Here is a 288,358-nt window from a genome sequence, read left to right as displayed (position 1 = left end):
TCAAGCTGGGATGCAAACCCTGTTTCCAGCTTCAACACATGCCTCTCTTTGGGAAGATTTGTGAGCAATAGAAAAGGGCAAATCCCCAGTGAATGTAGATTGGAGATAGAAAAATTTACCTACCCTAAGTCAAAAGTGTTTGCTCCTTTGTGGCTGTTCCTTTGTGGGGCCTTCGATAGCTGGTACCTTCCTCCCACACGCTGATGAAGCCCAGCCCTGCCAGGACCCCACATGCTCACCCATGGCCTCTGCTAAGAGCTGCAAAATGCCAAGTTGGCTACCTGAGAGCTTTCTCAGCCTGATTTATGGGTGTGTTTGTTGTGCTTAGATCATAAATCTCCACCCCTAGGACATTTCAGTTCTGGTATTTATTGACCAAAGACAACTTGTGTTAAAAAATGTCTTGAGATTTTGCCAGATACTCACTACAGAATATTTGAGAAAACACGTCCTCAGGTAAATGAACTTCTGCAAGTAGTTGATTTTGCTACTGGGGCAAATACCTTTCCCTGTCTACGATTTTATGGCCTTTGTTCTTTTGTTTCATTTGAATCAAAAAGGCCTCTTCTTTGCCTCTTTACCGTCTCACAAGTTCATCAGGAGGAGACAGAGAAGAGGAATTACCAGAAGACATTTCCCTCCGGGCCTAGAAGAGTTCTGATGCTTTTGAACCAGAATTCTTGGCCAAGTGCATCTCAGAAGCCTTCAGGTGGCAAAACACCTGGAGAAGAGCTGTGAAATAGAGATGCCTTCAATGGAAAAACCAAAGAGAGAAATGTGAGCTCAGCCTGACACTGACACCTGAGTCCAGTATAGACAAGCTTAAGACTGACTATAGGGAGCAATTTTTAGAGAAAACGTCAGGAAAACGCCCCGCAATTAGCTTTGCTTAATGTAAGCATGCGTGAGCCCTTATGCGTGGCTGTGTTGATCTTTAAAAAGACTGCCAGTGATCAATACTAATGGTGGAGCACTTCATTCGGTTTAAAGAAAAACAGTGTTCCTGGTTGGAACACAGTAAACCATTGTTTTCAATGAATTCAAAGATATTAAAGTCCAAAAGGTTCAACAAATCCGGGAGGAGAGGCTGGGGTGAAAAAAATACAGAAAACCATCAAATATCCCGCTAGGGGTCTGGAGAGCAGGTGTCTCTCTTAATTATTTTTAAATTTCTTAGAATAACGAATGAGCATAGCTCTAATTTATCAGCCCTTATTCATTCCAGGTGTCTCTCTTAAAAGACATGCCCAGGATTGGATCCCAATGACTGCAACCATGCTGGGATGGTTGAACCCAAGTTTTGTCAACGGTGTCAACTCTGAGCCATTACAGGGCTCAACCATGAAAGTCTGAAGAATGGCCTTTTCCCTTAGCTCTGCACCCCCTTTCTGTGGCTGGATGGGGAGACAGTGGTGGAGGCTTTCCACCCACCCCCAGCCTCTGCAGAAAATGACCACTGCTACTGTACCGGGACAGCCGCCTTTTTCCTAGAAGTCTATTTATATTGTCATCTTATAACGCTCTAGCCTCTGCACCCACCTGGGCACCAGGGACAGAACCACTGCTTGAAGAATCAGGATCCTACCCACTCAGCACAGCCTTGCCCTCCCCTGCCTTGAGTTAGTTTTACAATTAAAACATTTTCTTGCTTTTTTAAAAAAAAAATGTCCAGTTTCTCTCAGGAGAACCCAGAAATTCTGGTTTTCAGCGTGGCAAATCCAAGTTTTAAATGTTTATTGCTATTTTTTTTTTTTAATGAAACAGTGTGTGGGCCAAACAAAACACATATGCAAGCCAGACCCGACCAGGGGCTGCCGGCTGCGGCTACAGCCAGCATCATATTATTGTTGCACATTCAGAACTGTGGGACCGTTTAACAATTGCTGCTCCGTGTAGTAAGGTGTTGGCCCTTGGCTTCCTAGAATTATGCAGACTGGGTGTTACTGAACCCAGAAACCTAAGTGTTTATGAAAGCAAACGTGTCAGGAGGGGCGAGGCCCAGCCCCCCGCTGCTGCCCCTGGCTGAGAATGGTTCTACTTGCCCTTTCTTCTAGTACCATGGAAATAATAACTACAGTAGCAGGTTACTGACCACCAGCCATGTGTGCATCATTTGTCCCATCACCTCATCCAATATTCATTTTGAGGTAGATGCTCTAATGGCCTCCATTCCACAGGCTAAAGCCTCAGGAGGCTGAGATGCATGCCCAGGGAGACAAGTCTAGCTTTGTCTCTCTTCAGAGCCCACGCTCAAGTCTAGCCACACAGCCAGTCTCCACACACAGTTGTGCTGGAGTAACCAGCTCCCACCACAGCTACCTGGGCTTGACGTTCTCCTGCAGCCCACCTGGGCTCCACGCACTTCTGGTCTCCGACCTCAAGGCCCATCATTGTTCTTAGCACTGAGTTTTCTGCCCCAGCAGTGACAGACTGCATCAGCCTTGCCCTTGATGGGCATGAAGGGCCCCCGTCCTTCTGTGATATGTCCCCACTTGGACAGAGGACACATCCTTGAACTGCCTTCCAGAGTTGAGCATATTGAGGCCGGCTCTCTGAGCGGTTGTACGAAGATCAGCGCCAACCATCTTGGTGAATGTGCCGCCATTCATCCAGCTGCAGATGCTAAACCCTCGGAGTTAGAGTTACAACTCTCTGCCCCTCACCGCACCCCACTAATCAACCACCAAACCCTGAGGACTTCTGCTGGAACATCTCTGATCTCTCTCTGCATCTCTCCTTTGCCACTCCCACCTCAGCAGCCCAGGCTCATATCTCTCTCGGCGGGAACCTCAGAACTTGCAATCCAGTCTCAGCTCATCAGACCTGGACCGCTTCTGACGCATTCTTCTCCCTGTAGCCAGCATGATAGTTGAAGTCTGATGGTGACCCTGCTCTGCTTGACGTAATTCAACGGCTCCCTGCTGGTCTTCAGATAAAAATCAGAGCCTCCTACTCTCTGCGTGAGCTGATTCTCGCTTACTCTCCTGACTTGTTTAGATTCCAGTTCAAAGGCCGCTTCCTCTACCTCCCTGCCAGCCAGGCTCTCTCTCTGCTACGCTACCAAAGTGCCTGACTTGTCCTTTACAGCATCTCTCACCATTTTAATTCATAACTAATTGCATAACTGAGATAAAGTTTGCCCCTGGCAAGAACATAAAGTCTCACAAGAAAAAGGATGAGGTTGTTACTTGTGGATTCTCAGGGCCCAGACGGGGTCGGCTGAGTGACAGCTACTCCACAGCTCCTGATAGGAAGACAGAGAGAGAACACGGTAAGCGTGAGCAACAAGGGGTTCATTCTTCAGGGTTCAAGCAAGAAGTAGCCCTTCTATGACCAAGTAAACTAGTTTGACTGGAAATTCATAGACTCACCCAAGATCCATGTACGCTTTTTCTCATCCTACCATAAGCCAGTGTCCAGGACCATCTTCCCTCCAGCCAACCTTGAGTGGCCATTTGAGATTTGGAACCTTAATCTTTGGTGGGGGTGGGAGGTGGGGGGAAATTGTTTCCTTCATTTGGAGACTTTAAATATTTTATTTCATTGGCTAGGATCATCAAATCCACTCCCCCAAAGATAAGGACAGCATCCACTGGGGGCAACATATCAACTCTGCCCAGAACACATCCATCAAAGGTGTCAGAAAGAGCCACCAGCCGCTGTGTGGTATCCACCCGACATGGATTGGTGCACGCTTCCCCCATTGCCAACCCTTTCTAAAATTACTAATCTAGATAGCTTGCATAGATTCTGCTCTTACAGAAATATGGGATGGAAGGCTTTCTGACCTTTACCCCAGATCACACCCCTGGGGACTCAGATCGCAGTGATGTAAAAACCATTTGCTTGAAGATTGCAAAGAAGGGGGCCAAAATATATCTGCATGCATGTGGCTGGTTTGATAAACAGCACCATCCTCTTCCATTCTGTAGATGTTACAGCTCTGATAAGTGTGCTCGGGAGAAGAATTGAGAAAGAGACTTGCATAACGCAAAGGGGTGGGAGCCAGGAGAGAGATGGCCCCCATCATGGCCCAGAAAGTCTGCACATACAGGCTCTGCCTTTCCTGGGAGATGTGTGTGATCACCAAGCAGCTCGGGACAGGTCTCTGACCAAAACCTACAAATAAAACTCTCCCGTTCCTAGTGAAACAGGCTTCCTCCCTTTCCAGAGGAAACAGTGCATCTGAGTAACCTTTTAACGCATCTCCCTTTCTCTTGCTGATACACAGGATAATTATTTATTTGGTTGTCTAATTAGTTAATTAGACTGGCATTGTGTTTTAAGTCAAAAATCCCATTGTTTAGGTACTAGAAAATGGCTTTTTGTTTGTTTGGGGTTTTTTGCAGGGTAATGGGGACTTACTAATTGAGTGGCGGGCTCTGGGTGAAGCTGCTCAGGGACGCAGTGTGGATTTTCTGGAAGTAAATTGATGCATTAGCGGTGGAAGGTTGTGTTCAAAATAAGTGTGCCTGGGTGCAAAGTCTAGGTGGACAGTTTCCTTGTCATTTCATTTCCTCATGTTTATATGGGAATTTACAGTGTGCAAAGCCCATTCACTTAAAATAGCTCATTTCGTCCAAATGAAAGAGCCTTTGGAATGCATTTTTTTACTCCTAATTTGCAAATGGGGCAGCCGAGGTCTGGACAGCATGTCTCTCACTGTTTTGGTATATAAACCATTTATGTTTGGTGGTATGTAGGGTGGTAAAGAGGAATAAAGGAAGTGGACTCTGGATGGAAGATCTAAGGTTTGAATCCAAGTACATCCCACATTCAACAAGCATTAAACAAACCTTTGTCTAGCCCCAGGCACTGTGCAAGGCACTGGGGACAGAAACCTGAACAACATGCCCCTATTCCCTGTCCTAGGTGGGCCTGCAGGCCTGACTTCTCGATAAACTTCAGCAGACCTCTCTGTCAGATGGGGAGAGTGCCCTTGACCGCAAAGGACTGTGATGACATTGGGAAATGGCACACGTTTGCACAAAACATCCTCCGACACCCAGCAGGCACTTAAGGATGGGAGCTATTCTTAATCTGACTCCAGTCCTGCTGCTAACTTATCAAGATGAAAGCGTAAGCACTGCTCCATACAAGGGACCACCTCATACCAGGGCCCTTTGCAGCCTTTGGGCTGACTTACTGCTCTGGCTCATTGCACCTCATTGTCAGCGGTACCCCCACCCCCACCTTCCCAAGGGGGACCCTCAGGCGTTCCCCTTCAGAACCACCTTCCCTTCTCAGCTGGACACTTGGTCTCCCGTGCAGGCCTCCTGGCACTCAGATTCTCCCATCCTAGTTCCACACAGTTCTAGGGAGTGTATTAGTTTCCTCTCTCCATGGCGAGTTACCACAGAGCGCACTGTTTAAACAACAGAAATGTGTTGTCTCACAGGACGTCTGAGACCAAGGTGTCGGCAGAGTTCGTTTCTTCCAATAGCCGAGGGCGAGAGTCTGTCCCAGGCCCACCCCCCCACCGCACCCTGCCCACCGGCCTCTGGGGGTCACCGGCAGTCTTCGGTGTCACTGGCTCATAGAAGCATCACCCCAATCTCTGCCTCCATCCTCCCAAGGCATCCCCCTTGTGCTTCTCTGTGTCCAAATTTCCCCTATTTGTAAGGACACCAGTCACTGGATTGGGGGCTCACCTCCTTCAGCATCACCTTATCTTAACTAATTACATCTGCAATGACCCTATTTCCAAATAGTGTCACCTTCTGAGCTACCAGGGGTTAGGACTTCAACATGTAAGTCTTGGGGGATGCCAGTCAACCCCTAACATGGGTAGTATTCCTTCTGTCTCTCAGGACAGAAGTGAACCTCAGAGAAGGTGAGGCAGGTATCAGGGCTAGTTTTTGAGGCAGCCATTCTAAACAAAGTCTTCCTAACAGTTCCAAGGGTCAGAGTGTTTCTTTATCAACAAATGGCCTCTCCAGAAACAAGATAAGCCTCGGTCTGGAGAGGAAGAGACCAGATTTTCACACAACTGGCGTTTGCTATCTCTGCTGCAGGACAGCCCTGTGAAAAGCCGTCTGTGTTTTGGGAAAGCACCGGCCATGTCCTCTGAATGCCCCAGGGGCAGTGCCATGCCAGAGACTCCTTTTGGGGCTCTGCAGTTCAGGGCAAACTCCGGGGTTCCCACTGTCTCACACAAGCCCCTGCTCACTTGCCATCTGGGCCCTCAGGGCTCCCATCCAATGTCACCTCCCAGAGCCACTAAATGCCGCCTCCCCTCCTCAGAGGTGGTCCATGCACAGGCATGACTCAGGCTTTTTCCCCAGCTTTCATTTCTGCTGAAATGTTACTTTGTATCATTCTGTCCACATAATGGGTTGAAATCATTTAGACTGGTCTCCCTTCCTCCCCCTTTGGACGGTGAGCCACTTACAGAAACATGTCCACTATGAATTAGGAGAGTTTTAAGTCCCTTCTAGCAGGTTCATCTCCACAATTCCAGCACCAAGTGTGGTAGATGCTGGAATGTTGTGTCCATACCTGGACACTGGCCTTCAAGAGGGATACTGGGGGGGAAATAGATCTGATCTGAATTAGCAGTCAGAAATTTAGTCTAAGTCTCAATCAGTGCTATCAAAATCAGAAGAAACAGAATCCAGGCCCAAGTCAGAGGAGGGATAGTTGAGAGAAACACGGGGGTTCAGCCTAAGGAACATGTGATTCAAAGGGCCCATGATCACTGCTTTCCGATCAGAAGGGATGAAGGGAGTGATAATTGTCATCCCCGTACTCTGGGGGTGACGGTAGCACTCACATACCCACCCGAGGGGGAGCAGGTTTTAGTTCAACACATGGGAGAACTTCCTTCCTTACATAACTGTCAAAAAATAAATTGATAAAATACAAAAGCATTAGTAATAAGATAAAACAGGAAGGCTCTGCTTCCCCGGTCTAGGAGGAGTTAGCTCTCCGAGGCCAGGGCGGGCTCTCACTCGGGGCAGTTGTACCTACCTCGGGACGCCAGGCACCATCTGGAGACATTTTCGCTTATCACCCTGCAGGAGGCCAAGCTGTGCCTGGTATCTAGTGGACACGGTAAAGGTGCCGTGAAACCCGTAATGCACAGGACAGCCTCACCTAAACCATCATTTGGCCCCACATTTCAATAATGCAGAGATTGAGAAACCCTGCTGTGGAGGGATTTAAAGCCAGCCCAGGCCATCTGTTGGGGCTAAGGCATGAGGCCGTAGAGTTTATCACGCCCAAGAGCCAGCCACCAGGTCAGCTGGTCGAATACCCCTGGGTTCCAGCTCCCAGAGATATGATTTCAGTGGGTCCGGGGAGGAACTGAGAATGGGTTTCATGTTAGCAAACACCCCCGGTAACCCTAATTACCTAAGTAGGAACCCGGAGCCCACCCTCAGAGAAACCTCACACCAGATGATCTCTGGGGTCCCTCCGCCCATCATCTCTGACTCCAGGAGACAGGCGGCAGGGAGATGAAGTGCAGTCACCGCCTCACCCACCTTTGGAAAATACCGGTGCAGCAAGGGGCCCAATTAATTAGTATGTTTTAAAGAACTTGGAGAACTACTTTTTTTAATAAGAAAATGAACATAAGTGCAAAGCATCATGACTACTCATTATTCAATTTAATGATTTGTGAAGATTCTGTTGCCACGGCAACTGAGCACTATTTATAAAAATTAAGAACATAAATTATAAATAATAATATTATTACAAGCAGAAAGGACTCAAACCTCTCAATCAGAGCAGCATAATTTCCAGATGGGGAAAAAAAAAAAAGCAAAACAAAACATTGTTTGCATCACGTATGGGGAAGGGTGCTGGCAAATTTGCACTTGCACTGTATGCTAGAAGGAGAAATCAGGTCACTGTGAGGATTTTATGTCATTTTCAAGACAGTCTTGAAATTCCATGGGGTGCCTCGTGATTCAGGAGAGTGAGGGTATCAGCACAGAAGCAGGGGTGGGATGTCAGACCTGAGATTAGAGGCACCCAATCCCCACCCACCCTGGTGGCATAGGCCAGCTTCCCAAGGGTTCCCCAATTCAGGGAAGTTCAGACCAGAATTCAGCGATGGGCGGGCAAGTCGGGGCCCAGTCCCATCTGGCTTACTTGGACTTAATCAGTGTATTTGAGCACGGTGTCATAAGGCCATCAAGGCCCAGGGAGGCTGGCAGACAAGGAAACGGAGCTGGAGGTCCACGGAATGAAATCACTGCAGCCTGACTCTGCTGGGCATGCTATGCAGTGTGGGATCCCCGAGTTGGCAATCAAGTCCACCAGGAAAATTAATTCCACCGAGGAGAAGAATGAAGGTGCTCAGCCAAGTCCCCCACTAGGACTGACGGCAGAGCCAGCATCAGAATCCAGATATTCTACCTCTCCATCTAAAACTCCTCTCCCTAGTCATGGTTCTCCCCTCACGAGCCCCCCAGAGCCCTGGGCAGAGTGGTTATTGCCCCAGATTACTAACAGGCACTCCTGTCACCATCCTGGGTGGTCCTGACAGCCACTCACAAGTTGCAGGTAGAATCAGCCTGGATGACCCTGAGATCACTCTAGGGGGAAGGGGAGAAGGGGTACCACTCTGCCTGGTCTTCTTAAACTGTTTATTCCTTCCAGAGCTGATGAGGATTACTAGTCATGTTCACACCAGGGCCTTCGGCTGAAGACGGTGTTGCCTTTCCAAACCCTGTTCATCCACAAAGGCTAAAATTAGTCATTACTGGCTCCAGGAATTCTTCCCCGACCTCCCAACCACCCTTCATATTTTGAGACAAGGTGTTGGAAGGCCACGAGCAGGAGTGAGACGCTGATAGCAGAGCTCATCACCCAGGGAAGAGCGCTGGGCTTCTGCGCCCAGGCTCGGCTTGGTCCTGGACTGGCGTTGGCATGGGCGCACTGGCTCAGATGGCTGTCAGCGCAAACCCGGAAGGATGTGACCCTAACACAACCCTCTCTTCCACTGAATTACTTCAAATAAAGGCCCTTTTAGGGCTGCGGGGTTAACCAAGGTGCATTGCAGGCGCTGAGAGCAAATGGAATGTTTACAGAACATAATTGCCTTTCCTCACCATGACAAAGAGAATTAGGTCTCTACAGAGCCCATGGGAGCGTCATATGAAGTACACCCAAGTGCACGCAGGGTTCGGGGCAAAGATGCTGAAGCACTTGAACTGTTACACACCATGACTTCGCCCCATTAAAAACATCTAGTTTTGTAAGAAAGCTAAGTTCGTTAGCAGTGAATTGTGACAACACTCCCCAGTTAGAAACCCGGCAAACATTTTTTAGCAAGGCGGTAGGGTATTCCCCGCAACAGCTTGACTCAAGAGGAGAAAAAGGGACAGGAGACATTCCTCCAGAATTGGAAGAACAGGATTTTTTTGGAAGCTGTGTGGTCAGCAGACGCGAAGGGCATTGCTGCCCCTCTGCATGTGGGCGCCAACCCCTGGGGGCTGCGCCGAGGACCCCGATCGGGAGCTCGCGTTCACCCTGTTGACTTCCTTCCCGCTCCCTGGTGGTGAAGGTCATAAAAAACACTACTTCAGATCCAGATCATCTCCTTAAGGCTTCAGTGGTTATTCTCGCTCGTCTCTCAGTACGGCACTTTTGTTTGAGGAGGAAGAGGAGATAAAACGTGGGGTTTCTATCCACATCATTTGGTAAAGGACTTGGTCCAGAAAGGTCAGAGCTACCTAGAAAGCCATGAGCCTGACTGCGTCCACCATGACCTAATACTGGAACTAGCGCCTGCCCCAAGCCAGGCCTCCGTTCCCAAAGAGGGGCAGCCTTCAGCAAAGCCAGCCCCAGACCTGCCACCGCGTCCTGCTTTGCAATTTGCCACCCAACCTGCTGTATTTACCTCCGCCTCCTGGCCTTACCAATGGCCAGGTGAAGTTCTCCCTCCCTTTCCAGAGGCTGAGGAGAAATGCAACCCTCTCTGCCTGCACAGATCTCGGGTTCCCGGGGGACTGCGTCTACATCCACCCCTGAAAACACACCATCTCCCTCTGTTCTCTCCAGGCCACTCCCTGAGCCATGTCTTGCTCTCGTGGTCCCTGCATCTCATCCGGGTCTGACCCCGAGATAGAATCACCAGCCCACTTGCTCCAGGTCTGCTTACATCCTGATGAGGGGCCCAGCTTCTTAAGTCTCTCCACGTCTGCACCCTGAGAAACTCAAGTGAAATAGTTCTCTGGCATTTTATAACTAAACCACTCCTTCCTCTGCTCTAGGGTAGCTGAGTTATTTATGTTTCATGATCAGAAACATTTTTTGATGTGGATTATTTTTTCTAAATGAGGGAAGGTGGAGTAAAAAAAAAAAAGTAAATTAAGGTATTTGATATTTGACTAGTCCTAAGGATGCAGTGCATGGCAGGTATGGACATTTTGCTTGTAGGAAAGCCAGGAGCCCCACACCCAGAAGAATGCCTGACAACGTGGGGTGAGAGGAAGAGGCACAGGCTTGCCGATTTTCCTCAGAGGTTTGGCCTGGGTCCATCCCTCCAAGGGTTTTGTCAGCCAGCGCTGACACTGCCACAACCTGAGCGCTTGTTAGGATCTGGCTGGGATGGACAGTGGGAGGCACGTTTTGATTTTTCCTCAAGGGGAAAGAATGGGAGGGGGATGGGAAAAGGAGGGTGGATTCATTGGCTTGTTTGAGTCCCATAAATAACAATTCATCAAAGGTTAGAAAATGATTCGTTTTCCATGGAGACACTGCAGGCTCCTTGCCCAGCGTTCAGATAAACATTTATTTAGGCAGATAGTTTATGAATTATACAGTGCTTCTTAAAATGGGGTGGTAGGGAAGGAATTCTTGCATCCTCAAATGCTTCCCGTGGTTCCATCAGATCAGAAGAGGAATTCCTATCAGGGTGACCAGGGGTCCCCAGCTCACCGGCCACTCTTGGCCCCCCTAGCCTGCTCATTGGTGGTCAGGGACTGCCAGACACACCAAGTGGCAGAACCGAAATGGAATGTGGGAAAACCCAGAGGCCCCATCCCCAGGAAATGGAACCTGTGCATAGACACCCATGTTTTTCATCATTTCCAAAGTGCAGAAGCTACTGGAAACCCTCTAAGAACACCCTGAAGGTCTTTGGTCCCAATTAAAGAGTCCTGCAGTAGGCAGTGCCTTACTTTACACATGTGGGAATCAGACTAAGCCAGGAAGGGACAGGATAGATCGTCAGCCTGTGACACAGCCAGACGAGCCCTAGGACAGAAACTTTCTGACTTCTGATTCTGTTCCACATATGAAACAGGAGAATCAGAATCATATGCAGAGGCAGCGCTGGTGAGTGTGGAGGTGGGTCTGAGACGGCATTGCCCAGAGCCCTCTGACTGAGCATCTGAACCCTGGCGGTGCTCCGTCGGTTTTATGAGATCAGACGCATCTTAGCATGTGCAAGGCTTAATGCAATGCCTGCTGTGATCATTAGTGTAATATTAGTTCAATTAACACAACATAAATAAGCTAATTTCCACTCTGTTGCAGGAGTTCACAACACAGAGGTGAACAAGACACAGTCTGGTAGAAGAAGTCAGAAGACAAGGCAGCAAACAAGCACACCATTGCAATGCATGGGGTTTGTAAGAAAACAGAGATTTTTTTTTGAGTAAAGGACAGAGCAGAAATGAACAATGATTTCTGCTGGAGATGCCAAAGAAAGCTTCCATTAGGAAAGAAGATGCGACCTGGGTCTTGCAATAACAATTAAAAGGTCACCGTACTGATTAGGGTCCAAAATGAGCTGAAATAATGAGAGGAAAAGAGGAAGGTTGGGAGGAAAGAAAGAAGGGAGAAGGATCGGGTCAGGAAAACAGAAACTACCCCAGTTGCTTCAAGTAGGGTACTGATTCTATGGCTCACAAGTTGCTGAGGGTCACATAAGGGGATTCATAATGTCTAGAACCCACCGCGGCCATGAAGGGAGGAGGTGGTGCTACCCTAACACAGAAGCTGGGGTACACCTGGGTCAGGGAAGGTCAGAGCCGGAGTGGATCAGCTCCTCACAAAGCCCCCAAAAGCAGCTGGTGGTGCTCCCCCCTCTACAAGGAACACTCAGGAGGGTCAGAGCCACTAGCCATTTGCCCAAACTCTCGCAACTGGTAAGACAGCAGTAAGCTCTCTCTTTCCCCAGAGACTTTGCCATTAACTGTTCTTAACAACACTACGTCTTCATCCTGAGCCTTCAGTAAATACTCTGCTCATTATCCAATGTTCAAGGTGCCTACCAGAGTCCCGATTTTTCAAACTGGATTTATTTCTCAACCAAAATTTCCAGGGTCTTTGCTCTAATCCCAGATTCTCTGCACTGGCAATTACTTGTTTTCATGAAGTATGGCAAAATTACATTGCTTGCAAAAAAATATTTTTTAAAAAAAGTAGCATTTGTGATACTTTTCTCAGAGAACTGAGAGAGAATAGCTTTTATTTTAAGTAATAGATTTTAATCTTATTATGAGCATTAGATTTCTGATACCAAAGGCACAGATTTTATGAGATCCCAGGATTGGTGGTCTTTGGGAAATATTGAAGGATTGAGGACTCCAGATTGCAAATGTGGGTCCTCATGCTAATCTAAGCTACTTTCTATTGACAAGAGTTTAGCAGTTGCCAGCACCCCAAATCCAGATTGTTCCAAGCCCCTTTGGCAAAATAGGTGTCTCTGTTACAGGCAATTTGTGCTTCAAGGTTTCATTGTGGTCATTACTGCAGCTGCAGCTAATTTAAATATTTTAATGAATGATGTTATTGACTCTGTGCCTGGGGGTCTTTTCAGCAGAGGTCGCAATTTGAAGGAGGAAAAAAACACAGAAAAATATCTCTAAGTAAGTCAGTGATGATGGGTGACTTGCTTTGGATGCATAGCAGAACCCAAGCAGGAGGCTCCCATATTAATGAAGAATGCCTGCCGTGTCCCACAGAAGCACAGAGGTGCATCACTGGAGGAAGGAGGGCTGTCTTCCAAAAGCATCCCACCGTATGGTGCCATCAAGTAAATCCAAGGGACTGGATGGAGGTGAGTTGTGAAGAACCCGTACAGTGGAGAAACATCATGCGTGAAATCATATAAGCGCCCAGGGTTTGGGGGACAGCGCAAAGCAAGAAAAAGGGAATCATTTATATAGTGCGGGGATCCTGTCAATTATTCTGTTATTAAGAGACTATGTTCCAATATGAAAATGACTTGGCAAGTGTAACTTTTGGGTTCTTATGTTAAATAGGTCCCAGTTCCAATGCGTGTGAACATCGCTCCATGGAGGGTGTGATTCCTGGGTTTAGAGATGGTATTTCTCATGCAGTGTCGGTCTGACATGTGGGCCTCGTCCTGCCTCTGACGTTCTCTTGAAGAAATAGCCACACGTTTCACCACGTGGAAAAAATGGCGGTGAGGGGTGATTGGACGATGGTCCATCAGCCCAATGTGGCAGCGCCAAAGGGACTTCAGGGGATTTGGGCTCGTGCAGTCTTCACTTCCCAGGCTGAGTTTCGACCCTATGGTCTCAATGCCAATTCAGCCCCTCGGCCATTCGTGTAACAGATCTGTTCCAGGTGGAGCTCTGGGGATGTCAGGTATACAGTGATGAGCAGGCAGTCGGGGTGATGGAGATAAGCAAGAACTCTAATCAGTCAATAGCATGGCACCAGGGAGTGATCAGTTATAGAGAAAAGTGAAGTAAAATAAGTAAGTCAGACAGTAGGTGTAATTTGGAATACTGGGGACCCAGGATCAGAGAGCACTTCTCTGAGGTGGTGACAATGGAACAGGTGCCATGTGATACGAGGGGGTACTGGGCACAGATCCAAGGAAAGAGGATTCCAGAGAAAAACCTCAAGGGAAAGGAGTTGGGCATGTTTGAGGGAGGGCCCACACCACTGTGTATTAACTTATGTGATTCCCCAGAAAACAATGGGGTGGCCAGTGAAATGTGATAAACCCATTTTAGAGATCAAGAACTGGCAATCCAGAGGTTCCTGCCCAGGCGCTGGCCAAGTCCCATAGAGGAGGCGGATGTGGAGGTGACCTGGAAAGGCATTCCCAGGGCCATCGGTGGAGGCCAGGCCAGAGAACCAGGATCTGTGGTCAGCTCAGGGTCAAGCCATGGTCGTAAACAGCTCCTAAGACAGTTCCAAGGCTGAAGGCTGACTGCCAGGAATCGGCCAGTGCCAGGGAGTCTCTGCATAGATAATGAAGGTTCTGGGATCAAAAGTTGGTAAAAGCACCAAGATAGAGTGTAAAGGGTTTCTCAGGAGGCTTCTGGGAGCTTGGCTTCCTAAAATTTGACCTTTCCTCCTTCTAAGTCCATGTGTCTTAGTTGATGGCATTTAGATACACATGGAATTAATGTGTTAAAATAACACTTGAAAAAGAGTGATCAGAGGTCATTTGGAAGGGAAGATGATAACTCCATGGAGACTCTTGGATGAAATGGTTAGCAGAGTCACCTGGGGCTGAGCGCTGAACTGCTGACAGTCAAGGCCACGGTGATACCACGGAATTGCTACACAAGAGAACACAGAGGTTTCCTGGGAGATAAATGTCCAGCCCCTACTTTACTTTTTGGGTCCTCGCGTAAGAGATGCTTTTCTCAACAGAATTTTTAAGGAGGATGCATAGGTCAGCTTCTAGTGAGACGGTATGATATATTTTGTGTGCATTTGTCAACTACTATTCTGGAAAACTTCAGGGCATGGGTAGGGTGCGGGCCACCTTCTAAACGCCACCTGTGTCAGAACACCGCCTCCTTGTCAGCCTCCCGTTCTCCCCTGAACAGTCCCGAGAGCACAGCCAGACGGGGCGGCAGCCCCCGTTGCCGCAGCGCCCTGGGGCTTGCTGTGGCTGGTGCAGACGTGGAGAAGCCACCGCCTACACCCTCGAAATTGCCACACAGATTCCCTGCCTTGGGGATCTGGTCTTAAACAATGCGAACAGGGCAAGTCCATCATACTTAAAGTTTTCAAGATTTCTGCTTCAGTTATTTTTCTCAAAAAACATAATCTCTTGGAGGTTAAAATGATGAAACTAGTATTTACAAAGACTAAATGGCCTCAATCCCTGGGCCTTAGAGGGGCAGCTTGGAAGGGAAAAGGAGAGAGAGGAAGGCCAGGGAAGGAACAGGAAATGCTTTCTGCTCTGAGAAAGTTCTGGCAGGCAGCCTCCAGGCTAACATGAGCTTTCAACATTTACTCTACCACCCTCGGCGCCAGCCATCACGCCGCCATATTCCCTTCTGGGCTAATCCAGGGTGTGATTCAATGAAAAGGTTTAGAGATCTTGCTTCCATTTCCAGACATCCTAGCAGCTGCTAGGAACTCTTCAGTTCAGGACCTCTCCCCAGAAATATGTATGTTTACTTGCAAGCCTCCACCTCATATCAAAGTAAGATGATTATGCTCTTACCCAAGCTAATGGGGAATTGTGTTCAAGAAAATCAGACTCCTGAAAATCCGTAATGATTCAATGGAGGGGATGCTCAAATTCGATTCAATTTAATAAACACCGATTGCCTTCTATGTAATAAACTCCATGTGGGGCAGTATGCTAAGTTCTAGCAACAGTGACAACCAATACCTTCTATAAAGCTACAATTTAATAAGCCTTTCACAACCAACGTCTCATTGATTTGGGCCACAAGCCTGTGAGATTCTGATTATTAATGTCATTTGAAAGGACAGCAAGGCTCAGGGACATCAAGAAATTTTCTCAGAGTCACACCATTATTAAAGCAGCAAAATTTGGGCTAAAAGCCAAGTGTTCAGACTTTCAACTATGCGTTCCTTCGTCTACACTGGACTGTCACTGTGGATACGGAAACATCACAGAGTTGCAAGATTAACACCTCGTTTAAATATGATGGAGTTGTTTTCTATGATTCAGAGCAGTCTGTATAGGTCTTGTACAGCTCATTTTCCATCAGGGTTGTAATTCTTAAAATTGGCAAGCAAAATTATCAGTATACGTTGCTGTAATCACATACACATACATGCACACACTGTTACTTACCTGTGTAAACACTTTACTCAGACCATTTATTTCACCTGCACACAGTCCTGTGAGGTAAATACTCTCATTATCCTTACTTATCCAGTCACATAATTTGTCAGGGTCCAAGTACTTGAACCTTCGTTGTTCTGTGTCCAGAGTTCTAACCATGACACTCTAAATATTTGTATTCATTTCCTATGGCTGCTATAACAAAGTGCCTCAAACTGAGTGACTTTAAACAACAGAAATTTATTCTCAAACTCTGAAGGCCAGAAGTCCCAACTCAGGATGTTAGCAAGGCCACTTCCCCCCCAAAGGCTCCAGGGGAGGGTCCTTCCTAGCCTCTTCCAGCCTTTGGTGGTTCCACCAGACATTCCTTGGTTTGCGGTGACCATAACTTCAATCTGTGTCTCTGTTCTCACATGGCTGTCTCCCCCCTGTGTTTGTGTCCTAATCACCTCTTCTTATAAAACACCTGTTATATTGGGTTCAAATCCACTGTCAGTATTACCTCTTTTTAACTTGACTACATCTCAAAGTTAAAAGAGACCTAATTCCAAATAAGGTCATGTTCACAGATATCAGGGGTTAGGACTTTGATAAGTCTTTTGGGGATACCCAACTCAACCCATACCTACCCACTATCTTCTTCCTCCCCTTTGTGCCAGCTTCCCTCTGTCTCATTTCAAATTAAAGTCATCTTTCAGCTAGAATTATAGTGTTCAGAGATGATACAAGGGGAATTGATCCCTAAGGAAAGGATCCCGAGTTTCAGGGCTCCAGTCTGAACCAGTCTCCCTTCCTCCAATTCACCAGTCTCCACAATATTTTTTCCAGAAATTAATGGGTTTCTTTTTCCAAATTATGATGTACTGATAAAAAATGGGATCAACCATTTCTTCAACTATGTCTTCACTAAACCTGTCTCCAGAAGCTTCCATCTTAATATCAAGGAAATCTTTATTTTGTAAGCTGTTGAAAAGAGAAAAATTCTATATTTACTCAGCACACATGACTTCAATGATCCTAAAAATGAGTAAGTATGCATCCAATGTCTTTTCTGATGAACAGAGTTGTCTTCTATTCTGAATGTTGCTGTTTTTCTTATCTAAGATTGTATTAAAGTCGTTGTATGCAAAGCCAACATCCTGATACAAATATTCAGAAAAGCATTCACTTTATGACCTTCCCCTGGAGACTTTGGGGGGGACATGGCCCTTCATGCCTATTTAAGTGTCTTTCACTAATAAGTTTGTATGAAATCTCAAAACGTGCACAACCCAAATGATATTAATATTCAGAAGTAAGTCTGAGCATCAAGTTACTCAAAATCTGTATTTCCAAAACAAATTACTTGTAAAACACAATGGCTTGATGAAATATTCAAGTTTAAACCCATTTTGTAGTTGCAATTTTAAATACAGACACAAACTTTTGCTGCAGCTTCTCTGGCCATATCTGAAAGTGAGCAGGCACACTGAATCCATCAGCTGGAATGGGCAGACAGGAAAATAATCCCCCCGTCCAAAGTAAACTGCAGAAATTCATAAATAAAAACCAGAGCTATAGAAAATCTCAGCTCTACAGCAAAGTCTGTGCATGTGAATTTAAAGACTTAACTTTTCTTTTCCCCTGGCTTGGAGATTTAAGGATCCTATTTAAATAGGCAAATATGTATGAATTTGACTTTCACCAAAACCCTGTCTACAGTTGTACCCAAACATCTGTAGTTTTTAACCAGTTGCACTTGGGAGCAAAAAATTGTTTGCAGAGCAATGAAAAAAGAATTAAGAAATTTTGTTGAATCAGGATTAGCTGTGTATGTGAGCAGAAGAAAGAGAAAGCCTATTTCCATAAGCTCTTTGCCCCCTCTCCCAGGAAGCCATCCATATCCCTGCACCATGGGTCATGCACGAGCACAGCCCGAATGGGGAAAACACACAGCAAATAACCTTAAGTCCTATTGATCTTAGGACTCATCTGGTGACGTATTTCCCAACTGGGAAAACGGGAAGATGCGATCATCTTGCCTAAGATCTTTGGGTTTCTGAGTTCCACCAAGCCATTTCCATGTCCTTTTCCTTCTAGAAGATTCCATCTCTTCAAATCTGAATGACTCAGTTCCTTGGAAATCTCATTCTTTCCAGCACATATAACTAACTCCTCAGACTTAAGTCGTACATCGCTGTGCCCTTTGATTGCCCCAGGCCAACTCTGTCATTTCTAGCAGAATGAGCCCAGCTCAGTCAGCACCTGAGCCTCATTTTTTTCACCCCAACATGGGCTTTGCAAGCCCACCTCTGACCACCGCAAAGCAATATGCCAATATAAACAACGATTTCTGTCTCCTCTATGCCTCTGTCCCCACACCTTCCAGACATGCAAAAGGCAAGTCACTGGATCATCTTTCCAGACTGTGTTTTCATGGATGCTATCCAAGTCAAGGACATGCCTGCCAGTCATGGAACCCCCGGCCCAATCCCATTCCCACCCACTACCAGAAAAACCCCTAACTAGCACTGTTCGCAATTACCAAAAAGGAGATATCTGAAGGAAAACTCAGGGCTGCAGGAGAGGATGAGGGGTGCTGAGGTTTAGCACACAAAGCAGAGCATGTGAAGATTCCAGCTCAGATCTATGACACCCCTGCCTCCAGCGCCTCCCCCATCAACAAGAGGCTGCTTCCCCAGTCCTCTGTCCATGTGCTCCCGAGCTGCCATGCTGGCCTCTCCACCTCCATTTCCCTGTTCACTGTTTCCAGCCACTTAAATTTAGATTCTCCAGACCACACAGGACCCTGCCAAGCTGCTACCCATCCTGGAGGGGAGTTCTGTCTCAGTCTCTTCTTAGTTCAGTACCACTTGATCAGCCATTTGCCAAGACATCCATGCTCCAGAAAAGATTTTGATCAACTACACACATGCACATGTGTATGCACACACACACACACACACACACATACATACTTCCCTTTCTAGATTGAAAACGACATGCGTATAAAAGTCATAACTATTGTATGAGTGTATGTCTGTGTGTGTATGTCTACATATCAGAGAGAGAAAGAGAGATGGGACACAGATCACAGTTTATTTTGGACTTGACCCCATGGAATAACCATGTCTATTTTTAATACCTCAGAGTCCTTAGCACCTTGATAAATCACAGGGACTAGATAGATATTGAATGAATGAATGACTCGCCCCCAGTATCCTCACCCTGGATAAGATAGCTCTTGAGTCCCCAAGCATCCTCTCCTTACTTTGACCCTAGGGGCTAACAGACTTGCCTGGCTGTCTTTGCACCACATCTCTCTCCCACCTAGACAGTGAGTACCATATCTCGTTCATTTCTCTGCCCTCAGCATCCTGCCCAGAAACGGGGGGGGTGGGGGGGGAGCCCAGAATATTGATTGAATAATGAGCATGAATGTGTACCAGGCCCCAACTATGCTCTTTTCCTCTCTAAAGTCCTAAAATCCTTCTTCCATTAATGTCTTCAAATGTGTTCTTGGTGACGAGGCAGCTTATTCTAGGCGGACACAAGTTCTGCAGCAGGGCTTTGCCTGGACCCTTCCCACTGCCTCCGTATTCCAGAGACGGTTCTCATCAGCCCCTGGCCTGAGCCCAGCAAGAGCTGAAAGCAGCAATGCGCTTCCGAGGGCACCTGTGAGGGATGGGGGGGCAGAGGCACTGCCGCTGCCCTCGGCGGGTGATTTTTTTATCTCCAAATATAATGTAATAAGATGTGATAATAAACACACCACACAGAGAAACAAATCACTCCTTCCAACTGCTGTCTTGCCCACACTGGCTGCTGTAAAAGCGTGAAACAAATGCAACGTCTTTCAGCCAGACCACATTCTTCAAGCTAGATGAATTTTCTTTTAATTCCAAATGCTACTAGTGCATGGAGAATATTAGCATTTGCTCAAAATAGTCAATAGCAGCTGCTTCATAGTCTTCAGGTACATTTAAAAAAAAAAATAGGAGGAAACAAAAATAATAACAAAAGCCAGAAGGAGCAGGAACACCAAGTTGCTTTCACTAGACGTCCTAGAAAAGAACCCTATTTTAAGTTCCTCTCTAGATGGAACTGAGCTATTTTGCCTCTAGTTTTATGAACATTTTAAAAAAACGAGAAAGTCATACCGGCTCTCACTTTTCTTTTTTCTCTGAAACCCTTCAATTGTCTCTCAGGCCAAGTATACAGGATAACAGGTCATAACAATTTTTTGCAAATACAGTCCAATTAGCACCAAAATGGGGGGAAAATAAATCAAAAGTATGGATGGATGGGGAAACAAACAAGCAGCCTTGCCCTGCTAGGATGTTAGCATTATTTATTTGACCATAACACTCCCCCTGAGAGCAGCCCCATTTTTTAAAGCTTTTTCTAATGAGCAAGAACTCAGTTCCTTTGGCAAACCTCATCATAAAATTGCCCTTTCTCCTGCAATCTTTCACCATCTGACACCCAAACTCAACAAGCTCCCATGTCCGTTGGCCACAGTCTTAAAGGAAACAAGGGAAATACCCAGACTTAATGTGGACAGCCAAGCAGGCTCAGGGGACTCTCTCGAGATCACACAAAGTCAAGGCCATCCGGTTTTGCACCTGAGGCAGCATCTGATACTAGCAAAATTTGCTTTCTGTGTTTAGGGAAGCTCCCAGTTCTTAAATCCTGGGCATCCATTTGATATCACCAAAACCCAAAACCGGAGGACACAGAGTACACAGAGCCACTTCCTACCCCAAATGCAATATGCAGGTCGGCCTGGAGAGCAGAACAATGCCCAGGGCCAAAGGGAGTCACCATGAGTTTCTACACCCCTCCTTCCATCAAACGCAGCCTTCAGTTTCCTCCAGAAACCCCCCACCTCTTCTGTTGAATTGAGGCACAACATCCATGGTTGCCATCTCAAGGCTGGGTCTAATTAGATGCATCTATCAAACACCCTCCAGGGCCCTTTGAGAAGAGACTTTGCGAACACAGCCACAGGACTGTTTAGGAGTGGATGAATGCACAGTCAGCATGTCCCCTCCACGGGGGTCACCCAGCATGACCTAACCCAGCAGTGGCCAGGACTCCGGCGGAGCTCTCCCTGCCCTTCCTCCTGGAGCTCCTTTATCTGTGGGGATCTTCCGGAATGCAGTCAAAATCTTTGTGTGGTGCAAGGCCTGCCCCATCTCCTCGGCGAGTCTCATGCCTTCTGCCCAACATGCTGTTATCCTGGGGTCAGGGTCCTCACTCTGTTTTGCAAAACTCCTGGTCGTTTGCATCCTCTGGTGCTGAAGCTCCCTTGCTGTCTTCAGCAGCTTTTTGCTGGAGGGTTCCCTATCCTTTACAGACTGCAGAAGTCTGCTTGAAAATTTGTTGGTAACCAAGGGATGGCTCCTGCCTGTCATGTCAACAACCTGCCCCTCCTTCACCTCAGCTTGCTGATGCAAAGAGAGAAGTGCCTCAGATGTTTTCTGTGCAAGAAGACTATTGGGGTTCAGGTCTGTGAGTAATGGGAGATCGTGTCCCCTCATACCCCTCCTCCCAAGCTACACAGAAGAAGGCGTGGAGATCCTGACACTTGCCAACTAAGAACCTTAACTGTTTCCACACCTGCTTGCCCAAAGAGTGCTCAGTGCCCCGTCCCATACAGGCTTCATATTCCAAACCAGAAACAAGGTCTAGCAGAATGCTCTGTCCTATATTCCCCCAGAAGTGTCACAGGGTGTCATGCATGGAGGACCCCTGCCTCAAAGGTAACAGAAAAGACCAAAGGTCCCTTTGAGCCACAGTAGAGCTGCAGCTACTCACATCCTTGTTCCTGGAAGGACCGCACCTCCCTGTGAAAGCCCGTGAACCCACGACCCGGGCTGCAGTTAACCCAGCAGCTGGTGTCTTCTTAGTCTATTCCCTCTCCTGTTGTACAAAAACATTTAATATGATAGCTTTCCTAATGGGAACAGACCTTCCCACCCTGCTCATCCGGAGTCCTGCCCATGTCCGTTCAGCTGGCCCATGCCCATGCTCCCACGGCATGCTCCCACCGCACTGTGGACACACCCCAAAGCATCCTTCTCATCAGCTGCCAGTCGATTCCCCACCCTGGCGTGTGAATTCCTGGTGGTCCCTCGTTCTCTCTCCTTCCTTCCCTCCCCACTTTCTTTCCCTTTAATTATTCAATAAATAAGAACAGACAGCTATCCTACAGCATGCCAGGCACTGTATTGGGCATTGGAATAGAGTAGAGAAAAGGGTGGATGGACTCTGCCTCCATGGAACTCATCTTTAGCACAGGGGAGCAGGGCACCATGAAAAGGGACTGAACTGTGGACTCAGAAGGAAGTGTAAATGTAATTCCTTATTCCACAATTTACTGAAAGCAATCGGGCTAAATACATTACATTCTTCATTCTCAGGCTCCTGAGAAACTAAAAATGTGCCTACTCCGTAGGGTTATCATGACGATTAAGTTGAACAATGCTTCTGAAGCAACTGACACAAAGTAGGTGATCACTTAACGTGACTATTTTTATCATTGTGCCCATTATCTTAAACATTGGTATCAAAATATGTTTTGGAAATAATAAGCACGCCTTCTCAATATATGTATTTATAAGTGTTATAAGCCTATTTATTGTATGTCATGTTATAAATTACACACATGTAAATATTAGCAAATATGTATATTGTTTTAGTCATGCTTAATTTTCTCCTATATTTCTAGATAAAAATAAACATAAACAGGAGTTTTGATATGCTTTCCCATGCCACAATAAACAACTTTGGGTATCCTTGTGAGCAAACACACCACATTGAAGATCATTGGCTGAAAATGTGGATTTCAAGGTAATTTATGAGTATAATTTCACAGAAAAATAATTCTTCCAAAATTCCATGCTCTCTATGACTCTCTCAAGAGTGTCTTGTTAATACAGGCATCGCCCAATTCCCTGAAGAGAAACTGACACGGCCCAATAAACATTGGCAAAGAAGCTCAATCTCAGTAGGAATCAGAGAAATGCAAATTAAAACAGTGAGACATTCTTTCCCAGTCATGAGACTGGCAATATGAAAAGTCCTCCAATACCCTGTTCTGGCAAGGGCGCATGTATGGCTGGTGGGTGCATCAAGGGAATGGTAACATCTTTTACTGGAGCACTTATTAATTTCTACTAAAGCTGAAATTGTGAACATCAGGTGCCCATAGCAATTATTTGTTAAAGTGCCCACCTTAGGGGAGGGTTACTCAATTTTTTTTTCATGGACCTTATTGACAGTCTTGTGATGCATATATATGATCATGTTAAATTGTATATTATAATGTATATAATAAACACATACAAGGATTGCCAAGGAAACCAGTTCTATTGAAAACATCTATAGATATTTTTAAAAAAGATTTTGAGACTGTGATCTGTGTGTTCTTAACTCTTTCAAATAATCTGGTAGTATTCTACTAAATACCGTAACTTTAAAGTGCTGTTGTCCGTCAATGATATTTTAAGGTGTCTTTACCAAGTGTAATGTGACCTGAAACTGATTCCCACTAGCGTCAAAGCCACAGCACTGCTAAATGCTAGGAGAGTTTACACTTACATTCACAAAGAAAATATTGAATTCCAGGTGCATGTCAGTAAAATAATGATTAATTTTTTCTTTCTCAGGTCCTGACCCCCAGAATTCTTTAACTTGCCCCACAGAAGCTCCCCCCACACGTTTACAAGAAGACATATTCCAGCACACACACCCCAGCCCCGCTTGTGATAGCTAAAAATTAAAAATAACAAAAAAGCAGATAAATAGCATGCCATATTCATAAAACAAGGTATTCCAAATCAGGAAAGAGGAAGTAAGCGTAGGTGGAGCTCACAAACATCCCGCTGAGTATAAAAAGCAAGATGCAAGACAAACAAAATCACACTGTTCCTTCATGTGTGTAAATTTTTAAATAATGTACAAAACAATGCTGTTTCCTCTAAAAAAAAATGTGTTGCTATGGATTTCCACATAACAACACATTAAAAGCATGGACTGAAAGGATTCACAGAAAATGATAATTGTTACTTTGGGGGAAGAAGGGAGGAAAACTGAGCTATGGAGAATAAAAACGTGACTTCAATTTGTACAGTTGTTCAAGTATTCCAGATAGAGAGATAAATGAGAGATACAGAGCAATGGCATATACAGATAGAATTCTAGATATGTGGCTTATTCTACCATTTTCAAAATATGAAAATATATATATGTGTGTGTATGCATGTATTTCTGTTCATTGAGAGTTCCAATATCATCCCTATGGCAATAGTTTCTCAATTTTAGGACTAGACTTAAACAACAACCTAGAGCTTTCTTAAGTTCCAGAATCAATCATAAATGAAAATAAATGTGCAAAGTTTATTGGCTTGCCGTCCAGTTTCTCAATGATCCTGACATAATTTCCAGAAGAATCTTAGAAGCCAGAATGATGAGCAGGAATATTTGGTCAGGTTCAGTTTTATAAACTCTGCCTTATGTCAGTTGCACCTTTAATAAACATTGTTGCTAGATGGCGGGGTGGGTTGATGCACGGAAGGAAGGAAATAAAAAACTCCGTAGATAGCGATGCATCAGAAATGGGCAGGTTTGGGTTTTATTCAGAACTGATTTGTCATTCTGTAAATGGCGTCAGCCACGGGGGATGGCGTGGGGAGTTCCGGTCTGTCACTGCCGCAGTGCAAAGCAGGGCTTCTCTTTGAATCGGCCTCATTAGTTTGCTTCAAAGCAGAATTTGGGGCCTCAGAAACCGCACAAGATAATGCAGGTGAGGGATGAATCTTTGGAATGAAACAACCTGGGGAGATTATGTAAAAGCTATTTCCAGTCATGACAAAAAAAAAAAAAAAAATCAATCTGAATAGAGCAAGCCGGCTCTGGGTGGAGCACCGCGCGGGGGCTTCAAGACATTCCAGCAGGCGCTAAAATCCTGACTGCAACCAGCTGTGTCAGTCTTTTGCAATGCACAGGTTCACAGAACCCCAGGGCCAGAGATCTTAAAGACCACATGATCGTTTACATGCCTCTACTACTGTTAAGTCAATGATGAGAATAACAACAATAGCTCAATGTACAAAGTGACAGTACTGTTTAAGTGCCTGCCACTCCTTCAGTAACCTGGCCAAGGGGCTGTTTGGTCTCTACTTAGGTATCTTCAATGACAGGGCCTTATGACGCCCTGAGGAGGTCCACTTCATTGCTGGAGAGTTCTGGCTGGACAGCTTCATGTCAAACTAAAGACGGTGCCCCTTGGTCGCTACCCCCTGGACCTAGCTCTGTCCCTAAGAATAGAAGCCTTCCTTTATGACCCCTCATGACACATTTGAAGGCCGGCTCTCCTGTCTTCTCCAAGACTTCCCTGCACACTAACGGTCCCCAGTGACAATACTGTCGCTTGCAGTCGCTTCCCTATAATTCCTATCATCATCTCCATGAATCTCCAAGGAACTGCAAATGGCCACATCTCTTAAAATACCCACATCAAATGCAACAATCTTGATGTGTTCCAGTCAGTGGGACAGTCCTCTCCACATTTTAGCGACTCTCCTTGCACCCATGCAACCTGACCTCAGTTCTGCATTCTCGGAAGCGCCAAAATGCTGTACCAGTAAGTAAAGCGCATGTGAAAGAAAACGGTGGGACAGGACACTAGAAAGCGCTTTGAGAGGTCCAAAGATGTTGTACTGACTGGTCTGGATGTTATCCTAGAGGCATGGAGTCCCACGGACTTTTGTAACAAGAGAGGAACATGATCAAATCTTGGAAAGAGTGCAAAGAATGCTTGGAAAAATGAGGGGCAGGGATCAGGTAGATCGTCAGGAGAAACAAACAGGATGCAAGGAGTGCTTGGACCAAGTTCGTGGGAGGACACTCTGGGGCGCATCCAAGCAACTCTGGAAGTGTGCTTGAAATAGGCCCTGCCGGGCCCTACCCCAGACCTCCAAGTGAGGCAAGGGCATCTGTAGCCTGAGCACCAAGGGCTCCTCAGACATAGGGAGGAGGAACTGACAAGTTGGCATGGTGACGAAACTCAGTGAAAAAGGGGGTAGAGCCTGCAAATGAATCCAGGACCCCTAACTCTGGACACTGGGTAGGCAAGGCTGTTAGTACAAGACAAAGGGGATCCAGGTGGGAAATAGGATTGGGGTAGGAAGAGAAAATTATTTTTCTTTTTCCATGCTGAGTGTGCGTGGTCTGTGGGACTTCCAAATAGAAATACCCTGCAGAGGCTCAGAAAACAAAGTTGGGATGCAGCTAGATCTATTTTGGGATGAATTTCTTTCAAATCTACAGAATCAAGCCTCCTTTTTGTGTGTGTCTTTAAATTCAAAATAACATCTTTGAACTATTTCAACCTAAATTCTCAATTAGGATGAAGATGATTAAAAAAAAAACCAAGCACCTGTTTAAGTCAGATGCCAAGAGGACTAATGTAAACTCACTTCTGATTTTAAACTTCTAAATAACTTTCTATTTTTGAAAAAAAAAATGCCTTCAAGGAGCGCAAGTGCTTGCACACAACAGGCAGTCGATGATAGTGGGTATTGAAATATCAATGTGTTTTTTCACAGGTGCTGAAAAATAAATACAAGTCATGAAAAAAGAAATGAATCAACTTGAAAACCCAGTGGGATGTTAAGTAATAGCACACTCTCTGTCAGGGCAGACTGCATGTTAGGAAGGGATTTGCACCCAACGTTGTTCCCATGAAAAGCCTAGAAGTACCCAGTAATAAGAGCTGCTGGCAGGATCCTGACAATCTTTAAAAATATCTACCCTCTGAAAGAGCTTGTCACACCAGAGTCATCTCTAAGCGCAGACAGCCGTGGAAAGCGCCAAGGGGCACAGGCTGTATGGAGGAAAACCCCGGAGTACGCCAGAGGAAAGTGGTATTGGAAGGGGGCTCTTATCACAGCTGAGGCAGACCCCCAAACAGAGAGGCCAGTGAGGCCAACACTGTAATTTCTATGATTTAGAGACAGGAGCACTTTGGGCTTTTCATTTGTATTTGCTTTGAAGAAAGATGCAAGGGGATGCTTCTCTGTGGGCCAGGCAGTGTCATCCATCTCGGAAGTCACCTGAAGTATGTCACCCCCTTCGTCAAGGACGCACCTCAGGGCACTGAGCTCCCAGGGATGGTGGCGTCCTCTGGCTGCGATATCCGGACCGCGATGGTGGGGCTGGGCCTTGTTAATCTCCGCGACTCCAGCACCTAGCGTGAAGCCCGATACACAGGAGGACTCAGTAAGGGTCTGTTGGATGGATGAATGAATGACAGAGACAATGAATTGCTGCCTTGGAAAATATGCCCAGAATGTCCCAAGAGCTTAGGTCTAAGACAGAGTTCAGTTACCTAAGGCACAACCTGAGATAAATGAACTTAGCAAAGCCAGTCATTGGTTCCCAGGACCCTCTAAGCAAGACAGTTAGGAAACAGGGCCTGGGAGAGGCACTGACATTGCCCGAATCTGCTATTTTGCACTCCTGCCTGATTCCCCACAATGTCTCATCACAGTCATTCTGAACACAGGATAATAACACTAAGTTCAATAAACATTTTAGAACCCTGATGGTACAAAGGGCTCTTTTGGAGGCAGACTGTGTGATAAGGGCTTGGCACGATTTTTACTTAGTGTTTGGCCTTAACCGCCCTACTGTCCCAGGTTATGGAAGAGAGATCAGTGGCTCAGGACAGAGAACAAAAGCTTACCCGATCTTCACTTGCAACAGGCTTGACAACCAGCCCTGTGCAAACATGTGGCCAGAGTGAATCCGGGGACATGACTGGGGGACAGGGCTGGAAATGGACGTTCCTGGCCTGCCCGTGCTTCACCACTGCAGAGAGAGCCAGTCCACCTCCCTGAGGCTAGGGAGAAAGACCCTGCACCCACTCTCAGGGGTCCCTGGGACAGAAATGCAAGATCTAGCCAAAGCAGGGGGCTAGGCAAGTCTCTCATGTTAAGGTGGGCACAGCCTTGAGTGGCAACCTTACTGCTGCACCCCAACTCCTCCTCTATCGGCTGCCCTAGTGTCTGAGGGCTACAGACATCAGGACAGCAGCCTCTGACTCTGTTTTTAGCTGTAAAATGGGACAATTAACTAATAGCAGCACCGTTCTGCCTGGGCTCTTGTGGGTGATCATGGGCTTAACACAGGTAAAGCGTTTCACATAGTAAGAGCACATCACAGACTCAAAAGAGGTCTGCTGTTCCCACGCTTACTACTCATCTTACTATTCTCAAGTTTTTGAAAGACTGTCACAGTCAGAAAGCAAGAAGGTCAAAGGTGAAGGGCACCCAACAGCTGCATGACAGGCCCGGAAAGGTGTGGTCTCTGTATCTGAGGCGCATTAGGCAGGAAGAGGCTCTAAGAACCTGGAAGAGCAGCTCACCCTGGAAATGGCAGCTTTGCACACCTCCTGCGTGTTCACTGAGTCTGAGTCTGAACTTGGAACTATGAAAAGCGGCATCTTGGGTGCACAGAACCTCTGTCTATGACTCCACTAGATGCATCCCCTAGGATGTGCTGGCTAAAGGCCATATTCTGCAGCCTCGGCCAGCTGGGCCACCTCAGCCAAGCTGTGCACTTTCCCGGCCCCCAGAGTTCTCATCTGCGGAATGTACTACAATAGGTAATGCTTACCTGGCAGGGTCGCTGGGAGAATAAAATGAGCTCGTGTCTGTAAAGCATTCAGAGTACCGACTGTCACATGCTAATCCTTAATGGCATTGTGGAGTCCTAGTCATGTAGAGTCCATAACCCTGCAAATGGGAGAGAGCGCACACACCGGGACACTATACACACATCTCGTCTTTGGTCAACAAGGGTCTAGAGAGCCAGTGGGGAAAGGTGCTTCTTACAAGAACAGCAGCACGGCCGAACGACAGGAGGAGAAGACGCCATGAAAAAATAAGGCACAGAGAAAGATCGAAGGCTGATATTTTTATTTTAAAAAGGAAAATTGTCTAGCATTATCGGACCCAGCATCAGTGGGGGGCCCATGGGCAGTTGTGAGCAGGTGCAAAGCCCAAGTCCAAAGACAATGAGATGAGAAGGAAACAGGAGCCAAGTGTGAAGTGGTGACAAAGGCTCGTATGAGCCCTAAGGACGCCTCGGATCCACAGAGGAGGCACCAAAGAGAAGAATCGGCGCCGTGAAAAATAAAGTAGATCAGCGGCAAGGAGCAAACCTGACCAGAGCCTTCAGAATTCAGACCAAAGAAAAAGAAACAAGAATTTAGAATAATTAGGGAGAAGGTGAAAGAAGGTACTGAGTAAGAAAAATGTCAAATATCCGAGGTAAAGGTGATGACTAAGAAGGTAGCATCCCTGGAATGGGGGCACTACTGGCTGTAAAAGGTCCTGGGACATGTAATCAGAAAGGCTGATACCACCCAGGGACGGGTGGGGGCGGGGGGGCATCAAAAAGGAGAAAACACACACGAGCAAAACGGACAAGTTACAAGGAGGAAGAAAACATATAGGTCCTGCATGTACGCAAGTATAATACAGATCACGAGAAAGGAGGAAACTCCGGACAGATGCTACCTTTTTGAGATGAAATAGTAAAGGGTCACAAAGCAACAGTCACAGAGGGCTTGGGAGCAAAATCTGTGACCCAAGAGCATGAGACCAGAACGATGATGTCATGTGGAAATGCGGAAGAAAGTCCTTTGTTCTCAGCTAGACAAGAAGTCACAACATGTATTGATACAAACCTGTCTCCAAAAATTTAATTGAATATGTATGCAAACACCATGGAAATCAGTAAAACTTAGGAAGTATATGAGGATATTTAAGAATGAGCGTGAGAGACAGTAAAACCTCAGAGTTAAATCCTCTTCTCGACGTTGGTCCCAGAGCTACGACTGTGTCAGATAGGCAGGCGCTCTCACTGCTGAAAATCTTGTACATTGAGGCACTTTTTTCAGAAAAATAATGTAGCAACTTATGTCCCAAACCTTAAAATATTTATGCACATTGACTTGATTAGTCCAATTGGAAACTCCATTTTTAAGGAAATAAGCAAAACTGCCCTCAAAGATTTAAGTTGTAATATATATATTTTTTCTTCATTAATAATATTAAAAAGTTAAATAATACCTAAAAATGCCCAACAAAATAAGACTGATTTAATGAAGTAAAGGGTCATACAATGAAACCTGAAGTCCCTTTAAAAATATTTAACGTAAGGATATGCTTATGCTGTAATGATAACTAGAAAACTAAGAAACAGAACTGGATTGATATTACTGTTTCATTTCTTAAATACGTTGATAGATGTAGTATTGATTGATAGGTCACTATTCAGATAAACGCAGAGGAAATGTTTTAAATAATATATCAAAACATGAAATATTTTTATCCCGTCTAATGGAATAAGGGTAATTTTTTCTACACACAACCAATTTTTTTAATTCCTACAGTGAATTGGGAATTCTCTACACACCACAGAACGTCACGAATAGGTACAAAGCCAAAATTCCTCCTCCAAGATCCACCTCAACTGTCTCTTCTGTTCTGAAATCTTCCTGACGTCCCCGCCCAGGTTGGTCATTATCCCTCTGGACTTTCGGAAGCCTGACTCTTGACACTGAACTTTCATTCAACGAATATTTTAGGAGGAAACTGCTGTGGCCATCTCGCAGCTGCAGCAGGAGGTCCCAAGGCCAGGCCTGGGAGCTTCCCCTGTTCCTCTGTATTCTGCTGATTCTCATCACCATGTATCCAGACTGTAGTAAAGGCCCTGGTCTTTACTGAGTTCAGTTTGATTCAATGGCATTAGTGGCAAAAATAACATTTGTATGACTACATAGTTTACACATAAATTATTCGAAATTACACAGAGTAACACACGGAATATATTCTGGGTATCTGAAACCAACAGAGACTCACGTACAAGACACCCCTCGCACGGCAAATGGCCAGAGAGGTAGCCGACCTCAAGCAGGCAGACACGGGCCCCACCCTCCCAGCATGGTCACAGATGCGTCCTTTGGCATGTCACTCATCTGTCAGCAGCCTTTATACCCTTTGTATAATTGGGACACTCCACCTGGGGCCGCAGGACAGGACCCAACCTAGCACGCTATGGGAAGGTCAGGGGAGGTACTTCAGGAGTTTCCTTTCTTCTGTTGGAGAAAGAGAGGCCCATGCAGCATCCTGTGCACCCACCATCACCCACAGAGCCCCCGAGGCTGGCCCTAGGGACCCTCTGTCCCCGTGCAAAACTCCCGTTCCTGCCCGTGGCTGCCTTCCTCACTTTCAGGTGCCCCTTCCACACGGGTAAGCTGGGCTCAGAGTGCAGCCAGTCTCCTTAACTGCTCCATTTCTGCAAGATCTGCCTACCTGCTTCTGTTTCTAGAATCTTCTAGGATCCCTAGATTCAAAAGTACTTCCCAGGATGGTGAGGATGATAACAGTCATTAAATGCCTCCCCAGTGCTAAGCACTGGAGCTTTGTTGTGATGGGAAAAGAAAAGAATTTTCCTTCATTTAAGAAACAACAACAGAGACTTGAAATGACCCATCCTATGTCATATGCTAGTAAGACGGAGCAAACCTGGGAGTAAAAACCAGGACTGCCTGCTCCCAAAGCTAAAGTTCTTTGTATCTCAGAGGATTTCCCAAGGCAAAGGCACCCCTAGTGCCACACTGCATCTCTCACTCTGGCTGTTAGTAAAAAGGGAAGATGACGAAACATGAGAGATGAGAAGAGAAAAATTTTTGTAACACATTCATTTGTCCCACCAGGGCACACCCTACCATGCCAAGAACCAGACAGCCAGGGTGGGAGACCTCTGACCCCTCTCTGCCCCAGGGAGGCGCCCAAGCTCTGCACCCTCTTAATTTTCCCATTTCTACTGGATTTCTCTCACCAGGGCCCTCCCTGAGAGTGGGATGGGTGGGGGTGCTGAGAAAGGAGGGTGTGGAGCCGCTCTCAGTGCCTGAGGCTTACACACCTGTAGGCCCTTCAGCCTCCTCCCTGTCAGCTGCTTTAGACTTTCAACTTTCACAGAAGCCTATTTTTGCTGAACTTGCGTTAAACAAAGACCTGAAAATGCAGGTCAACAAAATCCAAACATTTATATACTTCACGAAGTTGTCTAAGGAGTTCCAACCCCTCTGTTAAAACAGCATTAGGGAACATGCAAAGAGAACCACGTCTGGTTCTGGAAACAACCAATCAGCCATCCCCCCTGAACCTCAGATGAAGTTGAAAGGTCTTGCCTTGATCAGCCAGGCCCAGCATGGTTTGCCCTCGTAGCCCCTCCTGCCGCATTGCCGTTTGCCCTGGTCTGCCCCTTGGTTCATTTCCCCCCCTGATTCCTTCCCAGTAAATATCAAACAGGGACCCACTCCTGGGCACTGAGTCAGGTGCTGTGGACACAGTTTCCATGGCACATGGACACAACACCCCTTCTCCTTTCCACGTCCCCTGTCTGCAGTCCCCTGCACATGCACTGACCACACCTACTCTTCCTGGATAAAACCTTCTTATCCTTTAAATCTGAAGGAAGTAATTGATTTTTTTTTTAAGAATCCTTCCCTCTCTTCTAGTGTCCCTCCATGAGTTGGGGGTTGGATGAACCCCCAGAGTTCTTTCTCTCCTACCCCCTCCACTGCACTCCTCATCTTTGGTGCAGTATTCTGCTTACTTAACTATTTCCTCAACAAAACTGCAAGTTCCTTGGAAGACAGAGGTGCTCAGTGTCTCTCAACATTGCCTTCTCTAAAGCTAGCTCTTGCGATACACTTCTGTGCCTTCCAAGACTCCTGGGCTCACCCCCAGCCAATCATTGATTCCTCTCAGAGAAAATAGAAATCATAAGACAAAGCCAAGGACTCTTAACTTCCAGCCCTCAAGCCTTCACTCACCTATACATGGCCCCATTTTTCTCCCAGGTCAGTACATCCAACTGCCTGCTCAGAATCTCTGCTGACGGAGACAACAGTTAACTCAAACTCAGATTCTCTAAGACAAACTCATCTTCCCTTCCGGACTGACTTTGCTGGTTTTCTGGAGGTCCCTCCAAAAATGGTCACCTAGGCTAAACCCAGGAGTCAACCCTGAGGCTTCCTTCTTCCTCACCCCGCACATACGAAGAGCCATTGAACAGCGTCAAGGTATCCATCCACATCTCTGCCTCTGCACAGCCACCACTCTTTTCCACATCTCCATCACTTGTCTCTAGGGTTTCTGAAACAGCCCCTTGACTTGTCTCCTGCCAATCCATTCTCTACCTTGCAGCCAGAGTAAGCTTCTTAAGGCATAAACCAGATGATGTCACACGATAACTTAAAACCTATAGACGCCTTCCTATGGCCCTGAGGATAATGTTGGATTCCAAAACAGAGCCGACAGGGCCACTCAGATTCCAGCCTTGACCCTCCATTCTTGTCTGCCTCTAGTTGCAACTCCATCACACGGTGGCTTCAGTTAATGTGACCCCTTGCTCCCTGTAGCCTCCTGGCTGTTGTGGAGGTAGCTTTCTCTGCCCAGAATATTTTTCCCCTTCCTCACCACTTGGTTGGGTGCCAATGTCACCTCGTTACCACACACCAGCCAGTCTTGCAGGCAAGGCAGTGACAGAGATGCTTCCTCATGTCCCTGTGGCCCCATGGAAGCCTTGAGTGCCATGAAATGGCTTCCTTGGTCTCACTACAGCCCAGATGTCCCCCAAGGTCCCCAGCAGGAACTCCTGCTGCACCTCATTATCACCATCCCAATAAATAACAGCAGCACTGACACCGGCTGCAAAAACCAACACATGCATATTTGATCTGTATAAACAGTGCATATAATATGACATTTCCTTTCAAAACTCCCTTACCACTCGGAAATTCAAATGAGGGCCTGTGCTACTCTTGGACTGGAGACTAATGAGGGCATCATAAATATTTGATTAAAAACAGGCCAAATTCTCAGGGATTGCCTCACAACATTTTTAGAAGCAATTGCTCAAAGATTCCTTCAATATCATAAGTACTTTAGGGGGACAGTAAAAGGTGGCGCCCCTCTCAAGGATTCTCCAAATGCTTTTGCTCTTACACAGGCTACCAGCTGCTATGGCTCCTGAATATTGGTAGGTATTTGGGTTTCTCTTAGCTTTAAAATCACCCCCCATTTTGGACTCTTGGTCAGTGAGCTTGTGTTTACCACTAAGGGACAGTGAGATGAGAAAGGGATACAAGGCTACATATCAGAAAACCCGCCTCTCACCCTGGCTGGCCCGATTTCTGGCTCTGTCCACTTGCGAAGAGGTGTTAAACATTCCCCATTCTCAATGTTTTCTTCTATAGACAATGAGAAAATTGTTTCCTAAATGAGAATACATTTGTATACTAGAAATTGTTAAAAAAAAAAAAAAAAAGTAAAAGGAAGACGTAATAGATCAAGATTACTAGTTAACAAGCTAGGCTAAATGTCTGGTGACCTTAGGGAATTTTCCTTGTTGAGATTCTCCAAACAATACCACTTCCCAGAGTACACAATGGGTACTAAATTACCCAGTTAGAAAGCCATCTGTATTGAGATTTAAAATATTCATAATTTTAGCCTTAAGGATCATAATTTTTATAGGAATTAAATAATAGAAAACAGGCAGAAAATACTTACTTGGGAGAGGAATTTTTTTCATTGCAGTGTTCTCTGAAATAGTAAAAATCCTGGAAGAAATTAAACAGTCAACGATAGGTCAAATAAATTATGACATATCCCCCTAACAGATTAGTATATAGAGAAATTAAATTGTTACAAAAATGTTTTTAATAAATAATGTAATACACTTAAAATAATGTTAAGTGAATATATAGAGTACAAAATCAAGTAGATACTATAGGGCCATGTGAAATAAAGAATAAAATATTTTTAAGTCAAACTCAGAAATCTAAAAGAAATCGCTGAACATTTATGAATCTTGGAATAAAGATGGAATTCCAAAATGCAAAACAAAAAAGAAATCACCAAAAAAATTGAAAATTGGTTTTACTATATGAAAATTTTAAAATTCTGAAATAAAATTAAAGTTCAAAGAAAATGGCATAACAAATATGGGAAGATATCACTCTTCTTATTAAAAACTTCTGCAAATTGATAAGCATGCAATCATTCCAATAAATAATTGGGTGAGGAATATAGAGCACCCATTCACACTAAAGAAAAGAGCACTTAGTTTTTAAATAATCATACCCAGAAGTAAATAAATAAATAATAAATTTAATGAACTATGATATTTGTCAAATGATCAAGAGTTTTTTTTTTAAAAAAGCAACTGATTAATGTTGCAGGAGAAAGTTACAGAGAGAGGGCATTCTGATATCTTGCTGGAAGAAATGTAAAGAAAAATTTATAAATAGCAGTTTTTAAATAGAAATCAGGAGCCTTGAAAACATCCATATCCTTTACTGTAATTTTCTTTATAAAAGTCTTCCCTCAAATAAATAACCACATAAGCAGATAAAACTTTTTACCCTAACAGTCATTGTAGAATTATTTCAAACACAAAAATGGAAACAATATGAATTGTTATAAGAAAAACAAAACACTGGAAGAGAATATCAATTTTAACAGCATGCAGTCAATATGATTCTGACCCGAGACTAATACCGAAACAGACACAAAACAAGGAAAAGAAAAAAGAAAAAAAATCAATCTTTCATGATACCAGGAAGAATATTTTGAAGTGAAAATTGAACTAGTGTAAGTGAATAGGATCAACAGATTCTTCAAAAAAGAAGGAGATGACGGTGCAGCTGAAAGTCTCCCTGAACAACAGGTCAACACTCAAAACTCCCTCCCCACAGCCTGTCTTCCAGTCCACTCCCTCTCCTGATCTTTCCCTCTTGCATAATCCAGCAACATATGCCTCATCCAGAAGGAATGCCCTACGGATAAGGGAAAACCAAAAACCAACAAGGGATCACCACCAAAATCCTAGGTTGTGAGTGGGAGAAACACGGCAAAGCACAAGTAGACCGTGAACATACCTCAGATAATTTTGGTATTCAGTAAGATAATAGGTGCCCTAACACTGTCTCACTGAAAGGAATAATGACCTCTATGAAAATCAAAGCAGAAATATAAAGACCCAAGTACTGAAAAAGTAAAAATAAGGAATAAATTGGCAAAGATCAAGAAAAAGTAGAAGAGAAAAAATAAAATCATTAAATAAGAAAAGGTCACTTTGGAAGCAGAAAAATAATAGACGCTGCCATAATAATGATCAGCAATGTGGGAGACAGGCTTGAGAAATCTGAGCAGAATAAATTGAAAAAAATAACAAAATGTTTCAAATTATAGAACAGGAAATCATGGCTATGAAAGATAACAGTAGAGATCCAATCTATGCAAAATTGGTGACTGGAATTAATGAGCAAAACAGAACACACAAATTTTTCAAAGATGTAAGATAAGGAAAACGCTTCTGAAGTAAAGATTTTAATCTACCTTTTGAAAGGGCAAACAGTTCCCAAAGTAAGGGTCTGTGAGCAGACAGACATATTTTATTAGAGTTAGTAAGCCTCCAAAATTAAGAATCTTACAGCCAGAAAAAAAGTCAAATCACCTGCAAGGGAAAAATATCAACCTGCTTTCAGACTTCTCCCTGAAACATTTAGTGCTACAGTTTAGTGAAGGAATGTCTTCAGAGTCCCCAGGGGAAATCCCCATGAGGCAATAATTTTATACCTAGCCAAAAGTTCTTTTATATTGAGACAATAGTTATTTTTCAATATTAACACCTCAGAAATGAGTTTCCATGATCTCTTCTTAAAGGAACTATTAAAAGTTACTCTGTTACCAATCTGGAAATTAAAAAACTTATTGTAAAAGAATCAGGGATTGTTATATTAACTGGAATGAGCCAATTAAAACAAATACCACACCGCCGTGGGAAATGTTGCAATCAAAGAGAACATGTATTCTATAACCATGACACTGAAGGTATAAAATAGCAGAGAGGAAAAAGAATGGGAAAGTTATCTCATGAATAGCCCTCTCATCATCTTTTGTGGTGAGAGTTCAACGATTAATATCTGTAATGTTTAAAGCTAATAAATGAATAAAACATATATGTATATTAAATGTGTGAAACATTCACTTTGAAGAAATAAAAATAGTCATTTAAGTAACCAAAATCAGGTGTTACGGGGAGAATGGAAGGAAGACAGGAGGAAGGAAATCAAGAATGCTGGCATGTATGCATTTCAGAGTGGAGAGTCAATAACTACTGTGGAAAGGAATAAAAATTATTATATTCTATAAATTTATAGTTAAGGGCATAACTACTGTAAGAGGTGAAACTGAACCCACAGTAGACCTTCCAAGTGATCAGAAGGAAACAGGACCATACACACACACACACACACACACACACAGTCCAAAGTACATGCTGACCTTAAAATGTCAGGCAAGGATAAATTCAAGACATAGATTTCAAGGAGACATGTATGACCATTTTTAATGAGTAAACAAGCCACAGTGGAAATGTGGCAGTCTTGAATATGCAACAATGAAAATAGCAGCAAAATTAATGAACAAAGATATAGTAAATGGAAGAAGAAACCAAAAACAAACACACACACAGAATAATGTTAGCACATTTTAATGCACCTCCTTCAGCCCATGAGGGCAATAATTTAAATGAAATAAAGTAAACTAAAACAAAGATGTACATCTACAATCATCTCAAAATAAAAAAGGTTTAGGAAGCTGAAATACTGAAGTTGGGTTATAGGCAACCTCAATAGCACAAGATAAAACTAATATGTGGACATTTGATAGATTATGTAAATAATGACATAACATAGAGTTTATTTTTATGCTTGTATAGCAGGGTTCGGAGCTGCAACAGCAGAAGCTATATCTGGCTGATTAAACACAAAAAGAGAATTCATTCCAAGATGATAAGCAGTTCACGGAATTGTAAGCAAATCTGGGCAGCCATGCTAATTGACATGCTTACAGGAAAATACCAAAATCATGACTATAAAGTGGCGTGATGAGGATATTTTCTTTGTTGTCACTTAAAATTCCACCAGCAGGGAAGTCCTTTCTGTCCCAGAAACTTGACCCTGCTCCGCTTGCTGGTCTTAAAGTCTTCAGGACTCAACACTGCTTCTATCCTTCTTTCCATTTCTCAAGATGCTTGCCTCCAAACATAACCATCCCTGGGGTGGTCCGCTTGGGGGAGTCTGAGCCAAACACCTGAGGTTTAGATGCAAAATCGGTCAGGAGAGCAAATTTGATGAGCCCCACCATAGGAAGGGGCTTGACTCAGAGGACTTTACATACCCCAAACATAGCAAAGGTGTCCTAAAAAGTTCTGGCAGCCACACACCTGGCACACACCTGCCCCAGTATACCCCAAAGCTGATCTTTGGAGAGAGGGACCATTTCTTCTTTACTAAGTCCCACTGAGTAGTTACTGAAAAAGTAAATAATTAATATGCCACAAAGAAAACTTCACCAAATATTTACAAATAACTACAGCTCAGGTATTTTCTAAACACAAAGTAACAGAAGTAAAAATAGCAGAAGAGAAAGGATTCTACCCCACCTGGAAATTAACAAATAAAAAAACACACATACACACAAACTCTCTCTTAAAAGAGAAATTCTCCTTGAAGGTGAACCATCTTTCTAGGGGAAAAGCATAATGATACAAACACTAAGTAGCTAACCATTATTCCATTGTTAAAGCCACATGCATAATAAATTTAAATCATTATTAAAATGTTATGTTACTTAGAAAAATGAATAAAAATATAGGAAGCGTTTGACCAAAGAAAAAAAAGGTCAGTGCAAGAAGCGTGAGAGAAGCAGAAGCAAATAAAAGGAATTCACTGAGAAAAGCAGAAAGGGATGAATTTGAAAACAGCAAATGGTAGAAAGAATAAACAACCTCAAGAACTTGTTTCACAGCCAAAAATAATTTAAAAAGGAAACCTTGGTAAGCTAACCCAGGATAAAAACTTTTGAAAAGAGCAAACATCTAAATAAAAATAGAATAATCCAAAAAAAAGCAGAAAAACAGCAGAAAAAAAAAGGAAAGGATAATTTGCTCAATACTGTGAAAATAAACTTGATATTCTTGACGAAATGGACAATTTTTCCAAGAAGTCATAAATGGACAAGTTGATCCCTAATGAACAGACTCTCTGAATGGAAATAGAGTCATAGAAAAAATGCGAAGACTCTCTTAAAAACTGTTCCTCCAAAAAGCCCTGGGCTGAGATGGTTCCACAGGTGAACTCTTTCTAATCTTTAAGGAATGGATTATTTCTGTGTTCTTTTATTCCTTGGGAGCAGAGAAGAAGAAGGGAGGCTTCTAAATTCTTCCTGTGAAACCAGCCTAACATTGATTTTTAAACCTGACAAACAGGATAAAATAAAACTACAGACCAATCTCATGTATGAATATTGATGAAAAATCCTAAATAAAATATTAGCAAATAGAATCGGGCAGCACATTAAACAGGTTTGAAGATGGCAATCTAAGCACAAACTGAGGACCCCCCTTCCTGCACCCAATCCATAGAAACGATAGTAAAGCTGCATATAAAACAAACAAACAAACGCATGCACTCAGAAAATAAAGTGGAGGCCCTGTCAGAATACCAGAGTGCTCAGGAATCCCTGAGAGGAAACAAAAGGGGCAGAAATACAGCTTAAACATGGTGGCTTGAACACGTTCCTTCCTGAATTGCCACTCACTCGGATGACAGTGAAGTAATATTTTTAAAGTCATAAGCCCACAAGGATAAGGGAAGCATGTATTAGTTTTATTGCTGTACAGCTAAGCCTACAAGTCTCATGACTCAAAGCCAAAGAAATGTATTTCTCAGTTGCTAAGAGTGCTGCCGATGATAATGGGCGACTCTGCCCCCGGGCCTTGGGGGACCAAGTCGGTCAGAGTCTCTGCCTCTTCGACAGGTGATTCCTGAGGTGGCCCCAGGTGTCACAACCAGTGGGCAGACTGCGTTGGAGAGGCTCACAAGGGGAAGTTTAAACCCAGTGGGGTACATCAATGCTTACATCCTACTGCCCACAGGGCCCCCGCTACCTGCAAGGGCTGTGCCCAGGGGAGAGTGTGGCAAATACCTGCTGGGCCCCAGCACACTCCACCTTGCAGGCCAGCAAACACCTATTTCCTTTTCCTTTGCTTACATAAAATATGCTCAACCATGCTGCCGGGAGAACGGCCCCAAACCCAGTATGCTCCCTCAAGCCAGGGCATCCCACCCAGAGTCCGGGATGTCTGCTTTGGGCTTGGTCCTGCCCACCGTCTGCGGCACATGTGGGGAGCTGCGGGAAACCAGAAAGCACACAGAGTTCATACGGCAGAGACCCCAGAAAGGTGGGGAAATCCCCCAAAAACAATGACACGGAGAGGGATGGGGGCGGACATTAAATTCCTCACTCAGGAACAGTTCGCAGATTAAGATTTCAAGCCACATGAGGAAACCTGACATCATACAAGTTACATAAATACAGCTAAAGGGAAGGGGAGTTTTTTTCTAAGGAAATGGAAATAATTATGCAATTGGGAAAAGATTCTCCATACCATAAAGTTACCAAAATGATAGAAGAATGAATAGTATACATAAAGCAAGACAGAAGACTATTTTTTTTAAAAAAACATAAGCAGATGTTAACTACTAACAGATATTAAACTAATTAATAGATATGAAACAAGAAGGCCTATTGTAAAAAATAGGAGACTTGTGACTCAAAATTCAGTATTTAAACCATCCATGGGGCACACGCAAAGACTCGACTTGTAAAATGGAATATAAGACCGGAGAATGCAGCAGAGAGAGATGAAGAGATGGAAAATGTGAATGGGAAATTAAAATACTTGGAGAAAAGGTTAAGACAAGGCTGGCACATGGTAGGTCTTCAGTAAAAATTCTTGATGAGTAAGTAAGTGAACAACCCGAAATATTCTGTATGTGTGCTGGCTCACATTTATTTAACTTCCTACAGAGATAGAAGCCAACAGCCCACCCCTCGCCTCCCACTCCATAAATAATTCTCCTAATGATAGAGAGAACTTACTACATGTCAGGCACTGTCTCACACGCTCTTATACATATTAACTCACTTAATTTTCTTTGTATTTTTTCATTTTATTGAGGTCAATAAACTTAACGTGACAGTCACCCTCATAGGAAATTAAGTGCACCATGTAGTCCTGTCGTCTACAGGCACGTGGTCGTGCAGCAGCTCATGTAATTATTTTAACAACCCCACAAGGCAGGTGCTAACACCATCCCCATTTAGAGATAAGCACAGCAAGTCACTGAACGGTTGAATAAATTGTTCGAGAAGAAGGTGAAAGCACAGATTGACTTCAGATTGCATCGCTGAGGCTTTTGGAAGCAAATCCGCACTGCCAGGTTGTCCCACCGCCACCTTTTTTTCTTTCTAAGTTCCATGTACTTTAAAACGATCCAAGGCACTAGCCATATGTGATATTCAAATGCACATAATTACAATTAAATAAATTTCAAAACCCAGTTGCTCAGTGGCACTGTCCATGTTTCCTCTCAACAGCCACATGGGGCTGTCAGCTACCACACCAGAGAACACAGGGAGAGAATGTCTTCTGCAGAAAGTTCTCCCGACAGCACGGCCTTAGATAACAGATCCTATGAGCACAGCAGAAGCGCTCAATAAATATTATGCATCCACTCCCGAGGCCTGTCTCTACCTCCCAGCGGCAAACTGGTATGTCTCGTGGCCAGTAAGCAAGCATCCATATGAATCAAATGATTCATCACCTGCTTTATTTTCTTAATACTCATTATTGGCATGTGGCACATTATATAAGCCTAGGGAAAGACGCTCATGTCCTCCTGTTCCCAGGGTTCCTTGCTGCATCACATGTCAGAGCCAGCTCCCTTCATTCACCCATTCCACTCTTAATTGGGGATGTTTATTGTCTTCTTTGTTCGTATGGATTTTTCTTTAACAGATATATCTGACTATTTAGTGCTTCTGAACTTTCAAAGCCCTGGAGAGAAAGCTTGAAGTCAGGATCTATCAAAGATGTTTGCAGTAACTCAAAGCAAGTTTTCCAAAACTGTGATTTTATTTTCTTTAGTTCTTTTTGTCTGGTAGATGTTCTCAGATCCTGTAACATTCGATGGATTTCCAGAAGCATGTTAATCAAGACCTTCTGCTTCATTGGCAAGAGCCAGAGACATTTTCAATCGTTCCATACAAGCCAATGCATCGTATGTATGTGCCTACGTTGTGTTAGGCACTGGGGATTTGGAAAGTTCCTACTATGTCTCTGGTCTTGTGCTAGTTGCCGGACACTTGGAGGTGGTCCTTGGACCTCAGGAGCTTCCAACTTATGGAAAAGAGAAGACTATAAACATCCATTCATTCCTTTCATTCATTCATTCTACCAGTATTTATTAAGTACCTATTGTATGCCAGGCACTATTCTTAGCAGTGGGATATAGGAATGCACACAAAGTAGTTCAGATTCTTGCATTTGCTGAAACTGTGGTGGGAAGACAGTCCATAAACAAACAGTGCATGAACATATAATATGCCACATTGCCAATAATGAACATTAAGAAATTAGAGCAGGCTACAGGGGACAGAGATCAGGGGTCCACAGCAGGATTTCAGACAGAGTGGCGGGGAAAGTGGTGTGTATGCAGTGAGGGGGGAGCCAGGAGGATCCATATGAGGGCACAGGGGAGATCTCAGGACTGGCCACCTAGGGACTCAGCAGCCTTGCAGTGGGAGCTCAGCATGCCAGAGAACAAGGGTGGGTGAGGCAAGGGGGGCCGGGCAGGTGCTGAGGTCAGAGCTGCACGTGGAGAAAGGGGCTCCGAGGTATCAGAAGGACTTTGGAATCTATTCTGAGGATCTGAGCAGAGATGTGACTTCACCAAACTTACCTGTTAGAGAAGTCTCTCCCTACAAAGATAGACATAAATGGACAAGGATGGCCACCAGGATACCTGTCGGAAGATGACAATAACCAGAGGTGGGGTCACCATGTTGATCTGGAGGGCTGGGGGCCAGCATGGTTTGCTGATGTGAGGCTGGAGAGGAGAAGAACAGAGAGGAGAAGGCCCTCCCTCCCAGGGCTGTGCGCGAGGTGGGGCATGGCAGGGACGTGCACAGGCGTTAGGGACGCACAGAGGGAAGGCACTGGACTAGGGTGGATGGAGGGTCTCAGTTAAATACTTTTTTTGGTATGACTATTTCCTATGTGATATTTGGGACATACTTACCCTAAAAAGTAGAGTAATTCAAGCCGAACAGGCTGTTCTGTGTTTTATCCTACAGTGTGACCCGTTGAGGGCCTGGGAGTTGCTCCTACGCTAGGTGTTAGAGAACAGGCAGGTCTTGGCCACGTGAGAAAGCAGGAAGGGGTCCCAGATGAAGGAGCGACACTCCACCCACCTCTAAATGTCCATGGGAATTCCAGAGAGCAGAACTCAAACATGGGAGGGGGCGGACAGCAGCCCACACCCCACTTCCAGTGCCTCTAGAGGTCAGAAGTCAGATCAAGGACCAGAACTCGAGGAGACAGCCATTAGCTTAGTTTCAGAAAGGGATTTCACTTAAACTCAGCAATGTATACGGTCGTGTTCACTGCCCACAGATGAGGCCAAGATGCCTATCACCGTTTCCTTCACATCTGCACCTCTGCCTTATATCGGTTGTGCGAGAGCTGAGAGGTAGACAGGCGGAAGAGATCAGTCCTGCATGCTCAGGGGGGTTCCACCACGTTTCAACCTGTTGTTCAAATTCTCACCCAGGCTTGCCAAGCGTCAGACCCTGCCTGACCCTTTCTACAATGCTTACCCCCATCCATGCTCCCCACTCCCCAAAAATGGCACCAACAAAATGAGGAGGGGGGAGGTGCCAAGCTGGGCAAATTCTCCTTGAACAAACACGCAAAGGGAGGAATGCGTGCTGTGATCCAGGGGACGGTCTGCTTTGAGAAGAACACAGGATGGACTTGAAGCTTCTGTGAGCCATTGAGTGCCAGGCCCCCGCATGGCCCCTGTGGAGGGAAGTGGGGAAGACCTTTGAGGTGGGAGAAATAGAAAGAACAGCAGGAGGGAAGCCAGAGAAACCTTCTGCTTTCCAGAGCCTATTCCCAGAGGTAACCAAGGGGGAGAGCATGAGAGAACACCCAGCCTTCCTGAGGTTTGTATTAAGATGCAGAGTAAGATGTTAAGTAATGGCTTGTTTGAGCACACAACCTGGGCAGGGAAACAGCCGATGATTTCAGAGAACTGTATTATTACTATGTGTTTGCTTATCTTTTTCTCTCCTTACCTGATAATCATCTGTAGCTCTATCTGTCTTTTTAAGGACATGTGAGAAAATAGAAAAGGTTACAGAGGACAAAGAATTGCATATTATTACCTGGCTTTCCAGAGCTGACTGCAATTGTTTGTTTTTGATGAGATAACAGTGAAGATAGAATTGTTCAAAGCAAATGCTGTTCAAATTTCATCAAGCCATACCTCCCTGCTCCGCTCTCCTGTACGGCTGCCCCCTCCCACCCCTGAAGACTCGGGCACACCAGAGCCACGGCCGGTGGAATGACTGGTGGCAGGTAAAATCCTGGCTCTTTGACCTCCCTGCCACTGGGACCAGTGCAATTCCCATAGCATCGGGATAGTGCTAATTCCTGGGTACCAGGTTCTCAGACAGGTTTCCCAAATGAGCCATGCTCTGTACCCCTTCATATCTCACGTGCTGGCCCTTCCCTCCTTCTCCCCACCCACCTGCACTCCTTAATGGACCCCATCTTCTGTGACACTTGCCCCAGCATCCCAGCACATTTTGTCACCACTCCCTTTTTCCATGGATGCAACGCATCAAACACTTCAAGGAAGTGTGCCCTGGCCAACCTTCCACTCATAGCCTGCATGTTTCTGGAGCACCATGTCTGGCACAAAGTTACCTCTCCTGGGGTTTTTACCTAATAACTGAATGAATAACAAAAAGTATGGATTTACCAGGAGTAGATGAGTATTATTTTGAGAGTCCTTTACACACTGCATGGTAGACGCTCCATCTTATTCCGGTAATAGTACCGATGCCTTTGCATCTCAAAAGAGAATCAAGTTGATTCATTATAAGCCAGATGGCAGATGAGACACAATACCATTGATTTAATGAAAGAAATGTTTCTGCATGAATCAGCCTCAGCCTCTATATGGTCTTCAGTCTCACCCAGAAGGTAGTACAGCCTAATGTCAAAGTCTGTGGGCTATGGTTTGAAACGCTGAGTTCAGAACTTAATCTGCCTTGTTTCAATCCTGTGCAACCTTGGAGAAGAAACCCTTCATTCTATAAGCCTCAGTTTCAACTGTAAAAAGGGGAAAATAGAAGTATCAACCTCATAAGAATGCTGTAAGAGTAAGATAGGCTCATATAGGTAAAATTTAGCACAATGCCCCCATAGCCCTGTTAAAATACTCAATGTCATTATTGTTACCATGTTTTATTTTCATTCATGCATTTATTCGTTAATTCATCTCCTCAGCAAGCCGGTGTGGCTTCATATTACCCAGTTTCAGCGTGTGCAGGATGATTTTCATGAGCCTATGGAAAGTTTTTGGGCCCAGGACAGAACCTCTCACCCTAATCCCCCTTGCACTCCACTACCCCGACGGACTCCCTGCCGTCTAGGACCCCCATCTCATGGCTCCACCCTTCCCAGATCTGCTGACTTAGCCATGGAGTGGCTTTGACTTTCTGCTTCCAATTGGTCATGAGACTGGTTCAGGTGCTTCCTTTACCCGCTTTAACACCCCCAAATATCATCCCTGCACTGCGCAAGCCCTGCGATCACACACCAGGAGAGAAATGTAGATGAGACTGCCTATCCAATTGCCTTCAGATACATGAGGAAATACTGATACAGAGAACTGCAGAGCTTCTGAGCTCTAAGTAAAATCAAATTGAGGTCATCTTTTGGAAGTGATCCGCCGCTGTTTATTTGTAACTGGGTTAACGGGGTGGAGGAGTGAAGTGTGGTGTGTAGCAGATTCTGGCTGGGTACTCACTGGTCCAGTTACTCAGTGTTGGGTAGCAAGGAACTCCAAAATTCAGTGGATGAAAACAAAAATGTATCTTTTTTATGACATGATTTCGTGGGTCAAGAATTTGGAACACGTATAAAATACATATGATATTACAACATGTCTTTAAGTCTACATAAGTCCTACCTCCAGAAGTTGTAATTAGATTAGAGAGGGAAAATAATCTTAACTCAGATCATATTAATTAACATGTAGAAATGGATTCTGTGGCTTAGCAGCAATGTACACCATCAGTTAACATGTATATTGATAATCAACTTTGTACATCAGAGAATAGCGTTTTTCCAGAAACCAACCCTGTACTATTCAAGGAATCCAGAAAGAAAAGGCAGTGGAATTATGCTGATTTTTAAATATAATTTTCCAGTAGTTTAAGAAAAATAAGTTTTTCATTTAAAAAACCAGCAGGATCAGCAGGCAACTAAGTTCTGTTTTAGTTGGAAATCAGTGGGTGGGAATATAAAGCCACATTTTTTTTCTTAAATGGAACTAGAGAAGCAGCAGATCTAACAAGTTGTAATCAGACAAATTCCTTTTTTTCATGAATATGAGAAAAAGGTCGGGGCTTTGTTTTTAGCCCAACGTAACAGTAGCAAATCACCTTTTCTAATCTCAGTTTCTTTTTGCTGCAAAAAAAATTTTTATTCAGAGGAAACCACAAGAAACTCATCTGAAATCCCAGGAATCTATGGGAAATTAGGGATTTAAAACACCCAAATAGCCCATGGACACTTGCATATGAAAGTAAAGGAGTATAATCACCAAATAGTCTCTCACCTGTTCCCACCCAAGGGGACCTATGTTGGGCGACTCAGGGCCACCGGTTCCCTGGATGGCGGGTGGAGAAGCTGTTGAGCCAGAGATAGGTAAGATGTGGTCAGTTATGTTAAGTGGCTGGAAGTGGATCGGGCCAGGGGTCCAGTACAGCCAGGGATCTGAGACAGGCAGCTGGGGCTCAGGGCCAGAGAAACAGTGTCACCCAGTGGCTGTGGAACAAGGACTGGAATGGGGATTATTGTCCTTCATAGGGGCCTGTGTCCTTCATAGCCATTACCCCTGCACCAATGCCTGCACCAGTTTCTTCTTCTACAAAGCAGGGTTTATGATGCTTACACATTGGTTGTTTGACAATCAAGGGACAAAAATGTAAATGAAGGGCTTGGTTGTAGGGATGTCCAATAAATGGTCCAAGATGTAATGGCAGGTCTACAATTAGACAATGAATCGATAGCACATCCAGCTAAATGCCCAGTCAGGGCAAGAAGTAAAAAGCAAACTGGAGCATCTCTGGGGGATCTAGACTTTGGGGTGTCCCTTATGCACTGTTGTCAGGTAAGGTGTCTGGGCACCGATTCAGGGCAGTTGTTACCACATTCAACACAACCGTGGCATCTAATATTCACGGGCCTTTGTTTATGCCACAGATCTCTTGCTCAACAGCTTGTGTGCATGTGTGCATTGCTGTATGGGGAGGGGAACAACTTAGCAGATTTTATCATAAGTTCACTAAGGCAGTTTGTAATGGAAAGCCTGAAGTGAGTCTTTTTGAGAAGGAAAGAATCTTCTAGCCAAGTAATTACTCGGAGCGTCCCTTTCCTGTGTGCGCCTCTGGCTGGTGTGTTCATTTTCACTGCAAGGCAGCATCAAGGGTGTGGACACGTGTGCCAGAATATCAGGGTGAAAATTCTGGATCTTCTACTTTCTTAGGCAGTGACTTAGCCACCTCATGCCTCAGTTTCCTCATCTATTTTCGGATGGGGATTGTATCAGGTCCTATGTTACCATGTTTGTGTTAGGATTAAGTGATACTATTATGGGTGCATGTAGAGCACCCAAGATAATACTTGGCACATAGCATAGCTTACACGCACAGGAAGTGTCAGCTCTGTTACTGTGTTCAGTTTAATTGCATTGTTCTAGCACGGCCACCATCCACTGCCTTGCCCTAGGGGCCATATGGGGAGCCTTGATAGTTCACTTCCTACCACCTTTCATAAAATGTGTCCCCACAATCTGTGGATTGCACAGCCGTATGTTTAAAGGCTGTGCCCCCTCCCCATCTCCCACTGCCCCGCCCTGGCTCAGACTGTCCCTCCCACTTGCTGCATTTTCAGCGATAGCTCCATCTAACTTCTATACCATTGTCCATGCGCCCACTGTAGGGAACCCAAGAACCGTCCAGAGCTAGCTAGCATGGAAGCCTTCTACAGCTCCCCAAGGCCAACCCCGACATGATCTCATTTCGCGTTTTAAAAAGTGAGAGGTTTACATCTATTACACCTACCACACTGAGATTATCACGGACTGGCACATTTTCCAGTTCTGTGTTTCAATGTGCCCAGCTAAGCTTTGCCCTGCATGGGTACAAAATAAATACACATAACGTGATAAAGGAGAAAATCCAGGTCACTCTAAAGGGAAAACATTTTGATGCAAATTCCGAAACATTCCCTAAGTTGAAAGTTACTCATCCAAGGATCTCCTGGGGAGAGACAAGCAAGTACTACTCCTCAAGTTGTCTATAATTAGACTATGACAAATAGGTTCAGAGCACGTCATAAAGAGAAACCTCTTGGTGAGCAGAAGTTCTCTTTTCCTCGAGGTACTGCCCATGTCACTCTAATCCTACATTCTAAAATCTTGGGTATATTTCTGTCAAACGTGGGCAACTCTTGATTTCCTTTGCCATGAGTGGACAGTAGTGATGTGAGCAGTCCCAAACATCAGAAAAACCCACAATTACATATGTTCAGCTATTGGACACTTCAGTTTTATTCAGCATGATCAGTATACCCTTACTGAGCACCTAGTGTGTGCAAAGTGCAAAGCTATAAAATAAGAAAGCAGATGAGTAGATGCAAATGCACTAATTTTTCAGTATGACCAGACTATAAAGCACTAGTAGATACGTGTGGAAAATGCCACTGAAAAGATAAATCCAGGAGGGATAATAGGAAGACCTGAATGCCAAATTGACGAATGGTGGATCACCAGCAGGGTGTCCACAGGTCCCATCTCTCTCAACAGACAGATGCAGGCTCCATGCTCTCCAGGCCGATCTCTGCCTTGTTACCAACAACACTCGTGGTTTAAAAGGAACTGGGCTCAGGTCTCTACTTTCCTCTTGCCCTGAGATGCAATGATCACAAATCAAGTTATCCTAGCTCCACACTCTGGAGAATATTCTGGGAGCTGAGGGAATGGACCTGGAACCCTGGGTTCTGAGAAGCAATTGCAACCCTCAGTGGCAGAAACCCAGGGCTTCCTGAGGAGCAGATGTGAGAAGCGTCAGGGAGCTGCAGGTACATGGCGCAGTGAGCGAAGACAGGGCACACTGGAAAGAGACGTCAATGAGCAGCAACGTGAGTTCAAATTGTGGCTGTCATTTCTTGCTTTATGGCTTTGAATGCATCGTTAGCTCTCTGTACCTCTAAGTAATCACTGTGAAATGGGAGAAAACTAACATTCTTGGATGAATGGACACTTTTTTTCCTCAACAGTGACTTTGAGGAACTTAGACCCATTTCTGGAATGAGCAATTGTTTAAGTGAAAAAGAAGCCAAGTCTGGACTCAGGATCTACCCCCGTGGTCTGTGACTAGACAAGCATGCAGCAGCAGGATTGGGACCGGAGAGCTCTACGAGGACACGATCAGGGCGGTGTTACACCCAGAATGACTGTGCATTATGATGACAGTGTTTCTGCTTAACCCATTTCTCACCTAGCAGAACAAATCAAGGGTCTACGTATGGGTTGCATCAAAGGGCTCTGAGACCCTCCCGCGAGGTCACAGGACTGATGCACAGGCAAGTGTTTTGTGATCTGAGTCCCATACACTGTGGGGTGCTTATTATTATTGTCACCCTCATCACCAGGATTCAGTCCCGTGGGAGTGCATACAACAATTTTTTCCAATTTTCTCATCTATGTATTTACATATACTTACCTACATATGCCCTATATATCTCTAGAGGGGATTTAAGGCAGTTTAAAACAAATATAGTGATGGCATGTTAAGAAAGAAAAAAATGAAAGTGACAGCAGGAACAAGAGAAAGGGACAATGCGGTAATGTGCGTAGCAAAGTGAATACGGTTTCTGGGCCAGAAGCTCCCGGCAGCCAACACAGGGGAGAACATGAACCATCATTGCTTCTGTTATCAAGACAGAAGAAGCCGGCCAGTTCTTCAGGAGAAGTGTTCTTTCCCTGGTAACAATCTTTTAGGAATGGCAGTAGGGATTCCACAGTCTGAGGTAAAGTCTAGGAGCCTAAGAAGCAGTGGGGCCCTGGCTGGGTTGGGGCCCAGGGAACAGGCAGAGATTTCTGGGGAGAGGAGAGCTCAGGTGAGCCTTGGAGGTGACCAGAAGCAGCTCGGGAGGGGTGCACATCTCAGGCAGGGAACCAGTGTGTGCAGATGCCCAGCGGTGCAGGCCTGCCCTGCAGGGAGGGGTCACGCTCAAATCCTCACGGCTGCCCACCATCCCCATGTACACAAGTGATCACCCCATAAATATTTGTCCAGTGGGAAAAGCCAAGGAAAATGTGAATACATCAGTTAGAAAACTCAGAAATTCAACTGAACTAAACATGCCCGCTGCTTCCATGAACCCGTGTTTGAAGTATATGATATTCACAAGTTTTAAGCAGAACGCTCTTTGTCTTTCCCTTGCTACACTGTCTGTCTAAACAGTGCCAAGCAATACGGCTCTTTCTAGAATATTCTAGCACCTTACAGCTTCCCCAGCAGGCATTGATATCAGTAAACTCTCAGAGGGGAGGTGACATGAGACTCCCTCCCAGGTGACAAATCTAGGCTGACTTTTTGAATAAGAGAAACTGAAAAACTCCCAAAGCACCTTGTTGATTAGTTGACACTGAGTCTTATTTACGGAGGTTGGTCAACTTATTTTCTGCAGCTTGATGGGGCCTCAGATTGTTCTTGGAGTAGCCGAGTCAGTAATGGCTGACAGTTAAGATCCCAGTTACTGCTGATTTAACAAATTAGGAAGCCTGGTATACCGGGTCATGTAGACACTAGGCATCTGAGAGGCAGGAAAGAAGCCACCACTGTCCCTTCTTTCTTCTGTGGCTCTCAGCCCCTCTCTGCCCATTGCCTCACCTCATCCGGGTGCCTCTTTCTTCGGTCCTTCCCCTGCCCAAGCCCCCCACCCCCCACATTGGTTTTCTCTCTTCTCCCTTTCCCTCTTCCTTTCTCTCTTCTCTCTTCTCTCCCTCTCTCCTTCCTCACTTTCTGTCTCAAAACATGTAGGATATGCGCCTTACCCTCAAGAGTTTCAGATGTCACATTGTCATGTTTAATAAGTCATTTTCCACTCTTTCTGTTCCCTACTGAAAAGCGCATTCAATCCAATTGCTCCTATATCCCATCAGCCCTGGGGGGAAAAAAAGCCCTCTATTGTGTCTTCCATAATTTCTCACCCATCTATTTTTCCTTTTCTCCCAATAAAGTGCATATTGAGCATGGTAGGCAGAATAATGGTCTTCCAAAGATGTTCACATCCTAATTCCCAGAACCTGTGGCCAATAGCCATCAGAGGAGGAAGGGAGCTCAGACATCCCCCGATAGTGGTGCAACCAGTTCTCAAAAGAGGGGACTTGCTAAGGAGCGTGCATTTCGTGAGCAGCTACTACCTCTCCTGAAAGCCTTTCTGTGTCTTTGCAGCACATGGCGACAGATTGTTGCATCTCTAGGAGACGGAGCTCTGAATTTCATTTAGCATTTAATTAACTGGAATAGACCAAGAACTCCATGGCAGCCCTCTGATTGCAATCTGTGGATGGATGGGCATTTTTATCAGAAAATGATGACCAGCTTATCTTCTGTCGTGCAGCTATCACACGTGATATGTATCTCTCGTTATCCAAGCCAATCAAACACAGAAAGTTTATTAAGATTCTATCACTCGAAGTTATCACCAATGATACAGGATTTTTCATCTGAATGTGCTTGTGTGCAATACCGTATTTTGCCTAAGAGACCCTCAGGGAGAACCAGAGAGAGAAGATTATCATTTAGGGACATGAAGTGCATCAACAGTGAACAACCAAGACATTTAAGGAGGGTGGCCACCCAGACAATGCTCATCAGCAGATCACCTAAAAAGGAGCTTATAACACCTTTTCTTAAAAAAATGAGTTGACATGACTAAGAACAACATAAACAGGAAGAAATTAAAATGATTCTGTAGTAAGAAGAAAAAAAAAGCTATTTCTTAAGTGAGTCCTTGGAGAGGCAAGCCATGTGGTTCTATGGTTTGCTGAAAGTGGATTCTGAGCTTCCTAGAAGCCGTACAAATAGAGAAATGTGATCAATTCTGAGATTTCAGGGGCCCATGAAATGACTACAGTCTATTATATACGAGAAGGCAGCTTTTAATTGGGTCATTTATGGACAGGAAATTTAAAGAACAGCCCACTCACTCAAACGCTCAGGTATGAATTTATGCAATCAACAAACATCTCTTGAATCTATTGAATGTATGCTGGCTGTAATGCTGGTGCCAGGTTTTCAGTGCTAAATCAAAACTACCTGCTCTCCTGATACAGACAAGCCCCTCTGCTTGACAAGCAGGCAGGGAGAAATCAGAGTAAAATGTGAAGGTGCTTCCTTCATGGAGGTGTGCAGAGCATATACTGAGTGCTGGATCTCCTGAGCTTTGTCCAACTGGGGAAGCTTTCACAGGCAAGATGGAGATTTAAGACAGGCGTTCACCTAAGTGACGAGATGGATGACCTAAGAGAAGGCAGGTACGGAGGCAGGAAACAATTACATATCATGGCTGATGTCCTTATGAGAGGCTAGCATCAAGGTTTAAGCCTTCCCTCCCTCCCCAGGCAGAAAAATCCCCACCATCAGGTCCCCAGCACAGGCTGTGACATGGGGGGATGCTGAACAGGTCGCTGATGAAAGAATGGGGGAAACAAGAGGTATACTTGGCAAGCTGGAGCTGTGGAGGACGTCTTGGGTACTGGACAACCAGCCTTACCTGTTTAAGAGTTCATCTAAATAAACTGGGCAGCACTGTTCTTACAAGGCTGTTCAGAAGACTGCTTAGAGGATTTTATCAGTTTTCCAGAGACCCCTGCACTTTACAAGACCATTTCACATCATTGATTTTAGTTGATGCCCAGAAACATCTGGTTGGGGAAACTGCAGCCCGGAGGAATGTGACGCTGGAGTTAAGTCTGGGGGCAATGGTTCTGCGCGAACCCCTTCCGTATTAGATTGTTGTCGGGGAATATGTATGTGCCCACCCCCCCAACCTGCCCAGTGAGCCACGAACTGCATCTGCATTTTCACAGCAAATTCAGAAACCCTGGGTGGAATCAAAGTTGCACCACCTGGGAGCTGTGTGAGCCTGGGGCAAATAAATAATTAAACCTCTCTGAATTTTAAATCCGTCCTCAGGCAAATGTAGAAAGAATAAAATTTGTCCAAGTGCAACTCAAAACAGTTGCAGATCTCGCATCCTTGAACCCATGGTGGTCAGCCTGGCTTTCACACAGTTTTCAGTCACCCTACTCATTTGGGAGCCGTCCTGAAGAATTCTGTTCTCCCCCTTTCCATTCATTTCTCCCCATTTCTAGACAAGTAAGGGGTTGTGAGCCTCCCCCAGTGGGCTCTCCGACTTAAGCCTGCCCATCTCCCAAGGGCCCCAGGACTCCTGTCCTTCTTCATCATCCCCTTTGTTTTCTGAGTTTTTACTGAGTTTGGGGACCTGTCCCCTGCATTTTTCTACCCTTCCTTTCTAGAGCTGTGGGGGCCACTTTGAATGCTTCCAGCTCGGCTTCCTGTCTCCATAACTCCACTATTACTTCGAAACCTCCGACAACAGCCCCTCCTCTGAACTCATTAACGCGCCTTCCCCGTTAATTCATTAGCACTCAGGGGCCCCCACGATGATCCTTCTTCCCGCAGTTTCTGCCCTTACAAATTCCATTTCTGAGGTTTCTCTCACATTCCACTTATTGTGACATCATTTATGAAGTTCTCCCTCGACAGGAGAGGAGTCAAAAATAACTATATATCATTTTAAATTGCTCTGGTTGGTAACTCTACATTTTAAGAGTATCAAGGAAAAAAAAGTGTCTAATGACACGGCTACAAGTGGATAAAGAGCTGACAGGGTAATTGCATTACCAGATGCTTCCATACACCAGTAGCTGCTTCCCAGGCCTATTTGAAGCAACGGGTGTCAGGCCAGTAATTAGGCTCTTGCAGACAAACTGGAAGTGCCATCTGATGCCTCCCGAACACCGCCATCACTCTCATTTCTGCCAGGTTCAATATGCAGCACACCGCCACCATCCTCTTTCCACAAGGCTGCCGGAAGTTCCCAGGGACGTTTCCCGCTCTCCTGTACAAGTTAATGAAGTCAATGCATCCCCTGCATGTCAGAGAACTTGCTCCCAGGATGGCAGTAGGTTGGCGCCTGTCAACAACAACAAAAAAACAATAGCAACCTAGACTCTGCTTTTTTATCCTTCTCTTCTGACTATAGTCTGGCTGACACATTCACACTCAGGGCTTCTTTGCGTTAATTTCTTTGTTTGACTTCTAATGCGGTCTGCTCCTTGGAATAGTGCAAAGGCCACAAGAACTGGCTCTAAGTCCCACATGAGCTGTTGACCTGCTATCGGCCATTGGTTGGGATATGATGCCGGCTGGACATGTTCTTATTCACTGACCCCGGATGGAGCCCATAGGGAAAGAATGGGACTGGAGCCAGATTAAGCCACGGGACAGGGGTGTCCTGGAAGGGTATCCTCCCCATCATTCCAGGTGAAGAATCATGATATGACAGCAACAGCAGGTGATGGCCCAGGGGAGCCATCTCTGTTAGATGGAAGGTGTTGAACTATAATGTACGGGCAGCAAAAGTGAACAACTGATTTTTGAAAATGAGGGTGCTCGTGTTGGAGGAGGCCCATCAATAGGCTTCAGGGCTGACCGCCAGGCCAAGTGGAGTCAGAAACAGGATGTCAGACCGGGATGACAGACGGGCAGGAGAATCATCCTGGACAGCTGCCCGTTTTGCCCACCCAAACTAGATGTCCACTTTTTCTGGTAACAAACATCCTGGTTTCCTTTAAGGAAAATTCATTCTCCCATGGTCAGTCCACATATCCAGGCGGGAGTGACTTAGCCCACTCCCAGACACCGAGGGGTGATGGTGATCTCCACTTGGGCCCAGCGGAGGAAGCCCTGGACTTACTGGAGAAAGGATACTTTCTTTCTGATGAGGTCACTACGTTCATGAGTTTCTGGAGCTACTCTAAAGAGAGAGGTCACCCAAAAATAAAGCCAACATGGAGGAGGGATGGAGAGGGATGGAGCCTGAGGGACATCATGCGGCTCTCAGATGTCACCATTCCCGAAACAAGCTCTGTGCGCTTTCCAGTTATGGGATGCAGTAAATCTCCTTCCAGCTGATTCAAGCCAAGTTCAGTTGGGTTTCATTCCCTGACAATAAAATAATCCTAAATAATAGGGTTGGACAGCGCTCAGTCCTAGAGGAACTGAGTATGGTCTGGTCTGCAGAAAAAGGTTCCCTTGATGAGCTAGGGAACATTCTGGTGTCAAAGCTTGAAATGGAAATGGGTGCCAGAACAAGGCACAAATGCGGTTATCCAAATGAAGGCATGAAACAAATAGTCAAGGGAGTTGATTCTGAGTCCCAGAGTCCCTGATGGGTCTTTAAATGTCTCCCACTCAGGCCAAGGCAGAATGGGTGTCTCACTTGGGCCTGGGAGCCTAGCTGTGAAAGGGTATCTGCTGGTTTCCATAGTCACACGGATACAGGAGCTTTGGAGGCCATTTCCTTCCCCGGTTCCTTGGTTCCCCCTCTGTAGGAAAAGCTTAGATCATTTGCTCTTTAGATGCCCCTCCAGGCCCTGAAAACTATAATCTTTTGCCATCTAGCTCCAGTGTGCAGCAGCAGAGAGACCAGAAGCTATGGTGCCCAGAATGGCTATTAGAATCTCCGGACAATGACTCCTAGGACTGGAATAAAGGATTTTTGAGAGAAAGGATTCTGGCTTCTATTCCCACTATAGGGACTCTTTCATCTTTCTCTTATCTTCTAATCAACTTTCCACACAGCTGTCCAGGAAAGGTGCCCAAAACACCAATGAGATTATATTGTTTCTCTTGTTCAAATTTTTGGTGACTACAAAATACATCAAGACCCTGTGAAGACCATGCTTGGCCACAAACAGAATTTGGAGGATATCAAGTCAGAACACCCTGTCTGCTGAAAATTCGGGATTGTTTTGAAATTCTTGTTTTGATACCTTTTTACATTCTTTAAAACAAAGACATAAATGGCATCTATGAATGCCACATGGTATGAGTTTATATGGTGTGAATTTTACTATCCTACTTTTTTAATGTTTCTATAAAACCAGTGGCGATGGAACAGGGTAGGATGTATGCTCGGAGTCTGCATTAAGATGTGGGTGTAAATGCATGGCAGCCCCTGGTGTTATGCTTGAGTGCCACTCCCTCAGCAAAGTCCTGCACTGAAAATGCTGTGCAGCTCAAGTCTTTGACAGCCACGAAGGAAGTTACCTGGCTTCCTGGTCATTGGATATTCGAAAGCATTCTCTTGATAACGGGTAACCACCAGTCACGAACGTGGTCTCCCACAGACTGCTTTTGGGATGGAACCCTGAGAACTACGGGTAGGTCCTACAGGGATCAACCCCAGCCCCAGCTTAGGGGTCTCCAGGAAGACAGGACACCCCCTTTCCCATGGCTCTTTAATGATGAGGACAGTTTTCAAAGAGTGTCCTATAAACATTAGCTTTTCATGATGCCCTGTGGTAAACATCCTCTAGAAAATTAAATGGTTACCCATCTCTGAGCTGGATACTGGGGATCCAAGAAGCTTTTCAGAGAAGGTAACAATTCAAGGAATATCTTAGGAAGACAGAACCATGCATTCAATATAAGGTGGAAAATGCAGGAGTGGAGATACCCACAAAAAGCCAGGGGGGCCAAGTTGAAAACGTCGTTTCAGGAGAGAAGCGCGTATGTCTGGTGGGAGGCTGAGGAAACCAAGAGCCCAAGAATGGCCTAGTGTGACTTGCTGCGTTGAATGTAAGCGGACTGTTTTCCCCATAGAGTCCTCCTAGTCTCCAGGCCTGAAGCCACTAGGCGCCCTTGCGCATGGTTCTGGGGATCATGTGGAAACTCAACTTCTGGTCTCATTTTACTAAAGAAAACAAGCTTAAAAATCCCAAACACTTTTATTTTTAAGCAAATATAAAAAATTAAAGGACCCAACAAGCAACAACTGCCAGCACCTGATAGAGTGCGGCACAGGTCACTGCGGGCAGAGGCCTGCAAACCCACTGGAGGATGGAGATCAATACACAGGACAGAGAGGGGAGGTGGTTCATTTGCTTTTCCTAAGCAGGTGATGAATTATCCCCTCCGTTAAAGCCGGGTGTAACAAGAGAGGGCGGAGGAGGTTTGGAGGTGTAGTGTGAGGAATAAGGGAACAGGGAGATTAAGACAGGGTACAGATTCTCAGTACAGTCACTCTCACTGGCAAGGCCCGAAGGCGTTAAAGGATGTTGTGGCCAAAGATCGACTTTGCAAAGGTTTTGAAGATGGTTCTTTTCAGCCTGGTGTAGAACATATCAACTGAAGGGAGACCAAATTCTGGAGTTAGGTAATAACAGCTGTAAATGTACAAAGAAAAGAACCCCTTTCTTATCCAAGCACCTCTTAATCATCCCCATTAAAAACCAGTTAATGAAGAGATTCTGATCATTGGTGAGCCAGAGGGAGAGTGGCCAGAAGGGGACTGATGTCACAGGAGCTACAAAGGGTACTAACATAGCCACTGAAATGGAGCTCAGGGCAAGGAGCATAAGAAAAAAGGAATTACAAGGGTTTGTTGTAATTGCTACTATCTTCAAATTTTTAGACCAAACATACAGCATATAGAGTGAAAAAGAGAGGGGAGCATGGAATTAACGCAGGTGATTTTGAATGCACGCTCAGTGGTTTATCATTCAGTTACTGGATCTTTCAGAATCTCAGTTTCTTTTTTCCTTTTTGGTAAAATGGGGTTAACAAGCCTCATGTCACAAGGTTGTGGTTTAGATTTTAATTGAAATAAACAAAGCACCTGGCCAGGTGCCTGGACCAGAGTCAGCATTCAAACAGCCATAGTCAGTATTATTGTTGTTATGCTCAAGGTCCTCTCGACAAAACTTGGACCACAATGTAAATATCAACCCTCTAAAATCTTGGCTTTTAGCCTGAATTTTCCCGTCTGTTTTACCAAATAAAATACAGAGATACAAAGACCCTCAATTTTCATCCCTTAGTCTGAGAGTCATAAGAATTGTTCACCTGAAGACTGGACAGAAAATGAATTTTTGCCTTACCCTCAATTCTCAAACCTTTCCAAAATTAGCAATCTTTTAAAAAAAAGGGAGTGAGAATAAAAGATAAGATATGCTACCTGCAAATGATAGAAAGGAATTACCACAACCTCAAGCTATAAAATACGGTGCACATCTGCCAAATACCACCTATTCTAAACCTAGGTGGTGGGGGATGCTGAGCAAAGAGACACTGTACCTTTGATCTCAAGCAGAGGATGTTGTCCCTGAAATGTCAACTTTTTAAGCAGTGTTGTCAACACTTATTTGACTAAGGATCTAGGGTTATACATAAAATATAGGAGAAGAGAGCAGTGCCCTTTTAGAGGTCCCATCCAAGATCATGGTTTGCCTGAAGAAGCATGAGCTCCAGAAATCATCATGTCATTAGTTGATGAATACAAGTAGAGGTCAAAGGGGCTACAAGGAGGAGAGGAGGGGAGGAGGGAGCCACTTCAAGATTATGCACAGAGAATCCGTGGCCTTGCTATCAGTCACAGCAACATCTCCAATGTTGAGAACTGAAGCAAGTCATCCCCTAGGATGAAAGAAATAACACATGTATGACTAGGAAAAGATTCCACTTGCCTAGAGTTGAAGCTTCAGTTGGTTCCAGCTTTGAAGGTAGCCTGGACAAATTTTATCCATGAAAAATGTTAATAATACCAAAAAGAGAGAGAGAGAGAAGAAAAGAGATATAAACAAAAGATATGTATGTATATTACAGGAAGAATTATCCCTATTAGTAGGAAAAGGGATCAAAAAAATAATTCTACATAGTTTTGCAGGGATTTTTCTCTATATAAATCTATAATAGTTCAAGGAAAAGATTACCAGACATAAAAAGAACTGTTAATCTAGAAAAAGAAAGAAATGAACATGAAAATGATATTAGAGAAGAAAGACATTTTAGAAGCATGACAAATAAACACAATTGATTTAAAAAATCTGGAGAATAAACTTGAAGAACTCACACAAAATAAAATGGAAAAGAAAACCAACAAGAATGATTATGGAAGGTTAATACATATAAAAGAAGTAAATAAGAGCCAGTGTATGTATAATTGGCACTTCTGAAGAACATAGCCATAAAACTATTGAATGATATCTAAAAAAATTTTTCTTAGATGAAGACTAAAAACTTATGGAGTGAGTAATACATTAAACCTCAGGAAAAAAATTAAACATGATCAACATTAAACTAAATCCCAGGGAAATGATGGACCCTCAAGGGCAAAGAAAAAAATCATGAAGACATCTAAACAAGAGACGGTAATACCCAGAATGAACCTCCGTATTCAGTGTACGAAGAGAATTGACTATAATAGACAAACTTCTGAGGGAAACAGTGTAACCCCCAAATTGCATACAAAGCCACATTAACCTTCAACCATAATAATAATAGACAGATACCATTAAGGATGCACTAATGAAAGGATTATAGCAGCCATGAGTCACTCTTTCAAGTCTATGGGCTATACACCCAGTCAACAATGCTTGGTATAAAAATAATGAACTCAAGAAAACAGAAGCTATATTAAGACTAGTAGAAGTCATTGAAGCCATTCAAATGTAGAAATAAGACTAAACAACTGTAAAAATAATTTGACTAAAGAACACATAAATGTAAAAATGTGATGTAACAAAGATAAAATTCAAACTTAAAAATAATAATATAAATAACAAAAATCAGGGGCCAGCAGGAATGGCAATGAGAGGAAGTATAGACATGCTAACTTCTCATCAATATACTCTTTAAAATTGAGATGCTCTGCTAAAAAAATCTTCAAGTATTTCCCTCAACTCTAATCTCATTTTTAAGAAAGAAATATTTATCTAAAGTCAAGTTGTTCTTTACTTTCCTGTTGCTATTGTAATTAAGTAGAAAATGCATTTGATTTTTATGAAGTCGTAACTACAATTTTTCTAGAAATACATACTTTTTCTAGCTGTATTTTAATTTTTTCCATTATAATATACATAAAGGTGACCAGAATAATGATTACCAAATCTTGACAACTGTTGCTTCTGATTGATTTAAAATAAAAGATTTTTAAAACTTACTTGCTTCTTTTAAATGCTTGCACTTTTTCATAATTATCAGGATTTTAAATAAAAGAACAATTGTTTACCCTTGTAATAAAACTTTGCATCAGGGAAGAGCCGGTGAGAAAAGTAAGACCATTGACCACACTGTCAGCCATCCCCATTTTCTCATGGCTTTTGGACCCCAGTTATACAAGAGCTATGCAAGGCTCTGTCTGCCTCTGTAGGTCAAAAACAGTTCTCCCCCCATCGTTCGTCATTGACCCATACTACCAGCTAGAGATCTCTGATGCTCTGCAGCTCCAGGCCTTTGGGAGAGAGGTTGGTGAGCTGCTTCTGTCAGTACTTCTCCTCGGTACTGTCCAGTGCCTCCCATTGCACTTGTGATAAAACCTGACGACCTCACTGTGTCCCACAGGGCCCTGTGACATCTGGCCCCAACACCTCACTGGCCCTACACCCACAGCAGTACTGCTGCTTAGCCCTGACGCTCCAAGCATATCACCACTGCAGGTCCTTTGCTCTCTCTTTGCCTGGACTGCTTCTCCCCGAGATCGCCACAGCATCTCACCCAGACATGAGCTCGCCACCCCAGCAATGCCTTCCTCGTTAAATATTCCATTCCATTCTGAAACCCTTTATTACTTACCATTGTCTGAAAGCATCCCATTCATTCATTCCCTTACTGGTTTTACTGTGTCTTCCCCCCACTAGGCTCCAGGAGACAAAGGACCATGTCTGGCTGGTTTGCGGCTGTATCCCCAGTGCCTAGAACTACTCCTGGCATGTAATAAATACCCAATAAAAACCTGTGGAACAAGGACTAGCTGTAAGGACATATGACTTGTGCAGCTGCACATGGCCCCAAGTTCAGAGGGCCCTGCATTTGAATTAATGTTCTGCTGTTTCTGCCTTGAGAGCCTTAACAATTTTTGGAGAAAGGCCTCATATTTTCATTATGCATTGGCCCCCACAAATCATGTAGTTGCTTGTGTGGAATGAACAAATGAATGAGTGCTGTTGATACACCAAACATTCACCTCCAAGCCTCAGTTTCCTGCAAAATAGAGAAGATAATCCCTCCCCTGCCTGACTCACAGCACATCACAGGATCACATCAGCAAGTGTGCAGAAAGCCCAGCCAAGGAGGATTCTTCAAGACATACCCCCACCCTACACCCAGCTCTTCCACAACACTAACCACACCCATCTGCTCTTCTGCAGCACTAGGTAGGTCTTTTTTTTTTCTTCAAAGGCCCTTTTCTTATACTGTGTCCTCTTCTTGGAATTCCTGTTTGTCTGGCTACTTCTCATGACCATCAGGACAAAAAAGAAGACATCTCCTACTCTAGAAAGCTTTCCCACCCCCAGAGGATGAATTGACTCCCCTGTGAACTCTTTCAAAATCCTTTGCTTGCTTTTATCACAGCACCGTTCACCGTGTGTGGCAGGGACTGTCATTCCTTCCTCTCATAGACCTCACCTGCTTTTCCACTCCGTGCCAGGTCTCATGATTGACATCCGGATTCAGAGGTGTCCAAGGCCCCATCTGGCAGGGCAGACAGACAAGTCTTTCACCTCTTCTTCCATCCACAGAAGGTACTCAGTCATGGTTTATGAAATTAGTGAATGATTCAGTCAGATCAGGACCTGGGGGACCTGATATTTTGCCACATCTTTGCCATGACTGTGCAGCATGTCCTGGACAAGTCGTTGCCCTGTCATGGAAGCAGCTTCCCGCTCTGCACAGACCAGACATCCTCTATCTTGTCTTCCCTCTTGTCTGGATCCAAAAGTTTACAAACAGCCAATCAGAACACCTATGGAAGCTAGTTTTTATTAGGCTCATCTTAGGTCCTGGGTACTTTGAATAGCATGCCCTGTGGTCCTCACACCAACCTTGTAAAGTAGTTGATTATCCCAGTTGCTCAGAGGAATGCATGGCTTAGAGAATTTAAATATGTTTTGCTGACCATTGCACAGCTTTTAGATGACAGTTCTGGGGTTAGAATTTAGCTATCTGAGCCAAAGCCTGTGCTCTAAGCCATGACCCGGCACTGCCGTATGCCTTTATTTTCATCTGGTCTCCAGTCCCAGGCCCTCCAGCTGCTCTGAAAGCAGAATGCCAAATTGAAATAAGAACAGGGAGTATAAGATTCTGCATATTTCATGTGGTTTTCCATTGGCCACCCTCCCGTTAACCAGGGTTGGAAAGCTGGGCATTCCCCTCTTCTGGCTGACAGGGAGCACCCCCAAATCTGTGGACATCAACTCCAAGGGGCTTCTGCACATGGCACCCACAGCACACAGAGCCTGCCACTCACACCCATCTGGGTCAAATGGAAGAGATGGCTTTTCCCCAAAAGCTTGATCCCGAGCCCGCCTGCCCTCTGTGCAAGGTCATCACTCAGGTGCTTGACTTGGTGACACCAGCCCCCATGTGGCTGTCAGGAAGTCGATGGTGTGATAGATCCTCCGTAGAGCTCCAGCCCTTTGCCAGGCTCACCCTCTGACAGTTATTACTACTGCAATAAATTCTTCAGTAAAACAAACAGGCATGCTGTAAATTTATTAGTCTGGGCACTCTGTGTTACTTAACGTAACGGCTAGTCTTAAACAGGTAACTACTGCAGTAAATAAACCAGTTTATTTAGGCACTGTCAGGCCTAAGTGTTCACAGGGGCCTGGAGAAATGGCATTGGCCTTTATAAGCATGATATATGCCTGCATAAATTACATTTGCCTACTCAGATATTTGATGGCGACCTACCACTTGGGAAGTGTATGGTAGCTTAGAACAGCTCTGTGAGCTTAAAAAAGTCTATTACAGGAGACACGGACCTAAATAGTAAGTGTATATGCATAAATTTGTATATGTGGCCTCAGTATACAACAGAGCAATGCCTCAAACTTGTATTTCATGGGAATGCATGTAACATACACTGAGATTTTCCTGCCAAGCTGTTCGCAGAGGTCTAAGTGGAGAAAAGAAGATAGAAGAACTAACATTTATTCAAGGGCTGCTGGAGGTCGGGCAGCCTGACCTAATCATCTTTGCACCCTCCGATACCTAGTGCCTGTCCAGATATCAGGTGTTGGCAGGAGACAAATGCTGAGCCTCTGTTCTAGACTGTGAAGCCAGCCCTTCGTACAGATGCTCCCTGGGAAATAAGCAGTCCTCCAGAGCCACTGCAATGGTCATCACACTGGGATGCTCAGAGCACAGAAACGCACTCGCTTGCAGTTCTGGAGGCTGGCAGTCTGAAATCAGGACGCCAGCAAGGCCATTCTCCCTCTGGGATGCGGGGTAGAACCACCTCACGTCTCTTCCAGCTTCTGGTGGTTGCAGACAATCCTTGACTTTTGTGGGCTCGCAGCTGCACCCCTCCAGGCTCTGCCTCCATCCTCACACGGCCTTCATCTCTGTATCTGTGTCATAGTGGATTAAGCGCCCATCCTACTTTAATATGACCTCATCTTAACTAATTCCCTCAGCAATGGTCCTATCTCCAACAAGGTCACATTCTGAGGTTCTGGGAATGATAGGAATTTGGGAGATACCATCAACCCAGTCCAGATGCCTACCATGGCATCAAGGTGCTTCGAAGCATATCATCTCATTTTACTCTTATAGCACTTTGCGGGGTGGGAATCCTCATGCGCATGTTACAGATGAGGATGCTGAGATCAGGAGAATTTGAATAACTATTGAATAAGGTCCCAGAGCTAGTAAGGGATGAAGCCAGTGTTCCCATTCAGCTTTGATACCTAAGCCCTCATTTTCCCCAAGGTACTGAGAGACAATTCTCTGTGTAAAGATTCCTTTAGAGCCCTCTCTAAACAAACAGTGTGGATGCAGGTGTGCACATGTGTCTATGTGTTTAATGACATTCATTTAATTGGAAAACATGTTTTGGATTGTTTAAGAGCCAACTGCAAAAATCCAAGAGAGCCAGGGACAGGAGAAGACAGTATATAATGGAACCAAAGTTTTCTTCAGACCATATTTGGAATCAGTTGCTTGTTACCAAGAGCCCTGAAAATGAATGCACCAATAAATAATTATTTCCTGCCCCACATGTTACCAAATATGACTGTGCCTGGTCTGGCAGCCAAGGAGCCACCCTATTGTTCCGATGCCTAGCCCCACCCCGCACCCCGCTTGGCTGCAAACAATGTGCATTTTCTGTGAATCCCAACTCAAAAAATAGAATGGCACATAGTCAGCGAATGCCCCACATTGGCTCACCACTGCCCAGCCCTGGGGTCAGTCAGGTGAGGACAGAGCCACGGGGCTTCCTGCGAAAACGGTCAGAACACCTCATTGGGATCAGGTGATTCCAGCCCCTTCTGCTTGAGAGATGATGCCCAGGCCCTGCCCTTTCACTGCATGCCCACTCAAAGTCATCATTCTCTAGAGGTGTAACCGCTGGAAGGCGCCCGAGAAAAGTCCATTGCATTTTGCCTTGGGCTAGATTCTAGGTGGGACTGAAGGCAACGGACATCCTTCAGTTCCACCCATGGGACTGCAATGCCAACAGCAAAATATGTGGGGCTTTTGGACACAGATAAACCTTGAGTTGAAACCACTTCACTACCCACTGGCTGTGTGACCTTGGATAAGTCACTTTATCTCCTGGGTGAAATCAATCATACCTGTCTATGTGTAGACCAAATGAGCTAACAGAGAAAAATCTCTAGCCCAGAGGAAGACTTCAACATTAGATCCTCTCTTACCATTCTCCACAAATGGGAACCCAAAGTAGACGTTGCCCATTATAATCTTGCCTTTACCTAGAATGGAACGTAGATCTCCATTACGGTCGAGGTTATGATGTTGAGGATGCCTTATGAGATGCTGCCTTAAAAAGGTGTGTTTCTGCTACCAGAGTCTATACTCTAGTGAATTCTTTATCCAAAACTCTGGAACTATTCACATGTGCACCTGCTTCACCAGGTCATGTACTCTGAGCACAGGCCACGTATCATTCATCTCAGAGCATCAGGTGCCTGCTAGATGGGGTGGCACATTGAAGGCTTTAAGGACTATTCCTCCCCTGTGCCTCCATGGCATCCTGTGCCCCCATACACTCCCACTGCCATAGGCCCAAGCCATTCTGGGAACAATAGCTTGTCCTCATGGGCGCCTTCCTCAGAAGACAGAGATACCACGGTGGCAGTGATTCAAGTTCCCTTATTCGCATTCCTATGACTTAGTGCAATGCTTAGTGCATAGTAGGTGCCAAAAAGATTATTGCTTTAAGTGGACACTGCAGGAAATGAAGGGGAGAGTGAATTTAATTGAACAGAACACCTGCCATGTACCAGATAGTGTACTGGGGGCCCCGGGTTCATCATCACAAACACACACACCCAGCACGTGTAATGACCCCTGTTTTCACCAATGAGCAAGACTGAAGTTGGAGAAGTGAGCCAGCTTGTTCAGACAAAGCCCAAAAATGAGGGCAAAACCCTCATCCATCACATTGTTTTCTTTGAAATCTGAGGAAAACTGGCCCCCTTAGCCATTTTACCTAGAATGAGCTGGGAGCCCTTCCCTTCTGCCCTCCTACCCTCCCATGGTGGAGGGGCCCAGCCAGGCAGAACAGACAGAGGTGAAGGGTGGACCTTCTGGCCAGCATACCTTCACTATCACAGGACCTCATTCAGCAGGAGTCAGGGGCCCCAGACTTCACTGTCAGGGTGAAGGGTGTAGGAAAACGGGAGGCTCTTTTCCCAGAGCTTTGCTGGAAAGTCCTCAACATGCCAGCGTGAGCCGAGCCAGCACATGTCCCCGTGGCCAGCCGCCACGAACCAGGGGATGGAATGCCATCTGTGGTGGCCATGTTTCCTGAGGTATGTAGGAGGCTGCTTCACAACCAGAAATTGAGCCTCCACATCTGCCCGCACTCGCCTATGAGCCTCGTGGGGAGATTGCTGGACAGGAACACTGGGGATTTATGGAGAGAAACTGTGAGTCTTGGGAGCATGAGCAAGTTATTTGGGGAGCGTGAGAAGCAGCATCCGCAGGATTAAAGAGTGAGGAGTGCACACTAAGCCCTAAAACAGGCTCATTACCCCATTCAGTCAATGAGGCAATGCCCTGAGGGCCATTTTGCAGAAGAGAAAACTGAGATTCATCAGACATTAAGAAAAGGAAGACAGTAATAGAACAAAAGTGTTTCTCTTCCACCTCCAATATTACATGAGGGAGCAAGGAGCCAATATTCGAATCGGGAAGATTTCCTGACCATATCAAGAGAGCTCTGAGTGCAAGCCCTGGACAACAGGCAACCACACGAACTCCTCCTTTATAAGAAGCCTAACATGGTGAAAGTATTCTCACACATGTTATTGCCTGAGTTTCCTTCTTTATCCATTATGAAAGCGACTGGCAAACTTCATCTTGTGCTCAGATATGTTCCTTTTAGGGCCAAATGGGGTATGTTCTAAAGGTTATAGGATTTGCTCATCTGCAGATTCTAATCCAAGATTTTGTTGTCTACAAGGCCCATGGTCCCACAGAGGCCCCCATCCCTGTGAAGTAGACCCACACCCATCTAAGGCTGAGAGAAAGGGGCTCAGAGAGCCAGGGCCACTGCCCACCACAGGGAGGCCACCCAGGGCAGGCTCAGCACACTGCCCCCATCTAGCTGCTGGACACCAAACGGTCTGCATTCTGTGGGCCGTGGAAACCCCTCCGAGATTCCCCAGCTTGCTCAACACCCCTGAGGTCTACAGTCTCCTATCCCCCCAAGCGTCACCTTCCAGATTTCTCCACAGACATGATTTGAGCAAACTGGACTCCCCACCCCTCATCTCCAGCTCACTGGACACATCGCCCTGACATGTCTTTCCAATTAGGCCAGTCCTGAGCTGCTGAGAAACAGGAAACCGCTTGCAACCTCAGACCCATCCAGACGCAGGAAACCGGGCAGAGACAGCGGCGGCCCCAGAAGTGGCGTCAGCCCTATGCCACGGCCTCTGCCTGCCAACACTGCCCGCCTCCCACTGCAGGCCACTGGACTGGCCTGGGGAGCTGAGGTGGGAGACTGTGCCCCACCACTCTGGCTGCAAGAGCCTGAGCAGATTCCAGCTTCTCCCCAAGGCTCCTGAAACACTCCTGCAAGGAAAGTGGGACTTGTACCTGAAAGGACAGTGGGGGAAACACACGCCATGACATAATTTTCCCAAAACCTCAGCCCAGTGCCGGGCACATAGTAAGTGCCTATTTGTGCCAAGGAATGGGCAGTCTCATCACACATGCAGTCCCATTTGTGCCTTGCAGCTGCTCTGGGAAGAGGGTACTTGGGGTCCCATTTTACAGGAAGCAATACTTGGTCAGGGTCTCTGTAAGTTGCAGAAGATGTGGTCCAGAATCAGAGGGTACAGCTTTAACTCTCAGTCCTGCCATTTGCTGGCTCTGGACAGACTGACGTGACCATTTAGTCCATACCTACCACTGTATTTGAGCACATCACCTTTATTCCCAATGTTCATGCCCTGTGGATGGCGGCCTTGGCTCCGTGGTGCGCTGGAGGCATCTGAGATCCAGAGACTTACCTCGTATGCCCACAGACCCCTAAGAGTGACAGAGCTGGCATTCAATTTTGCGGCAGATCTCTGCAGCTTTCCAAGCCTTGTTCCTCCATGTAGCATGTCTAATAATGTCTTTGTGCAAGGCTCTGGCAACGGGCTCATGGAGCCTGCCCTCAGACACGCATATACAGCAAAAACAAATTGCTGAAGGAGCTGGGGTCTGCGCTGGGTGGCACTGAGGCAGCAATTCCCACCACAGTGGGCCTAACCCCACCAACCCTCGAGAGCCTCCCCTTGCCCTTCAAAGGACCGGTTGCTGTCCTGTGAGGATCCACACACACGTGTCCATATGCCCCAGCCCGAGACTCAAAGGTTGGAGGCTCCTCAAAAATGTAAACATGAAATTACCATGTGATCTACCAATTCCACTTCTAGGTAAACAATGAAAAGAATGAAAACCAGAGACTTTGAGAGGCATTTATACACCCATGATCACAGCAGCAGTATTCACAACGGCCACAAGAAGGGAACAACCAAGTGTCCATCAGGGAGTGAAAAATAAGCAAAATGTGGTATATCCATACAATGGAATATTATTCAACCTTAAAAAGGAAGGACATTCTGACACATGCTTGAACATGGATGAACCTTGGGGAGTTCTGCTAAGTGAATAAAAGCTAGTCCCCAAAACACAAATATTGCATAATTCCATTTACAATGAGGTACCTAAAATTGGCAAATTCATGGAGACAGAGTAGAATAGAGGTTAGCAGAGGCTGGGGAAGGGAGGAATGGGGAGTCAGGACTTAATGGGGATAGAGTTTCTGTTTAGGAAGAGGAGAAGATTCTGGAGGTGGATGGCGGGGATCGTTGCATGCACTGTTGACGTGCTTAATGCCAGAGCTGCACACCTAACAATGGTTAAGACAGTACAGTTTTTGTAATTTGACCAGAATAAAAAAGAGAAAGGAAAAAAATGTCAGTTAAATTCACTAATACCCTCCTCCCAAAAGTTTGATTCAATGACTGCCCTGTTGGGCTGAGATGCCCCAGGTGAGGAGCTGATGGATGGCTGCTGGCTGGACTCCTGGGGATCCACAGGAGAGCCCCGGGTGGCACCCCTGCCCAGCCCCCCATGCCCTGTGCCCTTCCCACCCATGGGCCCTGTGGATGGATGTGGGGAAGCCCCATAGAAGGAAGGGAGTGCAGAAATGGGGCCATTTTTGGCAGAAGAAATTAACTTTCCAACCAAGACAGGGTGTTTCAAATCTTCTCGGAAGGTGGGGGGAAGGGTTAACAAGAAAAAGAAAGATCAATGTTTCTCCCTGAAATTTTACAGTCACAGATTTTAATGCAAAGAAGCTGTTGAGTGTGAGCTGTGAATCTTTGATGAAAACTAATACAGCAAGTCAAATGCCTTCCACATTGTGCTCCCACGGAGCACCCCAGCCCCCCCACAGGAGGCTCGTATGGCTGCTCAGAGAAGGAATCGCCTGGCCAGGCCTCCCAGCTCCACTAGCTCCTTTATTTTAACCAACATATTTTCTTTAATTTAGGGGAAAAAAAACCTCTGCTGAAATGAGGTAACATAAGACTACCAAGTAACTAAAAGTACCAAACCTGATGTGTTTAAACCCTGTTGAATAAAGTCTTCCAAGTGAAGAATAATGTTAAGAGCATATGACATAAACCTCCCCTCATGCCCGTCTTTGCTTGTAGATCATTTGCAAACTCTGTGCGTATCTGCCTCTGCACATGTCACTTCTTTCTGTCACCTGGACCCTGGCTTCATTTCAAATTGCTATAAAGTGTATTTAATGAAACTTATGTGTTGGCATTCCACTTAGTGTGCGTGTGTGAGTGTGTGTGTGCACATGTGCATGTGTGCGTGCGTGTGTGTGTGCGTGCATGTGCGTGTGTGTGCGTGTGTGTGTGCATGTGTGTGTGTGTGCATGTGCGTGTGTGTGTGCGTGTGTGTGTGTGCATGTGCGCGTGTGTGTGTGTGGCCACCCCACCAGCACGCCAGGCAGGCTTTCATTTTCACAGACCTGCATTTTCTCACAGGTGGAAGGAAGCAGGGCTCTCTAGTTCGGTGTCTATTTCCAGAGGGAAACCCAGCCCCTGAGAGTTTATTAACTTGTCCAAGGTCATTTACGGATCTTTCCTGCCTCCTCCTCCAGCTCCTCAGCCCCACACACCAGCCTCTGCTCGGAGGCCAACTTGAACCTGGGAACTGGGCCTAGAGAGCTGCCACAGAGCCAGACAGGCTTTCGAGTATTTATCTAAAATATCACACTGTCTCTGTGAAGGCATTTGAAACAACTGTACCCCTCAGACCGTATCTTCCAGAAATAGTACCTCCACGCAGTACCTGTCACAAAGCAAGGAAATGTTTTCTCTCAATATTCCACTCTAATTGTTTCACAGGCACACATTAATTTGGGGGTCATCATATCCCTTCATTGTTTCCAACTAAAGTCCTTCTCTGAGTCTTCCACACCCTATCATCATGGCATAATTTTTCTGCTGTTATTTTCTATTTTTAAAAAAATCAATAAATTGTTTGTGATTCCTCTAATTGAAGCCACATGCCTATAGCGTAGAAATTCAACATTTACCTTAAACAGTAAATTTATTCTGTCAGATACAATGATGTGGGAATTGTTAGGAAAAGATAATGACCCAATTCCGGACATGTGTGTGTGTGTGTGTGTGTGTGTGCACGCACACACACACACACACACCCATACACAGAGCACTAAAGCAAGTTCCCAGAGAGAGGCAGCCCGGGATGTTGTGTGTTTCACAGGTTCTTCCCAGCGCCCTGCAAAACGCTGTGTGCAGCTCAACACTCCGTACACCGATATTTCTGTATGTTGTTGAGTGTGAGCTGCTCTGGATACGAACACTTACCTATGGTCATTGGTTGGGTGTGTGAATTAGGAGCCGGGAAACCCAGATTGTAGTCCACGTCTTGCAATAAAAATCATCAGTGTGACCACTGCGGAGGCATTCTAGGTGGTGTGCATATATATATTTCCAAGTGCCCCCCCCACAGCCTCCATTTTATGAGGGGGAACCTGAGCTTAGAGGAGTTGCCCAGGGTAACCAGCTCAACAGTACTGCTCCACATTCCATGCCACCCTTGATGTCTGTAGCCTCAGGAAAATCTTTTAGCATCTCTGACCCTCTTCATTTATAAAATGGGAGGGTTGGACAAAATGATTTTAAAGTCTTTTCCAACCCAGGACTGCCCTGTGCTGCTGGGATCAGAGGCTCACCACCTAAATGACCACACTGCAATCCCTCTGTCCTGGAATGCATCTCTGTGAGCAGGGCCCGAGGCAGCTCAGCTCACAGGCAACCAATGGACCATACTGTACAACGAAGCTGCCATCAATGGATCACAAAAATGGCCCCAACTGCTGCTCTCCCAATGCCCATGACCTTTGCACTGTGACTTTGCAACACATCCCATCAAGAGCTGATGCGTCCATTTCCCACCCTGGACTTGGGGCTGGGTTGGGGCACAGCAGAGGGGAAGGTGTGCCAGCTCGTAGTGCGAGGTCCTGCATGCCTTGCTTTACAGAGAACGCTGACAGCCACCACAAAACATACCAAGTCTGCCTGACTGGAGAAAACAGATGCCATGCGGAGAGCTCTCCCCAGCCAGTGCCATCTCCTCTACCTACTGCCATAGAACAAACCACCCCAAACTTTGTGGCTGAAAACAGAAATGCGTCACTGCCTTCCCCTGTTCTGCAGGTTCCTCATGTGCTCGCTGACAGATGACAGCTGGTGGTCACATCATCTGAAGGACATCCCAGGCTGATTCTCCACTCACATGCCTGGCACCTTCAAGGTGGCCGGAGCAGCTGGGGCTGGTGGACATCACCCCCCATTGTGATCACTCTCTCCCTCTCCCTCCCTGCCTGCATCCCATCCATGCGGCCAGAGCTCCTCACAGCAAGTCCTCTCCTCCCCAGGGGGCAGACCTGCGGCCCCTTCACCTCCGCCTGCCCCGCCAGCCCCAGCACCAAGCAGCGTGCAGGCCCCTGGCGTATCACTCTGCTGTTGGGCTTTCTCCCAGAGACTAAGCCCCAGTCTCACCCACGGGATCCCAATTGTGGGCACCCAGTTACCACCCAAGGGACCTTCCTCTGGCCTCTGGAGAGTCAGCAAGCCTCCATGCAGGACCCTTCTGAGGAGGGAGAACATGACCGAGCTTCGCCCTCAACAACCCAGCAATCTGAAGCTCTTACACTGTCCTTACAAGACTTCAAGTCCTATCATAAGCTTAGCTTCCCACTGCTTGGAGATATAGAAAGTTCTAAAGTGGGGCACCTAGATCTGAGTGCAACTCTCAGGAGCCTCTGACTTAAGTCAGGTTCGCCAAGCCTATAACCTTTTCAATCTAAGAATCATGCATCTGCTCAGAGAGCCAAAACTGCATTATCCTTCTTGACCCCCATGCTGGCAGCATGCAGTTGTGTAAAGCCCATGCATTCCATATCCAACGCCCTCAGGGTCGCAAGGAAAAGTGCCAGTTATGCTATCTTCTCCCCTTTCCTCATTCTGGAAATTCGTTTTTTCCTAGACCCCAGGTCAGCAGCTTGCCTCCCTCCTGTAAAAAGAAGACAGCCCAATTTTACAAAATGAGCACAAGGCTTGGAGCCGCAGACCCAAACACATGTCAAGATTCCAACCTTGTGTATGGGGGAAGCACCTTCTTATGCACTGAGCCTCAATTTCATATCTAGAAAGTGAGGGCAGCAGGGCTCACATCCTTTTTGGCAGGTGCAGAGAAGCATTTTCAATGCAAAACACGGAGTCTGACCTATACTCCTCTGAATAAGTGGAAGCTGTCATTATTACTAACAATATTAATAATTGTGAAAGGAAAACAATTAAATCACAATGTATTCCATGGTGTCCCAGATCCTCATCACATCACCCAGTGTGTCTAACATCCAGCTTCTCATCCTCCCCAAACCTGGGAACACTGTCGATGTTTTCAACGGGCTTATTAAGAGAACCTTTGAATCAGACAGGGTGGATGATGAAGCCATCAGAGCTCTATTGCATCGACTAACCAGCATCTGTCATGAATAGTTTTTGAAATTGTTTTTTAATCTCCCTAATTTTACCATCACTGTACCCATATTTCTCCATCATGGCTGCATAATTAAAAATCAAAGTAAAATATTTAGCTCTTAAATTCCTTAAGGCTGTCACTTTATTTTCTTCTTCTGCTATGCCTGGAGCATCCTTCGTCTTCCTACTCAGCTCCCCCACCAGCAACTTCAAACGAGTGCAATCTTCCTATTACCCGCCCTCCCCAATCGCAACTTGACACCCTCTGCTTGGCCTGCCCTCTTGGCTGGATTACGTTCCATTCCTATTGTCTGGAAAATAGAGAATTTTTAAAAGTTGCTTTGTTAATAAAATGCCTCAGTTTAAAAAGTTTGCTCAGCAGCGTGTGTCTCCTAATATGTGTCAACTTCTGTTTGGATCAATTGACGTGGGATGCTATATTAATTATTCATTTTTGCAGAGTGGAAATTAATTATTGTGCATGAGATTCTAAACACATATGGCAACAGTGCCGGCTGGACTGGCCCCCCTGCCAGGATTTCAGAGGCTCAGATTCAGAGGTAATATGTTGTTTTGCAAAGCCAAGACCTCCTAAGGGTTCCAAGATAGAAGAATTGAAAAACTGACATGTTTCTGTAAGTGGTCCAACTCCTGCCCTCCTTGAAGGCACCACTGATTTCCCTGAGAACCCTTCCAGAATCCAGGCGAGTAAGGGGGGGCATCTGAGTCTATCGCTATAGCTGCAACCACCTAAACCCTTGAGTCTTTGTCCGTGCCTCCAAATCTCTCCTCCTGCAGCAGGTGGTACCACTGATCGCTTCTCCCTGAATCCTTCTAAAGGAGTCCTCCCAGAGGGGAGGACTCGGTCTGGAGTACTCCTTCTTCACCCCACCCTGCCTCTGTCATTTTATCACATTGCAACAGGGTGTCTATGCGACGATCACAGATACCATTCGGGGAGGACTCTGCGGGTAGGAATTATGCCTCATTCCATCCTGTGCCCTCTCATGCCCACTGGAGGTAGGTAGCTTATTCGATTGAGTTGGACCTGTTTGTTTCATTGGCTGGGGGAACTCAGAGAAGTACCCATCCTCTTCGAGGAAAAATGAAAAAGGAAATGAATTCCTGGTAGAAAGGAGAGCAGAGTGCACATCCTTATGTAGAAATGTGTTACTGGAAGTTCTGGATATGTAGAAGGTTTGGGTCTAGATATATAGACGTGGGTCTAGACCCAGGTCCAGGCATGATGGGCAGCCTGGAAGGCGGTAGCAGGAGAGACACCTTGCTCAAGGGCACCCCATAAATATACAGTGGAACAAGTTTAGGTCAGTTCAGGATGCAGGGTGTTTGCCCCCAGCCCCACCCCCACCTAGTGCCCTAAGTCCCCCCACATCCCAGGTGTCTTCTGTCCCACACCACTTCACCCTCAGAGTCCCTTCTGAGACGACCTGTTTATCCTGGCCTTACCTTCCTTACAGGTATTTTCCTAAACACTCTTGATCTCAGCCCAGAAAGCCACTCTGGATTCTTCCCAGGCCCCTCCCCACTTCTTCATTGTGTCGAAATTCCCCGAACAGCCTACTTTACAATAGGAAAATAACACCCTCCATCTGGGAACATAGCTATGAGACCTCAGATAGGTTGCCTTGAATTTAAATTCCAGAGAGACTGCTCTCTGGCTTTTTAATCTAAAAAAAAATCACATCCTCTTTCAGACCCTCAGTTTCCTCCATGTATAAAACAAGGACAATAAAACATGCTCACCAGGACTTTACAAAGATCAGATGAGAGTATGCAAGGCTGTTCAGCATTGTAGCTACTTTATAAATATTAGTTGAGAGACATTTTCTTTTCTTTCCAAAAGCTGGAATAGACACACACAAACCTTCAAATTTCTCTCTCTCCAGAACTTGACATCTCATAGGTATGGAAGATTGGTAACTCTGAATGTGGGTTTAATCCACCACTGGTACAGAAGTGAGGCATGGTGGAAGAATAGAGACCAAAGTGCTTTAAAAAGTAACTTCTAGACCTCTACTCACTCACTTACTGACCATTCATTCTTGACCTCAGCTTTCCCATATATGGAAAAAAAATGTTGGTTTACCTCCAAAGTCCCTTCTAGGTATTAGAAGCTAAGTTTCAATGACAATGAGAGGAACTCATAACATGACTCATTGGGCTATTCGGTGGAAGGTAGGTATCATCTACTGAGTACTTATTATGTCACTGACATGGTGATAATAAGTAGTAACACCCACTGCTGCCTGTGGCTCATGCCTGCTATGGACAAAGCATCCGACTGCACATTTCACATGGACTCCCTCACTTGATCCTCAACAACCCTACCAAAGAGGACTCCGTCCTTCTTGCACATTTCGGGAAGATGAGACAGAGAGAGGTTGGGCAATTTGCCAAAGATCACACATCTACTAGCAGATTTGAACTCTGATCACTAAGACTCATGAACTCATGCCCCTCATTTTCTCCTATTCTGCTGCTCTCAGGGGCACCCAACCCACAACATCTCAGGAAACCACCCATATTCTCTTTATGACAGTTATTTCTTGGAAAAGTTTCGGGGAAGGCATCCCAGAAGATGTTGATGGTTGAACAGTTTGACAGGCAGAGAAGCACCCAAAGAAATACCACGAAGAGGTGGTACAGCTCAGAGTTGTTTCTAAAGACCGTCCAGCTGAGCTTGAATCCTTATGCTGCTGCATGATAGCTGTGTGACCCTACCTCTCTGGTGACACAGCTCCCTTATCTATAAAACTGATCATAATTCCTACTTCGTGGAGTTGCTGTGAGGGTGAAATGACAGAACGCTTACAAAGCACTTAGAACAATGTGTGGCACATGCCCACGAATAAATAGATAGTGAATACATGTTTCCTATCACTGCTATAATTCTTGGTCGTGGAAAAACAATGGGGCAAGTGGAAGCAAAACTGCATGCGGTTCCTGAGAACTAACAGGTATATGGTGCTGGTGAAGGGTGAGGCTGGAGACAAGGAATAACAGAAGATGCAGCTGCAGAAGGAGGCTAGGGGAAGACCTCAAAGGGCCCCAGAGTCAAAGACCAGGAGGACGAAGACAAAGGGAGGAGGGAGGGCCCTGGCAGGTGCTCAGCCGGAAGTAGCAGGTTTGCTTTGAATCTGTGAAATCTGTCTCAACAGACACACAGCTGTGGTTCTTAGAAGGTGATGCTTCCCCATAATTTCCACACTCAAGATTTGACCCTGATCTCTGTGGACACATAGATAATCCCCTTTAAAATCCCCTTTAAAAACGATGGTGTCTCCATAATGAGATATGAGATAATATCTACCTTCCTCTGGAGGCTGGCCATCTCCAAGACAACCGAGATGTTGTCCCCATTCCTCACCAAACATGGTGTCCAGGCAACTCTCTGCCTTTCTCTCTCTCTCTCTCTCCCAGTCTGCCTCCATCTCTTAGGATATGGAATTGCGGAAAGCAAGAGTTTTCAACAAAGTTTTCTCTATGAAGAGAAAATATATGATACAAATTAGAAAGTCAGATCCATAGAAAGGGGAAGAAGGTAATCATGAGAGGTCATTTTGTTGATTTTGTATCAAAGTTGGTACCCAGAGTTCCCCGATGGCCATGGCAAAAAGGAAAATACAATTGCTAACACCTTATATTAGCATGCTAGAGGAAGCACAGCAACTTCTCAGTGTGTGTGTGGTTGGCGGGGGGCGGGGGTGCGAGGGAGGCAGGGAAGAAATTCCAGGCACTAAATCATGAACAATATTGCTTATGTAGACAATATGGATGTCCAGTAGTCCATGGAAGATAATTTGGGTTTTTTAAATTAGAAAACATGAAGTTAAGGCTCAATGCCTAGAAGCTTACAGTGATATTATTGTCAACATCTAATAATGTATTTTTATCAAAGTTTAAGGCCAGTCTTCTTTCAGAAAACTAAAACCCTGGGGTTTTAGATCATTCAGAGTCACTTAGGAGTATATCATGGGGAGGCTGCTTATACTTGATGATAAGATTGGGTATAAGCCGGAGTCCTTTGCAGTTCTTGACCATATCAGCTTGCAACAGTGATTGAGGTGAGATTCCTAAATACATGGGGTAGCCTTTTGTTAACATATAAGGGGAAAGCTGATGAATTCCAAAAGTAGGTGATTTCATTGCCATTAAAGCTAATGAAATACCTTAGGCCAAGGGAAGCCCAGTCTCTCTGAAAGCATTGCTGATCTTAGCATTAGAACTTCATTTATTTGCTCTACATTTCCTGATGATTGAGAATGAAGTCTTTGTTAGGAGAAGGTAAAGTTTTGCAAAGTTCATTAGTAAGAGTCTCAGGAAAATGTGTGCCTGTCTCTGGAGAAATGGGTTAGATTTCCCCATATGTGACACTAAAAAGTGAAACACATTTTCCACTACCATGAGAGCCTTCCTCTCCAGCAACAGTACCTCCTTGGAACAAGCAAACAATGGCCAAAGGACACTTCCTGCTCAGCTGTGTGGGTGAAAGGGTTGGAGACACTCAAAGGAGCTTTAAGGCTTTGATTCCTGTCCCTAACATCTTTGCCAAGATTGTGCTGTTGGCAAGTAAGGTGTACACTGGAACCATCCTTGACAATACACTTAAAGTTACCCAGTCGATGGTGATTCAACATCATGGCCAATTGAGGCTTACTATTACAGGTCAGATGAGGAAGCAGTTTTTCTAAACTCCAGAAGACCATTTTGCATGACCAGACAACAGCTTTGTGAGCACCACAACCACCCTCAAGCTGTGTGTGTTCTGACCTTCCCTAATGGTTTTCGTCTGAATCAGGGACTTATCTTTGGCAATTGATGATGGCATTTTTGAGTCTCTCCAAGGCTTTTCCTCTTTGAGTGATAGGGGAACAGTATGCAGTTTATGCTTTTATTAAATGCAATGTCTCTTAAACCAACCAAAATTCACTTTTTATTTCATTTATATTTTAGTAGACATGTCTCAGTATTGAATCTGATCAATCCTTAACAGTCAACTAATAATCCCTGTCTTTCTCTTACTAAACCTCTTAAACCACAGCACCCTCACATCCAGTCTTTCTGACTGTGTTGTTGTGTTTCATTCTTTTTGTTTTTAATAAATACAGTAACTTATCTTTTCCCTGTTTGGTTTATTTTCACCTGTGGCATCCACCAGGATGCTCTAGTCTCCCTGGATTTTGTCAGCCAGTATTTTAACTTTTCCTCCAAACCTGGTATCCTTCCCAAATCATGTCCTGCTCTTATTCACATAGGTGATAAAATTACTGAACAAGGCAGAGCTGAGTACTATGTCCTAGACTCACAGAAAGATCTAGAACTTTGAGCTTTGTTTCAGACCCACTGATGTGCAGAGGATCATCGTGCTAGGGAGGGAATATCTCTTCCATATACATCCTTTGCCTTGCTTGACTTAATTTCCCCTGGCTACCAAAAATGGTGTAATCCAGCCCCAGCCATCATTAACAAGGGTTACAAGCCATTCATAATTATCAACACATGCCTGGAATATATTTCTTAGCCTTCGTGTTTTGAATGAATTTGTATCTGAGTTTCTAGTTTTAGAAAACTTAATTCATCCCACGAACATTTACTGAATAACCACTTTGGGTCAAATTTGCCTCACTTCTTTTTTTCTTTAATTAATTTACAACTTAGAACCAGAAACATCTTCAGCCTGGGAATCCGGAAGAAACCCTCAACCTGCTGTGGTTGGATGAGGACGGACCTGGGAGCAGGGGACCTGGGCGTGGTGCCAATGCTGTCTTCCCTCACTGAGTATCATCCGGTAACTCTCTTCTGCTCGCTCGACCTTCAGTTCCCATGCCTGTAAAGCTTAGGGTACCAGAGCAGTCCCACAGGGAAGGCCTCGGGGAAGGGGAGGAAGAGAGAGATAGGGCACAGTGCTCACAGTAGGCTAGGTCCTTTGCACATTACCTAGCCTCGTTCTCTGAGTTGCCATGTGAGTTAGGAACGGCTGTCCCCATTTCCCGGAGGAGGGGACTGAGACTCCGAGGTTACGAAGCATACTGCTGAGGTTTCACAGCTGGGACAGGATGGAGCCTGAATCTCAACTTAGGTTTATGGCTTCAGTGATCACCACACTCCACCCAACTGCACAAATAATTTTTTCTTGCTCATTTTAATGCTGTCTCCTTTAGATTCCATTTAGAGGAAAATGCATTCAGGTGTCAGAGAACTAAAAGCCTTTTTGAAAGCTGGTTCTACTAAGAAATTCCTGAAAAGGATGTCATATCTACTCTTCTGAAAAACCCAACTGTCCCCTTAGTGCTTTCCCCTTAATGCAAAAATGGAAAAGACCCTGGGACAGGGGTCCCTTGGTAGGCCAAGAGCCATGGGTTTGCAGGGCTTAAAATCCACAGCCAAGGGAGACTTGCAGGTCCTCAATGGGGAGCCAGAGTTAGGGATCCGGCACTAAAGAAGCCAATAATATGATAGTCGATTTATTAGTTGTGACATATAGGAAAAGAGAGCTGCATTGAGCCTGGCATTGATCAGAATGCTCAGTGACTACCCAGACATGTTCCCAAAACTTGATGGTCTTCAATGTGAAAAGACTGGGGAGGCATAAGATAATGGAAGGAAACACAAGAGATGATGACAGTATCCCCTGCATGATATTTTTTCAAAAGCTACTGAGAAAGAACTTTCCCAACAGCTGATAGAGGACACCCAAATAATTCATAGCTGCAAATGTTGTATTGAGGGGCTTCAGCGTGCTGGCACTGGGCTCACTATTTTGGAGCCCACCATTCTCTCTGTTTTCCATAAAAACTATGAAGAAGGCACTATTTTCCCAAGTTTAAAGATGCAGAAACACAAGCTTGGAGAGATTAAATAGCTTACCCAAGGCCACACAATTAAGAAATGGTGTTAAAATTGTATTTGGATACTGAGCCCATGAAATTTCCACTGGTCACTGTGAGTGCTAAGTTACCCAAGTGATGAAAAAAAAATTTTTAAGAGGTTTCTGGTTGATAGGGAGTATGTGTACACACACACACATGCTTGAAACTTCCAAGGTATTTATGATTAAAAATGTAGTAACACCATCAATATTATTTCTTAAAAATAAGGGCCAGAACTTACCACCAGCATACCAAAGATGCACTTAACTGAGAAGGAAAGAGATGTAGCAATGAGGTCCGAGGCCCAGGAAGGAGCGGTGAATAGCAACGCTGGAAAACAGGAAGGCACATTTGATCAGATTCCAGCTAATGGAGAGGCCTGAAAATATAGAACTACATTTCTGGAAAACAGCAGAGCATAGTAGCCTCTCCCCACTGGAGGATGTTGCGCCCTGAACATCCTTCTGGGAGGGAGACTCAAAGTTGGGGGGCTGGAGATTCTATAGAGAAACAATGGCTAGGGTCTCAAGAGTCAGCCAGGAGCTGCAGAAAACCTTGTATGTATTTTTCTGTTTCCTGAAATAAAATGCATTCTGCAGATGAAGAAGATAACACATGAAACCAAAAAATATCAATGAATTTCTCATGACTGAAAGCCGTTACAGTTGATATTTTATTAGAAATCATTGCACAATGGAAGCCCTAGAAGGCCGTGGGCACTTGGTCTTGTTCACACCCATGTCCCAGTTCCTACTAGAGAGCAGCCAAGCTTAGTGTGCTGGAGAGCTATTTGTGAATTAATATATGTATAATATTTATTATCTCTGAATTCCCCTCTGAAGGAGATAGCTGCATCTCCCAGTGTTCTCTGTGGAAGTTTATTCTGATCCAGTGTGTTGGCACCACCATTGACTCACTAACTCAAATAAATTAATGTTTCCATTTAAACTGATTTATCTGGCAAGAAAAATAAGTCAGGTGCCAGGGCAGTAGTTGACTCATGCGGCTCCTCCACTGAAAAATCGGGGAACGTCTTTGTGTTTCTGTCCAACATACATTGAAGAACCATCAGTATTTCTTCTTTCTCCTGTGTTTCTACATTAATACCTATCGACCTCCCAGCAAACAGAATGGAGTGAGGCCTGCAGGCCAGCCTGGTCAATATTTCCATATAGGAATCTGTTGGAACGTGCTGCCTGGAGGCTCCACCGAATGTGCCGTGGCCCATTCGTTCCAGACATCGAGTACCTTTGACGTGGCGAGGCGGGGATAGTTCCTGGGGGTGCCTGGACGTGCAGTTGGACAGGGCCCTGTGCTTAGAATGGCCCACACTTGATTTGATGCTTTAATGGTTGAATTTTTACCTTGCACTGCGCCCCTCAAATTATGTAGCAGACCTGTGCCTGTCACTGTCCTTGGCCTGCCCTTCCCAGAGATTAGCTCAAGCATGGTGGGCTCCCTCACAGACCCCACAGTCTAGTCTGTGGCGCTGACATCTGAACAAGCAGTGCAGGTACGACAGTGAAACCCTCCCCTCCTGCCTTCCCCGCAGTCGGTCCCACAGAGGCTACTTCCTTGACGTGTCTGCTTGCCCCCCACCTCTTAGGCCACTGATTCCGGTCAGACCCTCCTCGTGGCAGGCACACCTCGCCCAGCTTTCCAAGTTCATCTTCTCCGTTCAGGGCCCTGCTATTCACAAGCACCCCAACCACACGCACCGTCTCGCCTCTCCAGGCTTCCCACAAGCTGTTGCTCCTCCGTGGATTGACTGACCCTCGTCCTGCCGAATCACATGCATTCTTTCTCTCTCTCTCTTTCTCTCTTTCCCTTCCTCTCCAGGCAGCTACACTTTGGGACCTTCAGGAGTCTGTGTGAGGCCATTTCTTCCAGGAAGCCCTCCCTGACTCCCACAGTCTGGAGAAATTGCCCTTTCCTGCTCTCCACCCCCCGCTTTCCCCCTGTTCGCAGCTCACCATCTCCTGCACGAGTGCTCAGTGTGTGGGCCTGCTTGCCCCCAGATTCTGAGCTCTTTTCACACAGGGACTGTGTCCTTTCTTGTCTGAACACTAGTGCCTGGCCAGGGGCCTGGCATGGGGTGGGGGGGGTGGAGCCTGATCATTAGGTAGGGAGGGAAGGAGTGAGCAGGACTCTTTGGCAGGCCCGGCATATAGGCCTTAACAGGAAAAAGAACCGCCCAGGAACGCACTTTGCTTTGATGCCCACACATCGATCTGGCCGTGGGTTGGCCTCACTGCCCCTGAAGGGAAGCCTCTTTCCACACCTGCCTGCGCCTCCCAGCCGCGGTGACCTCCCCTCCGGCGCCTCCTGTCCTGAGTCCATTCCTCAATGCCCTTCCCGCGGCTGAAGGCCAGCGGGCTCCTCACTGCCATCTGGGCCACATACGGGCTTTCGCACCTTGTTTTTCCCCAACAGAAATCTGACTCCTGAAGAAGGGATCCCCTCTGTCTTCTCTATGACCTAACATATACTTTGAAAGCTCTCAGAAATGCCATTAATTATAATAATAGTGACACTTCGTGCTTTTATAGCCTCTTTCATCAGAAGATCTCTGAGTACTTAAAAAATATTATCTCATTAATCCTCACAACACCCTCGTGAGGCAGCTGGCAGGTAAACTTATCCCAGTTTATCAGGGAAGGAAATGAAGGCAGAAAGACGACGTTGAGGGAAGGGGCCAGGATCAGACCCAGAGATGGAAGTGGTCCGGGTCTGGCGCCCAAGCCAGTGGGATCATAAGCCCGGTCAGCGGACGGTCACGTACACATATTCCATGAAAACATATCTGGACCTCACGGGTGGATAGTGAATATGTCTAACACTTAAATGGTGTTTAGCAAATGACAGCAAATCAGTGACATTTTTGAAAAGTCACCTTTTTGTTTGCTGGCAAACACTTTCTGAGCATGTGCTGGTAGCCAGCTCCCACTGGCCTTACAGACGAAGACAGCTTATCAATAATGGGTGTGAATCCTTCTTCCCAAACTTACCCGAAGGCTGGCGGAGCTTCCAGCAGAGGGGGAAGGGGATGATCGTGTGACTCCCAAGCCTCTTTCAACACCAGGGACACAAAACACCTGAGAACAAATACTGTCTTTTACCGAGGAGTCGGGACTCCCACCCCACGGAGTGGCCATCGACATCCCTAACTTGGTTGGAGCCGAACAGGACTTGGAAGGGATCTGGCTCAAACCCTCTCACTCTTCAGATGGGAAGAAGGAGCCACAGAGAGACTGGGGTTCTCTCCCTGGGCCGCACGAGTGGAGGCCAGAGGCAGGGTGACTGGCCTTTGATGTCTTTGTCAGGGCGAACGCCGGAATAGTAGGCTTGAGAGCAATAGAGAAAGTTCTGGTAAATGCCAGTCCTTTCATTTTTACTTCCAAAGAGAGCTGTGGGTGCCAGGTGGGGGAGGGACTGGGTGGCGGGGGTGGGCGGGATGGAGAAGGGCAGGGAGGGCAGGGGGCGGGGACTCCATGTGAGGGGTCTCAGCCAGGGGCTGGGGCCTCGGACCCAGACGGGCCGGGAGGGATGGGGCCTCCGTCAGAGTGCAGCAGGCCCAAGAGCCTCTAATGCCTGCACGACATTTAACAGATAACCTGTCTGATATAATTAATTGTATTTTCCCTAAATTTAACATTGCCCGAAGGGGAAATCACTTTGCTTGGTAAAGCCCCTCCTGCCCCGCAGCGTCTACAAGCCGGCCAGATTTAATTGCTGCAATAAAAACCACAAGAAAGACCAGGTTCCCACTCAGTCTGTAACCACATCTACTGAAGAATAGCTTTAATCACCTTTGAAAGGGTGACCACAAGATAATTAAAGAGGAAAGGCACTCGGTGGGAATTACCCAGAAATATCAAATCTCCGTTCATCGCGGCGTCCGGTTTAAAATGTCTTGGCCTGGCTTTGCTCCCACAGCTCCCACTCTGTTTTAAGTTAAGCCCTTGGTTTCCATCATTTACTGGTAGAGAAAACAGGCTAGTCCACAAGTCTGCATCTACTGATGGACTGAGAGGTACAAGGGGACGGTTGTCAGCTGGGAAGGACGCAGAGTTTGGGGTGGGCCAGACAGACCTGGGGACCCTCTTTCCTCTAGTGCCTTCAGCATGACCTGGACAGGTGACCTAACATCTCTGAGCCTCCTCCCGAAAGTGAAGGTCAGGACAGTTACTCTGCAGCATCATACCAGCCGAACACTCCATTCACGTGGCCCCTTTCCTTCTGAAGAATACCCAGCCCTCTCCAGAAGCCAAGCAAAAATGAATTGAGGCCTGAAATTAATGCAGCAGATTATTCAGGTAGCCATGAAGCAATGGAGAAGCAGTGAAAGGAGCTGGCAGGGGTGATGCAACAGTGGAGGCATGGCTTCCTTGGGCTTGATTTATTTTCTGCTTCCATTGATGCTCTTCCACATTGCCCAGGGCAGGGCCCAGAGGGGCAGGCATGGAACCAGTGGGGTGACATTCTTGGCAGCCTCTTCGCACCCACAGCAAGCAGGCTTTGTTCCAGGCCCACATTCCCAGGCCTCTCGCAGTCTGGCCTCCTCTCTCTAGGGAGGTTGCCTAGGAAGTGAGTCCCCCTGGCCCTCCTCACCTCCCGGCTTGCCTCTCCTGCCAGCCCCAAGCACAGGCTCATTGCCCTGGTCTAGACTCCCAGGAAGAGAGAGAAGCACCCCTAGCCCCCGAGGCCCTGGCCTGTCCTCATCTGGTGGTGGGGAGGGCAGCAGGAAGGAGGGCTGAGGCTGGTGGTGCCCCTCCTTAGTGCAGTCACTCGTTTCTGCATCCATTGCAACCCAGGTGTAGACTATGCCCTGACCCCCACCCCACCACAGTCACTTAGACACCTGGTGATTGAACTTGACCCAACTTAACCAAACCACAATTCCAGGCTTTCAGGAGCCACAGTGCTGGACTTATGACTTCTTATTTCTGCACCTTTGAGCTTCTACATCCGGGCACATGACGATGCCTCCACCTGTCCCCAGCCTCAGACCCCAGGCTTAAGGCCCAGCTGCTCTCTGTTTTTAGAATAATCCCCTCATGTCTCCTGTGGCGGGCTGAACAATACCCTCCCAAAGGTGTCCACATCCTCATCCGTGGAACCTGGGCATGTTACTTCCGTGGCAAAAGGGGTTTTGTAGATATGGTCAAGCAGGAGGCTGAGTGACACAAGGTGGGAGCTGAGCCACGGAATGCAGGCAGCTTCTCAGAGTTGGAATGGGCAAGACAAGGGTTCTTCCCTAAAGACACCTTAATGGTTCTTAGGCTTATGGCCTCCAGAACCGGGAGACAATATATGTGGGTTGTTTTAAGCCACTAGGTCTATGGTCATCTGTTACAGCAGCAATAGAAACCTAATTCATCTCTCCAAACTATGGGGAGCTGTACTGTAGTGTCACATCCTGGGGTACATGGACTTTTGTAAACAACCCCCCCCCATCATCCCCTCCCCAAATTTTCAGTTGGATGAGTTTTCAGGGGCAGGTAATACGATATCAGACACCTGATGTCTCATCTTCCCTAAGTAACCTGAGTCCGGAGACCAGTATGGGCATGGCACCACAGCAGTTCTTGGAACTCTTCACTCATGGTGCCAAGGAGGCTGCTGTAACTCTACAAGTCATATTTACACCCAGTCCTAGCAGAAGGGCGTGGGCATGAAGCCGGATGCGTCAGCCCTTTTTATCATAAAAGCGAGCATTTTCCCAGAAGCCTCCAGAGCTGTCTGATGGGCTGGTCTCTTTGGCCAGAGCTGAGTCCCATGTCCACCCCTTATCTTCAAGAGCTGCTGAGAAATAATGGAACCAAAAGAGAGCAGTTTGCTCAGGCCAAATATGGCCCATGACCTTGACACACTGGAGCTGCAGCTACGCCGGGCAGTGCTGACAGGAAGCCAGGAGGGGGTTGGGGGGTTCAGGGCAGCTTATGTCAGTGCCCTTACCACACACGCCACCCTCCTCACTGCCCCTCAGACCAGCTGAGACAGCGAGGAGCTGGCGGTGCTGAGGATTAACGGCGCCCAGCAGCGCTCCACCCAGGATCCATGGGAGATGGTCAGTAAACCTGGTAATGAATTCTCTCAGCCGTCTCCAAGGCCGCCTCGCCTCCCCACCCCTCCCACGTCCCCCTGACCACGCGCCAGGGTCTGTTCCCAGTTCCCTGTCTCAGGGTCTGCTTCTGAGTTATGCCAGCAAGTAAGAGAATTTTTCATTTTGTCTCCAGTCCCATTCTCATTCAGGAACGGGGGGTACCGATGCCCACCCCCAAAAAGTCCCTTCCAGAGCCATTTCCCAGCCAAGGAGGGAATTTTGCTACAAGGATTTCTTATACCTGGTGCTTGAAAGTTAACGCCTTCTCCCTATCATTACACACCGTTCATTTATCAAGTAACTGCTGAGGGTCAAGGGGACCAGGCTCTGGGCTGTTTGCAGGATTTACGGAGGGAAATCAGATATGACCCCTGGCTTCTAGGAGCAGCTAAACTGGAAGGAGGGGGAGCTGAGGACGCCAGGCAGCCTGAGAAGGAAGGGATTACGCTGGCCACTGGCCTGGAAGGATCTCTCTTGGGAGCCGGCTGGGAAGGATGAGCACAGGGGCAGTGCAGGGAGAGGGACCGTGCACGCCAATGGTGCAGAAGAGAAAGAATGAAGAGAATGGCAGAGGGCACAGCCCTGGGGGGCTGGCGAGTGATGCAGAAAAGGTGGGGAGAGGACGCTATGTCCTGGAGAGGAAGCCAGACCCAAAGAAACCAAGCCCCTTCGGAGACACAGCCTCCCCAACCTCACAGGCATCACCTTCTGCTGAGTTCTGGATCCTGGAGTTCAGGAGCCCAGCACATCTCTGGGGGAGGTGGTTCTTACTAAGTCCTTTCATTTCAGCCCTTTACAAGGCGTTGTAACATAAAGACTCATATAAAATTTTCACCTCAAACCTGTCCTCCCATTTCTCAATGAGCAGGTTAGAATGGTTCCAAATGACAAAGGGTCTTTTCTAATTCACACAGGTAACAGCTGCAACCATCCAAGATCTGGACTGAAACCTCACGCTCTTTTTGAGGGACTCTAACCAACTTTCCTTCAACTGGAAAAACAGAGGGATGGGAAGACAGAGGGATGGACAAACATGGAGTCCATTGCCTGATGCCCCTGGCTGCATCAATGGCAAAACTCCATCTGTACAAAAAATTTCTTCTTTTCCTGTCAGGTGCTTCAAATTCCAGTATAAATGCAAGGCAAGCAATGATCTAGTGCCACACTTTTAAAAGAATATGAAGGAGAAGTGCAATTAATTTTAATGACAATTTATTTAACCCAATAGACCCAAAATATTATCATTTCAACACATAATCAATATAAGAGAAATCACCAATAATGAGAGAGCTCCATTCTTTTGTTTATACTAGGTCTTCACAGTCCACAAATATTTTATACTTACAGTACATGTCAGTGTGAATCAGCCACATTTCAAGGGTTCAGCAGCTGCGCATGGTGGAGACTTTCGGATTGGCCAGTGCAGCCCTAGAAGTGCATGCAGAATGGCAGAGTGGTCTGAGCCCTGGCTTGGAGCTGTGCGGTCTGGCTTGGACTTTCATCTCTGCCTCCATATCAAGCCTCAATGTCAGCTTTCTCCAACCCTCAGCAGTGGAGAAAATGGGACCATGGTACATGGCCAGGCCATGTGGATGCATAGACTGAACGGTAGGCAAGAGCTCAATGACCTGGCTCCAGGGTCAGCAAACCACAACCTGTGAGCCAGAGTCAGCCCCCAGGCCGTTTCCATACAGCACATGAGCTCTGAGTGGTCTTCACATTTACCCTGGATAGTAAGTAAAGAAACAAAGAAATAAAGGAGAATGTACAACAGCCAACTGCATGTGGCCTGTGAAGCCGAAAATATTTATCATCTGGCCCTTTATAGAAAACATTTGCTAATCCCTAGTGTAGATACACACACACACACACAGACCCACACACACACCAGTACGGCTTATGGCATTTAGATGCCATCTGTAACCATAATTCTAAAAGTTTTTACTACTAAGGCAACGTCTCTCTGTAGTTTCCATGCTACCCTCAGTCCTGTCCCTGTGACTTCTCCAGTCTTGAGTTCTTTCTGATCCGTGCTTGTTTAGCTGAGGTCTGCTGTCACATTTTTTCAAGAAAGTCATATTTTACTCTGTTATCTGAGGTTCTACTGCTTGACTAATATTCTGTGTTTCATTTGTTTGCGGCAATATCCTTGGGAAAAGCCAGGCTCAGCCCTCCCTCAAGTGCTCGGTCTAGTTGTAAACTCAAGGAATGGAAGCCACATTTCCTGCCCTCAGAGCCCGACTCATCTCCCTGGGCTCAGACTGCTGCCCTTCAAGCTGTCTTTGCTTCTCTTCCAGTCGGTGGGGTTGCCACAGCACCATTTCCCTCACAGTTTCCTGGAACACCATTGCCTACCTCCTTTCACATTCCAGAATATATGCCTGTTGCATGTAGACCCGAAATGCAGTGTATGTGTGTGTAGCATTCTTGATTGATACGTCAAATCATTTGCTGGTTTCAGTGCTTTAGGACTGCAGAGTAGCCTTATAATGCATCACCTTAGTCCGCCCTCTGTATCTATTATTCTCTGATTGATTTGATCTCTCTACTTCCTTCCTCTGCATTCATTCAGACTCTCTCAATCACTTCCTTTATATCAGTAATTCAATATTTCAACCCCATCATCCTGTTTTTCCTTGTTTGCAACTTGTTCATTGACCCGGGCGTGCTTCCGTTTTAGCCCCACTTTGTGTTCTTAGCCCAAGAATACCTCTTCTCTTCTCACCTTGAGGTGTTCTTGACTCATCTCTAAGCTCCTGCTTTACTGGCCACACGGCACTATCATATTCTGTAGCACAAAGCAGTTACTAGGGATTTTCTTCACTTCCTGGGGTGAGATCTTCTTCAGTCCAGGTTAGTGTTTTCACATTTTCTGTACTTACTTTTGACGTAGTATATTTGCATAGTGACCAAACCATCTCTCTTCATCTAACTTACCCTAAATAAGGGCATCTCTGTCCAGACTCCTGTTTTCTCTGATAGGGAATTTGCCATGAAAACTGGGATCAGCTCCCTTCTCTGAGATCCTGGCAAACGTGCTCTGCAAATGCCCAGGTCACGGCACCCGGCAGGAGCTGCATTCCGTGCAGGCGGCAGGGCTGTCTGCCGCAGACGGAGACCACTTCACAACTCCAGGATTTGGGAAATAGCAACTTCAGCTCTAAGCATATTCCCTATCTACCTGGACTGTAAAGGTTGGTGATACGTAAGGACGGCACACACGAAGACTGGCAGAGGGGTAATGACAGGGATCGTGTTCTGCTAACTTGTTTTCCCAAAGATCTGCTCCATGCCTAGCACACAGTAGGCATTCCTAAATTGTTTGTTGAATGAGCATGTTCTCATTTTCATAAATTACTTCACCCAGTTCCCATATCCAATTTCCAAACAGACAAAATTCTGCGAAACATGAAGGATTTCTGAAGCCCCTTGGCCCTCGTAGTGGGGGAATTTGACCAAAACGGTCCACGAGGAGCCCAGGATCTTGGCGAGGCCAGCTAGGGGGTGGGCGCTCTTCTTTGGCCCTAGAAGAAGACAAGAAAGGGAACATCTTTCCTTTCTGCAAGTCCTACATCCAATCCAGCTCCAGATGTGGGCAATGTGCTCTATGATCTTTTAGGGTTAAATTTCCCCCATTTTTCCTACCATCTGTGCAAGGGAAAACCAAGAAATAAATGGGGCAGTGTTTCCATGTAATTAATTAGATGTGCATGACTTTTCTAAAAATTCTGCAAATATGTGGGTCCAGCCACTGGGACCCCCAGGTCAGCGGGAGACCCTGAGTGAGTTGCAGTGTAAGGGACATGGGACAGAGGAAGCACTGAAACACGGAGGGGCAGCGAGGACCCGGGGCTTCCCAGGACACTAGTGGGAGTGGGAGTGAGAGAGGGCTCAGGAGAAGGCTGGGGAATGATGAGGTGAGTGGGGGTCTGGACAAGGAAGAGTGGGAGTGAGAGAGGGCTCAGGAGAAGCTGGAGAATGATGAGATGGTGGGGGTCTGTGGCCAAGGAAAGGACAGGAAAGGGGAAACGGGGGGACTCCACAAAGCTGGATTAATCTTGATGTTTAATGGAGAAGGAATCTGCTTATTGGGTCTCAGTGTGATCTCTGGGGAAGTATCTTTGCTCTTGCAAGCTACTGGCCGCCTCTGCTGAAGAGTGAGGACTGCTCCCTTCATTCATTCACTCATTCATTCACGCACACATTGAACAAACTCTTTCTCTGTCTCCCTGCTTCCAGGTCCTGTACTGGGTACGGAGGTTCAGAAGGTAAAGAAACACATGATCCAGCCGCAAGGAGCTTCTGTCCTGGTGGGGAAGACAGGCCTGCCCACAAACATCTCTGAGAAGTTAGAGATGGTCAGCTGGACCAGAGGGGAGAGGAGAAGGCTTACCGAGGTTGAGAAGAAGGGGCCGTCAGTACAGGGTGGGGGAACCCACCCAGGAGGTGTCTTCTCAGGAGGCCGCAGGCGAGGAAGCCTGGTGGCGTCTAAGCAGCACTGCAGGGCCCACATCCCCACGTCGGCCTCCCCTCATCTCCACGGCCTGTGTCAGCCTGTTCCCTGGCGGCATCTTGCATCATAAACTCTGCCCTTGCAATAGGGAGGGAAGGAGGAGCATGCCTGCACAGCCAGCCCTCCCCAGCCCCTCGCGCCCCACAGGGTAGCCAAGCGCCAGGCACTGTGCAGAGCGCTTCCCTTGCATCAGCTCATTGGGTGTCTGTACCCGCTACAGAGCCAGGCCAGGCCACCCGTCAACAGCAGCTGAATGAGGTCAGGGAGCACGCCCTCCAGCGGATGGCGGAGAGGGATCCAGACAGGCAGGAGGCTCAGGGAATAGGCTCTGGCCGCGTTTGGAAAGTTCCAGGAAAAGCAAGGCGCCCAGCATGGGCCAGTTCTGGTAGGAGGAAGGTACAGAGAAGGAGGGGAGGGGGCAGAGCTGCAGCAAGGGCTCTGCCTCCTGGTGGGACCCGCTAGGTCTCTGTAAGGACCCTGGCAATGACTGAGCACAAAGGGCAGCCACTGAGAGAGTTTGCCTAGAGAAGTGACATGATTTTATGTATACTACAAAAGGATTATATATGGAATTACACCCCAAAAAGGATCATTTTGACTGCTAATAGACTTTCAGCAGGGAAGCTAGGGTGAGGGCAGCAGCCAAGAAGCCTATTAGACGCTATTTGTATAATCAAAGCACCATGCAGGGCAGAGCACACCACTAAGCTCCCCCTCACCCCATGCCTGACATGGTGGCGGACAGCAGGCTGAGCGCCAGTCCTGCCAGGGCCTTCTTGCGGTACAGCATAGTTTTCCTTCAATAACTGTTGAATGAATGCATGAGTCACCTCTTGCATAGTTCCAGGTCTGATGGATTGATCAAGAGAACCACCACTGAGATACCATGAGGCAGGCATTATAGTAAAGTGTTATACCAAGTGCGGCAGGGGAAAGAAAAGCTGACTTTTTCTAGGGGAAATAAGTGGGATGTAAGCAACAGTTTCACAATGGCTGTGATATTGAGATGGGCATTGAACAGTATATAGGAGTTTTCCAGGCAGATAGGGAGACAAAGGACATGCAAAGAAAAGGTCAGCATTTAAGAAGTTCTCAGAGACCAGAAGCATATAGAATGTTCATGAACTCATGAAAATGTTCTGTACCTGGAACACAGTAGGTGCTCAGTAAGCATTTGTTGCGTGAATGAAGCATTGCTGTAGGAGTGAAGGCCAGGGGCACAAGTGGGCTTTTCCTAGAAGCACTCAGAGGTACTAAAGTGGTTATTGATGTGACTATTATGTGCCCTTGAAGCAAGTCCCTGGGGGGCAAGAATTGCATGCTTGCCATCTCTGAATTCAAAATGCAGACCTAGGGCCTTAAACAGAGCAGAAGATATTCACTAGTAAGTATACTTTTCTATATCCAGCTTCAACCTCTCTCCATCAGTCCAAGCTCATATATCCTTATCCACCTACCCCCTTGGACACTTAATATCTGATGTGGATGAGACAAAACTTCATATCCTGTCCCAGACATGCTCCTCTCCTATGGAGCAGACATTGTTAGAACTCACAGATATCTGGTTCACCTCCCCTTCTTGGTGCACACTATTTATCTCCCCTTTTCAGGTCCTTGCTGTTAGGCAGGGAGGTGACTGCTCTTGGCAGTAGGCTAAGAACAGAGGCGATGTGTGCAACTTCTCAGAGCACAGGAGAGAAGGCATGGGGTCTCCATGCTCCTGCCTGCTGCAGTGACTGAGAAGGCCATGGGCTTCAGAATGTGCAGCAATAAACACATACCATGAACAAAAAATAAGCTTTGGTTATAGATTTGGGGGGTCTATTTGTCGCCAAAGCAAAACCTGTCTCATGCTGACTAATCATCACCCTATCTCTCCAATCTTAATTAATAATATGCTTATTTACTCAGGCCAAAAACCTACAATACTTTTCTTTTCTTTACATGCTGACACGCACAGCTAATCTATTAGTAAGTCCTAGCAGATCTACCTCTAAAACATTTCTGGCAATGATAGCTTGTCACCATCTCCATTCCATCCATTCTGTTCCAACCATCAGCAACATAGCCTGGAAGGAATGTAGCAATGCCTAACGGATCTCTCTGATTCTCTTCTTCTCTCCTCCCCATAGAAGCAAGAGGGAGAGGGACATTTAAGAATATTTATCATTTCTATTACTTCTTTGCCTACAAAGACCCACTGTCTTGAGAATAAATCCTAATTCTATATTGTGGCTTGCAAAGCCCTATGTGACTTAGCCCTGTGAAAATTGGAACTTTCTCCAATTCCATTTGTGACAATTAATTATGCCTTTTCTATCTTGACCTCAATCACCCTTGCCTGTTTAATGTTTCTCCCACCCCAGGGCCTTTGCACCAGCTGCTCTTATTTCTGCAGTGCTCTTCCCCCCAGCTATTCCCACACTTGGTCATCTCATCAAGTAATCTATCGCCTCCTCCAAGAAGTCTTCCTTGACACCCCTTTGTTAAACCAACCATCCTCTCCCCAGTAATGCTGTATCATATTACTCTGTTTTACTATCTTTGCAAAACTTAACCTCCAACTAAAACTAACTTTTTGTGCCTCTACTTGTTATTTGACTGTCTTTTTCCACCAGAATGTTACGTCCATTGGATCTGCAACACCTAGCGAAAGCTTCAACATCGAGTTTCCTCTCAAAATATAGTCAACGAATGATTGAATGAATGAATGAATGAATGCGCTTACTAGCACAATTTTAGCCATTGATGGAATTGAATGAGACTACAGCAAGCCACACTGAAGATGGTGACATCTTGGGACTGTCTTAGGCCTGGCGTTGTGTTACAGTTCTATTCCCTAATCCAAAATGAAGAAGCCAGAGGGAAAAGGAGAGAGAATAAAAAGGCCTCGTTCACCTCCTGTTCAGGGTGCCTTTCACGCCCGACAAATAAGGAATTAGAGAGAGATCAGAATACCCAAGACCAAAACAGTCATTAACTACCACCCCCCGCAGACCCCCTCCCAGAACATGCCGGCTGCCAGAAGCCAGCCCAGACAGTCCAGCTAGGAAACAAAAAGATGGAACAGAAAGGCCCCTTTGAGCAGCCTGGTTATTAAGAGCTCTAGACAGGGAGAGAGAGTGTGTGCAGCTTAACTCAAACATTCGTGCTGAAATGTAAAAAACAATTACGACATTCAATTATTCCATTAAGCGAAATTAACCATTCTTCTTGTTCTTTGAAAAGACCAAAAGAAAGCACAGATCTGAATAATTAGGTCAGTGAAGAATTGTGAAGAAAGGATGTCTAGACTTTTATTTTCATTTGAAAGTAGGGGGAGGGTTTTGCATTTGGGCTCTGTGTGTGTGTGTGTGTGTGTGTGTGCGCGCGCGCGTGCACGTGCATGCGTGCGTGCGTGTGTGTCTGCTTGCTCTAAGAACGCCTTTGAATTCCCGGGGTGGTCATATCTGCGGCTCTGCCCCGGCAGGTATGGCCAAGTCCGGATCGAGGAGCGGCATGCCCACTTTGATGTCAACTGTCACGCTCTGCTGCCAGATGATCTCTTTGGCTGCCTGCAAGTCTGTTGTCCTGGGCGACCAGGTAAACCCAGCCAGGAACACCGACCCTGCCTCGCATCCTCCAGGGCACCCCTTGCAGAGAAGAGGAGAGATGTGAATATGGAGGCATCCCCCAGGGTTCTTCAATCCCCAAGAAGTATTTTGGCCTTTGACCATCTATTGATGCTGTTACCTAGTGGCAGACCCAGAGACCATACATGCACATCCAGCTATACACTCACACCTGTGCAGACACACTCACCCACATGACTCAGCTGTGAAGAGAGATAGTGAGTGTGAAGTGGAATGAAAGTCAAGGCTACCTCCAAGCCCCTGGGTGTGCTGTCTACTCTCTGAAGCCAGCACATTCGTAGCCACAAATGAGGATAGTGCTAACTACCCACTTGACCTGGTGGCTGTGGGTAGGAGGGGAGATGCCATATCTCAACCTCCCAACCCACCATCTGCTTCCCTGGTCCCACATGGTACCATTTCTGCAACTGTTATTTTCTATTTTAGTATGTGATTCAGAAGCCTGCAAATATTAAGTATCAACACCACCTTGGTTTTTTGCTTTGTTCATTTTGTATTTTTTTAATCATCTGTCAGGCAGCCCATTTCTCCAAGGATGCTTGGAACGTCAAGCCTGCTTTTTTGTGGTAAGTGCCTCTGTGGTTGACTCTAAAAGTTCACCCTGTGACAGGTCCAAGAGTATATAACATTAAGCTATGCCTGGATGTTCCTTTAAAATGGCCTTTTAGTTTTTTCAATCTTCTTAAATTCTGGTTCAACACACATAAAATTGACATCTTCACCATTTTAAAGCATACTTAGAAGAGCCACAAAGTACGTTTACAAGGCTCTGCAGCCTTCAGCACTGTTTACATCTTGCAAAACTGAAACTGTATTATTAAACACTAACTCCCCATTTCCCCCTCCACTCCTGGAAGCCACCATGCTACTTTCCAGCTTTAGAATTTGACTATTCTAGGGACCTCACGTAAGCAGAATCCTACAATATCTGTCCTTTCGTGTCTGAATTATTTCACCTGGCATAATGTCCTCAATGTTCATCCATGCTGTTGCATGAGTCAGAATCCCCTTCTTTTTTAAGGCTGAATAATATTCCCTTATCTGCATATACCACATTTTGTTTATCCATTCATCCATTAATGGATACCTAGGTTGTTTCCACCTTTTGGCTGCTATGAACAATATACTGCTGCAAACATGGGTTACAAGCACCTCTTCCAGCCCCTGCTTTCAATTCTTTTGAGTATTAAGATAATTTTTGAGGGAGAAAAAAATTAAAGTATCATTTTCTATTCCTGGAAAGACAGAGTCTTTCAACATATTGAGCTCTCATGGCATCATAGAAAGTGAATTCATCTTTGCTTTCAAACAGAACCTGCATAAGACTTTGGTTGTAACACTTAAAAGCACTGTCAATTTAGATAAACTAACTTCTCCGAGATTCACTTCCTTGACAAGCAACATGGAAAATAAAACAGTCCTTTTCAACCTGGAAAGGTGGTTGTGAGGCCTGAATTAATCAAGAGCAGCTCTGAGAAGGAAGGGAAGGAATGGGCCCTATCATGCTGTGCCTCCCAGGCTGTCAGGTCGCGCCTGGCCCAGAGGAATACTGTAATGAAAATGACTGCCCTGAGCTGATGTGTAAATGAATATGTAAAGACCACCCCACACAGTGCAGGGTACATAGTAGGCACTGGGTAAATGGGGCTGGGGCTACTGTCACGGCCATCATATGACCTCAACATACTGAGCTGTAACAATCACCCAGATCGACAGACTTGAGTCCTCACTCGACAAGGAGCACTGGGGGGGCCCAGTGGGGAAGGAATGTGGCCAAGTTCACAAAGCACATCTGGGCCGAACCAGAGTTTGACGGAGACTCCTCAGCCCCCGTCTACGGCCCCATCTCTTCTATTTGTTGTTTCAATGACTCTGGTAAGTCATACCTCAACAGAAGCCCACCAAATGTCTCCCATACGCCACGAGAAGCGTACCCCACTCCCTGGGTCATCACACCCCAGCAGCCTTCTCAACTAAGAGCTGTGCATTAGTGTCCAAGCTGCTGTGGCCCACGGGAGGCTGCCTGAAGTCTTTGGTTCATGATCCCATGCACGCATGATTCCAACCTTATGCTCCAGTCATCTCCTCTCCTCCCCTCTCTGTAGTCAGGTCTTCCTGTCTCCCTCTGCAAGGATGCTCTTGATTACATTCAGGCCCCACCCAGATAATCCAGGATCATCTCCCCATCTCAAGACCCCTAATGTAATCACTCCTACAAACCATGCTTTGCTATATAGGTAACGTTCACAGGTTTAGTTGGGTAGAACCTAGATATCTTTGGGGGCCATTATTCAGCCTGCCCTCCAAGGGTGTCCCAAGACTGATATGTGGGTACCAGATGTTCTCCATAAGTAAACCCAGAAAATACCAAAAGTGATGGAGGCTGATGAGCCAGGGGAATCTTGATCAAGGATCTGTCTCCAACCTGGCCCCTGCCCATTCCTCCTCCAGCTCACCTCTGGCCTCACCACACAGGTTATCTCTGACGGGACACCTCCTTCTGGGTCCTACCCCTGCTGCAGGTCAGGCCCTCACACTTCTGGACTCAGCATTCTCCTTGTCCCCCACCCTCCCGGGGTCCAGGAGCCAAATGCCTGGGCGTGTTGCCCACTGTGGCTTTGGGCTGGGCCCTGCCACTGCCACACACCCTTCTTCCAGGTGACCAGAGGTCTGCGTCTCTGTAGCTTTGACCCATTTGTAATCTGAAGCGCTGCTGCCTGTAGTCCCAGAGAGTAAATCCACTGTCCTTCCTGGGTGGGCAAAGAACCAAAGGAGAGGGTGGGGGGAGGGCCTCGAAGGCAAAAGATCAGAATCCCAGGACAGGAGTACGTGGAGTGGCCAGTTACACTTGGAGAGGAAACAGAACTTGAGGCTCTGTGTGCTGGGGGAATAGGACTGAAGGAAAGAATGAAACTGGCTGGAAATGGATGCAGGACGTTAAGGCCTGAGGTACCATTCGCAGGAGAATCGCCCTCCCGCTTTGCCAGGTGACTGAACAGACGAGAGGCTCCTTGGGGGGGTGAGGTCTGGAGCGTCTGACCTTAAGCAGGGAGATCACCCTGATGGGCCTGAGGCCGCCACACTGGTCTTAGAGAGCCCAGAGGACCTGGAAATTTCTAACTACCATGCAAGGATGCCAACCTCAGCAGATGGGGAGGAGGCCAGAAGTCAGGGCAGGTCTCACCTGGTTAAAATCAAGGTGTCGGCACGGCTGCGCCCCTCCTGCAGGCTCTGGCAGAGACTGTTTCTTGTGTTTCCCATCTTCTGGGGGGCGGGGGCCTGCCTGCATCCCTGGCTCACAGGCGCTCCTCTGTCGCCATGGCCGGCACAGCAGGACAGGTCTCTCTTGCATTGCACCCTCGACCACCTCCCCTGACTCCCTCTTAACTGTCAAGGACCCGTGCAGTGACTTCAGGCCCACCAGGATGATGTCCCTGTTTAAGGTCAGACGCTACAGACCTCAACTCCACCGACGGCCTTAAGTCCCCTTTGCCATGTGACATGAAGCATCTTTACAGGTTCTGGGTTAGGACGTGGACACCTTTGGGGGCCATTATTCTGCCCACCACACACACAAACACTCACACACACACCCTTTCAGAAAATGGGAAGCAAAACACTTGGATGAGTCTCCTTTGGCTTTTGATGGGCCTGAAGTATTAGGCAATAAATAGTGACATGTGGCATGTGACCCACCCACCACCACATCCTCCACCCTCAGTTCTCTTTCTTACAGGGATACAAACAACGACAGAGTCAGAAAAGCAGGCCCTGTGGTCTACACGTTCTGTCAAGGCGGCATTAGCGGGCTCCGTCCAGGCTGCCAGGGCCAGTGGGACAGGAGCCTGGAACAGCCTGGCTCAGGCGCCCACAGTCAGATCCCCACTGAGGTGGGCTACCCCTGGTGCCTGGGGAAGGCACAGCAGAGGGAGTTTGGGGAAAGGTACAAAGTCCCATCAGGCCGAAAAGACGGAAGTCCCAGAGCATGGAGCTCTCGAGCCACGCGGAGCCCCACTGTGCAGACGAGTCTTCAGGTGCCCCGGTGTCCTCCCGCTAACACTGGGGACAAGGGAGATGGAGACACTGAGGAGCTGGGGAACCAAGGGCTGGTGGACAGGGCCTGTGCTTGTGACATAGTTTATCCAGGGCTCTGAGCAACCAGATTGCCCACCACATTCTGTAGATGAGAAAACTGAGACACAGCTGGTGGCCAAGGCAGAGCTAGAACTAATATCCTAGTGCTGGGATGGAGGTGGCACTGCTCAAAGGGGTGCCGTCCATGCAGTAGAGCACAGAGGACAGCAGGGGAATGGGGCAAATCCTTCTTCCAGGTGATGAGAAGTCTGTGTCTCTGCAGCTTTGAGGACACAGGAGTTCCGCCAACCTGGACTGAAATCCCACTTCTGTCATGTACTTGCTGTATGGTGTGGGGCAAGTATTTACCCTCTCTGAGCACCAGTTCCCCCATAGTGGCACCTGATTCATACAGGTATCATGGACTTAATGCACTTTAACAGTTTGAAGGTACCTCTAACATTCCCACATCTGAGGCAACTGAATCCACACATGACTGTGGGCTGACAGATGACAGCAGGTGTGAGAAGCTGGTAGGGAAAGTACACTGGGTGGACACAGCAATTCTGCTCCTAGGCATGTACCCAAAACTGTAGAAATCAGGGACTTGACTAGGCGTGTTCCCATGTTCATAGCAGTATTATTCCCAGGAACCAAAAGGCAGAAACAATCCACATGTCCCTGAACCAATGACTAGGTCAACAACATGTGATGCATTCATACACTGGAATAATATTCAGCCTTAAAAAGGAAGGAAATTCTGTTACATACTACGACAGGGATAAGCCCTAGAGACATTATGCTGAGTGAAATAAGGCAGACTTAAAGGGCAAATACTGTATGATTCCACTTATGTGGGTGCCCAGGCTACACAGATTCACAGAAGACTGAAAGTAGAGTGCTGGTTCCCAGGGGCTAGGAGTGGGCAGTTGGGGAGTTATTGCTTAAGGAAAATATTGCTTCTGTTTAGAACGAAGGAAAAAGTTCTGGGGTGGGTGGCTTCACAACAGCATGACTGTGCTTAATGCCACTGCACTGTACACCTAAAGGTGGTTACTACAGTAAATGTTATGCTATGTTTCTTATACCACAATCAAATTTATTTTTAGAAAAAGAGGCAGTGTCCATAACCCAGAGTGACCCTGCCAGCTAGTAAAGCAGACCGGTCAGAGTGACAGCACTTCCTCCCTGAGAGAGAGGAGACCTAAGGGAGCAGCAGCGGGGGTACGAGACGGGGCGCGGGACCCTCGCCTCTGGCCAGCAGCATCCACCCTGCCCAGTGCCTTCTCAGGAGAGGCTACAAACCCAGCCTGGGCACTTCCCCGATGTCAGCTTGGTTCCTGCCTCCGAGGGTTCCTCTGCATCCCGCGTCCACACCCCACCTGATTCTTCTCCCAGGCACACCACCCTGTCTCTCCTTCAGCGGAGCTGCTTGGACACAGCCCCAGACCCCCAAGTTGGCCGACACCACCCACTGCTCTCGCATTCCCATCTCCACCAGTTCACTCCAGATTTCACACCAATCATACATAGCCTTTCCCTCACCAGGCTAGAGATTCTGAAGGTTGGAGACCCTGTGGCTTTTGTGCAGTACATTCAGCGCCTACATGTTTCCCTGGAACATGGTAGATGCTCATACATGGTTTGTGGGTGAACAAATGAATGAATGATGAGGTGAATGAATGAATGCATCATAGCAATAACAGCTGTCACAGAGAAGATGAGAAGCTGCTCTGGGCAGGACGCAATTCTCTGCATTTCATGTGTGCCTGGCCATTTACTCTTCATGGGAAGTCAATGAAAGGGGCTTAGTTATTATTGTCAATTTACAGTCAAGAAAGGCAAGAGTTAAGGCAAAATCAACTGTCCACCCAGTCAGAGAGGGAGGCGCACTTTGAAGGGGTTAAAGGATACACAAGTGCCTACAGACCAGTCTAGCTTTATTTTCCAGCCTCAGTTCTGACGTGTGGAGACATCCCCCGTCCAGCCCCACCATTACCACCATCAGGCCCCTCTGCACCTATGTTGGGCTCCCACCAGAAACCATCTTTGCTCTTATCCCATTAAAAAATTATGATAAACAGCATGAGATCTGGAGACACATAGATCCAAATCACCACCCTGATCCCCCCACTTCCTGAGGCAAGCTAATATCTCAGAGACTCAGTTTCCTTATTTGTCACACAGTGATAATGAAGGAACGGGAAGCCACCACATGTGAAGCCCTTTGTACATGGACAACCAGCCATAAATGGCCATGCAGCTCATGAGGGGCTGGGCTCGGGGCCCTCCGTGGCTCGTGTACTGGCTGGCCGTTCCCAGGAGCCAAATCAGGAAGGGATGGCGGACAGAGATGGTGGTGGAGAGGACAAGGCTGAGATCAAGGTAGGAGAACGGGCCTGAGATGCAGAGGAACCCTCGGAGGCAGACAAGAATCCAGGCCAAGGTCTGGAGTCAAACGGGGCCAGACAGCCAGGAGAGGAAGTCCGAGCAGAAGAACATGAGCGACGAAGGTGGCAGATTCCAGAGGCAAGAGGTCATGCCCAAGGCTGGGGCTTCACTTCTTCCTTCTATTTCCTTTCTTCTCTGAGCTCCAGCACACCAGTGCATGGGTGGGCTGGGCCCACTTAGAGGGGCCTGCGACAGGAAGGACGATTTTCCCCACAGCTGGAGACTCTCGGTGCGCTGGAATTCAATCCCCGTTGAATGGGTGGTCTCCTCGCCCTCCACCCCGCCCTGCTTTTCTTCCTATGTTAGAGTACGTCTGCAGCTCTGCATGCAGCCAACACAGAATATTTTCCTTGCTGCTTAAATTAGCACATGAGAAATAACTAGAGATAGAAATCGCAGTTCACTTAACACTAATTATTTCCCTGGAAATGAAGATTAATATTGAATTTGTTACTTGCAGTGAGAAGAGTGAACACACAGGCACACACCCTCCAAGTTAATGTGCAGATCTAACCCTTCAATCACCTCAGACCCAGCACACCAGGCAGCCCTGGCGGTCCAATATCTCCCAGTTGAGTATTGTGATCAAATCCAAGAACTTGGGAATGTCCAAGGCTGGTCCCAGAGGGACCTGGGTGAGTTCTGGGGTCCCAGTGTTCCCCAGAAGTGCATCAGCCCCCAAGGGCACCACAGATGTCTGGGCTCTCATGTCCCTGGCAGTTCTATAAGAAGCTCTGGATCCTCACGTCTTGTTCAGACCCCAGGGCGCTGAGCGAATGGGCCTGTGGACAGTGGACGAGAGTGAGTGGGCGGGAGGATGGGTGAGTGCCTGCGTGAGTGGGGAGTAACTGCATGTAAATGACGCAGCTCAGCAGGACCACACACAGCAGAGGCAGGACCGAGAGCGCCCGGTCCTAGTGCCCAGGCCAAACCTCAATCTTAATTCCATGTGTACCTGGCAGGCCAGGCAGGCTTCCTGGAGGAAGCAGCACTGAAGACTTGGCAGCGTTTTAAGGAGAGAAAAGTATTCCAGCAGAAGAGTTAATAGGCTAGAATCTGGAAGCAGGAAAGTTGGAGGCATAAAGGTGGAAGAGGGAGAGGGTGTGTGTGTGTGTGTGTGTGTGTGTGTGTGTGTGTGTGTGTGCATGTCTGTGTCTGTGTGTGTGGTGTGTTTTCTGGCAGGAGCAAAAAGGACTGGGAAGGATAATATGAACCACATCGTGCGGCAAGCCCCAAGCTTTACACAGCACTCATACCACCACCATGGGGAATTCTCAGGGCAGTTCTGCGTGGTGGGTATTTTCCCCATTGTAGGTGAAGGAACCTGCCATGTGGGGAGGTGGAATTAACTGTCCAGAGCCACAAATGGACAGCCACCAAGCGGGAATGTGAACTCCAGCCTCCTGAGTCCAAACTGAGAGCCCTCCCCACCCAGGATGCTGCAGAGAGGGGAGCTGCTCTCCACACCCATCCAAGAAGTGTGTGGCCCGGACTCCCAGTCCCTCCCGCATCAGCAAGTGTAGTCAGAATCCCAGTGATGAGGAGATTCAGGACTCAGCTGCCAGGAACTGTTCAGCTGGTGGGAACATCTCTGGCTGTTCAATGCCCAGCGTAGGAGGACAGCAGCTGGAACCTGGGGCTTTTGCTCCAAAGTTATCTCGCCACGCTACCAAGCCATGGTGTGACCAGGACACTAGACATGATTCAAATCCAAGGGCAGACTAAAGGTGATACAGCTATCTCTCCCTTCTCGCCCTGCCCAGCAAAGCCACATAGGTCTGAACATACATTTGCTGACCCCACCCCACCCATGACTCAGTAAGAGGCTGGTCCCTGGAGGTTATGATCTGAGCAGTGACCCATGAGCAGTGACTAAGGAGAAATAAGGTTGTTGCCCATCACCTTGATATGCATGTCCAGGGAATCTGAGCAAGGGGCTCACTCCTGCTGGTCAGGTCCTGCCTGCTCAGAGGCCACGTGACAGAGCTCGGAGCCACAGAGACAGGTTTAAGTCACTGTTCCACCAGGACCCAGAGGGGTGAGCCTGGGCTGATCCCTCACCCTGTCAGCCTCAGCCCTTTCATCTCTCACAGGGCATTCATACCATCCGACAGAGGCGCCATGGGGATGGGAGAGGCACATATAACATGCCTGGCGCATACCATCACCCTTCTCTGGGGAGACTGTTCGGTCCATTTCAGAGACACTCAGCATCCTAAGCAGGGTCCTTCCCTTGGCAGGAATAAAATGACCAGAAGTAGGTGCTCAGGGTTTGTGGGATTGCATTCGGCACACTACATTCTAGGGCTGGTCATCCATAAATGACTTTTGAGGGACTTGGGGTGCTTTCCAGTCTATACCCATAGGGTTCTGTCAGATTCTCTCTCTGCCTTTTGGGAATGGGAGGATGAATGCAATTTCCTCCATCTGATGGGAAAGACCCCAAACTCTGTCTGAGTGCCTTGAGGAGGGGATGGTGTGTGAGCCCTGGGGGACGCCAGGGCCAGTGGCCATGTGCCAGGACCTGCTCCAGTGTGCTGTCAGCTGCCGGAGTCCTCTTGCTGCCCCTGTCTTGGAGCAACTTGGTCTCTGCCCGCATACTGCAGTGGGGGGCTCTCTGATTCTCTGGGAGTCACCCCATCCTCGGACAGGTGGCCATAGAAAGCTGGCACTTAGTTGGGAAGGATAGGCACAAACACTTGAGACAGAAGGATGAGCAAATTAAAGTGGCCTGTTAAGACTGATATTCATTAATGCAAGCATAGCATATATTAATGTAAGCATGACCTATATACATGGCAGAGGTCACAATGATATACTAATATGGTAAATTTTTAGTGAACAGGGGGTGATTGTAAGCTTTTTAATCTTTGCCATATTTTCCAAATTTTCCATAATGAATATCTGTTTGCTTTTACAATCAAGAAAAAGTTCATCATTAATCAAAAGGAGCTATTTCCTACATTAAGCATATATATATATATGTATGTATGTATGTATGTATCTTTCTAAAACCCAGATTTCTTGATTACCAGCCCATGCTTTTATCAATAAAAGAAATAGTAGAAATAGAAAGAAGCACTTGTGAGCTGTGTTCTACCAGATTGACTCACAATATAATTAGCATGTAAACGTAACACATAATGAGGGGTGACCCGTCTCAACACAGAGAGATACTTTACTTTATATAAGGAGTTGCCAGAAGGACATTAAGCTAGCGCACATGAAGTTAGTCACAGATCAGTACAAGGACAGACTAAGGACGCAATGGGACCAGAACGGGGCTCAAGGATGCCTCAGTGTCCCCAGGTAAAGAGAAGATGTGAGACCAGACAATTAAAGGACCTATCAGTTCTTCAGGGGTAATCTAGTAAAAGAGATTTTTAAAGATGGCACCCAAACATTGAAAATGAAAATGAAAGCTATTGATGCCTGGACAGCCCCCAACACACACACACGAAGAATCTCCATCTACGGGGACCCAGAGGATCTCAGCCCAGCATACCTAAAAGGAAAAAACAAAACAAAACAAAAATACTAATGTACATGGAAATTCCCACTGGTAAACATAATACCACTGTTAAGAACCATTGCCCCTAGAAGATCAGATAAGAACAGAGATCAAACAGCTTTGAAATAAGAGCCAGCAGAGAGATAGACTTCTGTTTGTAAAAACCACACACACACACACACACACACACACACACACACATCCCACTTAGATATGGCACAGCAAGCTTTACCTCTTAATTAATATGATAATAATAATAGTTATTAAATAATAGTAGCAAATCACAGCACTAGAAGGGTTTTCAGAGACCATCCAAACACTGTTTTCCAATATTTCTTTGATTCCACAAAACCCTTTCTTCAAATGAAATCTAACATAAAACCGTGAAAAGCACAGGTGCTCTAACTGAAGCAGGGTATGCAGATTAAGACGCCTGCAGCGCAGCATCCACAGGAGACACTGTACCCCTCCTCAGTATGTCTGGGGCTGGACAGAGCCCACGTGGAAAGCCACTGGTCTCGCCTAGCCCAGAAACCAGGGCCCAGAGAGGGAACCTGACTTGCCTAATGTCACACAGCAAGCTGGCAGCAGATCACAGCCCAACCTCTGCTCCAAACCCAAGGGGTAGGACCAGAGATCAACCCTATGAATTCACCCACATTTTCCACAGCGTCACACATTCCACTCATCTCTCAGCCCTGGGAGGTGTGGCCCTAGCTCAGCATGCATGGAAGTCATCCTGAGCCCTGCTCTCTGTCCTTCACATGCCACATCTTATGAGTCACTTCATTCTTTTGATTCTAATCAAAAGTCTGACCTTCTTAATCAATATTAGCTTTAGGATGAAGCCAAGATTTGTGCTGATACCTCAAGACAGCTCAGCTCCCTGGCTCTGCCCACCTCCAGGACTGATCCAGGAGCTCTTGGTTCAAAGAAGCCACAGACCCTTGGTGATCTCCCAAAACCCCAGCCACATGGCCATCCACAAGTCTCAGGAGACATAGAACCTTTCCTGAAGCCAAAGGTGGATTCAACCCTCTGTGAAGTGGACTCACAATGGTTATAACTTCCTTGAAAAATAATGTCATTTCTTTTTTTAGTCCTTTTTTTTTTAATTTGTCATGATGTTTTGTTTTTTGTTAAGGGATGAACGATAGCTCCTGGTAAAACTGGTGACCCCTGGATTTGTGTCCATATCTTAGCAATCTGTTCCACAGTCCATCAAAGAAATGGGGAGGCTGTAATGATGCTTTTATCAGCGACCTTTACACTTTGTCAAAATGAAAATGAAAATGCAACATTCATATGTAAATCCAGTTACCTCCTAGGTTCCTCTTATCCTTTATCCCTTTCACAAAATTACAGATTATTAAGAAATGTTTGAAGAGTGGGAGACAGACTTGAGGGGAACATGAGGGAAGGAGAGCAAGACAGAGAGGGAGGAAAAGATGAGGTGCTCTGACCTTGACCTTCTCTTTTATGCTCAGAAGCATCCCAGTCTGTGTTTCATTGCTCACCCATTGTCCGAGACAGCCTACCCACTGGCAGAGCCTGGCTCAGAGGTGACTCATCCATCCAGGCACAAGGACCCCAACCCTGGGAAAGGCCAGTAGAGAGACGTGATAGGACAGGAGCTCTTGCTAACAAATATTTTTCCTTGATGACAAGCTATTTATATCCAAAGATGACCATGGATACTGATTGCCAAAAGGCCTTATTGAAAATTATGCAGCCAAATTTGAGATGTGAGAATTGAAAACATAAACCTGGAAGGCTCTCTGAACCGCTTCCATGTATCTTCTTCAGATAGGAACAGAATGGCCAGTTCACACTAATGAGTAACACACTGCCACGGAAGCCCTGAAAGATGGAACCTATTCTCTCCAGAGCCATCTGGGAAGGTTTGGGAGAGGAGGTGAGATTTTAGTAGGATTATGGCAGATAGACTCTTAAAAGTGGCCTGTGGGGTGCCCACTCCCACTATTCACACCCTGTATGATCTGATCCCCTGAGTGTTGCTGAGACCATGGTTTGTCCTACACAAGATAATTCAGCAGAGCTGCTGGAAAGTAGATTTATGTGCAAGTAATCGTGATTATGTTGCATAAGACTGCAGCATTTTTCTGGCTGGAGTCTCTTTCCTCGCTTGCTGTCTGTGAGCAGCAAATGGCCACGTTGGGGAACCCCACCTGCAAAGAACTACAGGCAGCCTCTAGAAACTGAAAGAGCCTCCAGCTGATAGTCAGCAAAAAAACTGAAGCTCTCAGTCCTAGAACGGCACAGAGCTACTGCTGCCAACTATACACAAGCAGAGAGGCAGATCCTGCCCCGACTGAGCTTCCAGATGAGAACTCAGCCCTACTCAACACCTTGTTTGAAACCTGGAGAGACCCTCGGCAGGGGATCCAGCAAAGCCGTGTCAAGTCTCCTGGCTCACAGAAGCTGTGCCATAATCAATACACAGCGTGTTGTTTTAAGCCATTACATCTATAGTTGTTTCTTATGGAGTAATAGCAAACTAATATGGGGATGTTGGCAAAGAAGGAAGAATTTGTAAATTATAGGAAGTGGAGAAAATTCTGGACAAAGGGCATAGCATGGGCAGAGGCATAGTAATAAGAAAGCATACATTTTGCTCCAAGAAAGGTATGAATTTAGACATCCTGCAGTGAGAACTTGGGTGGGAGGTGGAAGAGGGGATCCCAAAGTGTCAAGGCCAGAATTCCTTTAACATGGCTTCACATCTAATCCACCTGGGAACTTCATGTCAACCCAGGCCTTTGCTACCACCCACAGAGATTCATCTTCACCATGTAGAATAAGCAGAGATGTCTAACAAATCTAACAGCTCCCAAGTAATCCTGATGCAGCCAGTCAATAGAACAGGACTGAGGGTGCTTCTGCTCCAAACATCATCCCAGAAGAGGTCAGTAGAAGGGTGACATAAAAAGTTAATTTTCAGCAGGCTTAGCCCAGAAGCAGTCTGCAAGATAGTCTAGCTGGGGAAGAGGGGCTGGAGAGTTTGGTCCAGAGTCACCCAGGAGCCCACAGCAAGGATGCAATCTTCACTAGGGTACAGCAGTGAACTGGAGAGAAGTGTGTGCAAGGGAGAAGTAGAAATGGGCCTTGGCAAGATCCAGTGATGAGTCAGATATATGCAGTCAAGAATCTGGGAGAGATGGAGGGAAGGAAGGAAGGAAGGAAGGAAGGAAGGAAGGAAGGAAGGAAGGAAGGAAGGAAGGAAGGAAGGAAGGAAGGAAGGGAGGGGATGGGAGGAGAGGCAGTGGAGATTTGGGGGTGATAAGGAGCTGTTTCCATGAGCTGAGTTCAGTTAGCTGGGCCCCCATGGCCCCGCAGTCCAGCTAACTGGGTCTCTGGAGTTTTGCATGTTGACTTTGGCTCTTTCTGTGCTGGAAAAGCCAATTGTATTGACTCCAAATTTCCAGAACATGCTCTCCTGTCCACATGGAGGCCACTTACAGAGAAAACTGCTAAACCCCAATAATCTATGCTAGAGGAGCAGTGACAGTATGGCCATTTCAGACCTCCAGTTGGCACTGTGTTCACCTCCAAGGGGGGTGAACTCAGTACAGCTTCAAGGAGCCTTTTGGGACGGGAGTGTCCCTGTCCTGGGAGCCACTAGTGTGAGAAGCCAATTTCTGGACCTGTCACTGGAGACTGTGCCATCACCAGGCTTGGGGCTCAGGAATGCCTTTTGCCCAGGGCACACTGAATGTCCAGCACTGCTCCAGGCCTGAGGGCTACCACACTGAGTAAGACAGAGGGTGATCATCTGATGGAGCACCCCACCTTTTCTCTCCTGTGAAAATCTTCAGAAGTCACAGAGGTTAGAGTCTCCAGGGGTGGGGGAGGCTATAGGAGGTGAAGCTAGCCCCTTTGAGGTCCTCACACCATCTCAGTTCTTTAAAAACTGGGTGTACTACTATGGCTGTTTCCCAAAGTGAGATCTATGGAACCCTGTTTCATGCAGTATAGATAAAGGTCAGATCTTCAACAAGGAGGTTCAGTGATAGTAGATAACATGTATGTAGCACTCACTTCATGCCAGGCACTGTTCTCAGCACATTATGTTATTAACTCACAAGACCCCACCAACAAGAATGATCTTTATTTTATAAACTGGGAGACTGAGGCATAGAGGGCCAAAGCTCATAGAGTTAGTCAATGGTGGAATGGTGGAATGGATCTAGATCGAGATCTGAGCCTTCATCAGAACATATCACCAGTTGTAATGTAGTCAAATGAGTCAGGAAAACCCTGGGTTTAAGAAAGAGTCACCTCATGCATGTTCCTGCCAAGCATATTTTAATGTGCTTATTGGCCACTTAGTAGTCTTCTTTTGTGAGGTATTTGTTCAGATATTTTGAATGTTTTCATTAGGTTGTCTTTTTATCATTGATTTGTAGGAACTCTTTATATATGCTGGCAACTGTTGCATTTATTATATGTATTCCAAATATTTTCTCCCAGTTATTAGCTTGCTTGTTCATTTTCTTGATAAGCAGAAGTATTTCATTTTGGTGAAGCCAAAGTTGTCAATGTTTTCTTTTATAGTTAATACATGCTGTGCATTACCTTTCCTTGCCCTCAAAGCCACAAAAACATTCTTTTCCTTTCAGTTCTACCCTTTACATTTAGACCTATGATCCACTTTGAATTATTTTCCATATATGGTATAAGGTGAGGTACAAGATATATTATTTTCTATGTGGATATCCAGCTGTTTCAGCACCATTTTTTTTTTAAGACTTTCTCTGTTGAATTGTTTTGGTGTCTCTGTTGCACATCAGTTGAACATGTAAAGGTGTATCTATTTCTGGTCTCCCTATTTTATTCCATCAATATAAGTGTCTATCTTTATACCAACACTACACTGTTTTAATCACTGTAGCTTTTATTATTCATCAAAGAATGAAAGTTAAAACCATAAAAAGATACAACTACTGTCGATTAGAATGGCTAAAATTAAAAAGACAGACAATGCCAAATGCTGACAAGGTTGTTCAGTAACCAGAACCCATATTCATTGCTGATGGGAATGTAAAATCACACAAACACTTTGGAAAACTGTTCAGCAGTTTCATGTAAAATTGAAGCTATACCCATTCCATGACCCAGCAGTTCTATCCCAGGATGTAGAAATGGGAACAGAGGTTCACATGAACACTGACTGTTTGTAGCTGCTTTACTCGTAACAGCCAAATCTGGCAACAACCCAAACGTCCCTCAACGGGTAAATGATAAACAAACCATGGTAAGTCCAGACAAAAGAATTCTATCCAGCAAGTGAAAAGAACAAATTATGAATAAATGCGACAACACAGGTGAATGTCGAAGACATTAAGCTGAGTGAAAGAAAATGGACTCAAAACCATACCTCTTCTATAATTCCAATTATAAGAAGTGCTAGAATGGGTAAAGTTAATCTATGGTAGAAGAAATGTTTTTAGCAGTGATTGTTGCTTAGGAGGAATGACCGGAAGAGATGATGGAAATTTATCACCATGAAATACGGGTTACACAGGCGTATGCATCTGTAAAAAATGACCAAGCTTTTCATTTTATCTCAATTTTAAAAATAGTTTTAAAATGTAGGAAAAAAAAGAGTTAAACAGGTTTCTTTCTTCTTACATGGCACTTAGGTAAGCCTAAGCAAACTGTAGATCTCTAGAAGAAGACATATTTGCAGGGTGTTCTAAGCTTCATTCTGGCCATTGTTAGGGGTTCAGTGTGTTTCCCAAAATTCATGTGTTGAAGTCTCATCCCCCAGCACCTCCAAATGCGACCTTATTTGGAAGTAGGGTCATTGTAAATGTAAGTAGTTCAGATGAAGTCATACTGGAGAGGAGTGGGCCCCTAATCCAATGTGACCAAAGTTGTTACAAAAAGAGGAAATTTGGACACAGACATGCACACAGAGAGCACGCCCTGTGAAGATGGAATGGAGCTGTCATGAGCTGAGAAACTACCAGAAGCTGGAGGGAGGCCTGGAACACATCCTGCCCCAGAGCCTTCGGAAGGAGCACGGCCCTGCCCACATGCTGACCTCAGCCTCCCAGCCTCCAAAAGCTGCCGGGCAATAAATCTCTGTTGTTTAAGCCCGTTGGTTTGCCGTGCTTTGTCACTGCAGCCTGACAGACCGTAGAACTGTAGAACCATTTCCCCCGCCTGGTGTGTCTATGGTAGCAGCCTCGAGATAGTGTCCCTTGTCCTAGGGAACAACTCATTTGCTTCTGTGTCTTTTTCAAATAGATTATGGCATCTATTGTGATGGGAGCCACTGCGTTCATGTAAATGAAGAATTATAGAAACGGTAATGTCCCCTCACCTGCCTCCAGCATGAATGAAGGATGCTCTCGTGAACTTCCTCATTTCACCTCTAAGATCTGGAAGACAAATTCCATGCTCCCATTTGGCAGATGAGGCAAGTAAAGCTTGGATCAGACAGCCATGCCCCTCAGCACACGTGGCTCCTGGCTGTTCCCTCTGCATATTTCTGCAGCCAGGCATGGGTCAGACACCACTGCAGGGAGTTCCTATTCTGCCTGGCCCTCACTGTCGCTCAAGATCCCAGACAGTCTGTGAGCCCCCATTTCTTTCCCTGCAAATCATCACAACCCCTAAGCCACCAAGTTCCAGTGTAGCCCAGGTGACAAGAGCTCCCCTTGAGGCCTGGCACAAACAATGGAGCTGCATCTGCGGTGCGCCTCTTGACGTTCCTCCTCTCCCCGCCACCCAGCCTTCCTCTGCTTTGGCCCTGCCTGACGCTGACAGCCTCTACTGCACAGGGGTGGCCTGGAGCCGGATTTGGAAAATGAAAGGCCATTTCATAATCTTTTCCAAAATGGGTTAAACAGCATGATCTCTCATTACCCATTGACGGAAATGGAAAATGCAGAATAACTAGTTTCAGCCAATTCTGATTTGCGATATGTCTCCTTTTTAACTGAGATAATAACAGAGAAGCGTGCATTCATGAGGTTTAGTAAAGGAGGCGCAGATTAACGGCACAGTCAGATGACTTTTGAAGCAAAGCTTCTATTAAAGTCGCTGCCAAAAAGTCACTTTATCTTCCCTCCGATGCATTTCAGATTTTATCTACCCTTTTATTCTTTTTGTCCTTAATTTTAAATCCTTTTTATTATTATTTTTTCCCATGTAAGCACCAAGGGGGTTGTTTGGTACTCATTCTTTTGGAAGCAATTATCCACAAGAGAGGCGTTCATTTCATTTGGGTTGCATTTTATATCCAAACCATGATAAAAAAGCACAAAATTGACTTTGCCTATGCAGCTCAGACACGGGAAAGTCCTTCCCTGTGAATCTCAATTCAGGTGCCTGTTGACGGAGCGCTCTTGGAAAACCAGGTGAGTGGAGAATGCTTACACCATGTTCTCTCTTGCAGCTTAATAGGGCAAATACAGAAATTTCGTTAAATTGCCCTTTAATTCAGACCAAGAGAAAACTCTTGCTCCATCTACAAAAGGGCATCTCTTACCTAGAGGGTCGCAAAATTTCCTTACCTCAAGGCCTTTGTTGTTTTTCCATAGATGAGCCCCTCATTCCCTGGGCAGGGGTGTGACAGGGTGATTTGGTGCCCAGGGCCCATAAAATCCATTAGAAGCATAAATTTCTGTGTGAAGCCTCTTATGTCTTAAAATGTTATATGAGTTGCATTCTTCTGTGTAACATGTCTGTGTTTCTTTTTAATATACTAATGATGTTTTAAATCAGTTCCCATCAGTAACTGAAAGAAACACCATCCCGATCTGTCTTTTAGTTACTAGGCAAAAGACAATTGAATTGATTTTTATCACTTTCACAAAATGTGGGTGACCTAAAGAGAATTCACTTCCAGTCGTGCGGCAGTATTGGCGGCTGGGCAACTTCTCTTTCTGCTGCTCCAGCCTTACGCTACTCAGAAGCCCCAACTGTGTGTACCTGTGGATAGAAACATCATCCACCCTTTCTGTGCTTCGAGAGCTCTATCCAGGCGCTGGCCAAGGGCAGTGAATTGAGTGCCCACAGGGTGTCAGGGCTCTTGGTGACTCATGGTGCAATGATTCTGTCCTCTTACTAAGTGGTTAAGTTGCCTGTGTCTGAAACTCTGATCCACTGGCCAAAATATTTACTTCCCCACGAAAATATTCATCAGTGGATTTCTTCAGTGAGGAACTGATGGGTCTTGTGCTTCATTTTCCCGTTAATGCTTTAATTGTATCCCACGTAAATCAACTCATCTCGCAGGACCCATCCAACGCCCTCCCCTCCCTCCACCCAGCCCTGGAATCTCACCTATAATGAAGCTCTCTTGTCGGGCACATTTTCTCATGCCAGGAAATGCGGTTTTGCTCTGCATGGTGACTAAGACCATTCAGACTTAGAAGTAAGTAACTTAGTAGAAATTAGCTATATTTACGATTAGTGGGAGCAATTCCTTATTCCTTTTACTTGAGCTTTACCTTGTCCTGCAGCCTGTGCTTTCTCCTTCCATGAAAGGAATGCCTGTGTGCCCCCACGCTGACAAACTCCGCCCACACCTTCTGCCCACGGAGGCGGAGGAGAGAGCGAGCTCGCAGAAGCACTTTTCATTTCATCGCCAACAGAAAAATAAGATTCAGGTCCCTGTCGTTCCCTAAGGGGGCTGCTGTGCCCACCCTTCCGGCCGCCTCTGGGAGGGTGCCTGCGGTGCAGGAGTCCCCGCTATGGGCTGGGCCTCCAGAGGGAGTGGGCAGGAACCCCCAGGGGCTCTCCGGTGGGGGACTGGGCTGGGCCCTCTGCCTGTGGGCGCCGCTGGTCTCCCCTCCTCCAGAACACCATCGTTCCCCCACTGAGTCTAAAACTATCCTTCCACTAGGCAGATAGAATGGGGGTGGGGAGTCCCCCCTCCAGCGTTAAATCACCTTAAATTTCCTCCCACCAGTAGACTATGACCCCCTGAGGGCAGGTCTGTGCTATGTGTGTGTGTGATGCATGTTATGTGTGTGTGGTGTCGGGGGTATGGGAGGTATAGTGTGTGTGTGCACATATGTGCAGTATGGATGTTTGCGATGTGTGTGCGTGTGCTGTGTGGTGTCTGTGTATGTATTTGAGGTATTTGTGGTATATGTGTGTATGTGTGTTATATGGTATGTATGGTATGTGTGTGTGGTATATGTGTATTTGTAGTGTATGTGGTGTGTGTATGTGTGATGTTGTATGTGTATGTGCCATGTGAGTGTGTGTGGATATGTGGTGTTGTGTAAGTATATGTGGTGTGTCTGTGGTGTGTGTGTGTATGTGTGTGTCTGTATGTGTATGTGTGTGGAGTGTGTGTGTGTGTGTGTGGAGTGTGTGTGTGGTATGTGGTGCTGTGTGTGTGTGGTGTATGTGTGAGTGTGCAGTGTGTGATGTGTGCGTATGTGTGGAGTGTGTGTGTGGTATGTGGTGTGTGTGTGTATATGTGGTGTATGTGCGGTGTGTGTGTATGTATGTGTGGAGTGTGTGTGTGTGGAGTATGTATGTGGTGTGTGTGTGTGTGTGTGGTGTGGGGGGTTGTGCAGTGTGTGGTGTGTCTGTATGTGTGGAGAGTGTGTGTGTGTGCAGTGTGTGGTGTGTGTGTGTGTGGAGTGTGTGTGCGGTGTGTGGTGTGTGTGTGTGTGGTGTGTGTGTAGAGTATGTGTGTGTGGTGTGTGTGTGTGGTGTGTGTGTGTGTGGAGTGTGTGTGTGGTGTGTGTGTGTGTGGTGTGTGTGTGTGTGTGTGTGTGGTGTGTGTGTGCAGTGTGTGTGTGCGGTGTGTGGTGTGTGTGTGTGGAGTGTGTGTGTATATGTGGTGTATGTGCGGTGTGTATGTGTGTGTATGTGTGGTGTGTGTGGTATGTGTATGTATGTGTGGAGTGTGTGTGTGGAGTGTGTGTGTGGTGTGTGTGTGTGTGTGGTGTGGGGGGTTGTGCAGTGTGTGGTGTTGTGTGTGTGAGTGTGCAGTGTGTGGTGTGTCTGTATGTGTGGAGAGTGTGTGTGTGTGCAGTGTGTGTGGTGTGTGTGTGTGCGGTGTGTGGTGTGTGTGTGTGTGGAGTGTGTGTGTTGTATGTGGTGTGTGTGTGTATATGTGGTGTATGTGCGGTGTGTGTGTGTGTGTATGTGTGGTGTGTGTGGAGTGTGTGTGTGGTGTGTGTTTGTGTGTGGTGTGTGTGTATGTGTGGAGTGTGTGTGTGTGGAGTATGTATGTGGTGTGTGTGTGTGTGTGTGGTGTGGGGGTGGGTGTGCAGTGTGTGGTGTTGTGTGTGTGTATGTGTGGAGTATGTGGGCGGTGTGTGGTGTGTGCATGTATGTGTGGAGTGTGTGTGTGTGTGGTGTGTCTGTGTGTGTGTGTGGTGTGTGGCGTGTGTGTGCGGTGTGTGGCATGTGTGTATGTGTGTGTGGTGTGTGTGCAGTGTGTGTGTGCGGTGTGTGGTGTGTAGAGTGTGTGTGTGTGTGGTGTGTGTATGTGTGGAGTGTGTGTATGTGTGGAGTGTGTGTGCGGTGAGTGGTGTGTGTGTGCGGTGTGTGTGTGTGTGTGTGTGCGGTGTGTGTGTGTGTAGAGTGTGTGTGCGGTGCGTGTGTGTGTAGAGTGTGTGTGCGGTGTGTGGCGTGTGTGTACGTGTGTGTGCACGCCCACCCTTAGCCCAAGCCCGGCCGTGTGCTCTGAGTGGAGGCCGGGAGGCAGGAGCTGGGGGTCAGCCCCAGTGTGTGTGTGCGGTGTGTGCGTGTATGTGTGGAGTGTGTGTGTGGCGTGTGTGTGCGGTGTGTGGCGTGTGTGTACATGTGTGTGCATGCCCACCCTTAGCCCAAGCCCGGCTGTGTGCTCTGAGTGGAGGCCGGGAGGCAGGAGCTGGGGGTCAGCCCCAGTGTGTGTGTGCGGTGTGTGTGTGTGTAGAGTGTGTGTGCGGTGTGTGGCGTGTGTGTACGTGTGTGTGCACGCCCACCCTTAGCCCAAGCCCGGCCGTGCGCTCTGAGTGGAGGCCGGGAGGCAGGAGCTGGGGGTCGGCCCCAGGAGGCCTCCGGTCTGGGCTGAGCCCTGGGCCTGGTCTCCCTCTGTGCACATGGCATCTGCTTCTTCCGTGTGAAGTTGCGCCATCATGTGTGTGCGTGGCTGGATGCTAGACCTTTTCTAATAAGGTCCACTCCTGACCAAAATCCAGGTCCTCCTTGGGGCACCATTTTGGAGAAAACGGGGGTGACCTGGCCCCCGTCCCCCTTGTTTCAGGTCGGCTGACAGCCGTGCTACCTTTCCCGCATCGCTGCTTCAGCCGGATGCGAACCTGGTGACCTGTCCTGGGCCACTCGCCTGCCCTCAGCGAAGGCAAGAGGGGCACTTCATTGTCATGGCCTCTGCCGATACACACAGGGGTGTCCTTTCCCCAAGGAAGTCGGGTGCTGGAGCCCAAGGAGACGGAAATGCATGGCAAACACCCTCGGAGGGGAAGAGGCAGACCCTCAAGCCTCGGGGGCTGGGGGCTGTGGCGGGCGTTTGAGCCGCGCTCATAATCCCAGCCTCCCCACTGCCGAGAGTCGCACTCTCCCCGCTCCCCACAACCTTCTCATCAAAAACAAGATGATCTCTCACGCTGAAATATTGCAGGTGAGCAGATGCTGTTTCCTTCAATCAGGACATTAGTCAAAGAGCTTTGACAGGTCCTTGTCAATAAAGCAAAAAATGCAAATCATGTGACCATCCTGTGTTAGGGGAAAGAAGTGGCAACACATGGTCATGCTTTCCACTTGATGTTTTGCCCTTGAAGTGAAATATTTTTTCCTTACTACACAGAATTTATGAGGTTCCCCAATGTTTAATCTTCTGCTTGAACTTTGATCTAGAACCAAGCTTCCTTTAAGCAACATACCCAAATCAGAAAGAATCTAAACCTGAAGCATGAAACATTAGATTCTCAGCGTAGTAGGAAAGCTTTGCTATCAGACTGAAGTGGTTTCTGAACCCCGCTCAACCTTTCACTGGCTGCATGACATTGGGCAATTAATCCAAGCCTCAGTTTCCTTATCTGCAAGGTGGTAGTCAAAATAGTACCTATATTATCTGTGGTATTGTGAAGATTCAATGTGATAATGCCTAATCGTAATCATCTGCCCCCCTCACCTCTGCGGTGCTTAATAAACTGCCATTTGTTGAATGGATACTATGTATCAAGAGCTTTTATGTATATTTCTATGCCTTAATAATGACTTCACAAGGTTGTTTAATCGCCATGTTGCAGATGAGCAAACCTCGGATCAAAGAAGTGATGTTACCTCCAGAAGATTCCAAAGCTAGCAAGCTCTTTCCGGGACTGCTGGCTGCCTACGATTGGAAATAAGACCAGTACTGTAACTTTCCAAAAGGTGCACCACAAAGGGGCCCTGAGGGGCCAGAGGGACAGCTTTCTACCGCCGGGTAGGGCCGGGAGCTGACGGAGCAGCCAGCTGTTCACCCGATGTGCCATAAAACTGTTATCACAATCATTTTCTACTTTCAAGACATTTTAACAGTTGAAAAGCACTGAGTCAAAGAACTGAACAAAATCCCAAAAGGTGAAATGGGGGCTGAATTATTTAGAGGCTCCAGTTCATTGAGTCATCAGAAAACCTCCCCACCTTCGCTCACCAGGGACGGTCCCCACATCGCTTGTGGGGAGCCCGACTCTCATCTGCTTTTCAAAAAAGCAAATGTCCAGGCAACTGACGCCTGCCTGTCCAGCGATCCATCCCCTCAGAGATTAGATTACTTCTATCTAGACTTAGGAAATTAAAGAGACCAGGAGAGGGGAAAGAGGTTATCCGGGGTGGAGAAGGTGAAAGAATTTCAATATCACCATCTCGTTCCTTATTCGGTCAAAATGAAAAGTCCTTATTATTAAATCACAAAGCAATTAAAAAATTAAAAATTTCATAAGACCCTACATAAAAGAAATACAAGTGTTTAATGATGGATTAGAAAGTGGAAGTAGCAGGGAGAGAAAAAGTAAAAGCCCCCTTGTCTCAGGGGGTTCCCTCTCCGGCGGCGGCGAGAGTGGTTTCTGCCTGCACCCTCATGCCAGCCGCAAGAACTAATAAATTCCAGGCTCCCCTGCCTAGAAGCCAAGGCCGATTAATATCTGCCTACCTTGTTACCTAATTCATTATGGAATAGCAGTTAATTTGATTTGATATTATTTTAATAAAATTCTGTAATATATTAGATTGTTTCAGGCTATCAAAATAATTTTCCAATTATTACGGTTACTCAAGCAAGTCTTTTTTTTCCCCCTTCATGAGCGGCAGTTGGTCTGACTCAGAATATATTAGCTCCTACAGCTTCATCCTGGCCGGGGGAGCAGGGGACCCATGCATGGTTACCCAGAAGAGCGCCTGCCAGGAACACTTGCCTGGAGTTCACAGCAAAAGGGCCAAGGCCATGGACTGATGTGGACTTCTGGCCTCACGGCTCTCTGACCACAGGGCTGCCCCCCTTCAACCACAGGGTTAAACTTTCAGGGAACATGGATGTAAATTTATATGAAAAATAACCTTTGAGATCAGTGAGTAGAGGGTTGGCAATGGTTTGGAAGCTGAATGATCAATAACACCAGTGGACAGAGTATGCACTTCAAAAGTTCAAGTTCAAGTGCTCAGCCTGTCAGCCCCTCACCTCTCTGAACTTCTCTCTCACTGTGTGCAAAACAGAGAAGGCTTCCAGATTCACAGCACAGTGTGAGATAGCAATGGCCACTGCATTTGTAAAAGTGGTGGACGCTGAAATATAATCGACATAGGAAATCAGTTCCCTCTCTTCCCTGTCAAGCTCGTTGGGAGGTGAAGAGGAGAAGGATCGAACCCTAGGAGGGAGTGTGGGGGAGGGTGCTGGGCTTGGAGCAGGAAGCCTGCTTTGGGTTCTTGATGTGTGCAGCTCCCTGGGCGATGGTGGGTGACATGGACCCTCAGTATCTGTACCTGGAGAATCAGCTTTCTTGACTCTGTCACAGCCTCTGATAGATCCTCCCCACATTGCTAAGACAGTTGTGCACTATCAGTTAGTCATTCAGCAAACATTTACTGAGTTCCAAGGTGTGCCGGGCTCTATATATAGTGACTGAAACAGGCAGTCCCCACCTGTATAGACCTTGCAGGGCACCATCGCCAGCACATAGTAGGTACCCAATAAATATGGTTGGCTTAAAAAATCAACTGGTTACAGGAGTACCAGATATTAACCAAATATCCATGTAAGCAAATGACAGATAAAATAATCTAATGACTGTGTGATTAAAATCTGTGGAGGAAACACACAGTAGGCTGCAAGGGCTGATCGCTAGGCAACTGGCCCGAGAAGTCTGCAGCGATCTAGAGGATGAACAGGGGTGAGCCGCCCGGGGAGGGAGGGAGGGGCCCTCAAGGCAGAGCGAACAGCACAGGCAAGGCTGGGAACAGCAGAAGGTTTGGGGGGGCAGAAAGAGAGCCACAGTTTGGCAGGAATGGGGCAGTGGGCGGAAGCCAGGCCGCCGAGGCACCAGGCTTATGGTCATGTCAAGATCGTTGGGCTTGGCCCCGTGAGCCACAGGAAGCAGCGAGGACTGACGCTTGGAAACAGCGAGCTCAGGTCTATTTCAGAAGCTTAGTCCATGCGGTGTACAGAATGGATTGGCACAGGCAAGAGCCTGTGGGGGAGCCATGGCAGGTGCCCAGGAAAGAGGTGGCATCAGCCTAGCCCTGGGCAGGTGTCAGAGTTGGACTCTGTGAGTCCCAAGGTCACTCACACCCACGCGTCAGGGGTGCTCCGAGCAGGGTTACCTAAGTGCAAGGCTACCCGGTGTTGTGGGCATGCCCACCGTCCTCTGCTTTACCCCAGGACCCCAGGCATCCTCAGCCCCAGGCCTCTGGCCCCCCAGGCTCACTCTGCATGCCAGGCTGCCCACTGCTTCTTCGTGGGCCTCCTCGGCTCCCAGCTGGCCACCCCCTGGCGTGAGCTGCAGCCCATCAGGATGCACAGTCCACCTTGCAGTTACTAACTGTCCTGCCAAGCCAGATGCAGGAAAAATTCCAGCTCCCTCCCAAGTAGGAAGAATGCCCCGGATCTGGGCCCACGGACGGCGCCTCCCGCTGGCTCACAGTTCTTCTCAGCTCTTAGAAATGTACACTGTAATGGCTCCAGATTACAGTGAAAGATTTATAACCAGGTCACAACTCATGGGAGGTTAGAGTGCCTTTTAGGGGGAGGGGATGGGGTGCTGAGGGGAGGATGGTGAAGAGACCCGGGTCCACAAGGGGCCTGGGACTGAGGAGGGCCCAGGCCCAGAGGGAGGAGCCTGGGAGGTGGTCTCCATGACCCCGTGGGCTCCTGACTCTCGGTCCACACCTGGAAGGAACACCTCCAAGAGTGGTGTCACCAGGGTAGCGCTGTCTACTGGGTGGGGGTGGATGGGGAGCCAGAAGTGCAGAGACCCTCTGAGGGCCACAAGCTGCCGGGTCCCTGAGAACCTTTGAGTCCCTCCAGCCACTCTTCCCAGGCCTCCGTAAACCCTGATGGAAACAAGGACCCTGGCCTCAGCTGTGTGGAGAACATACCAAGTCACTGAGCAACACATGGACCCGGGCCGTGAGGTGGAATTAAGGAGGAGTTGGCCGCTGAAGGTCCAGGCTGCTCCCTGGTGCTGCCCCAGGACCCAGGCTGAGGGAGCTCGGAGGCCAAGGAGAGCACCCTCCATTCCCTGAGCACCATTTGCTCAGCACCTACTGTGTCCCAAGTCCCAGCCGCTTGCCGGGACCCAGAATGAGCAGCTGGGACCTCAGGTCACGGAGGGCTCAATGCTGAGTGGAAGGCAGACAGTTATTCAAAAGGGAGGCAGGAGACACTACTGCAGTGCGGCCGGCACAGCTGGGAGAGGCTGCCCAGGAGAGGGGCTTGTCCGGCAGACGCAGATGGAGGAGCGAGCAGTGCCAACGCAGGGCCCGCGTTCAGAGGAACAGCTCCAGACTCGGCTGGGGGGCCAGGGGGCTGCAGAGGTGGGGAACTGGCAAGGGACAGAGGTGGAGGAGAAACCCACCCTCAGGTGCCTCCTGGGGTGAGTGTGTGCAGACTTACAGACTGGTCGGGGGGCACATGGAAGCTTGTAGCCTTGGGGCCTCACAGGGGGCCTGGCCCAGGGCCCGGGCATGTGCTCGAGCAGGAGCCCAGCTGAGGAAGACCAGGGCGGGGATGGTTTGAGCATTCTGTGTGCCTCGGCAGGGGTAAGCAGCTGGCTTCCCCACGTGTGTCAGAAAGGAGCCGCTCCATGTCACTGGACTGACACGTTTGGAGAGCCTCCCACGAACTGATGTCATGGGTCTCTCCCATGAAGGGGGCTTTGGGAGCCTGGGGAGTGACAGGGTCTGGATTTTGGTGATCTCCATGTCCTGCATCCTGACATTCGTCACAGACGTGAGATCCTGGAACACCACAGCACCTACCCCCCCGGTCTTCAGGCCTGGGCTTCTTCAGGAAACCCCAGCAGAGACAGAAATGGTTCAGAACACCACTCACTCCCAGAAACGTGCTTGGCCTGCTTTTAATGCTGGCGAATCACTTTGTTCTCTTCTCTACGTGGCTCCTCCTCCCAAGTCAACACCTGTAAGAAGTGAGGTGTCCCGGTTTTCAAGGCACCAGTGGCCACCAAACCCTGGAGGAGGGGTCATTTCTGTCTTCACATTAATATTGTTGGCATGAAATTCCCACGCTGGTGGGCTTCCTGTCAAACAGAGCTCTGCTGTGAGACATAGCAAAGAAGGAAGCAGGGCTGCTGTGCCAGCTTGTGTTCCCTTGAAGTTACACACGGGAGGGCCCAGAGGCCCTCCTTCAGAAATAAGCTACCTTTGGTCAAAGTGAGGTCTTAATTTTTCAGAGACCTAGTGTAGCGGGTTGAGTGGTAGCCCCTCAGAAGATAGGGCCTCCAGGAAACTGAATGTGACCTTCTTTGGAAAAAAGGGTTTTTACAGATGAAACTAATTAAGGATCTTGAAATGAGATTATCCTTGATTATATGGGTGGACCCAACAGAATGACAAAAGGGGCTTTGAGAAACCAGAAAACGGGGACCAAGGTGGCAGGACTGCTACCTCCAGCCAGCGGACACCCGGCGCCGCCAAAGGCCAGAGGAAGCCAGGAACCGCCTGGAGCCTGGAGCCTCTCTGGGGAGCACAGCCCTGCGTCCTGATGCTGGACCCCCAGCCTCCAGAACCGCGAGAGAATAAATTCCTGTCGCTTTCAGCCTCCTAGTCCTCTGTGTCTTACGGCAGCCCTGGGAACTGATCAACCTGGGTTGCATGAATACACAATTTTTAGATGGGAAAACAATACAAGGGTTTTAAATAAAACAATTACTAACTTAAATATACACATTCCCAGGAGAAAAGCTTAAGCATTATATATGACATGGACACTCGAGGATTTCATCAGACCACATTAACTGAAAATTAATGAAAACCTGAGTTGTCTTGTGTGATTGGCAAAGCTGTATACCTCCCATCATGACATTTGACGTCTTCTTAGAATGAAACTGAGGAGGTGCCGTGGTCCAGTTTTCACTCACATGGAAACTGAGGCTCAGAAAACTGAAACGATGTTTCCCAGGGCTCAGGAGCAGCAGATGCACGTTGAATCCCAGGCCTGCTGACCCGGCAGCCTATCTACCTCCATGCTTCAGGAGCTGTCCTCCGCAGCGCGACTTTTACAGTGGTTGTAAATAGCTCATATTTCTAAACGATAGCATATCTGAGAAAGGCAGTGTCTGATCAGAGGAAATTGGTCTAGTCAATGCATGTAAATGTCCACTGCTCCTGAGCAAATCCAGTTTCCAAGCCCGAACTTGGAGACCCAGCAGCTGTGCGTCGCCTTTCCAGCCTGTCCATTTGAGACCAAAGGTAGCACTTCTTTCAAAGACCTCTTTAATGCATAATCAGCTAAAATGATGGCAGAGCCTTGAAATTGCTACAAGATGGTTATAAAGTCTTTGTGTGGACAACTTTTCCATTTGGTGGTAAAACTGGAAGGCTTTATCACTCTTTTATAACTTTCCATATAATTTTTATGAAACCAAAGAGCCGGCATCAAAGACTATGGGCTGAAACTGTTCCTGTGATCCGAAGCAAGGGGCAGGATTCAGTCCTACAGACATGAAGGCTCCCATCTGGTTCATGGCCTGCCCAGGAGACTTGGCCAGAGAACATAGCCTGGGAGCAGGCGGATGCTCAAATCTAATAATCACCCTCGGTTACTGTACACAGCCGTAAAGACGGAGGCGATGAGACATGCACCCCGAGTCCTCATCGTCACGTATCCGCAGACGAAAGGGTATCGTGAAAGGCAAACAGATCCGGGGGCGGGGCAGTCTGCCCTGGGGACTCCTGGATGGCCAGTGCTCTTTGCAGCCCATGACCTGAAGGTCGAAACAGAGCTCAGAGTCTCAACTTGGTTGGTCAGGGCCACACGCCGCCCTCAGCCTCTCATCAGCTGTGTGACGTCCGGCAAGACAGTCCACCCATTTCGGCTCAGTGGCCTCAGCTGCCCAAGGAAGATGGTGGTACCACTGAGCAGGGTTGGTGGGAGGGTCAGAAAAAGTGTGTGAAGAGTACTGGATACCAAAAATGGTGGCTGTTGTTGTTAGGAATATGGATTGAGGGGAAACAATCTGTTTGATAGTTAAAGACTATCGAATGGAGTTTGAAGTCAGACAGACCTGTACGGAGCTCCAGCTGCAGTTCCTGTGATGATTATGGTTGTTACCACTGTCATCACTCCACAGAGGGCACGCTCAGGGGTCAGGGCACATGGGGCCTTGTGTTTGAGGCAGCTTGTCCCGTGTGGGGAGAACACGGGACTTGGGGCAGAGGCAGTTATGTCCCAGGCCCACTCTGGCCCGTGGCCACCATGTTACCCTGAGGCTCCAGCTGAGATTTCCTGCCCTGCACAGTGAGGCCACACGTCCTCCGGAATCCTGGTCAGCCAGGTCAGCCCCCAAGATCATGCACAAACCCACTTAGCTGCCAGGCTCCAGAGAGTGAAGGAGCAGTGGCCCTTGCTACTGGCTGCTGTTCCACAGCTGAGGACATTTGGGGTCCCCAAGCAGCACCCCACAGCTCCTCAGCCACCCAGGGGCCGGGGCCACACACGCCTCTCCACCCTCCCACTGGCGCTTCATGCTGTCAAGTGGCCCTTTCCTTCTGCTGGCAAGTCAGGAGAACGAGAGGCCCCCCCAGCTATCAGCAAGCGTGGGGCCCCATATCTGGGCAGCTGTCACAGCTGACCTGCCCTCCCGGGACCCTGTGCCCAGGACCGTAGGCCCAGAACATCAGAGGGGAGTGCCCTGAAAGGCATCTTTGTTTTTATCAGCCCTGCCATGGTGCAAGTACACATAAAGTGACCCCCGAAAGGCAGGAAGACTACTTATCTGATTACCCGGTAATAATTATGACAATTCTCGGTGTTTAAATGTTTGGGGGATCAAAGACAAAGAAAGCCAAGGTTATTTTGGCTGGAAGGGTTTTAATCCCAGCACCTTTGGCCTGTGGGTGCTGAGAATGATGGAGCCACTCAGCATCCACGCCCACGTCGGAAGTAGGCTTTGAGAAGGGAGGGCGTGGAAGGGGTCTCGGAGTCCTGCGTTCAAGCCCAGCGTGAACCACCGAGCACTGTGGGTCCCCCGACAAGTGGTCTCCCTCTCAGAGCTCAGCACCCACTAACTAAGGAAGGCTCCGCCCTCCCTCTCTGCTCCCACTCCCCGCCTCTCCCAGACGCCCCACGGGCTGTTGCCTCTGGGGCAGGTGGGCTCACACCAGTCCCAGAGAGGGGACAGGAAGCTCCCACTGGCCTTTCAAAACATCTGAGAGCCCCCAGCCGCATTTCACTGACCACTGGCTTGTGCATTCTGCGCTCAGTCAGCGGGGGCTTCCCAGCAGGCACCTACTTCTCCTAGTTCTGGAGGCGGGAAGTCCAAGAGCAAGACACGAATAGACCCAGAGTTTGGAGAGAGATTCCTTCCTGGCTTACAGACAGCTGCCTGCTCACTGTGTCCTCTGGGGCAGAGGGCAGTGGGAGAGGCACAGCGGGAGCTGAGAGAGATTGAGAAAGCTCTTAGGGCGCTAATCCCATCATGAGGGCTCCACCCGAATGACCTCATCTAATCCTACTTACTTCCCAAAGACCCCATGGCCAAATACCATCACGTTGGGGATTAGGGTTTTGCCATGTGAACCTTGTAAGGTCACAAACATTCAGTCTCCATAAAAGGCACACACCTGGTTCACACCCTGTGCTCCACCTGGACCCCCTCCGCCTTTTGCTCGGCTCACTTTCAAGGGCCGTCTTGGGCATCGCCCCTGGGAACGCCATACTGCCCTCTAAGAATTTCTCACTGGGGGATATTGCAGACATGGTGTTTACCTAGAAGCAGCAGCATTTCAGCAGTAGGCCAGACCCCACCACAGATACCCTTTACTCGGCTTACAGAATGCATAAACATCTTTTTAGATGTCAATCATTAAGGAAAGATTTCACGCAAGACCCGAGACACCACAAGTCCTGCCCAGATGCATAATTCCAGTCAACTGGAGCTAAACAGTAACCACCCCACCTCAGAGAGGATGTGTCCTCTGCAGTTTCGCAGGGTCCCCACCCTGCCCTGCTCTTATCAGATTTACTCCACTGCCTGGATCCTGTAGGCACTTAAGTTCGCAGACTTTGGGACCACAGACTTCAATGTTACCATTAACCAATCTCTGTTTCATATGGAAATTTTTTTAAACATGTCATAACATGAGGGTTCTGCAGGAAAACACCCCAGAAATCCCTGAATCCCACTTCCCATTGTACAGAAGGAGACACAGTGGCCAGGCAGGCAGAGGGACTGGCCTGCTTTTCTGCTTGACCACTTGGCCGTGAACCAAATTGCTCAACAACTCAACCAAGCAGATCTCCTTGTTTTGAAATCGAAGTTATGAGGAATCGAAGAGTTGCCTAAGGTCACCAGACCAGTCAGAGACGGGACTTAGACTGGACCCAAGAGTTCTGACTCTGTGTCTGAGGTTTTTCCCTCCACATTATAAGGGCTGCCTCCCATGTAGAAAGGGTAGACCCAGGGAGGTCTGCAGCCACAGGGGGTCCAATGTCACCCAGCTGTCAACAATAGAGTGGTCAGCTGACACGCAAAGGATTTTCATGCATTCCACAAGCATCTGTCTGAAACCCCAAAAGTTTAAGAACATTATGTAGGAGAAAGTTATCTTACACATATGTGTACACACACACACACACACACAAATAGTCTCTGGCTCATTTGTCAGAGGACACCAGGGCATCCCCAGCCCCTGCAGCCTGGAGAGAGCCAGCAAGCATCAGCCCCAGGACACCAAAGGGACTTTTGTTTCATATTAAGCCAATCTGGTCTAGATCAGAGATAAGGGGGGACAATGTCTTCAAATGAAAAAGCAAAATCTTTGAACAGAATCTCCCAATCAACAGTCATCAGGGCCGAGCCCTGGGGGGGTTGGAGGCCATGACATGTGCAGGCATTCTGTCGCAGCAGGGAAAAGAGAAAATTCCAGAGAGGGAAATTAGGAGCCTCTGTGATTACCTCACATGTCAAGAGTGCCTCTGCTCTCTGGGACAATTGTATAAAGGGTGAGCAATCCACTCAGCCCTTGGCCTGGTTCAAGGCCAGTCCCTTCCTGCAAGAGGTCCTGGTCTAGTGGGAGGGAAAAGCAGAGAAATGGGGGATTGCAGAAGACTCCTAAGGGTGCTGTACTAACTCTTCCTCTGAAAGGTGTCCTCCCCAGATGGGCCGCCTCATGCAACAGGCCTGCCACCCACCCAGGTGTGCAAGTTCAGTGCCTGTCACACCTGAGACTTCAGTCTCTAGCACCTTCCACTTTGGGGCCTGAAGGCGGGCTTCCAGACCATCTCCGGAACAGCTCTATTCCCACCAAGTCCCACCTTCTCCACCTCAAGTCTGCACCTTCGTCAGTGCCACCGCTGTCTCACCTGGATGACTGCCATCACCCCCTTGCTGGTCTCCCTGCTCCTGCCCTCCTCCCCATCCTCCAAGAAGTCTTTCAGAGGCTGAAGGCCGTCCCCGCCTCCAGCCCTTCACTGACTTTCCATCACTCCTAGGACAAATGGAAGCCTCCTTGCATGCCTGAGCAGCCCTGCCTTCCCAGCCCACCTCATGGCTGCCCTGGCCCACCAGACTCAGCGCCCATGTGCCTCTACTGTGCTGTCTCTTCTCAGCTCGTGGCCTCCATCCTTGCCAGTGCCTGGGCTGCAGGTGCCCCTCCTGAGCTCTCCGTTCGCCTGATCCCTCTGCATCTCCCAGCCTCCTTCAACTGCCTGCTCCTCTGAGAAGCCTTGCCCACCCTGCCTGACGGAAATCCTTATCACAGCAGCTTGTTTATATCTTCAAGACCCTTATCACACTGTTTCTAGTTTCTGTGTGTGTGTGTGTGCACGCATGTGTACATATAGTGAACACTTCTCCATTGCGCTAGAGGCGCTTAAGGGCAGGAGCAGGGCCTGATTTCACATCCCAGGTGTGATTATTCAGAAGGTAATGGTACCAGAGGTAACAGAACCTTGGTGCTGAGAGGGGTTCACCTGCACCATCCTGCAGCTTCTGCTTCCTGGTCCTCATTCGGTGCTTTAAGGCCCCCCAGAATAAGCTCCTTCTACCCCTCAGTGGCAGCGGCACTCCAGATAACTGAAGACAGCGGCCTGGTTTCTTCTGAGTTTTCTCAAGGATGACCTCCCAGGCACTCTGACTCCTCCTATAACTTCATTCGGATGCTTGGATGACCTTGGCCACTTTCCACCGAACCTGCTTTTGGTTCCTTAAAATGTTCTAATTGACATTTTAACTGGTCAGTCTCAATACTCTAACCATGGTCTGAATAGCATAAAGTAGAGTTTTCACCTCCCTCATGCTTGATACTATACTCCTGTTAATGCAACCAGAGCATTCACTGCTTTAGCTTATGTCTGCAGTCAGCTTTCCCAGAAATGGTAGAAAGGGGAGACCCAGACCTAGGCAACATGACTAGGGCTGTGAACATTCATGGACATTCATGGACTAGGGGTTCACTACAGGTATTCTCCCAAGAGAAATGAGTAGGAGAGTGAGGGAAGAAACCCATTAAGTCTGCAAAACTCGCTGAAGAGGAGCTTCAGGCTGACCCTGCGGGAGAGCTCTTGACTCTCTCACCAACCAGTCTTTGACTAAGGACACCCCAAAGGGTTACGACTTCCTAGGTCGGTCCTATTCTCTTCCTGGGATGGCAAGACAGCTCCAGTAACCTGAGGGAGGTCCCCAAGTGCATCGAGTGAGAAGACAAAGGGCGTGGAAGCCAAGAGAAGGGTGTGTGGGAGGCACAAGGGCACAGCAAGCAGGATCACCGCAGAGACACGGCCCAGCGCGGATCTCACGACCGTCCACCCAAACCCCTCACCTGCTCCTGACAAGCACCCTTAGCTCTGTCTCTTCAGTCCGTCCCTAGGCTGTCTTCATTTCAGGCACAAGTACGCGACTCCAGGACCATCCTTGGATCTTCTGACTCGCAGCGTGCGCATCCAGCAAGTCAGGATCACCTCTAACCCTGCTCCTGTTGTCCCGCGTACCCACTGTCATCCTGATTTGGGCTCACCTGCAAACCTGGTTCAGATGCAACCAGCCTTAACACCTTCTATGCGTATAGTGCTTGGTCTTTCTTTCATTTGTTTACACCTTTCTTTGAAAGATGACCTTCCTGTTTTCCACCTATATTCCAGAGAAACATTGCCATTTGGATATTTGACCATGGCTGACCCCAAGGCCAGGCACCCGGGGAAGGAGTCCAGTCAAGGCGCGAAACATACCACAAAGAAATCGGGAGGCATCAGTAAAGATTTATAGATCCAGCACCATCTGCAAGATAAAGATGCTCCTTACTCCAGTGGTTGTCATGGAAGCAGAGCATAGGAATGAGAGGCCAGAAGTGGGAACCTTTCTTCAAGGTGGAATGGCCAGCGAGGAGACCAGAGATGATGGCCATTTCCACAGTGACACAAACTAGCTGCATGAGAAGTAGGCAGCCCACAGAATGGCGTGCTCTCGGCCATTTCTCAGCCTTGATTTTTCCATCCATAGAGTGATGATAATATTAATCATGCCTCCTTCATAATATTGTCCTGAGGATGACATGAGACAATTGTCTTGTGAAAGACACTTTAAGACCCTGATATGCTCTGCGTGCAAAGCTCGGTGATTACACCGTAACCAATGTTTTTCTGCTTTTACCTGTCACAGACTCTTACTCTGATTTTAAATTTCTTTATTGAGGCCAATTTTTTTAACGTGTCCCCTTAATAATTGGGTAAGAATTCAGATAAGACAAAGGAAACAAGTGGATAAATTTAGACCAAAAAAGAAAAGATTCTTTAACCATGGATTACAATCATCAACTTGTCAAACAAATCCCGTATCAGAGACTCTGACAGACCCCACATTAATTTTTAAGGTCAATGCTGAAAACAACAACTTTCTAATGAGGTAAAAAAACATGTAGTAATTCTCCAGGCAATTAAATGAATATCATCTGCCTTACCTTCACCCTGCATTTGTCATTTTAACATTTCTTCTAAAGGGTAGAGTAGTTCTATTGGACCCAATGATATTTCCCCCAAATTGGATGGTATCTTCAAGTCACAGGCCCAAAGAATCTCAGCTCCTGCGAGGACAGATGATGTCATCTAGTATGGGTCTCTCATTTGTAGATAAAGCACCTCAGATGCAGAGAGGAGCCTGCCCACAGTCACAGGGCTCATGGTAGAACCAGGGCCAGAACCCACAGACACGTGGTCAAAGACCTATGACTTGAAAAGGCACTGATCTGGTTAGGCAGAGGATTTAAAGCTCCTTCAAGGCAATTCCAAAGCTTACTACAAGGCACTCAGTCCTTTAATAGCCTGTGGTTTTCACTGGGAATCAAAAAGAGGAGGCCAAAACAACCCCAGAAAAGTGTAAAGTGGAAGGACTCATACTTTCTGATTTCAAAACTTATTGGAGAGTTACAGTAATCAAGAGAGTATAATACTGGCATCACGATAACCACATAGCTCGGTGGGATGGAAGTGAGAATCCTGAAACAAACCATTACATCTACGGTCCATTGATTCTCTACAAGGGTGCCAAGATAATGGAATAGAAAAAGATGCTGGGACAATAGGATATCCACGTGCAATGGGTGAAGTTGGATCCGCCTCCCTCACATATGTACAAAAATCAATCTCAAAATGGATCAGTCACCTAAATATGAGGGCTAAAATTATCAAACTCTTAGAACAAAATGTAAGAGTAAACCTTCGTAAGCTTAGAGTAAGCAATGTGTTCTTAGATTTGACAACAAAAGCACAAGCAACAAACAAAAAAATGGATAAATTGGACTTCATCTAAATCGAAAACTCTTACACTTCATAGGATGTCATCAAGAAATTGAAAAGGTGACCCACAGAATGGGGAAGAGTATTTGCAAATCATATATCTGATAAGGGATTTATATCCAGAATACACAACACACACTTACAACTCCACGATAAAAACATACATCATCTAATTTAAAAATGGGCAAAACATCTGAATAGCATTCCTCCAAAGAAATGTACATATGGCCAATAAGGATATGAAAAGACGTTCAGCGTCATCAGGCCTCAGGGAAATGCAAACAAACATCACAATGTAACCCCACTCATATGGCTACCATCAAAATGAGGGACAATAACAATTTTGGGGGATGCAGAGGACTCCCACCACTGGTGGGAATGTGAAATGGGGCAGCCAGTTTGGAAAAGAACCCAGCAGTCCCTCAAAATGCTGCACAGAGTTCCTGGATGACTCCGCAGTCCTAGCCCAAGGCGAGCACCAAGAGAAATGAATGCACACATTCTCACAAAGCTTGTATGTGAACACTCAAGCAGCATTATTTATTGTTTATACTCCAAAATAAAAAAAGAGTGGAAATAACCCAATGTCCATCACCGGATGAAAAGCTGAATAAAAGGTGATCTACCCACAAAACAGGATACTGTTGAACAATTAAAAGGAGTGAAGTTCTAATAATCGCTACCACGTGGATGAACCTGGAAAACATTATGCTAAGTGAGAGAAGCCAGTCACAAAAGTCCAAAATTTATGGCTCCATTTATTTGAAGAGGCCACAATAGGCAACTCCATACAGACAGAAGCTAATTAATAGTTGCCTAGGGCTGGGGAAAGTTGGTCAGGAGAATGGAGAGAACTCTTAATAGGCACAAAAGTTCATTTTGGAGTGATGGGAATGTTTTGAAATGGTTGCACAGTTTTGCAAATATGCAAAAATACATCAATTATATTTAAAAATCGTTGAACTGTATACTTCCAATGCATGTCTTTTATATATATCTTTATTTTGCCTCAATAAAGTTATTTTTAAAAAGGGAAGGGATAAAAAAACATTCGTTTATTTGTGATTCAACATTCATTGAATAAATACTATGTTCTCAGTTCTGAGATACAGAAATGCACCCTACGTTCTATGGGATGATAGAGACATGAAACAATAAACAAACTGTAGCCTGTAGGCCAAATCCAGCCCACTGCCTGTTTTTGTAAACAAAGTTTTATTGACACACAGCCACATTCATCCATTTACACATTGTCTGTAGATGTTTTCCCGCCACAAAGGCAGAGATGACTAGTTGCAACAGGGACAATATATCCCGCAAAGCTGAAGATATTTACTATCTGTCCCTTTATAGAACATTTGCAATCCCTGTAATAGAGTATCAGGTAATGTTAGATGCAAAAAGTTTAAATAAAACAAAGTAAGAGAAGAGCTGTTTTAGGTAAGCAGAGAGCGAAGGTCTCTCTGAGAAGGCAACTTTGGAGACTGATGGAAGGATGGCGTAAGTCATGTGACCCTCTAGGTGACAGGTGTTCCAGGAAGAGGAAACAGGAAGTGAAACACTAGGGGCCAACACAGCAAGACCGTGTCCTGGGACCCAGAGGAGCTGGGGGGTCACAGCAGGAGCAGCTATCTCCGTGAGGCCCAGCCCAGGACACCAACCCAAGCCAGGAGATTACTGAGATCATTTCAGAAACCCCTGGGAAGGCAGACACCAGCATCCATTTCACTTTGGGACGGGAGAGACCCTGCATGAAAGAATCACCAGATGCCATTGATGAGAAGTGGATTACAGAAAGCTGTGCTTCAAAAAAGAAATGCCGAAATTTTCAGCACAAGTCTTTCAGGCCAGTGGAAACTTTCACAGGGCTCATAAGGAATGCAGTGCGGTGAGGGGCAGCAATGACCACGGAGGACTTAAGTTAAGAATGTAACATTGTGACTTCCTGGCTGTGTGATACAGCGACAGATTTATCTATATACATCCTTGCCTTCGTATCCCAGCTAAGGCACCTTCCCTCTCTGAGCCCCAACTTCCTCTGATGTGAGTGATAATCTCCACCCCCCAACCTGTGTAACTGTTCACCCCAAGATGGGCACTGGTGTTTGTGTGGGTCGTGCAGTGGAGGCTGAAAGGGACTGATCAACAAGGGAGCTGACAGTTTACACTCTTGAAGGTCAGCTCCTCTCGGTGTGCCACAAGTCTCCAAGCTCAACTGACAAATAAATGCCACAAGTGGAGTCATGGGCACACTCTACTGCCTAATCCAGGATAAGAAAAACACAAATATCACCACTTCACATCTGCAAGCCTCCAAAAAATTAAAATAAATTAACACTCTACAGGACTCACTGAAACTCCAATTAACATTGGTTTGCAAGGTTGGTTCAGAGACAAGGTCCAGAATGTTTGGAAATACATCAGGATCCTTGTTTCATTGCACAGTCACTTCATGACCAGGGCACTCCTTTTTATTCACCTAATATGCATTCAGGAGAATGAGAAAGCCATCATGCAGGTGCCAAACTGGCCTAAACAGACCAGATGGCATTACAGTGCAGGGTGGCATTAACACTGGTGAGGCAGCAAAGAGTGTTCGCTTCCTGTTGGACGATTGGCATCCCAGAGAACCTCAGCTGGTTGTTATTTTAATAATGAATAAGATCTTTGCTGCTGAGATGAAGAGGCCAGAGGGAATGGTTCTGTCCACTCTGCCAATCTATCCCTGTGGCCATTCAAGCTGCTTGCCTTAAGACAGAAAGGTGATCAGACTGTGGATAACACAGAGGGTTCATGGCTGTTCCAGGGGGTAGGGCAGGAAGCCATCAGCCTCTAAAGGAGCTGCCATTCATTGAACGGAGCAGTCAACTGTGGGTCAAGTGATGTCTCACAGTAACATGTCATCTACCTGCAGCCACCTGCTTTCCGTCACTCAGACCGCAGCCAGACTAACACCTGCTGTCTGCGCGGTGTGGCAACGCGCTCAGAACGCGGGTTTGGCATTGGACTAACAGGTTTGCATCCTAGAACCAGTGTTCATCAGCTGCGTGCATTGGGCAATGACTCCCTGAGCTTCAGTTTCCCATCTGGAACCTGAGGTTTTTGTATTATATGATCTCTTAAATTCAATAGTAAAACCTACTGTGCCATGCTATGTTAACATTTATTTAATAAAATTATGTGCAAAGGACCTACTGTATGACAAAAGCTCATTGAGTGTTATCTAATTTCTCTCTGTTTCTGGACCTTAAATTGGCAATAACTGAAAAGTAAGGACACCCTGAAGGAAAAAAGAAAAATATTTAAAAATAAATAAAAAGGCAGGAGAATCACCAAGCAGCTGCCATGGCTGTGGAGATGGAGCCTTTCTAGGCTTATAATGAATGATGATTAGCCTTGAATGCCAGGCAGAGATTCTGGTTGTTTTTATCAGAAAAAGCACAGCCATGAAAATTGCTCCTTGAGAAAAAAAAAATTTTTTTTTCAGCTCAGAAAAGGTCAGTCAAAAGAGAAAGTTCAGTTTAAGAATCTGCCTGCCTCCTTTCTATTATGGACCAAAGGTTTGTGTCATTATTCAAATGTTGGATCTGAATTCAGTGTTGAAGCATTTGGAGGTATCTGGAGGTGAGATCTTGGGAGGCCATTAGGGTTAGATGAGGTCAGGAAGGTGGGGTACCCACGAAGGGATTAGTGCCCTTATAAGAGGAAGAGAGAGACTGCTTTCTCCCCCAATGTGAGGACACAGTGAGAAGCCGAGAGGAGAGCCGGAACCTGACCACAGCGGCAGTCCTGACTTCAGACCTCCATCCAGCATTTAGAACTTGGAGAAAGTAGCTTTGTTGTTTAAGCCACCTGGTGTTTTATCAGCCCAAGCAGACTAAGACACCTGTAAAAATATATTTATAAAATCGTATTTCGATAGCCTTTTCTAGGGCCCCTGAGTTTATTTTAATCCCTTTCCAGCTACAGGACTGGGCCGGGCTGTCAGTGGGAAGTGGGGGCAGCTTCCAGAACACAAATATCTCAGGTTGGGTTGCCCCAGGAGCAGACCCAGTCAGAGAGTAGAGAAGTGAATCGGGGGCAGAGACGCCCATGAAAGGTTTGTCATGAGTCAGTTCCCACGGTGGGCGGCTGGTGCGTAATCCCACTGGGCAGTGCTGGGACCCAGTGAGAACACGGGCTTCAGAGTCCTGCCCCAGTGGGAGGGCCGGGGCCCTGCCAGCTACTTCGGCCACTATGCCAGCAGGTGGGCACCGAGAGCGTCCGCTCCACAGAACTGCGCGGCCTCCCATTTACTTTCATACCTCTTTCTTTCGAATACATCATAACAGGGGGAGATCCTCCCTTCAACTCACGAGAGCAAAGATTCCTAAGGACAAGACAGAAAAGTAGTAAACTGGTAATCAAATAATGAACTCATTGTGAATTCATTTCAGTGATCACCGGCAGAACCCAGCTATGAATCTAAGACTAGGGAGCCATCCTGGAGGTGACGGTCACCTCCCCAGCCTTCCAGGTCTGACGTGCTCCAGGACGGGTGTGCTCTGGCCCTTCCTTCCTTTCCATTCACTGCCCGCACCCCCATCCTCATGGGCCTTCATCACAACCTAACCAGGCTCCCTGCCTCCCTCCTCGCCATCTCCACCGTGGAACCACCAGACAGACCTTTCAGAATCATGCACGTTATCAGTCCATGCCTGGCTTCACACTCTGATGGACTTGTGGGATGAAGTCCCTCCTGCCTTCGGCGGATCCCCACCCTCCTCTCCAGTTCATCACCGCCTCTAGTCCTGGAAGCACTACATGTGAGCCCATCCCTGACCCCTCACCCCTCCCTACTGCTTGCTTGTACTGCCCCCTCTGAATTTCACCCTTGAGGGGCTGTCTCGGGCATTGCCTCCTCCAGGAAGCATCTCTCTGCCATGTCTGGCATTGCACTTGGGAAACCGTGTTGTAACTGAAGAAGCATCTAGAAGAGTCTGCCACTCCTCTGTGTGATTAGGGGAACCGGTCTTCTCATGCCTGAGCCCCAGCCTCTGGTCTAAGGCTTGTCTCACAGCAGAGACCCCTTCTCTGTGTCCACAAAATGGAACCTGTCCCTTTATTCCAGCTCTGTGCTTCCCCTTTCCTGGCTAAGGGTGGGGGAAGGACACATACTGCTGGTCACCTCTTTGAGTGCTATTCTGGTACTTTGAGAAGAAATGATTCTGTCTCTGGCTAAATGTGAGATTAAGAACTTTCACCAACTCCCAGCCCAGCCAGAGCTGGGCTGACCAAATCAGGCAACTCCTAGCACGTGCAGCCAAGGGCCAGTCTTGCCTGCACATGGGCTGGCTGTGGGGAAGGCTGAAGCAGGCCTGCCCGCCACCCCTGCACACCACACAGGCAGCCACAGGCGGCAGGGCTGTCTGCAAACGCACGGGTGTCAGGACTACCAGCCCAGCGGGAGCAGTCTGAGCTGCTCTGGGGCTCTGCCCCCAAACCTGTGAAGCTGCAGAGCATCCCTGTGGGACTCAGCCAGACAGCAGACCCCGCACTGCGCAGGCCCATGGGGGACAGAGGCACCAGTGAACAGAGCCCCCTCCTCCCTTCTTTCCTCCTTCTTTCAGTAAATGTAAGTATGCAGCCCAACCCAGCAGGCTCTGGGACACTGCCAAATGCCCAGATCCCATAAGCAATTTCCTTTCACTACCTGGTAACACACACATGGCCCAGCCCTAGTGCAGGCTCTTGTCCTGGGGAGAGGGACAGATACACTCCGCCTTCTGGAGTTTGGAACTTGCATGACGTCAAGGTAGGGCAATAGCCAAATAATCCCACAAACACATGTGCGACTGCAGCCCTGGATTGAGCTGAGGAGAAGGGGGTAGAACTCCAGGAAAGAGCACCAACTGCAGTAACAGTAAGCGCCGTGGAAGCCCTGACCATATGCTCAGCGCTGCTCTGGGAGTTTTCCATGGGATTTTTCACAGACGCCTCGAGAACTAGGCACTCATATCAGCCCCATTTTAAAGCAGATGCCCAGAGATCTTGCCAGGCTCACCCAGGAGGGAGAAAGGCTTATGGGGGATGGGCAGCCAAGCAGAGGTCGGAAGGATGGCTGCCAGTCACCTGGGCAGAACTAGAACCCTGGGGTCACTCCAGGCAGAGAAGCACAAGGGCAAAGGCCCTGTGGCAGGCACCCATGTGGAAGGGGAGGACTGTGATCATCTAATAACTGAATGATGAGCCACGTAAATAAAATGGTCAGGCTCCTTCTCTTGATCCGGTGCTCCTAGCAACTGTGGGTCTCCGCTGGCTCTGATGCCATTGCACTGAGCTATCACGGGCTTGTCTATCTGCCTCTCCTCTGATGGCTGAGGGCCTTCTGTATTCTGGCAGAAGGGAGAGAATGGGAGAGCTCTCTGTTTTGCTTTCGATTTCCAGAGCCTAGCACAGGTCTGACAAACGGCAAGTGCACAAGTGAGGTTTATTGCAAAAGCACGTGGCTGCATGAGTGTGACGTGGCTTTGTCCTCCACAACACGGGATGCCACAGTGGACAGAGCAGGTGCAAGGATGTGCCTGTTATAGGTCCCCAGCTACCCCCCACCCCCATGAGGAGCTCGCAGATAAGGAGGGGGAGAGATTTATAATGAGATGACACATGATCCAGCCTTGGACTGGATCCTGGAACAGAAAAGGGACATTAATGGAAAAACTAGAACATCCAAATAAAATCTGCAGCTCAGTTAATGGTAATGCTGATTTCTTGGTTGTGTCAAATGCACGAGGGTAATGTGACATGGTGACATCCGAGGGAAATGAAACTGGGAGAGGAGCTTACAGGACTTTCTGCAAGTCCAAAAGTATTCCAAACTAAAACGTGGATTTCACAAATCTGGGGCACTATTGGGAAAATGAACCTAAGCACTTGATACTATTAAGGATTCCTTGTTATTTTTATGCGTGATAATTGTCTAAAGGTTCTGTTTCTCATTAAGCTCTTATCTGTTTGAAAGACATACTGAAGTATTTACTGATGCAATTATTTTGCTTCAAATAATCCCAAGTGGGTTAGGGTGGGGTGTATTCAGAGAGGCGTTATGCAGATGACACGAGTTGATAATTATCAAAGCAGCAATGGGATGGGTACAAAGATTCATCTGCTTTTGCGTGAGTTTGAAGTTTTCTACAATAAAATTTTTTTTTCTAATGTTAACTCTATTGGGCAAATCACCAGGAATGGGATCACTGGATCAGTAGTTCATGAAATCAGAATGTCAAAAAGAGGCCCACAGTCAGTTCACTGCAAGATGTGGAAACAACCTAAACGTCCATCAAGAGACATTAAGGAAATGGGGAACAAAATGCCACATATGCATTCAATGGAATATCTCACCTTATAAAAGAAGGAAATCCTGCCATTTGTAACAGCATGGATGACCCTTGAGGACATTACACTGAGTGAAATAAGCTGGTCAGAGAAGGATAAATACTGCCTGACCCCACTAACATGAGGTGTCTAGAGTCCTCAAGTTCACAAAAACAAAGACTAGAATGGTGGTTGCCAGGGGCTGGAATGAAGGGGAGAGGGACAGTCACCAATCAAGGGGCACAGTTTCAGTCGGGCAAATGAATAAATTCTACAGCCCTGTTGTACAACATTGTGTCTGTAGATAGCAACACTCTATTGTGCTCTTAAGTCTGTCAAGTGGGTAGATCTCTTGTTAAGTATTCCTACCACAGTGAAATAAGATAAAATAAGAAGTGAACTTAAGGCTGAAGTGATCTGGGTTCAGTCTACTTTATTGTCTATAATATTTGACCTTTCTGAGGCCAGATTTCACCATCTGCAGGATGGAGTCATTGGAATACAACCCCACAGGGGCACCGTGGGACTTAGTTCCTACACGCCCAGCCATCAGAACACAGCCTCGCATGTGCCCAGAGCTGGACAAGTACCAGCTATTATTCCTCAAGCACTCTTAGGGGAGCTCTTGGTGTTACACCTTATACTCATTATGTTCACTTGGGAAGCCTGTATGGACTTCCCATTCCACAGTAGTGGACAGCCAAGGGGAAGTGCTGGCTGAGGGCAGGGAAGCATCTCTTTGAATAAAAGTAAATTTTATAGCAGTGGAGACACACAGGGAAGTGGGTAGATCTGATGGAGCTGGCAGAGGAAAAGTGGAGGCCAGAGCCCAGGGCTGGAAGTGTGGGGGCCAGAGCACCCCCAGGACAGAAGAAGAAGTTGAAAGCTAGGACAGAGGAAGCCTGTGAAGGAAGGTGGAGCAGAGGAGAGACAGGGTGAGCTTTATCCCCTGGGAGGGCTGGGGGACAATGAGAGGCCAGAGGTCCGGCCAGAGAAGAGGCAGGACAGAGAATGTACGGGAAGGACAGGGCGGCCAGCAGGGCGAGTGGCAGGAATGGTCCGGTGGAGGAATCCTCCAGAAAGCCTGAGGGGCCAGCAGGGCAAGGGAGTGGAGGGGAGTGAGGTCAGGGCAAAGAGACCAGAGGCAGACACCACCGGAGAGAAGGGAGGCAGTGGCCCACCTGGGAGGACAGTGTCTGCGGATGGGAGAGAGGCCAGCTGATGCTGCAACCAGGGCCTACCCCATGGCTGTAGGGAAATGAGCAACCTCCTGAGCCTCCCAGGGCTGCCCTTTCCTCTGCTGGGATGGAGCAAATTAGAAGAGAAATTGGCCACTTAAAAAACAATCTGAAGGCGGAGCCAAGTTGGCGGCATGAGAAGAGCAGTGGAAATCTCCTCCCAAAACCACATATATTTTTGAAAATACAACAGATACAACTCTTCCTAAAAGAAAGACCAGAAGACACAGGACAACAGCCAGACTACATCCCCACCTGCGAGAACCCAACACCTCTCAAAGGGGGTAAGATACAAGCCCCGGCCCAGAGGGACCCGAGTGCCCCTCACCCCAGCTCTGGGCAGGACGAGAGGAGTCAGCAGGGAGAGAGAGGGAGCTCAGGACGGCTGAACACCCAGCCCTAGCCATCCACACCAGAGAGCAGACACAGTGCATGCGTGGGGTGCTGGAAACTAGGGAAGCAGGACAGTAAGACCTGTGAGTGGGTCCCACAGCCGGTGCCCTGGGGACAAAAGAAAAGCAAATTCTTTTTGAAAGTCTTAAAGGGACAGGGACCTCACAGATGGACAGAAGCATCCCAGGACACTTAGCTGAGCAGCTGGGAATCCCAGGAACTCTGGGCACCCTAACCCCCTGGGCAGCAGCGCACCTCAGAGGCCCTTCATGGAGATAAACAGCCTCCTGGCCATTTCCCCTTGGACGCAGCTCCGCCATATCGGAGCAGCTGCCTGACGCAGGCCACGTCCACAGCAACCGCAGAGCTAAACTCCATAGCGGCTGGGCAAGAATCAGAAGCCCCATCTGCACGCAGCTGCCCAAAACAAGCCACTAGAGATCACTGTTCTCCCAGGAGAGGAAGGCCACAAACCAAAAAGAAGGAATGTTCTCCCAGCCGTCACTCGCACCAGCTCTGCAAACTATCTCTATCACCATGAAAAGGCAGAATTTGAGATAGACCAAAATCATAGAGACAACCCCTGAGAAGGAGATAGACCTAACCAGTCTTCCTGAAAAAGAATTCAAAATAAAGGTCATAACCACGCTGATGGAGCTGCAGAGAAATATACAAGAGCTAAGGGATGAAGTCCGGAGGGAGATTACAGACATCCGGAAGGAGATTACAGAAGTGAAACAAACTCTGGAAGGATTTATAAGCAGAATGGATAAGATGCAAGAGGCCATTGATGGAACAGAAACCAGAGAACAGGAACGCATAGAAGCTGACACAGAGAGAGATAAAAGAATCTCCAGAAATGAAACAATATTAAGAGAACTGTGTGACCAATCCAAAAGGAACAATATTCGCATGATAGGGGCACCAGAAGAAGAAGAGAGAGAAAAAGGGATAGAAAGTGTCTTTGAAGAAATAATTGCTGAAAACGTCCCCAGATTGGGGGAGGAAATAATCAATCAGACCACGGAAGAACACAGAACTCCCAACTCTCAAGAAGGGACCCAAGGAGGACAACACCAAGACACATAATAATTAAAATGGCAAAGATCAAGGACAAGGACACAGTTTTAAAGGCAGCTAGAGAGAGGAAAAAGGTCACCTACAGAGGAAAACCCATCAGGCTATCATCAGACTTCTCAATAGAAACCTTACAGGCCAGAAGAGAATGGCATGATATATTTAATGCAATGAAACAGAAGGGCCTTGAACCAAGAAAATTGTATCCAGCATAATTATCATTTAAATATGAAGGAGGGATTAAACAATTCACAGACAAGCAAAAGTTGAGGGAATTTGCCTCCCACAAACCACCTCTACAAGGTATTTTACAGGGACTGTTCTAGACAGGAGCACCCCTAAGACTAAACAGATGTCACCAGAGAAAGTAAAATCACAGCAAAGAAAGCAGACCAACCAAATACTAACTAAAGGAAAAAAATAAAATCAACTACCCACAAAAGCAGTTAAAGGAAACACAAAGAGCACAGAATAAAACAACCAACATATAAAGAATGGAGGAGGAGGAATAAAAGGGACAGAAGTAAAGATTCACCAGACAGTGTTTATAACAGCTCAATAAGCAAGTTAAGATAGACAGTAAGATACTAAAGAAGCTAACCTTGAACCTTTGGTAAACACGAATCTAAAGTCTGCAATGGCAATAAGTACATATCTTTCAATAGTCACCCTAAATGTAAATGGACTGAATGCACCAATCAAAAGACACAGAGTAATAGAATGGATAAAAAAGCAAGACCCATCTATATGCTGCTTACAAGAAAATCACCTCAAACCCAAAGACATGCACAGACTAAAAGTCAAGGGATGGAAAAAGATATTTCATGCAAACAACAGGGATAAAAAAGCAGGTGTTGCAGTACTAGTATCAGACAAAATAGACTTCAAAAAAAAGAAAGTAACAAGAGACAAAGAAGGACATTACATAATGATAAAGGGCTCAGTCCAATAAGAGGATATAACCATTATAAATATATATGCACCCAACACAGGAGCACCAGCATATGTGAAAGAAATACTAACAGAACTAAAGGAAGAAATAGAATGCAGTGCATTCATTTTAGGAGACTTCAACATGCCACTCACCCCAAAGGATAGATGCACTGGACAGAAAATAAGTAAGGACATGGAGGCACTGAACAACACACTAGAGCAGATGGACCTAATAGACATCTATAGAACTCTACACCCAAAAGCAGCAGAATACACATTGTTCTCAAGTGCACATGGAACATTCTCCAGAATAGACCACATACTAGGCCACAAAAAGAGCCTCAGTAAATTCCAAAAGATTGAAATTCTACCAACCAACTTTTCAGACCACAAAGGTATAAAACTAGAAATAAGTTGTACAAAGAAAACAAAAAGGCTCACAAACACATGGAGGCTTAACAACATGCTCCTAAATAATCAATGTATCAATGAACAAATTAAAATAGAGATCAAGGAATATATGGAAACAAATGTCAACATCAACACAAATGCCCAACTTCTGTGGGATGCAGTGAAAGCAGTCTTAAGAGGAAAGTATATAGCAATCCAGGCACACTTAAAGAAGGAAGAACAATCCCAAATGAACAGTCTAACATCACAATTATCGAAACTGGAAAAAGAAGAACAAATGAGGCCTAAAGTCAGCAGAAGGAGGGACATAATAAAGATCAGAGAAGAAATAAACAAAATTGAGAAGAATAAATCAATAGAAAAAATCAATGAAACCAAGAGCTGGTTCTTTGAGAAAATAAACAAAATAGATAAGCCTCTAGCCAAACTTATTAAGAGAAAAAGAGAATCAACACACATCAACAGAATCAGAAACGAGAATGGAAAATTCACAACAGACTCCACAGAAATACAAAGAATTATGAAAGACTACTATGAAAACCTATATGCTAACACGCTGGAAAACCTAGAAGAAATGGACAACTTCCTAGAAAAATACAACCGTCCAAGACTGACCAAGGAAGAAACACAAAAGTTAAACAAACCAATTACGAGCAAAGAAATTGAAGCGGTAATCAAAAAACGACCCAAGAACAAAACCCCCAGGCCAGAAGGATTTACCACGGAGTTTTATCAAACATACAGAGAAGACATAATACCCATTTTCTTTAAAGGTTTCCAAGAAATAGAAGAGGAGGGAATACTCCCAAACTCATTCTATGAAGCCAACATCACCCTAATACCAAAACCAGGCAAAGACCCCACCAAAAAAGAAAATTACAGACCAATATCCCTGATGAATGTAGATGCAAAAATACTCAATAAAATATTAGCAAACCGAATTCAAAAATATATCAAAAGGATCATACACCACAAGCAAGTGGGATCATCCCAGGGATGCAAGAATGGTACAACATTCAAAAATCCATCAACATCATCCACCACATAAACAAAAAGAAGGACAAAAAACACATGATCATCTCCATAGATGCTGAAAAAGCATTTGACAAAATGCAACATCCATTCATGATAAAAACTCTCAGCAAAATGGGTATAGAGGCCAAGTACCTCAACATAATAAAGGCCATATATGATAAACCCACAGCCAACATTATACTGAACAGTGAGAAGCTGAAAGCTTTTCCTCTGAGATCGGGAATAAGACAGGGATGCCCACTCTCCCCACTGTTATTCAACATAGTACTGGAGGTCCTAGCCACGGCAATTAGACAAAACAAAGAAATACAAGGAATCCAGATTGGTAAAGGAGAAGTTAAGCTGTCACTATTTGCAGATGACATGATATTGTACATAAAAAACCCTAAAACTCCACTCCAAAACTACTAGAACTGATATCGGAATACAGCAAAGTTGCAGGATACAAAATTAACACACAGAAATCTGTAGCTTTCCTATACACTAACAATGAACCAATAGAGAGAGAAATCAGGAAAACAATTCCATTCACAATTGCATCAAAAAGAATAAAATACCTAGGAATAAACCTAACCAAAGAAGTGAAAGACCTACACCCTGAAAACTATAAGACACTCTTAAGAGAAATTAAAGAGGACACTAACAAATGGAAACTCATCCCATGCTCTTGGCTAGGAAGAATTAATATCGTCAAAATGGCCATCCTGCCCAAAGCAATATACAGATTTGATGCAATCCCTATCAAATTGCCAGCAACATTCTTCAATGAACTGGAACAAATAGTTGAAAAATTCATATGGAAACACCAAAGACCCCAAATAGCCAAAGCAATCCTGAGAAAAAAGAATAAAGTAGGGGGGGATCTCGCTCCCCAACTTCAAGCTCTACTACAAAGACATAGTAATTAAGACAATTTGGTACTGGCACAAGAACAGAGCCACAGACCAGTGGAACAGAAGAGAGACTCCAGACATTAACCCAAACATATATGGTCAATTAATATTCAATAAAGGAGCCATGGACATACAATGGGGAAATGAAAGTCTCTTCAACAGCTGGTGTTGGCAAAACTGGACAGCTACATGTAAGAGAATGAAACTGGATCACTGTCTAACCCCATACACTAAAGTAAATTTGAAATGGATCAAAGACCTGAATGTAAGTCATGAAACCATAAAACTCTTAGAAAAAAACATAGGCAAAAATCTCTTGGACATAAACATTAGTGACTTCTTCATGAACACATCTCCCCCCCCAGGCAAGGAAAACAAAAGCAAAAATGAACAAGTGGGACTATATCAAGCTGAAAAGCTTCTGTACAGCAAAGGACACCATCAATAGAACAAAAAGGTACCCTACAGTATGGCAGAATATATTCATAAATGACAGATCCGATAAAGGGTTGCCATCCAAAATATATAAAGAGCTCATGCACCTCAACAAACAAAAAGCAAATAATCCAATTAAAAAATGGGCAGAAGAGCTGAACATACAGTTCTCCAAAGAACAAATTCAGATGGCCAACAGACACATGAAAAGATGCTCCACTTTGCTAGTCATCAGAGAAATGCAAATTAAAACCACAATGAGATATCACCTCACACCAGTAAGGATGGCTACCATCCAAAAGACAAACAACAACAAATGTTGGTGAGGTTGTGGAGAAAGGGGAACCCTCCTACACTGCTGGTGGGAATGTAAATTAGTTCAACCATTGTGGAAAGCAGTATGGAGGTTCCTCAAAATGCTCAAAATAGATTTACCATTTGACCCAGGAATTCCACTCCTAGGAATTTACCCTAAGAACGCAGCTATCAAGTTTGAGAAAGACAGATGCACCCCTATGTTTATCGCAGCACTATTTACAATAGCCAAGAAATGGAAGCAACCTAAGTGTCCATCAGTAGATGAATGGATAAAGAAGATGTGGTACATATACACAATGGAATATTATTCAGCCATAAGAAGAAAACAAACCCTACCATTTGCAACAACATGGATGGAGCTAGAGGGTATTATGCTCAGTGAAATAAGCCAGGCGGAGAAAGACAAGTACCAAATGATTTCACTCATCTGTGGAGTATAAGAACAAAGGAAAAACTGAAGGAACAAAACAGCAGGAGAATCACAGAAGCCAAGAATGGACTAATAGTTACCAAAGAGAAAGAGACTGGGGAGAATGGGAGGGTAGGGAGGGATAAGGGCAGGGAAGAAGAAAGGGGGTATTGTGATTAGCATGTATAATGTGGGGGGTGGGGGAAAGGGGAGGGCTGTGCAACGCAGAGAAGACAAGTAGTGGTTCTACAACATCTTACTATGCTGCTGGACAGTGACTGTAATGGAGTTCGTGGGGGGGACTTGGTGTAGGGGAGAGCCTAGTAAACATAATGTTCTTCATGTAATTGTAAATTAATGATAACAAAATTTTAAAAATTAAAAATTAAAAAAAAATAGCTTGAAGCAAAGATGCATGTCAGCAAACAAAAGGGCAGGCTTCTTTATCACAGTGTATTTTTTCCTGGTTGTTTGTTCTTTCACCCTCCAGAAAGTTCTGTGACTAATTCACTCCTCTGGCCCCCTTTTACCAACTATTTTCCTATTCATGCAGCCCAGAGTGGCTCTCTGATGAGCAGCAGCCAGAGGAAACCTGAGCGCTATATTCAGGGTCCTGGGCACAGGCCCTGGGCCTATCCCCTGCATTGTTACACTGGAGCTATTCTCTGCAAACCTTTCCCTTATGCCAGCTGGCTCAATGTCATGCTTTATCTCTAGAGGGTTCTGGGGGACACGGAGTCAATAGTGGCAAGAAGACACTTTCCTTTTGGAGCCCATTTCTCCTTTCTTTTCATTAAGCTGGCGAGCCAGAGAACTGGTGTGTGGAAGGCGTGCTGGTGCTCACTTTGGAAATCCCCCGTCAGTGGTCTGCTCTGATGCACGGGTCAGAAAGCTATGGAACCCTGTCTCGCTTACATCATAATGGCCCTACTGCTGTACTTAAGCACCGGCCAGGCCAGTGAGCGAGCGAGCGAGTGAGTGAGGAGAGAGCCTCTTCAGTCGCTTGTTGTTCTTGAATTGTTGACTTGATTCTCGGCTGTCATCACTTGAACCTGGATGAGGAGGAGGAGAATCGATGCACGTCATTTAGATGTTAGACCTAAGAACGCTTTGGCAGGAAGACATCCTCCTGCGAGTACACAGACTTTTTCAGGCCCCAGGAAAGTGGAAGTGAAGTAGTCCAGACTCTACTGAGCACCTTCATCTCTTAGCAGCCATGATACCCACTTTGTTTAAATGTATCCACCACCTTCCCTACATACATATCTGTGTTATGCTTTGGTATCATATCCAGAAAACCATTGCCAAGACCACTGTAAAGCTTTTCTCCTGTTTTCTTGTAGAAGTCTAACAGTTCCAAGTCTTAACATTTAATTTAAGTCTTTAATCCATTTTGGGTTGACTTCGTATGTGGTGTTAAGGGTCCAATTTAGGAAATACATGATATAGAAGATAGAAAAAAGTTTTTAAAAAGTGAATGAGTTTTCTTGAAAAGAATATTGGCACATCTCTAGCTAGACTAAGAAAACAAAACACTCAAATAAATAAAATCAGAAATGAAAAAAAACCAATCTGAGAGCCACTGTTTTCAATGTTATACATCATTTCAGGCATCAATTAGCCTGTTAACTCCCCTATCCACAATCACTGAGCCCAACAGGAAGGAGAGATGGACATTTTCACAGGAGACAAATGGTGTTGTCATCAACATTTGGATTCCAAAGCTGCATGTCCTAGTTTCAAATCACTATTGTGTGACTTAGAGCAACTTAATTTCCTGCTCCATACCTCAGTTTCCTCATCTGCATAATGGGGTATAACTAGCAGGAAGATGAGTGGATTAGTATGCAGAAGGCACTTCAAAAGCATCATGTGTGTGCTCTTATTATCGCCCCATGTACAGCTGAGGAGACCGAGGACCCCAAGGGTTACATGCTCAGCAGAGAGAAATGAGTTCAATACCCATATGGACAGGAACCCCTCAATCCTCTCCAAACACTCACATTTGGAAATCCTGCAGAAACATGAAAACCAAGCCAGGATCCAGCAAGAATTAGTGGTTTCTAATGAGGTGGCTTCTCTTTCTTCATGTTTCAATCCACCTGGAAATCATGGCCCTGAGGTCAGGGTGGGCGAGGCAAGACTGAGACGCCACTGTGGGGGCCTCTGGCAGCAAGCGACACCCATCGCTGCAGGAAGCTCAGAGTCACACTCTGCCGGGAGACCCCACATCAGGAGCAAGCAGGGCAGGTGGTGCAAGGGTCCTCCCTGCCCAACCAGGTCACTCCCCAGCACCATGCTCCATCCTTCCTGGGCACCTGGGGAGGGGCAGACGGGGCAGGGTCCTCCTTTCCTGGCTCTAGATGTTGACCTGCCCTAGGGCTCCATCCGTCCCAGGCCCCTCTAACTCCACTGTCCCCAGACCTGGCCAAGCCCCACAGATTTAATTGCCATCATGAGCTGATGACACTCAAATTCCCTTTCCAGCCTCTCTGCCCAGCAATCTGGGCTCACGTGTGCAGCCGCCTTCCGCACTGGTCTGCAGACAGTATGGGTGGGCAATTTGTTCCCTGCAATGCTCAGCTGCTACTTCGGTGCAAGGAGCCAGGGCAGAGCTGGACCATTCAAGGGTGCTGCTTTATCAGGCAGCTGCTGTGGTGGAGTTGGGGGAAGACAGGGGTCGTGCCAGGACAGGGATACAGGAAAGTGAGCTGGGAAGAGGGGAGGTGGTGTCCGAGAGAGGACGCATGACGCTGAGATTCTGCAAGTGATGGAGTGTGTGGTAAGGCAGTGGCAAGGTAGGGGGGCGGGCATGCTGGGGTGGGAAATGGCAGAAATCCCTGGAGGCAAAGGCATCAACCCTATGTCCAAACTCCACCCCAAATCTCTGCAGCATCCTCCCGTGGTACCCACACTGGCCCAAGCTGCCCCAGCTCTTCCCTCCTTCCTGGGCCCCTGCTTTCTCTCCTGCCCACTGTCCCCCACCACGGCCATTATACTCTTTGCAGATCAGACAGAGTGACCTTTCAAAACCCTAAACTAGATCACATCACTGCCCTGAGAGAAACCCGCTCAGGGATCCCCTCACAGTAAAATAAGGCCTTAGCCCTTTAGCCTGGTTGCCACACTCTCTCTCTCAATGCTGTCTGTCTCTTTCCAGTCTCATCTCTGGAAGGCCACTCCGTGCATGTGATTTTGGGGCTCATCCCGTGCAGCACTGGAGACTAAAGTCTGATGGGCCCCATGACATTTAAGCTAAAACCTGAGGGACAGGAAGGTGGGGACAAGCAAGCCAGATGGTGGGAACTGTACGTCTACATGCCCTGAGGCAGGAGCGCAGTGAGGAAGGGGAGAGGATGCTGGAGACGGTGGCCCAGCCAGCCTGTGCTGCATAACAAGTCAGCCTCAAGCTTAGTGGCTTGAAACCACAATGATCTAATGTTTCTCCTGACCACACGGGCTGTCTGGCTGTTTCTCTACCAGTGTCACCTACTGAAGCATCTGCAATCACATCCACTGGAGATGGCTTGGCTGGGACATCCAAAAGGTATCACTCACAGGTCTGGCAGCCAGTGCTGTGGTGGCCGGGCACCTCAGCTCTCTCCCTGGCAGGATAGAGCTCCACTCGCCTGCTTGCCCCTCTCCCTTCACCCTCTCCTGGGCCTGGAGCTCTTTCCAGTGAAACCCTGAAGGAAGCATAACATTCTGGGTGCACAGCCCTCCCAAGGTGACCCCTCTGACCATTTTGTCCCTTTAGCTTAAAGCTATGCCAGCCAGAATGCAGAGCCCCACAGAAGTGACACCACAGCTAAGCCACGACTGATCACCGGGCCTGGGGGGAAGGCAAGCTGAGACCTTCCTCTCCAGGAGCAGTGCTGGTCGTGGATGGGTGAAGGTGCCCAGAGCCGCCGCACCTGGCAGCCCTAAGCTGTCCTGGCCCTGAGGCTGGTCCCCCTCCATGGCCGTGTGGGTGTCACTGAGAGCAGCCTGCAGTGGAGTGGAAGAGGAGAAGGAACATGGGGTGGAAGTGACATGATTTAAGGGGCGATGCAGAAAAGTGTGAAGGACTTCAAATCGGTACCAGTCATGGCACCTCTCTGACCCTCAGGCCTCTCTTCTATAAAAAGAGAACACAAAACAAATGAGGAGGGTGTGTTTGGTATGCCTCAGAGTGCCATGTTCATACAGAACATCCTTCACGGTGGGTCTGCAGAGAGGGGGTTACCCAGGATGATACTTTGTGGATCGGGAAGTCTCCGATCTACCACTACAGACAGTAAGGGCAGACCCGTGTGACTCTGAGACAAACACTGAAGTCTGAGCTGCAAGAAAAAGAAAAATCACAAGGACTCTGAGAAACAAGAGCCTATAGCAGCCAGTCCTAAGGACTCGATTTGTTTGCGCTTTCAGAGAAACGGGTGGAAGACTCTCCTGCACACACTTAAAAAGCCAGCACAGAAATCTCCTGACAGCACCATGCTCTGGAATCTCATTGAGGCGTTCCATGGAGCACTTTGGTTCCAAAGTAACAATTTCTATTGTTCTGAGTTGCCACGATTCCTCTTTCATTGATGTCATAAAGTAGGTATTTATGAGACAAGGTTATTAAGATCAATAGAATAAATGGAATGCCTAATTCTGTCCTTTTCAGAGCAGCACAAAGCATTCTCCTGGCACAATCCCAATGAATAAAGGGGCCAGGGCGCTGTCACTTAGGCCTAATCCCAAAGCAAAGAGCTCACCCTATTAACAGTGACTCATTTTTTACAGGCTTCTTGGAGTCAAAAATTCTCTTGGCCCTAAGTAGCCTTTATTGAAAAATTTAAAACTTTGAAAGTACATATTGGAATTCATCATACAACTAGATCTACTGCATTTATAACTACTTTGGCCACATGAGTTTTCCTTTCAACAGAAGAAGAAAAAACTAACAGAGAGAGGAAAGAACCCTCTGTTTTTAAAGGGGTTTGGAAACATGCAGCTGGTTATCAATACCCTTTCAAGGGAAAAATGCTCCAATGCGTAGGAAAAGTTTGCTCCTAGCTGGACACTAGTGGCTAGAGAGGCCCCAGTCCTGGCTGAGACTGCCCAGCTCCTGAGGGGCTGATGCTAAGACGTATCCTGGAAGGCAGACCCTCTCCTTCCTGGGAGAAGAACAGCAGAGTGGCACATACATTGTTGATTTGTTTTTGTACCAGGAAACATGCTTCCAGAAGTAATTACCAAGTGTCTATATTTAGAGGAACCCTGCCCATTTGGAGATAATGTCACAGGCTTCTATCTACCATGCACATTTTCAGAGGAAGAAAACAAACCAGCCACCCATGCTCAGCATATTCGTTCAAATTTAAGCCACCCAAGTAAACCGGGAGCAGAGCAACCACGCTTTCTGCAGTGACTTCTAGAACCCAAGCTGCAAACAGGCCTGAGGGGTCGTTTTGGGGTGATGCAAATGTTCCCAAGTTGGCTTGTGGGGATGGTTGCACAACTCCATGAATTTACTAAATATCATTCCCACTCCCACAGGGTGGCTCACATTGGGTGAGGCAGGGAGAACAAGCCCGCATGTGCAGCCCGCAACCCACCGTGGGAGCCAGGCCTGGTCCCAGCAGCTCTGGGTGCCTGTGGGACCATCCACCGTCCGGCTTCCCTTTCCAACCTCATCTCCGGCCCTTTGTCCGTGCATCCTACAAGTGGGTCAAAGCAGTCCACCCAGGTTTTCTTTCTCATCACCATGATTCCTAGTGCTCAGTCTTGGTGCCTGCACCCCACCATCACCACCACCAAATCCCCTTTACCTCTCGTGCATGTCCCCTTTTTTGTCCCTGGAGTCATCACCGTCCTCACCCACAAAGGGATTAGGACATAACACAATGCCAGGCATGGGCCCAGTTGCTCTCTAGGGCATCAGGGTCAACACAAGGAGAGGGAATCCCCCCATGAGCCTCAGGAGTGGGCAAGGCAGCTCAGACCCAGTCCCTCCCTGCAAATCCGACAAGGACAGATCCCAACCAACGTGGATAGTGAGGACAGACAGAAGACAATCTTGAGGCATGCAGGGATTTCAGGAAAAGAAGACACATCCAGGTAGCCAACCCTGCTGGTTACGAGTCATTTCCACATCCAGGACCTCACCAGCAACTGCTACCAGCCAGGGGGGGGCAGTGAATACAATTCCCGTCCTGCTTTGGAATTCCAGAAACCAAAGCTCAGTGACTTCCCACAAACTGAGAAGGTGGAAGAGGACGAATTCCCCCCAGTTCTTCTCTTTTTGACCTAGTGCTCTTACCACATTGGAGGGAGCGGCATGATGCGCTTAGCTGGGCTAGCTGGGGAATCTGTCTGCCAGGGTTCAAATCCCAGCTCCATCACATACATGCTGTGAAACTTGGGGTGAGTATCTCATAAATCTCTCTCTGCCTCTGTTTTCTCACCCAGCAAACAGAGATGACAATAGCAAAGCCTGAATGATGATAACAATGATCAAAAGTGTTGTCTTATGGATTAGATGAGATAATGCTGGAAAGCAATTAGTGGGGTGCTTTGCATATATTAAGCTCTCAATAAATGAAACTTAAGTTGTTGCACTTCATTCTTCAGGTCAAAAATGTTATAGATAAGAAAGTGAGGCTCACAAAGGTGTGGTGGCTCAGCCAAGAACACACTTGTAGGAGGCACAGCAGGACGCTGATCACAGTCAGATGGGCAAAGTCCTTCGAGGGCAACTACTCCTGTCCTGCCCAAAAACTGGCCCTGTGGCCTTGTAGAGGCAGCTAGTAGATGGTGATCCAGGGTGACCCCAAGTCTCTCGACTCCAGAGAAAGAAAAGGAATTACCACTACTGGCAGCTGCTGAGCCTTATTCTGTACCTGGTATAATACCAAGGACTGATTGTTTTAACAACTTCCTTTACATACCATAAAATTCACTCCTGGATTTTACGTGTATAATCCAATGATATTTAGTAAATTCATGGAGTTGTGCAACCATCCCCACAAGCCAACTTGGGAACATTTGCATCACACCAAAACGACCCCTCAGGCCTGTTTGCAGTCATTGCTCCGTCCCCTCAGTCTCTGATCCATCCCCCATCCCCTTATCTACTTCTCTCTCTGGATTTACCCATTCTGGACATTTCATGTAAATGGAATTATACCATATGGGGTCTTTTGTAACTGGCTTCTTTCCCTTAGCGCGATGTGATGAAAGTCCATGCTTTCTGTAGCATGTATCAATAATTCATTCCTTTTTGTTGCCAAATAATATTCCACTGATGAACAGAATGTATCTTATTTATCAATTAATTGGCTGATGGACATTTAAGCTGTTTCCACTGTGGAGGTATTAAGCTGCTATGAGCATTCATGTGTAAGTCTTTGTGTGTGTGTGTATTTTGCTTCTCCTGGGTAGATATCTAGCAGTGGAATTGCTGGTTTATATAATATATTTATGTTTTGTATAAAAAACACCACAGTATTTTCCCACATGGCTGCACCATTTTTTATATTTCCACCAGCAGTAGATGAGGATTCCAATTTCTCTACACCTTTACCGACACTAATTACTGTCTATCATCTTTACTCTGGCCACATGATTTGTTTTTACGGATGAACTTGTGGAATCTTGACAGGTACACCAGAGACAGAGGCTGTCCTTATTCCCATTCGACAGATGGGAAGACTGAGTCTCAGAACTGTGAAGCAAGGTGCCCAGGCTTGCAAGATGGGTAAGGAGCTTGACCCAGGCCTGCCTGTCATGAACCAGTGCCAGCGGGACCTCAAAGAACCCGTACCACTTGTGTAGTCACCCGCTTCACACGCACAAGCATCACGACTAATTTCTTACTGAGGAAACATGAAATTCGGGAGAAGTAACCATCAGTTCAGGGATGGTCAGATAGCAAATATTTTAGGCTTTGCAATTCACACAGTCCCTGCTCCAAATAGTCAACATGGCCTTTGTAGTGCCAAACATCAGAGACGACTTGTAAACAAATGGGTGTGGCATGTGCCCATTTTCTTGTGTTATGTACAAGAACAGGCAGCAGGCCAGGTTGGGCCCCCAGGCTGCAGTCTGCCAATCCCTGATTTTATCCATTGTTCACACGGCTAGAAAGCAACTGAGTCAAAATTTGAAGCCGGTCTGCCAGACAGTTTGGAGTATGTAGTGTCTGCACTTCTCACTGCCTGGCATGCGTGCACCTCCCATTTCAGGACACTCTCTCCAATCTGGGTGCATGACTCCTGCCCCTCCATTGCTGCTCATGATGGACGGGGGCCATTAAGTCGTATGTTTAGCACAGTTTAACCACGAGCCAATTCCTCGTGCCCTGGGCTCATGTAGAGTAACAGCAGTACAAGGGCTGGCACCAAATACCGGGTTCAGGTCCCAGCTCCCCCTGCCCCGCTGGGGGCTCCCTCTGAGCCTCCCTGGTCTCCTCTGTAAAGGCGGTAATAGCACCTGATCATAGGTTGGTTGTGATAATTAAATGAACTCACATAGGAGCATCAGCTTCAAACAGGGCCTGGCACAAAGTAGGCTCTCAATAAATGGCAGCTATTGCTATGTAGCCCCCACCCTCAACGAAGCGGGATTAATTTCATATCTGCACATTATTTAATATCTCCTGGGGAGAGAAAAGAATGCATTGTGGTTAAAAGTTCCTATATAATTATGATTGGCTTGCTCAGGGTGGTGCCATGTTCTGCAGAAAGCAGAAAGCCCTCAGGACAAAATTGTAACTTGGTAATAGTAATAATAATGATAGTAATAATAATAATAGTAGTTCACATTTATTAGGCACTTAGTAAAGCAACACGCTAAGTGTTTTGCAAACATGCTCTCATAATAGCTACCATCTGGACGGCCCTTTTGAGCCCACAAAGCCTTTGCCTGGGTTCTATCTCACATGGGCCTCCCATCAACCTGGGAGAGTGGCCTCCACGTCTACTCTGGTTTACAGAGGAAGAAACTGAGGCACTTACCCAGGTTGCCCTCTAAAGGCCAGGCTGGACTCGCAGCTGGGATGCTGAGTTCCAGAACCAGCTCCCTTCTCCCACGAGGCTCCTCCCTGTCCTGGCCAGGGTCCGTCCCACTATTTCTCTATACCCGCCCATGGCAGCAGAGGAAACATCTCTTAGCATTGTTCATATTGGGTCCCAGGGAACTTACCTCTCCCAGTGAGAAGTCTGCTTTAGAACACTGTGGGGAGGGGCAGTGCTTGACCCCAGGTGGACCCTCCTATGCAAGGTGCCTGGGAACTAAAGGACCCTCTCCAGTTCTCAGCCCACCCAGCCTATGACCACCGGCCCCACAGTCCTCTGTGCAATGGAATGGAATCCAAATGTGGAGCTTCAGTGGGGAAAAGCCTGAGCAGTCTCTCCAGGCAAACTCGCCCAGAGCGAGAATGTTCTCATGAGGCTGCCCGCTAGGGAAACCCCTCCTGCGGGGGTTAGGGAAGTCTGCCCTCCTAACATGCCCCGACTTGCCAGAACATGCTTGCTTTCTTCTGCAGTGAGGGCCGTCCCCTCTCCCCCTTGCCCAGACCTCTGCACCCCGCCTCCCTCAGCTCTACATACACACAGACATTGCCAGCCTCCCTCGGAGCTACCCTGGTGTTCCCTGGCCTTGCCTGTCAGTCACTGGTTTGGGAGGGCGCAGACCTTCCCTGGCCCCTTGCCATCTCTGACGGTGTAAAATGGGAATAATGATAATTATGGCATGGCTGTGACACTTAGAGGAATACGTGCAAAGCGGCATCCAGACAAGGCTTGTGACATGCAGCTTTCCTAGAGGCATTACTTACTGCCCGTTCTGCCGCGAGCCAGGAACCCTGCAACGGCACGCTGGCCAGCTGCCACCTCTCCCTCAGTTGGGGTCATGGAGGCGCATTCCCACACATCAAACAATATCGATTTTGATTTAGGGACATTACAGTTTTTGATTCAAAATACAGCAAGCCATCTTCATGGCGAATACCATGACTCTCAAGATTGTGCTCAATCCATAGCTCCTTCCTGGTTCCAGCTCAGGACTGAGGGGAAGTGGGCCCAAGCCCAAGGGGCGCGGGGGAGTGCCTGAGCCCTACAGAGCCACACAGGCCTCCCCGGGGCCTCGAGGAGGTGTCACGGGACACGCCCCCTTTGCCCTGCTGCTGCCTCCGCCTAGAAGGCTCTCTACCGCTTTGGACTTCCTGTCCTGAGCAGCAGTTGCCACATGCTCTCTGAAGCTCTCCTGGGCTCACCAGGCAGTGGGACTGTTGCCGTTTGCTAAGCCCCACTGCAGGTTTGCACCCCCTCCTGCAGCGGTCACTGCACAGTGCAGAGCGTGTGTGCCAGTTCACATGCGTGCTCTCTACTGGATCATTCCACTGGGGGTGAACAGTCCCTCTTGGGTGAGCGCATCAGGTCCTGTGCTGGGTGATTTACCTGCATTCTCCCCTGTGCTCCTAACTCCTCGGAAGCCAGCCCTTCAGTCCAATCTGCACAGAAAGACACTCAGGTTGATGATTTTCCCAAAGTCACATATGCAAGGTAGGGTGGAGCCCTCGGCTCCACCCACAGCCTCAGTATCCCCTGCAGACCCTAGCACAGTACCTGAGGCCCCGGGCAGGCTTGGCTGGGCGGGCTGCTTTGAGATTGGGGGTGGGGCGGCGAGCCAAGGAGAAAATGAATGAAACTCCAAAACCGGGCTTATCCCAGCCTGGCCGGACCCTCAGAGCAGAGCGTGTGCTCTCACCCTGAGAACTGCAGCCCTCTCCGAAGAACGGGGATTATCACCTGTCGTTCCACAGTACCAGGGCCTCCCAGGTACCTCCCTCATTAGCAGGCCAGATGGCAGCCGGGGGGCAGCGGTTCCTGGTCCCCCAGAGCACATGCCCTTCACAGCGCTGAGAGCTGGCCTCACCTCCCTTTGCATCGTCCCCCCTTCCACGGGGGAGCCCTCCATCCACTGACCTTGGTGAACAGACACTCAGCCGACACCAACCTTTGACCCCTCCCTCACCTACTCTTCCTGCCCCCCTTCCTTTCTTCCTCTGCTTCCTTGCCTCCTCCTTTCCCTCCTGCCTCCCTTCTCCCTTCCCTCCAACCTTTTCTTCTCGCTTACCCATTCACCCCCACTCACTCACCTGCAGTTACAGCCCCATGCGCCCTGTGGTCCCCCGCCCAGCCTCTGTCCCCAGCCTGTCTGCCCTGCTTCCCGCCCCTCCCTGCCATGCCACACGGTGGGCCCCAGAATAACCTTCCCACCCAGAAGCTTCGCTTGACTCCCTTCCTGGCGAATTGGAACCACATTCCCCAGACCAGGGTGGGAGCCCCATGTGCTCTGTGCGGCACTGAGCCCCCAGCCTCACTCCCACCACACAGAGCCTTCCCTGAGTGACTGGGGACACTGCCTCCGCCCCTTACCTCCCACAGTCCCCTCCCCACAGGGTACAGCCACCAGAGGTTTATAAGCCTGGAGAGTGCTGGGTGCTGAGAGGGACAACAGCTGTGGCAGCAAGAGCAGCAGAGAAACATAGGCAGGTCCAGGCTTGACGCTAAGCAATTCACGTGGGTCCAGCCAGGTAACCCCAAACCCACCGTCGGGGAAACAGTCATTAGACCTTTGTCACAGAGCAGGAAACTGAGGCCCAGCGAGGTGGAACGGCTCACTTGGAGTCACTGGTTATGACTGGTTAAGAGAAAGAGCCAGGACTCAGGTACAAGTCTCTGTCCCCAAAGCCCAGGCTGTGTACCATTATAATAGCCTTTCTCAGGCGCTAAGTGAGCATCATGCCCCTTAGCAATCGCCTATCTCCTTCTAATTCTTGAAGAATTAGCCACCTCCTCCTGGAAGGCTTCTCTGACCTCCTAGGCTGGAGTGGCTCCTTCTGCTCTGGACACACATAGGAAGGCATCTTTGCTCCCTGTACCCACCGGGACCCCCCACCCAGATGCTGCATGCTCCTCCAAGCAGGTCCTGCACCCACCACACACAGCACGCTGCAGCTGCTCGGGGAATCCTGCAGAATAAATAAAAAGATGGAAGCATCCTGGGGCTGCCAGCAACGAGCAGAAGATGATGTCTAATCCAAGGGACTCATGAGAATTCCGTGGAAGAGCGCTTTGAGCAGGCTTGATAAGGAGGCTCTAAGAGCCGGGCCTGGGGCACCCAGTAGGCAGCTCTGTGTGCACGGCGGGAGGACCCGGGCACGTCCCCCAGGTGGTCTGGGGGTGCCGCAGGACATGACACTGAGTCAGGTGGGAGAGGGCTGCAGAGGACCCTGAGTGACAAAACTTGTCCCACGCTCTCAGCCCATCCTGGTTCCTTCAGGTCAAGACCAGAGGTCAGAGACGACAAGCCCAATTTTATTTGACCAGTACAGTACCTTAAAGATTTTTAAAAACCCATTGTCAATATTTCATCACTGGGAATTTTAAATTCAAGTCTGGACCTTGGGCTTTTCTCAGAAAAATCTAAATACTTGGCCACTTTGGACGCGCTCACCTTCAGCCTGACTGCAGTCAGCTGGAGCTCTGGCTGCCCCCAGCGGGGCTGGTTTCTCCATCGCCATAGTCCCCGACATCCGCAGTCGCCCCCGCACCCACCAGATGGACCTCCCACCTCCTTGCATGGTTACACTGGCAGCATTACCTGGCCGGCCTCACTGGGGGTGCCTGCCTGGCCCTGAGGGCATTGGGATGAGCCTGATCCCAGACTCCACCTCTGACAGGAAGCGTTTATCTCCCTCTACTGGATTTCCTGCTGGCCCTGGAGATTTTGACCTTGAATATGCTATATCTTTACACATTCTCACATCCTTTCTTGCCAAACACAGCCATCCTCCCCTTCTCTCGGAGCCAGGTGCTGACCTGGGTGGGGTCTGAGGCCATGCACAGCCTCCAAGCATCTCTCTGGCGGGAGCTGTCCTTTCTGTGGGCAGAGCCTAGGCACCGCCTTGTCAAGTATGCCTGGCCAGGCCACGGTCCGCAAAGGACATTTTGCATTTCCACCCTTGGCCTCTTCTCTCTCCCCTGTCCCACCCCACGCTACTTCCATCTCACCTATCTCTCTCTCTCTCTCCTCTCTCTCTCTCTCTGTCTTTCTCTCTCCTTCTCTCTTTTCTGTGACTCCCAAACCCAAATGTGTTTGGTTGGGTTGAAACTTGGCACCAGGGTCCTGAGCCTTAAGGCAAACATTTGTCCTAGAACTTGCTGGAAATCTCTTGGCTTGTCTTAGCTGGGCAACAGCAAGAACCAAACAGCAACCCCCTCCTGTGTACCCTCCCCTAACCCCGCCCCGTCACAGTCTGGCTAACTGGAGGCTCCTGGAATTTCCCTGGGCTGGACACAAAGGCCTCTCCAGGCACGCAACTCAGCCAACTCCTGGAAAGCTGCACCGTGGGTGAGTCATCCCCCGGGGCCGCAGCCAGGCCAGGCTTGCACACAGCGAAGGGTGCCCATTCTTACCTTTCCTGCCTTCGCTGGGCCAGCGCTTGTCTGCAAAGCTTCCTTGAGTTTCGGCTGGGTTTTGCCCCGTCATTAGAAAGCTCTCCCATGACGAGCACACATTGCCGAGCGTGGGCTCTAGGGGACCCCCCACGTGTCTGAGAAGCCTGTGAATAAGAGAAGGGACCTGTTCACTCACCCATCAGTTCGCTCCTTCATCCACTCACTTAGTTCTTCAGTCATGGCAGCCTAAATTATTTATTCATTTTCTCCTTGACTCAGTCGCTCACTCAGACTTGTACTAGCTCATATATAGATACAGATACAGATATAAATACTGATACAGCTATAGATCCCCTTGTTTACTCACTTATTAATTCAACCACCATGCTCACCTGTTTTGCCATTCACTGGTCCATTTATATCTCCGTTTGTTGATGCAGGGACTCACATTATGGATGCCATATCCATGACGACGTTCATCTGACCGCCCATCCCTCGGCCGCTCCACTGATTCACTAACTCACACCTACATCGCTCCCTTCTCACTGTGGGCAGGCATTGCACTGCCCCAAGAGGATAGGGATACAGGCCCCACCCTCGGTGCCTCACACCCTCACACAGGTGAGCCAGGACTCCAGTAAGCCAGCCACAGGAAGCAGGGGAACCCCGGCATAAGGTGGGAGAGGTGCGGCTCTCTGGAGCACAGGGGCGGAGGGCAGTCAGGCAGGAGCAACCAGAGAGTGCTCCCCTGGGGAGGTGGGCTGCGGAAACACAGTCAAAGTGAGGGGGCATGTGGGCAGGAAAGGAGAGTGCCCACCTCAGCTGGCAGCTGCCCAGCGTACAAACAAAGATGCAGGAGGCTGGATGTCCAGGCTCAGGGGCAAGGATCTGAAGCCACAAGACCCCAGACTCAGTTTCAGGGCCGTCTCTGAGGAGCCGTGGGACCTTGGGTCACTTACCTAACCTGGTGAGCCTCACCTATAAGTGGGGTCGTGACCCCACACTGGGTTATTCTGAGGACTCCACAGCCTGTATTCAGGTTGACATGTGGACATGGGTGTGCTCAGCCACTGTGTGGGCCCCCGTCTCTGTCCCACTGGACTAGAAGGTGCCTTGAGGTCAGGACCCGGGCCTGGGTCTGCTGGTTCCCCTGCTGTCTGTCCAGAGCCTACAGTTGGGCAGGCACGTGGTAAATGCTCAATAAATATTTCTTGAATGAATGAACCAGTTAGAAAAGGATCTTAGAAATTCTCTAGCCCCAGCATTTTCAAACTTTGCAACTTTGAAGGTGCTACAGGGACCACCAGTGATGATTCGGTGTCATATCCCACTTAACCCAAGCGCCTTCTTTACATACTGAGTTTTTGTGTGTGTGTGCTGGCATACATATTGAGATTTTCTTTCATAATGTAATTTGACAAGTGGGTTCTCCTCCTTTAAGAAAAGAAAAGGCTTGAAAACTGATGGTCTATCTTAAAGGTAGGGAACTGGAGCCCAGACTGAGGGAGTAAGTGCCCAAGGTCGCCAGGAGGGAACCCCGCACTTCCAGCCACCCTGTCCAGGGGCTCTGCCCCCTGTCACTGGCCTCCCCTCCATCCCAGCATTGACCCTCCAGGCTTTTGGGGGGCCACCTGCCCTCCATTCTCCCTCCAACAAGACTCTGAGATTCCAGATGGAAACAGAAAGAATGGGGAACAGGAGGTAATGGGGCCAAGTGGAGGAAAGGTGGGGGAGGGCTCCCCAGGTATGCAGGGTCTCCTCAGGTGGAGGATTCAGCTGGAAATTCCAGGGGAACAGTTAACTCCATATGGCCAGGGTGTTGGGTTTTGAAACTCTATACATTTTTTTTAATCTATAATTATGTGGCACACACCTAATTAAAATGGACTATAATTGTTGAAATATTTTATTGAAGTCATTTTTTTTTTTTTCCCAAACGACAGGTTTAACAGATGATAAAACTTGTCTTGTGGTTAACTGGGGCTGCCAAGAACCCCGGGCAGAGTACAGGGGTGGGGCTGTCCACAGCGGACAGTCAACTGTGTCTGAATGCCAGCATTCTTTGCTAAGCAGTCCTGAAGGCTTCTCTCGGGCCCCGTGCCAAGAGCTCGGGATGGAGACAAATAGCCTGGGTGGGTGTTTTGTGCACAAAGATGACTGAGGTTTGCTTTAGCTCAGTGCAGAAATCCTTTGAAATTGTGCTCCCAGGGAGTGAGGGCAGCTAAGATCAGAGGCAACTGTTTACTCAAAGGCGCAAGGAAAGGAGTGTGGGCTTCCGCCCGCTTTGCAAGCGGCACCCACCTCCAAAGATCCAAGCCACACAGGGGAACAGGCCCCCGGGCCACGAGAGCCGCTGTGGCCTCAGCTGCCTCGGGGAATGACGGTGCTGACCAACAGTCCTGCAGGGCGCTGGCCGCCTCCTAGGTGCTCTGTGTTTTATATGCTGTATTCTAATATTTATTTATCCCCCCACTTTCTAGATGGGGAAACAGAGTCAGAGTTTAAGAAAATGGCGTAAGGTCTCACCACACTTCGGCCTGGCCTGAGTCCTGCCCCAGCTTTGTCTAACTAACTCAGAAGCCAATGTTTCCCCGCTACCGGGTTCTGACTCACACCCTGACTCAAAGCAGCGTCTTCATTATTAAAAAGACTGAATCCATCTGGGGGACAGAAGAGCAAGGATAGACTCTCCAGGATGTGGGGGCTCCTTTGCATTTGCTGCGTCTGTATGCCACCCCACCCCACCAGCAGCACGGGGCGCCGAGCATGCTATGACATTGGGGACTCGCCACACATTCACTGAGGCCAACAGGCCAGGGTGGGAACCAGGGAGAAGGTCATTCTTGTTCCAGGCCGAGAGCCAGGGCGGTCTGTGTACCCCCTGTTCTGGTCTCCTGCGGAGGAGCGGGCAGCGCGAAACTGAGAGCCGAATGGTGTGGTCAAGATGCGGGAGCTGTTTCATCCCACGTCACTGTCCCAGCCCAGCGGCGGGGCAGCTATGGTCATACCTAGGCTACAGGTGACAGACAAGGGCTGAGAGGCCAGTGTGACCCGATGCTAAAACAGTTACAACAAAGCTTCTACAGTACCAGAAAAAAATATATATTCTTGGAGTCTTTTTTGTGGTGGTTCTTAGGAAAAAAAAAAAACTTATTCCTTCTTCTTCCACTGACCACCTTTGTTCTGTCCCCATGGGTTGGCTTTGTGCCATCTTCATTTTCCATCTTCATGCAGCTCATTTTTATTGAGCACCTACTATGTATGAGGCCCCCCGCCAGGTGTGTCCTCGCAGCCAGGCACTGAGGCCATGGAGGGCACAGGGGTCTCAGACTCAAACCCAGGTCAGCCCTGGCAGCTGTGGGGTTGGAGGCTGGCTCTCTGCTCCCTGAGCTCAGCAGCTCCTCTGTGGGCAGGGGCGGGGGGAGGCCCCAGCCTCAGGGCGGCAGTATGGAAGCAGGGGACAATGTTTGTGTGGAGCCTGGCTCTGGGCCTGGGCACCCACCCCCTCTGAGCCACCCCACCCAGCCCTTCCTTCTCTTGAGAGGAGGACAAGGGCAGCCGCATACAGGACTCCCTCTGACAGCTGTCCAGGAAGGGGGGCTTATTTGTACAAAGCAGCCTGACTGTGTCTAAATCCCTCCCTGGGGCACTGGTTCCAAATTCAAATGTGGCAGGTTTGATCCCTGCCACCCCGCCCCACCCCGCAGGACGTTCCCTGCCCTCCCGTTCTGCCGGGTGCAGGGAGCACCCCGTCTGCTCCTGCCCGGCTGGTTACCCAACCCTCCCTCCCTCCTCCACCGCCAGCCCCCGCCCACCTCCCTCCCTCTCCTCCCTGGCTCCTGCCCCACCTGTTGGATCTGTCCATTTGGCACCGGGAGGAGTGGGAGGCACCCTGCCCTCCAGCCCTCAAACCCAGGAGAGCTGCAAGGGGCAATTGTATTACGGAGCGAAGGAATTCACGCAGAGCTCCCGTGCGGATGCTCAGGAGGCTCTTGTCAGCCCTGAGAGATGGATGCCTATGTGCCCACTGAAGAGATGTGGAAAGTTCAGGTGGAGAAGGTGGCAGCTCAGGGTCACAAATGGCCCAGCTGAGGGTGGGGTGGAATTCACACACTAGCTACAGAAAGAGCGGCTGCCTCTGGACAGACTCTCCACGTACAGGAGCGCCATCCTCCAAGGGTGTGCAAGGCAGATGCCAAGGAGCCCCATTATGCATGGTGACGACTGGCCTGACACCCTGGCAAGGCACTCAGGTGTGAAATGGGACCTGATGGCTTTGCAGCCCCTCCCCTGCCCCCTCGTTGGAGACTCTGGTGCAGAGGAAAGCCAGCGTGCCCCACAGCAGGGTGTGTGGTTTGTGCACTGCAGACATTGGGGCCAGTGAGGCTTTGTCATAAAACACTGCCCTGGACACTGTAGGGTATTTACAGCACCCCTGGCCTCCACCACCAGACCCAGTAGCAATCCACCCGCCCCCCAACCAAAAAGTAGTGACCACCAAAAATGTCTTTAGACATTGCCAAAAGTCCCCATGGGGGCAAAATCATACCCCCTCCAGTTGAGAACCATTGCCTTATAGTTTTTGGTTTACCTTAAAGGAAGGCAATGCCATTTCTCTCAAGAGCATTTAGAAATTCAGAGTAGAATGTGCCCAGAAGTAAATAGCACAGAGCAGGGCGCAGCGAAGCCCGGCCAAGCGTGGTGGTATCTATAGTCACCACCATCATCACTACCACAACTTGCCTGCTGCAGGTGAGCATAAGTCATCCTGAGCTGGTGTGGAGCCCTGGGGCTGGGCCTTGGGGCCTCACGGCGAGCCCTGCGGCTGGCTCACACCACACTTTGAATGAGTCTGTTTGCCCTTCGGGAACTCAGTGGTCCCATCTTTAAAACAGGAAGTCCGAAGGATGTGACCCTCAAGAACCACTTTGAAGCCAGGATTTCCTGATTTCCAGATTCCACGTTCTGGGGCCAGGGCCACCGCACAGCACCACAGGCTCTGGGCCCCGTCAGCTGGGTTCATCGTGGCCCAAGCACGTACCAGCTGAATGTCCTCAAACATGTCACTTACTCTCTCCATGTGTCTGTCTTTTCATCTGTGTAGCTCCATGATCGTATCTGCCTCGTGAGGTTGTCACAAACGTGAACAGACTGGGACAGTGCCTACTGCTAACAGCAGCTCCATTAGAATCGTCATGAGAAATACCCTGGCCGTATTTAAAAACACAACCCTCGGTCCTGATCACAGGGCCACTGAATCAGTGCTTCCACAGTGGAACTTGGAATAAGTGTAAATACAATTTTAATGCTCCTCCAAATGAGTCTCTGCAATGGGTCATTGGTCTGGCATTTAGGAACCACTTTAAGTTACATGAAATTCTGTGATGTGAGGCATATTCTTTAGTGTTTTGAGTATTGCTGTGGGGGGGCCCTGAGTGGTACAAAGATGGTCAAGTTATTCTGCCCTCAGGGAGCCACTATCTAAATGGGCAAGACCAACTCATAAGCCACATACATAGCCCAGGGGTCCTCTGTGGCAAGGCCACAAACAAGTTTGAGACATGTGCTCAGACATGACAGAGGAGAGAGGTTAACCTGGAGGGCTGCCAAGTAGGGTTGTGCAGGTTGTTGACTGCATTAGAGCATGAGGTCTAATTCACACAAAAGTACCATAGGGCCAGTGGAAGGCTTGGAGACCATTATTCACCCAAGCTGCCCCGCGAGTTCTGACTCGTCCTTGGTGACAGCTCAGCTGGCCCTTTCTCTGGGGAGCTTTCTCCAAGACTCCACTAAAGGAATTAGCCACTGTACCATGCATGCCCTGTAGGAGTCTTGCCTTTCCCAGATTCAAATTGCATGTTGGGTCAAGGCCTCCCAGGAAATGATGAGCACTTTGAGGACACAGACTCTTTTTTTTTTTTTTTTTTTTGGTATTTCTAGCATCAAATACAGAGTCTGGTACAGAGTAGATCAGCAAATGATTATCAAATGAATGAGTGATGAAATAAAAAAATGAATTCAACTAACTGAAAGGGTGTTATTGGGCACCCATGGAAAGGAACTACACTACACTAATCAAGAGAGACGGGTGCTAGTTAAGGTGGCTCCTCAGAGGAGGAGGGGGAAGCAGGCTTTGAAGGGTGGACTTGGTTCTGATGAGTGGAGATGTCATGCAGAGAGCAATCCCCAGCAATCTCATGCAAAGAAAATGAGATCGCAAAGGTGGAAGACCCATGAAGTCATTAACGAAGGGTTCAAGACAAGCAGGGTTTGAAGGTGGCTATGGTAGACACATGCTGTTCCTTTGGTATGGAAGCAGAAAGTAAATATTTTCATAGAATCAACAGGAAAATAGGCACACCCATGTCGTGGCATCTGGGGAAAATCAGCCCTCTGTGCCCTGGGTGTGACACTTGGCCATTTTGTCCATAGCTTTCCCTGAGCATTGAGCAAATAGAGGACCAGACACTTGGGTCCCACGTGCCCAGGAAACAGGATCTCTGGGGTCAGTGGGGTCTGAAATGCACTGCTTTGCAGGTATGTTAGGCCAGAGATGTCCCTCAAAACCTGACAGACCTGGGCTCTGCCCACATCCTGCTGCGGAGGCCTGACAACCTGGATTCGCCTCTGGACCTAAGTTTCCTCATCCAAATGGTGGGAATATAAACCTCCATCTCTCAGGACTCATGGTTGAATGAAATGCAGTACAACACTGGCTGTGAGTGCCATCAGGCCACTCTCTTTCCTCAGAATGGTCCATTGGCATCCACTCAGCTGAGCTCAGGAATCCATCTCCAAACCTCAGATATGACCATGCATATTTAAAAGTGATAGAATTTCCTTTGAACCAGTAATCCTTCTCAAGGGAATCTGCCTTCTGATTATCCAAAAGACATAATTTATGTCCAACAATTTCCATCTCCATGCTGTTCTAATAGTAAAATGTAAACTATGCCAGCAATAGTGGGAAGTCTGAGTACACAGAGAAACACCCAGGATGCAACACACTCCGAAGGATGGAGAAGTATGGGGATGAGGCAAAGAGTCTGTAATAATGCAGAGAAATCACGCTGTAGATTTCGTCAGGAAGCTTCAAACAGCATTCACAATTCCACCACTATATTCTTTACCGCACAGATTTCTGTTTTGTTCTGTTCAGATAGCATCAAATAGAGCACTTGGAATAACTCCCTCTTCCTACCCCAACGCAGACCCGGCTCCCAAGTGCCCTATGCCCACCATTGTCAAGAGCACACTGGCAAGGATGACACGCAGGGCCCTAACTCCACACTGGGGCGGCGCATGAGGCCCAAGCACGGTTTGATGCACTGGGCGCCCTAAACAGCTACTTCCCGCCCAGCCTCATGCTAAATGTTACAGGGACGTGGGGAGAACAGGTTTGCCCCTGGTCAGGAGGGACTCCCCTGCAGTGAGACCAGGGGGAACACTGTGTAGAAGCTGCTAGTTCTCAAGTGGACTCTCTCTGTGTCCTGCACCTTTCCTGCCTGGTTTCTAAGCCTCATCCCTGATGCCCAGGCGTAGGAGAGTGCACACTGCAGCCAGGCTGCCTGAGAGCAAAGCTCTGCCAGGGCCCGCTGTGTGAGCCTGGGAAAGTGGCATGAGTTCTCTGTGCCTTGGCTTCCCTGTCTGGAAAGGGCGCACAGTGACAGCACCGTCCTCCTAGTTGGTGGGCTGTTCCTTGTTCTGCAAAGCTCTTAGGACAGAGCGTGACTCTCTGCAAGTGCTATAGGAGGGCTTTCTATTAATGTAAGTGCAGGCGCAGCTGAGATAAGACCGACATCAAATCACACAGTCTTTCCACTCAACCCCACTGCCAGAGGTCCACAAGTAACTCTGAAACAAGACCCTTGGGAGGGCTGGAACAGAGGGTCGGAAAGGATGCCACCGTGCCTGGCCTTTGGGAAAGTCGAAGAAACAAGAGTGCTGGATTTTGACAGCTTTGCGCTCAAATTCCACCTGTACCACTCCGTGATGCTCTAACCCTCCTCCCCAATCCCTCTGCACCTCGGTCCCTCCGCCCCCACCCACTAGGGAGAGGTTACCATCAGCAGTAAGCAAGCATCAGATAAAGTTCAGGAACGGTGTCATTGACCCCACACCAAGACATCACAAGGTGTTGTGGGGAAGATCACATGTGAGAACATACGTGTGGCACCTGCATGTGCTAGGCATCGCCCAGTAGGTGCAAGAGGAATCTCAGCTGTGACAGACTCAAAGAGGAATGAGCTAAGGCTGCTCCCTGGACAAGCAGGGGTTTCAGAGGCATTGAGAAAGGACAGCCTTCCGCAGGCAGGGATGACAGGCAGGGTCGCTCCTGGCACAGGGGCAGCTCAGGCAGTGGTCCAGTGCTTCCACAGATCCTCAACTGGCCATATTCCTACCAGGGCACCGCACAGGGATGGGATCTAGCAGGTGGTGGGAGAAAACAAGGGAGGGAGAGACAGAGGGGGGTGGTGGGGGAGATGAGGGGAGGATGGGGCATGGGAATGTCTGCGTACAGGCCTTTTCCCGAAGCCCCATCTGTGGCCAGCGAGACGCTGACCCGGCTCCCCCACCGCCTGACCCCAAACAGAAGGCCCCTTGTTCTTCAGCCTGCTCCTTGTGATTCCTGGGGAACGCGATTATAAACCTAGACACTCCCATTTCACCCTTTCAACGGGCACTGTTCCCACTTGGGCGTCTGCTTCCCTCCCCTTTGCCACATAATGCACCCTGCTTGCCACTGAGAGATTTAGTGTCCCCCCCACCCACCCCCAAAGGAAAAATGTAGCTTGAGATTTTAATTCCTATTCATGTCATTTTACAATAGCTTCATTCATTCCTACTGGCTGTATGATTTTTTTTTAATTTATGGAGTACATTTATGATGCATGAATTAGAGAAACGAAATGTTATTAGAAAGGTCCCAGGGAGCGCACTGTTTCATGTCTGAGGACTGAGAATCAAGTATAAGGGAAGAAGGGTGAGGCGGAGGCAGACACAGCTGGATTCTAGCCCAGCCTGGTCCCCAAAGTGCTGTGTGGCTTTGGGCAGGGATCTTAACCTGTCTGGGCCATATGACTGTCTTCCTAAGGGGTGGCTTCCCACTTACATCAAGTAGTATGTCCATTAACCACTAGAGCGGCCCTGTGAGTCAGGTACAATCACTGTCATAATGAATGCACAGAAGCACCCTTTAGGAGACCTGGCCCAGACCCCACCCCATCTCGCAGGGCCCAGCTGTGAGGAGAGCAGGGCTGAGCGCCCCTCTTCCCCACCGCCCTGCGGTCCAGCTTCAGCTGCCAGGGCCCTTCACGGGCAGAAGCATGAATGCAGAAATCCAGTAAGCCTGGGGAGGCCAACGTTTTGGCCTCCTAAAGCCCCTTTTTCCTAAACAGCTGCCCACAGCTGCCTGGAGCTAAGTCTTGCCCTAAATTGGCCCACAGCCCTGAAAACTGATGGGCTGGGGCCCAAGGCAGGCAGAGGAACCCGAGGCCTTCCTGGAGGGGAGAGAGGCTGCTCGTGCTGCTGCTCACTGGCCGTGAGGACTTGTCCCCTCAAGCCTCAGTTTCCCCAACTATAAACTGAGTACAGATGGTCCCCTACCCCTATGTAGCACAGTGACAGTGAAGATGAAATTATGGGTGTTAGACGACCCAGGTCGGGGCCTGATGCAGATGGCATTGCCCATGGGGGCCCCTCAGGAGTTCGGCCCCTTCCCGCCCAGCCCAAGGCTGGTCCCCGGGAACACGTACACCTCTCTCTGCCTTCCGCCCAGGCTGCTCCTGGCTGAGAGCCTGGCTCTGGGCAGCTCAGTCAGTGCCTGTTGAAATGGCTGCTCTGAGGGGGGTACTTTGCCCAGTTCGCCGCTGGTGGGCTTTAGTTCCACGTCAATTACCAAGGGAGCAAGAATGCTGTGGCAGGTGTAAATGTGTTCCTAGGCCAACAGGCCAAGGCCCTGGGTACACAGGGAGCTGGCTTAGCCCTCAGGTGTCCTTCCTGCCGATGGTACAAAAACACACGTTTGTGGGAACTGAGTCTTCTGCTGTAAGCAGTCACCTTTGGGGAACACCCAGTCTGTTTAGGTCTTCGCCCCTTTCCTTTGCACCAGGAAAGACCTTAGGGGGTAGGAGGGCGAGGAGCAGATCTTTCTGGCTACAGAGGAACACAGGCACTGATCACACTGCCCTCGGCACCCAGGGGCCTTGGCCAGCTGCTGGGTTCAGTCCCATGCCAGGTATCCGAGGCAATGGCTGCCTTGCCCCACACTCTCCATTCGTAAGGCCCTCCTGCCGTGGGTGCAGGCTCCCCTGGGCCCTGCAGCCCTCTGCCAGCAGTCCCTACATCTCAGGTCCTATGAGGAGCTTCCCAGACAGGTGCCATGCAGCCGTGTGCAGAACTGTGGGGACCAAAGCCCCTCACTCTGCCACCCATGCTCTGCAGCCAGCAGGGCGCCGCTTTCCTCCGTGGATCCTGCACAGAGAAGCAAGGAACGGTCCTCCCAGTCACACCCCCCACCATTCCTCCAGGCTGCTCTTGCTGCTCCCACCCAAAGTTGACCAAGGAGGGGCAGGGGGTTCCTCTGGGTGGACATCTTCCCAGCTAAAACTTGGGGTTTATAATACTACACAAGGAAGAAATGTGTGTCTGCCATGGCAGCTAATAAAGGAGACATTCTCTGCTCCCTGCATGATCTCAAAGGCATATGAGACCCGGCCAGGTGGAACAATTTGTCCGCGCTGGAAGGGGGAGAACCAGACATCCCCTCAAACCCTACTTCCTGCCTAGATCGCAGGCCATGCCACCCTCACCCCAGGATCCCCAACGCAGTACTGATAGCACACCCCAAACCTTCCTTGTGGACTGGGCGGTCCCCTCCTCCACAGATAGAGACCCCTGCCTCCCCTACTCTGCAAACCCCGCTACGTCACGGTCAGCACAAAGCGACCCAAATGGAACCACACACACCCTGTGGCTGAAAGTGAGACGTAAAATCCTATTGGTCCTTCTGACAGTCAAAGTAAAATTTTATGTGAGCAATATACTCTTGCTCTGATTACCATGCAGTATAATTTTATTCTGTTTTTTCTGGGCCTGCTGAACCCCTGCTCCTTTAAGTGTTCGAATGGTCTGCTTGCCAAGATAAATGATTATAATTGACAGGGCATCGTCCATCTACAGCAAAGCTGATTTCATTAAGCATGCCAAGGGCCAGCTCTGGGGGCAGGTAGCTGAGTGGAGCGGGGTTTTGATCTCCGCCTCTCCCTGTAGTGCCGTCCACACTGGCACCAAAGGCTGGAGGGCAAGAGAACAAAGGGAACCTGACGTCTCTGAATTCAAATCTTTCCCTTTGAAATGAGGCGTCCGGAATGGCCAATAAAACTGTGGAAATGGATTTGTGGCTGCATTTGATGTTAAGCCTTTAGTGTCGAACTCCAGGTCTATTGGTTGTCTTTTCATTTCCCCCTTCCTTTCTTTCTTCCTTTTCCCCCCCTTGTGTTCTCCCCTTCTCTGGATGGCCTTTTGGGAAATTTGTTCTTTCATAAATAATTTCTTAGAATTGGTAGATAGGCAGTTGCTGCCTCCCATTTCTGCTTTGACATGGGAAGAGCAAATTAAGTCTTAAAAGAATTGAGACTTGCTCCCATGCCTATAATAGAACTGGTCTCATTCAGATCGAGTAAGACCCGTACTTCTCCCATTTCAGTCTGAGAGTCTCTTATTAAGGCATCTCCGTATACAGGGCTGCCTCCTTTTCCACTGAGTCACAATCCCACCTACTGTTCCCTTCTACCCAGAGAAGAGGTTTGGAGAGGAAGCCCAAGGCTTAGAGCTTCCTCCCTAATCATCTGCAACCAGATACCTGTGCCGGGGAGCTGGGCTTTCGTCTTGAGCAGCTAGCCTAGTCCTCGATGAAGGCAGACATGTCCAACCGTGGCGACAGCCTCCCGTCACCCTGACTTATTTTAGGCCAGGAAAGAGGAATGATGCAAAACAGAGCTTTGCATACCCTGACATGGTCAGATTTTGGAATCCCGGTGAAAATACTGTGTGATGCCAACCAGCCCAGTCACATCCCTGAGGAGGAACCAACTAACCAGCCCCATTTATATAACAGTTTGTGGTTCCTGATAAGAGGAAGGACTAGTGAAGAAAATGGCAAATGGGATACAAAATCTGAAAAAAACCATGTCCAATCCCGATGCTGCCCCCACTGGGAGATCTTGGACTCCTTCTCCTCCCCGGGGCTCAGACGTCTGGCTGTTAAATGAGGGCAGTTGATTCCTGAGTCTTGTCCTGAGTTCTAAATGAGACTGAATGCAAAAGCATTGTTTAATTCCAAACCATCATACAGATGAAAGCTAATATCATTGCAAGAATATCATACAGATTTGCATCCATTAGCTCTTCATAAAATGTCAACGGAGAAGGGATTCTACTTTTGGAGGAAAGAAACTGACATTCCTTGCAAGCAGCCACAGAGCCGGTCACTCCCATAGAGTTCCATTCCCAGTGGTAAAGCCACCCAGGTATGCTGAAATCACGAGACGCTATAGATATTCTATAAAACATCTTCTTAAATGTTTTAAGTAGCTGGTAAATAGTGGGACATTAGGTTGAAATCAGAATAAAAATTAGAGAAGGAAGGAGAGCTGTGAAGCCATTTTGCCCTGAGGACGTCTGGTATACCTGGAGAACTTGATCCTGCATTTTCAGAGCCTCAGATGGTACAGGGCACATGAGACAAAGCCCAGAGCCTCTTCAAATGGGGATCCCAAGAGAAGACCTTTATAAAAAGCCAAGGTCTCAAAGGGTATAAGGGTAAACTATACGGAAATACATACACACACATGCACAGTCCTGGAGCTAAGTAGACAGGCCCTTAGATCGTCAATTGAGGACCCACGCCCCAGCCCCAGCCTCCCTTTCCAGCCTCATCACCCTTTACCATCTGCCTCCCCTTTACCACCCACCATCCCCGGCCAGCTGTCCGTGTCCTGCCTCTCCCGGTTACACCTTTTGCTGGCTGAATACTCACTGGCTAGGATTTTCTTCACATGCCCCTCCCCACACCACCCCTCCTCAGCCGCATACCCCAGCTCCACTGCCCGCCATTCAAGCCCCTCTGATCAGGCCCCTGAAAAGTGACCAGCCTTTTCTGCTCATGTGTTAGGATATCTCTCCAAAAACAACAAGAAGGAGGAGGAGGGGGAAGAAGAGGAAGAGGATGGGAGGCAGGAGGAGGGAGTGGGGAGGAGGGGGAGGGGAGGGGGGGATGTCACTTGATGGTGACCATGGGCATCTCTTCTAGAACAGCCTGTCCTACATTCCCATGGGTCCTGACCGTGTTTGGGAGACAGGACCGGTCACGATGCCACTGCGGAGCAGACATCTCTGGGGACATTGACACCTGGCCCAGCCTCCCTCTCGCTAGCCCTGCGCTGCTGGGGGCCCTGACCCTTCTCACAGCTGTGCCAGCACCAGACCCCCCTGGGACTCTCCCCCTTTCAGAGGGGTCTGAACCTCAGATGCTAAGGAAGGAAGGGCGAGCCGGTCCATGAGGGTTGCCTTGGCCTCGCTCAGGCCAGAGCAGCAGGACCAGCAAGACAGTACAGGGCCTTGCGAGGCCCCAGCCCCCTGCTCCCAGCCAGGCGCCCCGGCCCTGCCGCCCAACTCCAGGGACAAGGACTCGCCCCACCCTTTGTGCTTGTTTGTATACAGTAGCTTCTTGCTCTTGAGGCCACATTAGAGGATGAGCCAGGCAACCTTTAGTCTGTCCATTTACAGATGAGGATGAAAGGCTGTCAGGGAAGTCTCCCTGCCAAGGCGAAAAGCACTGGTGAGAGGAGAAGGCGGACATCAGAGGTCGTGCCTGGAGTTCTCCAATGGCCTCCCTTCAGTGAACTTAGAGAAATGCAAGTTACAATAAATTGGCCTTCAAATTGACTTTGGACATTGGAGCTCTGTTTCCCATATTTAAGTCCATTCAGTGACTGGACCAGATGGGTCACGCCTTAAGCAAAGTGAATTGAATTAGGTTTATATGACAGGAAAAGAGGATCACACCGCCCTGTCACAGGACTGATGGCACCATCAGTGGGGAAGGGCTGGAGGGGAGGACTTTATACTTCAGCCTAGACTAAATTTTGGTCCTGGGATTTGTGAGATGTCCTTTAGGACCCAAGGGTCTGTGATTTCAAAGCTTCAGACTGATCCATTGTTTACTTTTAAGATGCAAGGATTTGAATTTACCCTTGGAGAAAGAGGACCTTATGTGAACCAAAACACCAAACAGGTTATTTTGGATCTGAAGCAGAGGCCCACAGCTAATAAAGTATCTGTGAACCATCCAATTCAATGTGTATTTATTGACCTACTATATACCAGGCACTGTGCTAGGCTCTGGAATATAGTAATGAATAGAACAGACAGGAATTCTTTGCCTCATAATGAAGACATATATATATATATATATATATAAATAAATGTATGAATATAAGAAGTGGGTTTTATGGTATATATTGGGCACTAAGTGCTAACACCTAATAAAGACATATAGAAAAATAAAACAAGTAGGGAGGTTAGGGGGTGCTGGGGGTGGAGTGTGTTTAAGTATAGTGATCAGAGAATGTCTGTTAAGAAGGGGCCATTTGAGCAAGGATTTAAATAAGATGAGGCAGAAGCCCTTGAGATTAAATGTATTCCAGGCATGAAGAATGGTAAGTGCAGAGGCCCTGTGGTAGGTGAGGGAAAGAGAAATAGGAGATGAGATTAAGAGGTAGGGGCTAGGGAGGAGAGACAATTTTAGAGGAAGGAATCTACAAAGTAACAATAAGATCTAAAGCCAGAAGTTGGCATAAAGTATGTGCAAGTCTGACCACCACCATGAGAGGGCTGGGGGAGGGAAGACTGAGTATGGAGGTCGCCTGTATTGTCTGGTATTAATCATGTCTGAATAAGGAAAACGCTGAGGAAAATACTCCCAGTCAAGTAGACCTTGATGAGATTGTCCTCAAAAAGCAGGGGGTTAGGCCATTCCTAAGAAGGATAGGACTTTCCTGGAGAAAGAAGACATTTCCATTCTCATCTACTTTGGGAAAAGGTCAGTTCTAGAACAGGACAGAGGACAGGAGAGCCAGGATTAGGCTGAGGAGAGAAAAGGTTCTCCTCTCTGGGCCTTGAAGAGGTGGAGGGGGTCCTTGAGCGGAAGAGGAGGACCCTCCCACAGGGGTATCTGCGCTGACCCCAGGATAAGGTAGCCAGAGGGCAGGGCCTGGTAAGGAACCTTAGGAAAGTGTCAGCCTACAGAAGCCCATCCAAGAAGCCTGCACATTATTATCTATGTTATTCTTCCCTCCTATTATCCCTGAATTTGGGTCAAAGCTCGGCCCAGCCTCTGTTCTGCCTCTGCTTGCCTGAGGAGATGTTTTCCAGGACTGGGCCAGAGGGATGCTTGCACAGAGCAAGCAGAGAGGTGCAGAGCAGAGGTCTGGGCCACACTGGCTTAGATACTCAGAGACCCACAGACTGAAAGAGTATGGAAGCTCCTTTCACAGATTTTAGAAAGATCTGGTGAAAAGCAGGTGTCCTTTCACCAGACTGGAGAAAAGTAGATATCACTGTAACCTGCAAACTAAAAGTTAGCACTACCAGATATGTGTATTACCTCCCCATCCTGAGATTGTCAGAACACTAAAAAAATGTATAAACCCACAAAGGGTCGGGGAACTCCTGGGTCAGGACTCTGATTCACCCATTCCATGCAAGCAGAAAAAAGTGGCCAATATCTACAGTCAATTTTTAAAAAGTAGGTAATTTTTTTAAAGCAATTAAAAGGGACAAACTAGGACTGCTGGTATCAGCACCAGTACCTGAGAGCAAAGACCTTTAGATTTTAGGAATGGCCAACCCCTAGGTTAACATTCCACCATTGCCCTTTCACTGCAGAGGGAAATCTAACTCAACAAGTTTTTGTCCAAATACATTGAATCCCTATTAGTGTCCTAGTATCTCACTTTTGTACTTATCTGGTTAATCGAGGATTATTAGACACTTGAGAGAAGTCTAAACATAAAAAAACAACAACTGAAGTCTTATAAAAATGAAAAACTGATTCTGGAGGAAAGAAAGATAATTTAGATAATAAATTTGTATTCTCAGAGATATACAAGAAGATACTGCATCCATAAGGAAAGAAAAAGATGCTATATAAAAGGAACACCCTAGAGCAAGATAGGATTCTGGGAAATTAAATATATGATGCCCAAAGAAAAGAAAATAAATCAATAAAAATGTTGGAAATTAGTGTTAAAGAAATATTCTGGAGAGCAAAACAAAAAAGCCAGGAGATGGTAAACAGAAACATAAAAAGAAGAGCAGTTAAGAGATTCAGCATCCAACTAATGAAAGTTCCAGAAAGATACAACTGATCAAAGCAAACATGAAAATAACTTTTCAAAAATTAATAATAAAAGAAGATAATTTCTCAGAGGTATAAGACAAAAACCTTTAATCAAACCCATTGAGTAGGCAGTACAATAAATGTTTAAAAAGATCCATAACTGACCATATCATTATGAAACTTCAAACCGCCTAGGGGTCACCTTCAAAAGAAATAGAATAAAACCAAAATCACAATTTTCATTTTCCATTTTCACTAAATCTAAGAACACAATGGTGAAAGTCCACCAAAGCTTTAAGAGAATGTGTCGACTTAGATTTCTATATCCTGCTAAACTGTCAGAAAAGTTTAGAATAAAGTATGAGAGGGAAATAAAGACATTATCAATATTTATAGGGAAGTTTACAGAGGCTATGCTTGTGCAATACAAGAAAGATGCGTAGGATGTAATATTCAACCAAGGAGAATAATGAAGGGAAATCCCAGATTAACAGCTCTATGGAACCAGAGTGATTGGCCTGAATTGGAGAACAATGTAGGGGAAGGCAGGGGGGGTCATCTGTGAAACGGAGGTAGATTCCAGAAAGAGAAAGAAAAGAGCAGTAAACATAGTAATAATCATAGTACTCTGCTTAGCTGTGAAATAAACAATATTTACAGCCACCGTAAATGGAATTTGCTTCATGGATTTTCTAGAATCAACCTACATCAAAACTTGGTAGACTTTCATTTATAAAACCAAAAATAAATGTTATCTTAATAACATAAAGGTGAAAGTACAGTTGTTAGAAATGAGAAGTCGCAGAGGGGAAAAAGAAAGGAGATGACAGGGTTGGAGTGTGTATATGCTCATCTTACTAATAATGAGTCAAATGTTACTATGTGAGGTTGGAGGAATAAAAAATGTATACATATGTGATTTAAACTGACAAAGACAACTAATAAAAAAACTAAAACAGGGTGTATGTATGTGTGTGTATTTATATATAATACAACTTGGGGGAAAGAAATTTGAATGATGGTCCACATGAACTGATTCTTCATCTATTACAGGAGGAAGTCAATAAATGACACCTCCACTTGATCACTCAAAAATAGCATTAACATTGACATATATAGACATGTGAAGTTAATCACCAAGACAAAGAAAACAAACAACCAAAAATAGAATTAAAAACGGTTTATCATACGTAAAGGACTATTCCTTATCATTAGAAATATAGCTCAACTGTATGATTTTGTAATCATAGGCAGGAATTTGATAAATACTTTCAGAAGATAGCATTTTAACTAAGTTTGACTTCATGTTGCAATCACAGGTCATTTGAGATTGGGAGGGACCAATTGTCTTTATGATTCCTGAGATGTTAGTTCCTCATTGTGGCTGATAGATCTATTACCATCATATAGAAAAGATTTTAAACTAAAACTTAGACTGTGTTTCACTCCATTAACAGATCAAACCCAGAAAGCAAGTTTTACAGGGAAAAAAAAAAGTAAACTGAAAGTTTGAAAACATTACTTGAGGTATGAATACCTTCACCAAAATCCCACCACTAAGAATTCAATCATCTACCCATCATTTACTGAGCACCTACGAAGAACAATTATTTTCAGTATCATAAGGGCTACCAGACTACAATTCTGTCCTTATGGTAACACATGGGCTCTTTGCCCCAGAGAAAGGCTATAGAGAAAGATGCAGAATCTAAGTGCCCTTCTGTACACCCTCATCCACACCCCAGTTTCAATCCACTGTTACAGGAAGGGCAGACGTCAGGATGTTGGAAATTTTAGGCCCAGATGTTGCATTTTCTCTAACTGAGTTTGGAACAGGTGGGGTCCATAGCATCAGCCCTTGTTGCCTTGAGCTAACTGGTCAACCCCAACAATGGGGGGGGGGGAGGGGGGCGCAGGGACTGGAGAGGCCCAGGCAGACCCAAGAGACAAATGGTGTTATTAAAGAGGATTGTTTGGGCACCAAACTACAACCTGCAGTGTGCACCTGAGGAATCAGGTGGCAGCCTGAGAAGCAAACCCATGTGGTAGAAAGGGCTCAGGCCTGGGGGTCTAGAGACCCAGGGTTCAGTCTCAGATCAGCCAAAACTGTGCTGAATGATCCTGAACAAGTCACTGCTGCTCTGCGGCCCTCAGAGTCCCCACCTGGAAGATTAAAGGGTTCAACTGAACAATCTCCAAAAAAATCCTTCCCAGCTCTGACATGCTCCCATTCTCTGGTTGCGTGACCACCAAATTAAATCAAATTCAGAGCTTTTGCATCACGCTGTGCGTTGGCGAAGCCAAGTAACACACCCGTGTGTACATGAAAAAGCCTCCGACAGTGGGTCGCTCAGCTTCTTGTTGTAGGTGGTTTTTTTTATCCTTTCCTGAGCTTATCTGCCCCTGATCAAGGGCTCCCTCTTCAATGCAGGTGCTTATCTGCCCTCTGAGGCCAAGGGCGCCTCTTACTAACTCACGTCTTGTGAGGCAACACATGCGTTTCTACCACTAGTAAGCCACCACCTCTGGCTACGAGGCGTTGCCTGATAAACAGACTTGCTACATACGTGCCTGCCTGGGAAGGAGAGAGACTCCCTGCCAGCCCACACCTGCGCAGGTCTGCACCCGGCCATCTGCAGGTGGGGCCTGAGTGTATGGAGATAGGGAGATACTGGGGTCATCCAAGGTGCTGTCAGACTGGGAACAAAATGGATGGGTGGATATGGCTCCTGCGAGGTGGGCTTCCTGGACGGGATGCCAGCGATCAGAGCAAAGACCTGCGAGCTGGGAGAGTGGAATCGGGAAAGCCAAGAGGGGCTTGGTATGGAGGCATCAGGAAAAAATGGCCCACAGATCTGGCTGTCTGTAAAGGCCAAGAAGACTGATCTTTCAAGGAAAATTTCCTGAGAGCCGACATCCACTGGGCATTAAGGAAACAGGTGAACTAATACATTTAGGTCCACCCATCAGAGTTCCCTGTCCAGTTATGAGGGGAAATGGGCACATAAACAAATAACTGCAGCACATGTGTTCTTTCATTTATCTAAGGGGAGCCCCTACCAGGCCTAGGCACGACTCTCAGCACTGGGGAAATCAGGTGAACAAGATAGGAAAGGGTGTGATCTCTCAAAGCTCACACCACCAGCTCTCTTCAGCCCATCTTCCAAGGGCGATGACCACAGTCTGCAGAGGGCTCCCTCAGGGTCGCGCACCTTGCTGGGTCCTCTGCAGGTGCGAGCTTGACTCGCCCCAAAGGCAGGGATCACAGCTCCCCCTTTTCCACATGTGAGGAGACTGAGGTCAGATCGGCGGGGGCCTCTGCCTGCAACCTCTCCCACAGTCGGTGCCTGGGGCAACGTCAGACCCAGGGCTCCTGGTCTCCAAAGCCAGGTTTCCTATAATGTTCTGCCACAGCTCAGAATTCCCAAATCCAGAAGTGTCATTTTCCCGCCGTTGCCCTCAGCCCGCTGCTTCTCCGTTGTTCCCTTGCCAGGGGAGTGGCTTCACCTTTGCTGTCGGTAAAGGTAGGTTGTGCTGCAGTAATAAACAACTCTGAATATCCACGACTTACAAACAAGGATTTACTTCCCACTTGCACTCCACAGAGACACGGGTCTGCTCAACTGCATCACTTGGGAATTCAGAGACGGAGCTTGCAGCTCAGTGGATGTTTCCTTGGGCACCAGTGCAGAGGAGATGGAGCTGGTGGGACTCCCATCAGCCATTAAATACTTTGTCTCAAGGTGACATATGTCAGCTTCACTCCCAACCCATTGGCCAGAACTAGTCACATGGCCTCACCTAACCACAGGGCAGGAGCTGGGTGCTGGGGAATCAGCAGGGATGCCTGCCAACATCACTCTACCCCCAGGTCCCTGAGGGTCAACCCCTCATCTTCTGGGATTGCTGGATGGTTCTCTCCCACAGCCAGGAAGCAGGAGACATAGACCTGATTCTGCAGTTTCCCCAGACTTGCAGGACTTGCAAGACCTCTAATTCTGTGAAATCTCTGTTGTCTTATCTGTAAAACAAGAGGCTCAAGAATGCCTCCATCACAGGGTTACAGCGAAAACGTGCGACATAATGCATGTAAAAAAGGCCCAGTAAATGTCGGTCCTTTCCCTTCCTTCCCACTCTCCCGTCATGCTTCCTATGAGCCTTCCATCCTCTGCTCTCAACACCCGCCTGGCATCTCCCACTGGCACTACTGCGACATCCGCTGGTCCCTCCGCTGGGCCCTGCATGCATCCTCCCCTGTGGCTGCCTGGGGAGCTCCCCGAGCCACAGGCCCCGCTTTGTGGCTTCCCTGCCATCATCTCTCTGATGGCTCCTTGCAGCCCTCGCGATATAATCACACCCCAATCTATTCATCCAGCCTCCTCACTTTCCTGCATCCTCCCATCCTCCATACACACTGAACCATTTCCCATTCGTTCCCTGACTCTTCTCCCTCCCTTTTACACCTGCCCATCTTTGACCAGGGAATCCTTCTGCTTGACGTGGCCTTTCTTTACTACACCACACAGTCCTTCAGCAACTTGTCTTCAAGAGACAAGGAAACTGAGGCACAGAATGGTGCTAGCTCACTCAGGGTCCTCCTGTAATTTCAGGTGCTGGGAAGAAACAAGCTGCAAGAGTCCTGGTCTCCAGGTTCATTGCTCAGAAGCTCATTGAAAGGCCAGCCGCACAGCTTGACAGTGACCCACGTGCTCTGGGTGACTAAGAAGTGGCAGGGTAGCGCAAAGGAATCTGCTCTGCCGCTGAGGGAAGTGGACCTGATCTATACCCGTCAACATGAACAGATCTCCAAACACACATCACTGGGACAAATAAAAATAGATCGCTGATGGTTCTATATGATATGATGCACTATATCATTTATGCAAATATGTAAATGTTTAATCACAAAAACAATAGTGCATAATGTGTGTGTGTGTATAATTTTTAAGTGACTTGGGAGGAAGGACATCAAACTCATAATAAGGGTTATTCTGTGGAAAAGAAAATGGACCTGGAGAGGACTGGTGGTCACAGGAGGCAGCTATAGATCTGTATGTATGGTTCTAATAGTTTTTAAAGCATCTAGTACACCCATGTATTACTTGCAGAATACCAACTATAAAATCAGAAAATAACTGAAACAAATACGAGAAAAGGTTAATGGTTCATTCTGGGTGGTAGAAATATAAGGTGAATGTAATTGCTTTTCTTCTTTGCAAACTTCAAAAAAACAACTACATAACAGTTCTGGGTTCAGATCCCATCTCTTCTGGGTTCAGATCCCATCTCTTCTGCCAACAACTCTGAGACTCTCAGCAACCCCTTTCCCTTGCCGTGCCTCAGTTTCCTCATTTGTGACCACAGAAATTGGGTCAATCACTCAGGTAGCTGCCCACTCTCAGCCACATGAGCTTCTCAGCTGCATGAACTCTACACTCAGGGAGCCAGATCCCTCCCAAACCAGGCGACACTTTCCAGCTAGATCGAAAATAAGCCAGATGTTCATGTGGGGAAGGTATTGACTGTGCACAGACCCAGCTGCTAAAAGTGAGAAAGAAGAAGACAAGAGCTGGAGTAAGAAACAACCAAGTTGGGGTTCCATGCTAAGAGGCAGCTGTAGGGTCTTGCCAACACAGGGCTCAACTCCCCCTCTCTTCTGCCTGCACATGTGCACTTGTGCACCACACACACACATATTACACACACATACTGCCCCAGCACAGCAGGGCTAGACAAGTGTCAACTCAGACTTCAAGCCTGTCTCTGCAGGTTGGTCCCCAGCAAGTGCTGCGATGTCTCAATCCAAAGACCAGGTCAGCCTACAGGCAAGTGCCTTCCCCTGGGTGCAGCCTGTGCCCCAGGGCACACATGCAGAGAGGGTCCGGGTCCCTATGTAGCGGAGTGGAGATGATGTGTGCCACTCTCCTCTACCTATTTCCATGCCATCCCACAGCATCATTGCAATTTAAGCCCCGCACCATGGGAAACAATTGGAGACAGTTGTAGTCTGATTTGGTCCCAGTGGTTACCAGCCAGGGAAGAAGGAAAGAGGCTGCACCCCTGCTCCCCAGAATGGTGAGAGTCAGCGTCCTGTGCTGCATAGCAGGCCCTGGGCTGAGCACACATGTGCTTTACCTCACCAGTCCTCACAGCAACCCAATATTGTGGGCAGAAAACCACAGCTCAGAGTGGTCTGCCCAGTCTACACCCTGCCAGGCCAGGAACCCAGCCCAAGTTCAAGTCTTTTTCCCCTGAATAAAGTGGCCACATGTCTGTAGCACAGCAAGTTTGGAAGGTATGTGGGAATGGGTCCCAAGCCTAGGCCCTTCTGGTCACATTATACCATTTCCTTGAGGAACATCCTCAACTCTCCAAGGCAATATGCAGCCCTCAACCATGTGGATGTTTGCTTTGGAGTCGGGGGGCAAGCTTTTACAAACTCGTGCCTTCTTTGTCAGTAAAATGGCACAAGGATGCCCACTTCATTGCGCTCCTGTGAGGATGAGGTGACAGCAGGTATAAACATTCCCCAAAGCAAGAAGGTGTTCAGCACATCCCTCCACCTCCAGGTTAGCCCGAGAACAGGCACAGCTGCCCCTGACCTGTCCTGTCTTGGCGGCTAAGACAGAACGTGGCGTTCCAACGAGAAGCAAACTTGACGTTCTGCCCTGGCCGCCTTGGGTCTCACTCTGCCGGCAGAGTAGCAGGATGTGGTCAGCAAGAACAGTGCAGCACGTAAAAAAGAGCTTCCCAGAGGCCTTTGCAGCAAAGCCACAAGTTGGGGAGATAATTTGTTGCCTTCGCTCTTTTCGTCGATGCAGACTCCTAAGGCTATCAAAAGAAAAAAACATCACTTTCTTCCAAAATACTCTCCCTTCTCATGAAAGGGTAAGCATGGAAATTATTAGGCCTAAGAGACGATCTGCTTGCCAACTTTGAAATCGCACCAGGACATTGGGCAGTCCGCATTTAGAAAAGAATCTGAGCTCCTTTATGAGAGCACAAGGCAGGCCTTTCCATATTAGTAAAGCGCAAATCATCCTGTCAAGGAGAAAAAGCAAAACCACTTATAATGGCTGTTCGGACATCAAACCCATCTTAAAAAACAGCTCTTCCATGAGTTCTGTGTAAAAAGTCCAATGCATGCAGTTAAAATGCCCCTCAAAGCATAGGAGGCCTGGAAACTCACAGAGGAGTGCCCTTTAACAAACCACACTTGGGGCTCTACCAAATCCAAACATTTGAAAAAGATTCCTGACGATGGTCTGGTGGCCCAGCCACTAACTCTGTGGCTCATAGTGGACTCTGGGGCCTACAGAAGCCAACGAAACCCACGGACAAAGGCCTCCAGGTGTCGCCCACCCACCTCCTCTGGGGTCTGCAGCAGGGACGTGGACAGGCCACCCCCATGGTACCTCACTCCTCTTTCTTATCATCCCCAAAACAGTGTGGTTTTTGGGAGCAGATGATTCCCACATGACAGGGAGGGTAGGCTTCACACACACGACTTCAGTGAGCACCTTCTTCGTGTGCTGTTCGTGGGCAGGTTAATACTTCATCCTGCAAGACCAGGACTCATTTTGTAGCTAGCTGGACAGGCAGGAGGGGCCAGAGGGCTGGCACCCAGGGCTCTTGGAAAGTGGCAGAGGTGGGTGGAGGCAATGATGAGTGACAGGAGACAGGCCCAGAATGAGCAACGTCCCCAGGGAGCCCAGGCACAGTGAGCAGGGCCCCTACTGCTGTGTTTGGAGACGAAGCCAAGGGAGAGATGGAGGGGACCAGAGCCCCTGACTTTGACCTCACTGTGTGCCCAGGTCCAGTCCCCTGAGGGCTGCAGGGAGGCAGTTCACTGAGGACTGCTCTTGGGAACATGTCAGGAGGGTGAGAAAGGAGTTGAGGAAAGCAACATTGGGAAGAGAGAAAGACAAACTATGATTCAGTGCAAGGACAGCTGCAGTTGATGCCACAGGAAGCCCGGGATCAGGGGGGCCTTCAGAGAAGTCCCAAATGCAGGCCCAGGGGATGGCTGTTTGCACCTCGGCATTAACCAGACATCCCCTGGGATGCGGATGCACGACCTTGGGCAAGGAAGCTCCTTGGAGCTGAGAACAAAGTCCAGAGAAGGGTGACCTAGCCAAGGTCCAGGCGGCTGAGCAGCTGAGTGCCCCTGCCCAGCAGTGGGGTGTAGGTGGCTCCCCAGCATCCACTCCAGAACACCCCTTGCGCCACCTGGACCCAGCAGATTCAAATACTGTGTTCACTCTATCTGGGAACAGCTGTACCAGGATTCTGGTTGGTCTCTTTGCCTTATAAGAGTAAGAATAGATGAGGAGCCAAGATGGCGGCATGAGTATGGCAGCAGAAATCTCCTCTCAAAACCATACATATTTTTGAAAATACAACAAATACAACTATTCCTAAAAGAGAGACCAGAAGATACAGGACAACAGCCAGACTACATCCACACCTGTGAGCACCCAGTGCCTTGCAAAGGGGGTAAGATACAAGCCCCAGCCTGGCGGGACCTGAGCGCACCCCCGACCTCACCCGGGAGGAGAGGAGTCAGAGTGGGGAGGGAGAGGGAGCCCAGGACTGCTGAAAAGCCCCAGCCATCCACACTGGAGCACAGGCACACAGTGTGTGGTGCGCTGGATATCAGGGAAACAGGACAGTAAAATCTGCGAGCAGGTCCCTGCAGCCGGCACCCCTGGGACAAAAGAAAAGCGAGTTCTTTTTGAAAGTCTTAAAGGGACAGGGGCCACACAGCTGGACGGAAGCGTCCCGGGACACTCGGCCCAGCAGCTGGGAATCCTGAAGAGCTTTGAGTGCCCCAGTCCCCTGGGAGGCAGCACAGCTCTGAAGCCCCTCACGGTGATAGAGAGCCTGCAGTTCATTCCCTTTCCAGTGCAGCCCTGGTGCGGCCCTGCTACAGCGGCCGAGCAGCCTGGGAGCGACTGCGCCCACAGCAGCCGCCCAGAATCTCCTCCCAGCACACAGCCACCTGGATCAGACCCAGGGGCCACCACCGGCGTCTGCCTGCCTGGCGTAGGCAGAGGAAGCTGGGCCAGGGCATGAAGGGGCGCCATTCTCGCAGGAGAGCACACCCAGCATGCCTGCCTCTCCCTGCAGGGCTCTGGGGGGGCTCACCCATGGTGGCTCAGGAGATTAACCCAGATACTGCTCGTGGTGTGAGGGAGACTGACACAAGCAGTGGAGAGGGACAGGGTGACCAGCAAGCTGGATGGGACTTTGTTCTCCCAGCTGACACACACACCACCTGCCTACGACTACCTCTATCACCATGAAAAGGTAGAAGAATTTGGTCCAGTCCAGAATTACCCAGACAACCCCCGAGAGAGGAGTGGGGGAGATAGATATAACCAATATTCCTGAAAAAGAATTCAAAATTAAGGTGATAACCATGCTGATGGACCTGCAGAGAAATATACAAGAGCTAAAGGATCAAGTTAGGAGGGAGATTACAGAAATGAAACAATCTCTGGAAGGACTTAAGAGCAGACTGGACGAAGTGCAAGAGGCTGTTAATGGACTAGGAATCAGAGAACAGGAACGCAGAGAAGCTGATGCAGAGAGAGATGAAAGGACCTCCAGGAATGAAAGAATATTAAGAGAACTGTGTGACCAATCCAAACGGAACAATATTCACATTATAAGGGTACCAGAAGAAGAAGAGAAAGAAAAAGGGATAGAAAGTGTCTTTGAAGAAATAATTGCTGAAAACTTCCCCAAACTGGGGAAGGAAATGGTCTCTCAGACCATGGAAGCCCACAGATCTCCCAACACAAGGGACCCAAGGAGGACAACACCAAGACACATAATAATTAAAATGGCAAAGATCAAAGACAAGTACAGAGTATTAAAGGCAGCCAGAGAGAGAAAAAAGTTCACCTGCAAAGGAAAACTCATCAGGCTATCATCAAACTTCTCAGCAGAAACCTTACAGGCCAGAAGAGAATGGCAGGATATATTTAATGCAATGAAACAGAAGGGCCTTGAATCAAGAAAACTGTATCCAGCACAATTATCATTTAAATATGAAGGAGGGATTAAACAATTCACAGACAAGCAAAACCTGAGGGAGTTTGCCTCCCACAAACCACCTCTACAGGGTATTTTAGAGGGACTGCTCTAGATGGAAGTGCTCCAAAGGCTAAACAGATGTCACCAGAGAAAATAAAATCATAACAAAGAAAGCAGACCAACCAAATACTAACTAAAGGCAAAAAAATAAAATGAACTATTCACAAAAGCAGTCAAAGGAAATACAAAAGAGTACAGAGTAGAACACCTAACATATAAAGAATGGAAGAGGAAGAATAAGAAAGGAGAGAAATAAAGAATCATCAGACTGTGTTTATAATAGCTTAATAAGTGAGTTAAGTTAGATCGTTAAACAGTAAAGAAGCTGCCCTTGAACCTTTGGTAACCACAAATCTAAAACCTGCAATGGCAATAAGTACATATCGTTCAATGATCCCCCTAAAGGTAAATGGACTGAATGCACCAATCAAAAGACACAGAGTAATAGAATGTATAAAAAAGCAAGACCCATCTATATGCTGCTTACAAGAGACTCACCCCAAACCTAAAGACACACCGACTAAAAGTCAAGGGATACAAAAGGATATTTCATGCAAACAATAGGGAGAAAAAAGCAGGTGTTGCAGTACTTGTATCAGAAAAAATAGACTTCAAAACAAAGAAAGTAACAAGAGATAAAGAAGGACATTACATAATGATAAAGGGCTCAGTCCAACAAGAGGATATAACCATTATAAATATATATGCACCCAACACAGGAGCACCAGCATATGTGAAACAAATACTAACAGAACTAAAGGAGGAAATAGAATGCAATGCATTCATTCTGGGAGACTTCAACACACCACTCACTCCAAAGGACAGATCCACCAGACAGAAAATAAGTAAGGACACAGAGGCACTGAACAACACACTAGAACAGATGGACCTAATAGACATCTATAGAACTCTACACCCAAAAGCAGCAGGATACACATTCTTCTCAAGTGCACATGGAACATTCTCCAGAATAGACCACATACTAGGCCACAAAAAGAGCCTCAGTAAATTCCAAAAGATTGAAATTCTACCAACCAACATTGCAGACCACAAAGGTATAAAACTAGAAATAAATTGTACAAAGAAAACAAAAAGGCTCACAAACACATGGAGGCTTAACAACATGCTCCTAAATGATCAATGGATCAATGACCAAATTAAAATAGAGATCAAGCAATATATGGAGACAAATGACAACAACAGCACAAAGCCCCAACTTCTGTGGGATGCAGCAAAGGCAGTTCTAAGAGGAAAGTATATAGCAATCCAGGCCTATTTAAAGAAGGGAGAACAATCCCAAATGAATAGTCTAAAGTCACAATTATTGAAACTGGAAAAAGAAGAACAAATGAGGCCCAAAGTCAGTAGAAGGAGGGACGTAATAAAGATCAGAGAAGAAATAAATAAAACTGAGAAGAATAAAACAATAGAAAAAAATCAATGAAACCAAGAGCTGGTTCTTTGAGAAAATAAGCAAAATAGATAAGCCTCTAGCCAAACTTATTAAGAGAAAAAGAGAATCTACACACATCAACAGAATCAGAAATGAGAAAGGGAAAATCACTATGGACACCACAGAAATACAAAGAATTATTAGAGAATCCTAGGAAAATCTATATGCCAACAAGCTGGAAAACCTAGAAGAAATGGACAACTTCCTAGAAAAATACAACCTTCCAAGACTGACCAAGGAAGAAACAGAAAATCTAAAAAGACCAACTACCAGCAACGAAATTGAGTTGGTAATCAAAAACTACCCAAGAACAAAACCTCTGGGTCAGATGGATTCACCGCTGAATTTTATCAGACAAAGAGAAGACATAATACCCATTCTCCTTAAAGTTTTCCAAAAAATAGAAGAGGAGGGAATACTTCCAAATTCATTCTATGAAGTCAGCATCAACTCTAATAACAAAACCAGGCAAAGACCCCACCAAAAAAGAAAATTACAGACCAATATCCCTGATGAACATAGATGCAAAAATACTCCACAAAATATTAGCAAACCGAATTCAAAAATACATCAAGAGGATCATACACCATGATGAAGTGGGATTCATCTCAGGGATGCAAGGATGGTACAACATTCGAAAATCCATCAACATCATCCACCACATCAACAAAAAGAAGGACAAAAACCACATGATCATCTCCATAGACTCTGAAAAAGCATTCAACAAAATTCAACATCCATTCATGATAAAAACTCTCAACAAAATGGGTATAGAGGGCAAGCACCTCAACATAATAAAGGCCATATATGATAAACCCACAGCCAACATCATACTTAACAGCGAGAAGCTGAAAGTTTTTCCTCTAAGATCGGGAACATGATAGGGATGCCCACTCTCCCTACTGTTATTCAACATAGTACTGGAGGTCCTAGCCACGGCAATTAGACAAAACAAAGAAATAGAAGGCATCCAGATTGGTAAAGAAGTAGTCAAACTGTCATTATTTGCAGACGACAAGATATTGTACATAAAAAATGCTAAAGACTCCACTCCAAAACTACTAGAACAAATATCTGAATTCAGCAAAGTTACAAGATACAAAATTAACAGACAGAAATCTGTTACTTTCCTATACACTAATGATGAACTAGCAGAAAGAGAAATCAGAAAAACAATTCCATTCACAATTGCTTCAAAAAGAATAAAATGCCTAGGAATAAACCTAACCAAGGAAGTGAAAGACCTATACCCTGAAAACTACAAGACACTCTTAAGAGAAATTAAAGAGACACTAACAAATGGAAACTCATCCCATGCTCCTGGCTAGGGAGAATTAATATTGTCAAAATGGCCATCCTGCCTAAAGAAATATACAGATTCAATGCAATCCCTATCAAAATACCAACAGCATTCTTCAATGAACTGGAACAAATAGTTTTAAAATTCATATGGAACCACAAAAGACCCCGAATAGCCAAAGCAATCCTGAGTAGGAAGAATAAAGCAGGGGGGATCTCGCTTCCCAAGCTCTAGATCTCAAGCTCTACTACAATATCACAATACTTAAGACAATTTGGTACTGGCACAAGAACAGAGCCACAGACCAGTGGAACAGAAAAGAGAGTCCAGATATTAACCCAAACATATATGGTCATTAATATATGATAAAGGAGCCATGGACATACAATGGGGAAATGACAGTCTCTTCAACAACTGGTGTTGGCAAAACTGGACAGCTACATGTAAGAGAATGAAACTGGATCACTGTCTAACCCAAACACAAAAGTAAATTTGAAATGGATCAAAGACCTGAATGTAAGTCATGAAACCATAAAACTCTTAGAAAAAAATATAGGCAAAAATCTCTTGGACATAAACATGAGCAACTTCTTCATGAAGTTATCTCCCTGGGCAAGGAAACAAAAGCAAAAATGAACAAGTGGGACTATATCAAGCTGAAAAGCTTCTGCACAGCAAAGGACCCATCAATAGAACAAAAAGGCATCCTACAGTATGGGAGAATATATTCATAAATGACAGATCCAATAAAAGCTTGACATCCAAAATATATAAAGAGCTCACACACCCCAACAAACAAAAAGCAAATAATCCAATTAAAAAATGGGCAGAGGAACTGAACATCTCCAAAGAAGAAATTCAGATGGCCAACAGACACATGAAATGATGCTCCACATCACTAGTCATCAGAGAAATGCAAATTAAAACCACAATGAGATATCACCTCACACCAGTTAGGATGGCCAGCATCAAAAAGACAAACAACAACAAGTGTTGGCAAGAAAGGGGAACCCTCCTATACTGCTGGTGGGAATGTAAGTTAGTTCAACCATTGTGGAAAGCAGTATGGAGGTTCCTCAAAAAACTCAAAATAGAAATACCATTTGACCCAGGAATTCCACTCCTAGGAATTTACCCTAAGAATGCAGCAGCCCAGTTTGAAAAAGACAGGTGCACCCCTATGTTTATCACAGCACTATTTACAATAGCCAAGAAATGGAAGCAACCTAAGTGTCCATCAGTAGATGAATGGATAAAGAAGATGTGGTACATATACACAATGGAATATTATTCTGCCCTAAGAAGAAAACAAATCCTATCATTTGCAACAACATGGATGGAGCTAGAGGGTATTATGCTCAGTGAAATAAGCCAGGTGGAGAAAGACAAGTATGAAATGATTTCACTCATCTGTGGAGTATAAGAACAAAGAAAAAAACTAAAGGAACAAAACAGCAGCAGAATCACAGAACCCAAGAATGAACTAACAGTTACCAAAGGGAAAGGGACTGGGGAGGATGGGTGGAAAGGGAGGGATAAGATGGGGGGGGAAGAAAGGGGGCCTTATGATTAGCATGTATAATGGCAGGGGGCACAGGGAGGGCTGTGCAACACAGAGAAGACAAGTAGGGATTCTACAGCATCTTACTACACTGACGGACAGTGACTGTAATGGGCTGTGTGGCGGGGAATTGGTGATGGGGGGAGTCTAGTAAACATAATGTTCCTCATGTAATTGCAGATTAATGATACCAAAAAAATATATAAAAAATAAAAAACAAAATAAAAAAGAGTAAGAATAAAATTAATGGGCCAAACCATGACCCCTACGGCCGCCCTGGTACCATGGCTACACCTGATCCTCCGCATCCCCTCCTCCACGCCCTGTTCTGTGCCCCTTACTGCTGGCCAGCATTCTGCCAGCCCTACTCTGCTGACCTGGGATGAGCCACCGCATTTCACCAGCAGTAAAATCTAACTTGTGGAACCAACGGAAGTAGGACCGGGCCACGAGGAGACCCACTCCTTCCTACTCACGGATTACCCTGGCATGGCGGCCCTGCAGGCTTTGAGAATTCGTCTTCTTCTGGAAATCTCTGTTGCTCTTGTAATTAACACCTGGGCCTGCTCCTCAACTTTTCTGCCCTCCACAAGGATGAGTCTCCTCATATGCTGCCCTCTGGTCCTCACACTTGCCTTTAATTGGTGCTTAATCACCCTTCGCCTGGCATTGTCTCTGCAATGCTTTGGCCGCCCCCAGCAACAAGCATCCAATTCCGTAATACTCCTAATTACTATCCCCTCCCTCCTCACCTGAGAAGTGGGTCCTGATAGTGCATTCCTTCCTCCAATATCCGCCCCCATTTCTCCACCAGGAAAAGGTGGAGCGGTTGCATTGCAGCAGCAGACCTGTGCCTGTCCATACGGCCCCCACCACCAGTGCTGAGGTCTTCCTTGCCAGTCGGCCAGCAAACCTGATTCTGGAGCCTGTGTGCCTGGAACACTCCCTTAACACTGGCTGCCTGATGGTCCCCAGGTAATAAGCAATGGAATGAAATTCACATGTGGGTGTAATGAGGACAGCTCTCAGGATCAACACCTGTAAGGGAGCCAGAGACTAAAGACTGAGCACATTAAGAGGTTGAACTGTGAGGCAGTCTCAGTAAAAGCCTCAGCCAATCCCAAGCGAAACACTGAACTGCTCCACATGGTACAGTTACGACACATAGAATCCCCAGGGGAAGAAACTTTGGGCTACGCAGCTTCTTTACGCCAAGAGCAATTCCCAGAATGGGATGTAGCCGTGAGCCAGCCCTGGTCAGTAACCCCAGTAGTGGGGAAATGACTTCCCTGGTCCTAAAAGGCTATACATGTCATCAACCACAGTGTCCACTCCAACATCTGCCCTCCTCGGGAGATGAGACCAAATTCATCATGTAGCCACACAAATAATATGTAACTAAAAACCCTCTGAGGTGAATGAACAATCTGAGCACAAAGCTACCTGGAGCTGTGAATGCCCAGCAGTGAGGGTCTCTGGAGGGCCAGGGAAGGCTTCCCCAAGGATCAGAGCTTGAGCTGATTGATTCCAGAGGAATGATGAGGCGAAAGCCGAGCAAAGATAGGAGGGACAAAGCCATGCGGCAGAGGACTGGACAGGTGTGAGGCGAAGTCAAGGGGCAGGAGGGAGCGAGGGGTTCTGGGAGAATCACAAGGCCAGGGCAGCTGGACAGGGAGCAGGGGAGACCCTGGCCTGAATGAGGCTGAGCAAAACAGGGAGAACCAGGTCACGCTTCCCTGGAGAGCCTCGGCAGGGAGGGTGGTCTTTATCTAAAGAACTACTGGGAATTAATGTAAGGTTCAGAGAGGACCTTCCTCCTGGGGGCACAGCATGCAGGTCACTTATTTGGGGACACTAGCATGTCAGCCACCACTCACTTCAACACCTGGAAATGTGTGGCCACTGCTGTCTGCCCTGCAAGTGATCTGAGGAAACCTTACATAACTCAGGACTGCAAAGGGGAGGGGTCAGTGGAGAAAACTGGTCAGGCTGACATCCCAGAGCAAGGCCCGGCCGGGTCCCAGAGGAGCGGGTGAAGGATGCAGGCCTGGCTTGCGGCCATGGAGGACCAGGCTGCTCTGGGGTTGAAGAGGCCCCAGGGAAGGCACGGGGAGGCTTCTGGGCAGAAGTGGCCCCAGAGAAAGGCACAGGGCAACAAGGAGGAGCTGTGTGCAGAGTCCTGGAAGTGGGTCCTACAGAGGGAGGAGAATGAGGCTGGCAGGGACCAGGTCACAGGGCACACAGGGCACCAGGCCGAGCAGACTGCCTGTCACCCCATAGGAGGTGGGAGCTGAAGCCTTGGGACCCATGGGGAATTAAAGGTGGTAACTGCGGACAAGGTGGTGGAGTCTTGCAGTGGGCAGGATAATGGCACCCAAAGTGGCCCACGTCCTGCGACCTGGATCCCCCAACACCACGTCAGTGCGGATGGCAAAAGGGGCTTTGCTGAAGGGGTTAAGCTGAAGCCTGTCAGGGAGGAGACTTTCCTGGGTCATCCAAGTAGATCCAAGGCTGTCCTGAGGATCCTTAGGAGAGCAAAGCAGGGGAGCCAGAATCAGAGACTGGAAGGCTCTGTGCCGCTGGCTTTGCAGAAGGGGAAAGACGCTGCAAACCAAGAATTGGTGGCTTCTAGGGAATGGCACCGTCAAGAAGATGGATTCTCTTCTATAGCCTCCAAAGGAACACTGCCTGCTGACCCTGTTCTAGCGCATGGGGACCCACTTCAGACCTCTGATCCCGAGACGAGATTAAGGACAGGACACAGGTAGTGGGGGACATGGGGGGTCCAGGGGATGGAAGCCTTGGGCCTGGGGAGCCCCAGGGATGTGTGTGGAGAGAGTGGGAATGAGCGTGACTTGCAGGATTCTGGTGGGTGACATTCACGCAGAGGAACAAGAAGAGAAGCAGCAGCAAGACCCGAGGACAGGTGGCATCCACAGTCTGTTATAATTCCTCTAGAAGGGGGCCCAGCTGAGTCCCCCACATCTCCTCTGGGCTTTTGGGTGCCACTAGATCCGTGTGCCTCATTCAGTGCTCAGCATTTCCCCTTTATCTGCATTTAGGTGAATTTGAAGCAAAAGAAAAAAATTACAACTCTGTGCACAAAACTTTACCCATGCAATGTCAGGGTGCCCTCGCTGATGAAGACACTTGTAGGGGAGGCTCAGGATGTCAGCCCCCTGTCGTTGGGAGGACTGACCCATCCTTGTGCCGGGTGACGGCTCAGAGCCACATGCAGAAAGGCCCCAGCAATGGGAAGGCTGGGAGGCAGGGAGCCTGAGCTGACTGCGGCGGTGCCAACCCTCCACCCAGTGTCCCAGGCATAGGACCCTCCTGCCTGAGCACCTCCTGTGTTCAGGGAATCATCTTCCTCAGACAGGATTCGGCTCCGCTGGTGTCAGAGCTCTTTTGAGCCTCTGCCATCGTCTGCTCCCCACGGATGTGGCTCCTGTTTCGCTCCCTCAAGCCCTACTGAGCACCTTTGCCCCTTTCCCAGGCAGCCCACAGAAGACCACACGCTTCTCCAGGGGAAACTTGCTCACCTCCCTCCAGTCGGCCCTTCTTGCATAAGATGTCAGACCCCACCAATCACCGAACTGTAACTGTCCCCCTTTCCTTCTTCTGATGTACACACTCCCCACCCTGAACAATGCAGACAGGGGCACAGCTGTGACCTCCCTCAGTCTAAACCCTGACCCTCTTGGAATACACCCTCAGATCCTGTTCCTCCTTATGAACTGTCTTGCCACCCTGTTGACCTACCCTGAGCAAGGTCCTCAAGGCACCTCCTTCACTCTACAAACTGATTTGCCCCATCCTGACCTTGCACTTTGGTCACTTGAACCAATGTGCAGAACGCTGCATTTATCCAGCCTGCACAGCGTGGAGGCTTGTGTGGTCATGGGGTCATTGCTAGATGAGCAGCAGCCCCATCTCCTGCACATCTCAAATACTAAGACCTGCCATAAAAAATCACGGGCTTGGTTTCAGCCAGTGGGAATGGGGAGAAAAGAGAGAAAATGGAGAAAGGAAGAAAGCTGGCAGGAAGGGCTGTAAAAGTCAGGAAAAGCAGAAAGGGGCGTGGAAACAGTGGAGGAGAGGACCCAGGGAAGATGTCCCACCTTTGTGGGCAGGTAGGCGTGATGGGGGGAAGCCAAGGTGACAGGGAATCCACAGCCACAGGTGTGGCTCAGAGCAGGAGCAGGAGGCGAGGTCAGGACCACGGAGGCCAGCGCTGGGTGAGAGGTGTCACGCTTGGAAGCTCTGGACGGCAGAGCCCAGGCAGGGCAGGTGCAGAGGCCAGATGACACACGGCAGGGGCTGGGCAGCCCTGCGGTTCAAAGCCGTGCCCTCCAGTCTCCTGGGGAGACCTCCCAGCGTCTCTCCGAAGCAGTGGTCACCGGGGCTCTAGGCCACAAAAATACAGGAGCCACCCCATCAGAAAGTGAGGCCAAGGTTGTAGTCAGGAATGTCAAGGAGGGTGGAGGCAGCCTGGGCAGGTTGCCCTCCATGGGGCCCATACACGGAGAAGCGTAGGGGGGCCAGGAACTGCAGAAACTGAGGCCAAGCTGTGCAAGGAGGGGACGGAGGGCCACCTCAAGACCAGAGACCCAAATGAAGCCACCAGCGTGGTGCTAGGCTCTTGGAAAACCCTCACAAAATGGGAGCAGTAGATGAATGAGGGAAATCAGGAAGGAAAGAGCGAAGCAAGGAAAAGAAGCAGAAAGGAAATAACCCAGCATCTCCTGAGGGTCCACCGTCTGCTCCTGGTACCTGCTGCTGTGTTTCCGTTAACCCTGCTCAGCAGTCCCACGAGATGGACAGACGCACTGCCATGTCACTGATGAGGAAACCAAGGCCCAAAGCATGAGATATTTGCCCAGCTAAATCGGCAGGACAGGATTCTAAAGCTGCTGCCTTGTGGTGAGGAGGAGACACAAAAAAGAGGAGGTAGGGAAGGGGGTGATTAACAACACCAGGCAAATACCAGGCTGGACACAGAAAACCCAGAGACCAGCTGTGATGCGGGGAGCTCCCAAGCGTGCAAGAGGCAGACAAGAGGTGGTCCGAACAATGATCCCATCAAATAAAGACCATGCCACAATAGGGGATACACATCCTACTGAAGCACAGAGGAAACAGGAAGGAAGACTTCCTAGAGGAGGTGACGTTTGGACCAAGCCATGTGTTGAATGTCCATTTTCTAGAAGGCGGAGGCACACTGAGTTCAAGGCAGGTTTGTAAATTGGCAGCCCTCCGGCCCTCTCCCCTGCCCTGCCCCTCACTCCCCTTCTCCCACAGCAGCTCCTAGGACAGCAGGCACAGGGCTGCTCCAAATGTAGCCGCTAACACCTCACTCCATCTTTGTTCTTCCCTCTCCCCAAGAAACTTTCAGACTCCATCATCCCTACTCTAGGACATCAATCTCTGGCTAAGAAAAGAGCTTTTTAAGCCAGCGTGCAACTAGCAAAGGGTGTCCCCAGAGGAGAGAAAATGTTCCTAGGTTTGGGGCAGGGACATGAATCAATCCACAGAGTGCAATAGGAAATTGAATAGTATTGCACCCGAATCAGTTATGTAATTTTTTAAAAGGCAGCTCTCAAATAGGAAGAGCATTTATCTATTATGACCATTTTCCATTTTTAGTGGTAATTGAAGTTTTTCATTGGCGGCTCCTGCTAAAAAAGCGCCAACACACTGCGATCTTCCCCGCCCGTTCGAATGCAATTAGAGAATTTAATCAAACTCCACTGCAAGTGCAGTGTGAGCCAGGCTATTTTTGAATTTTTCAATCTACAATCATTTGGGGACTTTTTAATTGTTAGTTGGGTTTACTTATTGAACTCAGGCTTAGAAGAAAAATAAACAGCAAAGAGGCAAGAAGTGACTGGAAATGCAAGAAGGATCTAATCCGTGCGATTTAATAAAGTCTGTCCTTTTTAGCTCCAGCAGTTGCTAAATTCCAATGAATTCAAATTTCAACTGGGTCTCTAAACATCACATTACTTACATCTTTCATCTATTATGATGTTTCAAATAAGATTGTTATAAAATTGCCCCAACTTTGGGCAACTGTAGATCATAAAATAGGAACGTTATTGCATTAAATGAGAGGAACTGTATCTCATTTAAAACACATAAGCACATAATTTCATAGATGTATATCTGTAGCCAGATATATATCTATGAACAATGAAATTGCCCCAAAATTAAAAGCCTTCTGGCTATGTATTTGTAAACACAATCAGATCACAGTCCAATAAAGGGACCTTTTTGAATTAATGTGCATCACATGGTCTTTGCATCATTACATTTATAACTTTCCTTTTGAACAGCTCACTGCCTTCTCTGTCTCCATAACAATGCAAGGGTTTGTGTGTGTATTTTCTTGTTTGCTTTGGCTAATGGTACATATAACCATGCTTGTTTTTAAGGCAAGAAAATTGGACCATAATTGTGGAAAATATCAAAAGAAAGAATGTAGCCTTTTTATACCTGCATAGGGGGAGAGTCCCCATCTAATTTCTCATAACTTCTGGCATATTACATTTTGCATTTTAAAAAGAAACTGTCACCTACTCATTTTTATGACTCTGATAATGAGAATGGGACTTATATTGTTAACCAGGAAAGTGCAGTGGTTTTATATGCATATGAAAAGGGAAAAACCATTCCTCTAATTTAGATCATTTAAAACAAAACTTGCCAAGTGACAGCCTTTCAGTTGTAATTCATTCATCTATTGCAGCTCAGTGTTCCTGGGAAGCCATTCCTAAAACACAGGGTTCAAAGTGAGAGAGTAAGGCTTCCTCTTGCACAAAGCTGCACCCTAAGAAGAATGAATTACTGTGTCAGTTTACTGCAAGGTGTCCTGGAGAGTCTGGTGGAAGGGGTCCACGTGGACAGTCAGGAGATCTAGGTGCTACCTCTGCTCTGCCCCATGAGGAGTTTCCAAAGGCCTACGGGCCATTCAGCTTCAAGTGACCGAAAGCCAACTCAATAAAGCAAAAAGAAGATTCATTGTCTTATGTATCTCCAGAGTCCATGGTGGATAGATTCAGGCATGGCTGGATCCAGAAGCTACAGCAATGCAATGGGAACCCAGTCTATCTCCACCTCGTGCGTGACTCTGTTTTTCTCTGTGTTGGCATTATTATTGGGATCCATGTGGTGGTCCTTAGCAGATACAGGCTTCCATCATCCTTGCTGCTATTATGATCACAGAAAAAAGAATCCCTCCTTTCTGGTCACATCAGAAAAGTCCCAGTGTTCACTCCTATGGACTGCCTGGAGCCATTGCCCATCCCTGAACTCATCATGGTGTCCAGGGCAATGGACTGCACTGTGAGCCCATGTCCAAATCACCTGTACAGTCTTGGATTAGTAGAATGAGGTAAACCCCATCTAAATGATATGGATGGATAGAGGGGCTATGGCATATCCTCAGGGGTATCAGAGCTTCATAAAGTAACACACCATTGGCTTAGGAAATAAACTCTACAGGCTAGTCCTACCATCCTAGTTCCCAAACATCTATATACAAATTAAGATCTTGATTCGGATTTCTAGCTTAGAAGCTAAACTCCTGTAAAAGACACTTGAACCTCTGTTTTTTGATCTGTAAAATGGGTGTGATAATGCCTCTCCCATAAATTGTTACTGAGATCATCTGTGTGAAAGTATTTGGCAGAGCACAAACAAGGAACATTAAATGATACTATAGTTGCATGCATATTATTATTATGGGATATTAGGGGAAGTGAATGAGCAGTTGATAGCAAATCAGTATCTAAATTAGTCACAACAGGAGCATTTATTTTCACCATTCCTGCCTCCAAGTCTGAAAAATCCCAAGGAAAGAGCCACTGGGGTCTATAATACCATCTCACTGTCCTGAAATAAGTGTAACCTTTACAATTAACTTAAACACATACATGTTTGTCCTTTATTCCATTGTATGGCTCCATATCTTTTAGACTTCACCTGAGTTGTAAAGCATTTCAGATACTTTTGGGAAGAGACATTGTGAATAGGTAAGGTCAATTTACAGGCAAAATTAGAATTCAGGTCCAGAGAATGGGCAGCCCAGATAGGTACCTCCTACTTTAGAATGGAGATTAAACAAAACTAGCTCTTTGTCTTCCATTGTGATAGCATCATTTTTTTAGATGACTGACTTTATTTCCTTAAAGAGTTTAATATATAATCATTGTGAAAGTACTCCAGGATTTCAAAATGAGCATGAAAGAACCAGTAAAGAAAAAAATTCCACCACTCAGATACAATGGTCATCAATATTTGAGGAGCGTAATTTCAGCTATTAGTCTATGTATAAAGATAAATAAAAGGGTTGGGGAGATGATAAAATGAAAGAGAGATAAGGGGACAAATATAGGAACATACCGTGTACACTATTTTTTAATGTTTAAAAACACTCAATTTTTCTTTATTTGAATCTAACAGAAGTAAAAAAAAAAAAGCTAAAGTAATATTGGAAGACATTTAAGATCCATTTTCTCTAGTTACAGGATATAATTTCCTTCCTAAAAGATCCCTCTTGATTAAGAAAATAGATTATAGCATACATTGAGCTGGGGTCATCTTTAAATTATATTTTAATTTTAGATTATTAACTCCCTGCTATGAAGGAAGAGGAAATTAACACCATATACTTCTTTCTACATCTCAATTTTTTTTAGTTGTGTTACTATTGTCTAGCTTTATGATACTTACATTTTGTTCAGTTGGTCAGTCATCATCCTGTATTTAGTGACTATGATGTTCACTATCTAACCATGATGTCATCATTCCTATATTATTTATTTTAGTTCATCTTTATATGATATAGATTTAAAATGCAAAATAAAATACAGCATTCAATTGGGGAACTGAACTGTGTTTAATTTCCTCGAAAGGCATAGGTATTGCAATCTGAAAGTTGGTGCCTGCTTGTCAATATTTCTAAAAACCTTTATGTTTGAAGGACAATATAACTTGGCTTAAAATTCTTGGAGCATGCCTTTTATTCCTACCTTCACCACTTTGTAGGAATTCATGTTGTGGCATTGACTATAGTTGTAGAAAATTTGAAGAGAATCCTATTTTTCTCCTTTATGTCTTAAAATTTGCATGTTCTCCTAGAATCCAACAGAATTCTTTCCTTACTCTTGAAATTAAGTCTTTTCACAAAGGTATGTATTGATGCTGCTCATTCTGTATCACATTTTCCTGGCACATGCTATACCTTGTGATCAGCCCCTCACTTAGTTCAATAAAGTTTTCTTCAGTTATATCATTTAATATTTTCCTGTGTCATTTGTTCTGGTCTTCCTGAAGAGAGACAAATTTATGCGTTTGTAATATTTCTCTTGTCCCCTACCCATCAGAAATAAATATCATCTTTATAATCATTTTTATATCCTTCTACTTTGAAAGTAGTGGGGGTTTGTCTTTGGATGACACAATAACAGGGTGGGGGTGTGCATAACTGGCATTTAGGGATGGGGGTTAAGAATCCTAAATGCCCTTCAACATAGAGGAGTCTTGCACTATGTTGAATGTCCTGTCAAAACACCAGTAGGGCCTGTTAGTTAGCCTGGCCATCGTGTCCCTGAGTATGTTGATTCTCATTTTTAAAGACTTTAATGGGCCTTTAATTTATATAACTTTTTTTTTCACCTCAAAATTCTGCCAGTTCACTTTCATTCCCTTATGCTGTTTTTTAATTTCTTCCTTGTGCTCAATCTTATAAAGATCATACTTCCTGGAATATTTTCAATGCTATAGAGATATATCTGTCTAAATTTTCCCACTATTTTCTTAGGCAATTATTGTTATATATTCTCTTTATCAGCCTTTTGATGATGGATTTTGTTCCCTCCACATTTATAGCTATTTTACTTTTTTTGTTTGACAGATCACAGACTGGTTCCGGTATGTACCGTTTTTGTATTGAATGGAGCAAGTCTTCTGTTGAGTTGGAGCAGAGAAAGGTAAAGAATGGGGACATCACAAACATGGGCACAGCCTGCTTTCTGGAGATTTTCTATTCTTACGTGTGATTTCCTTTGCCCTGAAATATGTCTCTCTCCCATTTGGCCTTGGAGGGGCTTCTTCTTTACTGGGGGAGGTCTCTGCATTTGACTGGGCAAACCCTGCCTTTCTTCTTCCACATTGCCTTGTGTTCCGTACATTCCTCAAGCCAGGAGCCCTGGCTCAGAGTACTGATAATGGCACATGGGGTTGGTTTCTCCTGTACCTCCACCATACCATCCCTGCATGATGTCAAACTGAGCCTCCAGAGGACACTGCCTGCCCATGTGCTGCATGATCTTGTCATAATCAATGGGTCACTGGCCTTTTAATCCTGGGGGACTCACTCTTAGGGCAATGTGTTTCCTGCCCAAGGTCCAAGGAGGTGGGAACCAGCTCTGGGCACCCTCTTGATATTTTGTATTTACAGGTTTTGAAAAAAAACACATTCTTTTCTGTGTTTAGGGATTATGATTTTTCCTTGTTTTTAGGAAGGCAGAAAGTTATTTCATTTAATTTTCTGCTGGCTGGGATAAATTTTGAGGAACAATGATACATAGAAATGCCTTACATCAACTTTGTGCAACCAGAAGCCTGGCTCTAGTCTTATACAGAAAAAGGATTATCAGTTTCCAAGTGTCTTCATACATCTCAGCTCCATTTTCCTAACTTCGTAACTTCAATCCTCAGCAGCTTAAGTCTGTCTCAGTTTCCTCATCTGTAAAATGAGAATAATAACCTTTTTTGAACCTCACAGAGTTGTTGTGAGAACTAAATGAATGAATTTGTGAAAGCACCTCAACGCAACTCATGACAGCCAGCAAGAACTCAAGAAATATCTTCCTGTTATTTTAGCTATCACCCCCACAACAGCTCCGCCAAGTGGAGATCCCTGTCCTAATGCTATAGACTGAAAACTGAGATACAGACTAAGTGACTTTCCATCAGAAATAGGTGGCGCGGATAGCTCTCAACGCCCAAACCTATGCTCTACCTATTCCCAAAGTTGGAAGGATGATCTGCAGGGCGCTCTTCACCACTTTCACATTCACCAGAACTTTTGGTCCAAATGTACCCAATTTGTGGATGAGAGAACCTAAAAGCTGAGTTGTCTAAAGACTACACAGCAAATAAGTCAGAGTCAGGACTGGAAAACAGACCTTTAGCAATCCAGGACATATGGGAAAAGGCAAATGGATTAGTTGATTTGTGCCCAAAATGGCATCTTCCCCTGAATGTGGGGACAGAGAGAGAGGAGGACGGGAGGAAGGAAGGGGATTCCTATCCACCTCTAAGCAGAGACAAGTAATTTCCCCTCTCTGACCCTCAAATGCCTCATCAGGAAAATGGGGGATAATAATGATACCATAAATGTTAAATGAATAATCAACCCTATAAAACACAATCTACTCTATTCCTCAGTCTGTGTTAAAAGATTTGTATCTATCAGCATGTGCATTGTTAAGGTCATCTGTCTTCCTAAGATTTCTCTACTTATCTGTCTAAACATCATCGGAAGAGCATAAACAAAACATACTTATGTATTTTTCTGGGTGGCAAGGATACAGGTGATTTTAATTTTCTTTTTACATTTCTAAATTTTCAAACTTTCCTGTAAAGAAAAGAACATGTGTTATTTATATTACCAAGGGAAAACACAAGTCTTAAAAAAATGTTGATCCTGTAGGGTTGTTGTAGAATGACGAGAGCGCATGAACGTGCCAGGGCTCTGCAATCCAGCAGACGCGGGTTCATTTCCCTCTCAGCGGCCTGCAATCCCAGGCACATCTGCTGTCTCTGCACCTCCATTTCCTCCCATGTTGAATGGGACGATAAGATTCTTGGGTCAACATGAAGGGTGATGGGATTACCTAGTTAAATATCTCACAGGAGGCTGGGCACACAGTAGTCACTCCCCAAATGTCAGCTCCCTTGCCTTCGCAGAAAGTTCCAGCTGGATCGTCTGCAAGCCTTTGAGACGTGCAGGCCAAAACTGCAGCCAAGAAGAACTCCTGAACAATACTGTTTATTTATACAGTGGGAAGATTGAAATTGTTATGCTTTGACTGGCAGGAGCTATTTATAGGCCTTATTTCCAGAGAGCTGTTGGGATCAGGGCTCTCCCCAACAAATTTACCAACTCCCTGGTTTGGCCATAAAACTCCATGGATATCTGTGTGGGCCTCTGCTTCCCAACCACATGAAAGCAGAATTCCTCCCCTGTTCTATTAAGCTAAAATCATTGCCTGCAGTAAACAAGGCACAGGGGGAAGGGGCCAGAGAAAACCCTCCCAGAACGGTGGGGTGGAGCTTAGCAGCAGGAGCAAATGCCAGCCTCCCTCTGCTCAGCCCCACATGCTGAGTCTAAAGGGGAGCAGTGATGGATTTCACCACCAGGCCCGGGTCTGGAGAAGGCTAATCTCTCCGAGTCCTTTGACATCAAGTGCTGGTGGAGCCCGGGTTCTGGACAAAGCACTGGAGTGAATCTTGTGGGTGTGAATGGCTAACGGGAGGAGGGCAGGTAGAGGAATCACCGGGGCAAAGGCAGGCAGGCAGGAACAGTGAGCGAGTGGCTCAGTCAGACAGAGCCTGGGATGACAAAGAACATGCTAGGGAGCTTCGCGTGCACCCGCGCAGGAATTCTGGCTCATATGGAGGCTCCATACATATTGGCTGTCTGGATGCTGATAGACTTGGGGCAAAATTAGGGTGGAAGGGGGGATCTGGAAGAGAGGAAGTTGAAGCTTTATTTTTCTCCTCAAACCTTAGGCCTCTGCAGTATGCAGAGCTGCAGAAAGCCAACCTGGGTCCAGTCCTTGGTAGGGGGCCACATAAATCCCTTCTGCCTCCACACCAACTAAAGACATTTCCGGAGGGTCTGGAGGGGGCCCATTTGGAACCTGTACTCGGCAAATACCTTGTGCCAATTTTTCAAAGTCAGGGCATTGAGTAAAACCCAGACTGTTTCTCTGACTTTTTTTTTTTTATGTTCAACATGCATTTGAATTCTGGAGAAACACAGACCACATGTTTCTAATCCATAGATACTTAAATCATCAAAATGTGGGCCTACGGTTTGGAGGCCGACAGGAACACCAGAGCTTTTAAAGACTTTCTTCTCTTTCTCTAGCAATCAGGAAGTAGCCTTTTTCCAAGAGGAAAGCAAATTTTGACTCCAAAAGGGCTGCCACATTCAGTCCCAAACTCAGCCCGTGCAACGGCGAGCAGCCTCGGAACGTGGCGTGGCGCATTGCCGCAGATCATGAGGAGAAGGCGTCTGTGGTCCATGGGGTCCTGTCTCCTTGCCCACCCTGCTCCACTAAAGACTCGAAGGAGAAGGGCAGAAAAAGGGAGAGGAGGAGCCTGGCGACCAGAGAGGGTGACACGGGTGCTGGTTCCCCACCTGCGACCTCAGGTGGGCCATGCGGCCACTCGGTCTCTGCCTCATCCTTGGGGAAGTGTGAGTCAATGCCCGCTCCATGGACTGTGGGAAGGGAGGGGAACTAGTCAATAAGAGGGAAAGAAAACAAAACAAAGCAAAGTGCGAGTAAGTGTACGTCGGACAACACACCCAGCCGGGAACACCCCTGGCCAGACAGAGTCCCGGGCGCTCCTGCCCACACTCAGCGCCCAGAGCCTGCCCCTAACAGTCATGGTACCTCTGTCCCCTGCACCTGCCCGTCCACTTTCAGGCTCGCTGGCTGGAGTAACGTCAGCAGGGCCTCCACAACCCAGCAGCCCAAGTGAGAATTAGTAGAGGCTGAAAGCCTCCCACAGAGCAAGGAAGACATCGTTTATTGTGTACTGAACGGAACTCCATCGCACTGATTCTGACACCAATAGGGCTCCTGGCTAAGACGCGCTAAGAGTGCCAGCAACAGGAACCAGTAACGGCCTGCCCCACCCACCCCAGGCTGAGCCCCATGCTGTCATTTCCCCAGGGCAGAGGTCTGCTTATGTGCTGTGGTGAGATATGGCCCACAGAGGCATGTTGGGGGTGGGGGCAGCACTCCTGTGTTCCCCCATCCCCAGCAACACTCTGGTGGGGGGTGGGGAGGCTGTCCTCATTAAGTAATTTGCATTCTGAAAAATTCATAAGGGCACCAACCTTGGAGTCAGACTATTTAGGTTTGATTTCTGACTTCATCACATCTGAGCTGTGTGACCTTGACCAGGTTATTGATATCTCTGTGCTTCAAAACCCTCTACTTTAAAATTGGATACTAATAGTTCTCACTTGATGAGATGGCTGCGAGCATGAAATGCAAAGCAGAGAACAATCCCCAGCCTATAGTGCCCCGCATATGTGTTTGCTGGCATCGTCATCACTACCCTTGGCCCAGAGCAACAAAATCTGTGGGCACAAAAGAAGCACATGGCACAGAGTAAGCTCCCCACAAACAGTAGTTGCCTCCCTGCCTCCCTGCTGTGTCACCTCCTCGCCATCAGCAGCAAACTCTCATGGTCCCAGGACACGACGCCTGAGATCATGCAAGCTGAATGCTAAGAGGGGGTGAGGTCGGGTGATCCTGTCCAAACACTGCCTTTGGGATATTTTGCCTCTTTTTGCTTTTTAACTCACCATCAACAGTGGAGTCTCCAGTGCTTTGAAATCTCCCAGGAAGATGTCCCCATTCCTGTCAGCAGCCCATCTTCCCAGAGCCAGAGATGCAGAGAGAAAATGCCCTCCACAATGCGGACCACCCACACGAGCGTCTTTGACCAAGCAGCCCCTCCCGTCTGCTGACTGGAGCTCGGGAAGGGGGCCCGGGACAGCGGGCGGGTCAGTAAGAAGAAAGGGAGGGAGGTGAGGAGATCAAGGGGCGACCGGCCAGGGGGAACTGCAAACACTCGTCTAGTTCTGCTGTCCCGTCCAGAAATGAATCATTACTATTTGGTTAGAAGATGTTTTAAGATCCTGGAAGAAGGGTTACATTAAAAACAGTAAGTCTTACGGCCGGTGGAAAGGAGAGGCACCATGTCCTGGGAACAAAAATTGTCCCCTGTCAGAGTGAAGCATAGGTATCTGGAAGGAGCTGACATTTTCACTGCATTCAAACTCTTCCTAAAAAGTGTTGCTGTGGCCATTGTGTCAGAGAGCAATGTCCCTCTGTCCGTCAGGAACAGCTCTGTGTGGAGAGCAGACGTGAGGCAGTCACCGTGGATCTCGCCTTCCCTGTTGCTGTGGAGATGAGTGCAGGCGCCCACCGGCTGGCCGGTTTGTATGGAGAGGAACATCAGCCTCCTCCTCTCGCAGCAGCGGGCCGAGCTCCCATCAGGGTGCACGGAGCTGAGCAAGTGGGACCCAGCTGCCCAGGGGTCACAAGCAAGCCCAAAGTCCAACAGCACACGTTAAAAGCGGCCGTGGTCCCAGGAGACAGGGGCAGGATGCGGAGCACCAGGCAGGTGCCAACACAGACCGCCAGCACCTGAGGTGTGTGCCACCCTTTACAGGGTGTCAGCTAGTGAATGAAGACAGGGCCTCACCCCAGGGCCAGTTATCACAGTATCGTGGGTCTAGTCCCGCACTGGCCCTAAACAGGGTCCAAGACAGACAGCTGTTCAGACTGGATCTGAGCGCATTGCCTCTCAGTGTCTTAAAGCCCCATTTCTTAGACTTTTGGTGATTTGGGGTGGAGTTGGGGGGTTTGTGGGACAGACAGACAGAGAGCCTGAGCAGGGGGAGACACAGTGGGAGATGCAGAAAGGACAGGGGCTGAAAAGAAAAGAAGGAAGGGAAGGACAGGGAAGAGAAAAGCAAAGCCAGACAGGGCTTTGGGCCGCACTAGCTGGGGAGCTGGGGAGTCAGGCAGAGGGAGGCCCACTGTTTTCACCTCGTCCCCCACAGGCTGGCTGTGAAACCTCCGAGGGGAGGGGTGCCCACTTTGCCCATGCCTCCTCGGCTGTGAAGCCCTTCCCCACACACTGACAGGCACTGTCACACAGCCCCCTGGGGCCCCCATTCTGCCAAGGGGCAGACACCGGCTGCGGTCTGGCCTGGGCCTTCCTGAGCATTCTGCCTGGGTCATCATGAACGACACACTCAACTTCTCTCTGCGCCCCGGTCTACGTATCTGAAAAGGTGGAGTGACATCTTTTCATCTCTGCACCTAGCTCCTGGGACAATCATCCCCAAGAGGGAAAACAGGAGTGCGTGGGTGTGAACAGCGCCCTGTGCAGCTCCCTGCCCGGAGAGTAGCTCACACTCACTGGTCCCATTTTGGGGACCCCCTGGACCCTGCCAGTCAGTGGGAGGGGGCTGGCCAGTGACCAATGGGAGGAATTCACCTGGACTCCTGTCTCAGTCTTTCCAGACGGACCGTGGCAGGTCTGGACCAGGGAAAGTGACACCCGGCCTCTCATCTTGGCTTAAAGATGTCACTTTGCCTTTTTGAACCTGAGTGTCTTCATCTGTCAACCAGGTCTGCAAAGTCCCACCTCCAGGACCATGAAAATGAGCAAGGATGGGTAATGAGGACTCAGCCTGTCGGCCTCAGGGGTGCAAAGTGTCAGGAGGGAAGCGGGGTTTTCTGAGGGGTGATACTAGGCACTCCTCACCTAATGTCACACATCACTGGATCTCCCCACCTTTGCTCAGGGTGCCCATCAACCCTGTGGGCAGTCATTCTGAGGTCAGGCCTGGGATACAAATCAAGAACTGAGACGATCATGTGTGAGAAGATAAATATGGCCTCACAAACATGAATGAATGATCAATCAATCCAGAAACAAGGCCAGGATTTATGACAAAGTCCTTGCTCCCCACCTGGAAAATCTTCCATATTTCATAATTTGGCGTGTCCTTGAAGGCCTCCAGATGGAACCAGAAACAAGTTCAGTCCTGAGCAGCATGTCCACGGCTTTCAGGAAGCAAGAGCTACCCTCCTGAGACCATTTAGCTCCTGGGACAGCCACCAAAGCCCTTCAGATGACCTGAGTAAGGCCCCAAAGAGCAATGACAATAAAGCTCAAAGGCATAACGTGCTGGGTCCAAATCCAAGCCCCCAGCTTAGAAGCCAATGCCTCATCTGCTCACCTTTCTGAAGGTGTAATCAGCTGCCCTGAGGAAAGGGCAGGGGCCCCACTGAAGGGATCCGCGGGCAGCTTAGGCGGTTCCAGGAAGAAAGGGAGTCCGGCTCGAGGCCACGGAGAGCAGAGTCCCCAGCACGGAGTGAGCCTTGAGTCACGAGCTAAAAACACACTTTTGCCAATTACAGCTCTCAGCAGCCATAATTTATACAGGGCTGATGAAAACTGTGTTTTTCACTCAGCAGAGGAGGGAATCTCAGAGAATCAGGCCTGACCTTCTGTAGGGGAATTTGCCTTTTCACATGAGCTCTGGCCTCCATGTCCAGGCCCCTACCTCCAAAAAACACTTACACCAGCATTAGCCAAGATGTGTCTGATTTCAAAAGATTCCTCTTCCTCCATATTTTGAGTGCAAAATGCTAAATTCATAAACCCTTAATTTGATTTGTTCTAATCCACTTACTCAAAGCTCTCTGAAAAACTTTTACACCTGGGCTATGCAGCCCCCTCATATTTGCTGATAATTCAGCTCTGAGCTGGTCCAGGTACAAAGCATTCTGGGCTGGAAAGAAGCCAAAGATAAACTCATTCATCTATTCATTCATTCATTTACTTACATCCCAGCTACTGGGAACCCACTATGCACAGGTCTCTGGGCCAAAAAAAGAGCCTAGAACCCTACTTGGAGATGTTTAAACTTGTGACAGGTGATAGAGACCAGGTCTAATCACTTCCCTTTACAGATGGGAACCCTGAGGCCCAGGTTTGCCCAAGTTCACCCAGCAAGTCGACAGCAAACCAAGGAAGAGCAGCTGGGTCCGTGCCTGCCAGCAAGCTTGGGAGGCCACAGAAGTCCCAACTGTGGCTTCCCCATCGCATGAGAGGCCAGGGCATCCCCTGCAGCTTCCCCACGGCACATGGGGGGGAAGTCATGCCCCAGGCCCCTGACTACCAGCCCATGCTGCTGTCTCCCTACCCATGCACGACACTCCAGGAGAGGTTCCTGGGCTCTCCTGAGCAAGGCGGCTCTCCCAGGACAGCTCAGTTCACACTGTGTCGATGTTGCAATGCCCAGCCAGATGAGGCAACATGGACAGTTGGTGGCAGCCCAACATTTCCAGAGAAGCCCAGGGGAAATTGCCAAAAGCCAGAATTCCTAGGGGCTGACTCCCAGCTCTGCCAGGTCCCCACCCCTGGTTGAAAGCCCTTTTTTCTATCAAACTCTACAGAAAAATGGAAATAAAAATAGAGATAGCTGAGGAGGATGCCAAGCCCTTAGCATCAGCTTCTGAGAGTTGGGGGAGATGGAGCGAGTGCTGTCAGCCCCATTTACCCATAAGGAAACTGAGGATCAAAGACCAGAAGGGATTTCCCAAGGTCACCCAAGGAGCAAGGGCAGATCTGGTCTGGAATCAAAGACGTTCAAATAATAACTCTCTAATACCAGCCAGCAGCAGGCACTTCCCTGCGCCAGTGCCCTGCTCAGCGATGGTATTACTCATTTAATCCCCAGCCACACAGAAGTGACGAGTGGTGTTCAAACCCAGGTGCCCTGATGCTACAGCCAAAACCGCTCACCTGCTGGGCAGCACCACGGTGTTCAGCCCGAGTCCTGAGCTTGGCCCTGCATGTTTGTGGGTGTCGTTTCTCCTCTCTGGGCTTCAGGTTTCCATCCAGGAAATGGGACCAGGGAGACCCTCTCACAGGAAATCAATGAGAGGACATGGTCAGGACTCCCTCCTCTTTTCTTCTCTTCCAAGTCCATATCTGGCTGTACTCATGCCTGTCTTTGAAGCCTGAATTAATACGTTCAGTCGTCTGGGAAGAGCAGCTATTTTGTGAAAGTAAAATGCTGTGATTAAGCCTGAAGGCAGACGGGGCGAGTGCAGGCTTGGCCACGGGCTGTAGGATGCCTTCCCTGAGCTGGGCCCATTATTCTCGCCTATGAGGAAGGCACTGGATAAGAGTGAGCGCAAATGTCTCTTCCCATTTTACCACATTATGGTTCTAAAATCAAGTTATTTTTAAGTTATTTATATCCTAAATCACTTGATCAGAGGTATAAATGTATCTGTTCCTACATCTCAGAAAAAAGCAGCTGGAAATCTTTCACTGAGCACCTAAAATATGCCTGACAAATACTCAGTATGTCTTGAGTGAATAAATGCATTCATTCATTTCACTAGTTTGTGCCTATCCTCATAAATGATGGGCGGGTGGGTTAATGGATGCATGAATGCATCAATGGATGGATGGATGGGTGGATTGATGGATGGATGGATGGATATGTAGATGGATGGATGGATGGGTAGATGGGTGGTTGGATGGAAGGATGGATGGATGGGTGGATGGATGGATGGATGGATGGATGGATGGATGGATATGTAGATGGATGGATGGATGGGTAGATGGGTGGTTGGATTGAAGGATGGGTGGATGGGTGGATGGATGGATGGATGGATGGATGGATGGATGGATGGATGGATGGATGAATATGTAGATGGATGGATGGATGGGTAGATGGGTGGTTGGATGGAAGGATGGATGGATGGATGGATGGGTGGGTAGGTGGGTGGGTGGATGGGTGAATGGATGGGTAGATGGGTGGGTGGGTAGATAGACAGATGGATGGTTGGATGGAGGGATGGACGGATGGATGGATGGATGGATGGATGGGTAGGTGGGTGGTTGGATGGGTGAATGGGTGGATGGATGGTTGGATGGACTGGATGAATGGATGGGTGGATGGGTGGGTGGGTAGGTGAGTGGATAGATATGTAAATGGATGGGTAGATGGATGGGTGGATGGATGGATGGTTGGGTGGATGGATGGACGATTGGGTGGATGGATGGATGGACGGACGGATGGATGGACGGACAGACGGATGGATGGATGGTTTGGTGGATGGGTGGGTGGATGGGAGCGTGGATGTGTGTATGGATTGGTGAGTGAATAGACACACATCCTATACCCAGAGCTTAGCACTCTAAAGGATATGGACATTGAGTTAGCCACATGGACCTTGTGAGGTATTATCCCAATTGAGAGGCACAGAACGCTGATGCTTTTCCCCTTGAGCAAGCCTATGAGGGTCTCTGAACCCTCGTTTCTTTCTTTATAAAATGGAGTCATTGATGTCTTTTTGTACTCGGTAGCTGTGCAATGAGATGTCTGGCCTGTAAACAAGAATTCCTACTGCACTCAATGCACAGAAACTACCACCATTATTGCTTATTTTATCATAAACTATTATAATTCATGGCATCTTGGTGAGCACTTGTTAGAGTAGGTTAGACAAAGCGTTATGATGACTCATAGGGAATAAAAACCATCCCTTCTTTCAGGGGGAGATGGTATTTGGGCAAAGTTGACTTTGGGGGGGGGCTTGGGCTGTCAGAGTCGGGGTGTTTGATGGTAGAGAGCCACAGGGAGGACAAGTGGGCCCTCTTGGCAGGGCCCTCAAACTCGGCAGTGTCAGTAGCCTGCACCAGACCCCTCTCCGTGGGGCTGTCCATGTGCTGAAGGGGTTTAGCAGCACACCTCCCTTCCCCACTAGATGCCAGGAATCCCCTTCCCCCAGCAGGACAACCAAAAAAAAGTCTCAAGACATTGCCAAATGTTCCCTAGGCGGGCAAAATCACCCCAGCTTGAAAACCACCACCCTAGGTTACAAGACAGTTCCAAATTCAGGCCCTCAAAGTTTCTCATCTCGGCATTCATAGTAGCAATACCGACAGCAAGGGCTTTGCGGTCAGACCTCAGGACAAGGTGGCACCTCGGCTCCCGAGAGTGGCTGCACCTCCCCTGCCTCAGGGTGCTCATCTGTAGAATGGGAACTGGAAAGAAAGTGTCCCCAGGTAAAGGCTCCCACACACACGGCCCCCCTGGAGGGTCCAGGCCACCAAAGTGATTCTGTGTTCTGGCCACTTAGATGGCAGGAATAAAGCCACTTACAAAAGAGGCTGGATCCGTGGGGCAAGAGCCGGAACAGGAACGGAAGGCTGAGAGTGACCGCAGCCCTTGACTGATGGGTGGAGGAGCTCTCACCCTCTAGAAATCCCCGCATCCCCCAGTGACAACTGCAGCCTGCATGTCAAGAGGTCTCGGGGCCTCAGCGTTTCCTGGTTCAGCTGTCTGGAGGGGCAGAGGGTGGGTGACCTTGCCAGCTTTCCCGTGGCGCTCCTCCAGGCCCCGTGAGGCCTCAGGCAGGCAGCAATCCCTGGCCATCAAAGCCCTTCTTGGGAAATTGCTTGGCCAAGTCCACATTGTCCCCGCATCTTCTGCAGGCAGGTTGTTCCAGGTGGGCGGGAGTGGGTGTGGCAGGAAGTCTCTGGCCAGCAAGAGTCACAGGATTACAAAACTAGGAGGCGCCTGAGAAACCGTCCCTTTGGCTGATGGCCAAGCTCAGGCTCAGAGACGGGGAGGGATCCTGGAGACACTGGGACCGCTCGTGTCACACCCACTTGGCCAATGAGGAAGCAGAGACCAGAGGGCAGAATGAATCTCCTGAGAGCTCACGGTAAGGGATGCACTTGAGATCTGTCCCCACGCCCTCTTGACTTTGAAACTGCTGCAGCTCCTGGGACATCTTTCCACCCGGCTTTATAGAAGGGCTTGGTTTCAGCCATGCCCCTGAGCCTGCGCAGAATCCTCGGTTAAAGTCTTTTTAACTGAAAGCTCAACTGTGTGATCCTAGCTGGCATTTGACCAATTTCCACTGGGCAGTGCAGAAGGGAGAAAGGCCACTCGGTAGTGTGGCCAATGGGTCCAGCCAAGATGTGAGACCCATTAGAGTCATTAAAAATCACTAGGATGGTTGGGCTCTGAGGTCAGAAACGCAGGATAAACACAACACTCTGGAGGCACTAAGTTCTGCCTTTTCCTGCAGCTGCTCCCACTCATCCAAGCCCAGCACCCAGACAGCCAGACTCCCCAGAACCTGCCCATGAGCTCTGAGGCAGCTCTCTGCTCTGCCACATCCTTAAGCAACACCTTCAAAAGCCCGTTGGGGACCTGGCCAGTTTGCAACAGTCTTTTACAAACAGGATAGAAGGGCCCCCCAAAGCCACGCCCTTGGTCAGTTTCCTCTGAGAAATCCCCAAGCACATTTCCCACATGTTAGATGTGGGTGCAGACAGAGCAGTGCACTTTGCACTCTGGGTTGTGTCTGCTCATCTGCTGTCACCACAAGAGGCCATCCATCACCGAAGGGCAGGGACCTCATCTATGTAATGATGGCTGTTCCTATTTGCTCCATGCACCAGGCATTTTCCATGCATTATCTTCAGTCCTCACAAACAACCCGGCAAGGGAAATATTATCCTGATTATATACAAATGAGAAAACTGAGGGCTACAGAGTTGTAATGACTTGCCCGAGGTCACAGTTAATAAATTGTAGGGACCACAGACCTGACTCTGTCCCTTCCCAGCCATGAGCCTCCTCTCTACTCTTTGGTCCCACTGGGATCAGCACCAGACCTCACACACTGTAGGTGTTGACTTATTTGCAGAATAAATGAATGAGTGAATAAATGAATACAATATATTTGAAAATTTAAATTACTTCATTTGCATTTTCAAAGAAGTACATCAGTGCAGCTGTGAGGAAGAAAACAAGTCTGTTCATTAAAGAGTTTCCTGGATTTTTGAACTCAGTGACAACAATCTCTAAATAATTTGGTGACTTTTGGCCCATTCTTAGTACAACAAAAACATTTTTAATTAAAGTTTATTCCTAAGCCAACTTTTCTTTCTTAAAGATGAGGAACTAATGTTTGCTGAGCATTTATTATAGGTACACACTACATGTCAGCACACTCGATCTCCACAGAAACCCTGCCAATGGGCATCATTACCAGTTACCAGAGGAAGAGACTGAGGGTCAGAGTGGCTGTGTGATGTGCCTGAGGGCATTCAACCAAGTAAAGCCAGGAAGGTCAGAGGCCAGGACTGCATGAGTCCCCAATACTTCGCCCAAGTAACTTTTACCCCCAACCAAGCTTTCTCTCTTCATTTGGCAATTTGCAAATGGACCTTTTTATAACATTATCCCTTATTCAAAGGGCCTTCTAAATGTGTGCTCCTCAGGCATCAGAAAAGCAGAAACACCCAAAATATATAAATAAAGCATAAGAATCCAAAAGTCTCTAAAGAAGTTGTTTTGTTTCCAGTATTTACATTTTGGCGTCACTTTAAAAACAAAAATTGTCTCTTGTGACTGTAGTATTGACTATTGAGTAGCAGGTGGAAGGTGGGGAGATCTGAACCTTTTCAAGCTATGGGCCACTATACCCAGCCTTGACTTTGCTGATTAATGGACCTTCATCACAGGGACGTTTCCTGTGGAGGAAGGCAGCACCCATCAGTCAGTTCCTGCAGAAGGATCTGTCTCTCTTGGATACGTGCGCCAAGCACAACCTCCCCAGTGCCCACAATCCAGTTGATGCCTGCCCCCCCCACCCCCACTGCCTGCCCCAGGACCTGCAGAGGTGGGCAGAGCCTGGCGCCCCAGCCTGTGAGGCAGCCTTGGGGCGGTCAGGTGAGTCCTCAGCAAGTGGCCAACCCAACGGCTGCAGGAACCTGGCTACTCCCTTGTGTGCAGGTGGAGCTGCTGAGCAAATTCCCAGCCGTGGAACCAGGCAGGCAATCCCCTGTGTCTTGCCACCTTCCTACCCTGGCTGCCAGCAGCTGGCCCCATCTCAGAGATGCTGAATAGACCATTTGTTGTAAGATCAAAGGGCCACCTGTGGGAAGTGCCCCACTGCCTGGGGCAGCCCAAGCTGCGTCCTGCCCCAGCGCTGGCCTCCCCTCCTGCCAGACCCCAGGCTTTTGCAAACAGCCCACCTTGTCCAGGGCATCTCTCCACCCCCACCTCCTATTCACATGCGCCATTCTAACAACACCTAACCACCTTCCTCAAATGCCATGTTCTCACAGCTCTTCGCAAGCAGCTTCCCCGTTTTCTGTTCCCTCCATCTGGCACACCCTTCCTTGCCTGTACCCACAAAGGCTCAGGCACCACCTCAAGCAGAATTCCTTCCCCAGCTCCTCAGGGTGGCTCAAGGCCCCCAGAGAGCCAGGCCAGGTCCACCACCACCGCCAGGCTACCAACAGGCCTCACTGGGCTGCAGGATCCCTGGGGTCCCGGGCCGGCCCCAGGTACAAGAGCCCCAGGCTCAGCCCTCGTGCGCTTGGCATCTGATGTTTGTGGAGGAACAAGAGGCAAGGAGCACCTCCACCACTACATTCTCAAGAGAGTCAGTAAAGAATGGATGGATGGGCATTGCAACATGTCTGGGGACCAGTTTAGACAATACATTTAAAATTTAACCCTCGATGGACCAAGGCGGGTTATGGCCCAGCTGTGCCTAAGTCTTCTCTCCCAGGACCACCGCCCACTGCCTGCTTCTGCCCTCACCCTCCCATCAGTCCATGAAAAAAGCACGTGCTGTTTTCATGCTGCTCTGTCATGTCACACACACTCCCCTGTTGAAACACTTTAGTTCCCTCCCCAGGGATGTTGAGGAACAGACAGAAACTTTACCCTGACTCGCCAGCCTTGAATTCCACCATCCAGGGTCCCCTCTTTGGGGCATAAAGGCATTTGGCTTTTCCTGCCTTTCTATCATTTTCTCCCTCCTACTTCTCAGAGTCACCCATGCCTCTGCATGCCCAGCCCTATAGCGGCCCAGCCTCAGCCTTTCAGAACACTCAGATCAGGCCAGAGTGCAGGCAGCAGGTAGGTGAGCACCAGTTGGCCTCTCTTGCCCCTCCCAGCCATCCTGCACCACTGGCCCCCACACTCTCCACTCCAGCATAATGGCCCTGGCTCAGCACCTCCTGCCACAGGCCCTTTGCACATGCTGTTCTCTCCTCTTGGGATGCTCTTGCTCAACTTTGCTTTCTCACCTGCAAGCCTCTGCTCATGGCCTGCCTAACCAGGTAAGATGTAGCTTTTACAGGCATCCCAGGTCTTACATGTGATGCTGCAATAAACAACTACCTCCCTCACTAGAATGCAAGCTCCGTGGGCTTGCAACTGTCTTGCCCACAGTGCTGGGCACATATGCCTATTAAAATGCACATGGGCATGATTTGATCTCCTTGTATCTCACAGATCACCTCTAAGAGTTTACTCTCAGAGGTTCTAAAAAGCTTGAATGTATTTGGTCAGCTCATATCTGTCCACCTTTTTCATGTGTGATCTCCAGGGACCAGGGAGAAGGACCTCTCCGCTGCTCCCCGCCAGCCCAGAACACGAAGCTTGGCCTGCCGGAGGCTCTCCCCGAGCTCGCTTGTGACCTAATGAAGGAGCAGCGGCAAGTGTTCCAGCAGAGCCCACACGCCCCGATGTGCTGGGCTTGTGCGCCGCCTGGAACCCCCGAGCGGCAGGCCGGCCCCCACAGACCTGGCTCCTTCTGCCTCTGTTCAGTGTCCTGTGGCCCTGCCCCAGCTCTTCCTGCCCCTCCTCTCTGAAGGTGAAAATCTCCACCGAGCTGGGAGTAAGGCAAGGCCAGTCCAGCCGTGGAGGGATGGAGACCATCTCCTACTTGCTAGAATGTGTGTTTGCCACTGGGCAGAAAGGAAGTTCTCCTCCGATCACTTTGCTCCACCCCGACTGTGGCCGGGCCTCAGACCTGGCACCTACCCTCAGGAGGGAGAAGAATGGTTTCAGAAATGAGACCTCGCCTCACCTTTCAAATCACATCTCAGAGGCCATCCGCCTCTGGCAGTTCTTCTGGGTGCCCCAGGGCAAACAGTGGAAGGCTCTGGGTTCCCACAAGGAGTCGTTTGTCCTGCCCTGTCACATTAGATGCTGCACTTTGATGGCCCTGTCACCCTGCATCCATGCGTCTGGCAGGACCTGTGATCTCTTTACTCTGATGTCCATCTCTTCACTTAACAAACCTGGCCTTTATTCTGCTTCACATCATGGGCTAGTCAGTGGGGACACAGAGGGGAATATACTTATGCCTCCAGTAGCTGATGATCTAGTGGGGAGTCAGACACACACACTCACCCACCTTACCACACAGCATGAGAGGAACTCAAGTGGTGCCAGCACTGAGCTGTGAAAGCAGAGAGCCACCCACCCAGCCCAGAGGGACGAGTAGGTTGGGAAATGATTCCTAAAAAAAGTAACATCTGAGTAGGGTTTTAAAGGATGTGTAGGAGTTTGAGGAACCATTAAGGAAAGAAAGTACACATCAAAGTCAAGAAAAGTTGCCGAAGAGTTTAGTTCAGCCACCTATAAGCATCGCGGGGCAGCCCCATCATATGAGAGTCCCAAAAAGCATTTAAAGAAGCATCTTTTTCTTGTTTACATTTCCAAGGCCCCAAAGAAAGCCCGGTCAATGCATAAGACACACAGGGAGTTGAGAAAGCAGATGTGTGCTGTCCATTCAGTTGGATCTTCTCCCTGCTGTCCCCATCTCTCAGTAGATTATAAGCTTCTGGTTGCAAGGTCCAAATACATGTGAATATTTGTATACGCCTCCATAGCAACTTCACAGTGGGTGACCCTGGGTGACACTATAGATGCTCAAATATTTGTCTTAACCAACAATTGCACAGCACGTTGGATTTGGGGAAGTACTTGTGCTAATGGTGGCAGTCGGTAGCTTTTCCCTGCCCTGAGTCTAGTAACATGATAAGCACCCTGTATGAGCCCCTCCTGTGACGTCATTTGATGTAACCCCACAGTGAGGTAGGCATTACCATCTATATTTTGCAGGTGAAGAAACTAGAGGTCGGGGCAGTTTGCAGGTCTGCCTGTGTGATGCTGACCCCCTACCCTGGTTCCCACTTCAGGGTGGGTAAACTGAGGTCACATGCTGTGACCCAGTAGAGAGCAGTTAATTCAGAAAACCCACAAGGCATGGACACTTGGTCTCCTTGGAAGGAAGTGGTTCCAGCTGAAGAGGGAGGGGAGGAGCTCCTTTCAACATCTGCGTCCTGTCAAGTCACACCCTCCAGGGACCCAGCAGCACCCCCGGGTCCTCCGGCATACCCAGCCCAGCTCCCTCCACTCGGGCTTGCTGAGGCTGAGCAGACCCTTGCAGGCCTCTCCCTGCCCAGGCCCCGGCCACCAGGAAGGGCCTGGCACCCAGTTGCCCACTCCCTGTGTAGCCCTGCCCTGGGGAGGCAACGTCCCAGTGAGAGGCCTGGAGCCCATGCGGTGAGAAATAAAGGAATCAAAGTCAGCGCCCACCCACCCTTCAGGAGGCTGCAGGGCTAAGGCCTGGCCCTGATGCAGGCCTGGGCCAAACTGTGCAGCTGAGCAAGCCACTCACCTCCCTGGGGCTCCAGTTTCCACACCAGTGAAATGGGAAAACCCCAGGGACCTTTCCTGGAGGCTGGGAGGACGGAGGGGAGTACCAGCAGAAGTAGCAAGCCCACTGCCTCAGTCTCCTAGGGGCACCTTGAAAATGCAGATTCCTGGGCTGGTCAACTCATCTGCATGTGGAGCCAAGGGAGCAGCGTTTCTAGCAGAGTCTCTGAGTGGCTCTGATGGGAAAGCAGGTGAGGGACACACTGAGATCATGTGCGTGGAAGACAGCGGGCACCAATACCCAGGGAACTCCTCAAACTCCAGCCAGCCTCCCCAGACTAGGGACCAGGGCACACCTGAGCCCCTCCCCACTAGCCAGTCATCCCCACTAGCCTATCAGTTAATGACACTTGGTAACTTACGAGCACTTGACAGATGCCAGAACCCTCCCCAACCCCTCTCAGAGCCACCCTCCATCCCCGCTGCTCAGCCTCCGCTGGCCGCCTCCCAGCTTCTCCTGTGGGCCCAGGGCGCTGATCTGCGGTGACCAGCAGGCCCGCTGGGGCCCCCGGATCCTTCCTTTGGATGCCCTGCAGGTTGCTGCCCCCTCCACTCCCAGGGCTCTCTTCCTGACCCCGCCGAGGCCCGGCAGGGGCACTGCCCTCCTGTCGGGTTTCTGTCCTCCCTGCTCACCCCATTGCGGATGCTGTTCAGCCTCCCTCCGATGACCCAGTTTGAGGGTACCCCATTTCCTCCCAGGGCCTGACCAGAACATCCTGTATCAAAGTGGCCTCGTTAAAATGGCCTTGTCCATGGGCCCCCCGAAATGCCCTGCTTCCCTCCAGCAGATGATTCCATTTCTCCCTCTGGCTTCTGGGCACCACTGTCTTCTTAGAGAAATAGTTTTCTAGAGCCCCAAGAAGTCCAGCTGCAGGCTGAGCTTCTGGGGAGGTGGGAAGCCTCCTTATCTGGGAGCAGGAAGGCAAGTCTGGCCCAGTGCTACTAGGGACTTTGGGGCCCATTCCCTAGGGAGCACAGCACCTTGCAAGTGTCCCCAGCTCACTAATGCCTCTAGAAGATGCTTGGCAGACCCCCAAGAGGTGGGAGGCTGGGACAGAGCCCAGCCGGGGACCTGGAGGAGTGGGAGAGAGGAAGTAAAAATGTCCCTGGGCATCCCCAGACCCCCATGGGCAAAGATCGCTGAGGGGCTGAACTGGGCCCACCCCACCTACCCACTCAGCATCTCCAGGGGGCAGCGGGAAGCGAGACGGCTTCCGAAGTTCCCCGGGTCCTTCTGATAAGCAGCCAGGCTGGGTGAATAAATTGACTGAAATTCCTACCAACTCAGTACATACAATTCTACAATCTGACAATAATCAGACTGAAAGATGAGTTCCCAGTCCACCCTGGGTATCAGGACCGACCGGAGGAACCTGACAGGAGTGTGCTGTGGCCACCCCATCACTCCACACTTAGAATGCCTGCCGTGAACTCAGACGTCAGAAAGACCAGAGGTCCCTGTGTTCAGCAGCCAGTGAGACACAGGCCTCACTGCAACACCCTGACCTATCAAGGGTGCAAATTCCATTGAAGTTCTATAAAACAATAAGTGCATGTTTGAATTAATACCAATATTTATTGGGATTTAACAAGAATCCAAACCGGTATGTATCTCTGAGCTTTATCTACATATCCTCTATAGAGTTATTAAAACACCAAAATATCATTTTAATCATCAGTGGGATTTTAATTAACACACAATAATGATTCCCATTCAGTTGGACTCCTCAGATTCGGAAAGTAATTACTCATTCATGACACTTAATTTGAAGTGTTACCACAGATTTGTATCTCCTGAAGCCACAAGAAGTTAGATCATAATATTTCTTGTTAGAACTTATAGAGCAAGTTCACTTCAGAGAGAGAGTGAAGGTTCCAGGACAGGCAGAGAGGAAAGAGCTGAGAGCCAGTCGGGTGGCCTCCCAGGAAGGAAGGCGGGTATGGTCACAGGAGAAGAATACCACCCTGCTTTCACCAGCACCTGGTCCTGCTCACTCCCCTGCACCCTGCCCTGGGGTCCCTGGTGTTGAACACTTTCAGGGATGGAGAGCTCATTACCACAAAAGTAAAGCTGCCCTGGATAGCCTTGCGAAGCCGCTTCTCTCCAAACCTCCATTTTACCATCAACCAAATGGGAGGAAGGGCAGCCGGGCAGCCTGCCTCCTTGCTCCATGGGTCCCTGAGAATAGCTGGCTGAGAGCTCCCCTCTGCAAACACAGGTCTATCCAGACACGCAAGGTGCTGAGGATTCGCCTTGAAAAGGTTCTGGTGCCACAATTCCAGGGGACATTTGCAAAGCCCCTGGGGCATGGGGTTGGTAGGAAGAAGTGCAGGCTGGTTTCTGGGGCACCTGTGGGGGTCAGGCCATAGGCAAGACTGCCTTTAGAATCCTGCGCTGAGTCCCACCCTCCCGACCACACCCTGCTTCAGAGACATCTCCATACTTGAAGGGTTCCATAGGATCACCCCTCCCAATCACAGTCTCAGGACAAGCTGAAGCATGGGGGTTCTAAGTGGCTTCAGGTGCAGGATTAATGAGAGCTTAGCCTGTGGCCATTCAAAAGCAGGCTCACACTCCCTGGTGTGTCCCTTGGAGAAGTGTGGCTAGTGTGCAAAGGAGACCCACATAGGGGTGGCACTGTAACAGGACCCGCAACAGCAGACACTCAAATCAACCTGTACTCTCAGCTACTACAGAATAGCCTCCTAATTTAAATATGCTATCTCCATTGCCAGGAAGATGAGTATTTCAAAAGAGGTAGATATCGTTACACCAAATTTTTTCCACCTGCACAAAATTCATCCCCATACTGACCACCTTGGGCTGCAGTCTAGAGGGGCACTTTACTTGCTTCTGAGCAGGGGATCTCAACCTGGGGATGATTCTGGCCCTCAGGACACATTTGGCCTTGTCTGGAGTAACTTTTGGTTATTACAACTCAGGGTACTACTGGGTGAAGGCAGTGATACCAGCAGACATCCTACAAGGTACAGGACAGCCCATCACCCCCAGCAAAGATGGCCCATCCAAATCTCAGATTTGGTGATAGGAGAGAAAACGATCAGAAGGCATGAGGGTTGTTTGTCTAGTTTCATTTTGCTGATCAGATTACTTACTTAGAATGCAAACATAGACTTAGACTGGCCAGAACTCCAGCTAAGCCCAGGAGATGTTGCCGTCTCCCCAGAAGGACAAGGAGAAGGTCACCTGTGAGGAAGCCAGCCTTGGGCACCATGAGACAAGGGGACAGAAATCTCCATTCCAGTTTCTGCAGATCTAAGTCCTTCTACACAATGCACAATATAGACTTGACTTGGACGCTACACAGAAACCCAAAACCTTGTCACTGAGGCATAAAAGATATTAATTTTCTGGTAGCAAAGGTATTTATTCATCATCACTGCCTCAATGAGGGGCTGTTTTCTCAAAGTAAAGGAAAAATCTCTTCTTCTCCCCAGTCATGTTAACCTTGCTAGTGATAAATTACCATCCCTTACCTGCTATCCCCCAAGTCACTCATCATCACCCCCACTTTTGGGATGGAGCATCAGCCACAGTGGCTGCTGCCTCAGTGGTTGGCTGAGTGCAGAACCGATTCCCTTAAGCTCACGTAAAACACCCAACACAAAAGAAATAGTTCTAAATCCTGCTACCCCTTGAACGCATCCCTTAGATGCTTGGAGAACAGCAGAAAGGGAATTGCTGGCAGATTTGCTGAGACTTTGAAACTGTCCATCAGTGAATAAGCAAAACAATGCCTTTTCAGACAGAGGAAAGCTGAAAGAATTCATCACCAGCAGATCTGCCCTAGAGAACTGTTAAAAGAAGCTCTGTGGGCAGAAGGAAAATGATACTAAATGAAAACCTGGATCTATACAAAGGAATGAAGAACACCAGAAATGGTAATTCCATTAGTAAATATAAAGATGCCTTTCTTATTACTCACAATTCTTTCGAAGATAATCAACTGCTTAAAGGAAAAATAAAAGCAACATGTGGTGGGCATACCGTATAATAGAAGTAAAATGTATGACAACAATAGCACGAAGTCCAAGAGAGAGGAAATGAAAGTCTACTGTTGTGAGAATCTTCTACTATGTGTGAAGTGGAACAATATTACCTGAAGATCATGATGAATTAAGGAGGTATATTAAAAACCCTAAATCAACCACTAAAATAACTTGACACAAAGTTAAAGCTAACAAACCAATAAAGAAGACAAAATAGAATCATAATAAAAATACTCAAGCCAAAGGGAGGCAGCAAAGAGGAAAAGAAGACAAAAAACAGATGAGACAAAAGGAAAACCAATAGCAAAGTGGTAGGTTTAACCCTAACCATATCAATAATGGTATTAAAATTAATTATCTAAAACCACAATTAAAAGGCAGAGTTTGTCAGATTGGATAAAAAACAAAACAATACCCAACTCTATTGTGCCTACCAAAAAGCCACTTTAAATATAAAGACATAAATAGGTTAAAAGTAAAACAATAAAAAGTATATAAATATATACACCATGCTAACACTAAACAAAATAAAATGGGTGTGGCAATATTAATATCAGACAAAGTAGATTATAGAGCAAAGAATAACAAAGGGACAACATAAGTCACACTATAATGAAAAGGGTTAATTCATCAAAAGGCTATTCCAATCCTAAATGTTTATGTACTTAGTAAGAGAACTTCAAAACATATGGAGCAAAACTGTTAGAAATGCATGTAGAAATAGATAAATTCCTGTTTTTTGTGGGAGATCTCAGTACCCCTTTTCAATAACTGATGGAACAAGTAGACAGAAAATCATTAATAATATTTGAATACTTATCAACCAACTTGCCTTAATTGACATTTATAGAGCACTATACCCAACAAGAGCAGAATACACATTCTTTTCAAGTGCACGTGAAACACTCCCCAAAACAGAACATATTCTGGGCCACAAAACAAGTCTCAACAATCCAAGTCATACAAAGTATGTTCACTGAGCACAGTGAAATTAAACTGAGTGTCAATAATACAGAGATATCTAGGGAATTTGGAAATGTATAAGAATTTGGAAACTAAATAACACATTTCTAATAATTCCTGGGTCAAAGGAAAAATCAAAAGTAAAATTTAAAAGTATTTGAACTGCATGAAAATAAAAATACAATTCATAGAATGCTGCTAACACAACATTAAGGGTGAAATTTATAGCTTTAAATGCCTATATTAGAAAAGAGGGAAGAAAGCTCTCAAATCAATGATCTCAACTTTTACCTTAAAAAACCAGCCAAAGAAGAATAGATAAATAATTAAACAGACAAATAGGAAATAAAAACAGTCAAGGAGAAACCAAAGAAATAGAAAACCAATAGAAAAAAATCAGTAAAACCCAAAACTGGTTCTTTGGCAAGACTGATCAAATTGATGGAACTCCAGTCAGACTGATTAGGAGAAACAGAAGAAACAAATTACCAGTATCAGAAGTAAGAGAGGTAACATCACTACAAATCCTACAGATAGTAGAAGGATAATCAGGGAACATTATTAAACATTTTATGCCAACAAAGTCAACCATTTAGATGAAATGGGCAAACTACCAATTTATAGAAGAAGAAATAAACAACCCAGATAGCACTTTAATTATTAAAGACATTGAAATTTTAGTTAAACTTGCCCAAAAGGAAACACCTGGCCCAGATGGTTTCACTGGTGAATCCTACTCAAACATTTCAGAAGAGATAATATCAAACTCTTCCAGAAAATAGAAGAGGATAGAACATTTCTCAACCCATTCTACAAAGCCAGCACGACCCTGATACTAAAACAAGGCTAAGACACTATAAGAGAAGAAAACTATAATACAATAACCCATATGAACATAAATGCAGCAATTCTTTTACAGATTGTAGCAAACTGAATCGAATAACATGTAAAGGATACCATGACCAAGTGGGTTTTCTCCTGGGAATACAAGGCTGATTTAACTTTGAAAATCAATCTATGAAATTTGTCATATTAACAGACTAAAAAATGAAAAACCATATGTTCATCTAAATAGACAAATAGAATGGATTTGTCCAAATCAAGCATCCATTTCTGACTTAAAAAAATAATCTTCAGCAAACTAGGAATAGAAAAGAACTTCTCAGTCTAGTAAGGTCCATCTTCCAAGAACATAGCACCATTTGTAATGGTGAAAGACTGAATTGTTTTGCCCTAAGATGAAGAGCAAGTCACAGAAGGTTACTCACCCCACTTCTGTTCAGCATTAAACTAGAAGTTCTAAGCAGTGCAATAAGGCAAGAAAAGAAATAAAAGGAATCCAGATGAAAAAGAAGACTTAAAACTGTTTTTATTCACAGCGCAATAGTCTATACAGAAAATCCTATATAATATACCAAAAAAAGTAACTAGTAAGTGAGTATAGCAAGGTTGCTAGATATAAGATTGATATTTGAAAACAATTATATTTCTATATCCTGGCAACCATGAGAAACTGAAATTAAAAAAAATAAGAAACACTGAGGTATTATGTCTAACAAAAGATGTACAAGGCCTGAGCACAGTAAACTATGAAATACTGCTGAGAATATTTAAGAAAGATCTAAATGAAAGAGGAATTTCTGTAACCATGAGCCAGAAAACTATTGTTAAGATATCAATTCTCCCTAATTATTGATAGATTCAATATAATCCCAATCAAAACCCCAGCAAGCTTTCTTATAGAATGGACACACTGACTTTAAGGCTCTTATGGAAGTGGATTTCAGAAAGAGATAATGCCAAACTCTTCTAGAAAATAGAAAAGGAAGGAACATTTCTTAGCCCATTCTACAAAGCCAGCACAACCCTGATACTAAAGCAAGGCTAAGACACTATAAGAGAAGAAAACTGTAATACAATAACCCAAATGAAAATAAATGCAACAGTTCTTTTAGAGCCTAGAATGGAAAAAAACAACTTTTAAAAAGAAGAACATAATAGGAAGATTAACACTATAATCAAGACAGTGTGGTATTGATATCAACATATACAAATAGATCAGACTCCAGAAATAAACCCCCATAAATATGGTCAATTGATTTTCAACACAGATGTAAAGGTAATTCAGTGGAGGAAAGATAGTCATTTAGCAAGTGTGCTAGGACAATGGAATAATCATATGCCAAACAAAAATGAGCTTCAGTCCATACCTCACACCATATGCAAAAACTAACTCAAATGACAAACCTAAATACAAAACATTAAACTATAAAACCTATAGAGGAAAATATTTGCAAACTTCAATTAGGCAATGATTTCTTAGATATGACACCAAAAGTACAATATTTAAAGGGGAAAACAATTATAATTCACCTTACCAAAATTAAGAATGTGTGCTCTTCAACAGAAACTGTTAAGAAACTGAAAAAGCAAGCCACAGAATAGGAAAAAATATTTACAAACCATACAGCTGATGAGAATATATAAAGAATGTTCAGAACTCAACAATAATAATTAAAACCTAATTTTAAATGGGCAAAAGATTTGAACGGACACTTCACCAAAGTAAATGAAAAGATGGCAAGAAGCATATGAAAAGATGTTCAACATCATTAGCCACTAGGGAAATGTAAGTTAAAACCACAATGAGCTACCCACCTATTAGAATGTCTAAAATTAAAAAGGCTGACCATACTAAGTGTCGGTGAGGATGTGAAGCAACTGGAACTCTGATATTTTGCTGGTGGAAACAAACAAACGATACAATCACTTTGGAAAACAGTATGGCAGTTCTAAAATGTTAACCATACAGCTGCTGTATGAGCCATCCATTCTATTCCCAGGTATTTACCCAAGAAAAAAGAAAATATATGTCCATACAAAGATTTGTACATGAAGGTTCATAGCAATTTTATTTGTAATAGCCCAAAACTGGAAACAATCCAAATGTCCATTAACAGGTGAATGTCATCAGATTATGGGATGGCTATACAATAAAATACTACTCAACAAAAGGAACTACTCCTACTGGCAAGTGCATCAGTGAATCTCAACAATAGTCTGCTGAGTGAATAAGCCAGATGTAGAAGACTATCAATGTTAAGATTCTTTCCAAATAAACTCCAGAAAATGCAACCTAATCTATGGAGACAGAAAGCAGCTCAGTGGTTACCTAGGGTAGAGACTGGGAGAGGCAAGACAGGAGGGTCAGGAGAGAAAGGTTACAGAGCCACACAAAGAAATATTTGGAGGTGATAGGTATGTTTGCTATCTGGATTGTGCTGACGATTTCATGGGTGTGTACATATGTCAAAACTTTTCAAATTATATACTCAAAACCTTTATGGTTTATTGCTTGTCAATTATACCTCAATAAAGCTGTCACAAAATTATGATGTACCTGAGTTTTCTGGATCGACAGCCTCTTACCCTTTCACCTGAATTTCTCACCTGGGTCTTACACCAGTGGGAAGTTCCTAATGAATGATCCTCTCCATGTTTCTGCCAGCCATGCTTCAAAAGTTGAAAAGAGATCCTCATTATATCCAAGCATCCTATCAGCTGGCTCTCACGTTTCATTCACGGTTCTGAATTCGTATTCCAATGGCTCAGACAGCTCAAGGAGCTGATTCAAAACCTGGGACACAAACACAAGTGTCACTCCAGGCTCACACACAGCATGTGACCTGTGGCCTGTCAGCTCACAAAGAGTCATGCTCCTCCCTCCATCCAAGGTCAGACTTCCAGCCCCATCAACAGGCAAGACTGTGCAAAGCTGGCGCAGAAACACAGGCATGCATGTGCACATATGAGGCAGGGAGAGAGGCCCTCCATTTCTCCCTTCGAATCTTACTTTGGGCTCTGCTGTAAAAGTCTTGCATAAGAATAAAGGCAATGAGCATCTTGTATGTGTTTAAGTTTTTTTCCAACCCACCATAGATTTCAGGGTGGGGGAAGAGACTCCTGCAAGGGTGACAGCCACTGAGTAACAGGGACTTAAGAGATGAAGATCTGGGCCAGTCCACTCATTTCACAAATGAGGTACCCAGAACCCCTGAACTTGGACCTAGCTCTCTCACAGAGCCGTGTTTCTTTCGGGGACCGTGTATGTGTCCCAGGAGAGGCCCCAGGACAATAACCAGGCAGCATTCGGTAAGAACAGTAGCTCTCGGAAGTTCCAAGGTAAAACCACCACCCAATTCCCAGAACAAGGGGGCAAAATCACTGGGGTCTACTGCTTGGCTACGGGGACAGACATCCAAGGAAATAAGGCCTTAAAAATTGCATTACATGCTGCGGAGGGAAACACATGCAGTGTGAGAGCAACACAGGAGGAATATTTGAACTGAGAAGCCAAGGCGTAGGAAGAAGGTGGCCTCTTAGCCTGCTTCACGTACTTCACAGGCCAATACCTCGGATGCTGGGGGACGGGGCATGGTTTTTAGCACCCCTGCCACTGGCATTCTCTCAGAGGGTTAAAATTTCCGACTTAGTCCAAACCGAGATGCCAGCTCCACTCAGCAGTCTGTAAAGAGGCTAACAGCCAATTCACGTTACTGGGAAATCTGCTGCGCGCCTACCCAGTTTGCTGCCACTTCTTGTATGTTTCCTGTTTCCTGTTAGGAATCATCTGTGTTACTGTTATACCCCCGTCATTTCAAGTTCTCCTCCTCTCTCCTTTTTATGAACGGGGCACCCAATTTATATTTTTTTATGATTCTTCCCAATCCATGTGAATAACCACCTCCTATTGTACCACTTGTCGATTTCTGAAGTTTGTGGCCTGTGTTGGAATGTTCTTTCTAGAGGAGCCCAGGGCTAGGCCCGGAGCTGCTGCTCAGTATGTGCGTAAAATCCATTCCCTACCTGCCAATTCCAAAAGCCGTGGCTCCTCCCACCAAAAGGGGGAGAGAGGAGACAGAGACACAGAGGTGGAAGCTTCCACTGTCATCTGAGGCATCCAGAACCTTCTGAATAGCAAACTGGTTTTCACAGAGCACACGCAGGAGGTGCAATACGGGAGCTCAAGACCAGTGCCCAGCAATGCTTACGAACTGCCTGCTAAAAAGTTTTATTTGTGAAGCATCATTCAAAGGAGAGCGGGGAGGAAAGGCAAAACGCCATCAGCATTTTGACAAACTCAGTAGGAAAGGGGGACCCTTTACTGTGACTATCTTGAGGACCAAGAGGAAGGACTAGGGTGACGACGAAGAGAACAAACGGAGTTTCCGAGAACACGGGGGCCTCGCTGCGCAGGCGCAGAACTGCCCATCTTCAGGTCTGGCAGATCCACACCCAGGGCCAACGACCCTGCCGCTCACCGGGCTGAAGGGCCCCTGGGTCTGGGCTCAGCTGCTCAGGCCCTGTCTGGGCACCACCCGCTCTCACTCACAGAGCTCACCCCATCAGCGGCGTGTGGCCCGGTTTAGGTGTTAAACTCGGTCTCCCTCCTCCGTCAAGAAGCTCCAGGGGTGGGGCAGGGGGGAGGCGGGTACTGTTACGGCTGTATCCCCGGAGCCTGGCTGATGGCTACAGAGGTCAAGAAAGATCTGGAATGTCTGCCTCTATAAGCAGAGGCTGCAATCAGACAGGATAATGGATAATGATGATGATGAGAAAAAGTGCAGCCGCCTTTTATTGAGCATTGATTCTACACCAACTGCCCTTGTAGGTACTTCAGGCCCGTGGATGGCTTGTTCCTAGCAACCGTGCTTTGAAGTAAGGATAGATCAGACCATTTTATGAGGGAAAGGGAGCCCCCAGTGATGGAGTGACTTTCCCACAGCCTCATGGCTGACATGCAGCCAGTGCTGAAGCCCTGCCTCTGACTGCCTGGAAGGGGCCCTACGTGGACCAGGTGACCAGAGACGTAGCCACAGAGGAGGGAGCGAGAAGCGCAGCCTCAGCACTTCCCTCACCGAGTCAGCGGGTTCTGCAGGCCCACCCAGCCCACAGCTGCAAGCTGCCCGCCGCCAATCTGCCTGCGGCAGGAAGTGCTTTCTGCGACTCCACTGCCCTTATCTCCTGGCAGGGCTGCTCTGCAAGGTCATGATCACAGCACTTTATCAGAACATCTTCACCTCCTGGGGACACAGCCCTGCCAGCTCACAACAGCAATTTCCTTTAGATCTTCCCCCAGGAGCCCTCATCACAGCATCACAAATTAAAACCAGGAACTCCAAACTGAGCTATGTATACCCTGGCCTGGAGCAGAGGCCACAAGGAAATCTATGTAGCAAAAATATTTTCCTCTCCCTCTAGCTGATGAGCTCCTGCCTACCCTGCAGAACCCCAGCTCAAATGCCCTTCCCCTGGAAGATTTACCAATGCCTCCCCCACCCCCAACTATAGTGTCAGTGCTCTGAAAATATCTTGCTCACTTGCCTCCCTCAATTGTCATTATTTGGTTTTGTATCTCTCTTCCCCACCAGACTATAACCTGGAGGTTTATAGGTTAAACTTCCTCCTGGTGCAAATATAGGTTAACCACCTAGAATGAATATATGATTTAATCATGGTTGATGGAGTTACTAGCTCTGTGATCTTGAGCTATCTTTCGTTTCTGAACCAGCTTGCTCATCTGTACAATGAAGATAAAATAGGTCTCTCTAACACTGTGGGAATTAATCATTTCAAATGTTAGATACGTAGCAGCCGCCTAGTAAGTGTTAGCAACATCCCTTCCCACTTCCCACCTGCCCATGTCAGCTCTATCCTTGGGGCACATTGAAAGTCTCACCAATGTTCGTCTCAAGGAATCACTGAATGGATAGAATTAAGTGAAACGCTGAGGACTTACCCAATACACAATACTTAGGAAAACAAGGAGAGATTCAACTCAAGGAAGAGGCCCCCACTCCCTGCCAAAGAATCGGGTCCGGGCAGCCCAATCCTACCACTCCTTTCTCCCTGCTTCTTGGACTCATAGGAAGACTACATTTCCCTGCATCCCTTACAGCTATGTCAGGGTCATATGACTAGGTTCTGCCCAATGGAATGTGAGTAGACAGACCAGGCACCTTTCTAAGCCCAGCTCTGAACCACTTCAAGTGGTCCTCCACGCTTTCTCTCTCCCTTCTCAGTGTTTCTGTCTCTCTTCTAACCTCAAAGCTGGAGATGAAAGATTCTAACATAGTGGAGTCACATGCTGGAAGGTGCCCAGTTTCATGAGTCAGTGCTTAGAAAAGAGCCACCAACCTTCAGTGGATGCCAACATAAATAATAAACTTTTATTATGTTAAGTCACTGAAATTCCAGGTTATTTGTTCTAGCAGCTAGTGTTGCCCTCCTGACTGATCTAGAAATAGGAGGCAGGAGAGGGTTGAAGATCTTTTACAATTCTAAAATACGTGGCTTCACTTTCTCCATCAAGAGGTGGGAGTGAAGGACCAGATATATGAAGATGGACAGATGGACGTATAGGTTACATACGGGCAAGCATAAGACTGCTGCTTATGATGATTTGGAGGCCAAAACCTCTGCCTACTAGACAGAGAGCCCTAGGAAAAATGTTTGAAAATAGAGCATTCATCTTTTGTGTATATCAGATAGAGTTGGTACATCTGGGGTAAGAGTATAAAGAAAGAGAAGCTTGGGAAAGAACTGACAAGCAGAATGAAGGGGAATAGACAGTCCAGAAATTTGGGGTCCTGCCAGACTGGAAAAGCCAACTGCTCTTAGTCCCAAATAGAAATGGAATTTTCACAGTTGGAGGGCCAAAGTCCCAGTCAATCCTCTGAGCTGGATAAAGCAATTTAAAACAAAGATCAGCTTAAGGGTGTGGCCTTTCTGCAAGCTAGGGAAGGACTTCGGGTGTGGTTACTGGTACACAGAGTGGAGCAAACAAGCTGATCAGAAGCTTACTAAGGTCCTGAGGGAAATGCATTACCAGAGGAACCACGGGTGAATGGTAAAAGCCTTTAACTATTCAAGACTTCTAACAGATTTTGTTCTAGAAACCATAAGAAAATCTATGGGGCCTTGGCTTAGATACTACATCAAAAGTACATCTTAAAGGAAAAAAATTCTCGTCAAAACTAAAACTTCTGCTCTTTGAAAGATAATATTAAGAAACTGAAAAGGACAAGCCAAGCCCTGGGAGAAAATATTTGCAAATCACATATCAAATAAAGAACTTGTCTTCATAATATGTAAAGAACTCTCATAACTCAATATAGGGAAACAACAAAAATGGGCAAAAGATCTGAAGAGACCTATCAATAAGGAAGAAACATGGGTGGTACATAAACAGAAAAGATGCTCGGCATCATCAGTTTTTAGAAAAATGCCAACTACATACCTATTAGAAAGGCTAAAATCAAAAAGACAAAATACCAAGTATTGACATGGAAAGAAAGCAGTTGACTCCTACACATGGATGGCAGGACAGAGAGGATCAGAGCCACAAGCAAGCAGAAAGGGGCCGCTCCGGAGCAGGGCTCCCACCCTCAGCAGTATGGATATTTGGGGCCAGATAATTCTTTGCCCTGGGGGCTGACCTGTGCACTACGGGGTGTTTAGCAGCCTCCAGGACCTCTTCCTAGTAGATGCCCTTAGCAACACCCCCACGAAGCTGTGATAACCAAAACTGTCTCCAGACATTGGCTAATGTCCCCCAGGAGGTTAAAAATCTCCAGGAGAGCATCAATGCTCTAGGGGGATTAACTCACATCCCTAAGAAAGGGGCTGGTCCACCATCCCTTATCTCAAGTCTCTGGGGCCTGGTATAGTTTAGAATTCAGAATATTCTGCATTTTTAAAAGGTAAATATTTAATATTCCCACTGGAGTCTGGGGCAGCTCCCCAACCTCCAGGACATTACTTGTTCTACCCCAAAATAAATGAGTAACTGCATTAAGTGGAATAAAGATTACAAATAGTTTCACACCTATGCAGGTCAGGTTTGCGGCCCAGTGTCTACTATGAACCTAGAAAATAATTGACTTATGGAGCGCTTTGGATTCCAGGATCACAGAATAGTCCACGAGCAAATGGCAGCTCAGAGACGTTAAGTGAGGTGCCCTGGGTCACATGACTATTGCAGCGGGCAGGGACTGTTGGCAGAGGCTGTACTCTTCACCACACCCCACAGCCACCTCTCCTGCTGCCTCTGAACCTGCCAGGGCCCCACGCCGGGGAAAGGAGGGCGCAGACCCAGATACTGGCCCCTGGGCTCTTCCCACCTGCACATCTAGCTACTCCAGGGACTCCGCCTTGATTTCCATGGTCATGGTCTTCTTTTCCAGGCCATCTCAGGATGTGATCAGCCTTTCCATGTAATCAGCCCACACAGTGAAAATCAGTAAAGCTAGACTCAAGGATTTAAGAAGCAGAGAGAAAGGAGAAAACCAGTAAAGAGGGGAGGCTTCCCACAGCCAGAGACCCGGCTGGAAACCAGCCCCATGAGCTTCCCAGGTGGGCCAGATGGTGCACCCTGGCAAGGGGTGTGATGCCCTGTATCAGTCCTTGCCATAGCCACTCTGTCCCACTGGTGAGATTCTCCACCCCCACAAAACAAACCCCATGGGGTCAGGTCTATTTATTCAAATCTTTGCCCTCCAAAGCCAAGCTGTGAAAACCATCAACCTCGCCCAAGGCTGGAGACACAGACTTACCTCCAGCTCGGGAAGCAAGTCCTCTGCCTTTGCAGAGGGGACCAATCAGAGGATGAGACAACCCCTGGGGTGCGGGCGTCCATAGTATCCAGCCATATGGGGGCCCTGCTTCTCTCGGCCGGCTGTGGAGGCACGGGAGATTTTTTTTTCCAGAGCTTGGTGGAGCTCCATATGGTCGAGATCAAAGGTGTTGCTGGGTGCATGGTTCTGCTTTATTTCCAAGCACTGCTGTTAATTAGAAAACAAGATCAGAGGCAGTATTAAAATCCAATTAAATTGATATGAACAGATTGCCAAGTGATGTTCACTAATGTATAATTGAGCACCATGCAAATTTCGGTGGCTGGCTTTTGTTTTGTTCCCCTACACTCTGGAATGAATGATGAGGCTGTGAAGTTCCCCTTCATTGTAAAAAACAAACAAGTTAATGCATTGATCTAGGGGGTATTGCCCTGGTGATTGATGGAAATGAGAGACGAATAGTAAAATGTGACTTTTTGAAGGGAGGGGGCAGAAGGTCTTTGATTCTCTCTTTGTTCCTCTCTGGTTCTATATCCCTTTCTTATGCCGGGGGTCAGGCCCAGCTTTCTGTCGGCATTCCATTGTTACTGATCCAGAAAAAGTTCCTCTGGTTTCCAAGGATGGATTGGAAACAAATTTTGGAAGTTTGAAGGCAGACACCACGGATAAGAAAGGATCTGTGTGCAGGTAGGTTCTGTTTTCCTATTAATTGCTTGCTTGTACTACTCTGTATTAAAAAGAGCGAATGTGTCCTGATTCGGGCTCGTGAGCAAAACCTCCCAGGACCCAGAATCTGGGAGAAGACCCCAGGAGCGTGGGGAAGAGCCAGTTCTACCCAGAGGTGAGGTGGACGCCTCCCGAAAGAAAGCTGTAAGCAGAAACGCACATGCGGATTTGCCTGCTACTGTCCCCACACCCGGTGCTTTGCTCACTGGACTCAGCAGGTTAGTGAGCATTGCCGGTGCCAACGCTGAAGAGAAAGTACCTCCAAGAATGGGAAAACAACCACGGATGGCAGTGTCTGCATATTCATGATGGGCTTGCTGCATTTGGGTTTTGATTTAACTCCCTAAAAAGAAAGGTGAATCTAATCAGCTGGCTCCCAGCATGGCAGTTGGTGTGCTAGTCAGCGAGAAAGACACAGAAAGATAAGGAAGACCCTGGCCTTGGCCTTCAGGCATCCGAAAGGGGGCAGACAGTGTGCATCAACCAGCAGCGTGAGGCCCAGACGGGGAGGCGGCCTCTCAGCACCTGCGGCCTTGCTGTTCCCTTCCTCTCAGAAGCCCTGACCCCAGCTTCAGAGGAGCTCCTGACGGTCCAAGCCTCTGGAGACAAACCCATTCCTTGTGCCCACGAACGGGTCAGGTATGGATTTGGGACCCGGTTCTGGCCAGTGAGATGTGGCATGAAGGGTTTTTCCCCAGCTGCAAGGAAATGTCTTCCCAGTTGCTGGGAAGCCTGCTGCCAACCCAGGGTGAAGCTCACACATGCAGAGGGACCCAGCGTGTCCCAAAGGATCAGAGACACACACCCCCGATTCTGGACTTCTGCGTGAGTGTGATGGCAAAGCCCCCAGTCATGTAAGCCTCCCTGGGCCAGATCTTCTGTTAAATGTTGCCAAAAGTGCCCCAAATGCCAGGATGGGACACTGCTTGTGAGATCCTGGGAAGCTTCCTGAAAGAAATGGCCCCTCCCTACCTTGCTGGTATCAGTAAGATGGCATTGGCTTGGTGCTCAGACTTGTTCAGAGAGGACCTTCAGCAGATGGCATCAGGACAGAATTTAGTCATTAGCAACCTCTGCCTCATTGTCACAGAAAGGGAAGGAAAGTGACATTTGCTAAGGGGCCCAACTGCATGCTTCCCAAACAGCAACCCCCTAAAAGGAGAGGGATGCCATATACATAGTGTCTCTTTTAATCTTCCCAACAAAGCCCCGAGATGGGTTTTACTACCCTCATTTTGCAGACGGGAAAACTGAGGCTTTAAAACATTAAGTAACTTGCTCTGTTATGGTCTCTCCTAGCAGCCAGCACATTCCTTTCAGAGCATTTACCCCATAAATAGATATAGTAAATATCTCATGGTTGTCACGTTATCTAGCTCCTGAGACTCTGAACTCCAAAAGGAAAGGGGACACTTCAGTCTGCTCACGACTGTGCCTCCAGGCCTCATGCATGGCTGGCACTCTGTAAATGGTCTATAATGCGGCTAGTGTCAACTTGGCTAATAAGGGAGAAGTGACCCTCAGAAGCCAATTCTGTCTGCATCCAGAGCCCAAGCTCATGAGCACTGGCCCATCCTCCTTGCCAGTACAACTGCCAACCCAACACCAGGCATACAACCCAACAAGAGGTGAGATTCACCATTTGGTATAATGGGTGAACGTCCCATTATACAACCAAAAAGGGACAGGTGCCCACCTGGAATGTGGAGCAGGGAAACCTGGATGAGCACCCTGGCCACCCACATGCAGGATACCTGGGCTCAGGCCTGGCCTCTGTTGAGCTGTGTGACCTTGGGAAGGTCACTTCCCTTCCCTGGGCCTTAGTCCAACCAGGAGAAGAAGCCTTGCACACACACACGTAATTTGGAAGAAAATGCAGCTTCCCAAGACTAGAGATTGCTTCTCACCAATCAGTCATTCCACGAAGACTTGGCAGAGCAGCCTGAGTCCAGCTCTGAATACATCATTGCCTGAAATCCTACAGAACCCTCATCCTGTGAGGATGGGGTTGCATATCTTTAGGTATCAGTGCCAGTGAGAGGGGTAAGATCGGGGGTGGTAATGTAATTTGTGGGGCCCAGTGCAGAGTGTAAATGCAGAGGTCCTTCTTCAAAAAGCAGAGTAAATATGCACTGTAAGTATTGAAGTACGAGTCCTTCTTCCATTATCTTCTCTGCCCACTTGTCATGGCCTCTTTGTTTACTATTTAATGTGCTGAGCACAGAAAAATTAAAATTTTAAGTTACTAGCATGAGTTTTATCATTCCTCTTCATATTGTGCAATTCCAGGTTCACATGCAAATACAAGAGCATTCAACTTGTGTGCAGAATCACCACAGTTACACAATTCATGTTTCCCAGCTTGCGAGTGCATAGCTAGTTCCTTCTTACTAGAAGGGTGAAAACAGCGCAGAAAATCAAGCCAACTGTTTCCATCCACTTCCTGATACGTGCGCACTCTAATAACACTCCGTGGAAGCCAGTCACTTCCAGAGCAAGCTTACCTCACACTTGCTTTGACTGCTTCCTGAACCTCCAAGTGCTGCGGGTCCACCGACCTTCTGTGCTCATGGGGCAGCTTGAATGATATATGCAAATATAGCAGGGAATGGGGTCACACATGCTGTGTGTATCTCCTCTGCTTGCCCACATGCTCCACTGTCTCACTGGACTTTTCTTACAAGTTCAAAAATAAAATCACCGGGAACCCCAAGATGGCCATAGCAGAGCAGTACGCTTAGCACAGGGCACTTTGAATGAGGGCAGTGTGGGGTCGCCCGGCTCTCATGCCCACGAAGCCAGCCCTGGACCTGGTGCTTCTATCTCAGCCACTTTTAACCGCCAAGCCATCCGATCTAAGACCTGGGACCCCAGGGGTCCAGAAAAGGCCCAATATACTCCAGTGCCAAGAAGCCCCATGGTTCAGGGCTTCAGACTCTCTATTTAATACCAAACTGAATTTCTAAAATCCCTGTTTCTTCCACATGTTTGATCGTTTCAGACACTGGGGCTGCATTGTTTTGCACCCAGCCTCATTTCAAACATGTTTAAAATTAATTTTCTAAAATACACTTAATAAGCTAAAGAATTAACTCAGGTGAAAGGACGTCACCATTATCAATATCACGTCCTTTATCTACAACCAGGTAGTAAGATCATCAAGCCACTTTATTTTCGATGATATATACAGCACCACATCGAAAACAGTGGGTGCCTAGTGATGGCAGGGTGACACATGAAATGTGCCGAGTCACCACTTCTTTTGACTAGACAACACATCTTCCACGGACAGCTCATTTTTGAACTAATATGCTAGCAGCGCTTGAGAAAATGTATAGGTATTTTTTCAATCTACAAAGCCTTTTTTACATGCATATGTCATCTGAGGCTCAGAATCAGTTTCCACCGTGAGCTGTTTTAGCCCACCTGGTATAGGGAGGCCTGAGAAGGGAAAGGACTTGCCCGTCATAAAATGGTAAGAGACAGTGCCAAACCCAGTCATTTCTAAGTGCAGGATTTTCTGCAGCGACAGCCTTTGAGGTGATGAAGTAATCACTTTGGACCAGAAGCATAATAAAAGGAAGAAAATGATCTGGACAGAAACAAAAACTGTGATTCCTCCTAGAAGGCAAATCAGCAATGCCCTCTGGACAAAAGGGTCTGATGCGCCAGCAGTGAGCATTGTTACGGGTCAGCCCAGCCCAGGCCCTGGGTCAAGATCTCGGGCCTGGAGATGCCAGATTGAGACCCCTTGCAATCGAGCATCATGTAGGCTGAGAGATAAAGGCCCGGGCCATCCAGGCAGCAGGCTGAGGGGAGGCAGGGCTCTCCATGCCCTTCCTTGCAGGTCAGGGGGCGCAGACCTCCCGAGGAGGCCAGTGTCTCCCCCACTGCTGACACCCCCAGGTCCCTCCTAGGGCCCAGGCTGCCTGCTCAGAGCCCCTCCTCCCCTCCGCTGAGAGCTGTGGGTCATGACCAGTGAGCCCAGCGGTGTCCTCATCCACGGAGGAATACGTTGAGTTCCAGGAACTGCGCTCCCTGAGCCTCCTGAGATACAAGCCCCATGCCTTCTCCCTTCCGAGGTCCTACCGGGTCTCCAGACTGGAACCACAGGGGCGGCACAAATTCTAAAGCAGGAATGTGGCCACTGCCGAGCCCGAGGACCTCCCTGACTGCCGTCCTGGGAAGCCCCAGGCTGCTCCATCCTCTCCCCTACCCCCGCCACCTTCACAGCCCAAGCCTCCCCTCACCAGTCCCTGCAACCCCTCGGCCACCTTCTGGGGTGCAGAGCTGTCTGCAGGAGCCCAGCGCCCAGCAGGGGGAAGTCCAGAGAAGAAGGCTTGTGTGTGTAGATGGGGGCCACCCCACTCTGAGGAGCGAGGGCAATGGACCTGTGCCCAGTGCCCCCTCCTCATCCCTGTGCACCCTTTGTCCTGCCCTCCCTGCTCCCCAGGGAGGCCCAGCTCATGGTCCAGTCTCCTCCGAGTCACGACGGGGCACATTTCTGTAGCCCTTTACAGTAACAGAGCACCTTTCATACCCACAGCCTCCTGGGAGCCCCGTGACCTTGTCAGTCAGCAAGCAATGTTCCCAGTTTACAGAGGGATAAACCGTGCCTCGGCCAAGCACACTGACTTGCCCAAGGTCATATGGCTAGGAAGCAGGAGTGCCAGGCTTCAAACCACAACTGTGTGACCCCGAGGGCCCTATTTTTTGTCAACACCACACACCACCTCCAAAGAGACACCGCAGAACTGCTATATTGCAGATTATTTCTGTGGGCTGGGAAATCAATGACCTATGTTTCCAAGGATTCATTTGACACCACACCACTGGGGTGGTAAAGGCCCTGGGGCATTTGGGATAAGGGTAATTGCTAACCTGCAGGTGGGGCCTTCCAGTCTATGAAGTGCTTGCTCATACATTATCTCAGAATTCACCTGCTCACTCCCTCAGCTTGATTTACAAATGCCCCACCGATGTGCAGGCAGAAGGCGCTGTTAGGGGAGAGGCGAGAACACATCCTCTCCCCTGTGGCCGGCTTCGCTTATGCAGAACCTCAGCCTGTTCTCCCAAACCCCTGGAGATCTGTGGCCATCGCGTGGACGAAGCGCCGAGGCTCAGACGCCGAGCAATGTGCAGCAGGGCTGCTGGCTGAGTGAGAGAGCAGTTCCTGCAAAGGGCGGTGGGGACTTACAGGATGCCTAGAGCACCTAGAAACCCCTGATCGTCTCTTCTGCCACTGCCAAAATATGTTCACCTGTCCCCCCTTTCTGGCAGTAAAGGGGGACCTGTCCAGCTTAAAATGTCACTGGGTGCCGGGACAAAACTCTCCCCATAGCCCAAAAGGGACACACACTCCCATGTGGCAAAGGCTGTTGCTGCATTTATTCCAAACCTAAGAATGGAGGGGTAGGGACGGGGGAGTACTGAGGATGAGATGAAGCAGAAAGGTGACCCCCAGCCGAGATCAAAAGGAAACGTTAAGACGGGGCAATGCAGTGGCCAGCTCAGCACGGCAACCTGTGAGTCTCTGAGGACTCCTTTCCCGTCCGGCCCTTCCCGGCTCCCGCTCCTTTGCTAGACTGGCATCCGGCACGTCCCTGCTGAGGTCGGCTTCCAGAAGCTGCCACCTTGGTGGCATTTGGCTCAGTCCTTAGACATGCAGCATGGTTTGGTCGTTAGGGCTTTTCAACCGCCCCCTGAAATGAGAGGGCAGCAGAGCACCCCTGGGGCCACCCAGGCAGGGCCAGGGAGAGAGGGGGCTCGGGGTCAAGGCAGAGGAGCTCTGGGCACGAGGCAGGAATGGAAACAAGACAGCATGGCCGGATTCCAGCTCCAAGGAAGAGGAGCCGGGGAGGCATGACTGCTCAGGAAAGAGAGCCTGTGGCTCCTGGCAGCGGCCGCTTACCCCAGACAGTCTTCCGGAAGTCAGGGGCGCAGCAAGATGGCACGTGAGCTCTGTTTGGAGGTGAGGAGAGGCACAAAGGGATCCGCAGTGCCGGGCAGAAACCATGACGACGGTCACGTGACGCAGCACACGGTCCGCGCCAGGGTCTATACCAGGGTCTATGCCTCACCAAGTGTGTTCCTCAGACGCCCCTGGGCTGATGCCCCACAGTCCATCAAGAGAGGTGAGCTCTGGATGGAACGAGGCGAAACGGGTTTCCCAGCTGCAGGACTTCTTAGGGCCTTTACTACGTAATTTCCATTATGACACTTCAAAGAGGCAAATCCTTCTCTCCTGGCACTGACGTTCCACTTGGGAAACGCCACGAGTGAAGGGTGTGGACGCCTGGAATTCCCGAGATAGGTGGCCCTGGTGTCTGAGCAGGGCGCCTGGGGACTTCCACTTGAGAAAGATAGGTCCTGGTCAGGTGCACGGTGACATCACTTCCCTTGGGGTCTCAAGCCCACCTCGGTGGTTGATGGGAGAAGAAACGGGCAGAAGGCCCTGTCGTGGGTCTGGCACAGCATGCGCTTTGCCGACTCAGACCCTCACACCCCTCCCAGGGGCCAGTCGGTCAGTGCTAATGGAGAACATAGTGACCTGCCCACACCCCCTCCCTGTTCAGGCGATACCCAGGGAAAAAACATGGACAAAGAATGAATGAGTAACTAACTCCCAAAAAAGAAAAGATACACAAATTCCAAGATTATAAAAAAACTATCCAGCTTCCTCATCAATCAAATAAATGCAAAGAAAAACAATAATGTTCTCTTTTTATTTACCACCTCAGCAAAGTGTTTTGTTTTTTTTTTTTTAAAGATTATAGCACTGGCCAAGGAGCACTGCAATGGGAGTCCCAAAAACTGTTATCAAAATCCTAAGTTGGTCCCTCCCTTCTGGAGGTCATTTAGCAACACAGATCAATAGGCCAAAAACGCACATGCCTCTCTCAAGAACTATATCCTAAAGAATCGGAAAAATAGGAAATATTTACCTACACAAATGTTCACTGTGGTGTTCTTAATTATAACAAAACACCAAAAATCACTGGAAGGTTAAGTAATTGGAAATCAGGTATAAATAATACATATTATGTTCATACAAAAGTATAGTTTGAAAAAAACACAGAAGACTGATGATTTGGAAATGTATTTGTGATATGTAGTTTATTGGAGGGGGCAGGAAATAGACAGTTGTCACATCATGATCCGTCTGAACAACAAAAAGCAAAACGTGGTATGTGTCACTTCACTCGAAAGCTGCGCTCCAATCACAGAGCTGTATCCACCAAGAGAGATGCCAACCGGAACCTCCCCTTAGTACTCACATCTCATCTCCCTCCTGTACAGAAGAGCATTCAAGTTCACACCTCAGGTTAAAATCCAATGTCTCCCTCTATTCTCCAGCATCTCCAGCCCCTGGGATCCTAACAAAATGGCCTTTTCCGTGCACCTGGACCCACCCTCCACCCCTCTCTCATCCGCTCCATGCCCAGCCCTGCACAGTGTGCTCCCAGCTGGGCACAGCCATCTCACTGAGGGTCCCGCTCATCCCTGAAGCCTTCCCAGGAGCACCAGTTCAGGGGCCTCCCTCCCAGATCAGAGAATGACCTTTACCCTCCATGTCACCCACTACCCCTTAACGTTAGACATTTGGTTTCACTTCCTGTTCACAGGCTAACTGGAGGGTGGGCCTCTGTTTGCTCATCTGCAAAATGGGGACAGAGCCGTCTGCCTTGTGGAAGACATCCTGCAAGCTGTGGCCACCGCTGGTAGGTTGCCTGGATCACGGTCAGCACGCTGCAGTCTCCTCACCTGCAAGCACACACCTCCCAGGACTGCGACCTTGAGGATCTGATGGAACAATCCCGGGAAATATTTAAAATCAGCAGGAGACACCACCATACACCCTCAGAAATGGCTAAAACTAAAAAGACCAAGGGGCAAAACACATGAAACGTTCACACGACACTAGTGGGAATGCAAAACGAAACAACAGCTAGTTAGGAACCCAGTCTGGCACTTCCTTATTAAGATAGACGTATACTTACCACATGACCCAGCAGTTCCACTCCCGGTATTTGCCCAAGAGATTTGTACACATATTATAACAGCTATATATACAATTTAAATATTCATTAATGTTAAAATGAATAAAGAACCCAGGGACTAACTAACACCATGAGTTAATTCCTAGGATGGAACACTCTTCACACCGCAGAGGGGTGGACACCTGGCACAAGCAACAGTGGTGGGGGGGGTATCTCCCCGGCAAGGACAAAGTGGCAGAAACAAGATGCAGGAAAGTGCAAACAGTGTGAGTCCATCTATTTGAGGTTCTAGAAGAAGAAAAACTCTTCTGTGATGAAAGAACACACAATGGTAAATTGTCTCTGGCTTGGATTGGGAGGGAGGGGAGAGATTAGCAAGGGACCAGAGGGGACTTTATGGGGTGCGGCAATGCTCCATATCTTAACTGGAGTCTTGTTTGTAAGAACATACACATTTGTCAAAACTCATCACTCAAGACCTTGTGGATCTTAAATATACAATTATATGTCATTAAGAAAAATAACAGTGGTCTCAGCACACAGGAAATGCTCTGCAATTACTTTATTGTCATTAGGAGGACCTGCTCTGGCTCCATGGACTCACAGGACACCAGAGTTTGAGGCACCCTTGGACATTCCCCAGCCCAGGTGGCCTTGACCATGTTTGTGCCACGGAGCCTTCCAGCAGGTGCCTGACACCTCGGACCCTTCCTCAGAATAGCTTTGCCTGCATAAAAGAAAGTCTCTGTGATGACAAAGGAAACCAATTATTTTGAAAGTTATCAAATATTAAAAACAGATTTGTGATCTAGAAGTCCATGTGTTTCTTTATTAATGCATTAAATAACAAGCCCTACCCGAGGGTTTAATAACTATCATAATTTCAAAGTAGGGAGGAGTATAAATGGCATTTTGAAATTCCTGCTCCAGCTGCAATGGAAAATGAAAATATCTGGGATCCCTGTTGGTAACCAAGTCATGGGCTCTGCGAGTACTATGCCTGTGGTACTGTCCCCCTACTCACCGAGGGGCTCCATTTCAGTTAGGGGCCAGTGATGTTATTTTCCCAGCCAGGCTCGTAGACCTGCCCACAGAGGCCGGCCTCCCCAGTGGGACCCTGCCCTAGACCCACCCTCTCTGCCCACAGCGCAGGCAGTGCAGTCGAGAGAAGAGTTTTGATCCCAAAGCCACACAGTTTGAACTCAGAGCCCAGTGTCCTGCCTCCTGGGCCCCCTGTCCTTCAAGATGTATAAAAATGTAAAAAGATTCAGCACAGAGCCTGACCTGGGGGTCTCTCCTCATTATAAACAAAGAGGACTGTGACTCTTTGGTGCCAGGGCAGAAAGAAGCAATAACACAAATGCACACGCGCACACACACAAACAGACACACCCTCTACACCCTCTGGCCCTGCCTGATTCAGTAGTGCAGGGCTCAGCTCGGTGGGCAGCCCCGGACCCCACAGCCCCTGCCAGGCCCTGGCCCAGGACATGGGTGACCCCCGCCGCAGCAGTGGTCAGCAGGGCCCGCACACCCCAGGCTGGCAGGCTGGCAGGCTGGCAGTCGGCGGGGGCCCACCGAGCTCGGAGCCTCTGCCGGCATTAACTCCCCGCTGGGATAATTCTTCTCCAGCCTTTTTTCCTGGCCACCAAGTGGGCCTGCCACCACACTGCTGTTTTTCATCTTGTTAATTGAGTCATTTATTTCGTTAAAAGGTGAAACTTTATCAGGGTTTATGTGCCAAGTGTGAGCAGGTATATTTAATGATACATCAAAAGGCCACAATCTCAGGTGCCTCTATATTTAGAGGTGGTACAGGGGTGGGGGTGGGGGGCAGGATGGAGCCAATCCCACACAATTAAATTATGCTGATTTTTAAAATAACCATAGGTTAGATGCCAGGCAACTTTGGCATCAGGGTGTGCCCTGAAATGCGCTCTGCGGAGCTTGAGGGCTGCCCCCAGGCATCTGGGTGGGTCTGTCCACCTCCCCTGGGTGCCGAGGCCTGAACCTGGGGCATCACCCTTGGCTCCTGGCTGCCTGGCACCCAACCCCAAGTCCAGAGCCTCTCAGGTGAGAGAGCAATTGGCCCGGATGCCCTGCCCCCTCCACTCTCACCCCTGCGACCCTCCAACCAGTCCTGACAGCCATCATCCATCGGGCACCCTGAGACCCCTTGAGGACCTTCCAAAACCCAGAGGGCAGCCAGCCCTTCTCCTGCCAAGCCCTTCCGTGCCCTCCCTCCCCTTACACCACCTGGTGAAGTCCAAGCCCCTTCCTGACCTGGCCCCCACCTGCAGCCTCAGCCTGCACCTACCCCACCTGCTGCCTGCATTACAGCCCGGCTCTGGGCCACCAACAGACTTGCCTTAAAACAGCCCATCACCCCCATCCTCTCTGTCCTCCTCACCCCGAGGCAGTGCTCCTTAACACGCTGGAACCACTCAGGGAGCTTCTGAAATCACCAAAGCCTGGGTCCCTCCCAAGGCCGACTGAGCCAGAATCTCAGCGCCTGGGGTGCAAGGGTGATTCCCTGTGCAGCTGAGATTGACAGCTGCCATTTCACCTGGGGCTCATCTTTCAAGGCCAGGCCTTGAAGGTTATCACCTCCCTCGGAAGCCTTCCAGGCCTCTGGCCCTAGGGCCCTTGCCCCCTGAGGGTGAGCGAGCCCCCCTGGCTGGGCCCAGGTCTCCTTGTGCTCTCCTACCACAGTGTGATGGGAATCCCAAGGCTCCCTGCACACGTGCCCCTGAAAGCTAGAGGGGGCTGGGGAGGGTGCTCGGTGGGGAGCCTGCCTGGTGTGGACATACCCCCGCCACAACCATGGGCCATGAGGACAGCTCCCATCCAGGTGCAGATCGGGAAGATCCGGGCTCTGGGCCCCCCCTGGCAGCAATAACATGTCCCCTGGGCAAGGCAAGGGGCTGTATGGAGGCTGGGAGCAGCCAGCCACCGGGGCCACAGGGAATCCTGTAGATTGACACAAGGTAGCAAGACATGATTGAAAGAACCAGGACTCTGAGTTCCACCCAAATCTGCCACGACCCAGCTGGGTGACCTTGGGTGACTCACTTGGCCTCTCTGAACCGGTTTCTCCACCTGGGAAGTGGAGGTAGTAGTCCTGTCGTTCTGTGGCAGGATATATGTGACAGGTCAGGCACAAGGCCTGGCAGGTCGCCACTTAAGAGGTGCTGTGTCCCTATGCCAGAAGCCTGCCCCCTCTTCTTTAGATGCCCTTGGAAGCTCAGCCACCTGTCAGCCGTGGCAGGCTGCCGGGCACCTCACCATGGACAAGGCTCCTTTTCCTCCTGTGCATCCAGAAGACAGATGGGGGAAGCACGGGTCAGCCTGTTTCCCTCCCATTCTGCTCTGATGGTTTTTCTCTTGAAAACACAGTGCAACCTGGGTGTCTTGCCAATGGGTTTCAGCCCCAGGCAAGTTCACTATGGATTCAATGGGACCAAAGAAAATTGACAGCAGAACACTCTTTGGGGTGAAAGAGTTATACCCAACTTTATTTCCAGGTGGCATGTCAGTCACTAGAGTCCCATTCACTCAGAGCGAGTCTGCAGGCAGCAAGCTGGTCTCTGCCTCTGGGCCCCTCTGTCCTCACAGCCGTCCCCTGGGCCTCTCGGCACAGCCGTCCCACACAGCCGTCCTCTGGGCCTCTGTCCTCGGCGCTGCCACCACTCCAGCCTCTGCTCTGCTCTCCTGCAGCCTTGCAGCCCTGCCACCGTGTCATGCCCAGAGCACTGGACAGAGCTCTTTTTATAGAGTCAACAGCCATGTAGTGCCCACAGGTGAGCTAGTCAACCACCAGGTGAGAATCCTGGCCACAGGGACTCTCATTTTATCCACACTGGGCTACAGGAGTTTCTGTCAGTCAGACGGCCCTCTCCATCTGACGAGCAGGTTTCTCCTTAATTCTATTCCAAGGCACATGAATCGAGCACCAGCTGTGTAAGCCTGCGCTAGGGAACATGGAGGCCATGAGGAGCATGTGCCCTCCGTGCTTATGCTGGCAAACCCATGCCAAGTCCGTTCTTCCGGGATCCCAAGCCCAGTAGGCCTCCGCCCAGGGAGCACACGGCCACCAGGCTCACCACAAGGCCAAGGAGCACTTGAGCCCAAACACGCAGACCCCCCATCCTCGGCAGAGTCTCCCCCTCACAGTGAAAAGCTGGAGAACAGAGACCCATTAGCAGAGGATTTTATCAAGTGCTCGGCCTTCTCCAAACGCAGCGAAAACTTGGCGCACTCAGTCTTCAGAGAATGTACCCACGTGCCCATTGCTGGCCTGTGTGTCTCAGGCGTTTCCGGAACATCCGTGGACAGTGTAGGCTTTGCTTTCGAAGGGATCCCCAGGACCACCCCCAGTGAAGATTTCAAGCGGGCCTGATGGGGGAGACCACACTGCCCTTGGCAAAGCCCTGTGTGTGCAGGCCTGGTCGCCTCACCGTGGCCTGACACAGAGGGGTGTCTGCCACCACATAGCAAGTGAACCCCATGCGGCGGAGGGTCCTGCTTACCCTCACTTCTGCTCTGCACCCCATACTGCCCTGCCCTGGCTGGGGCTGATCTGTCTGGAGCCCCCAGCAGCACCCCTGCTTCCTGCTGTCCTACCACCAGAGGCACCTGGAGAGCAGAGGCAGGAGGGCGGCGAGGACGGGGGTCTAGAGCTCCCAGAGCCGCCCTGCTGCACCCCCTGATGGTCTGCATCCCCTTCCTGCAGCGGCCACAGCACCCGCTCCTGCTGCCCTTCCCTCGAGGTCAGGGGAGTGACCCTCCGATCTTCAGACCCAGTTTTCCCTTTCACAAGAGCAGCCTATTAAATTCTCAACTATGTTCCAAGCACCCTTCCTGAGGTGCTCTAGGGTAAACGCCCAAGGTATTTATATTAGCTGCCTCTCCATAGTCTCCCCGGCTTTCGTCAGAAAAAAATGTCCTCATGTGGAGCCTGCAAAATAAATGTCTCCCTGGGTTTAAAATCATGAGAAAGCGAAAGAACACAGTCTTCTCTCTCAGGCTGGGCACCCCCAGTGGCCACACTTCCCAAGGACAGGCAGCTCCAAGAACTGTAGGAGGCTGGATCTCCAAAGGGGAGCAACGACTCCGTCCCCCCATTGGGCTGTTAGGCATGGCTTCAGGTGGGTGGGCTCTCTGGGTGAGGTCAGTAGGTCAGGGCAACAGGCAAGGCCAGCAATGGAAGGAACCAAGGCCCGCCGTTCATGTAAGGCCTGGGGGTGGGGAGAACTCAGCCAGTTCTCCCAGGCCACGGCGGAAAGGCTGGGCCCTGACCTCTGTGAGCACGGGACAGGGGTCGAGGGGGCCTCCAAAAGATGGACTGACAGACCGTAGCCCTGCAGCAGCACCAGAATCCAGGCAACGCTGTTCCCAGGAACAGCAGTGGCCATCCCACCCCCTCCAGCTACTGAGCACTGACCTCCACATGCAGTTCTTGTCCTCACAGTAAGACCTCTCCATGGCCACACTTATTACCCCCATTTCACAGACAAGGAAACTAAGGTTTTGAAAGGGAATCTGGTGTGTTTTCAGCCACCAGGTATGAAGGGTTTCCTCCGTAGCCCAGGAGGGGTGACGCACATTTGATAGGCGATTCCTTCTCTAAGCGTCACGCTGATTCTGCCAGGGAAGGATTGTTCAGCCCATCCCACAGATGAGGAAATGGAGGCTCAGGGAGGGGAACAAACCATCCCTGTTCTTACAGCTGTGTGGCACGGTCAAAACTCAAACCCCAGGGCCCCCTCTCTCCCCAGAAAGCTCATGAAGCTGACGACTGAAGAGGGACGTCCGGCTTGTGGAAAGCAGGAAGGGAGAAGTGGCGGGAAGGGGTGAGCATCTCTGCCCCACGGCCTCAGACCACCACGCCCAGCTGCTCCCCTCCGCATCCTCAGGTGGAGCCTCTCTCGCTCCCTAGGATGGAGCCTCGGGTTCCAAGCCAGGTTCCCTTGTAAACATCATTCACGACAATCTCATTCCCTGTGACCACACGGAGGCGTGACACCGACCTCACCCTGTGGCAAAGACTGTCTGAGCTTCCTGTGGCTGCTGTAACAAATGGCCACAGGCTGGTGGCTTAAAACAGCGGAAATGGATTATCTCATAGTCCCAGAGGCCAGAATCCCAGACTCAAGGTGTCAGCAGGGCTGCGTTCCTTCGGAGGCTCTGGGGGAGAATCTGTCCTTGCCACTCTGAGCCTCTGGTGGCCCCGGCAGTCCTTGGCTTACAGCAGCATCAATGCACATTGCCTCCTCCCCTGTGTCTCTCTGTTTGCCTTCTCTTTTCTGTCTCCTAGAAGGATACCCATCAATGGATTTAGGTCCCCCCTTAATCCAAGGCGATCTCATCTTGAGATCCTTATCTTCATTACTTCTGCTTATTCCAAATACGTTCCCATTCTGAGGTTCCAAGTAGACCTTTTAAAGAACAGTTACTACTCAACCCGCTACAAAGACCTCAATTCCTTTCTCTCCACTCCCAGCTCTTTTGACACTACCCTCCACACCTATCTCCCGCCTCCGCAGCCGTCCCCTCACACCTAGTGGTGGCATGGTTAGCAGGAAAAGCACGGTTCCTCAGGCCACTCAGACCTGGTTTTGAATCTCCGTTCTGCTGCCGGCCAGCTGTACAGCCCATCGAGCCACCTGACCTCTCCACGGCTTCCTGGCCTCACCTCAAAGGAGCAACCTCCACCACTTGGTTTAGGGCGTTATATGATCTAATGAATGGTGGGTTCTCAACAAATGGTGGATACCCCTCCTGCCACCCTACATTTGCAAATACCCAGGAGATCAGACTGGTGGGGGTTTCCTTGAGAGGGCCTCACAGCTGGCCTAGTCCACAGGAGCTGGCATTCCATAAGCAGCTGTGGTACTCAGCTCCCAAGGACTGGGTTGACTGTCACTAACTGGTATGAAGATAGTTTCAGACCAACTTGTGAAATCATGCACATGTCAGAAACCTATGTGCTTAAGGGGAAACTGAGGCGATGTGACTTGTCCAATGTCACAGCAGGACCTAAAGCCCTGGCTTTGGCAAACATCTTCTCCAGTGTTTCCCTGGATACCTGGAATCTGCATGAAGCTCCTTGGCTCTTGACAGGGATGCAAAAAGTCTCTCCCCACAGAATTCCATCTGCCTAGATCGAGGGCCTTTCTCACTTGACACTCAGTCTGTTCATCCCGCAGGGTGTCCATGAACGTCCCCTCCGCTTGCCCTGCTGTGGGCTGCCATGCCACCCAGCTCATTTGCCCCGTTAAGTCCTATTCCCGTGTTGACTCTGTCTATTCATGTGTTTGTCATGAGCAAGACACTGTGGGTTTTTTGTGGGTGGGGACCATGCCTGATCCATCCCTGCCTCCCTACTGTCTACCTTGGACGCAACACCTAGTAGGACCTTGTTATACCATCAGGTGATAGCAACAACCAAAACTTAAGTTTCTTTGCCGTTTGCGACATGATTGGCATTCACAGAAGGGAAATTAAAAGGGGACATTTGTGGTCAAACTGGTAGGAACCACTGAGCTAGATGAAACCTTCATTTTCCACAGAAGCAACCAGAAGTCCTAATGGGAAGTATCTTGCTCAAGATCATGAAAGGTGGTGACATCGCAAGAAATGTGACCCAGAAATATGATTCATAGTTCCTGCTCCACTTCCTTGCTTGAGAATACAGGGAGAAGAGGGCAGGTGTGTACAAACAAGGGGAGATGCCTCTGTGGGAATGTCGGCTCTCCAGTTAACTGGGGACCCTCAGGCCAAAACTCTTCCTGGCTGCCAGCCCATCTTTAAAGCTTCTTTCAGCATTAATTAAAAGAACTTTCTCAGCACTACCCAGACCAGCTTCTGCTGGGAGCTGAATTACCCATGCCTCCATGGTCATAACAGCATTTTCACCACAGCTGGGCTGGCTGCTCTCAGCAGGGTGGGCTGCCCCTTCATAAGGGCTTCGGAGAATTCAATAATCGTGGAAGGGGTACCTGGTCTGTGGAAGGGAGGGACCAACTAGCCAAAAGGGCTGAAATTTGAAAGCCAGCTGAATTAACTAAAAAAGAGGGGAGGTGAGTAGTATGGAAGAAACAGAGAAATAAAGCAGCAAGGGGTGAGAACACAGACCAAGGTGAGGGCAACAGGCTCTGGGCCACAGGCATGTATGTGTCCTGTTAACAAGTTTGTGCGTAACTCCGTATCAGTAAGTCACCAAAGGGCTTAAACAAGGAAGGAGCATATCAAACTTATTTCTGTTTTCTTTTTTAAAAGATTGAGCAATTTGCCTTAAAAAGAATTCCGACTTAGAGGGAAAACTCCACAGGACTGCCCTTATTTCAGCACCATTTAAAAGTTTGGGGTTCCCCAAGCCCATTCATTAATCATTCAATGCAAAGGCTCACAAAAGTTGACAAAAGCTGTTAAACTCATGGTTATGCTTATGGTTCATTAAGATAAAGGACACAGATTAAAATTAAGCAAAGCAAGAAGCACCTAGGAGAGAGTCCAGGAAAGTCCCAAATGCGGAGCATCCGGTTGTTCTCTTCCAGGTGAGTCATGGAGAGCAAAACTCCCCTGGCACCAGCACGTGACAATGAACAAGGAGTCCTGCCAACCAGTGAGACTCACCCGATCCTTGTTACTCAGTCTTATTCGGGCTCAAACTCATAAACCTTCTGGCTGCCCATCCAGCTGTCCCCGGCTCCTACAGAGGCTGATGCCTCATGATCCAAAGCCCTCACCCGAAGTCACATTGTTGGTGTGACCCAACACCCCCAGGAAAACAAAGATACTCCTATCAGGAATAACATTCCAAGGGCTTAGACGTTACCCCAAGGATCTGAGGGCAAAGGCCAGACCTCTCTGTAAGCAAGGTCAAATGCTTTACTACACAAGAATGGATTGGAGAAGGACTGAGGTGGAGATGGGAAGACCATATAGGAAGTGATCACATAGTCCAAGTAAAAGTTGGAGGTGGCTGGGGATGTGATGGTGGAGAGGAAGGCATACTCAAGGGATGTCTGAATCGTTTCGTTGGAGATTTTTTAAAAATAAAATTCTGGGAGAATTTCCACTCCAACAAAGATGAAGCGTCAAGGTCTGGATATACTATGCTTCCTGAGACAACCAAATTAACAGGAAAAATATTGTATGGCATATATGATCTCAAAGGTTTCCAAGACCACGAAGGACATCAGGCAATGGATGGCAGTGATCCCAGTGAGATGAGAAATAAATGAAGTGAGTGTCACAGTCGCCCCAGTTTAATGCCTTTAGAGTTCCCAGGAAGAGTTGAGGATATGAAGCTGAGAACAAGGGAGAATAAAGTGGATAGAGTTTGCAGAACAGAGCACTAGAGAGAAGAAAGCTGCAGAGAGAGAACTCTAGAAATCTGCAGAGGGTTGCCAGAGCATCCTGCTGAGTTTGGACCACTGCATGTGTGTGAGGAAACTGTAGCAAGATTGGAAAAAGAACCATCCACCAGGATTAAAGGGACACCACAGCACCTGTTCTAGTTGACTGGAAAGCCTTATGATTCATGGAGTACCAGGTAGAGCAATCAGAAAGGTTTGGGTTCAGTCAAGGAAAATAATTAGACTGAATACCACTCTAATCCTGCCTAACAAAACTCAAAAGCAAAACTTGAAAGGATCAAACTATGTTCAAGTAAATTAACATTAACAACTCTCAAGAATATAAAAGGGCAACAATATCCAGCACCTAACAAGGTAAAATGCACAGTCTTGTATCCAAGCAAAATGCATCAGGCAAAGAAGCACAAAATATTACCAATAAGGAGACCAAAATAGAACTTCTAGTGATGAAAACTATAATGCCTATGATGAAAACTTCACTATATGGGATTGACAATAGATTACACCCTGAAGAAGAAAAAATTAGGGAGCTTAAAGGCATAAAAGGGAAACCATCCAAAATGAAGCAAAAAAAAAAGAATGAATGAGCACAGCATTAAATGCATCAGTAAGTTGTGTGACAACTTTAAGTGGCCTAAAAATACATGAAACTGGACTCCCAAAAGATGAGAAGGAATAGAACCAAAAATTTTTTAATAATAATAATAATGACTGAAATATTTTTCCAGATTGGAGATAAACTATATTTTACAGATCTAAGGAGCTCAATGAATCCCAAGCACAACAAGCAACAGTAAAACTACACCAAAATATATCACCAAATTGCTCAAAGGCAGTAATAAAGTGAAAATCTTAAAAACACTAAGTGAAGAAAAGCCATGACATACAGAGGAATAAAGGAATAGGAATGATAGCACATTTCCTGCGAGAAACTATGCAGGCTGGAAAACAGTGGAGCCATGTCTTTAAAGTACTGGAAAGAAACAAACTGACAACCTAGAGTTTTATAACCAGCAAATGTATATCTTCCAAAACAAAGGAGAAATCAAGACTTTGGAAGACAAGCAAAAGCTAAAATTTTACCTTCATCAAACAGAAAGAAAAATATACCAGATGGAAATATGGATCCAAACAAAGAATAAAGAGCACCAGAATGGTAAATACATGAGTGAAGATATAAGACGTTTTCTTATTATTTAAATCTCTTTAAAGATTTCTGACTAGTTAAACAAAAATAATAACAATGTAGTATGAGGTTTATAAGATACGAAAAGTAAAATATAAGACAATAGCACAAAGGCTAGGTTTTTCACCCCACTTTTTTTTAAATTTTGGTATCATTAATCTACAATTACATGAGCAACATTATGGTTACTAGACTCCCCCCATCATCAAGTCCCCACCACATACCGCATTAAAATCACTGTCCATCAGCGTAGTAAGACGCTGTAGAATCACTACTTGTCTTCTCTGTGTTGTACAGCCTCCCTGTGCCCCCCTGCATTATGTGTGCTAATCATAATGCCCCTCTTCCCCCCTTGTCCCTCCCTTCCCACCCATCCTCCCCAGTCCCTTTCCCTTTGGTAACTTAGTCCATTCTTGGGTTCTGTGATTCTGCTGCTGTTTTGTTCCTTCAGGTTTTTTCTTTGTTCTTATGCTCCACAGATGAGTGACATCATTTGATACTTGTCTAGGTTTTTATATTGTACTTACAGATACAAACTTTCACTGAAGTTTAGACTGTGATCAGCAAAAACAATCTCTGAAGTTATCAAATAAAGAGTTATGGCCAATAATCGAACAAAGGAGATAAAACTCAATCATAAAAATACTCAACTGGTCCAAAATACGGCAGAATAAAAGGAAAAGAGAAACAATAGATTAGACAATAAAAAATAAAATAGCAATATGATAGATTTAAATCTAACTATATCAATAATAATAAAAATAAATGGTCTAAACAGCACCAACTGGGTGGGAAAAAAGTCTGATACAATAAATCATGCTGGAAGAACTGGATATCTATTTGGAAAAAAAATTAAACCTCAACCCATACCTCACACTATATACAAAAATTAACTCAAAATTGATCATGGACCTAAATGTGAAACCCAGAATCACAAATCCACTAGAGGAAAAGATAGGAGTATGTTATGACCTTATCCTTCTACCACTGGACATTTTCATAGGCCATTTTCTCTATCTAGAGTACCCTTCCCTGCAATTCAAAATGTTGCATGAATAATTCTTTCAAATACATAATTTTTCTGGTAAAGGAGCTTCCCAGAAATTGGATTCAACCTCAACCAGATCCAGGAATTAATGGGAATGAACTGGCATCTATGACTTTGTCTCTTCGAATAGTTGAATTGCTAGCTTCTGCACTGGCTGGTGGGAATGCTGGGGATGCTGGGAACACCACCCAGCCTCTTTCTAGAGACAATTTCAATGCAACAAATGTACAAATACTAACATAGGCCCAGGGGCTCTTATCACACAAAGGAAAGGCACCTAACTCAGACCTGGGAGAATGAAAGAGGACTTCCTGAAAGAGGAGTCAGCAAGACAAACTAAGGGAAGCCAGAAACCGTCAAACCAGAAGCAGGTTGACACATGCAGAGCTTTCTGGGCAAAAGCCCAGATGCAGGAGAACAGAAGGCCATTCTGGGATCTTTCAAGAAGGTGGGGTGATTGAAGCCAAGGGGTGACAGAGCTGGAGGTGGGGTTGGGCTGGTGCAGGAAGCCAGAGCCAGATCTTGAAGGCTAAAGGGCCCACAGTGTGCAGATCCGTATTGGGCCTTACTTTGAAGGCAATGGGGTCATGAGAAGTTGAAGTCACACACGGGAGGGCATGTGATTGGCTGCTTTAAGTAGGAGCTTAAAGGATGAAAGGAAAACTGCGGAGCTTGGTTCACAATGAGTGAAGTCCAGTTTAAATGCCCAGAAGATAGTCAACCCCCAGATAAATAAATGTTCAATTGCAAACTGAGATAAATGCTAAGAAGCCTGGTCATGTGTGCTCAGGAGGTCAGGGAAGGCATCTCCAAAGAACTGATATTCGGGCAGTGAACAAAGGGATGAGCAAACAAGATGAGGAATGAAAAGGTCTTCCAGGTGCAGGGAATAGCATGTGCTAAGGCACTGAGGCAGGAGAGGCAGTTCTGGCCTCTGCTAGCCTCTCCACACTCATCTTCCATGACCCCCCACTCCAGGCACCTTGAGCATTTCCTGTGTTTTCCCATCTTCCTGTCTGTGTTGCTCCTCCTGTTGCTGGGCCCCTCAGGTCCAATTACAGTGGCACGTCCTCTGTAAAGTCCTCAGTAGCTCACCAGGCACTTGGCCACTCTCACTGCTCTGTGTCTCCACAACACCTTACACTCGTCTCCTCTCTGGTGTTCATCATGTCTGAAAATATCGGTTTCTTTGGCTTTCTCACTAAGTTGCAAGCTCCTTGAGCCCAGAGACCATATTTTATTTCATTTTGTTTTCATACCTGGCTTTTTCCATTGTCTGATATGTGGGTAGACCCTCAGTGAGTAGGATTTTTCATTAAGGGATTATCTTACCTTAGCACTATTGACATTAGAGCTGATACTTGCTTGTTGTGAGGACCGTCCTGCAGTAGTAAGTAGATGTTTAGCAACCTCCCTTGTTCTACCTATCAGATGCCAGTAACATCCCTCCACCCCAATCTGTAACCACCAAAACTGTCTCCAGATATGGCCAATGTCCTCTGGGTAAAACTTCCCCCAGTGGAGAATCACTGGATTCGTCTTATCCAAGCTCTTGCTTCTCTAGGCAGGGAAGCGGGCCACCAGGGTTGTCTCTCTGTCAGCCAGGCTTTCCCCTCTCCCCGAAGGACTCCAGCAGGCAAGGAAACAATCAGGAGGGACATGGAAGTAAAGCAGGCAGGAGAGGAAACGGACCTCCAGAAACACTCAAGCGTTCTTAATTCTTCTGCCAACATCCACAATTTAACCAGAGAGTTGATATTCACCTTGCAAACAAGAAGGAAAGTGGTTCACAAGATAATGCTCACCCTCCGGGGAGCTGAGAAAGGCCCGGCCCCTCTCTGGGCCCCAGACATGTGGCAGCTCTGAGCACACCCAGGGGACACGAGGCCCTGCCCTGCTGCTGGGGGGCAGGAGGACAGCCGTGGGCCGGCCCCAGGAGCCCTGGGCTAAGGAAGGAGCAAGTGCAGAAACCAGCCCAACAGGGCAGCTTCCCAGCGGGGAGAGGAGCCCCAGCCCACAGGGTCAGAGCACAGATGTGCGGCTGGCTGATTGGGTGGGGATTCTGGCTCTTCACCTGCTGGAAATGTAACATTGGCTAAATTTTGCAGCCTCCCTGGACCTCAGTTTCCTCACCTGTAAAATGGGCACAATTATAGCTCCTCAGTGAGCCCATTGTGCAGGGTCCTTAGACAGTGGGAGCCCAGTACAAGTAAGCACATGTATGTGTCACCCACTATTCCCGTTGCTGTACATTCACACCAGGCCAAGGAAGGGGGTCCTCCCTGAAAGATTTTAAATGTTTTGAGAATGAAGAGGCCATATGACAATGTGGACTTGGGACAACAGGAGAGAGAAGGAGCCCAGATATACCACGTAACCTACCTTCTAATTTTGCTTTCCTCACCGATGAAAAGGAAGCGATGAAGTCTCCCCTGCTTGCTCGTCAAAGCCATAGTGAGGGGCAGATTAGATGGACGTTTTCCTACCATTTTTCGACCGTGACACTCAATAAGAAATCACACAGTCGAACCAAAATTGTCATGAAACAAGTCTCACCTGTACTATGTGTAACACACTCCGATAAAGTCTACTTGGTTTAACTTTTTGCAATTAACTAAAATGACCTTATGATCCACTAATGGGTCACAACCTTGCATTAGAAAAAGGCTAAATTTTAGAGCAAATAGGAGAGCAGCTGGCAGCACTGCAGAGTAAGAGCTGAGTGTAGTTTGCATGCCAGCATTATAAGCAGTGCCCAGTTAAACATTGCCACATAACAAGCAACCCTGACACTGAGTAGCTATATAAACCAATAATGTAGTATTAACTCTCACATCTGGAAGGACTGACTGAGCCTCATTTGGGTCCAGCTGGGGGCTTTAGTCATCTGAAAGCTTAGCTGGGCTGGATACCCAAGATGGCATGCTTACGTGGGTGAAAGCTGATGCTGGCTGTCAACTGGGAGGTCAGCCGAGTTGTCAACTGTAGCGCCTACACATGGCTCTGCATGTGACGTGACCTCCTCAGTATGGCAGCTGGGTTTGGAGAGAAAGTAAGCCAAAAGTAAATGTTCCAAGAAACCAGAGCAGAAGCCACCAGGCCATTAAGGGCTATGTATGCCTGGGAGTGGCACGGTCACACTTCTGCCATCATCTGTTGGTCAAAGCAATCCCTGTATGACCCCAGATTCAAGGCTGGGAGAAGCCGACTCTAGCTCTGGAAGGAGGAGTAAAAAGTTCACATTGCAGAAGAGCCGGTGGGATGGAGACACGGCTGCATCCACCTCTGGAAAGTACACTCTGCTGTGACTAGTGACAGGGTCAGCCTTTCTAAGCCCCAGCTCGCTCTGGGATGGGGTCAGATCATTTCATCTGCCCTCATCTCGATTTTCCTATCAATACAGAAAAAGAATTGATGAAATGTATCAAAAGACCTTCCAATTCTTAAGATGTCATGTTCAGGGTAAAGCTGGAGAACACATGCTCCATTTGACATGGGCTAAAATCACCCCCACCAACCAACCTTCATTCTTGCCTTGCATTTCCTAAGCCCTGAAACTTTCCCATTGTTTTCAGAATCAGAAAAGACACCTCTTTTTCCCTCCTACCAGCCTGGCCAAGTCATGCTGACAAGATCTTTGGGGTCTGTCCTTGATTTTTCCCTTCTCAGACCTACCAAGACTTGAACAAGATTCTCTGAGGTACCCACCTGGCCAAACGCAAGTGGGGACACCCTGAATATTGGCAGCAGGCAGGGAAACTTCTCTCATCAGCCCTGCACGAGCCACACAAGAAAGAAGCAAAAACCACTAGGATTTTATGAAGCATCCTTTTGTCAGGCTTAGGGGAGGTGGAAAAGAAATGCAGCAGCAACTACAAAAAAGAACGTATCTGCCAGACTTCCAGATCAATTCCAATATAAACCAAAATGACTACTTTTCACAGCAAATCGTATTTCTCGTCCACTGTATCAAGAAGTTATAGGTACTTAAAGTATTTGAATCTGTTCTCTTTCTCCTTGGATATAATCGCTAATCTTTCTTCCTTGCCCTCTTTCTTTTTTCCTGGGGATGTAGCTACTCACCTGGCACATAAAATACTCATATTATGACACTCAGGCTTTAGAGATTTACATGAGAATCAGCAAACCTTATTTTAGCCCAATATAGAGAATATGCAGTGGATGGAGGAAACTCTGGGTTTATTCCCCAGATAAGTCATTTATTTCTTTCCTCAAAGAAAAATCCAATATCCTGAGATCAGATGCATATTGAAGCTTTGGCAGAAAAGAACCAGACGGGGCTGGATTAACATGTTCACACCGGCCTCTCCCTGCAGAGTTATCCGCGAGGCTGCAGAGAGCCTTCACGGAGGAGCGTCCCACGCCAGCAGGAACAGGGCCTTCAACCTGATCTTGGCCATCCTGGAACAGGTTATGGTCCCGCCTGCCCTGAGCAATTCTGGGAGCACCTTCTGACTTACAAACTCATGACAGAGCATGCGTTTTCTCCCTGTGCTTCAAGATACTATTTAAAAGCAAGCAAAAGACAACAAGCTTGGTCTTCGTGCCTACTCGGGATCCTCCCTCCTAACTACTGGTCCTGTGCACTGGAACTGGTCCAGGGCAGGCTGGTGCAAGCCTCTGGGCTCAGCACATGCAGTTCCCTCTGCCCATGACACTGTTCCCTGTCCTGTCCCTACCTAGAAGCACCTGCTCATCTTTGGGTCTTCAGGACACCCCCATGCCCCAGTCTACCCTTAGTAGAACTTTCCTCTCCCCAGCCCTACACCGTACCCCCCAGCAGTCCTTGAACTGAATTCATTATGCGCTTCAACATGCTGTCACCTCCTCACCAGAATGCCAATTTCTTAGACGGACACTCATATTTCTGTGTAGCTGGAACCCGAACAGTCCTCACACATACAAGCACTGGTACATTTCTGTTAACTAGCCAGATAGACAATGGCAAGAATGACCAGTTAGCCACGAACTAGACTGCAGGCTTTGTTTCCCAGGCATCATTTTGCTGGCTGATTATTTGGAATCAGCCTCCGAAAGTGGCATCACCCTCCAAGGAATATTCTCTGCACAAACCTGGGAACCCAGCCTCACTCGTGCCATCCCCAAGCCCTGCCCATTCCGCCCCTCAAACGGGTCATACACCTGCACCACTCTGCCCCCCTCCGGTGCCTCTGTCTCCCACCCACAGCATCTCCACCCACCTGCCACCACTATGCTCTTCTGCAGACCATGCTGCACGGGATGACCAGCCACATCTGTAAGTGCAGATTAGGTCCTGTCACAGCCCTGCTTAAACCTGCCAATCATGGGTGGGTTCCAGGAATGTCCTGCTTCCTCTGAATTCCTACCAAGCCCCAAATGATGGGGCCCACCTCCCCTCCAAGCCCACTACACCCTTACCCCCTTGCTCACCGCTCCATGGCCATCCTCCAGATCTGAGAACACACCAAGCTCTTTCCCAGGTCAGAACCTCCACCTGGTCCCCTCTGCAGGAAAATTTGTCCTGCCCCTTTCCAGTCCCTAGGACTCTGGGCATGCCTGGCCCTGCCTCATGCCTCAAATCTTGGTATAACCATCACCTCCTCAGCATCCCTACTCCAAATAAAATCATGTCCTTTACTCCAAATAAAATCATGTCCCCCCATTATGCTCCACCCCAGTACCAGAACTGTTCTCCAGGGCATTTATCACAGATTATAACCATACATTTATTTGTTCCTCTGCCTGTTTAATGCCTCTGTCTTTAGTTGATAGAAAGCCCCAGGAGGTCAAGGACCCTGTCTGTTTTGGTCATTACAGTATATCCAGAACCTAAGCCTGCGCCTGGCCCAGAACAGACCCTTGACAAGTATGGGGTGCACGCCCAAGCTTAGGGGTGCTTCCCCACAGAACCCACCAGATGAATAAGAAGTGGTTCAAAATCTGGAGCCGCTGGTGAGCCCCATGCAGCTCATCTCAGAGGGCACAACAGGAGACCCTCTAAAGTGAAATGAAAAGCATGCCAGGTACATCCCACCACAGACAGGGAGGCGGGGCCTGGGAGGCCTCTGTATCTCAGGGCAGCATCCTCCACACCTAGGAACACCGCTCTGGCCCATGTATCGTACGACACAGATGGCTGCCGACCTCAGTGGGGGCCAGGCTGCAGGGCAAGCCTGCCAGTGGGCCACATGAGCCAGGAGACGCCCCAGCATTAGAAGTGTTGGTGGTGGAAGAGGGCTACGTGGAGCTTCTGGAACAGAAGGGGAGAACCCCAATGCAGGAGACCCCTGGGCTTCTCAGCAAGGTTATGCCATCTGCCACACAATATTAGCCTCTTGGAAAATAGATCCTCCCATTTCACTGGACCCTGACAGCGATGGAGCACCTGACCATGGGCCACTAAGCAACCAGATGTCCAGAGCTGTCCACGTGAGCTGGGTTCTGTCAGACCTCCCAAGGCATCGTTCAGGCAGGCCCGGCAGCAATCTGTTGTGAAATGCAAGTGCATCTGGGATAGACTATGAGCGGGACCGGAGGACACCAGCAAGCAGGTGGGCCAGGTCCCGGTCACACAGCACATCTGTACCACCCGCCTCGGCACACACGTGTGGCTGCAACAAATCGTCCCTAAGAGCAGAGCTACTGGCAGACACCTGGTCACCCACATGTGGAAGGAGATGTGATGTGAGGTTAGAACATATACAGAGTCATGGGCAGTGCTGAGCGGCCTGGCTGGCTGGACCGAGGAACGGACAGAGAAAACTAGAAGATCAGGGACGGGAAGGTTTGGGGTGGGGCCATGGAGACACGTATTCTGGAGGGGCACAAAGTACAAAGGTCTCTGTGTTCCATGCTGGGGTCCACCAGAGAGCACCTGACACCAGCCACCCCTTCCTGCAGTGACCACCATGGGCAACACAGAGGCCATGCCTGAGACGCACCGGGGCTCCTGCTTGCTCTCTCCCGATTACAGTGCTACATGGAGAAAGCACAGCCCCGGCCCCAGACAATCACGGTGACTGGCTCTCGGGCTACACGTGCCACCAGGTGAATCACCGAGACCTGCAGAGCTCCAGCCAAGTGGGAGGGGAGTCTGAGGGAGGGGCCGCCATGCGCACCAGGAGCAGCAGGGGGGCTGCAGGTCACCCACCAACCCTGGTCTTCTAAGTTCTCCCTAGAAAGGTGGTGGCCGACATCCTGAAGGAGCTGCTCCCCAGGCGCACAGAAAGGAGTGAACTACAGGACAGGAGAGGGCTGGGCCGCGGAGATGCACCCCCCAGACCCCCCTTAAACAAAGGATTGGTTGCCCCAGTGGGCAGCCCCCAGCTGTCACCCCATTTAGAGAGCTCCCCAGCTGCAGGGACCAGCCTCACCCACGTGTACACTCTTCCCAGAGCAGCCTGCAGCCAGTGGCTGACTGAGAGGGTAGTGCGAAGCCCAGCCATTTCTGCCCAAAATGGGACAGATACCCTCAGGGCAGGGCTGGCTGAAGGGATGCCAGCTTGCACCCCAGACGGACCTCCTCCTCTACCCAGTCCCGCTGCCTCTCCTGCCCACTGTGGCTCTCTTATCCTGAATCAACACCTTGCCCATCAAACTCTACCCCAGTGTCTTCCTCCTAAGATGCCAGCCTGCAATGGGAGGGCAGGCACCCCGGCCAAGAAGCCGCACTTCTCCCAGATTTAGTTACCGGGGAAGGGAAAGAAGAAGGAAGACATCTGGGGCCTGGAGCACATGGCCCTGTGGTGCTGTCCTCCTCCCTGCCTTAGCCTCACACTCACACACACACTCACACTCTGTGCATTCAGCTGGCCTCCCACTAGACTGGAGCCCCTTGAGGGCAAGGACAGTACCTATTCCTCTGCGAAGAACACACACAGCCCGGCACTTGCTGAGTAAATGTTGAGTGATGGGCCGCGAGCCCGTAGGTGGCTTGTGCGCAAGCCCCCTTCAGCTTGCAGTACATTGATGTTGATGGTGCAGCTGCACTAGTGAGTCTTGAAGTCAGGTGAAATGATTTCTCCTTTATTCTTCTTTTTCAAAATTATTGTAGCTGCTCTGTTTCCTTTGCCTTTCCACACAAATTTTAGAATAATCCTGCCAATATCGACAAAAACCTTGCCAGAATGTTGATAGGAATTACATTAAACCTGTCCATCAATTTGAGGATTTATATCTTTATCACATTGAGTGTCCCAACATAAACACAGCACATCTCTCCATTTATTTTGAACTTCTTTGATTTCTTCTTTAGTATTTTGTAGTTTTCAGCATGTAAGTCTGGACAGTTTTGTTAGATTTATACCCAAATATCTTCTTGAGTTTGTAACTGTGTCGTATTTTTTATTTTTATTTCCACATGTTCATTGCTAGTGTATAGAAACACAGTTGGTTTTCTATGTTTATCTTATATCCAATAACCTTGCTGAGCTCACTTACAAGTTCTAGAGGATTTTTTTATAGTCTTTGGGATTTTCTAGGTAGACCATCATGTCATCTTATTTGATAAGCAGGTGTATACCTGTTTTGCTTATTACCTTCTATTTATAGCTCATGAACCTAATTCTCCATTTATAATAATAGTCTAATGTTTCCATTTGAAACAAAGTCATGTAGATACAAGTGAATCAACTTAAATAAAAATATTAAATAAATATTGGTAGAGGAAGTGCACAGAGAGGGCAATAATTGTAATCCATGACACAGCTTGATAACCTCTGCCTTATACCATGTAATGCTTACACTGACCCTGCCAGGGTGGTGTTTATAAGAAAACCGAGGCTCAGAGAGGTGACGCTCATCTAAGATCTATCTGAGAAATCATCTAAGATCACACAGAAAATCAGAGTCAGAGCTGGGGTGTAAACCCAAGTCCACATGGCCCCACGGCCCCTGCAGCACTAACTCCTCCCCTGGGCCGCAGGTAGAATGATGGGAGAGCGCACAGAGACGCAAGGTGTCCGGGAGCGAGCAGATAGGAAGAGAAGGTATTGCTATTGTTTCTGTTAATGACCGAGCATTATCTGTAGCATCTGGGGCTGAAACAGCTGGGCCTTCCTGCTCCTGTCTCAGTCAGTCAGAGGCTGGGGGCTGCTCTGTGGTCTAATCCGGTGATTACTTATTTTTTTTTTTTGCCATTTTCTTTATGGCACAAGCTCACTGCTCCTTCAGAACCCAGAAACTGGCCAGTTAGGTCAGCTGTAGGCAAAGATTCTGAATGAAGGCTTCCACATTAAGTTGCACAACCCAGAGGGCCTTTGCCGGCGTACTGGGCACACGAAAGTCCTAATACACTTCCCCTAGGTCCCGTCTCTGGTTGGCCATCTTAATTAGCCTTTATGCAAACAGCCTCATCAAACCTCATAAAAATCTCTCCCTCTGAACAAGACGTTTCATGACATCATGCCCCTCCAGGGAAGCTGGGAAGATGACCTTCCATTTGATGAAAAAGAGGACGCGTTCTTATGGTCTGCCCCTGCTGATGTGGTTCAGACGGAGGAGGACGATCGATGCCCAGTAGAAAAAGCTGATTTGACTCACCGGAGTTGACGAAAGGACATTGGTTCCCCATCCATTTTTATAAATCACTTTAAAGGCCTATCGATCTTTCCCTGGGCATCAAGGGGTGCTAACCCCTGGGCAGCAGCCTGTCGGGCCCCTTAACCCTTTCTGATACCCCTGCTCCAGGCAGGAGCCGCCAGTTGACCCACCGTGGGACCGCAGCTTGCCGAGGCTTGGCTGAGCGTCTCCCCAGGGCCCAGAGCCTGGCTGAACCAATCCACCAAGTGCTGCTTTCAAGGCATTGGGAATAAAGACGTGCCCTACAGGCATACACACAAGCACACCCGTGAGTGTACACACCCTCGCACATACCATCTCATGCACACTCACAGAGATCCACGTAAACCTGGCACTAAGACGCAGCAAAACGGGGACTCACTCTGCCCTTGCGCGGACCTGAGAATGCCTCCTTCCTTACCTAATCACAGCCAGCTCCATCACTTTTCTGGAACGAGAACCAAAACTTCCAACAGGGGTAGGAATTAGATACTGCGGATTCCATAAGGAAAGGGAAGGGAGGAAAAGGAGAGGGGAGGGGACCCTCTTAGCTGCCCCCTCCTCCGTTCCGTAGCCCCTTGCCCTCCAGTGCCCTCCCTGCTTCTATCCGGGCCCCTCCAGGCAGACCTCCTCAATGTGGCACACAGGTGGTCTTTCCGAGGCATTGAGAGACCACGTCACCTCCCACATAAAACTTTCAGTCTCCTGCCACTAAGAAGATAAAACCGGACCTCTTTCCTGCCTTCCAAGATGCTTCAGAGCCTGGCCCCAGGGGGCTTCTCCTCCAAAGAGCCCGCTCCTCCCACGGCTGCAAACAGCCCTCCGCAGCACCTGATCCCTCGGGGTCCCCGCCCAAGCCTTCCGCCCACCCCTCATCTCACTTTCCCCACATCAGCACCCCCAACTTCAGGTGGAGAAACCAAGGTTCCAAGAGCCTGAGTGGCCTGCCCAAGGTCACACTCAGAAAGGAGCAAACTCAAATCCAGCATTTTCTCCCATAAGAAAAGGGCCCGACATTTAGGGCTTGAAGCATTTTCTCTGCCCTCTTGTAGCTGTGATGGAGCAGAAACAGCACTGCCCCGCAGTTCACAGGCAGCCCCGCTTTCAACCCCAGCTTTTCCTTATGGAATGGGCGACTTTTGACGGGTCACCGAACCTCTTGGGGCTCTTACTATATAAAGTGGAGCTAAAAACACAGCCTGGACCAAAAGGAAGGATTACGATGAGGGACAAATGTCATTTTCTGGGCCTTTTACAAAATGTGCAGTGACCATCTACACTGCTCCCTTTAGCCAGATCTCACCCTCTGGGAAAGGGGAGAGCAGCCTGTAGGGGGATCGACCTGAGCCACTCCAAAATTTTAGGGATAACTCCAATCTGGAAGGCCCTGGGGACATCTTTGACTGTCCACCCTGTAGAAAAAGTACATGAACAGGAACCAGGAACTCTGAACAAATGTGGGAGATTTGCTGATTTAGAGAACCATTTGCTCACAGAAGAACATATTTGCCCATACCTTGCTGTGTGACCCTGGGCAAGTTTCTGAACTTCTCTGAACCTCAGTTCCAACACTATGAAACCAGAGTATTGGACTAGCCTCTTAGAGCTTTCCAGGCATTAGAAGCCCACAAAGTCTCTCCAGGCTCTCCCGCTCTGTGCCATGAGGCCCTATCACCCCACCACCCTGGAGGGTGTCATCGCTATTTTCAACGGAGGCTTTATGAACCACACTGTTCCCAAGGTGACAGAATGAGAAGGCGGCCCGCTCAGGGCCAGAGCCGGCTCCGTCTGCCTCCAGAGCAATGCCCGACCACAGCCAGGGAGCGCTGCCCTCCCTCTGTGCAGACACTGGCCTGAACTGGCTGGCCAGTCCCCCAAGCCCCCCATGCTGGTGGGAGGGCCACCAGGCACAGCCAGTGTGTCCTCCACGGAGGCCCTGCCAAGCAGCCCTGCCCAGACCGCACGAGGAGCTGGCTGCGGCCTGCCAGCCTGTTTCTCATTTGGAGCAAGCCCCGGCTGCAGCCCAGACATTCCAGAGGGGACTTGCAGACGCCAATCCCGCCCATGGCTTGGGAACCCGGGCTGCAGGCAGCCCCGTGGTCAGAAGGCAACACAATGTTTCCCTTCCCTGTCGACATTTTAAAAGTTGTTTAACCCCTCAGGGAGTCTGGTCCACTCTTTGAGCCCTGAGCCTGGCATTCAAGGCTCCCATAACGACGAATAAAAATGAGTCTGCAGAGCAGGCTGAACCCCTCTTGGCTCTCAGGCACCCCTGGATCTGTGCTCAGGCTGGTCTCCACCCCTGAGACAGCCTCACCTCCAGCTGGGGGTCCCAAGGCTTCCTGGTTGAGGAGGCACTGGGACAATACAGTCGCCACTAATTGTGTGTCAGCTGCTAGCTGGAGTGCCGTCCCCTCACCCCCTCCCGGGAGGGTGCAGGTGGAATCGCTCTAGCCCTTCCTGGAAGAATCCTACCCTTCACACATCCTTGAGTGAGTTAATTATAGATCGCCGCCTAATGACATAAGCAGCGCTCCTGAATTCCGTCAAAATGACAATTTGCCATGGACGTGAAGCTGCCGGGGCTTCGGGCTCCTAGTTCTTCCCGGCTCTGCCCTCGGCCCCTGCCCAGCACCTGGATTATGCTTGCTGGGCTTGCTAGTCAAAATAAATTCTTTCTCCCGTCAAGGCTGCCATTTCAGCCCCCAGAAGTACGGTTTCTTCTTTTTTTCCCTTCTCTTTTTCTCCTCTGATTTCTAAACCAAGGGCTTTAAAAATCATTTCCCACAGTATGGTGTTTCATCAAAATATTAAAAATAGAATTATCCTATGGTCCAGCGATCCCACTGCTGGGTACACACTGCAAAGAATCAAAGCAGGCTCTGGAATAGATTTTTGCACATCCATGTTCACAGCACCTTTATTCACAACAGCTAAAAAGTGGAAGCGACCCAAGTGCCCATGGATGGATGGATGAATAAGCAAAACGTGGCATAGCCACACAATGGAACATTACACAGCCTTAAAAAGAAGGCACTTCTAAACATGCTACAGCATGGGTGTACCCTGAGGCCATGGTGCTCAGTGAAATAGTCACACAAAAAACAGATAGAAGTGACTGCACTTCTGCAAGGTACTAGAATCAGGAAACTCATGGAGACAGAAAGCAGAGTGGTGGGTGCCCAGCACTGGGGAGAACAGGGAGTTAGTGGCTAATGGGGACAGAGTTTCAGTCTGGGAAGATGAAAAATTCTGAAGATGAATTTTGGTGATGTTTGCTCAGCAGTATCAATGTGTGTAATGGCCACTGAGCATGCACTTGACAATGTCAACAAGGCACATTTTATGTCACGTGTATTTCACCACAATTAAAAAAAAAATGGCTAAAGAACAAAAACAGTTCCCCAGCCACCCTGATAGTGGCCCAGGATCGCAGGTCAATCTGATGCTAAAGAAGTCACATCTTTACAGGCCTGAGCAGCCTGCCCGTGCAGACACCACCCCAGGCAGGCTCACCTCCAACCTCACTGGATCTCAGAGACCTGAAGGGAGTGTGAGGGACATGCCTGGGCCAGGGATATGCACCCTCTAGAAGCCAAGCCAGACCAAGACAGGAAGCCAGCCCGGCACCAGCATGGTGTGCTGTCTACAGGACAGAGAGACGTGCCTAGTGGAGGAGGACATGCCCCACTCCCCAGCACTGCCCCCCAGGGGAGGTGGCTGGGGCAGATACAAGTGCCTTCCGTAAAATCTTACAGTGACATACTGTCCTCCCCACCCAGACCATACACACGGGGACTGGACAGGTGGGACCAGGAGGCGGGGTCATGGGTCATGACCCCCCTGACCTGGTCCCTTTAATGCCCAACCACCCCTCAGATAGAGACCATGCTGCAAGTACACATATTGGCCAGGGATGTGGATGTGATCCCATGCAATCAGCTGCCCTTCCCCTTAACTACGTCCTAGCCATGGGACTGGACCAAGGCTGGCCTCGCCCCCAGCTCCAAGGGTGGGCACATGACCCCCAACCATACAATGTGTTAGAGATGGAATGTGACCCAAGTGGGTCATCAGAGTGGACTCCAGGCCTTTTCTGGACTGAGAAAAATACCATGTCTTTCCTTAAGGGTGAACGAGATGCTGAGTTTGGAGCTGCTAATGGCCATCTTTGCCACTTACATGGCATGGAGACAATGTAGAGAAAAGCAGGAGAGAGAGTACTTACCACTGGGTCTGAGCACCTAGATCCATCCATGCCTGAAGCTAGTAATCCACCCAGACTTAATAAATTCCGTTTTATCCTTACGGCACTTTGCATGAGGTTTCTGTCACTTGCAACCAGAAGAATTCTATTTGGTACAGAAACGGATCTTCAGAAGTAATCCCTACTAGCTTCCACCCACTGATATTAGTTAGGGTACACTAGCTGCCATAACAGACAGCCTCAAAAGCCAAGTGTCTTAATACAGCAAAGGTCTATTTCTGGCTCACCTCACAGCCCCCTCCAGGGAGGGGAGCTTGGTGGGGTGGGGGGCGCTGGCCTGGCTCCAATCATCTATCTGAAGTCCAAGGTTTCTTCCATCACGTGGGCCCATCTCCATTCCCACCACCTGAATGAGGGTCCAGAGCATGAGGAGAAGACACAGCTGCTCAGAACAGCCCAGGCCACAGGTGGCAGTCAGGTCTGTCCGTCCTCCACTGGCAAGGGCCTGGCCCAGAGAAAGGAGGTCCAGTGATGGGGCAGCACGTGCCCTGCCCCAGGTGGAAGCTGTTTGTCTTCACCACTGGACGTGCAGTATCTGCCCATCTCCCCACTCGCCATCTTCCCCCTCACCTCCCCTGCAGTTTTGGGGTGATGGTCTGGAGAGCCTCTGCCCTCCCTAAAGGCCTGGTGTGATTTGACCTCTGGCCCCAGACACTGCAGGGCTGGTACCACCTGCCCCACCCACCTTGGGAAGGTTGGTGGTGTGGAGGGGGAGGAGGCTGTGTAAGCGCCTGGAGAAGTATGGATGCAGAATAATGCCCCTTACGCCCTGAATGCCTGACTGCCCTGCTGCCCTGTGTCTCCCCACCCTCCTCCTCCCACACCCCTCCTCCTTGTCAGAGCACATACAGGAACCTCAAAGGGAGGCCCGGAGGGGACTTGCAGGATGTGTCCTTAACCAGCTCCGTCTGCACGTGCATGGAAGGGACTTCTAGGGCTGGGCCCACACTCATCCCCCGTCACCCCTCCCCTGCTCTGTCCTCTCTGTGGCCACTCTCCCTGTCCAACCCTCTTCCCCTGGGTCAGCCTCCAAGCCCTGATCCAGCAGGCGACAGACAGGAAGAAACTGTGCTCACAGATCACCTGCCGAGGCCGAGCCCATGGAAGTTGCTTTAGCACCGTTTGTATCATTCCACTTAATCAGCTCTCAGTCCTGTGTGACAGGTAATACGACAGGTCCCCCTGGGGTGGGGGCAGTTCAGGCTCAGGGGATCCAAGAGGGTGTAGCCACAGGGGGGGATGAGCGCAGAGCCGGCCTTGCCACATGCAGACCGAGGGAGTGCAGCGCTGTCACCTCCAGGTCCCCATCCGGGAGCCCGGCTGAACCCCAAGGGCCCTGGACGCCAGCTGCAGGGTGCGTGAGCTGGGCGATCAGAGAAGAGCAGGCGCCAGGGCAGCGCAGGGCACAGCACGGAGGCTAAGCACCCAGAGTGGGACAGGGACAGAAAGAAAGAAGCAAAAAGAAAGTGGCAAAAGCCAAGGGCCGGGGAAGAGGCGCCACGAACAAAGCCTGCTAATATTACTGTTAAAAACCCATTTCTCTGTACACTTTAATTCATCCCCTAAATGTCAAGGCTGTGGGCTGGGGCGCCGTCTCCACACTTCTTGTTATTAATACGCACTCAGCGCAGTGGGAATCAGAAGCTCTGTAATAATGCCCTTCCCAAAACACTGACATGAAAATTCCTGTTTGAAATTTAAGGAGAATTCTATTACGGCCGCAACACATTATGTAGAAGGCCAAAGCTAGGAGGACTTGGGTCCCGCCTCCCCCGGCCCATGGCCGGGGCTGCCCTGCCGGGACTGAAGCCCGTGGAATGTGGTTGTGTGTGACCACAGGCAGGGGAACACTAGCCGACGTGGCCTGAACTTGAAACTGGAGTCCTGCCAGCCCTCAGAGGCCTCCTGTCATCCGTCCCTTGCTCTGTCCTCTCTGTGGCCAGGCAGGGAGCCCCCGGGCCGTGCCTGAGGGCCTCTCCCCACCAGCGGACCAGCACAGTTAGCGGGCCCCAGCTCCTGCTCAGCCCCGTACAGGCGGTGGCAGCAGGGCCCCTGGCTTGGGAGCACAGAGTGCGAAAAATAAAGTCTGTCCTCTGGCTAGAACTGAGCTGTCCCAAGACTGGGGTGTCCATCCCCCACAGGTTTCTCATTTCCCCCTGAGACTGTGAAGGAAGCCCCTTAACACCTGACTGTTTGTTGGGGTCTCTGTCATCACTCACCATGACCGACTGACCCACAACTGGCCTGCCTGCCTGCAGCCTCTAACCCCCATCCAAGTCAGAGAACCTTCCAAAGCCCAGATCTGACCACGTGACCCTGACAACAAACCCCCACTCCTGCTCAGCCAAGTTCTTTAGCTGAGAACCCAGGGCCCTGCAAACGCGGGCCCATCCTAGCCCCTGAACCCTCCATGCTCTGCTAGAACTGAGTGACGCATGGTTCCAGCAACGTGTGCTTCCTTACACCTCAGGGCCTTTGCACATGCTACCTCTGGACCCCTGTCCCCTTTCTTTCTTCTCTGCCTGGCTGACTCCTCCATCCTTCAGGCAGCCCCTCCTCCAGGATGCCTCTGCTGCTTGCCCACTTGCTCCCCAGGCTGGCTCTGTGCCCCCTTCCCTGGGGGCCCACAGCCCCATGCAACCTCTGCAGTAACCTCTGTGTGGGTGCTGCCCAGTTCTGCGTCTTTCCCTTCTACTTGCCACGTCCTTAGAGCAGAGACTGTGTCCGAGTCTTCTCTGTTTTGAGCACCTGGCATATAGTAGGTGCCCAACAAAATATTGTCCAATAAATAAAATGTGCTGAAATAGACATGATCCCTCCCTCTGAGCAGTTCAAGGTTAATGGAGGATATTGGTGGCTTCATGATACGTGAGCTGGACTAGGCTGGGCTGCATTCCCCAGAATCGCACTCCCTGAAGGCCTCCAATGAGGAGGGGCCACAAAAGACATGTTTGCGTGTGACCGGGAGAGTGGGGTGGGGTGGCAGCCGCCTCTGTGTTCTTGCGCTCACAGGCAGGCGGGGCTGGAACTCACGTGGACTGTCCACGGGCTCACTCGGGCAGAGGGGCAGGTGGGCTCTGCTTCCTCCCTGCTTCTGCTGCACTCCTACCCCTGGGCCAACACGTGTGTCACCTCGTGACTCCGGGCCCAGCTCTTCAGCTGGGACACGCCGAGGGCATCACCAGGGTTGAGGGCAGCAAAACTGACACAGGTCCCCCTCCCACCCCACTCGCTCCAGCGCTGCTGGTATTTCCAGCTGACTGGACTTCTCTGCTTTCCATTTCACCCCCTTCTTCCCTTCCCAACCTCCCACTTTGCAGACTGGAAGCTCCAGCCTGAGAGAGGAAGCCAGCAATGTACAGGGAAGTCACTCCCTCAATTGACTGAGACCCAATCCTGTGGCAGATGCCCGCTCGGTGTGCCTCCTAGAGGTTCTGCTTCTCCAGCCCGGCCCTGACCTTGCAGGATGGCCCCCAACTGGCTCAACAGCTAGACTCGGCCACGACAGAGGATTTGAGACCAGGGACGATGAAGGCTCTGGGGCGTGCAAGGGAGAGCCAGAGAGGGGTGACGTCTGAGCCCAGCCTTGAAGGGCAGGAGCATCAATGGAGCCCCCACCCCAGGCTGAGGGAGGGGGCCCCGTAGCCACCAGCACTCCACTGCACCCACCCAAGTGTCCCCAGCTCCAGTGCCGGGCCTGAGAAGTGTTGCCAACCCACACCGGGGCTGCCTGGCCCTCACCTATGCCCTGGCGCCCAATCAGAGAATGGTTAGTCATGGGAGAAAACTGCTCTGAGACATAGTTGCAGAGTTAGGTGCTGGCCTTTTTGACTGAGAAGAGGACCGAGTCCTGGTCGTACATGGAGATGGAGTTTGGCTGAGAGGAGCTTTGCCTTTCTTCTAGGAGAACTCAAGGAGGTGACGAGCCCACAGCACGCCCACCCCAAACAGGGCTGCCAGGAGCAGTGACAGGACCATGGCTGCATGAGGGCCACAGGCAGCCTGGGCCTCCCTGCTGACCAGCAGCAGTGGGGGAGGTGGGCCTTGGGAAGGTGAGGAACATGCCAGGGGCCACATGGAACAAGGGGGCTGAGTGGTGCCAAGGTGGGCAGATGATGATCACAGATGGACCATGCATGGTCCCCTCTGCAAGCCCCTTAGAATACAGACTCAACCCCAGGGTGAGGGGTGACCCTAAATTGAGTGCATTATATTTCCATCACTTGGAATTAAGTTTGGCCATAAAACCATAAGAGGGCCCTGGCATACCCTGTGTGCCCTGACATTTGCACAGGGACCAATCTCCAAGGTCATGTTTCAGAATGACCCCCATCCATTCACCGGCATTAGAAATGTGGGTACCTCTGGGGGGGCCGACTGCCATGGGGGAAGGATTCCCAACAGTGGTGGAAAAAGCCAGGGCAAAATTTTAAACTAACAAGCAAAACCAATTGGAAACAGCAGGGGAATTTTCTGTGTAAGTTCATCTCAAGCACCACCCTGTCCATAATTACTCATTTTGAAAGTGTCACGATTCTCCTGCCAAAATTACGGCTTCCCTTCACTTATTAAACCCCTTTCACACCACTCTTTCTTCACTCTGCAAAAATGGATTTCACTCAAAAAAGAAATTAGAAAAATAACTGATGTAATAACCATAACCTTAAAAATACTTCTGCCAGAATTTAAGAGCAGAAGGGAAAGGAGGCCCAAAATAAAGACATCTCTCTGAAAATCAGAAACCTAAATTACTTCTAAGCCCTGGCTGCACCCTCCTCTATTCCACCTCTCTTAAGGGGAACATGACTGATTCCTGCTCCCATGACACAGTCAGAGGGCTCAGGACCCAGACCTCAGCTGCCGCAGCCAGAGAGAAAGTGCCTTCTGTTTTCACAGATCGGGAAACTGAGGCTTGGAGATATACCAGTTCTCTCTCCAGGCACGTGCTAAGACTGTATATGTAGCAAGAATCAAAATTCAGCATTTGTTGTGTCAAAGCCACAGCATGTGGGGCTGCTTGTTACTGCAGCCCATCCTGTCTCATCCTAACAGATACACAGCTTTGTGTTGGCAGGACTGACGTGTCACTCTGGTTTTCCTAGTAAGGCCCATAATGGCAGGATCTATGTTTCATTTGCACTACCATGGATGACAAATGCCTAACAGACAGCTGGGCTCAGAAGGAGTTTCTTAATGAATGAAAGAATAAATGAAGACTCAGTGCAGAAGGAATCAAAAAGCAGTATGAAGTCAACTTTCACTTCCCAAGGTGGGGAGTCAAATCTGATGTGTGTGCGGATAATGACAATACACACTCGAGGGATGGGTGAACAATCCAAAAATCCACCCAAGTAACTATTACTATGGCCTCTTAAAGGCAAGGCAAGAGATTGGATTTGATTCTCCAAGGTCACTGCCAGCAGTTGAGCGGCCAGTCTGACTCCAGAGCCAGGGATGGTCCCTTGCCAACTGGGGCACCCACAGCCCAGGACAGGAGCCCCAGGGAGAAGCCCATGCCCTTGTGGCCCACCTGCCCCTCTCTGTCAACCTTGCACAGATGAAAGCTCAAAGATGAAATTAGCAAACGTGTCAAACATCAATACAGCATCAGCCTTCAGATGCCTTTGTGAGAATGTGGAACCCTCAGGTCAGGAAGCCAGCAGTCAGAAAGAGCATTGAGCTGATCATCAGGAGCCCTGCATTCAAGTCCTGTCTCTTCTCTGGGCCTCAGTTTCTCCTATTGGCATAGCAAACAGGCTGGACAAAATCATCCCTATGATCCATTCCAGCTCTGAAGTTCTACCGTCGCTGTGAACATACCTCTGGCTGATGAAGGAAAGAAAGTCAAACCCTTTTAAGAAAATTGCTAAAGCCTTAAAATTATGTGAAAGCCTTTGAGATCCCTGAAAAAAAGGCATTTGCTAAATCTCCTCTATTACTTCTGAAGGATACTTTCTGTTATTATTATTTACCAGAGGAATTTCTGGACAGAGTTTAAGTGCCTCAGATCCTACAAAATAATCATCTCTTTGAAACATAACAAGAGGATCTGAATATTCTTGGCTGACTTTTTCTTTGAAACATACTCTCCACTGAACAAAGGATTTTCTTCCTTCTTCCAGTTTCTCTAAGTTTCAGTGAATCACACACACACACACAAAACCTCATCATGATTTCCAATCTAGAAACCTTTTAAACTTAGCCAAGTAGCCTGGGAACACATTTGTAACATTGATGGTACTCATTTAGAACATGCTCGGTATCATCCACAATCCTAGGAGTTAGCAATTAGGAACAAGATAAAAATAGTATATATTTACTGAGAACTACAAGCCAGGCTCTGTGCCAACACCTTTCCGTGCATTATCTCATTTAAACCTTTGCATAATCCAGTGAGATGGGGAAACTGAGACTAAGACGCATGGAGTCTAAGCTGGTCTAAGATCACGCAGCTGGTAGGAGCTAAAGTTGGAATTCAAACCAGGGTCTCCCAGGCTCTTGAGCCCATGCCTTTAACCACCATGTTACATTCTCTCTCCCATTTAATCCTCACACCCAGTTTAGAAGGCAAGTTTAGGAGCCCCGTTCTATAAGTGAGGAAATTGAGGATAGACCAGATCAAGTCACCGGCCCACGGTCACACAGAGTGAGTGCTGGCAAAGCCAGGATTCCAGGTCCAGTCCATCAGAACAGAAAGCCCTTTTCCTGACTCCACACTATTTCTGGGCATCAAGACACAGGCTCCCCTCATTTGGGCCTAAATTATGGCCCAGTGTGTTCCTAGTGCCAACTCCCAAAGCGTCCAAGTCTTAAGTGAATGAAAGAACAAGCAATGCTTGGTGGTGCCAGTGAGCATGTGTGGCCAAAGGACATTTTTAATCTCTGGAGCCAGGGTGGACAGCTCTGCATTTGGTGGGCATCGCAGCAACGCCTACTGCTGCCCAGGGACCTGGGCCCGTTAGTAATTCCACTGCAGACAGCTGTTTGCAAAGGTTAATAACTCGGTCCATAAAAATGTGCGGCGAGTTGCAACTTGGCACCAGCTGCCTTGAACTGGGAGAGAAGCTAGCGTTTGCAAAATGTGGTTCAAATAATCCTGCCCCCCACCTTTTTTTTCTTCTTTAGTTTTAAAAGTGCAAGAAACATAGAAGTTTTGTGGTTTCACACTGGTCTTTTTATGGTTCGAAAGACTCCAAAACAGAGTTGATTAAAAAAATGCCTCTGTATAATGCCGACCATTGTGTGTGTGTATTTTCAAGGAAGCGTGCCATCCGGTGCTTGGACTTCGGGGACTTGGATATTCTTCATTGGCTTGAAGAAAGGGTTTTGTTCTCAAACAGAAGAGATATCCTGACTCAACAACTGTTTGTGTGTTGACCTCTGCATCCAAATCCAAAATCTGCTCACAAGAGGCAATTTGATACAAGAGAATGAGTGTGGACCTCGGATCCAGAACCCTAATCACTGGCTCTGCCCCTTCCCAGATTCAGGACACTGGGAATTGTAGGAACCTCAGAGGATCCCTCTTTCCTCATCTCTGTAACGGGCACAGTATGCTGTACTTATAGGGCTGCTGAAAGACTTGAAAGAGATGATGTAATAAAGCAGAAAGCAGGTTCACTCATTCCTTCCAGAAGCAATTGTTAAGCACCTATTAAGTGCCAGGAAATATTCTCAATACAGGAAAATCTACAATGAACCAGGTAAACCCACTCACTGCCCTGGTAGAGCTCACATTCTGTTGGGGAGTGACCCTAAATGAATAAAGACATAAAGAAGGTTATATTTGATGATAAAAGCTTGAGGGCAAAGGAAGGCAATGGCATAGAGAATGATGGGGAAGTGTGGGGGAAGGCTGGGCTACTTTATCAAAGGTGATCAGTGAAGGCCTCCCTGAGGAACTGACACTTGAACTGAGGATGAATGGTATGAAAGAAATAGCCACAGAAAGGTAACTGGGGGAAAGGGCTCCAGGCAGGGGAATCAGCAAGTGCAAAGGCCCTGGAGTGGAATGAAAGGGCCAGGCTGGAGCGTGTGGGCCAGCCATGGGGGGAGATGAGGCTACGAGGGAATGCAGGGGCCAGCTCAGGGGACGCCTTGAAGGCCATCACAACAGGTTGTATTGGGCTGTGATCTAGGTTCAATGGAAAGCCATTGGTGGGTTTTTGTCAGTGGAATTACAGGATTAACTTGTGTTCTGACTCTGCTGTACAGGGAAAGGACAACCGAAGGTAAGTAGGAAAACAAGGAGACCCATCAAGAGACTTTCTCAATCTAGCAAAAGATGATGGACTATCATGGCAGCAGTGGAAATTGAGAGAAGCACATTAATTTTTGGAGGGTGCTTGGAGGTGGGGCCGTGAACCAGATGGTACCTGGAGAAAAGAAGAGAGCCTTAAAGGCTGGATAAAGGAGAGAGGGGACAGCGGCCAGCAAGGTGGGCAGTGAAGAAACCAGGAGTGTGCAGTGTCCTGGAAGGATTGAAAGAAAGAATTTAGGGATGGAGGGAATGGTCAGCTAAGCCAAGTGAGCAGGATGGCAGAGAATTCCCCACGGGTTTGGCCAGATAGAGGTCACTAGGGTGCCCTTGAGATACACCACTTCTGTGAGGGAGATGAAAGGGGGATACTGTAAATGCAGTCATCTCTCTTAGTAAGTTCAATACATATAAGGTATTTTTAAAATTCCTCCTTGAGGAATGGAAACTAAGCACCTGGTACCTTCCTTTGACAAAGAACTTTCAAGTTTACAAGCAGTTTCATATCCATTGTTTTATTTCTGGTGATTTATGCAGCTTCTTTCAGAATAATAAAAACCATCCATAATAATAACAACCCTTGGTCCGCAGATGTCTGGTCAATATGGTGGACTGTGTGGACACTGAAAGGCTGTCCACCCCAGTCACCATGAGTCCAAAAAAATAATAATGTTGGATACAGCATAACAACAAACTATTTAAATACAAAGCCAATTTTGAAAACAAGGAAAGGAAAATCTCCAGTTCAAAATGAAGATAAAACCCAGACCAGAGTAGTTGATAAAAGCTAAAGATAAAGAACTCACAGGATATTGAGGCTGGATTATAGGAGCTGAGGTCTAGGGGAAGAAATCAGACTTTAGGTTTAAGTGAGGCAGAGTATAAACCCTCCATAAAGCCGGAAACATGAAGCACGGCCTGCCCGCAGTACTCCAAGCTAAAACATTATTATGACATTTGTCCAGAGCTGATAAAACCCACAGGATCCTAGCAGAGACAAACATGAAACTACTCAGAAGGGATACATTTAAAACTCAAGAGAACAAGGCTCTTATGAAAAGCTGCCCCCATTAGAGATGAGCTCACAAGAAAAAATTACAATCCACAGGAAAAAAAAAGAAAAAACAGCAAACAAAAAAAATCACCCTGAGGTTCTAGTACAATCAAAAGACATAGCAAATGAGAGAAATTCAACTTAAGAACCACAACTAAAGAAAGAATTAAAAAAAACTTTCAAATAAACATATGTAAAATCTTCAGAGAGATAGGAATACATACAAAAACAAGGTTGTGTGTGAAAGGCACATCTGAAAATAACTAAATAGGAATTCTAAAAATGAAAAATACAATCATTAAAATAGGATATTCAATAGACAGGTTAAGTAGAAGAATAGATACACTGAAGCAAAAATATTGAACTCTAGAAGAGACATTTAGAAATCACACAGAATGCAGAAAAAATAGAAATATTAAAAGGATAATGTGATCGAGTAGTTAAGATCTGCATGACAGAAAGAGAAGCTCCAATATATTAGGTCAAACTATTTCTGTAGGTCAAAAATAGTTGACTATCAGGAAATTCATGCAGTTACCTACTATGTCTAATATAAGTTGTGGAGAGGAAAATAAGAAAGAATGTAGGAGAAAGACAATATCTGAAGAGTTGAGAACTGACAATTTTTCAGAATTGAAAAAACATGGCATCTCATACCGACTCGAAGCAACGTAAATAAAGTAAGGTGGGTCTATCAAACATCAAAGACAAAGAGAAAAAGCTTAAAAATCACCAAAGAGAAAAGACAGGAAGGACTGAATGATAGCTGACCTCTTGTCATCACTCTTCAAGTCTAGAAGACAGTGATACAATGTTTAAAGACTTATAGAAGGTACTGTTAACCCACCATTCAAAGGTGAGAACCATAAAGGACATTTTCAGATATATGGAAGACAAAGAATGTATTGCCCACATACTCATACTAAAGAAAAGTACTATACAAGAATGCCAAGTCAGAAAGGAGGGGAGCACAAGAAGCAATATGAGTCTCTAACTTGGTAACTATGTTGGAAATCTAAATAAGTCTTGACTGCAAAAAAAAAATAAGAATGAATAAAGGAAGGGTTAAAAACAAGGTAAAACTAAAATGTTAGACAAAAATAATCTTTTTTAAAAGATGGGAGAATTCAGAATTAAAGAGTTCTTAGGTCACTGAGTCATTAGAGCAGAGGGTAGAGATAGCTGTAGATTTTGCTAAATATTCGCCTTAAAATTTAAGGACAACTGCAAAAAAATTAATGTAGACTGTATTACTTCCAAACCAGTAGTTACAGAAAATAGTATCAACCCTATAGACAGGGATAGTCAAACTTTTTCTAGAAAGAGCCAGAAAGCAGATATTTTCAGCTTTGACAACCATACATCTCTGTCAAAACTACTCAACTCTGTCATTGTAGACAATATATAAATAAATGAGCATGATGGTGTTCTAAGAAAGCTTTATTTATGAAAGTAGGCAGTGGGCCAAATTTGGCCAGCAGATCATAGTTTGCCACCCACTGGACTAAAAGGTGAATAAAAGGATAAAAGTGAGTAATAAAGAAAATACATGTATGTAAAAAACAAACAAAATGACAAGTTCCCTAGGAATCACAATAAATGTAAATGGATTAAATTCATCTACTAGAATATCCAAATTGCAGAATGATACAGTACGATGCCATAAATATACAAATTTAAAACATACGAACAACACCATTTATTGTTTATGGATATGTCTATGTATAGTGAAAGTACAAAAAGGACACCACTTCCAGGGAGAAGTGCCTCAGGCAGGGAGTAAGAACGGATTTAGAGAAGGGTATGAATGGAACATTGAGATAACTGTCAAAGATTTGGTTTCCAAAAATAAAAAAGACAAAGCCAATTTGGCAAAACATTAATATTTATTTCTTCTAGGTAGTAGGCACCTGGGTATTGGTTACATTACACTTCATAATTTGTCTTAAGTTTGGAAATATTTTCTTTTTTAAGCAGATGTATCTCATTTTGAACTATAGCAATCATTAAGGGAATAGTATTTTAAACTCCATATTTCCAGATGAGGAATTTTGGGTTCTAGAAGGGCAAGAGACTTGAACAGATGGGACAGCAATCTTCCAACTCAATTAAATACAGTCTAGAAACTGCATGACATTTTGTGGGAACTTGAAAATGTATTTAACAAATACTTCCTCTCTGCACCATCCTCATGGCCCCTGCCTTTTTCAGACACTTATTCTTTTCCAACTGGTCTTCCTCCCTCAACCACTTCCCACCCATCGTCTGCCCTCTAGACATCTGTGGATGAAAATATAGCTTGAATCACACCATGCTCCAGGTCTTGAGTGCCAGCTTTGGGCCTGAGGATATAAAAACAAAGAAGGCATAGTTCTCTCAACATGATTTAATTTCCAACTTAACCAAAACCTGTACTTGGGCAAGTATTAACTTTTCTAAGCCCCCATTTCTTCATCTGTTAATCAGGACTAACCATCCCTACCCTAAATGTCTCCTAGGTTTTGTATAAGAATAAAATGAAATCACCTAACAGATTTCTGTTCTTACAGAAATGTCCAGACTTCTAAGCATGCCGTTCAGAGCTGTCTTACATCCCCAGTCTCCCTGCCTTTGGCCTCACCTTCTATTACCCACTAACACTTCTATATCTACTCCCAAATCATGCCATTTACTTGACCCCTTCAAGCACTTCCCTCTTTTTGGAACACCTCTTATCCCAGTCCTCCAATCACTACTCAAAATTAAACTTTACTTGACATAATGACTTTTAAAAGCTTCTTCCAGTGAGAAGTAGATGTTCCTTCACTGAGCATTCAGAATGTTTGCTTGTATATTAGTGTCTATGTTCTTCCTCATAGCTAAACTCTCGATTTTAATGAACAAAGTGCAAGTTCCTAGAAGACACAACCTTCAGAGTGTCTAACCTTCATACGCAATAAATGTCTCTGTAATTGCTTGCATGTAGCTGTGCCCAGTTCACTTCAGTCAGGTTGAGTGGTGTCGAACTGAGTACGTGGAGTTGTGTTGAGTTGAATCGGGTAGCACGAAGTGGATACATTGAGCAACGCTGATTCGATGTGAGCACTGAGTTGAGCAGAACTGAGCTGTGTGCACTGAGCTACGTTAAAGAACGCTGAGCTGCTTTAAGCTGAATTTAGTTGTGCCAAACTGAGCTGAGCTCAGTTGAGTTGAGTCACGCTGAATTGAATTGAGCTGTACTGAACCGACCCTGGAAACTTAAATTCTCACAACAGTTTGGACTTCCTAACATAGAAACACTCTACCACTTAGTTTTGATGATGCTCCAATCATACATGGGTAGTTTACACACTAGGAATATTCTCTTATCCTTCTTTTTACCTGAAGTACAAGGGCGGACCCCACCAGGTGGTTGGACCTGCCTAGTGAAGTTGCTCAGTGAATTATGTATATTCCCCAGGCTATGGGACCACAGAAACCAACTGGAAAGAATTGTAGGTGTTTTGTGTGACCACTGTCTCCTATCTGGTTGCCCCATTGGTCAGGCAGATCCCTTGAGTGGGAAGAGGGTTCCAGGGAATGGTTCTCATTCCTTGACTGCTTACAATGACAAATTCCTCCAAATGTGAGATCCAGGCTGAGTGCTGGATAGCCAAAAATTAATAAATATTTGTCACATCCAATGTCCTTCACTATCAACTGAAATCAAGCAATTCCATTAGAAAGAATTAAGTTTATAGAGGCAGCATATTGGGGCAAAAAAAATGTGAACTTTGGAGTCAGGGAATCCCTGCGACTTACCAGCTATGTGAACTTAGGTAGATAATTTCATCTCTCTGAATTTTAGTCTCCTTTTGTATCAGATGAATAAAACAAAATAAAAATAAAGCTACCTATCTCATAGAGTTGCTAAGAGAATTTTTTTGAATGACCTTTATAAAGCTCTTCACACAGCATTTGACACCCAGTGGGTATCTAGACAGTATTCACTGCCTCCTCTCTGTGGTTTCATCTACAGCTGTTATAGATGCTTCTTTGAAACCGTGAAGTCCATGGAGCCTTGTAGGTTTACATGGATCACACAGGAGATCACTCTGGAAGAAAATAGTGTATTGTGCTGCACACACCTGGCCCTCCCTAGAACATCCTAGGCCAGCCACATTCCCTCTCCAGGCCTCTGTTTTCCGGACATTAAAGAACAGGATGACCCAAACGACCTCTAAGAACCCTTTCAGCTCTACCTCCCAGGATCCCTGCTTGGCTCCTCTGGGACCCATGAAAGCCGGGCCCCTCAAGGCTTGTCTTACACAAACACTGGCCCCAGTCACGGCATCACCATGGCATTGCTCATGATAAGTGGGATACAAAGTTCCCTAGAAATGAAAGGCTTATTTATAGAGGCATGAGAAAGGGAGCCAAATTCCCACCACTGCCACCCAGCACACTGGCCACTTCAATTTCTGAAGGGACCATGCTCCTCCCACCACTGGGCCTTTGCACACACTGTCCTCTCTGTGGAATGCTCTTCCCACCCCTTCACCTAGTTAACACCTGCTCTACTCTGCCACTGGGTCTCAGCTCAGTCTTTGTTTCCTCAGGGAAGCCCTACCTGACCTCCCAGACCAGTTAAATTCTTTAACTATACAGCTTCACGGATCTCTCTGTATCAGTCACGTATTGCCGTGATAGTGCTGCCTAATCTAAAAACTACCTCAAAATTTAACACAACCACCATGCATTATTTGTATCAGTCTATAAGATGGCTGGATGGTTCTGCCAGTCAGGCCAGCTGGTGTCCTTTGGGTTCACACTTCTATCTGTGGTCCCCTGGTGGGGCAGATGGGAGGCTAGCTCTGCTGGTATGACTCAGCTGTGTTCCACATGGTCTCTCACACAGCAGGCACACCTGGGCACGTCCTCATGGTGGTGGCAGAAGCATGCCAGGCCTCTTGAGACCTAGACTTAGCCTGGGCTTAACATCTCTGTCACTGCACTCCATTGGCCCAAGCAAGGCACAGGCCACCCCATATACAAGGGGCGGAGAAATAGCTTCCACTTCTGAATGAGAACTGACGAGGCATATTGTACAGAGAAGAGCAGAGAACTGGGGCCTCTTGGGCCATCAGTGTACCGCACTCCCCTTTAACATACATATCAAAGTCAAAATTTTCCTTTATTTATGCAACTGTTATTATCTTACCCACTAAACTGTAAGTCCCAGGAAGGCTGGAACCAAGTCTTGTCTTTTCCCCACCACTCATTCCCAGTATTCATAACTTCATTAATTTACAAATAACCTAAAAGGAGAGGAACATTTCTCAGGGTATTTTTGCAATTATTTCATTTCATCCTCAAAGTAACCTTTTAAATAAACATTATTTTCCCTGATTAACCCACTAGGAAACTAAAATTCAAAGGGAAGAAGCAATTTGCTTAGAGTTAGTCCCTGGGAAAGTTTCAAAAATATGATGTAGTCATTACATAGTAGAGCCAATATTTTAAGTTCCTTTCCACCTAAAAACTTGGTTGGGTTGCACTTTTCTGGTCCCTTGAAGTTAGATGTGACCGTGTGTCTTTTATATTAAATGTAAGCAGAAATGATGTGTGTCTCTTCCTGGTGGAAGCCTTTAAGAGCCAGTGTTCTGTTTTCCCTGTTGAGGCAATAAATAACCTTGTAGATAATGGCTGCTGCTGGCCTGAGTCCCTGAGTGAGTAAAACCTACAGTTGAGCCTCTGTTTGATATTTATCGGGCATGGAGTATGAGTAAAAAATACAATTTTGTTGAACGAAGCCATTGAGATATTGGGCTATTCGTTATGCAGTGTAACCCAACCTCTCCTGACTGATACAAATGCCTACAGAGCATAAACCACTAGCTTTGTTCCTAGCCTATAAAGTCAATAAAAATATGCATCCCTGCAGTTGCTTGAAAGTTCATACTCTGACCCTAATTGAAACTATTAGCATATTGGCCCCTTTAGTGAGTGCTGAGCCGCTGTGGTATAATGTTATTTCTTTGCACAGAGGGTTCTCCAAGAATAGCTACCAGGAACATTAGAATGGGTGGCCAGGGGTTTGGAATGACAGGATCTTCTACTTGAAGGTTTAAGTTCCATACCTGCTATTCATCGCATTATACATTAACAAGCACCTACCATTCCAGGCACTGTGCCAAACCCTAGGCATAGTAAGGGAAAATGCTCATCGCTTAGTGGATAATTGGGTCCCCAGCTCCCTGCTTAAGCAGATGTTGAGCACAAGCCCCTATACTAGTTGCTGGGACACAGCCACTAATCAGTAATGGCTCACCTAAAATACATCCAGATTAAGGCTCAATCCACCCAGCACCCATCCATCCATCCATCCTTCCATTCATTCAACAACTTGACCACCTGCTATGTGCTGGTCTAGAGCACCCTGTTCTAGGCACAGAGGATTTATCAGAGAACATGAAATGCAAGAGCTCTGCCTCATGAAACATCCATTCTGGCAAGGGGTACACAAAGCCATCCACGGAGGTGAAGTGTCAGAATCACTGCGAGTGCTTTAGGACCCACCCTTCTGTATTGGCATCTTTATCTGTAGAAATGTCTCTAGAAGCTGGTCCCAAAGCAGTGTTTGGAGGCACTGCAGGACTGCAAAGGGCTCTGGCCTGGAACGAGGAGTCCTCCTAGAGGGCACTCCTTCCAGAAAAGGAGAGCTGTGCCCAAGCCAGTATCAAAGGTGGTCAGTCCTACAGCCTCAGATGAGCTCTGAGAGGGTCTACCCAGTCCTGCCAGGGACAGACACTCACACAGAAGTCCCTGGTATGTTCTCTGCCCCAGCCATGTGCAGACCAAGAGGGAAGGCAGGGAACATGCTGGGATGCCGCCACTCTCAGGGGCTTTTCCCTGAGCCCTCCGCACAGACCACAGTGAGCAGCTTCTAATAGCAGGTTGTAGCTGGAGCACTCAACTAGCCACTTGGCTAGAAAAGTAAATCAACAATTTTTGTTGCCAGAAAAGCCACAACAGCCAAACCCCTTTGAGGTTTGAGAGCCACACATGCTTGAGGCTTCCAGTCCTGGGGAACCAACGTGTTCACATCACCGGAGGGGGGCCCCTCCAGAAGCGGCAGTAAAGCCTGCTGCACTTGGCTGACACAGGCCTTTGGGTTACTCAGCTGACCCTTGGGACGTCCACTCCACCAGTCAGAGCCAGAGTCAGGTGCTGCCCTCCCGCAGCCATCCCACAGGCCATGAACTTGGGCTCTGGTGGGCGTGATGGGGAGATCCCACCGGCAGATTCAGCAAGCTCCCAGACTGCACTGGGCCTGGCCACTCCCTTCCCTACGCCTTGGTTTCCTTATCTACGAAGTAAAAATAATAATAATAACCCCCACCGTGGGGTTATTGTGACTTTTTAAGTGAGATACAGAGACATAGCTGCTACCATAGAATGGAAACTCAACATGCATTTGCTGACCTGTAATATTAATACCTTCATACCGCAGCGCCAACTGCGTTCTTACCCAGAGGTGGGCACAGGAGTCTTCACGCACCACGCCGTTTAATCACTTTATGGTATGGGTGGGCATCTTATTATTCTCATTTCATAAACACTGACGCTCAGAGAGATTAACCGTGAGCATGTGGTTAGAAACAGGGCTTAAACCCAAGTCCTGACTGTGTGTGCCCAAGCGTCCAGCTAACTTGGGAGGCTGCAGAGAGAATGTACCAGAAGGCTCCACCCTTGCTCGTGCCCTTGACCCTGCCTTTGTTTGTTTCACCAGCCCAGGTCTCTGGCCTGGACAGTCCCCCAAACAGCTTCCATTCCCAAGCACACCAGAAGCGTGGGCCTCAAGCTGGTGGGACCCCAAATCTGACACACCCAGGCCTGTCAAGGAAGAAACATGAAAATGTATTAAGCAGGGTGGGAATTTTTATGATTCCACCAAATGTCTGATAGTGGGAACATCGCCCACGACAAGTATGTATCAGCTCAAGAAAGGCAGAGAGCATTTCAGGACATCATGTGCTCCCTGCCTGGCAGTGGCAGTTGAGGGGGTGGATGAAAGGGGCCCAGGGCCTCCCCTCCTCCGGAGCTTGTGCCTGACTCTGGGGAGGTTGAGACCAGTCTTTGTGGAGGCGCTTGCTCTGTCCCGGTGTCCTGTCCCTCTGCACCCCACCTGCCCATTCCTGCTGCCCTTCCCAGGCAGCTCCTTTGCATCCCCGTTCTGCAGGCGAGGAAGAAGTCTGGGGGTGCACTGTCGTTAAGTGGTGAGCCAGGACTTGGCCCAGGTCACAGGTCCCTGGCTCAGCCCCTTCCCCTGACCCCCTTTACTGCCCGGTGAGGCCTGAGCTGGGAACTAGGCACCACCCAGGGGAGGAGTTGATTCCAGCTGGTGAGGTCATGACAGGCTTGCTCGAATTGGGCTCCGTGGAGCCGTGGCCGCTCTGACAGCCACGTGCTGTGTGACCTTGGGACAGATACCCACCTTAGCAATCCTCAGTCCCACATCCGTAGAGGGGGCCTGTGGGCTCTTAGGAGAGTCACGTGGGGCCACGGCAGGGAGAACGCCCTGTAACCCACAGGCAGCCTCGTGTCTGCGGAGCATCCCCCACCCCCTCCAGCCCTGCCAGGCCGGGAGGTGCACTGGGCCCTCCACACCCATTACCTCATGGTCCTTGCCTCTGTGTTGATGCCTCGTCCCACCCACAAAACAGCAAACCCGTTCCGGAAGGTCTCCCAGAGAGCAGAGCTACCTCCTAAAGACGGACTGTCTCCTTGCGTCAGTCTAAGTTCTGAATCCCAGAGACTCCAACACTGCAGGTCACTTGTTCGTGAGATTCACCATGGACACCCTCACCGCCTCCCTAAGGCTTGGAAGCAGCTTATGCAGGCACACTCACGCACAGGGGTGTGAAATATTGACCAGAACGCAGACTTGTCAGAGGGAGAACGTCACCTCCCCATCTGCCTCTTTATCCTACAGTCTGAGTAGGCCTGGTACATGGTGCGTGCTCAGTAACTGTTTCTTGAGTGACCTGTTGAATGGAATCATGGACACTTGTTTAAAGCTTTACACATTGTGAGGCATATTTCTAGTGCTGTCTTGTTCGATCTTGACAAGACGGTGTCTTTCTCAATCTTGACAACAAAAGAGGTGGTTATATTCCTATTTGCAGATGAAGAAATGGAGACAGAGAGGGAAGAACAAGAACCTCTTCACTTCAATGGCAAATCAAACCCTCCCTGCTTACTGGATTTCTTTTTGTCCATCAGAGCTTAGATTATATGCCACCTCCTCCATGAAGCCTTACTGGTCTTCCCCACAATTGCTCTTTTCCTCTCCCATCTCCTAAGAATCCTTAACTAAACCTCTATTGTTTTTTGTTGACACTCTGGTGATATTAGGATTGGCTGTGTGCATGCCTATTTCCTCCTAATGGCCATGCCTGTACTTCTTACACGCTCAGAGGGAACACAATGTCTAACACTCAGTAGGTCCTCAGCCCAAGTGTACCAACAAGTCAGATCTGGAAGAGACTATAAAGATCATATATTGCTTCCTCATTTAATAGTCTTGCCTGTGTTATCTAGAGAATTAGCAAACATGTCTCCTGATCCCTAACTCAGGGCCTTTCCCAACCACCAGACCCCAACTAACACCTAGATTTACCCTTTTGTGCCAACTCCAGTGGGTTGGCAATCACTGCTCTGGGCTCAAGCGGAAAAAGTGCCACAGTTGATTACTAATGTCTGCCACCTATGCAGGATGGGGATGTAGAGGAAGGTTGTCACTGACAGTGGCCTTAGACCATGCTAGTCACATCAGTTAGAATTATTGTGTATTGATAGATTCTGTAATAACTAAGGTGGAATTCAAAGGTGACCCATTTCATATCCTGTTGTCAAAATTTCCCAACCCAGCCCTTCTCTCCTGCTCTGCCTATGTCTGGCTCTCCAGTTAGTTTGGGGTGTTCCTCAAGGGCAAAGAATGTATCTGATTAATTTCTGCACTCCCACTGCCTATTCATAATACAAGGTCCTCAGTGAGTGTGGGATTAAACTTGGGTCTGTGTTGATGGGTCCATAAGGTAAGTGGGTGGACATGCAAATGGACAAAAGAAACTCAGATAACACTCCCCCAAATGTCCCTGCATCAGCCCCTCCAAGAGGGGCGCAGGAGACAACCTGCCTCACTGGGATGCTTGGTGACAGGACTCTCACCAGCCACTTCATACATGAGCTCACATTTTGCGGGTGTGGAAAATGCATTCCCATCTTTCCAGCTGTGGGTTGGCACAGTAGCAAAATATCTACAAAATAAAGTTTTGGGGAAATCATTCTATAAAATTGAATGAACTATTTTTCCAGAATAGAAAATTGCCCAATCATTAAAGGTTTTTTTTTTAACCATTCAAATATCCATGGAATTTATTCCCAACAGCCCTGTTCCTGCTGTGCTATGGAGGAAGGAAACTGTGGATTTATTTGCATTTTATAATATCCCTATTCTCTGTATGAGGTTCACATGCCAACTATGTGTGAAGAGACATAAATATTCCAAGGCAGTTTATAAAGGAATGTAGATTTGGAATTCTGAACCACCTGATTTCAATTGTTTACAAATTCTTTCTCCATGCTATGATTTGTTCAAGGTATTTAATAAGCAGACGAGTCTATAAAAAGACAGAAGGCATATTGTTTTTCATTAAAGATGACCCTACAATCTCAATGCCTTAAAAATATATTGTGCTTTTGCCTCTCACAGAAGAATGGAAACCTTCAGATTTTTAAAAACACAGCAGGGGAAAATGAAGTGCATAAATTATAAGCAAACAACCCTGAACAAAATGAAATATCTCTTAATTAAGTCTCAGATTCAGTTCTAGACGATACTGAAAATTCCTCTCACAGTTCCATTCGTCCATGCCTCTGAGAACGTCAGAAAGGGGGGTGGTATCTCACTCTGGAATACAGACCTCACATTAGTTGAATGAGACGCTTGCAAGGATCTCACAGCTGGATACTGGCAGGATCTCAGGACCCGGCACTGGTTTCAGGTCTTCCTGCAATTGGCTTTATCTCATTTGGGGAGATTCATGTTTTTGTGTTCCTCCCAAGCATCCTCAATCAAGCATTCATTCCTTATACCAAATTATATGCAAAGCATCTATTTGGCTCAAGGCACTGAGCTGGGCTCTGCAGATTCAGAAATGGATGAGATCAATTCTTACTCTCCAGACACCTACAGCCAAGGGCAGACACTCCAACTCCACCAAGTGTAATACAAGGGGCCCAACTGCAGGCTGGTGTCACCGAGGGGGACTCCAGCTAGGGATGGGTGTGATACTGTGATTTATAACAAGGAATATGTATTAATGTGTCTTAACAGTCATAACAAATCCCTTTCGGCCCCACCTGAGTTTATGTTAATGAGGTGGCTTTTTGAAAAAGCACCTAAAGATGGGGACTTGTTCCCAGGGGAAACAAGCATATGATCGGAGGGTTGGAACTTTCAGTCGCACCCCCTCACCTCCAGGGAGGGAAGAGAAGCTGGAGGTTGAACCTATCACCAATGGCCAGTGATTTAATCAATCAAGCCTATGTAATGAAGCCTCCATAAAAAACCAAAAGGACAGGTTTTGGAGAGCTTCTGGGTTGATGAACACATGAGATGCAAGGAGAGTGGTGGGTTTAGAGAAGGCATGGAGGCTCTAAAACCTTTTCCACATACTGTGTACTGTATCTCTTCCACCTGGCTGTTCCTGCGTCACATCCTTTTATAATAAACTGGTAATCTTAAATAAAATATTTCTGAGTTCTGTGAGCTGTCCCAGCAAATTAATCAAACCCAGGGAGGGGGTGTCTTTGGAATTTTCAATCAATTGCCAGTTGGTCAGAAGCATGGGTGACAACCTAGACTTGTGCTTGACATCTGAAGGGGAGGTGACCCATGGGATCTCCAGGTAGACAGTGTCAGAACTGGATTCAGTTGTAAAACACCCAGCTGGTGCCAGACAATTGTTTGGTGTAAGGGAAAAAAAACACACATTATAACTGGTGATCAGAACTGTAAGGGGTCGGGGGCCTAGATAACACATTTGTAAGAGTCATTTTCTTTCTCAAAGGCCTTCAAAGATTTCTTTGCCCAGGTGACTGTGATATTTTTAAAGATTCTTATCAGCAGTCCAAGAAGACCATAGCACAGGAAGACCCTGACCTCACCTCTTCCCACAGATACACCAAATCTACACTCCATATAGAATAATTCCTGCTGAAAAAGAACTGAAAATAAGCTGAACAGCAGCTCCCTGCACAGCAAGTGATAAAAGGGCTACACGAAGATGGGTAAGAGACACAGGCACTCAGTCCAACCAAAATCACCCTCAGCACAGAGACCCACATAGGGAGGGATCTCACAGATGCAGAGCCTCTCCCCAAGGAGGGAGGGCATTGTGCCCCACATTGGACACCCCAACACATGGGACCTGCACCAGAGAGATGAGGCCCCATTTGGCTTTGGAAACCAATGGGGACCATGTCTAGGGACCCCAGAGGGCCACAGGATTTGAAATACTCCTTTTGAGAGGCTCACATGCAAACTCATTCATCCCAAGACCCAACACAAAGGCAGTAGTTTGAAAAGCAACTGCATTATATGGGAAGGAAACTCATTTGCTAATCTTAGAGTTTCTGCCAGCTGGGCAGAGACCAGCTGAGATTTTCTGAGGGGATGGGGGCACAGGCAAGAGCCACTCTGCACTCTCTATCTTGCCAGTACAAGCGGGCCTCACTCTAGCAGCACTCTGCCCCCAGCACTGCTTCCCTGCCTCACTAAAGCTGTGGGTGCATCCTCCTCCCAGTACACTGCCCCTGCATCACTGGAGCCACCAGCATAGTCCACACAGGGGATGCCCTTTGACTACCCGGCCCTGGGAGCCAAAGGGGTTTGTTTTCTGGGCCCCATAGGACTACAACAACTGGAAAGATAGTTCTTGACAGGTACCACCCCCAGGAGATTACACAGATGGCTGGAAACACCCTTTGTCTGCCTCTGAAAAAGGCCCATCTCCATGTCCAGAGCTTCAACCTGAGAGATTGGCTTCAGATTTGCCACACTTCTAGAAGCTACAGAGTCACTCTCAAGGAAAGTTCGCTTGGAGATGCCATCTTTGAGCCTTCCTTTGGCTTCACCACACCCCAGAAAGGAGCTTGTACAAACATTTGAAGTCTTGATTTTTTCAATTGTCATCCAGGAGACACTTTCAGATCTCCTAGTCTGGCATTCATCATGGTTTATGATTGTAGTCCCACAGGCCTGTATATATTTGTATACTTTAAAAGTTGCTACCTGAGGAGATGGCTTCTAATCAGCCTGAAGCTGGGTGCTGAGATCACTCCTGTTGGAATACTGGCTGGTCTTGGTACACCTTTGACAGTTGGGACTGATCAAGAATAAATCAGGCTACTTAGACAATTGCAAAGTTTGAGAGACAAGAGCTAGGGCAAGGTTGAATGGCAAGGTTCATCTCCACATAAGTCTATCTCTTCAAGACTGGGAGAGGCAGCTGTTTCACCTAATACCTAGAAATGAACACAGAAAGTCAAGCAAACCGAAGAAACAGGAATATGTTCCAAATGAAAGAACAAGACAAAACCTTAGGAAAAGACCTTAATGACATAGAGATAAGTAATCTACCTGGTAAAGAGTTCAAAGTGATAGTCTTTAAGATGCTCACCAAACTTAGGAGAAGAATGAATGAATACAGTGAGATCTTCAACAAAGTTTTAAAAATATAAAAAAGTACCAAACAGAAGTCACAGAGCTGAAGAATATAGTAACTGAGCTGAAAAAAATACACTAGAGAGGTTCAACAGCAGACTACATGAAGGAGAAGAATGATTCAGTGAGCTGGGAGACAAAGCAATGTAATTCACCAAGATAGAGCAACAAAAAGAAAAAAAGAATTTTAATAAGTGAAGGTTGCTTAAGGGACCTATGGGACAACATCCAGAGGAATTACATTTGCATTATAGGGGTCCCAGCAGGAGAAGAGAGAGAGAGAAGAGGGATAGAAAAGTTATTTGAAGAAATAATGGCTGAAAACTTCCCTAAACTGGAGAAATAAACAGACATTGACTTCCAGGAATCCAAGATAATTCCAAATAAGATGAATGTAAAAGTTAAAGACAAGGAGAGAATCTGAAAAGCAGCAAGAGAAAAACAATTTGTTATGTACAAAGAAACTCCCAAAAGGCTATTAGCTGATTCTTCAGCAGAAATTTTGCAGGCCAGAAAGGAGTGGCATGATATATTCAAAATGCTGAAAGC

General features: G+C 47.6%; 1 long non-coding RNA gene across 3 annotated transcripts; it reads right to left on the bottom strand.

Annotated features, from left to right (window-relative positions):
* Nucleotides 1-54,282: 54,282 nt before the first annotated feature.
* On the bottom strand, nt 54,283-237,486 carry LOC140843236 (uncharacterized). 3 transcript variants are annotated; one of them, XR_012120836.1, is made up of 5 exons: nt 237,215-237,486; nt 230,557-230,784; nt 157,776-157,921; nt 80,340-80,428; nt 54,283-54,562 (listed from the first exon to the last, which is right to left on the bottom strand). It is a non-coding gene; the product is annotated as an uncharacterized lncRNA (long non-coding RNA). The 3 variants fall into 3 exon arrangements; XR_012120835.1 differs by lacking the exons at nt 54,283-54,562; nt 80,340-80,428; nt 157,776-157,921 and adding exons at nt 199,083-199,324; nt 200,144-200,218; nt 230,125-230,249; XR_012120834.1 differs by lacking the exons at nt 54,283-54,562; nt 80,340-80,428; nt 157,776-157,921 and adding exons at nt 199,083-199,324; nt 200,144-200,218.
* Between the last annotated feature and the right edge of the window lie 50,872 nt (nt 237,487-288,358).

This window comes from Manis javanica, chromosome 8, assembly GCF_040802235.1.
Source record: "Manis javanica isolate MJ-LG chromosome 8, MJ_LKY, whole genome shotgun sequence".
NCBI lineage: Eukaryota > Metazoa > Chordata > Mammalia > Pholidota > Manidae > Manis > Manis javanica.
This window is presented reverse-complemented; position numbering and strand designations above follow the sequence as displayed.